This window comes from Bubalus kerabau, chromosome 5 (assembly GCF_029407905.1).
Source record: "Bubalus kerabau isolate K-KA32 ecotype Philippines breed swamp buffalo chromosome 5, PCC_UOA_SB_1v2, whole genome shotgun sequence".
In the NCBI taxonomy this organism is placed as follows: Eukaryota; Metazoa; Chordata; class Mammalia; order Artiodactyla; family Bovidae; genus Bubalus; species Bubalus kerabau.
Window position 1 is genome coordinate 21895612 of NC_073628.1, and position 243793 is coordinate 22139404.

Below are 243793 nucleotides of genomic sequence, written 5' to 3' on the forward strand. Positions count from 1 at the left end.
GACCACAAACAAGTGTGACCAAACAGTCCTATCCCACACCCTGCAGAAAAGAAACTGCAGTTTCACTCCAGGATGCCAGAGTCCAGGGTTTTAACTGCTTCATCCCAAGATCAAGAAACACCAGCCTTCCCAGACCGGCCAGATTCAGAACCTTAGGTCTTCTGTGACGTGCTCACAGGGTCACTGCTGTGCCATGCCAAATTGCTTCAGTTGTGTCCAGCTCTTGGCAAAGTCCAGATGTGTGGGGGGTGGGGGGCACTATTTTCAGGAACAAACAGGATCAATGATATTTAGCAAAACCTCCTCCAGGCAGGAGTTCAGTGACCCTGGGACTTCCCATGTGGAGCTAGTGGTAAGGAACCCACCTGCCAATGCAGGAGATGTAAAAGACATGTTCCATCCCTAGGTCAGGAAGATCCCCTGGAGGAAGCCATGGCAACCCACTCCATTCTTGCCTGGAGAATCCCATGGACAGAGGAGCCTGGTGGGCTACAGTCCATGGGATTACAAAGAGTCAGACACAACTGAAGTGACTTGGCACACATGCATGCACACACACAGAGACTCATACACACACACACACACACACACACACACACACACACACTGCTCAGAAATGTCAGTTGTGACTATCCCAAATGAGGCCCCAGGAGAGGTCTTAGAATCCAGGTAGGATGACGGTCCTGCTGGGCCACTTGAGTTAAGATTCTCTCCAGGAGCAGAAGCGTGGGCTCAATTGTTTGTTGACTCCATCATAGCAAAGTCAAAGTCATTATAGCCATGGCCCTCCAGGGAAAACCGGTTACAAAGAGGCTGCGTTTCTCTCTCTTGTCTCCCCGCATCTTTCCTCCACCTCACATCCTGCTTTCCAGGCAATTCCCTTCTGCAAGAGTCCATTAAACACATCAGCAACACCTATGTGCAAACAGCCCAGCTCTCTCCAAAGCCACATTACTGTTGTTCCAGAAGCACTTCTAGGCAAGCAGTTCCGAACCAAAATATTTGTCAAGCAACTTAATATCCAATCCTGTGCATACGGTACTTCTGAATGATATTTGTAACTGGAAATTGTTTGTCTAGAATTCAAGAGAAAAGAAATGGACTTCTGCTGTTATTGAATTTGTTAGAGGCTCATTATTTAATTTTTTTTTTTTCTCTCTTAACTCTCAGCTTTCAAAGTTATTTCCTTGTCCTACATCATGGAGTCATCTGAAGTTTCCCCCACCCCCCGACCTTTTTTTTTAACCCAGAATGATAGCTTTTCCTGAAATAAATTGGACAAAAAGATGCAGAGCTACTGACAAATAAAAATGCCATGTTGAACAAGGTTCCTAGTCACTCCAGCATTTCCTAGGATCGATGTTTGGTATCTGAACCTTGTAAGACTCGGGAAGCCCTGACCCTGAGGCTGTCGGTCAGGATCTCTTCCTCCCCGTGTATCTTTCAACATTTGTTTTCCCATTGCACACCCAAAATGCACATACCCACAGCAGCATTGCTCATGGATCAACATATCCACTTAGCAGCTGGCTTCTCAAGAACATGATCTTGTTTATTTTTCTGATGGAAGACCTCTCAGTCAATCCAAATAAAAACAGGAAAAGCAAAAGCCCCACCAGAGAGAACAAGGGAGCTGCATTCAGCCCTAAGCATTAATATCACAGGGCAAGAAAATAAACCGTGTTGGGAGAGAGACTGGATAACCAGGCAGCACAAATCACTGATATGGTTTTCCTTGTGCCATGAAAGTGAGAAAAATGTTTCCCTGTTGTTCCTAAGTGAAGGGAATGGGTTATTGTTCAATAAGCTTGTCTATAACTTTGTCCTCATTAGATTTGTTCCGTCTTGGTAAACCCTTGGAAGGCTTGGCAACCCCAAAGAGCTCTCAGGGCACGTAGCTCTCTATTCCTCAGGAGCTGGCTATGCCGTGTGTGGGTTCCACACACTCGTTCCTTCTTCCCTCCCATGCTCTCCAGCTCTTCCTTGCTTGCTCATCACTGCAGGAAGAAGAGCTGGTACCTGGACAGGAGCTGGAACACAAGGCCCCCATCCATTGTAGATGCAGGGAGACGCAAGATGGTAAGATGACTTGAAATTATTTGCCAGACAGAATGGGATTCTTGCAATCCATGCTCTTCCTAATTAACCAAGATCCCACTGCACTTCTCTACCGTTGATTAATGTTTCTTCAACTTCTATAGTAAAGAAGACAAATGGTTCTGAGCCAAGGGTGCGAATCAGCATCTTTTGAGCTTCCATTTCCAAATAAAAGTGCCTAGATCGTCCCAATCCAGGGACTTGGGTACAGTGCAAAAACAATAGCATATATATGCTCATACTTCAGATCAGATCAGATCAGATCAGTCGCTCAGTTGTGTCCGACTCTTTGTGACCCCATGAATCGCAGCACACCAGGCCTCCCTGTCCATCACCAACTCCCGGAGTTCACTCAGACTCACCTCCATCGAGTCAGTGATGCCATCCAGCCATCTCATCCTCTGTCGTCCCCTTCTCCTCTTGCCCCCAATCCCTCCCAGCATCAGGGTCTTTTCCAATGAGTCAACTCTTCGCATGAGGTGGCCAAAGTACTGGAGTTTCAGCTTTAGCATCATTCCTTCCGAAGAAATCCCAGGGCTGATCTCCTTCAGGATGGACTGGTTGGATCTCCTTGCAGTCCAAGGGACTCTCCAGAGTCTTCTCCAACACCACAGTTCAAAAGCATCAATTCTTCGGTGCTCAGCCTTCTTCACAGTCCAACTCTCACATCCAAACATGACCACAGGAAAAACCATAGCCTTGACTAGACGAACCTTTGTTGGCAAAGTAATGTCTCTGCTTTTCAATATGCTATCTAGGTTGGTCATAACTTTCCTTCCAAGGAGTAAGCGTCTTTTAATTTCATGGCTGCAGTCACCATCTGCAGTGATTTTGGAGCCCAGAAAAATAAAGTCTGACACTGTTTCCCCATCTATTTCCCATGAAGTGATGGGACTGGATGCCATGATCTTCGTTTTCTGAATGTTGAGCTTTAAGCCAACTTTTTCACTCTCCTCTTTCACTTTCATCAAGAGGCTTTTGAGTTCCTCTTCACTTTCTGCCATAAGGGTGGTGTCATCTGCGTATCTGAGGTTATTGATATTTCTCCCGGCAATCTTGATTCCAGTTTGTGTTTCTTCCAGTCCAGCATTTCTCATGATGTACTCTGCATATAAGTTAAATAAGCAGGGTGACAATATACAGCCTTGACATATTCCTTTTCCTATTTGGAACCAGTCTGTTGTTCCATGTCCAGTTCTAACTGTTGCTTCCTGACCTGCATACAAATTTCTCAAGAGGCAGGTCAGGTGGTCTGGTATTCCCATCTCTTTCAGAATTTTCCACAGTTTATTGTGATCCACACAGTCAAAGACTTTGGCATAGTCAATAAAGCAGAAATATATGCTTTTCTGGAACTCTCTTGCTTTTTCCATGATCCAGTGGATGTTGGCAATTTGATCTCTGGTTCCTGTACCTTTTCTAAAACCAGCTTGAACATCTGGAAGTTCACGGTTCACATATTGCTGAAGCCTGTCTTGGAGAATTTTGAGCATTACTTTACTAGCGTGTGAGATGAGTGCAATTGTGCAGTAGTTTGAGCATTCTTTGGCATTGCCTTTCTTTGGGATTGGAATGAACACTGAACTTTTCTAGTTCTGTGGCCACTGCTGAGTTTTCCAAATTTGCTGGCATATTGAGTGCAGCACTTTCACAGCATCATCTTTCAGGATTTGGAGTAGCTCAACTGGAATTCCATCACCTCCACTAGCTTTGTTCATAGTGATGCTTTCTAAGGCCCACTTGACTTCACATTCCAGGATGTCTGGCTCTAGGTCAGTGATCACATCATCGTGATTATCTGCTCATACTTACATAGCATAAATAAAAAATATTCTATACTCTTTATTTTAATGGCATCATGTAACCCTCATGGCAGCCCTACCCCAGGTCTCATTATGAGCCCCATTTTACAAATGGGAAGAAATGGAGGCAGATAGCATTTAAGAAAATTTCCCAAGGTCACAGAGGTGATAAGAGCTGGAGGCAGGCATGTTTGGAAATGTAGCATGCTTCCAAGCTCTACACACTTTGCCATTAGTGTGTATTTCTATTAAAATATCTCCTGAAATGTACACCTGGCTAAGAGCCACTGTGTTCTTGTTTAGTCACTGAGCTGTATCCAGCTCCTTTGCAACTCCATGGACTGTAGTCCATGGGATTCTCCAGGCAAGAATAGGAGTGGGTTGCCATTTCCTTCTCCAGGGGATCTTCCCGACCCAGGGATCAAACCTGGCTCTCCTGCATTGCAGGCAGATTTTTTTACCACTGAGCCACCAGGGAAGCCCACAGAGGGTATACGCTGAGCAAAATATGGTCTCTGCTCCCAGTGTGAAGGGGAAAGGAGACACACACTCAAGTAATCATAATATCATAAATAACATATTGAAGCCTGTGGAAACCTACCGTACGATCATTGTTCATTCTGGCTGGAGGGGACAGGGTGGGGACCTTCAAGCTGGACGCCGAGGGATGAGCTCCAGTACCTGAGGGTGAATGTTCTCCCCAGGGCATTCCTGTCAAGAACAGTGTGCATGGACCAGGAAGCAGTTTCTTGTGGCTGCAGCCAAGGATGGAAAGGAATGAGGTTCAGCCAAGCATCACCAAACCAGCCTTTGAGACACTGAAACAAGGGAACCAATTTCCCTGATGTCTTGCAGGATGTTTGGTTCTGTCTAAAATACCCAAATGTCTGCTAACCAGATGCTCTGCAGGACATTTGGTCCTGTCCAAAATGTCCATAAGATAGGTGGTCCACGCCAAAGGGTCCTTGAGATTTGGTCGTATCCAAAATATCCATGAACATATATGTTCAGCGCCAAATGGTTTTGCACAGGATCCAGAGATCAAGGGCCTTTTGGAGTGAACCAAATGGTCCTCCAAATATCAAGAGCCTTTTCAGTTCAGTTTAGTTCAGTCGCTTAGTTGTGTCCGACTCTTTGCGACCCCATGAATTGCAGCACGCCAGGCCTCCCTGTCCATCACCATCTCTTTGGCTTGGGCCAAATGCCTTATGGACCAAATGTCATATGGATGTTTTGGACAGGACCAAATGTCTGCCAGCCCCAAGATAGCTCACAACCTAGGGAACAAGAGTGGGCATCTCCAAGAACTAACTGGCCTTGGGGGCTTAGAAAGGGCACAGCACAGCTAGTAGAGATGGAGATACTCTGGTGTAGCGATGACCCCCAAGAGGGCGAAGCCTGAATTCCTTCATCCCTTTTGGCATCCCCAGCCCCAATAGAAGACCTGCGGCCTTCCCTCCATCTGAGGCTACTCCAGTCAGTCTCGTCTCCTGTATTCCAGGCGGTGGGGTGGGGGTGGGAGGATGCTCTTCTCAACGCTGAAAGGCAGAGTCCATCCCGTGAGGTTTCACGGTACTTCCCTCTCCACCTTTGCATGCTTCCTCTTTTATTCATTCCCTGTCTGTCACATCAGACAAGGGTAGGTTCTGTGTGATCCTCTTTGTACTTCGCCTGGTATGTTTAAGGGGTACTGAGGATGATGATAATAATGTTGGGAAAAATGCCCATGGCCCCAGCAAAAGTACACATTCTCCTGATCCTCAGCTTGGTAATAGAGGGTGCATTAGGGATATATCCACTCAACTTGCTCTAAACAGCTCTAGTATTAATGGAAATTTTAATGAAAAACTAAGCCTTGATTAGGTTGCCAAGCAGAATTCCCACACTAGGCAGAGTCTGGTTAATTTCCCTTGTGCCAGGGGCACAAGATCTCACACACACACACACACACACACACGCATTCATCAAGTTCCCACTAGGCTCCAGACCAGTGACCCTCGTGCTTTCTTCTGCCAGCTCAACCCTCGAATCTAATACAGGATTGCAGTGGGTCTGCCATGCTTATCATCAGAGCGGGCTCAGAGATTAGGACTTGCCAGGGAACTCCAAAAGGATCACCCAGGTTCTCTCAACCTCCTTCACCTGCTCAGATAGAATCTGGAATTGGCCAGAGAGATCTATAGGTTCAGAAGTAGAAATTCAAAGGGCTAGGTGCCTCTCTTTCTGGGCAGCCATAGAGTACCAGTCCTCACTTTCCTGGGTACCAGCTATTTGTACAACTTCCCAAGAAACACAGAAGCATACACTCGTGGGAGATGTTTTAATTATGACAGGCAGCTCCATCTATCCCTGTGCAGTAGAAAGCGGCACCTCCCTAGGGAGATCCAGGAGTTGTAGGAGAGAAGCAGTCAATGGCTTTGTCTTGTTAAAGCCAGACACGATGTGGAAACTTCCTCCACGGCCCCCTCCCACCTCTGCTCACAGGCCACATTCCGGATCCTCATCCATTCCAGGCATGGGCAGCCAGGTGTGGGGGGTGGTGTGGACTCACATGTACTCTTCCCGGTGCTTCTTCCTGGTCCAAGCCTGAGCAGCACCCTGATACCTGATCAAGAGCATCTCTGCCAAGGAGATGCCAGTGAATAGGGACTGTGGATCCCTGACTCCTGTTCTGGGTAGAAATGCATGAATAAGAAGAGAGAGGAAACAAAGGAAAAAAAAAATGACCTAAGTAAAAGTAAAATGGTACACTGCAGACAGGCGAAGAGAGCCTGGCTGTTGAGAAGCTATTTGAAGCAGAGGAGATAGACTGGACCTTTTCTTTTTTCTCTCCCCATAAGTTCCTTCCTTGATAAGTCCTTTGCTCTGCTCTGCCATTTCCAGCATCACCACGATCTGGGGCCTGCCCCCTTTTCTGGTGTCTCTGATGCTCAGTGGGCAGATTCCCCAAAGTCTCTGGAAGTTGTTATGGTTATGGGCTCTTGGTCATAGGGTTGCATTTTCCCCGTTATTAGTCCCTAATGCCGCTATTCACCAGTTGTGTGATTCCTCTGTGATCGCTGATGGAAATACTAAATTTTCCTCAATGATTGCACTTTGGTGGAGCAGGAGGGGGTGGTGGTAAGAATAAACACAGCTTTCACCTTTCAGATCCTGGATGCAAAAAAAAAAAAAAAAAACAACGCTACTCAGCACAGGGTCGTTGGGGGCGGGGGGGGGGGTGGGGGGTGGTAGTTGCAGGGAAGCAGTCTTATTTCTCTCCTCTCAATAGGCTTTTGGCTCTCTCTTTGTTTCTCTCTTTCTTCTACCTGTCTGCACCTCCCTCCCCCCAGTTGCCATTTATTTCCCAGCATCCTAAAGATGAAAAATCCTCTTTCAAAAGCTGGATTTTGTCCTCAGCTTTGTGAACTGAACCAGGGCCTCCTGTTTTCTTGCATATCACAGAAGAGACTTTTGCTCAGGTTTTCTTTCTCAATCCTAGATGCACACAGAATCTCCAAGGTACTTTTAAAAATCACTCCCATTGGGGGCCCACCTTGGACAGATTAAATCAGAGTCTTTGGATGTGGAGCCTGGGTACCTGTCTGTTTATGCTCCCCCAGATGATCTTAATGTGCTGCCAGCTGAGAAAACCACTCTCTAGCCACATCCCCAAAGCCACAGACAGCTGCCCTCAGAACCCTGTAATCGTCACAGCTCATGTCCTTTGGTTCTCTTAAAGGTTGAGGTCAGGGCTGACCTGGTAGAAATAGAATCAGCAGACCCTCTGGCTGACAGGGGACTCATTGAAAAGACCCCATGAATACAGATTAACCCCAGACATTGGCTCTCTGACCCACTTGAGTAATGTACCTCCTCCTTCAATGACCTTTCAGCCCAGGTAATTCATTCTTCGTTATTATTTGGGACAGAATACAGACTTGTAGAAGTTGTGGGGGACCCCTCTCATATGCTCGTGTGACAATTGTATCTGTTCTCTTTGTGATAAACAGCATACAACCTAACAATGCTTATCAGAAACCCACACGAGGCATGACCCACTGCTAGTCACTATTTATTCTAAGAGACAGTGTGCATGCCATTTGGGAGCTTATGTCTTAAGAAAAATGACACCATCCAAACCCAGTTAGTTACCCAGAAGGCAGTCACAACTCTGTGCTGTCTTTTTTTTTCGTTTCATTTTTTCTTAGGATGTTTTGGTTTTGAGATCTATTGGGGGTGTTTCACCAAGATGTTAAATGACGGCAGAGTTGTGGCTGTGACATAAACATTGGTGGTCTCTATAGAGTCTGATTCCTTCCCAGTCTTCCATTTGGTCTCAAGTGATTTTCCCACTGGCCTCGGTCTCAACCTTGCTACCCAAAACCCAGAGCAAAGCAGAGTCATTTGCCAAACCTCCATCCCGTGTAGCTTTCTGGATGGTGTTAATATATAGCCCAAGGAAAACCATATTGTATCTTTTTATTGGTTCTTGAAATGGCTTCATCCTTTACTAACCAAGCCTCATCTTTCTCAGAGTCAGTGCATGGTCTAACGGTGGAATAGTTTTATGCTTTACTGCCTTGGCAATCAATGTGACACGCCAAACAAGATTGCTTTCTCTGGCCTGGTAATAGGCAGGTCATCTTTAAAAGTTTGCTCCTCCTCCAATGGGCATCAACCTGACGTTTCCAGCCATTTACCTGGGTCTCTCGGGAGCTCTTATCATCCAGACAATGGGTTCCCTTCTTGGAAATGGTCCAAGACACACAGTCAGTTTCTCAATTAGCCATGCTAATGGAGGTGAGCAGTAGTGCAGATAATCCAAAATAGCAGGTCGTCTGAAAATCACTTTTATCGTCTTTGGAACAAAGGCTATGATGCCGTGCATGTAAGTGTGTATGCATGAGTGTGTTCCCAGCAGCATCACACTTTCAGTGGATTGTCTGCACTTTATATGTAGCAGAGTTTGCTTTCTCTAAGGTAACATCATTTGAAAGTGGGAGTAAGCCTCCAACCTTAACTTGAGTAACAAACTGGAGTAACACATGCTCCCCAAGTAATCTGCAGAGGTGACGAAGGCAGCCATGGACCTCTGTTTCAGTAGTTTTGTGGGTACTGCCAGGCTTGTTCTTCCCACATGGGTGTCTGCTGTGCCCTGCATGACCTTGGTGGGGGGGAGGCTGGTACGCACCACCAGCCCCAGATGCTAGGGCTGTTGGGAGCTCCTCACAGCCACTCCCTCTACCGGCTGCAGTCACCCCTGCTTGGTGAACACACTGAATTTTGTTTCCGCCTTCAGCACCGAAATGCCACCTGGGAAGTGGAGACTATCAGATGTTCCTGCAGAACAAGCATCCTACCGCCCCAACCTTTCTTGGAAATTGATTACAAGTTCTTAAGGGTTGACTTGAAAGGAACCACATGGTGGGAAATGGTTTTTAAACCTTATTGAACATAACACTCACCCAAGGAACTTGTTTTAATTGCATGTGTGTGAGCTTTACTCACAAAAATTCTAGTTCAGATGCCTGGGGTGGGTCCTTCAGTTTGTATTGTTGTCAAGCACATCACCCTTGGAGAGACTCCCCCCAGAGAATCTCTGCTTACAGAATCATTCTGACTCAGCTACTGATCTGACACTGGGCGGTAGCTTGAGTGAAGATGAGCATCAGCCTTTTCAGGCTCTTTTCCTTCACAAACCATTATGTTTTGGTCCAAACTCGACTTAACAATGGACCAGAAGGGACCATTGATTTGGGGTGGGACAACCCAGTGAGCTGGAAAGTGTCCAGACATGTGGGTCAGCGCATCTTCTTCCTAGCCTGTCCATGTCCTGAGATGCACAGCCAGCCCATAAGCCACAGAGCCTTCTTAAATGATGCAGTAATAATAGCTACTGTTTATCGGGTACTTATGAGTTAGCCAGCATTATTGTTAATGTTCCACATGAATTTCCTCATTGAATTCACTTAATCCTAAGAGGTGTTATTCTCATTTTGGGAGGACCCGTGGAGAAGCTATCTCTTTGTAGAGCCGAATTTAATATACAAGGAAAAAAAAACAAACAAACCCAGCATGTTTGGGATTCTTGAAGGAAAGACAGCATGTAAATCAACTAATTATCATTAGCATTCATAACTATATCCTTGGAGGCAAGAGGGGAAAAAGTATGATTTTCTGTAGCTTTCTAAGAGATGGTTAGTACTAGAGCAATTAGCAAACTAATTGGCCAGTTGAAATGGTTTTCTGTGATCGTCCTGATCGATGCCCACTGGCCTAGCCTCCCTGTGAGGTATAAGGGTTAGGTCAGTTCAACAGCTGTGACCAACCGCCTAAAATGCGGCTGTCACGGTGGACAGTTTCTCGTGTTTCAAAGATCAGGGCGGACAAAGTAATAGGTCCAGTGGTTTATTTGATCATCAGCTTTCTAAAATAAGCAATAGAGTCACATAAAGGACTCTGCTGCAAGTATTATCAGTCTTAAGGCAGAATCAAGCAGGGTATAGAGGAGAAGCAGGACGTGAAATAAGGTACAGAGGCAACTAGAAGAGAAAGCTGTTGACATGGAGCCCTCAAGACAGGGGAAAGGTCTTAACAAGATGCAAATCCCATTCGGGAAAGCTCTCCAACTCGGTAATTAAAGTCTGTCCAGGAATGTAAAGCTGGCAAAGTATAAAAGATCAATAGGTTAAATACTTTATGTTGTTTAATCAGATACTTAACACAAATCAAATATTACCTTATTGAGGTTATGAGGCTAAACGAGGGCACCGTGGTGGTCAACATTCATTACTGAGACGCCAGTGGATCATGAAAATAGCCAGATTCATCCCTTAGTCACCTCCAGCCCTGAGATGAGAAATTAGGCCACAAAGCCTGTGCAAGACTAAAGTGGCCTCTGTGCCTTTTTCTATAGGAGTAGCTAAGGAAGTTGGATTATGAGTTTCTCCAGATAATTAAGGGTACCAAGTCCTGAAATGTATAAAAAGGCATGAAAATCTCCTTGAAGCTGGATATACCTGCGTTAGTCACTCAATCGTGTCCAACTTTTTGCGACCCCATAAACTGTAGTCCGCCAGGCTCTTCTGTCCATGGGATTCTCTAGGCAAGAATATTGGAGTAGGTTGCCATTTCCTACTCCAGGGGATCTTTCCCACCCAGAGATCAAACCCAAGTCTCCACATTGTAGGCAGATTCTTTACTGTTTGAGCCACCAGGGAAGCCCTACTGATGTGTAAAAGAGAGGCAGACCTCTACAATATTCAGGACCGTAGAAAGTTCCCTCTTTCTTGTAAGATAGAGCCTTCTCATTCCCTCCATTACCATAACAGACAAGGCAGTGTTAGGGTATGAAGATGCCAGTCTTGGAAACACTTCTCTGAGAAGGGATCCCATGGGGATAAGGGATCAGCTAGCCGCTTCCAGGAGTGGGAGAGCAGTGACTGAGCCACAGAGGAGCGAAGTGATCCTCAGGCTTGGGCACTGCAGATCTTCTGTTAAGTTCATGGGGATCCAGTGCGGAAAGCTTTGTCAGTTGATCATTACTTGTACTCTGCCAACTCGGCTGGCCTTGATCTAGTCAAATTCTGTTTTGTCTTTTTGTAGTAGATAGAGGTAAAGCCAGAATGGAATTTTACTGGAAACAGAAGCAAAAGGGAAAGGAGCGGTAGAATTACGGATATATCACCACGACTAAACGCATGGTTCTGCATCCATAGAGTCAGTCAGCACGGGTCCACCTGACCCCATCTGCAGAAATCCCAGCTGGTTCCCACTGCCTCCCAGAGCCCACGCAGAGCCCCCTCCGGGGAGGAGACAGACAGTCCCTGTCTTATTGTCTCTCTCCCCTCGCTGCACCTCACCTCCACCCTACTGCAGGCCCTGGGTTTCCACAATTCCTGGGCCCACTCTGGGGGAGAAAAGGAGAAAGACACTGCCCTTTCTCTTCCAAAAAACACATCCTTAGGCACTGGTTCCACCAGCTCTCACCTGGCAAATCTGTGTCCTGTCCTTCCTGGAGGCTTCTCCCGATCGCTTCTCTCTGGGTTGGTTTGCTTGGTTCACCAAAACATGTTCACTGGCAGGATATGAGGGTGGACTCTACTTTTATGGACACAGCCAACACTTCTCTAATATTCTAAGCCAGCAGTTTTCTAACAGGGCCCCTCAGAGCCTTGGATACCAAGAAAGTCCAAACTGCTTGTGCAGTGAGAGGGCCGAGCAGGAAGGACCCAGGACCCAAACACCACTTGGCACCCACCACCTGATACCTTACCAATACCAATTTTCTGTGTGGAGATGCCATATAAAACCTCATCTGAAAAGAAATCTACTACTTACAACAACAAAAAACAAATACCGGAAGCCATTATTCCAAGTTTTCTAGACTCCCAGTGGTAGCTCATTTTGTTCTATTTCCTTCCCAAAAGATAACAAAACAGTCCTCATAATGACTAGCAATTCTTGAAGACTTGTCGAGAGCCAAGGCTTTTCAATGCACTGCCTGATATAAACCTTCCTTCTAAGGAAGAACATTCATCCTGCACATGAAGAAGCCACATGAGAAACCAGCCCAAAGGCCTCCCAGATTGGAAAAGCAGAAGCAACAAGCATCTCTCCAATCACTGCCCTCCCAACCTCACTCGCCAAATATTGCTCCCATGACCGCCTGCTATTTCTGGCTCCAGGGCGGGCTGCGGTTTTTGACTCCTCGGCCAAGCGAAAATAACTGACAGGCTAGGCTCCAGGGTGCCCCGCGCGGGACTTCCCAGCTCAGGTTCTCCGCCCACCTCTGGGGTTTCTTATTAGCTTCCAACACCTCCTCTCACACCTCCCTGGGCCCCACCCACCTTTTAGAGTCATCTGTTACGACAACACCTTCGTCAGCAACAAAGTGTTAGGAAGAAGAACAAGAAAAAGTTAGTTTTGGCCTCAAAAGCCAGACAAGAGCTAGTGTTTGCCATTCCTGCCACTATGGTTCCACTCCCCCCGCCCTATCTTAGGGGGTGGGTGGGTTTTCCATGCTGTTATCACCCCCCGGGGACCTGCGCCCAGACAGGAAATCAGGCCACCAGGACTTCCCCTTCATTCTCTGCCCTCTGAGACAGCTGGAACACAGCCTTCATACAGCTCTCCTGCAGCCTGGCACCCTGGCTCTGGAGATGACAGGTGTGTGCTGTGAAAATTGTACTTCCTCTCTTTTCTCAAAGTGGCTTCCAGTCCCCAGAGTGAGAGCACGGTAGCTCCCTTCCCTGGTTAAGAAGGGAAGCAACGCGATGGCAGGAGGGAGAGCTTTTGAGTTGACAAGTGAAGTGGTTTTTAACCTTCCAGATTCAGTTGTTTGCGGAGGGGAGAGAGAAGGTGAAGGAGAAAAGAGGCAGGTGCGATTGCTTCAGCAAGTCAGACTTTTCAGAGAAACAAAGAAGGCATTTGTCAGAGCAGAGCTGTGTGAACCCACCGAGAATTCAGGCAGTTAGCACCTTGGCAAGCCCCTGCCTTTGCAAGCTGTGACCTAATTTCAAGAGATCCCACTTATACTGTCTTCTGGATAAAAACAGGCACAGTGAAACCTCTCCTGGGTGAGGCTCTGACATCAGGAATAATTATCCTGACTCCAGTAACTAACCCCCTTTCTTACCCCTTCCCCTAACCCAACCCTGCCCCCTTCTCTCTTCTTTTCACAAATCTTTGGCAGACCTGCGAGATCACATGCCCCCAACACAAAAGTCAGACTTGCTCCACCATCACCCATCCACTGTGGGTGAGACCTGTGTTTAATTCAGCCTTGGCCAGCCAGTGAGCTAGAGATGTCTCTCAACATGTTCTTCCATCCTGATTAATATCTGGAAGGTTGAGCTGTCTTTTCAAAGCCAGGAAAGACCAAGGAGTTACCTCTGGGGTGAATGCGAGCCCTCTGCAGACTCCTGGCCTATTACCTAATAGGTTGTTGCTGTTCAGTCACTGCAGCGTGTCTGACTCTGCGTCTGTATGGACGGCAGTGTGCCAGGCTTCCTTGTCCTTCACTATCTACCAGAGTTTGAGCAAACTCATGTCCATTGAGTCGATGATGCCATCCAACCATCTCATCCTCTGTTGTCCCCTCCTCCTCTCGCCCTCAATCTTTCCCAGCATCAGGACCTTTTCCAGTGAGTCGGCTGTTCCCATCAGGTAGCCAAATTCAACTTCAGCATCTAATAGGTTGCTAATATAATTTAGGAAGTGGAGACAAGGCTTTAGAGAAGCAAATTCTTAAGATATTCACAGTTTAAAATAAAATCGAAAAGCAATGAGGCAGTGTGAACAGGAAAGGTTGTAGAGATTTAGGTACACACGTTTCCATTGAGTCCAAGCATCTGTATTCTCAGGGGCTCAGACCTCCCATGGTATCAGGTTGGAGAGGTCTACAGCTGGAGAGGTCTGGAGCAATGAGGTACAAGCTCAATGCCCCCTCCAGACAGATGTGGCCTTTTCAGGCCACTACTTTCTAAGGTGTGGTGAGAAGTGAGGGAGAGCATCCATGTGAAGCAAGGGAGCGTCCTAGATTACACATGCCCGCCTTCATCTTTGAGTTAACAATAGGAAACTCTCCTTCTTGGAGGTCTTCTGAGAAAGACCTGCCTGGCTTCATATTTGGTATTTTAGAGGCAGATGCATAGAGGTAGGGGAAAAGGACAAAGTATTTACTTAAAGTTCTTTTCAGTTTAAGTATCCTTGATCCATCTTCTTGGGATTGATTCATTTTGTTGGTGAAATGGAAGAAATCCTGGGTGCTAAGGAGAAAACTTACCTTTCTGTAGCTTCTAGAAGGCTCAGTGGTTAAAAAAAAAAAAAGAATCCGCCTTCTAATGCAGAAGACAACACAGGAGATGAGGGTTCAATCCCTGGGTCAGGAAGATCCCCTGGAGGAGGAAATGGCAACCCAATCCAGTATTCTTGCCTGGAGAATTCCATGGACAGAGGAGCCTGGTGGGCTACAATCCAAAGAGTTGGACATGACTGAAGCAACTTAGCATACACACAAGTGTAGAGAAGGGCCCCCCACAGCCTCTGCATCTTCCATCCCAGGTATCCTAACCATGAGCCCTCACTCATCAGCCTAATGAAACTGAATGCAGAGTTTTGTTGCCCAAACTGAAACAATGCAGAGTCTCTCCAAGTCAAAGAGATTCTCAAAGTAGAAATTAACACTTCCAGGCTTCTCTTGGAACCAGAGCCCTGGAGAAGGGAGATTCGAGGACACTAAACTCTAGAATTGAGGATTGTGGCCACGCTGTGACTGAGGCTGAGATGAGTGCCACTGTGAGCCTGATGCGCAGAGAACAGTAGGCAAGGAGAAGACTCAGCCATGGTCCCAAGGTGGTTCTGTTCAGGGAGAAACTGGGGGACCTCCCCCCTGAATCTTCACATTGGTATTTGCATGGTATCTTTTTTAAAAAAATTAATTTTTAAATTTGTATTTTGGGAGGGGCTGTGGTGGGTCTTGCTGTGAATGGTTGTGGTAAGCAGGGCTACTCTTTAGTGGCAGTGCATGGGCTTCCATTGCAGTGGCTTTTCTAGCTTTGGAGCACAGGCTCTAGAGCACATGGGCTTCAATAGGTGCAGCACAAAGGCTCAGTAGTTGTAGCACATGGGCTGTAGAGCGCAGGCTCAGTAGTTTGGGTACACAGGCTTAGTTGCTCCAGGACATGTGGAATCTTCCCAGACCAGGGATTGAACCGGTCTTCCTTGCATTGCAAGGCAGATCCTCAACCACTGAATTAGCAGGGAAACCCGCATGGTATCTTTTCCATCACCCTTTATGATGCGACTGAGTGTAGCTAAAATAGAAGGGAGATGCCGTTTTCCATTTGGCAGTACAATAGACGGGAGAAATGTCAACAGCCTCCTGTGTCTTCCTCCTTCCCATCCCCAGATCTCACTGTGTTCCCCTCTGTACTCTCAGGGAACCTGCAGGATCGGCCGTGGTCTTACCACATCTTGTCCGGCTTCTCCCACTAGGTACACGGGCTCTGCTCCTTGCCCTAGCCTGCAGCATGTCACCCTGAATGCTGCCTGGACAGAGCTGAGCCTACCTGTCCAGGTGAGCTGGAATGGAACTCAGAGTGTGGTGCCCAGAGTCCGTGTTAGGATGTCTGCCCCGGGAGTGCTTTTCTCATGCGGTATCTAGCGTGTGTTTAGCACTTGACGTCAGAGCAGTTCTGTATCCATGTCCATTTGAATTTCACGACCACCCTGTGATGTGTCGTTATCTGCAACTTACAGCAAAGAACTAAGGCCCTAGACAGTGACTCTTCCCAAGGTCAAATTCCTGATTACTCACTGAGACCTGGAGCCTGGCTTCCTCACTGGGTCCAGCTGGTATGCCTTCTGCCATCCCATCCCTGCCCATCCTCCATGAGCAGTTCACATCCATTTCCTCTAAGGACCACGCCAGGCCCCAGTGCTGTCTCCTTCATTTGACTGTAGAAAGCTCACTGTCTGCGTCTCAGTTGCCTGGTTATTCAATCACTCTCTTATTTACTTAACTTTTCAGGTGTGTACATGTATTCTTCCAAGAAAATTATAAACAAGTTGTCTGGCATACATTTTATTGTACCTGCTCCCTCTCCCCCATCCCCACCACCCCCCAACAAAACCCAATTAAGAGCGTAGGAGACATTTAACAAATACCGGCTGCTGAATGCATGAATGAATGACTTTTTTAATCAAATATAAATTAAACTGGTGTCTCATCCAAAGCAGAACTTCTTGCATTAACCCCTGTGGAGCTGTTTCTAATGGCAGTAGAAGATCAGTGAGGTGGCTGGCCCTTCTGTCACTGCTCCATGGAGGGGCACCTGGGGAGAGAAATCTGAAGGCCTCTGACCCGGTGGGTTGCCTATAGAATGAAAATTTGGTATTAAGATTTCAAAAAAGAATACCTCTTCCAAGTCCCCCATTTGGGATGGTAATAACAGGGGTGGCATTGATGAGGTTTATAATAACCCTGGTGTTTTGGAGACAGTGGGGAATCCAGGAGACTGTGGATCACAGAGTGATGAAGTGCAGGGCTTCAGAATCAGACATCCCCAGGGTCCCAGCCTTGCTGCTTACTGGTTGAATGGATGACTTTGGGCAGGTTCTGTGACCTCCTGTCTAAAGTCCCCTGACCTGTGAAGTAGAGATAATAATAGTATCTATTCTATAGGGACTGTGATGAGGATGAAATGATACAATGTATATAAAGTGCCAACCACACTGCCTAACACTTAGAATCTGCTCAAGGTACAGTAACTCTTGTCCCTCAGTCAGTTCAGTCCAGGATCCTTCCTACCCAAGCTCATGGGCCAAATGGGATCCTGTGTATGTGCTCAGTCCTTCAGTCATGTCTGACTCTTTAGGACCCCATGGACTGTAGCCTTCCAGGCTCCTCTGTCTATGGGATTCTCCAGGCTAGACTACTGGAGTGGGTTGCCATTTCCTTCTCCAGGGGATCTTCCCGACCCAGGGATCGAACTCACATCTGCATCTCCTGCATTGGCATGTGGATTCTTTACCACTGAGCCATCTGGGAAGCCCCCAAATGGGACCAATTCCATATAAAAAATAAATAAATAAAACCAAAAAACAAAGCTAAAGATCCTGGTCCCCAATCCAGAGAAGCCCATCCTTCCATTCTGAGCGACTAAATCCCAGTTTGCCAGTGACCCTTCAGAAACACAGGTTCTTCTTAAAGGAATTCTCCAGACAGGTCAGAGACCATGCATGCCCATCTCCCTTCTGGCCCAGAGTTAACAAGACCTTGCTGTCTCATCTTTTCCCCTTCGCTTAGAACAAGATCAAACTCCCCCTCTTGCCTCCTTCTCTAGTTGGCATAATGACTTCCTCCACCTTGTCTTAAATATCTGAATTCAAAAACGTTAATTAGGGACTTCCCGTGACTTTATGGAGGTGTCATGATTAGACCTGTTATTACCACCCCAAATGGGAAAATTGAACATCGACTGCTTTATGAACCCTTTATCACAATTAATGCTGTCTCCAAAGCTTGCCATTTATTGGGTGCTCTGGTATAATCATTCCTTATATGTGTTTCAAGACCTTGTACAAGTACAAATAATTTAAACTAATTAGCTTATTATAAAAAAGGAATGAAAACAAATGGCACATGAATGAATTGTGAGGTTTCATATGGAATTAATATCTCCCTAATACCCACAAATTCGGTAAATTCATTATGCATCTATAATCAAACCTGATGAATCCCCTAGATAATTCAGAAGTAATTATGCATGAACTGCTGCCACTTATTTTCAAGTGCTACCAAAATAAGAGATTTATCCTCAAGATCCAGTTAGGCTCCGGGATAACTAGCACTAACCAGACACGTCCTGTCAAAATCAGCTATTAAAAAGTGCACTGGCTTTGCATCCCCCGCTGCCTGCACTGACATCCGTAAAAAGCAGCCTCAAACCTCAGAAACATGGAGTTGCTTTCATTGGGGTTTGTTTGTGAGATTTGGGGTGGTGGAGAAGGTTGCTCAGTTGGACAGCCGCCAAGGCCCCTAGAAACACTGCACATCGTATATGATCACCAGTTTCCAAGAGTCAGTCTTCATCTAGTTGAGGAGTCTTACAGCAAAGAACCATTCTCTGCTTTCCACATGGACTGTAGTTATTTTCCCTCCCAGGACTACATCAGTTCAGTTCAGTTCAGTCACTCAGTCATGTCCAACTGTTTGCAACCCATGGACTGCAGCATGCCAGACTTCCCTGTCTTTCACCAACTCCCAGAGCTTGCTCAAACTCATATCCACTGAGTCAGTGATGCCATTCAATCATCTCATCCTCTGTCATCCCCTTCTCCTCCTGCCTTCAATCTTTCCCAGCATCAGGGTCATTTCCAGTGAATCAGTTCTTCGCATAAGGTGGCCAAAGTATTGGAGCTTCAGCTTCAGCATCAGTCCTTCCAACGAATATCCAGGACTGATTTCCTTTAGGATTGACTGGTTGGATCTCCTTGCAGTCCAAGGGACTCTCAAGAGTCTTCTCCTACACCACAGTTCAAAAGCATCACTTCTTTGGTGCTCAGCTTTCTTAATGGTCCAACTCTCACATCCATACATGACTATTGGAAAAACCATAGCTTTGACTAGACAGACCTTTGTCAGCAAAGTAATGTCTCTGCTTTTTAATACCTGTAGTTAAATCTGGGCCCTGTAGTTAAGTCCAGGCCCTGATTTTAACAGGTTCATTCAACCAGGAAAAATGAAATGTTCTACCCTTGGAACTATTGCTGCTTGTTATTTATTTCCAACTTTCTTAAAATACAACTCCTTATTTTCAGACATAGCTCCTGTTTGAGCGTACATTTCTTAAAAGACTGTGAAAGTGCTCGTTATTACATATATTCATTACATGTATATTCGTATGTATATACATATAGGTAATAAATATTTATTAAATATCTCTGTGCTACATCAATAAGTAAAAGAGACAAATAGCCAAGCCTTCACGGATTTGACATTCTAGTGGAGAGACGTAAAATAAACAAATAAGTAAGATAAATAATATGTCAGGTGTGATAAGCACTCTAGAGAAAAATAAGGCCAGAAAGGAATGTGGGAAAAGGGATATAGTACAGGAGTGGGGAAAGGAATGTGGAAAAAGGGATATAGTACAGGAGTGGGGTGCAAATTTTAACTTTTTATTTTTTGGACAACATTGTCCAGCATGTGGGATCTTAGTTCCCCAACCAGGGCTCAAACCTGCACCCCCTGCATTAGAAGCACAGAGTCTTAACCCCTGGACTGCCAGGGAAGTCCCACAGATTTTAAATAAGGTGGTCAGTCTCTGAGAAGGCGACAGCTAAGCAGTGTCCTGGAGGAAGTGAAGGATTGAGCCATGTGGGTCACGTGAGGGCAGAGCATCTCAGGCAGAGAGAACCGCAAGTGCAAAGGCCCTGAGGCAGGAGCATGTCTCATGTGCACGGGGAACAGCAAGGAGACCAGACTGAGTGGAGCAGAGCCAGCCAGAGGATGAGGAGGGATGAAGTCAAAGAGGGAGCAAGGAGGCAAGACCAGGAAGGATGCTGCTGTAAATCTTGACAGGGATTTGGGGTTTTATTCTGAGATAATTAGGGATGGAGAAATGATACCATCTGACTTCAGTTTCAAAAGCATCACCCAGACAGCACCGTTGAGAAGAGATTGTGAAGCAGCAAAAACAGAAGCAGCAGGGAGACCAGTTAGGAGGCTCTGGCAAGAATCTAGGTGCAGGCTCTTCTTAACTGGGCCCAGGGGGTAACAGTGAGGGATGAGAAGCATCAGAGCCCAAACTCAAACTCTGTGAAGGAAGAGCCAGTAAGATTTGCTGACAGATTTGGTTGTTTTTGTAAGCTTTTCAGCTCCCAGAGGCGAACCTTACACCTCAAAGGTGCCTGAGAAATATTTGCTGAATGAGTAGTCTAAACACATTCTTAAAATATTTGATAATAATTCATTATTTGTTATTTATAATTAATTATAATTTAGACCTCAATCAGGACATTTGGGGTTGAATTTGATTTGATTTGAGGATAAACTGCACACCTCGTATGACTCAGTTTCACTCCCGGGGCTGAGTTGCCCGGGGGTTGCCTTACCTAGTAGAAACTCATTAAACATTTGTTAAATAAATGAATAAGTTAATTAAAAGAGGTGTGCAAAACCTGGGACCTTGTTGCTCCTTGACTTCCAACTGAAATGCTAGCCAACAGGCCCCGGGTCTGGGGGTCTTCTTTCTGTGGCCCCAGTCAGAGTTGCATGAGTTAAGTCTGGGTTTCATAAATGTTGCAAAATGATGCCAAGGTAGAGTATGCGTGCATACACTCAGTCATGTCCGACTCTTTCTGGCCCCATGGACTGTAGCCCACCAGGATTCTCTGTCCTTGGGATTTTCCAAGCAAGAATACTGGAGTGGGTTGCCATTTTCTTCTCCAGGGGATCTTCCTGACCCTGGAAGGGATCGAAACTGCATCTCTTGCATCCTCTGCACTGGCAGGAAGGTTCTTTAGCAGCTGAGCCACCAGGGAAGCCCAAAGTGCCCAGAAAAGTGCCTTAAACGATCATCTAGCCTCCTGTTTGTCGGTGGTAGGAAACGAAATCCTTTCTAAGTGCCTAAATGTCATCATCGTTACTAAATTGCTGTAGGAATAAAAATACCATTTATACCATTGAGGATCATTAAACTCTCTTCTGAATCTGATGCCAAAATTGAAATAATTGGCCCGTTGATGGTATAACATGGAATAGAACTACATCAGCTTGTGGAGGAAAGTGTTGTTTCAACATGACAAATGGAACAGGAACTTGGGTAGGTTAGATGGGTTTGGTTGGCAGAGGGTTGCTGTGTGGCAATTACAACTGACAGCCCAGATCATGATTAAAAATGTTTGGAGCACAAATTTAGAGTTACAGGAAAATAAATGGATTTTGCAATTAAACCCGAGTTTTGAATCCGTTGGCTTTTCCAAGGCATGGTTAAATTCTGGTTCAGGAGGTCAAGTGCAGATTAGGCATGCTGATACTCAGTGCAGGGAAGGTACCAAACAAGAACAAAATAAATAAGGATAATAACAGATTGAGCTACAGTCTGAGAACAAAGATGCGTTTTAAATGAAAATCATTACTCACCGATGCCGGAGCGCAGACCCAGACCAATTCAGTGCTGACTCTAAACAGAGAGACCCACTGGGCGCTCATATCTTAACCTGCAGATGCTAATGCTGACCTGTGGGGGGTGGGGCAGGTTAATTAGCTGCTGGTTGTAAAGCATTATTGCTTTGCTGAGTATTATTATTTTAATAAAGGAGGCTCATGAAAACATCTCTGGTGGTAACTCATGAAGAATCATTTTGAGGACAAGAGTACTCGTACATCATTCTGAGTGCCGCCTATGTATTTGAGTATCAACAAAAAATTTACTGTTTAAACATAAATCTCTGGAAGAAGTTGCAGTTAATTAAAAAGGTTTAACGGCATATGCATTAGTATTAGCCCTGGCCCTCTTTAGCATGGAAAGAAGGGAAGGAAATAAAACAAGGTATATGAGGAAGCAGTCGATGTAGGCATTTAATTAAATGTGGTCCAAAGCGCAGGCAAAGATACCACTTTATCTGCCATTCAGAGCCAGGAGAGAGAATGGGATGCAGGGAATGTTCCCTGAAGAGCGATTCGTGTTTTTAATTAACAAAGGCTTTGAGCGTCCTTCCTACATTTTTTTTTTCTTTTGAAACCTAGAATTTCACCTTGTGCCATGATGCTTTCTGTTCAGATGTGGGAGGCCTCCGGTCAAAAACTATAGCCCAGTTTGAGTACATATCCTCTGATTTATGCCCAGCTATTACTCACTGATCGGTTCATTTATGCCACGAATATTTGTAGAGTTTCTACTCTGTATGACCCATGGAGACTTTTAACTGACGGCTGCTGAGATGGGCTGGTGTCTGCCCTCCAGCGGCTCCCAGTAGAGAAAGACTGGCATGCCCACTGCAGCGCCACGTGGTTCACTCTGAGAGAGACACACTTTCAGTGTTTGGGGGTCACAGATGGGGACCTGCGGGGTCTGCATGAAACTGCGTGCTTCACTTGGCCTTGGTTTCCCTCGCCTTTGTTTCTACTCCCACTATTTAAGGTCCTCCATTGAGGTTGTTGCCTCCAAACCCATCTCCCTGTCCCCAGCTCATCTCCAGCACAACCCCCCTCATTGATTGATTGTCATATTGATTTTCCTAAAATATGGTCACTCCTTTCTCTGAAATCCCTAATAATTCACTTGGCCCAAAGTTCAAGCCCATACTCCTTCGCATAGCAATCACAGGCCACAGTAAAGCCTGACCTATATCTTCGGTCTTATTTCCCCTAACACTTGCCTCTCCTGTGTGACCTACTCTTTTCCACTTCAGCGTTCATGCCATTCCCTCTGTCTGAACTAGCTTTTATCTACACCTGTAGAAATCCTCTTTACCTTTCAAGATCATCTCAGAGGCTGTCCCTCCTATCTATTGATGAGCTCTCCTCTGTGTAAAGAAAACTAAACATTTTCTTTACTTATAGTTCATTCAACTAATATTTATTAAGCATCTACTCGGTGCAGAGAACTTTAATAAATATATTTTATTTTATCTTTACACTAATCCTGTGAGAGAGGTATCATTAATATTCTTGTTATAGAAATAAGAAAATCAAAGCTATGTGAGTTTCAGTCTCCTGCGCAATATCACGGAGTTAGTAAGGGTGGAGCAGGTTTACAAACTTAATTCTAGTGCTCTTTACATCAGCCTAGAGTTACCATGCCATTAATGCATTCTGCCTTGCATTGGGTGGAAAGAAAGGAAATAGGAGAGATGGAGGGTTGCTCAAGTGTCTTTTCTACCCTCCTGGATTATAGGGATTTTTGAGCTCAGGAACCATACTTGGTTCACCTTTGAATTTTTCACTTAGAGCCTTAGACACAGAGGAGATTCTTGATACATGTTCACTTTGTTGAATCGGATGTATAGTTTAGAATTTTTCACATATAAAATCATAAACCTGGGAGGAACATAAAGACCTTATATCATCCATCCCCTGCCTCAGAAAGACTCTGTGCTCTCTTCTGTTTCGCCACACCCCTCTGTCTCATTACTCACTGAAATTCCAATATGTCCATAACCACTTTCCTTTCCTGTTAGATGCTCTTGGCTTTTGTGAGGCTTCTTGTTTGTTTGTGGCCTATTTCCAGATGTTTGCTTGGAGACAGTGGTCACCCAAGGAAATGAGACTTGTTCTTCTATAAAAAAAAAAATCATATATTGCATTTTGGGGTGCATTGGGTGGCAGGTGCAGCATGCAGGATCTTTCGCTGTGGTGCACAGGCTTAGTTGCCCCACAGCTTATGAGATCTTAGTGCGAATCTAGGGTCTTAGTTCCCCGACCAGGGATCGAACCCAAGTCCCCTGCATTGGAAGTTGAATCCTTCCACCTGGACTACCAGGGAAGTCTGAGACCTGTTCCTTTTAGAATGACAGCTTGCTTGGAAAGAGCAGAGGAGAGGGAGGGAACAGCAAGGAGGATGGAGTTCACATCCCTGTGAGCCTAGCTTGGGCTCGGCCACATGGCAGTGTGCTCTCACAGAGAGGCAATTTCATTCCCCTCCTGTTCCCAGTAGGAATCCAGAAACAAGCTCACTGTTATCTCCCAGAAATGCTTTGCCTCGTGTGGGCATAGCCACAGTATTTACAGGGAAACTTGGCACAAACTGAGCCACTTACTGGTCTCGGAAGAGGGAACAGTGAGAACTAATCACCAACCCCAGCGAGGCCCACACAGGGAAGGTTTTGAAACTGGAGCTAGAAGGCAGGGGAGCATCGTCAAAATCTGTTACTTGACATGCTAACGAGATGATGGGTGCTCCCTCTGTTCCCATGAGTTATGGCGGTCTACCCTTTCTAGGGGGGCATCTGGCTCTCCAGAATCCCCCAGCAGCTGCCCGCTGAGACCTGAGTTTCATGTGAAGCACTCCAGGACGTCTGCACACTTTACAGGGTGGCTCGTCCCCACTGACATCTGCCTGGAGTACGATGCAAAGAGGACCCCTTCGTAGCTGCTGCTTGGAGCTGCAGAACTGACATGCTTGTCCTAAGAAGGGGTGGAAGTCAGGCAGAAGCACATCCAGGCAAGGGCACCTGCGAGAAGGAGCCGAGTGAGCATCCTTCACATGGGTCTATGCGAACGGATAGAAGTGGATGAGCAGGACCGAGGCAGGGGACTCTGCTGTGAAGGTGAAGGCGAAGAGGAGAAAACAGCAGTGGGGAGAGATCTGTGACCCAGGACAAAATGACAGAGGGGGTACCCAGGAATATTGTTTCTCAACTGCTTCTCTCATGAGCTGCTTCTCGCACTGAGTCAGGCATCCCTAAATGCAAAGGTCCCTGTAGGTCACCCTGAGATTTGGAGGAAGGCTTCTTCCCTGGTGGCTCAGACAGTAAAGAGTCCACCTGCAGTGCAGGAGACCCAGGTTCGATCCCTGGGTCGAGAAGATCCCCTGAAGAAGGGGTTGGCAGCCCACTTCAGTGTCCTTGCCTGGCAAATTCCATGGACAGAGGAGCCTGATAGGCTACAGTCCATGGGGTCGCAAAGAATCAGACACGACTGAGCGACTAACACTTTCACACTTACTCTCTTCCATGTGAAATAGCACCAAGTAATATGAGAGGTGTACTTTAAGACCAAGTTGTGTGGCTTAGACTACGTGCAATGGGGTGTGTTTATCTGACTCCTGGACCCCCCTAGCCACACTTTTCAGGTGCATGCAACCCAGAAGGAAAAGCTGACTTAATTCCGAGGCCAAATCCTTCCCTCAGATCTCAGCATGTAGAGTATGCATTCAGCAGATTGAAATGCTTCTGATGTTCATAATCTAACCTGACAGTCTATTTGCTCATTCCAGATGAGGCCACCTTCCAATTCTGTGTGTGTGTGTGTGTGTGTGTGTGTGTGTGTGTGCGTGTGTATGTGTCTGTGTTTGGGGGAGTGGGCTGTCCCATCAGTCTTGACAGCCTTCTTTCCCAAACCAAAGTAGAACCCCAAAACCCCCTCCCTCCACTGTCCACGGCTGTTCCTCCAAGTGGCCCAAGCCAGTCTCCACCCTGCAAATAACCAGAACTCTCAGGAACTGACCAGGAGCTGAAGGAAAGTGATGGGCTCAAAAAAAAAAAATTATCACAGAGTGTCTATGCCTTATTTTTTAGCATGGTATGGGTGGGAAATAAAGGAGTAATGGCTTGGGAAGGTGGGAGACTAATTGTCTTCTCTGGGCACGTTCATTTCATATTCATTGTCATAGTGCTGATCGTAATGAAGTTACTTAGTATTCATGCAGATGTCACATCAAGTTCCTCCATAGATGTTTTACTGTAATTTAGCATAAGTTAATGGATATCTATATTAAAGTGTTCCCAATTAAGCAAGTGGCCTTTCTATTCTACAGGCCAGATTGGATTGGATAACCATGAAGTGTAAGCAAACTAAGCCTACTCAGATCCCAGTCTCAGAGGTCAAACCTGAAATGAGTTTAGTTCCTTCTTGTGTCTATTTCACAGGAATCCTAGTGGCTCCAATATAACTTTGTAATTGACTGATCCAGACAGATGAGTTGGAACGCGGATGATTGATGGGCCCAATATATTTGAACAAAATCAACACCAGGGAAAATACTAATTGCGCAAGTCAGGCCAGCCAGCAGAGCGGACGCGAGCATAGAGTCAGGATTAGCGGATCGCATCTCCAGCCTGCAGAGCCCTGAGACTGGCCGGAACTGTCCTGGGATGCAATTGGTGGTTATTTAGCATCTGCCTTCTGAACTCTCCTGGATTAGAAGCTGCCACATTAGAAATGGTTTATTGAGCTCTGTGGAGGTTACTTTTCAAAGCTTAAGGGATTGGGTTCCATTAAAAAAACACACAAACAACTTGTAAATGAGGTTTGGTCAAGCAAAGGAACTTTTTCCCCCTTTATGCTTGCCCAGAAGTAGAAAACTAAAAGGACCCAAAAATTCAAACGGAAATACAAATAGCTGCCTAGACCTTCACTGAAGATAAAACTGATTCAGTCAATACAGAAGGTTTCTTTTTTTAAAATGTTATCAAAAGGTCAGAGCCAGTGGCCTTTGAAGGCAAATCTCATCTGACAGAGGTGGCCCTCCAGAGCTTAAGTCTCCAGATCCATTAGCACTGAAGTGTTTCTTCTGGCTGGGTTTTGGGACAGTGAGAGTCCAGCTAAGTCACAAGGAAGCCGTGGACTTTGGCAGCCCAGCTCAGGACTGAGAGACACCAACGGGACCCATGGAGATTCCTCACACATTACTTGAGAATCTTAGTTCATCCAACAAAAAAAAGCATTAGATGGCACTCTTCCAGGCCCTGGGGACACAGTGCTGAGCAAAACAGAGCTTACCTATTCTAGAAAAGGAGATGAGTAATAAGTCGTATCCAGACACTATGCCTTCTATCATGGGGGGCTCTTGGAGATGCTTCAGTCACTACCTGGCTCTTCAAGATTGAGGTGCTTTAAAACAGTGGTCCCCTCACAGCAGCAGCCTTTCTCACCAAGGTTCCTACATTAAATGAATTTCAAACCCTCAGCCTGGGCTTCCACTCACCAAGGCCAATCCATGACCAAGACTGCCTGCCAAATGACTGCAGTAATAAGAAAGTATATGAGCAGTGAGGGGAACTTTTAAAAAGAGAGAATTATCCATGGACCATGGGTTTATCCTCCCAGACCATCTATAGCAAAGTGGCCGTCCCTCATCGCAGTGCTCCCGCTTTGGGTTGACAGTGCTCCCCATCCATAGAGGAATGAATTCTGTTTGTGTAGACTCTGGGAGCTAGACCCAGCACAGAATAAAGGACAACCCTCATGCCTTTGAGCTTAGTTGAAAAGGAGGGTTGGTGAAACAGGTAGACTTTCTGGCTCTCCTAAGGAGAAAATCATCAACTTTAGTTAAAGCCAGAGGATAGACAAATAGGGTTTTCCAGCAATAGCAAATGGTGGACTGAAGGAGAAACGTGGTGGAGCTTGGATTCTTTAAGAACAAGGGAGGTGTTTCTATTTCCATCTCTCTGGCATGTTTTAGGAAAATCCTGTCAAGAGGAGGTCACATGACCTAAGTGTTCTGAGTTCTCCGATTCCGAAGCAGCATCAGTTACTGTTCCTGTGCGGAGCTCCCCATTCCTGGGATGTTACAGTTCTCCCCACACATTGGAGCAGATGACAATTTTGTAAAGATTCTGGAGTTTACTAACCCTGGTACCACACGTGCACTAACGAAAGGGAGTGCTGCAAAGCTCAGTTCTCTTCAGTCTTCAATCTTTAATTCAAGTGCCCCCTTCTTCAAAGCAGCTGTACCTTTCTGCCCCTGACTCAGACGCCTCTCCTCAGGCTCCCACTGCACTCTTAGGGTGCATCACATCATATAGTGATCTCGGGTTACTTGCCAGTCTCCCCACCATCATCTGTGTATCCCCAAAGCCAGGCTAGGCTTGGTACCCTGCAGACATTCTGCAAGTTTTATTAAATGAATAATTGGATGGGTGGATGGATGGATGGAAGAAAGGATGGATGAGTAGGTAGATGAATGTGGGAATCACTGATTATTAGCTTCTGCTAAGGAAGTCTTTCTATGCATTTCTATCCCTTTATAAGTGCCCAACTTTGAAAGGGAGAGAAATAGGTCCCCATTTTCCAAGTAGTATTTTATCAGCCCAGACAGCACTAAACCATACTTTTATCAGGATTTAGACCTGATTCATTTTTTCCTTCTTTCCAGGACTAGGAATTGAAATAAACCTATAGGTGGAATTTGCAAGAGGACAAGCTAGCTGACTAAGTGTGCCTGCCAGGTCTGGGCAAGCAGATAGGCAGAGGCTTGGATAAGAGGCTGCAGAAGAAAGGCGGGGAGGCTGCCCAGAGTGATAAACAAGGAACACAGTCTCTGTAGTGGGAACGTGAGGCCAGAGGCCCGAGGAGGGACAGACAGTGTTATAATTGCATCTGGAGCCTTTGCATTCAGAGCAAAGTGAGACGAGGATGCCTGCGACATGATTCATTAGTGCTGCGGCTGCTAATTACTAAAATTTCCCAAGTACTCTGAAATCAGCCCAGATGGAAATGAAAACTCAGCACCCCAGAAATCAAAACTCAATATCCCAATGAGGAAGTTTTGTTCTCCACCCTGGAGAACATATCCAAAACGCCCCCTTTAGTCTGGATCTAGGCTTTCCAGAGTATAATGAGGAAGCAGCGTAACACAGTGAGGGATGAAGAGAAGGGACTGAGTCACTTTGGAGCAGGGGATTCCTCACCACCCTGCCCTCCTCCCCTCCCCTAAGCAGGCCTCAAAGCAGGAGGAATAAAGCAGAAGAAGGGAGATAACCTGGTATATACTGAGTACAGACCCTTCCAGGTGCTTCCATATGTCTCTTTTTATCCCCCCATAATGCAACGAAATCGGGGTCACTCTCATTGTACCGAGGAGGACACAGACTCAATGACATTAAGCAATTTCCCTAAGGTAACGTAAATGGTTAAACCAGAATTCAAATTCAAGCCCAGATGGCCTGGACTTCTTGTGTGGTGTCGACCTTATCACCCCACTTTGAGGAGGCACAGAGAGCTCTGCCCACCTAGCCATGACCGTAAACAGCAGCAGAATACGTGTCCCAGGCAGATACCGAGAGCACTGGGAAGAGTGCACTGAAACACCGCAGACAGGATTGCTGGGTCCAGGAGAGCAGCACGAAAGACCAGAAGCCAACAGAGGGACTGGTAGGGGGGTGGGGGCTGAGGGCCAAGAGATCTAGGAGGTAGGAGGAGGGGCTGACACCCGCCATTCTATAATATGAGTCCAGTATGAAAGCCACACACCCCGTGGCTTCATACACTGCTCCTGTCAGGGCCAATTCTAAGATCTAAGCATCACTGAGCCCTTAAGAGGACAAGTACAGGAAGGGAGAAAGAGGAGGACAACTCATTTCTAGGGCCTCTGGTCCTATATGCCAGAGGCTACTTACATGACTCCTCATTGATCCTTCTAGCTCTCTGAAATTGTTTTTTTTTTTTTTTTTTCCATCTGAAGCAAAGATAGTTAACTCAAGAATAAAACAACAGTAATGTTTGTTGAGTGCCAAGTACATGCCATACCTGTGTATAGCTGTGTATCATGTATCCCATAATTTTATGGCTATCTAAGGATAGTGCGATTACTGTTTCTATTTATACAGTTGAGAAAACTGAAATTTGAAGTTTTTTGTGATTTCCCTAAGATCACCAAAATAATAAGTGGCTCCTTTTTAGAAATCTGATTCTTTACTGATGAGGGAACGAGTGGTCCCGGCTGGGTGGAAACGGGGTGTGAGGAAGGCTGGATGAGGGAGACTGACCCCCCCAACACATTCCTGCCAGGTGTACCCAGGGCCAAGCTAACCAAAGACACTTGCTTCCCTTTTGTACATTTTTGAGAGGTAAAGCCTTAAACCTTTGAGATCCAAGAATCAAGCCTTATTTCCCACACAAAGTCCTCCCTGTCTCTCCAGCCCAGTGATCCTTCCCCTCAACTCCAGAGTTGTCCCGGTCCAGCCATTCTACCTGCCCTATGAGCCATCATCCACTTCACCTTGATTAAGCCCAGTTGTGTCCCAAGCATTTACCCAGGGACGCCAGCAACTAAGGTAGTGTGACAAACACAGGCTTGATTAGAGGCTCCTGGCTCTGTCTGACCAGCTGCAAAATAGAGAGGAGAGAAGGCACCTTCCTCATTCAATTGTTGTGAAGATTAAATGGAATCATTCACGTCACATGCTTATCACAGAGTCTAGCACAAAGAACATGCTCAAGCGAGAGTGCCCACCACTCTCCCAGGGAAAGCAAAGTCAGATTCAAGCCACATACCTGTTGACAGAGCAGAACAGACAACTCATTTAGTCCTCATGCAAATCAGCCTTGTACACTGGATCACCCCAGATAGAGACTATTCTCCCTTCAAATGGGCTTCCCTGGTGGCTTAGATGGTAAAGAACCTGCCTGCAATGCATGAGACCCAGGCTCGATCCCTGCATCAGGAAGATCCCCTGGAGGAGGGCATGGCAACCCACTCCAGTATTCTTGCCTGGAGAATTTCATGGACAGAGGAGCCTAGTGGGCTATAGTCTGTGGGGTCACAAAGAGTCAGACATGACTGAGCAACTAAGCACAACACTCCCTTCAAATGGGAGCTTTGAGGGAAGGTAAGGCAGATCACCTGGAGAAGGCAATGGCACCCCACTCCAGTACTCTTGCCTGGAAAATACCATGGACGGAGGAGCCTGGTAGGCTGCAGTCCGTGGGGTCGCTAAGTCGGACAAGACTGAGAGACTTCACTTTCACTTTTAACTTTCATACATTGGAGAAGGAAATGGAAACCCACTCCAGTGTTCTTGCCTGGAGAATCCCAGGGACGGTGGAGCCTGATGGGCTGCCATCTATGGGGTCGCACAGAGTCGGACACGACTGAAGCGACTTAGCAGCAGCAGCAAGGCAGATCACCATACCAGCCCTCCAGAGCAAGAAAGAAGGGCTCCCCGGTGGACAGGTCTGATTCGTGTGGAGTGGACTGTACTTCTGTCCACTGAAGGGGGCTGGAAATGCATCTGGACAAGGACACTCTGTCAAGCACATGACTGAACCATGTGAAATGAGGTCTCTGTCGCAGTGGTCCCCAACATTTCAGCACCAAGTGCATTGCATCTATTGTGCACTCTATGTCTGTGATTATTATATCAGCTCCACCTCAGATCCCGGAAGTCGGGGACCCCTGCTCTCTGGGATAGAGAGCATCCTTCCTGTCCTTTCTGTATCTACATGCATGTGTGCTAAGTCGCTTCAGTCATGTCTGATTCTTTATAACCCTATGGACTATAGTCCACAGGCTCCTCTGTCCATGGGATTCTCCAGGCAAGGATACTGGAGTGCGTTGCCATGCCCTCCTCCAGAGGATCTTCCCAACCCAGGGTTTGAACCGGCATCTCCTGTGTCTCCTGCATTGCAGGAAGATTCTTTGCTGCTAAGCTACAGGGGAAGCCCTTTTCCATATATCTACACTATAGATACATTCTCAGCCTAAATAAATATTAATATATTGTTGGTACAAAAAGATGCTCTGATGAATGAAGAAAAAGAAAGACAATAGTATTTAAGCTGAAGTTTAACATTTAAAGAGTAATTTCTTAAAAATATATATTTAGACCCCAAGTGTCATAGGGAAAGAAGGACTGGTGAGGGCTTGTAAGTATATTCCTCATACTGGCAGCCAATCTGCAGTTAAGGAGGATAATAGAAAAGAGAGAGCATCCCCTCAGGATGCTGGGAGCTGTCCAAGGTGCTGACAACAGCCCTCTGTATAATAGCCTGAGTGCCCAGAGCACCAGGAGGCAGCAATGAGGGGCTCAGACAAGCAACATGTTTTCCCAGAACTGGCCAGCTGGAGACAGAAGCTAGACTCAGAAGGATTAAAAGGGGGTACAAGAGGGAAACATGGAGACTCCTATGCTCAGCAGGACGCATCGCCCCTGCCACAGCACTACAGGAGCGACTGCCTTCCTGCATCGAGTGTGTGTCCAGACCAGCTCATACCTGTTGAGAAGAGGACAGCTGAGCTGTAGTACACTGCCCCTGAGTGGACATGCCAGGGACTTGGAGGAATTGGAAGACAAGGGAGGGTACAGTGAACAACGTGAGCAAGGGTTCAAACAGGTCCTTACAAGGGTGCCCACCAGGTTGGTCAAGGGGGCTTGGACATGCTGCTCACCCTTGTCCACAGGGGCCCACAGCCCCTCACTGCCTTGTGCCTCTGCAGGCCTGCTTTGTAGGCAGAACAGAAAAGAAGGGGCACGAGAAGGGGGCTGGCAGCAGGGAGGGGGTGAGCAGGAAAGGAGCAGAGATGAGAAAGTAACTGCTCGGTGCTGAGAACAGGGAGAGGGGAGGGTGAGAAGGTAATCTATGTTATTGCCAACGTGTCAGTCACAATTACTCACTCGTGAGAAAAGTAATAAAGTTACATTATTCACACATTATGTGGAACAAGCTATTCAATGCTGCCTTCCTCTGAGCCAAATATTGTGATAATTTTGGAGATCATAACTTAATTGAACAATGAATTAATAATCTCGTGTGTGGACATTTTCCGTTTGTATGTATGAACCGAAAGCCAGAGGTTTTCTTCCCATTCTCTGGGCCACACAGCAGTCTGTCAGTGAAGCGAGACACATGCAGATTTCTCACCTCAGGGAGAGACCCACAAGGTCAGTTCTCCCTTTGTCTGGGGTTTCTGTAGCCCAGAATATGAGCCTTAGTGAGAGAAATCCAGCTAAATATGCGTAAGACATTGCTTGATATTCATGGTTCTCAAAGCATGTGGTCCTTGGCCCAGTAGTCTCTGAGCATCACCTGGGAACCTGTTAGAAATGCAAATTCTTGGGCCTCCCAGACCTCCTGAATCAGATACAGGACCCAGAAACCTGTAGCCTTCCAGGTGGTTCTGATGCCCAGTAAAATCTGAGAACCACAACTTTATATAATCTAGGTGGCCTGGAGGGCTTCCCTGACAGCTCAGTGGTAAAGAATCTGCCTGCCAGTGCAGGAGATGTGAGTTCAATCCCTGGATCAGGAAGATTGCTTGGAGAAGGAAATGGCAACCCACTCCAGTTTTCTTGCCTGGAAAATCCCACAGGCAGAGGAGACTAGCGGGCTCCAGTCCGTGGTGTCACAAAAGAGTCAGACACAACTTAGTGACTAAACAACAAGGTGGCCTGGAACCAAGGAGTGAGGGGTTTCTGGAGGTCTGGGGAGCCAGCCCTTCCCTGACATGGCCCCCAATCAAACAATGATGAAAAGGAAAGTGAGGTGTGCTGCACAGACCATAAGACCTGGGTTCACGGACCCAGGTCTTCAGCTAGTCTCCCTGCCTTGGGACGAATTACAAGCCTGTTATCTGCAAAACAAGGATAACAATTCCTGCCTCTTCATAAGATTGTTGTGGGGGTAAAATGAGCTAATGGATTTGAAAGCTACAAAGTGCTCCACAAAAGTAAAGGATTGTTATGGTGTCAATACAGGAAGAGGCTGTGATAGCGTGACACGCACTCCCTGCCGCAGGCAATGCAAATCATCTCAGGGTGCGCTGGCTCCGCCTGCCCCGCCCCACACTTCTCTCTGGGGGTTTTCTCACCTCGTCTCTCTCCGTCTCTTTGTGCACATGCAGTCATACCTGCTCTGAGCAGAGCCCGGGGAAGCATGAGCTGGGGAAGGAGGAAAGAAGGGATCTGCTCAGGACCTTTCACTTCTATGTGTGAATAATTTCTAACTGCAAATAGACACACTGTGCTGAAGCTTGAAGGTTCAAGTTCTCATGTCATACTCCCCACGTCAAACCCCAGATCCAACATTTACCTGGTGTGTGTGGTCCTCAGCAAGCTGCTTAGTCACTCTTTGACTCAGTTTCCACCTGTGAAAATGGTAATAATAATAGGAGATATCTGTTAGAGGTATGTGAGGGTGCTCATGAAATAACAGAATGAATGAATGAGTGAACTAACAAATGGGACTTCCCTGGTGGTCCAATGGCTAAGACTCAACGTCCCAATGTAGGGGGCCTGGGTTCCATGCCTGGTCATTGGCCTACTTCTCTCCTGATCTCCTGCTAAGGCCTCCTCATTGGCCAGACCCAATCCAAAGCCTATGGCAAGCAAGTTTCAGAGTCACAGTTCAGATTCACAGGGCAGGGGGCAGAATCTAAAGAAGCAAACAGTTATTTTCCAACACAACAGTCTCTCCACCCTCCAGAGAAAGCAGGGCAAAGCCCTGTCTCACAGCTGTCTTTTCTCCCCACTCCTTGCAGCCATTCGGAAAGAAAAGTGTCATGAGCAGCCCAAGAAACACCCCTTTGGCCCAGAGGCCCCTCAGCTGGTCCCCCACCCCTCAATCCCAGAGCTTCGCCCCAGGGAGCTCAGGAGGCTGGCAGTTGCCAATCATTCATGTGCCCCCTCGGATCCCTGCTGAGCTTCCCAGGGTGCAAACATCTGGTTGTCTCCTGGGAGCACAGTCCTGGTGCGCCTTCACCCACATGCGTGCCTCCTCTGCAAACCAAGTCCACGCAGCAGGCTGTGCTAAAGATCTCTACATCCCCCAGAGATCAGCTCAATGGAAGGAAATGTGAGACACACACCTTTCGCACAGGTCTAGTCCAGAAGCAAGAAATATGCCTCATGGGCAGGGAGTGAGGGCAGGTGTTAGGAAGGGCAGAGAGGAAAGGAGAAAATGGGGGGGGGCGGGAAGCCTTGTAATTAGATTCTGCAGGCTGCATTCTATGGCCAGCCTTCCAGGCTCTCTAAACTAGGCTGTGCCCTTTAAATGCTCATTATCAACAGTTCACAAAGTGTGTGGGTGTGACACCTCTGCTGGGTCAGTGACGTTTGCCTTCCTACTACAATTAGACACTTTCACAACATCCTCGGTTGCTCATATTTTACCCAGAAGAGACCCTGAACAGGAGCAAGGAGCCCTGAGGGGGCAATGAAGAGGGAGACTGGCTCCAGGTTGCTGGATAGACTCAGGGAATCTAAAGACTGGGAGAAGGGGGTGCTCAGTATCACCCTTCCAGCATCTGCAGGGAGGATGGCCATCAAGTTTCTCTGTTCTGGTAGGGAGAGACAAAGAGGAAACAGATATGCCTTGCGCCAGGGGAAACGTGGGTGAGCCTTCAGAGGCGGGTTACAGAAAAGTTGATAATAGAACAAGTGGCTAGAGGAAATTGTGAGATCACCTACCATCACTAGGTGAGCTGTGAGGATGAGATATATATTGCTTTTCCTGCTCAGAGGGCATTTACCAACTGCCACCCCCGGTGGCTCCATGGTAAAGAACACTCCTGCAACACAGGAGACACAGGAGACGTGGGTTCGATCCCTGGGTAAGAAAGATCCCCATGGCAACCCACTCCAGTATTCTTGCCTCGAGAATTCCATGGACAGAGGAGCCTGGCAGGCTACAGCCCATGGGGTCAGAGTCAGACACGACTGAAGCAATTTAGCATGCATGCCTACTCTGTACTCTCAGGGTCCAGAGCTTAGACATGTGCTCAAAATCCAAGGCTGGAGTGGAGGGGTGGGGGGTGAGGGTGAGGAAGGGGTGGACTAAGTATATCTACACAGTCACTGGGAGGTGGGCTGCTCGCCCCCAGTGCCCCGGGCAATGCTCCCACCACCAGAGGAACGAGAGCATTTCCTTTAGTATCTTACAGAGAAGGTGAGGCTGGTCGAGCCCCCTAAGAGGGAGAGGGTCCTGGCAGGACGAGAAGAAAGCAAGGGTTGGATGAAATGTGTGATCAGAGGATGTAGCCAGGACGCCCTGCAAAGACAGGGAAAGTGTGTTCTGAGAAACACCATGGGACTGATCGTGCCTGAGCCAAGAATGCTCCCACGCATCCCCAGATGAAAGCCATGCCATGGCCTGCTTGTTTCATGGTATTGAGGGGTTTTATCCCTCAGAATTTCTATTTTCTCATTAGACCCACTCAACAAGCCTGCGAGGTAGGTAGGGCTGGTACGGTCCCTGTTTTTAAATGAGGAGCCCAGGCCCTTACAACTGGGCTGGGCTGCTATGCAGCTTGGTGGTGGGTTAGTCGCTGAGTCATGTCCGACTCTTGCAACCCCATGGACTATAGCCCACCAGGCTCTTCTGTCCATGGGATTCTCCAGGTAAGAATAATGGAGTGGGTTGCCATTCCCTCCTACAGGGATTTTGGCAACCCAGGGATCGAACCCAGGTCTCCTGCACTGCAGGCAGATTCTTTACAGACTGAGCTAGGAGGGAAGCTATGCAACTTACCAGAGACCAACCTCACATCAGAAGCAGCAGGCACTGGTTCTGGAGGCTGAAGTCTGAGATTACGGTGCCAGCGTGGGTGGATTCTCGACTCTGTGTCTGATCAGAGCCTCATATGGCCTTTCCTTGGGCTGTGCAGAGAAACTTGTCTCATCCTCTTTCTTTTTTTTTTTTTATTTTATTTATCTTTAGGAGTGCCGGATCTTCATTGCTGTGCGCGACTTTCTCTAGTTGCGGCAAGCAGGGGCTACTCTCTAGTTGCGGTGCTCGGGCTTGTCATTGCGGTGGCTTCTCTTGTTGCAGAGTGTGGGCTCTAGGGCAGACAGGCTTCAGTAGTTGTGGCTCGCAGGCTTAGTTGGCATGTGGGATCTTCCCAGGCCAGGGATCAAACCTGTGTCCCCTGCATTGACAGGCGGATTCGTAACCCCTGAACCACCAGGGAAGTCCCTCGTCCTCTTTTTAAAGGGGCTTTAATCCCAACCTGGGGGCTCCACTTCATGACCTCCTCTAAACCTCCCTGAACTCTGCCTCGTAACACCATCACAGCGAGGATCAGAGCTTCAGCATATATTAATGCATTTGGGGGAGGAGGACGCCTAGCCCAGCTAGATGGTGGGAGAGAGAGCAGGAGGATTCAGGCCTCCCAATTCCTGACCACACAGCCACCCACCCCATGCCATCACTACACCAGGAGAAGAGAGGAGCCCTCCGCTGGGCCCCCCAAGTGCTCTCTGAGCATCCGACATCTCTCTAAGCCTGCCAACACCCACAAAGAGCACCGCTCCCCCTCAGCCCGCCGCCAATGCCATCTCCCTTCTCTCGAGCTAATGAGGCAGCAGGCCCCACATGGGGTCCCAGTGACAGCTGCTAGGAGCGTGTTTACCGAAGCCAACCGCTGGACCTGACAAGATGTGTTAATTAGGAGATGATGCTGCGTGGTAGGACACATCGGCCTCGTGGCAGCTGGACGGGCAGCGTCAGTCACCACGGAGCTGAGGAGGCTGCCATGACATCCCTCATTAAGGCAAAGCTTGTCCCCTCACAAGGTGACAGCCCCAGACTTGGTGAAGACTCACCACTGGGTGTCCCAGCAAGGGGCACCCGAAGCCAGCCCGACCAGTAAGGTTTGGTTAGAGCCCACCTGTGGGAACATGGACGAGACAACAATGTGTCCACAAGGCTTCCAGGGCCCTTCACAGTCTGGCTGCAAAGCTACCGCTCCTGTGCCCCCAGCGATTCCAAACACCGTGCAGTCAGTCACCTTCCCAAGCAGGCCCATTCACACATCTGTGGACTCATGCAGTTCTACACGCCAGAAGTCCCCCGATCCCCACTGCTTTCTCCTTATACGGAAACACAACAAAAGCTTACAGGTGCAGCTCAAATACTGCCTTCTTGTAAAGCTTGGCCTCGTTCCTTCACATGCAAGTACACACACACACACACACACACAAACCCCCTTCCTTTAAACGGGGTTCAAAACTTTTGTTTTTCCTTTTTAAATTTGTTATTCAAGTACAATTGATTTACAATGTTGTGTTAGTTTCAGGTATATAGCAAAGTGTGCATATATGCACGCACACACACACACACACATATTCTTTTTCAGATTCTTTTCCCATATAGGTTATTACAAAATACTGAGTAGAGTTCCCTGTGCTACACAGTAGGTCTGTTGTTTATCTATTTTATATACAGCAGTGTGTACATGTTACTCCCACATTTCTTATTTGTCCCCCTCCCCTGCCCACCTTTCCAATTGGTAACCAGAAGTTTGTTCCCTATCTCTGAGTCTGTTTCTGTTTTGTAAATAAGTTCATTTGTATCATTTTTAGGTTCCACATATCATGTGATATTTGTCTTCTGCTATCTGACTTTCTTAGTATTAATATGATCATCTCTAGGTCCATCCATGTTGCTACAAATGGCAATAATTTGTTCTTTTTATGGCTGAGTAGTATTCCATTATATATATATTATATAGATAGATATTATATAGATATAGATCAGATCAGATCAGATCAGATCAGTTGCTCAGTCGTGTCCGACTCTCTGCGACTCCATGAATCGCAGCACGCCAGGCCTCCCTGTCCATCACCAACTCCCGGAGTTCACTCAGACTCACATCCATCGAGTCAGTGATGCCATCCAGCTATCTCATCCTCTGTCATACCCTTCTCCTCCTGCCCCTAATCCCTCCCAGCATCAGGGTCTTTTCCAATGAGTCAGCTCTTCACATGAGGTGGCCAAAGTACTGGAGTTTCAGCTTTAGCATCATTCCTTCCAAAGAAATCCCAGGGCTGATCTCCTTCAGATCTCCTTGAAGTCCAAGGGACTCAAGAGTTTTCTCTAACACCACAGTTCAAAAGCATCAATTCTTCGGCGCTCAGCTTTCTTCACAGTCCAACTCTCACATCCATACATGACCACAGGAAAAACCATAGCCTTGACTAGACGGACCTTTGTTGGCAAAGTAATGTCTCTGCTTTTGAATATGCTATCTAGGTTGGTCATAACTTTCCTTCCAAGGAGTAAGCGTCTTTTAATTTCATGGCTGCAGTCACCATCTGTAGTGATTCTGGAGCCCAGAAAAATAAAGTCTGACACTGTTTCCACTGTTTCCCCATCTATTTCCCATGAAGTGGTGGGACCAGATGCCATGATCTTCATTTTCTGAATGTTGAGCTTTAAGCCAACTTTTTCACTCTCCACTTTCTTCTTTATCCAAAAAGTTTTGAATTTCTGTTATTCTTGAATGAGACTTATTAACAGGCTGGTATGTACCACTACAGCTGTGTCAGGGCCAGTTGTTAAAATTTGGAAATATTTTCATGCTGACAGATAAGGGGTCCAAGCCTCCTCATCCAAGCTGCTTCTACTATTCCCAAACCCTCTCTCATGATACCCCCTACTGCCCAGCACCTAAAGGATTCATGCTTGGCATGAAGGGCCCTGCTCTAGCCCTGTGGCCCTATGGCCTGACCATTCTGATTGGCCAGTACACTCACCTTGCCAATTATTGAACATCTGAACATCCAACCCGCTCACCGGTCTGCTGTGCCTCAAAGCAGGGTGTTCTCTTTCCCCCATTAGAATGTCAGTCTCTCTTCCCCCAGGGGTCCTTGGTTGCACATATGCCCGGGGCCACTGTTTGCAAAGAACTTGATGGTAAAAGGGCACACACACCCCCAAGATCCCCAGCCTGCTTCTGAGTTGAAGCTCTGCTTTTCTCTCCTTTGGTTTCAATTCCATGAGGATTCCAGGCCCAAGACTGTAGAAATATATGCTGGCCAGGGCCAGCGCATGTGCCCTAAACCCAACCGATGGCTCCCACCCACAGCTTTCTTTCTGTTCCAGAACACAGTCCCCCATTCACTGAAGAAGCACGCAGGAAACACCTACTGTGTGCCTGGAAGTGGAATGCAGAAATGGAAGAGGTGCAGCGCCTCAACACACAGGTTCACATTGCACTGGGTTTAGACAAGAAAACAATCACAGTGCACCAGGAAGGCTGTGATAATAGAGATAAAAAAAGGCTGAATGGTGTCCTGTGAAGCCTCAGAGGAGGAACCGCTACTAATTGCGCACAGAGAGGCAGGGATGGTTCTTAGGCAGGAGAGAAGAGCCAGCTGTCTTTAAGGATGGATAAGAGTTTCCTGGGCAGCCAGTGTACAAAAGATACAGAGGATAAGAGGACACAGAACGGGACTTCCCTGGTGGTCCAGTGGTTAGGACTTTGCCTGCCAATGCAGGGAGTGCAGGTTCGATCCCTGGTTGGGGATATTTCCTTCTAAAAAGCTCATGGCCAAAAAGCAAAGAATGAACCAGAAGGAATATTGTAACAAATTCAATACAGACTTTCAAAATGGTCCACATCAAGAAAAAAAATTTTTTTAATTAAAAAAAAATAAAAAGAGGGCACAAAAGGGTCAGCGATGTCCACAGTGGCTGGGAACAGGAGGGGCCAGACATCAAAGGGAAGATGGGGCGGGGTGGGCAGGATGAGAATGTGATCATGCCAAGGAGTTTATCCTGTCCGCAGAGAGGGGCTGATGGAGGTCTGTATGCCAGGAACTGACAAGATCAGATTCATCTTGTAGCAAGATAATGTGAGTAGCAATACAGAGACTGAATTGGAATGTAGAAAGATTGGGCAGCCTGTAAAATTTGACTGAAATGGGATTTGTTTACGAGTAATTGATTTCTTACAATTACTAACCCTGAGGTTTTTTACAGAGCCTTTTAGAAGGAAATATCACTTGTTTCAGGTCATATATTCAAATAGTTTCCAGCAATCCTACCTAAAGGTGACTGGGGATAGACCTGGATAAGAAATTCTAAGATCTGAATTCTAGTCCAGGCCAGAACTGCCTCGCTGTGTGACCTTGAATAAGTAACTTAACCTCTCTGAAAGCAGTCACTAAAGTCATGCACTAGCATAGTCCCATGCTCAGATCATGGGGCACAGGATAGCAGCTGTTACTCAGGGCTGGCTACTGCAGGAATAGAGGCATTCTGCTTCAGTATTATCAGGGGCATGCAATGCTTCTGGGTGATGAGTGGGAAAGCATACCCTATTCTCTGCAACAGGGTAGAGTCTGATTTCCCAGGACCCGACAGGCTTTTGAGGTATGCATGTAAGAGCCCTGTGCTTTCTAATACTCAGTGACCTTCATGAGGAGTCACTAGGAAACGCTGTCAGCAGTCACCCCTGCCTCACTGCCACCACCCAACCTCACCCCGGTTCCCACCATCCTTCCTGTAGTAGGCCTACCTCCCCAAGCTCTGAGTCAATATCCAAGGGCCCCTTCCAGTAGCGCCACTCTCATGGTTGGCCTCAAGTCAAGCATCCTGAGGTCGCCCCACATTACATCATGACAGATGTTATTGATGCTTGGGAATTACTCAGCCCTTTGAAAACCCACAGCCACAATATTTGTCTCCATTAACATCCGTGGCAGCACTTCAGTGAATCAATAGGATACTTAATGCTGAATTACAGGACATACCCAGGCAGCCTGCCTCCGTGGAGCCTAATCTGTCAGGTGAATAACACAGGACAGTGTTCCAAGCCCGGGGTGACAGCACCCAGACTAAGAAGGGGAGACCTAGCGTGAACAAGCCTTTGTTTACCTGTTGGTTGGAAGTGAACCACAAATTCTTGATATTTCCAATTATAGTTGTGTTTTTTTTTAAAGCACCTGATGGTGTTTTTTTTTTCTTTCTGGCATATGAATCATGCTTCATCGTATAAGAAAGACACATGGGTTTTGGAGGAGAAGAAAAGAGTCATCTGTTTAGAGAAAATAACAGATGACCGAGCTGTGCAAATGTTTCCCCATTTACCTCCCCACTCCCCGCACCGCAATCAAATATTCTGGCTTTATCCCCCTACCTCTATGTCCTTCATTCCGATTTTCTTAATATCCATTTTTTTAATTATGGTTTATTTTTGTTTATTTATTTATTTATTTATTTTATTTTTGGCTGCACTGGGTCTTCGTTGCTGGCTGCGGGCTTTCTCTCGTTTCGCAAAGCGGGGGCTACTCTCTGGTTATGGTGCCTGGGCTTCCCGTTGCGGCGGCCTCTCTTGCTGTGGAGCACAGGCTCTAGGGCGCTTGGGCTTCAGTAGCTGTGGTACTTGGGCTTATTTGCAACATGTGGGATCCTCCTGGACCAGATATCAAACCCGTGTCCCCTGCACTGGCAGGCAGATCCTTAACCACTGTACCCCCAGAGAAGCCCCTTCATTCCTACTGATTTGACCCACAGCGCCATTTTCCTTGTTAGTAGCCTGGCCTGTCCTCCAGGGATCTCAAAGCACTACATCACCGTCCATCACCAGCGTGGACAGTGCTTCCCGGACCACAGCCATTGCTGGGGAAGAGAAGGAGTCCAAGTCCTCCTCATCTCAGTTTCTGCCTCTTCCCTTCTGACCAGATCAAGCATTATTTATTGAATTCAGAGGACTGCTCACTATTATTTTCTCAACAGGCTAAGCTATCTACCCACCAGCCCCTCCTGAACTGAGGGGAAGGTGGCGCATAACTTACTTGCTGGGCTCATCACAGGCCCCACTTCGTTGACAAGGACATTTCTGGTTGATTGGTCGGTTCACTTTCTTGAGGGCCTGGAATTTCACCCTGTATCTTTGTCTGCTAGCTTGATATTTAGTCAGTGAGGTTCTTCTCCCTGCTTCCTTTGGCTTCTCCACTCTTTGATTTTAAGGAAGCAATAGGGACGCCCTGTACACAGCCTAGCCCTGACCACAGGCACATTCCAGGGGCTGCAGAATCTCATCAAACATCAAGGGGCCGACCTCACAAAATACCAACCCAGTCCCTTCCTTCAAAGACCTTGAAATTATAGTGAAAGGGCAACAGACTGAGAGGAACACGTGGGATGAGGTGTCCATGGAGAATGAGGAGACCCCGCTTCATCCATCTGCGCAGAATCCAGGCTGAATCTCTTAAGGGACGCTGCCCCGCCCCCACTGTGGGGCTTGGCTCAAGGCACCGAGGAAGGGGAGAGTTTCCTGGCGAGTCAGACTGCTCACGTGCAAAGAGCTTCTGCTTCCCTTCACTTCCAGGTTATTCTGTCTTCTACCCTGGTTGTTGTTCATTTGTGTCCCACTCTTTGCAACCCCATGGACTACAGCACACCAGGCTTCCCTGTCCTTCACTGTCTCCCAGCATTTACTCAAACTCATGTCCATTGACTCGATGATGCCATCCAACCATCTCATCCTCTGTCAACCCCCCTTCTCCTCCTACCCTCAATCTTTCTCAGCATCAAGGTCTTTTCTAGTGCATTAGCTTTTCGCATCAAGTGGCCAAAGTATTGGAGTTTCAGCTTCAGCATCGGTCCTTCCAGTGAATATTTATGGTTAATTTCCTTTAGGATTGACTGGTTTGACCTCCTTCATGTCTACCCTGGAGCTGTGTTTCAAAACAAGGAAAAAAGAAGCAGGCTGCCCTCCAGCTGGTTTTGGCGGTGTCACCATAGACAAATGACTACCTAGTTCTGTTTTCTTATCTCTAAAATGGAGCAAAGGTTGTGGGGAAAATCACATGAGATAATTAGTGGGTGAGACGTTATAAATTATAAATGTGATACAAATGGGCTCTGAGAGTCAGATTGCCCTGGTTCGAATACTGCACCCACCGCTCCTTAGTCGTGTGGACCTTATGCAAAACTTTTGAATTCTCAGTGCCCCAGTCTCTTCATTGTGAAGTGGGATTCAAATAGAATCTGCTTTATGAGGTCTAGTTTAAGAATTAAAAGCATGAATATAGATAGAGCACTGAAAACAGTGTCTGGAATGTACTTAGGATTCTAAAGTTAGAATACTTTTTTTTTTCCCCTTTTAGAATTTGAGCTCCTAGGAGTCAAGACCTAGTCTCCCTTAAAGGATAATAAAGGTGCCAAGTTAATTGCACTGAGAACTGATAAGAGTATGTGAGATCTTGCCATGGTCACACGGGCCACCAATTGCTGTCCTACGGAGGGGTTATCTGTATGGCCCTTCCTCCAGAGGGACCAGGAGCATCATCACTCAGAACCACAACCCCGCTACTCTCCTTCCACTTTCACCAAGACCCTCATCCAGAGAACAGAAACTCAAGGTTCAACGTGGAATAAAATATGTCACCGTTTTTAACAACATTTAGAAGGCGCCTCTAAGAAGAGTAATTAAAACAGCACCCAGAGGTGTGATAACTTTTTCTCTAAGAACACAGAGTTCTCTGCTGGCTGGTTTAGCACATGAAAATTATTGTATACAAAGTAACTTAAAGATGCAGTATGAGCCACAAATCCCAAGAGAGAAACCCACTCCAGTATTCTCACCTAGAGAATCCCATGGACAGAGGAGCCTAGTGGGCTATGGTCCACAGGGTCCCAAGAGTCCGACACGATTGAAGCAACTTAGCACACACACAAGAGCCCCAGGGACTGCTCCCACAGGCCTCCAACTCAGCAGTCAAAACTGAGCATTTTCCACCCAAGTTGGACAAGATAATTATCTTCATGCAGTTTGAGAAACATGGTGATAGATCTCATTTTATTTAGTACATTAAGGTTAGAATTTGTGCAAGACAGTAAAGCAAATCTAAAAATATATGGTACTATAGTAAAGTCAATAGGGATTATTAGGAACAGAGTGTTATATCAGAGGCAATAAAGCCTTGGAAATCCAAAAAAACAATGTTCCCAGTAAACCTACGATAAATGACTATGATTTAATCACTTGGTAAATAAGCCAGTATTTCTATGGGTTTTATTGTTTCATGGTATTAAAAATGCACATTAGGGATTCTCCAAGATAACTCTTCTAAAGAGTATATCTCAGAGTAGCATCATTTTGGCAATTTATGCTTTTAAATAATAGTATATTATTTTCTTCGTAGATCTACTTTTTTAAGCCTCTCACATGCTTTTAAGATTTCACTTAAATTTTACCGTTAGGTGATCACGCTGAAGATTCTCAGGTCTTTGAACACATGAAATTATATTACCCGTGCCCTTTCTCCTACTTCATAGAACATGCACACTTGGGAATTCCTACAAGGAACTTGGTTTTCCGAACTGCTTTCCATTTATCTGGGTAGTAATTCCAAACGTTGATTTAGAAAATTGGAAGCCATCTGACTTGAAGTTCTCATCTCCTATTCAAATAACCCAAATCAAAAGGGGCTCTCCCCATCCCCCACTCAGAGCTGTTCTGAATAGTCAAATGAAGATTAAACTCTTGATTTAAGTAGCTACATCTTAGCAGTAATTAACATGTACATCAAATACTCTTTTTCCCCCTTTGATAGGATGTGGTACTAGAATTTAAACCCTGATGAAGGTGCCAAAATTAACTGCAATGGGAAATGAATAATAATTCCTTTAAGATGAGTTTGCCCTTTGCATTAGCTTACATATGAGCCCTTTTCCAAACTCCACATTCTGCTCTTAGGAAATCCGCAAATCAGGCACACAGGTCAGTTCCAAAGATCTATGCATCCAGGGCAAAAAAGAAAAAAGCCTTAGTCCTATGCCCATGTCTGCATATGTTCTCATTCGTGTTAGCTGGACGCAGTCTTCTAATGAAAAAAGCAGAGGTTGTCTTCTCTAAGTTTGGATGATTTATAAGAAGTTAGAGAAGGAATTTAAAATGGGATGTGAGGCAGGAAGAAGAGATCAAGAGACCTGTAAAGGCATTTGGAGCAAGAGGAAAGAAAATGAAGGTGGGACCAGAGAAGGGACGTTGTTTTCTTGGATTTTCAAGGCTTTATTGCTCCTTCTTTGTGTAAAAATCCTTTGATTTAACTTCCTAGGGCAGTGGTTCTCTATTTTTTGAGAACGATGAAAATTTGAGATCTGAGTAAAGCTCTGAACTCTCTTCCCAGAAATGCACACATAACACACCTATGCACACCTATAAAGACACCATTGTGTATGGGATGTGTGGACCCAACTGCAGGCCTGGAAATCCCATATTAAGAACTGCTGTACCATAAAGACTTAGTCTAGTACCCTTACTTAGTGAATATCCATGCAATTAAGAGTGCCTTAAATCCTGGGCTTGTCAAAAGTAGGGGGTTTGGGTTTGTTTTTTTTTTTTTTTTAGATCTGATCAAATTTCCCATTTATTTATGAGCAGTATTTTGCAAACTTTAGTTTTCTGCATCCCATCTGTCATATCCATTTACCATGTCCATGCCGTAATACCATAGCTGTACTATTACTGACAAAGTTTTTCTTTAAACTATCTTATTCTTCCAAAGTAAGTTTGTGAAACTTCCCTGCTAGTCCAGTGGCTAAGACTCTGTGCTCTCAATGCAAGGGGCCTGGGTTCAATCCCTGGTCAGGGAAATTAGTCCCGTGTGCTGCAATTAAGAGTTTGTATGCCACAACTAAAGATCAAAGATCCTGTGTACCACAACTAGAACCTGGCACAACCAAGCAAATAAAATAAATAAATATTTTTTTAAAAGTATGCTTGTTACAAGATACCACATTTTAATAAGGTCATGGATAAACAAGAGATCAGTCAGTGGAGAATGATCAAGATGTGAGGAATCTAGAATCCAAGTATGGACTGAAATAGTAGGGGAAGTTTAGAAAGAACTACAGGGAAATACGATGGCTAATAAGAAAAATTCGAAAAAGAAAGCAGCCTTGTTCAGTGTTTCCTGTTGGTTTTTGGTGCAGAAATCATTTTACTAGAAGAACCAAGTTTGATCAGTAGGAAAGATAATAATCTTCCCGACAATTAGAAGCTCCTCCTTGCAATCTAGTCTCCACATAGCATCTTTTTAAAATATGAATCAGATTACATCACTTTCCCATTCAGGCCCATCTGATGGCTTCCCACCACCCTTGGAATAAAATCCAGAGTCCTCACTATGGCAGGTGGGTCCTACACCGTCTGGCTCCCACCTTCCTCTCTGGGCTTGTCTCCTCCCCATCCTCCTCCAACTTGATTCTTCTCCAGGCTGTTGGCCTTGTTTCAAGCGACGAACTCAGTCTCACCTCAAAGCCTTGCCATGTCTGGTTTCCTCTGCTTCAGATGCTCTTCCCTGGATCTTGGGGAGATGGTGTGTCTCAGTTCAGTTGTCACGTCTTGAGCAAGCTCTTCCCTAAACGTTCAATCTCAAATGGTCCCCACACCCACACACCCTCTGCCACTGTTTCATGGTCTCCAATGCATTTATCACCACCAGAAACTCTTTCATTTACTTTTTCTTCTCTAATACTTGTTTCCCCCACTAGAACGCAAGACCCATGAGAACCAGGGCCTTGTCTGGCATACTGCTTCTGAAACAGTGTCTGAAACAAAGTGGGCATTTATTCCTTGGGTGGGCAGGAATCGGACAGAACTTCCTCACGAAGTCATTCATGGGTTTTCTTTCCACAGAGGTGGGTGAATCAAGTCACAGCCCTTATCAAGGATGCTCCTAGCGTTGAATAGGTAAATGAATTCAACTCTAATTTTCAGTTCTGAGATTTGCACATTTCATAGCCTGATGTCACAGAGGGAAAAGAGCATGCACTTTTAAATCAGACAGGCCTGGACTTAAATCTTATCAATAGTTTTGCTAGTTAAACATGGGGCACTCTGGGCAAGTCAGTTAACCTCCCTGGACCTCAGTGTACTCCTTATATGAAAAATGGGAATAAAACTACATATCTTGCTGGGTTGTGTGGAGGATTTAAGAAGATAACAAGTATGATTCACCAAACACGATGCCTTGTAAGGGTGCTACAATGGCATCTCTATTCATGCATCAGAACTTGCTCTACAGCCCACGAGCATTTGACAAGAAGGCTGACTTGTTGGCAATATTCAAGCTGGAAGTTTTGGAGGGCATCTTCATTTCCTGAGAAAACAATATGCCTCTTCAAATTCTTTTTGAAAGTAAATAAGTATAAATTCTGGAAGACAGACATAAAAAGGAATGTCTGGCCTTGTATTTCTGACCCAAATAACAGTTTATCCGTGCCATCGATGTAGTTCTGAATTTCTCTGCAGTGGATCTGGAGGTTCCCCTCTTTTTTTCACTCCTTCCCTCAGGTTTAAATGGCAGACAGAGCTGGGTTTCCCCCTGACTGCCATCTAACCGCTCACTGACCAAATCCACGTCTGTCTGATGATGAGAGCATCCTTCCAACCCGTGAGGGAACCCAGATTCACCCCTCCCATGGGCTGAGACTGTGGCCTCAACCTGGTCTGGCCAGGAGAACGCCCTCCCAGCAATCACTTGGTAAATCGGGGTTATTTGCCCAGGAAAACCCCCTCAGAGGATATCCTCTTAAGTCCCCAACTTTAGTTCAGACTGCCCTAAGGTATGGCATCTGCAAGAGAATGTAACATAATGAAAAACAGAGGGTTAAGTCATGTTTAGATAAGACTCACTCTGCTGCTGCTGCTAAATCATTTCATTCGTGTCCAACTCTGTGCGACCCCATAGACAGCAGCCCACCAGATTCCCCCGTCCCTGGGATTCTCCAGGCAAGAACACTGGAGTGGGTTGCCATTTCCTTCTCCAATGCATGAAAGTGAAAAGTGAAAGTGAAGTCGCGCAGTCGTGTCCAACTCTAGCAACCCCATGGACTGCAGCCTACCAGGCTCCTCCGCCCATGGGATTTTCCAGGCAAGAATACTGGAGTGGGGTGCCATTGCCTTCTCCGAAGACTCACTCTAGTTTATAATTTAATCTTCAAACACCTTTGAGTCTCAGTTTTCTCATCTGTAAAAGGGAATCAGCAACATATGGGAAGGTGGATTTTCAGTGCCCAATTCTCCAGTACTTGCTCCCATCCTTATGCTTACCATCTAGTCACTGCCACCCCCAATCCCTCCAGAGAAAGAGGGGACACCTCTATGCCTAAGAAATCTAACAGGAGAGTGGTCACTGCAGCCAACTAAATTCCCCCCTGCTTCCATGTGAAGTTTGATCGTGTTTATGATAAATGCCACGACCTTTAGAACAATGCACCCTGTGTTAAAGGAATCGTCCATCCCACCGACTTATCCTCCCCTCTTCCCTTTGCCTGCCTCTCCTTGCCCTGTGCTGGCCCCTCTCCCATCCAGTCTCCCAAGCCTCCATTTCCCAGTGCTCCTTGGAGCATTCTGCTAATTGGCAGTGCCATCTCAGGAATATTATTTCTGTGCCTTTGGCTATGTCATCACTTTGATGGAAGACTTCCTGGGAGCACTCCTTCCTTCATCAGCTGCTTCCACCCCTCCGCCTTATTCCCTGAGCCACGCGGTAATGCAATCACTATGTCTGTGTGACATGAACAGAGAAGTAACATGTTGTTTCATGGCCAAAGCAGTCTTGCATCTCCCTCCCAAGACCCAGGACTCCTCTCTCCATTCTGCCCTGTCGCCAGGGGCATACACAGAAGTCTGCTCCCCAGACATGTCACCATGGACTTTAATGAGAAAAGCAGGCGGGTGGCAGAGGAGGTCACGACACCCATTACCTGGAGACGACCACTGCTGCCGGGAGAGCTTTCCATCCTGGAGCCTGTGTGGCAGAGGTGGTGAGGCTCCCTCTGTGGACCAGACCCACACCTTGCTTGCTAGTGGAGCTGGGGTAGGAGGCTGATGGGAGCAGTAACCAGGTGACCCAGGACTTAAAAAATCTGCCCTGCTTCTGGCTCTGTTATCATCTGGGACCAGCCTAACTCCATCTGTATTCACTGCCATGGCGTAGTTAACCTAAATAGTTGTGTATCTTCAATCTGAGCACCTCTGGGGCTGGGGAGCCCTCTGTAACCCCAAAGAGCCCACGCAGGGTGCTGGCAGGCAGATAGCACAACAGTTAGGAGCACAGTTTTGGTTTTTGTTTTTTTTAATTGCCACAGTGTTGTGTTGTTTTTTAAGTATTTATTTATTTGTTTGTGCCGGGTCTTAGTTGCCGCATGAGGGATCTTCGTTCCGTCACGTGGGATCTCCCGCGTTGAGGCACACAGACCCTCTAGTTGTGGCAACACAGGCTCAATCACTCCCCAGAATGTGGGATCTTAGTTCCCTGAGCTGGGATCGAACCCACATCCCCTGGATTACAGAGCAGATTCTTAACCACTGGACCACCAGGGAAGTCCCAGAGCACAGATTATGAGGCAGACAGGCTTAAGCTCCCGGCCAGTCTCTGCTACATGCTGGCTGTGCCTTTGCGCATTACTCGACCACCTGGTCTCCTTCACTGAGCATGTGTGCGTGCTCAGTCACTCAGTCGTGTCCGACTCTTTGCAACCCTATGGACTGTAGCCCGCCAGACTCCTCTGTCTATGCGATCTTTCAGGCAAGAATACTGAAGTGCGTTGACGTTTCCTCCTCTGGGGGATCTTCCCAACCCAGGAATCAAACCAGCGTCTCTCCTGCGGCTCCTGCATTAGCAGGCGGATTCTTTACCACTGAGCCACCTGGGAAAGCCCTTCCTTAACTGTAGACTGGGGTAATAAATAGATCTACCTCTCAAAGCACTGGAAGAGTTAAAGGAAATAAGCAAGAAAAGTGCTCTGCCTAGTGGGCATTAATGCCAGTCATTCACCATCATAGAAATGGTTATCGGCATTTGTTGAAGACCATGTCAGGAACTGGATTAAGTACTAGGAATACAGAGGTGAAAAAGATATGGTCTCAAGGTGGAGAAGATGGTCATAAAAGCAGGTGACAGGGAATATGGGAGCATAGCTCTATATTACAATAATTCTTCCTTATAATGCAACAAAATCGGTTCCCCAGACTCTCTACACACTGGCCCAAGTTCATTCCCCTGGAGCAACTGAAAATCACTCCAATCCTTTTTCCACATGACAGCCCTTCAGCCTCTTGAAGACCACAAATCATGTCCCCTCAAGTCCCCCCTCTTTTCTAAGTTAAACAGTCCCAGTGCCCCTCTAAAAATAATAAACCTGGCTTATCTTTCTATATGCCTTTCTCCAAAAAGCAAAAGGTATTTTACCAGCCCCAGCTCAATCATCTTTTCAGCACAACGGGCCCACAAAGACAGGAAGATTTATTTGCCTGATCCAGACCTGATACCAAGAGAGATTCAATTCCATTTGGGACCCCTAGCTGAGATATGCCAAACCTCAGCTCAGAGGCACTGTCCAGTGGCTATGGCCTTCTTTTCTGTTTCACCAACTTTGGCTGGTAAGACATCACTGCCTGGCTTATAGCATCAGGCAACCAAAAATCTGAAGGAACATTTGAGACCATCTGGACCAGGGTTATCTGCCTTGGCTTTATGATAGAAGTTCCTGGGGAGTGTTTTATACAGACGCCAATGGCCAGCACCATTCACCTACAAGAAATTCTTTTTTTTAGTTCTGGCTGTGCCATGCAGCATGTGGGATCTTAGTTCCCCAAGCAGGGATAGAATTCGAGCCTGCTACAATGGAAGTGCAGTCTTAACCGCTGAACTGCCAGAACAGTTCCAAGAAATTCTTATTCACTTGCTCTAAGGGCCTGGCCATCAGAATAATTTCCAGAGCTTCCCAGGGCATTCTAATACACAACCAGGATTAAAAACCTGCCAGTCTAGTGCACCATTTCCTTGTGAGCTTGAGAAAACTGTCCAAAGAGTAGAAGTGATCTGTTCAAGGTTACAAAGCTAGTTAGAGGAGAAGGCAGCATTAGAAACCCTGGCTTCTGCCCCCCAGTCTAGTATCTTTTCACCGGACTACCTGAAGATTAACATCCTGACTTCAAACTAGAACCCAAGGAGTGTGCCTTGAGATGCTATAGGGAAATAGACAATGGATTTTACTCTTCCAAGCCCTAAACCCACCACATTAATCCCTCTCTCTTTTCTAAGTCTTTCTATTCCTCCCTCACCTCTGTACTCCAGTCTTAAAATGTGGTGTCAAAATGCCATCCACAAAGGGAGAGCTCTATTCAGTTTTCAGCCAAAAGAATTACACAGGAAAGAACCTCACCGTAAATCAAAAGCCAAAAGCAATTCTTAAAACCAAATTAAGGTCCTGAGCATTCAGCAAAGACTCTTTAGAAATCAACCCTTCAGGTTCAGTGCTCTGCTAGATAAAGGCTATGTAAGGGAGGGCGAAAAAGAAACAGTATTAAAATTCCAGAAATGTAATCTGAAATAAATAAGTGATATTTTCTGGCCAAGGTAGTGCAAGGGTTTTAGTTCCCAATGTGAGGGAGCTACTTTACATTTTAATAAATGCTCATTGAGAAAATAATATTATTGCTCTGGTATTGGGAGATTATTTGTGAACAAAAAATATTAGAACTTGTCAGGAAGGCATTTATTTTCTTTTTTCCTTCTTTCTCTACTGCAATATTCTTCCACCTAATAGAAGATGATTACAAAAATAATTATATCAACCAGTAGCCAACACACACACAATAAATGGGGAAAAATGAAGGTTGTCTGGCATCGGATTGCAAACATGAGAAGGGGAAAGCATGTGTCAAAGCACACGGGAATAATTGCACATCAGTCAGATGATTACAGAGTGGGTGGGAAAAATTAAGGCAGCTGATTGGCTGCCGCATGTTCATATCCCAGATGGAAATCAGAACCTGGATCAGAACTCATTAGTCAAATTACCCACTCCCTGTATCCATGTGGAAAAGCCAGAAGCGCAGATGGAGTTCTGTGTCTGAGAAAATAATCTAACCTTAAAACCCTGCCCCATATGAGTCTGTAATCACAGAGCACTGGGATCCAGAGCCAGTTTCTGATGGCTCTTGAACTCCTGAAATTATGTGTATTCATACATATACACTTATCTAGAAAGAGATTCCATGTTTTTTAATATACTTCTAGAAAAGCTGTTCATCAAAAATAAATAGAAATAAAAATCAAGAACCATTCAACTGCTCTACCTCCTTCATTTGAAAAATAAACTAAAAACTGTCCCCAGAAAGTAGTTTGGCAATTCTGCAAAAAATTAAATGTGAAGTTACTCTATGACCCAACAATTCCACTCCTAAGTATGTAGAACTAAGAGCCTATGCTCACACACAAATGTTCATGCAGCTTTATTCAAATAGGTGGAAGATAGAAACTGAAATGTCCATCTTATGCTGAATAGATAAAATATGATATATTTATGCATGGAGTATTATACAGTCATAAAGAGGAATGAAGTATTGATACAGGCTACAACATGGGTGAACCTTGAAACCATTATGCTAAGTGAAGGCAATCACAAAAGGCCACATATGATATGATTCCATTTATATGAAATATCCAGGATGGTCAGATTCTTTTTCTTTTTTTGGCCTCAAGGCATGGCTTGCAGGATCTCAGTTCCCCAACCAGGGATTGATCTCCAGGCCCCAGCAGTGAAAGTGTTGCATCCTTTTCACTACACCATCATGGAATTCTCCAAGAATGATCAGATTCTTTTTTTTTTTTTTAAACTTTACAATATTGTATTAGTTTTGCCAAATATGGAAATGAATCTGCCACAGGTATACATGTGTTCCCCATCCTGAGCCCTCCTCCCTCCTCCCTCCCCATACCCTCCCTCTGGGTCGTCCCAGTGCACCAGCCCCAAGCATCCAGTATCGTGCATTGAACCTGGACTGGCAACTCGTTTCATACATGATATTATACATGGTTCAATGCCATTCTCCCAATTCTCCCCACCCTCTCCCTCTCCCACAGAGTCCATAAGACTGATCTATACATCAGTGTCTCTTTTGCTGTCTCATACACAGGGTTATTGTTACCATCTTTCTAAATTCCATATATATGCGTTAGTATACTGTATTGGTGTTTTTCTTTCTGGCTTACTTCACTCTGTATAATACGTTCCAGTTTCATCCACCTCATTAGAACTGATTCAAATGTATTCTTTTTAATGGCTGAGTAATACTCCATTGTGTATATGTACCACAGCTTTCTTATCCATTCATCTGCTGATGGGCATCTAGGTTGCTTCCATATCCTGGCTATTATAAACAGTGCTGAGATGAACATTGGGGTATACGTGTCCCTTTCTCTTCTGGTTTCCTCAGTGTGTATGCCCAGCAGTGGGATTGCTGGATCATAAGGCAGTTCTATTTCCAGTTTTTTAAGGAATCTCCACACTGTTCTCCATAGTGGCTGTACTAGTTTGAATTCCCACCAACAGTGTAAGAGGGTTCCCTTTTCTCCACACCCTCTCCAGCATTTATTGCTTGTAGACTTTTGGATCACAGCCATTCTGACTGGTGTGAAATGGTACCTCATAGTGGTTTTGATTTGCATTTCTCTAATAATGAGTGATGTTGAGCATCTTTTCATGTGTTTTTTAGCCATCTGTATGTCTTCTTTGGAGAATCTGCACCTCTGAGGACTACCCGAGTGCCTGAACCTGATCAGATTCTTAAAGACAGAAAATAGATTAGTGGTCGCTGGCCGGGATGGGTTGGGAATTGGAAGTGACTGCTAATGGGTACAGGGTTTAATTTTAGGGTGATGAAAATGTTCCAACTTAGCTAATGAAAATGGTTGCAAGATGTTGTAAATATACTTAAAAGCCACAGTATTGCGCAATTTTAAAATGCTGAATTTTACGTTAGGTGAATTATAGCCTCATTTTTTGAGTGTCCAAAAAAAAACCCAAACTATCCCCGAGTTCACCAATCAATAGCAGAGCAAAGTCATAGGTGAGCATTTTGAAAGCAAATTGAAATTAGGGGAAAGTAACCCAAATTGGGGTTTCCCAGGTGACACAGTGGTGAAGGATTCCCTTGCCAATTGTTGGGGCATAAGAGATGCAGGTTTGATCCTTGGGTCAGGAAGATCCCCTGGAAATGGCACCCCACTCCAGTACTCTTGCCTGGAAAATCCCATGGATGGAGGAGCCTGGTAGGCTGCAGTCCATGGGGTCACGAAGAATCGGACACAACTGAGCAACTCCCTTTTCACTTTTCACTTTAATGCATTGGAGAAGGACATGGCAACCCACTCCAATATTCTTGCCTGGAGAATCCCAGGGACAGTGGAGCCTGGTGGGCTGCAGTCTATGAGGTCGCACAGGGTCAGACACGACTGAAGCAACTTAGCAGCAGCAGCAGCAGCAGGTGACACAGTGGTGAAGAATTCCCTTGCCAATTCATGGGGCATAAGAGATGCAGGTTCGATCATTGGGTCAGAAAGATCCCCTGGAAATGGCAACCTGCTCCAGTATTCTTGCCTGGAAAATTCCATGGACAGAGGAACCTGGTGGACTATAGTCCATGGGGTCGCAAAGAGTGGGACACGACTGAGCACACAAACACACACACACACACACACAAAACACAAATTGAGATCATATGTATTTATGCACTCCAGCATTGACGGAGGCTCATCATATGCCAGGACCCCGGGCCCTGCGACCCCCAACCCCATAGTGAAATAGTACATGTACTCATGGTCTCTTGGACTGACATTCGAGTGGGAAGATGACAGTCCACCAAACACACAATGAATTGTGTAATTACAGTAGTGGCGTGAGACGTGAAGAAGACAGGTGACATGAGTGTGTAACAGACCCGGCAAGGGCAGGGGACAGGGGGCCTCCTTGAGGAGCTGGTTCTAAGGGGGTAGGAGCCTGGCATATTTTAGGAAATAAAGGAGAACCAAATGGCCACCAGCACCATAGAAGGGCAGAGGGGCGTGTCGAGTCCAGAGAGACAGCAGTGGCTTGTAGAGCAGATTAAGGATTGGGGTCCTCAGCAAAGGAGAGAAGGAAAGAGATGCCCATCTGAATGCAGAGCTCCAAATAATAGCAAGGAGAGATAAGAAAGCCTTCCTCAGTGATCAATGCAAAGAAATAGACGAAAACAATAGAATAGGAAAGACTAGAGATCTTGTCAAGAAAATTAGAGATGCCAGAGGAACATTTCATGCAAACGTGGGCACGATTAAGGACAGAAATGGTATGGACCTAACAGAAGCAGAAGATATTAATAAGAGGTGGCAAGAATACACAGAAGAACTGTACAAAAACAAATCTTCATGACCCAGATAATCATGATGGTGTGATCACGCACCTAGAGCCAGACATCCTGGAATGTGAAGTCAAGTGGGCCTTAGAAAGCATCACTACGAATAAAGCTAGTGGAGGTGATGGAATTCCAGTTGAGCTATTTCAAATCCTAAAAGATGATGCTGTGAAAGTGCTGCACTCAATATGTCAGCAAATTTGGAAAACTCGGCAGTGGACACAGGACTGGAAAAGGTCAGTTTTCATTCCAATCCCAAAGAAAGGCAATGCCAAAGAATGTTCAAACTACTGCACAATTGCACTCGAAAAGGCAGAGGAACCAGAGATCAAATTGCCAACATCCACTGGATCACTGAAAAAGCAAGAGAGTTCCAGAAAAAGATCTATTTCTGCTTTATTGACTATGCCAAACCTTTTAACTATGTAAACCAAACCAAACTATGGAAAATTCTTCAAGAGATGGGAATACCAGACCACCTGACCTGTCTCCAGAGAAATCTGTATGCAGGTCAAGAAGCAACAGTTGGAACTGGACATGGAACAACAGACTGGTTCCAAATAGGAAAAAGAGTACGTCAAAAGGCTGTATATTGTCACCCTGCTTATTTAACTTCTATTCAGAGTACATCATGAGAAACGCTGGGCTGGAGGAAGCACAAGCTGGAATCAAGATTGCCGGGAGAAATATCAATCACCTCACATATGCAGATGACACCACCCTTATGGCAGAAAGGGAAGAACTAAAGAGCCTCTTGATGAAAGTGAAAAAGGAAAGTGAAAAAGTTGGCTTAAAGTTCAACATTCAGAAAACAAAGATCATGGCATCTAGTCCCATCACTTCATAGCAAATAGATGGGGAAACAGTGGGAACAGTGAGAGACTTTATTTTTGGAGGCTCCAAAATCACTGCAGATGGTAATGGCAGCCATGAAATTAAAAGACGCTTGCTCCTTGGAAGAAAAGTTATGACCAATCTAGACAGCATATTAAAAAGCAGAGACATTACTTTGCCAACAAAGGTTTGACTAGTCAAAGCTATGGCTTTTCCAGTAGTCATGTATTGATGAGAGAGAGTTGTGCTATAAAGAAAGCTGAGCACCAATGAATTGATGCTTTTGAACTGTGGTGTTGGAAACTCTTGAGAGTCCCTTGGACTGCAAGGAGACGCAACCAGTCCATCCTAAAGGAAATAAGTCTGAATGTTCATTGGAAGGACTGATGCTGAAGCTGAAACTCCAATATATTGGCCACCTGATGTGAAGAACTGACTCATTAGAAAAGACCCTGATGCTGGGAAACATTGAAGGCAGGAGGAGAAGGGGACGACAGAGGATGAGATGATTGGATGGCATCACTGACTCAATGGGCATGAGTTTGGGTAAACTCAGGGAGTTGACAATGGACAGGGAGGCCTGGCATGCCGCAGTCCATGGGGTCACAAGGAGTCAGACATGACTGAGCAACTGAACTGAACTGAACTGAGCCTTCAGCTGAGATGTGGTCTGTTCGTGAAGCATTCAGACTGGCTAATCTGGGGAGAACAGATGAAAAGAGGCAGCATCAGTAGGCAACTGGGAGACTACTGTGGTCTCGTCATCCAGGAAAAGGGTCCAGGGACAATGTACCCCACACGCAAGCAGGCTAGAGGGCACTGATGGCAGTGAACCCGGAGGGCAAATCTATGCCAACACTGTTACAGCATCTGGGTTCTGGCGCATCATCCCGCCTGCCACACCTTCAAGAAGGTACGAGGGAGGGCTGCAAACAAGAAAGTGAAAAATGAAGCGGATGAGTGGGAAGCGTGAAGATGCTCAGTCATTCACAAAGTCCAGTTTCAAGAAGCACAGACTGGAAGGGAGTCTAGCTTCCAGGTGTGTGTGCTCACCAGAGGTGAACAGAGACTGTACAGTAAATTGAATAGAGAATCTAAACAGATTTGAACCTTAAATAGAGGAGCCTAAAGCTACAAAATACGTTATCCTTCAGAGCTGTTAGAAGCGCAAAATGTACGTTGGCTATAGAAGGAAAGTGGTGAGAAGATAGTAGTAACAATAACAGTAGCATTGGGTGGGCCAAAAAGTTTATTTGGGCTTTTCCATAAGATGCCATGGCGTTATCTCGTTTAATTTCCCCCCAGGGACCTCCACGTGAGGAAGCTTCTATTATTACGGCCACTTCTCAGATGGAACCACTGTGGCTTAGGTGATGGCATTTTCCCGAGGTCTCAGGGCTAGAAAGAGGAGCCAGACCTGCACACAGCAGTCTGCCCCCCACCCCTGCCCTCCAGCACCTAAGGCAGATGGCCTGGTCTCCCATCCTCCCCATCACAGGCTCTGGGGGCTGTCAGCTTCCTCCTGAAGCTCGTAGATCTATGGCCCAGAGTCCCCACCTTCACTCCACACCCAAGTCAGGTCAAGGGCATCTTAGGCTCTGAGAGGAGCTGGTAGTCCCTGAGGGCGGAGCTCCTGCCAGGCCTGCAGGGACCCAGGAGCCACCGAGGCAGCTTCAGATGGATGTGATGAAACTGCTCGCAGGGAGACCGAGAGCCCTGCAAGTGAGCACAGAGAAGTGGATTTCTCCAGCAAGCCCCTGTTCCTCTTTGCCCCGTCTGCAGTCCAGGCCCCCCTAGACTCTCCTTGGCTCCTCCAACCCCACTGACTTATAGGGCTGGAGGCTTACATTTGCTCTGTAAGACCAGTGAGCACCAGAGAACAGAGATTCCCCCACAAAGGAGCCAGGCTGAAAGCGAAGCTGACCCCTTACTCTGGTTTCAGACATATCCTCCCCCCTCTCTCTCCAATCTACTCGTGGCCTCAGAGTCACTTCACATAGGCTGGCAAGGCGCCCTTCCTCTCCCAAGGCAGGAAGAACTCACATCAGCCCGCCATGCTGTCCCTCTAGGGTAGACCAAAGGAAATCGTAAGTAATAGATGCTACATAAACAATGTGCAGTTAACCCAGCCACCAGCCCCGGGGAAGACACACATCAGCCATCTTGTTGTTCAGTCGCTAAGTCATGTCCGACTCTTTGCAACTCCACAGACTGCAGCACGCCAGGCTTCCCTGTACTTCAGTATCTCCCAGAGTTTGTTCAAACTCATGTCCATCATGTTGGTGATGCCATCCAACCATCTCATCCTGTGTCGTCCCCTTCTCCTCCTGCTTTCAATTTTTCCCAGCATCAGGGTCTTTTCCAATGAGGTGGCCAAAGTATTAGAGCTTCAGCATCAGTCCTTCCAGTAAATATTCAGGGTTGATTTCCTTTAGGGTTGACTGGTTTGATCTCCTTGCAGTCCAAGGACAGGCTAAGCTGAAACCTGGAGGAAGCCACCCAGGGTTGCACAGGAGCGGCAGCTCAACCTCAGTCCTTCAGACACTACCCCCTCCCACCAGCCCCCTTCCTCGGGTCCCAGCTCCAGCAGGAGAGATGCATGCCCAAGGTGGACGGAGCGCTGTCAATTTAAGACACTTAAACGTGGGATTGGAGTTGCAGTAACTTTAGTCGCATCTCTATTTCCGTGGAAGTTCTTTCTGGTTCTCCTGCTACACTATTTGCTGAGTGTTGCTACAAATAGCTGTGCCTCTGGCTGAGTGTTTCTGCTACCCACGCCGACAGTGATTGTTTTTTATCAGGGGCTCAGGGTGACCTCAGCCTGTCTCAGTCGCGGCATGGCTGGCTCTCTCCCCTCCTGTTGTTTTTTATCAGGGGCTCAGGGTGACCTCAGCCTGTCTCAGTCACGGCATGGCTGGCTCTCTCCCCTCCTGCCCCAGGCTTGGCCACCTCACTGTGCACCCCCGTTGCCCATCTGGGCACCAGAAGCACACTCCTGCACCAATGCAGTGAGGCCCCGGGGAAACTTGCAGATCACATGTGCGAGTTACCAGCTCACAAGCATGCCTCACACTCTGCCTCCTGACCAGCCTCCCTCTGGTGGTAGAGTCTCCTGCCCCCAACCCAGGGACCATTATCCCCTTAGGCAGGAAGGGTGAGAAGGGGCGGTCCTTTGTGTCTGGATCTGTCCAGATCATTACCAGTTGACAGAGGAGCTTTGTGATTAAGGAATCCGTTTGTGGGATGGAAGAGGAGGCACCATCCAAAAACACCTGCCTGGGAACCCCTCTAGTGAGGCCACACGAGCCCCTCCCCTAGACTGAGAAAGGGCACCAGGGGCTAAACTCCCTGTCAAAAAGCAAGGTTAGTGAATGTAAGGACATGATCTTCAGTTCAGTTCAGTTCAGTTCAGTCGCTCAGTCGTGTCATGGCATTTTCCCATCACTTCATGGGAAATAGATTGGGAAACAGTGGAAACAGTGTCAGACTTTATTTTGGGGGCTCCAAAATCACTGCAGATGGTGACTGCAGCCATGAAATTAAAAGACGCTTACTCCTTGGAAGGAAAGTTATGACCAACCTAGATAACATATTAAAAAGCAGAGACATTACTTTGCCAACAAAGGTCCGTCTAGTCAAGGCTATGGTTTTTCCAGTGGTCATGTATGGATGCGAGAGTTGGACTGTGAGGAAAGCTGAGCGCCGAAAAATTGATGCTTTTGAACTGTGGTACTGGAGAAGACTCTTGAGAGTCCCTTGGACTGCAGGGAGAGCCAACCAGTCCATTCTAAAGGACATCAGTCCTGGGATTTCTTTGGAAGGAATGATGCTGAAGCTGAAACTCCAGTACTTTGGCCACCTCATGGGAAGAGTTGACTCATTGGATAAGACTGATGCTGGGAGGGATTGGGGGCAGGAGGAGAAGGGGACGACAGAGGATGAGATGGCTGGATGGCATCACCGACTTGATGGACGTGAGTTTGAGTGAACTCTGGTAGTTGGTGATGGACAGGGAGGCCTGGTGTGCGCCAGGAGAAATATCAATCACCTCAGATATGTAGATGACACCACCCTTATGGCAGAAAGTGAAGAGGAACTAAAAAGCCTGTTGAAAGTGATAGAGGAGAGTGAAAAAGTTGGCTTAAAGCTCAACATTCAGAAAACTAAGGATCTTAGGCAGCTTATTTCAGCTCGGTTGCCTGGGGCTAGAGGAGGAGCTGGAGCAGAAAGTCGGAAGTTTTGGCTGTACTAATTAGAGTTCACACACGCCTTTGTTATTCAGTCTGCCAGATGAAAGGGAGACTCCTCCCCAGGTAGCATCTGAGACGCATCACCTTTCTCTCCCATCTGGCCCACCCGCCCTCATCCTGGTAGCTGTCCTGGACCAATGGAGGACTCAGACCCCCTTGGCTCACCCCTTAGGGAGATCAAGGGTGTGGGTGGAACCTGCACCTACCAGCCTTCCTCCTGGTTGCTAACAGGCTGGCGTGGCCAGCCCATCGGGTGGCAGAACGTGTCAGGGGAGGGCCGAAAGAGCTTGTCATGCCCTGGTTGCTGTGATGGGTGTCAGTCCCCAGCCCTGCAGAGCTGGTCCAGCGACTGTCCTGAGCTGAGTGTGGATCTGGCCTCAGGGCTCCTGTTGGTGCCGCACCCTCAGTGTTAACCTGTGCACCCTGCAGGCTAGGAAGCGAAGAGGAAGTGGCCCGAAGGAGGGAGAGGGGCAGCCCATCTTGGAAGGATTTGGACCTTAGGCAAGGAATGGAGGACTCGGTTTGTCCCTCTGTAGAATGGCTAATTGCACAAACCACTGGACATAGATATAGCAAAGCCTCCTTTTGACCTTTCTGCTGGAGGTTTAGTGCTCTGAAGACTGGGGAAGCCACCAGATGCCCATTTGATAAACAGAACAATTAATACTGGCTGTAATGGTTCTTGAACCTGGAGAGCTAGTCTTCTCTGGGCGATTGGGAGCCAGAGTTCCTGCTCCCAAGGGACCATCCCACCTGTAGAGAGGCTGCTCCCTCCAGTGGAAGGTGACAGTTATGGTCGGCAAGTTCTGGTCCCCTGTCTCCTTGCTGGTCTCGCCTTTAGCCCTTCCTCTCCCAGCCTGGAGCTTCACATGCCCATGAGAGTGCATCCCCGACCATCACAGACTGACATGGTCTGACACCAAAATGTGATCAGGGGAGTTGATTGCCTCGGTTTCCTTTCCTGCGAAAGGAGGCCACGGACCCATCTCAGCTCTGTGATCCCATCGCTCCCTGGGGCTCAGGCGCCAGAGTCCTACCCCCTGCTGGCCTCCTGACAAGGCGGGTCCCCCCTAAGCCTGTGACAAGCCCTGTGGCTGGTTCACAGCCCCCTGCCCGCCAGGAAGCCTCCTTGGAAGCAAGTAACTGTTTAATGAGGTAAACACGTGTGTGAAATTACAAAGCTCTGGAATCCAGGCAGGTTCTGAAGCTGCTTATTTCAGCTAGAAATCATCGACCAGCTCCCCCCATCCTCACACATCTGGGACCCTCTGATGTCCCCAAATCCCTCACTTCTTTGCTCAGTCTAAGCTGTCAGAGGAGCAAAAACGGTGTGGAAGAGAGCAAGCCTGCTGACGCGTGGCAGCTCGGCTCAGCCACGTCGGAAGGCCTCGGCGGAGTTTGAGGAAAGCGTCCCTGGAATGTTAAACACAACCCCGGGTTCCCCTCCTGCTGCCTTGAGCCGAGTCACATGTCTTGGGGACTGGGGCTCTGCCGGCAGCCTTCTCTTGCTGCCCATGCTGGAAAGACGAGGGTCTGAGCCTAGTGTCAATCCCAGAGCACGTAGGCCCACCTGGGATGTGGCCCTGTGGTCAACCTGAAATGTGGGAAGCAGTTCGCAGGGAGCCTGACTCTCCTCCCGTCTGTAGCCCTGTGAAATTGACAATGAGGAAGCTAATAACCCCCGGTGTTTCTGGAGCCCTCACTGTGTTGTGTCCCTGCCCTGTTCTAAAGAATTAACGCAGCCTGCCTCGTTCAGTCCCCACAGTTGTTTAGTCCCTAAGTCACATCCGACTCTTTGTGACCCCATGGACTGTAGCCTCCCAGGCTCCTCTGTCCATGGAACTCTCCAGGCAAGAATGCTGGAGTGGGTTGCCATTTCCTTCTCCAAGGGATCTTCCCAGCCCGTTGGTCGAACCCACGTCTCCTGCACTGGCAGGCGGGTTCTGTACCCCTGAACCAGCAGGGGAGCCACAATAACCCTTGGAGACAGGTATTATTACTGCCTGTGGCTTACAGGTGAGGAAACTGGGACACAGTAAGGGAAGCAACTTGCGTCACAGCTGGTAAGTGACCGACCTGAAATCTGAACCCAGGAATGCTGGCCCCAGAGACCACGTTCATCAACACTATGCTAAGCCATGTCTTCCATAAAAGAAAGATCTTTAGATTAGTATGACTGGCTCTGGTTTTAATATTTTAACCCTGCGCATTGTGCAGAGAGCTTGGCTTGCCTTGTGTCAGGGAATGCTCACCAGAGTGCTGGCAGGCAAATGCTGTGGTCTCCTATTTCAGATAAAACTGTGGAGGCTCAGGGAGATTCAGTCACTAGGTCAGAGTCGCAGAAATGGTGAGTGACGGACGCAGGTGCCTTCCCGAGTCTGTCTGAGTCCAGAGCCTCGGCTCACTTGGAGACATTACCTCCCATGCTCCCTTCCAAAGGGGATGGTCTAAGCACCTCCTTTTTGTGAGCCAAAGAATGAACAGAGGGCCCCTGAGTATCCTGAGTGTCCTCTGCCTGTATGCCTCTGCTTCAACTCTGGAGAAAAGGTGCCATGAGAGGAATCGCTCTGCTCAACTCCCAAGAGGGACCTCGTCCCCCTGCCCTCCCGGCCCTGGGCTCTCCACCCTCGTGCCCTGAGCTCAGGCCCCTTCATCCTTCCCCCCAGCCCCCAGGGTCCCTGCTCACCCCGGGCAGGGATGCGCAGCTCCAGACCAGCATAACGGATATGTATGGCCAAGAATGGTGATGTATTTATTAAGTGAAACCGACAACTTTCATTAACCCAAGCAGACGTTATTAAAACACGCCGGTTATCTCTGGGAAATGAAGTGCCCAGCGCAGGCTGTGAGCCGAGTTCCCGCACGCTTGCTCTGAGCCGCTGAGTGTGGGCTGGGCCTCCCCCGGCATCTTGCATCTCACCCATCATTTCCCCTGAGGAGGCCCATCCTGAGCCCCGACACTGCACCCTTACAGCAGTCACTGCAGGACCCCTCTGTCTGGCATCCCTCTGAGACAGGACTGCTAGACCCGGGTGGCCTGAGCCCCAGAGACCCAGGTACTTCATCCTTCCACTCCCTGCACCTGGAGATGGAGCTGCCACGGAGCCCCTGAGTGACAGCATTAAAGGCAGCACGTTAAACCTGACCAGACTCCTGGCAGTGGCTGAGGAGGCATCACTGGAGATGTGGATTGATGGGGTCCCCACTTTCCAGCCCTCTTGAGTTGGTGACTAGATAGAGTTACCCACGGGGGACCAGTCAGGGGCAGGTGGAAAAGCAGGGGTGCCTGAGAAGAGGCAAGAGGATGGGGAGGAACAGAGAAGAGAGGGCAGGACCAAGAAGGGTAAGAGAGAGGCTGGTCGGCGGGACCACCCCTGCCCTGTGCGCCATCTGTGATCGTAGGGCTTTGCTGCAGGAAGCAGTGATGATCTAAGTTGCAATTCACAACTGGCTGTCTCATCGACCATCTCGTTTGCTCCTTGTAAGGCCTGCTCCCAGGGCAATAGATCAGCTTGGGTTCCCTCTTGTGCGCATGGCGAGAGGAGGCTCAGAGAGGTTACGAAACTCAAACCAGGTTGCAGATTCACTAAGTGGCAGCTTTGGGACGGTGTCCAGGCCTCCGGCCGGGTGTCCAGTCTTGTTTCAGGGCCTCATCTCACAAACTGCTCCTTTTATTAAGTTCCAAATGCTGGAGCCTGGCATAGTCGAACACTGTTTGGAGTCTGCCATTCTGCACAATATCAGAACCACACCCAGTGCTCCAGGGGCTCAGGCCAGACCATGCGCTATGCCACAAGGACAGTGAGGTAGCCACTGGGCTACCCCGACCCATCCGCTGGCCTCTCCACTGTCTTATCTGTGCAGTGAGTTCTCTACAGGCCCACGGAGGAAGGTGAATAGATGCTGTGCACGTGTCCCACACAGCCTGGCAACGCAGCAGTGTTCAGCCAACCAGGGCTCCTGGTGTTCTTCTTAAAGGCCGGAGCAGAACTGTGCAGTGGGTCAGGGTTTATTGACTGCCCTGGTTTTTGTCCTATTTTGGGAATAGCATCTCGCAGGCTTTCAGGCATAGTCTGTTCCCCTAAGCAGCCTCACCTCTGTCACCTCCGTGTCCTCATTTTGGGTTGAAAAATGCAGTCGTCATAACACTGGACATCCCGAGGGCACAGCGCAAGGACGGGGCTGAGGCTTATTCATCTTTTACTCCCACTGCCTAGCATCTTGTCTGATGTGACGGGTTATCAATAAATGTTAATAGATGGATAGAAGGGAGGCAGGGAAGGAGCGAAAATGCCAAGTAAACACAAAGCGGATGGATAATGAGAATCGTGGCATTCTGAGGTCACTCACCATCCCAACAGATTCAGGGGCCTCCTAATGACTGGACAGCACAAGTGCTGCTCCGTCTTGGGGTCATGAGGGGAGGGGTGTCCATCTGGTGTGTGCGAATGCTCAGTCGTGTCTGGCTCTCTGTGGCCCCATGGACCGTATAGCCCGCCAGGCTCCTCTGTCCATGGGATTTCCCAGACAAGAATACTGGAATGGGTTGCCATTTTCTTCTCCAGGGGATCTTCCTGACCCAAGGATTGAACCTGCGTCTCTTGCATCTCTCACATTGGCAGCTGGGTTCTTTGACCACTGGGTCCCCCAGGAGACAACTGGGAGACATGGTAAAGCCTTGTGATGGGGAGTGTGGGTCTTATGCCCACTCGCTGGCCTGTACCATTTTCTCTTCCCATCAGCAGGCCTGGCCACCCCAGAGCTGCCAGCCCTCCAGGGCCAGGAGAGGGGACAGCCATGGCTCCCCTGCTGGCGTGGTCGTGGCCCAGGCATCAGGCCACATCCAGAGAGCAGTACGGCCAAGCTGTCAGAGGAAGATGCCACCACCTTAATGCTCTGATGCTCAGATGCCCGAGACCCGCACCCACCTGTTCCTTCCCGCTCAGCTTATCATCTATGCAGAGAAGTAGCAGAGGGGGTGCTCAGATGGGGGCATCCACTGAACTCTCTGTGCTCCCCTCTCCTTCTACGACCCCTCTGCTTTGGCAAGGCCCCCACCCCACCCCTTCCTCCCGTGACCTCTCCCTCCCCAGGCTCCAGGACCCTTACGCTCCCTTATGTCTCAGAGACCTATGGAGAGACATATTTCTCTTCAAACCAGCTGCTGTGAGATGATGCCAGGGGAGCACCAGAGCTGGCTGGAGCCCCCACACCTGCCCACTCATTGGTATTTAATGGGAATTGATTGTTTTAATCAAAGCACTAAGTGAAACAGGGAGTTACGGTATCCTCACCCTGCCACGGGGCTCAGCAGCTCTGGAAACCTGTGGAGGATTCTCAGAATCATGGTCCCCCCAATGCAACATGGATTTCCTACTGGAGTGCAGCGAGAGCCCTCCCCCTCAGGATGGCTGGGGTGGGGGTGGGGAAGCAGGACATAAGCTCAGTCTGAGCTGGTAGAGAAAGGATCTCAGGCTGGTCTCTCTGCCTCCACCAGCCAGACCCCCCAGTGATTATGTACTGAGATCCCTGTAGACACGGTAGACAGAGGCTCACTTCTCCCTTGGCCATGCCTCCTTGGGCCACCCCCTCGCTGTGGCTTCAAACTTACCCAGAGCAGTTCTTAAAAAGCTCATTCTCTGTATGATAGGCTCCAGTTTCATCCACCTCATTAGAATTGACTCAAGTGCATTCCTTTTTACAGCTGAGTAATATTCCGTTGTGTACATGTGCCACAACCTCCTATTGCACAGAATGAAGTCAGTCAGAAAGAGAAAGGCAAATACTGTATATTAACGCATATATATGGAATTTAGAAAGACAGCAGCAATGATCCTATATCAGATCAGATCAGATCAGTCACTCAGTCGTGTCCGACTCTTTGCGACCCCATGAATCGCAGCACGCCAGGCCTCCCTGTCCATCACCAACTCCTGGAGTTCACTCAGACTCACGTCCATCAAGTCAGTGATGCCATCCAGCCATCTCATCCTCTGTCGTCCCCTTCTCCTCTTGCCCCCAATCCCTCCCAGCATCAGAGTCTTTTCCAATGAGTCAACTCTTCGCATGAGGTGGCCAAAGTACTGGAATTTCAGCCCTAGCATCATTCCTTCCAAAGAAATCCCAGGGCTGATCTCCTTCAGAATGGACTGGTTGGATCTCCTTGCAGTCCAAAGGACTCTCCAGAGGCTTCTCCAACACCACAGTTCAAAAGCATCAATTCTTCGGTGCTCAGCCTTCTTCACAGTCCAACTCTCACATCCATACATGACCACAGGAAAAACTATAGCCTTGACTAGACGAACCTTTGTTGGCAAAGTAATGTCTCTGCTTTTGAATATGCTATCTAGGTTGGTCATAACTTTCCTGCCAAGGAGTAAGCGTCTTTTAATTTCATGGCTGCAGTCACCATCTGCAGTGATTTTGGAGCCCTCAAAATAAAGTCTGACACTGTTTCCACTGTTTCCCCATCTATTTCCCATGAAGTGGTGGGACCGGATGCCATGATCTTTGTTTTCTGAATGTTGAGCTTTAAGCCAACTTTTTCACTCTCCACTTTCACCTTCATCAAGAGGCTTTTTAGTTCCTCTTCACTTTCTGCCATAAAGGTGGTGTCATCGGGCAGCAAAAGTGACACAGATGTAAAGAACATGCTTTTGGACTCTGTGGGAGAAGCAGAGGGTAGGATGATTTGAGAGAATAGCATTGAAACATGTACATTACCATATGTAAACTAGATGACCAGTGCAAGTTTGATGCATGAAACAGGGCACTCAAAGCCAGTGCTCTGGGATAACACAGAGAGATAGAGTGGGGAGGGAGGAGGAAGCGGGGTTCAGGATGTGGGGGGCACATGTCAGCCCGTGGCTGATTCATATTGATGTATGGCAAAAGCCATCACAGGACTGTAAAGCAATTATCCTCCAATTAAAATAAATTCATTATTATTATTTTTTTTAATCTTATTCTCTCTTACTTGTCCTTCCAGCTCCCGAGAACTGCCCCAGAACAGAACCACAAAGTCAGGGTCAGTGGGCTCATCAAGGCGGTGGTTTCCAGGTCTAGTGTGCTCTGTGCTGTCGCTTCAGTAGACTCCGACTCTTTGAGACCCTATGAACTGTAGTCCGCCAGGCTCTTCTGTCTGTGGGATTCTCCAGGCAAGAATACTGGAGTGGATTGCCATGCCCTCCTCCAGGGCATCTTCCCAGCCCAGAGATCAAACCCATGTGTCTTGCATTGGCAGGGGGATTCTTTACCACTAGTGACGCCTGGGTCGCGCCCCCAGGTCCTAAGGAAGGTCATAAATTGGACTCAGGTCCAAAGCTAGGGTGAGGCTTCACCCTGACCGTGGAGCCACATCTCCTCCTTCCTGTGATGGAATTGTAAAGTCAAAAAAACCTGGATGCAGGCCCTCATTCGGTGAGCTTTGTGACTTCTGACAAAGCACTTCACCTCTCTGAGCCTGTCCCACATCATCAGATGAGGATGGCTTTGCAGGACGGTTGTGAGGATCACAGGGAAGAATATATGTAGGTGTTCTGTGTAATCCGTGAGGCATTTGACAAAAGCAAGTTATTGTGAAATCGCTGGGTGAGTCTGAAAGTACAGACGGCCATGGGCCAGGCCTCAGGGAGCGGAGTTGGAAGGCCCGTTTCCTCCCCCAGGGACTCCACACACCACAGGCTCCATAACCCCCAGACCTAAAAAGCTCAGAGGGCTCCGGTCTCCCTGCTGGAGCTGCCTCTCACGGCGCGCACACAATGCGGCCCTCCTTCAGAGCTGCAGCCTCAGCATTCATCAGACCCGCCGGGTGACCTCCTTGCCACCGCTCCTGGGGAAAGACTTTGTTTTGTGAGGAGGGAGGGGAGCCGCCTGGTAAACAAACCCAGCCATTCAGTGAGCTCCTGCGTGGTGTTGGCCGTGCCCCCGGAAAGGCCACTGCCCCGCCGGGCCTCACCAGGCCCCACCGGTTTCCCCTGTGACTTCACCAGGAGAATCAAAGAGGCAGCCTCGGGTGACCTTGTTTCATCTCAGACGCTCGCAGCCTCCCGTGTCTCTTGAAACACGTGGTGTTCTGTGCACACAGCTCTTGGGCTGGGATGTCCACTTTTAGTACAGAAGACCTTAAGGAAGGCCAGGTCCTCAGGAAGGAAGGATGGAGCTAGGTTGGAAGGATCTGGCCTTCATCCGGAGCATCGTGTGTACAAGAGTGAGGGCGGAGGAAGGACACAGCCGTGCCGAGGAAGGCGGCGTGGGCCACCCGCTGGTGATACCTTGCTCCCTGCTCTCTTTCCTCTGATTTCAACCATCTCACACGCACAGCTTGGGCAGGTCACTGTAGAAGATGGGTTGCATTTCAGAGGGATGTGGGGGAACAGAACTCCAAAGACGAGCCCAGCAGTGGAGGTTGTGGTTTAGGGCTGAGCAGGAGACTCCAGACTGGTGTCTAGGAGTTCAGGGGGGCGGGGTGAAGGGCATTGCAGGAGGATGGGGAAGGATGGATAGGGCAGGGAGGGCAGGGGAAGGGCGGACCCACTTTCCCAGGTTCCCATGGGTGCCTGGGGGAGAAGGACCGGCTGAGCGGCAAAGTACAAGGCTTCTGTTTACAGCCATCTATCTCCCATAATTAGCCATTTAGGAAGAAAATAGCCTTCAAATTCAAAGGTAAATTGACTTACATTGGGATAATAACGTTTGATTGAGCACGGGAAGTTCATCTTTAGAGTATGAGAGCAAACAAATTGCTTTTCTTTCCCGGTGCTTGGGAAGAAACAAGACGAGATTGCAGGTGCCCCCGGAGCTGGGTCCCCATCGCCTGGAGGCATTAGCAGGCCCGGAGCTCAGCCGCGGAACCAAGGGTGCCCGCGGCTCAGGCTCCGCTGGTTGTTTCCTGATCCTTGTTTTGGAGGGTTTTTAAATTATATTGCATCACATTGATGCAGCAATCCGTTATTATTGTCAACAAGAGCGTGAAGAGACATAAATTCCCTCCCTTAGATAGAGGTTGGCTCATAAATACATTTCTTTATTGCTTCCTAGATTGGAGAAATTGCTCTGTGCTTTGGCTTCCTGGAACACGGTGCTGGCAGGGGGAGGAGGGCAAAGGTTTTTTAAATTTTGCTTCTGAACAACTGTGAGATCCTGGATGATTTTCTGTGGACGTCACTTCATTCTGAGCTTTCTGGGGGTGGGGGGATTGGGAAAGGGGTGAGAAAGTGAGGAAACATAAATAATGGAAATGCCTATCCGATATAGATACAAACTGATCAGGACTCAGATAAAGAATAGGAGCTCTCACTGGAGCACGCAGTTGTTGTTTTCAGAGGAAGAAAGTTTGAGTCAGGCTTTGAAAGGTGGAGCATGGAAGAATTATCAGAGGTACACACAGACCCCCAGAGCATCATTGATCAAACCCCTCCTGGCTCTTTGGGTTCCGACAGAAATTCAGATTTTACAAAAGTTATCAACAGAAACCAGGAATCACCTCTATAGAGCTTCATCTCAGCTGTGTCTGTGTTCTGTTTATTCTGATAATATATTGTTAGAATAGGAGTAAAGAGATGTGAATAGCCCATAGATTAGAGCATGCATGTGGATACGAGTGTGTGTGTGTGTGTGTGCAAGAATGCATCACTAAAGTGGATGTGAAAGGTTTAAGTCCTTGAGTCTAAATATGGAGACCCGTACTGGTTACCTACTTCTGTGGAACAAAGTACCCCCAAATTAGCCACTTAGCACAGTACACATTTATTATCTTAAAATCTGTGGCCCACCTGGGTCCTCAGCTCCCATGAAACCCAAGACTGCCGTCAAGGTGTTGGCTAGGCCTGCAGTCACTTCAGTGGTCACCTGGGATCTGGTTCCATGCTTATTCCTGTGGCTGTCAACCCAATTCACTTCTCTGCAGGCTATTGGACTGAGGGCCTCAGCTCCTCACTGGATGTTGGCCAAAGACCATCTCTGGTTCTTGCCCCACGGGTTTCGGCAACAAGGTGGCTTTCTTCTGCAGAGTGAGCAGCCGAGAAGACAAGGTGAAGCATGTGTGTGCCAACTGGACTGACACAGAAGTCACAGTCCTTCATGACTGAATCACAGCTATGCCCTGCCACCACTCTAGCCACATTCTCTTCACTAGAACCAAGTCACTAGGTCCAACCCACATTCGAGTAGAGCGAGTACACATGAGTGTAGAAACCAAGAGACAGGGACTTCCCTGGTGGTTCAGTGGTTAAGAATCTGCCTTGCAACTCAGGGGACATGGGTTTGATCCCTGCTTGGGGAGCTAGGACCTCACAGGCAGCAACTAAGCCCAAGTGCTGCAACTAGAGAGTCTATGAAAGTGTTAGTCGCTCAGTCATGTCCCATGGACTGAAGCCCACCAGGCTCTTCTGTCCATGGGATTCTCCAGGCAAGAATACTGGAGTGGGTTGCCATGCTGTTCTCCAGGAGATCTTCCCATCCTAGGGACTGAACCCAGGTCTCCTGCACGGTAGACAGATTCTTTAACATTTGAACTACCCTATACACTGCAAAAAAAAAAAAAAAGATCTTCCATGACACAACAGATTCTGCATGCCCCAAGTAAGACCTGAAACAGCCAAATAAACAAACAGAAAACCGGGAGAGAGGAATTATTGGGAAGCTGCCTTGGTCAACAGTCCCTGGACTACCCAATCAGATCCCCTGAAATGTGGACCAAGACAACAGAAGCCCAGCTGGGAGTTGAATTCTGGTCCTCTCCCCAGGGCCCATCCCACTGCAGAGAAGGTCATATCTCAGAAAGGAGGTCAGTGGATGCCCCGGAGCCAGGGGAGTGTCCTGATGAGGGCTGCCCAGAGCTTAGCTACCCAACAGCTGAAGCAGGTCCCCTACAGAGGACCTGGCGATCCCAGGAAACTTCCTCAGGCTCAACAGATCCTTACAAGTTTCATTTGAAGGGAAAAAAACGGACTTCATTTGAAAAAAGTGAGCTTCAGTTTCTACGCAGGCCTTTGTCCTTGACCCAGATCCAGCCAGACACCAGGAGAGAGGGGTGAAGCAGAGAGCCATACAAGGGGGTGAGAGGAATCAACAGCCCAAGAAGAGCGGCCACCTTTGCACTTTAAGAGTTAAAGGCAACAAAGAAGAGTCGGGATGAAATCGCAGGCGCAGCAGAAAGCACCTGCCTCAGAGAGAGAGCCATTAGAGGCCAAGACTCCGAGCGGGAACAATGCAGCTGAGACAATGGATGTGCTGAAAGCCCTGGAAATAGGGTGCACAGACTCCCGCTTCTGGGATGTCTTCACAGATTAGTAAGGCTTTTGAGGATTTCCAAAAATGTTTCTATGAGTCAGAGCCTAGAGAGGCCAATGTGGGACTCTTTGAAGCCTCCTTTTCAGCAGCTTGAAACGGCAGACGTCTCTACACCCGGCAAGGAGGGGCAAGGCCTGGGCAAGCCAGGAAAAGCTATTGTGTCTCTAGAAAATGGGAGCCCACAAGGGGACTTTATAACAGCCCCAAGCAAGCCATTGAACTTGGAAGGCAGGCACATGCCTTAGCCCAGCAACAATCCATCCCAACGATGGGAGGGAGACAGCCACTGCTCAGATACAGAACATGCATGATTTTCAGACTGAGAGGGGACAGCATTCTCAGAAGCCTAGGAGTAGACCCCAGGAATCAGAGATAACATTTATAAGGCAAAACAGCAATTATTATTCCCACTGTAGAAGTATGGAAACTGAAGCTCAAAGACATTTAATGATTTATCTAAAGACTCAGCAATAAATGAGAAAGCAGGTAATTATTCTGTATCATTGTCATTCCGTGATTAGTAGCAGAGCTCCAAAGCTTTAGTGACATAAAAAAAGTTTAGGGGTTAACTTTTCTGTCATGTAACATGAAGCCTAGCGGTAAAGTAGGCGGCCCATCCTTAGCACTGTCTTCCATACTTGGTTTATATTTCATGGTCATAAAATGGCTGCTGAGGCTCCAGCCATCCCCTCCACATTTCAGGCAGGGAGAAGAAGAAGAGGAAAAAATAAAACAGATGCACCCTCCTAGGTGAATTAGCCATCTTTAAAGAATGGTTTCTGATTATATCTCATTAGCTATCTATAGCTATTCAAAGGGGGCTAGGAAATTCATATTTTTTAGTTTAGTTACATTCACACCTCAACAATATAGGCTAGGAAATTCATATTTTTTAGTTTAGTTACATTCACACCTCAACAATATAAAGATTCTGATGACAAATAAATGGGAGAATGTATAATAGATAGGTCAATAGTTTGGTGTGTTGTTTTTTTTTTAATGCCATAAGACTCAAATTTCCCTAAATTTAAATCCAAAATTCTGTCCATGATCTACACTGCCTATGGTGAGCATGGACAGAATGGTCAGACTACTCAGCGCTACTGTGTCCCCTGACTCTAATACAAAGTCAGCGGCTGCACTGAACTCTGCAGCACTCAGAGCGTCCTGCTGCCCAAGCATTGGTGCTGCACCGAGGACCCCAGAAAAATCTGACCCTGCCTACTAAATCCCGGCCCTGTTAGTTGTAGACCTGCTCAGATCATCTCTCTAAAAAGCGCTGTCTACTCTGATCAAATGAATTCACATCTCTACTTCACTTAGGGCTGCTCAAAACCATGCATAGGTCTTTTGTTTCCTCTATAGGAATATTAAGGGATGTTATGGGGGAAGGGAATGACAGAGTATGAGATGGATGGCATCACTGACTCATTGGACATGAGTTTGAGCAAGCTCCAGGAGACAGTGAAGGACAGGGAAGCCTGGTGTGCTGCAGTCCATGGGGTCGCAAAGAGTCAGACACAAATGAACAACAATAAGACAATGATGTGACTGTTGTGTTCCACTCTACACTGAACTGTATTTCTGAATTATGCAGAATCAGTCAAGTTATGGAGAAAAATGTATGCAGGAATTATAGCAGAAGAATGACCGTCAGTTGCATATATGTTTATTAATTCCCCAGAGATCGGAGCTAGTTGCCACATCCCACCCCACTGATACCAACTTGTATACCATTGCAGGGAAGACAAGGGTCCCATTTTCCCCTAGTGCAACAAAGAAAGAACCCACACCCAGTCGTGGGGGGAAGTACTTGAACGAGCAGAGCGGGGCCACTTTGAGACCAAAATAGTTTGGCTCTCCCACTGGAAACAGTGACGCTGACAGCGGGGCAGTGTGACAGGGTCATTCTTCCCACCAGCTTCTCTTCCCCCGTTTCCAAATTTCTCCCTGTGACATTTCAAGTTACAAGGCTCCCATCTCAGAACTCTGACTTTGAATGTCTTTTCATATTGGCCTTGAAGAAGACGGTGTCATCGGTGACCTTTTTAAAAGACCACGGGGGCTTAATTAAAAACTAAACTTGGCCACTTAATTCAGATGATCCTGTCGACTCCTGGCCATGCAAGTGAACTCAGCCTTGTCAGCTTGCAGCTGGCTCCTGGCACCACCCTTTGGTGTCCCCACACTTGGAGCTGCAGAGTGACAGGCAGGCACTGGCCCAGGCCCCAGGACCACTGAGAGCTGAGGGGCTCTGCGGGGGAAGGGAGGAGCCCATCGGGGAAACCGAGGTGTCTGAGCAGGAAAGGGACTCAAAGGAAGAGATTGGGGGCCACATGGACTTCGGGTAATGGTGAGTCTAGATCAAAGGCACGCCTCCTGTGTCCTAACTTCTTCTAGTGGCTCAGTGGGGGACCGGAACCCATGTGAGGACCCCACCCTGCTCCTTCCTTCTGCTTTTGAAGGTTCTAGGGATGGGCAGGTGGCTGTACCCACACATGTCTCCCTGGGCTCTGCTTTCGCTCCCTGAAACCATCCGCAGAGGCCACTGAACCCATCTGAAAGACCAAGTCGGAGGGTAGGCTCTGCTCCTTGGACTCTGTGAGTCGTGGCTGTCATTCCCACTTCCCCAAAGAGGAAAGAAGGCCACACAGTGTGAAGGATGCTGTGAGGAGCTGTGGGCTCCTAGGAGAGCGTGGATAGACATGTCTTCTCCCCACTGCCCATGTGTACCTGCCAGGAGACGGAAGGAGCATTCCTTCCCAACCACATCCAGTAACTAAAGACCCGACGCAGCTAAGAAACATGGGAAGAGTTTGTCAGAGGTTGAATCAGCTGCTTGACACTGGGGCCCAGGTCCTCACATTGCTACCTTCCCCCACAGAGAGCATGTAGGGAAAGGAGACCTCGATTCTGCTACTTCTCCCATCACTAGCTGGCTGTGCAAACGTGGACATGTTACTTAACCTCTCTGGGCCTCTGTAGAGTGAATGATATTCTGCAGGTGATGATCTTCTAGGTTTCCTGTGCTTTATTCATTCTTTTGAGAGTTTGCTGAGCATCTGTGATATGCCAAGCGCTCATCAGATCTTAGCATAAGGCCATGAACAGAGCATTCTTGCTACAGTCCTTCATGGGCATCGATGCTGGACATCAGAGTCACAGGAGTTTTCTGGAAGGGAATCCTTTTAATTGTAAACAGCCTCTGGGGAGGACAACTCAGCCCTGAAGCAGAATCCCCAATCTCAGCTCCTGTGTCTTTGCCTGTGGCCCCCTAGAGCCTAGGGCAGAGGGATTTATCCTGGGAGGTTTTCCTGCCTTCCTAGCAGCCAAGACCTCAGCTGCTTTCCCAGCTCCTAAAGGAAGAAACCGATTGCTAGCCTATGCCTCTGGCTCTTAAATCATAGCTTAGGACAATTGTCTGTGACCACGCACCAGAAATCGCCTTGGAAGTACAGGCGGTGTCTGTGCCTGGAGAAGCTCTTGGCAAAGAGCTCCTGCTCACTGTCACGGCGTCACCTATTTCTTGCCATTCCCCCGTCACTCTCAAGGGGGGCAGTGTGGCCTGGCTGAAGGGACTTGATGGCTTTGGAAATGGAAACCTCCTTCTGGTGCTGTCTTAGTCACGTACTGGCTGTGTGACCTTGGGCAAAGCGCCTGATCTCTCTGAGTCAGACTCGTGTCATCCATAAGACCATGCAAACAACACATACCTTACGGGTCGTGGTGGAAATGAAACGATTTCTGTAAACGCTTGGTAAATTGACAAGGCTCCAATCAAAGGTCAGGTGTTATGATAGGAAGACCCTGACAAGGGAGAAAGAGGTTGAGACCTGCTCGAGTCGTGGGGGCCTTGCCTCCTTCATTTTGCTTCCCTGTCTCCTCCCACCGGGCCCGCACGGGATTCGAGGGCTCTGCCCCGGGGCTGGCCGCCAGCCATCTCCGGTCTCTGGGGCCTGAAGAAGAAGCTGACTCGGGCTCCTGTCTGCTTAGAGTGGGCATCCACCCCGTCAGCCCCTCCTCCCTGCTCCAGTGGGTTAAGAGCCTCGGAGAGAGAAGAGGATGTCGATAAAGTGGCTCTCGAGGGCTCTCCAGTCGGGCTGGCAGCCCACAGACCTTGTCACCCTCCCCACAGCTGCGGGGACACAATGCACCAGCAGCCGAGGGGACCCGCGTCCCCTGCCTGGGAACCGCGTGCTGCAGCCATGAGGCCCCCGTCGGACCCAGAGTCCCAGAGCAGCTACAGAGTGGCTTTTGCCAGGAAACACCACTCCCCTTGATCCCCACGCTGGCCCTGAGGGCGGAGACCTGCCCAGTGGAAGGCGAACAGAAAACGCTGAACAGCCCCTGAACACACGTTCCTTCACTGTGGCTTTAGAATTCTGCATGATGTTTAGGACAATGATTTTTTTCCCAATGTTCTAGTCAGGGTCTCTGTCCTTTTTTTTTTTTTTTTTAAGGCTTTTATTTTTTCCTTTTATTTATTCATTTGTTTGGCTGTGCCCAGGCTTTCTCTAGCTGTGGCGACCAGGGGCTACTCTCCAGTTGCGGTGAGCGGGCTTCTCTTGTGGCGGCACGTGGGCTCTAGGCTGCTCCGGCTCAGTAGTTGCGGTGCGTCGGCTTAGTCCCGTCACAGCATGTGGGATCCTCCCAGCCCAAAGATCAAACCCGTGTCCCCTGCATTAGCAGGCCGATTCTTAACCACTGGACCACCAGGGAAGTCCCAAGGAGCCCTGTCTTTCTGTAAGGACCCTGGGGCTGGACAGAGAAGCGGAATGAGCCAGGAGGATGTGTTAGAAATCAGAAAATCATAGAGCTGCCGAGAGCCTTACAGCGTTTCGGCTGCTGCCTCCTTGTACCCTTAAAAGTCCCAGTCATGAGGCCTCTGGAGCCCAGAGAGGTCAACCAGCTAGCCCAGAGCCTCCAGCAGTGGACAGCTGCACTGTCTGGGGAAAAAAAGACTCTCTCCCTTCATAGAACCAAGCCCTGCCGTCACCTCCCTCCTTAGGTTTTACCAGGCATCCCTCCCAGCCTCCCTCTGCCTCCTCCTTCTCTAGGGAAAGGACTTCCATGTCCTACCACAGACTGTGCCTGGCACAGGGATGGGGACATGGGACTGGAAGGGACCTGCACTACGCCACACACAGCAGCGGGAAGGGAGTCTAGGGGTGTGGGTTCTCTTCCCCACAGAAGCAGAAGGAAGGGCAGGAAGCTCTGCAAATGCCTGTCTACTCCATCCTTCCCAGTGATTTGTCAGTCAGTCACCAAACACCTGCCCATCCACTGGGCAGAGTGGACAAAGTGAAGGTCTGGCCTTTTCCTCCAGAGGAGAACAGTCGGATGGCATCTCCTGATGCCCTGAGGACCACTGCAGTGATGAAAACAATCCCGCGAGCCAACCCACACAGCTTCCTGGAGGGGTAGCTGAGAACCATGACATCCCAGCGTTGTGGGGGAGGGGGCACAAATCCTTTCAGGGCTTCCCTGGTGGCTCACTTGGTAAAGAATCCGCCTGCAATGTGGAAGATCTGGGTTCAACCCCTGAGTTGGGAAGATCCCCTGGAGAAAGGAAAGGCTACCCACTCCAGTATTCTGGCCTGGAGAATTCCATGGACTGTATGGGGTTGCAAAGAGTCGGACACGACTGAGTGACTTTCACTTTCACTTTTCAAATCCTTTCAATCGTCTGCTCAGAGCTATGAAGATTCAATGCTCTCCCTCCCGAAAGCTTTTATGCACGTTCACCCAAAATTAAGAAATTGCACAAGTCCTGCAAATCACCCCATTTGTGCAGGCCCAGACCCCAGCGGAGGATGCTATTCTTGATCGTCTCATTCGTACAGAGCACTGTGGCTGCAGGGAAATGATCAGCAAGCATGCAAGTGGGGCTGACCGGACAGTAGGGAGCGGGGCCAGGCGGGTGTCCCACTGCCCATCCTGAGCCCAGAGGGAGAGTGGCAGGCTGGGAAGTGGAGGTCTGCTGCTGCGTCCACTGAGCCCCGCGCCTGGTGCCCACGTGAGCAGAAGAGGCTGCAGCCAGGGCTGGGGACTGTGTGACATGCAGCCTGCTGCCACCAGCCAGAGAGAGCCAATGGAGTGAAAGTGCTGGGGCCCCTGCAGCCTCCTGATAACAGTGCTAAATAAAGGTAATTTTCCCACCGCCAGCTAACAATGGCCGGACACACAGGCAGTGACTGCAGAGTCGGTTGCTTCCTGGACTTGCTGTTGGGGAACCACTCCACAGAGCCACCTGTCCCAGGGTCCATGTCCACACAAGGATGATGTGCAGAAAACAGCATCCTGGCTCCATGGAAGGCCAAGCCCACAACATATGCTTCTCCTAAAGCCCTGGCGCTTTGCTCCTGGGGACCCACGCTCAGCGGAGGGGATGGGCTCCAAGGCTTCTGGCTGAGAAGCTCTTTGCGCGAGCATCCTACCGTGGCTGGACCACGTGCCTCCTCCCCTCAGCCCCTCCTGGCTCCTAGATCTCCACACGGAAGGCCTTCCAGGTCCTCTGCTCTGGGCAACAGCCCGCTTCTCTTCTCATTGCTCCAGGCCCCTCACCCCTGTGAGCACACCCAGCTCCCCAGAGCAGTTTCATGTCCCAGCCTAACCTGGGACAGGTTCCAAACTCACTTCCTCCGGAAGGCCTCCCAGACAGAACTGCTGGCCTACTGCCCCGGCTGGCTTGGCTTTGACCCAAACAAAACAGCTACTTACTTACTCCTGGCCCCGGGCACGCTGCCCCCACCCGCCCCTACCCTGAGCAGCAGGCTCACCTGCCATGTTTCCTTTGCTGTGGTCCTTCGCATCCTGCTGTGCTGTCTTCCTCACTGGATCGGGCCTCTTAAGAGGCCACCCGATGGAGGAGAAAGAACATGAGCTGTCAATCAGCTGCAGCTGTCAAGTCTTGCTCCCCCCATCCCACCCCACCCCACCCCCCACCGCCACCCCGCCCCACTCCTTGGCTGTGTGACTTCAGACTTCGCTCTTCCTCAGTTTTCTCATCCGTAGAAAGGAAATGAGGGTGCCAGCTCCACTATGTTCAGTTCATTGTAAGGATTAAAACAAGAACTGTTGGGAAAATGCCTGGAACAGAGTCCGAGACATCATAGGCGCCCAGCACACTTACGTTCCCATCCGAGGAGCCCAACAGCCATTCTAGGATTTTATTACATGGTGCCCACCCAGGGCTGCAGACAAGCCCCTAGCCCACTCAAGGACTCATCTCCGGAGAGTCCTCAGACCTAGGCTCGCAGGCCCCAGAATCTTTGGTTGCCCTGAGGGGATGGGAGAGGGGTGGGAGCTGTTGGCCTAGCAACGGGCCTGGGGCTGCTTGGGCTCTAGGAATGGTGAGCTTGGGCAAGACCCAGACTGTCTCTGAGCTTCCATTTCCTCCTCCTAAGGAAAATCTCCAGTAATTGGCACTTCCAATTATGGCACAGATGGTAAAGAATCTGCCTGCAGTGAAAGCGACCTGGTTTCCATCCCTGGGTCGGGGAGATCCCCTGGAGAAGGAAATGGCAACCCACTCCAGTATTCTTGCCTGGAGAATCCCATGGACAGAGAAGACTGGCAGGCTACAGTCCATGGGGTCGCAAAGAGTCAGACAGCACTGAGTGGCTAACACGCACAAGGAAAACCTTCACCCTCTCAACCTCAGGCATTATTGTGAGGAGCGATGTCTGTGCCCTGAACAATGTCAAGTGCTTATCCCGTGAGAAGCAGTGCCCCAGCCGATATAACCAGCTGGGGCTTACCCTACCCAAACTCGTTCCCAGCCAGAACACTAGGCGATTCACCCAGGGATTTATGCCTGGAGGTTAAGGAATTATCTTGTTGAAGTGTTTATACGCTTGGGTTATGGCTGGTTAAAAGAATGGGGCCAATTGTTAGACCTGAACGCATTAATACTATATTAGTGCTTTAGATCACTTTCTAATAAGGCAAGTCCCCCAGGGGATAGGGTGAAATGAGACACACAGGACCAGCAAGCTGTGATGAGAAAAGATACAAGGAGAAGAGGGGAGGGAAAACTCGGGTGGGGTGCCCAGCAAGGAAGGGCTGTGAGAAGCCCCAGCTCTGAGCTGTTTAGGAGTTGAGATGATGGGTCAAGGTAAAGACATCAGGGAAGTGAGAGGGCAAGAGAAGTTTTTACTCCCTTCAGAGTTCTTCTGGTCGTATTTCCTGCCTCACTCCATCCCCATCTTCCTCCCGTCCCCAACTCCACCTGCACACTCCCGGGGAAGCTCCGAATGCGCAGTTACGGGGTCTGATGCTACTCCTCCTCCCTTGGATGTGAACGAGCCGGCACTCTCCTCCTCCCACCCAGGAGGACAAAGACTGCTGTCCGTGTCCCCAGCCTCCTTGAGCGGGGACAGCAGCCCCCCTCCCCAGGCTCAGCTCAGGCCCTAATTACACCCTCCATCACTTTCCCACTGAGGCTGAAATGGGGACACATCGCTCACCAGGCAGTGGCAGCGACCTTCACAGACCATTTCACCTCTATCCAGCCCCCGACTCGCCCAGGACCAAGTGCTCTCTCAGCTGGAGCTCTCTCTCCAGGCCCCAGCAGAGCCAAGTGCAGCCGGCGGAGACGTAGCCTACGAGGGGGCAGGAAAGGTAGGCTTCAGCCCGTGGCCACACAAGAGGGCGACGGAAAGGGCTTTACCCTCAACAGCTCATTTCCGGAAGTCTTGGGGACTGGATGAAAAAAGACTTATAGTTGCCAATCTCAGATTTGGGGACCAAAAAAAGTGAGCGCAACCTTAGACTGTATTTATTGCAAAGTGATGCTCAAAACATAGGGATGTGACAGGTCCAGGGTTTTGCACAGTCAGGTTCCATCTGCAATTTTGCCCTCAGCTCTAGAAGTCAGTTTGAAAAGAGATATTAACAAAACAGAGACCATCAGGGTAGTTTAGGTTGAAGGACCACATCAGAGGAGGAAGAGGTAGGACCTACAATAGTTCAGAACACAGGCCTCCAGAGTCAGCTTCCTGGGTTCACATTTGAGATTAAATAAATGCTCAACAAATATAAACCAGCATTAGTGTTAGTATTGATTACTGTATTATTATTTGTATCTGTGGTGGTGATTTAGTCTCTCAGTCATGTCTGACTCGTTGCAACCCCCTGGACTATAGCCCATCAGGCTCCTCTTTCCATTGGATTTCCCAGGCAAGAATACTGGAATGGGTTGCCCTTTCCTCCTCCAGGAGATCTTCCCAACACAGACTGAACCCCAGTCTCCTGCATTACAGGTGGATTCTTTACTGCTGAGCCACCAAGGAAGCCCATTATTTGTATCTACATCAGTATTAACGTTCATATTTATACTCATGTTGGTGTTGGGGTTCATGTGGGTGCCCGAGGATACTCCCTGCTGCAGTTGGGCCCTGGCTGGTATTCAGGGGGAGCCCCAGTCCTGAGAATGAGACACAATAGAGAGAGGGGCTCTGGGTTGTAATTGAAACAGGACTCAGCTAGCAGCAGGGCCCAGGGCTGGCACCCCCCAACCCCGGCGGGGTGAGGACGCGGGCCAGGTGAGGCAAGGTGGCAGGACACAGTCAGCCGAGGGGCAGGGTGTTTATCCAGAGCACAGGGAGTAGGTGCCCCGGGTCAGGAATCTGAGGCTGAGAGCTGAGGTGCACTCCAACCCTCCTAGGGAGTGTACACACCCACCCCAGGGCCCAGAGAGGATGGATGTGCTTTGAGTTCAGAAACCTAGGAGTTCTTCCCCTAGCACGGCCACTTGATGAGCTGTGTGACTCTGTGCAAATTACTGAACCTCTCTGAGTTTCCATTTCCTCATTTGAAACAGAGTGGCTGCTTCACAGGATGGGGAGGGACTTCGCTAGACCCACACTCTGGACGTAATGAAATGCCAGCTCCATCTTCAGGGCAGATGCAGAGGTCCCCTAGGCCTAAGCAGTACAGCTGATGCCACCCCGCCTGCGGTCCTTTGCCCCCTTGACCAGAGTGACCCTGGTCATGGACCCAAGCAGCCCGAAAGTCCTGGAAGAGGCAGGGTGCAGCCGCACGCCCTGCACAGGCTGCCGCCTCTGTTACCTCCTCGCAGACCCAGCCCAGTCTCTTCAGCTCTGGAGGGCTTGGAGGGCCCTTCACCTGCCTCCCTGTTATTTGTTGTCCCTGTTGTCTTGAGGAACAGAAGAGAAATATTGTCTCCAGCCAGAGCTGCAGGAGGCAGACACCTCAAAAGGCAGTGGCTCGGGCAGCAATAATTGTCCTGATTGGAAGGTGTTTTGCCGGGTTGCTGGGAAGCTTGGGGAAGTGCAGACGGGTTGCCGGAGCCAAGGGGGTCCAGCAAAACCCTGGGGGCTCGTGGTTTCCTTGAAGAATGGGCTCTGGGCTCCACGCACCGGATTGCTGTTATTTCCTTCTGCCTGCAGCAAGCTCCCTGCTGGAGTGACTGATGCCCTCAGTTTCCCCCTGGCTCCCCACCCACCATCTCCCCAGCCTCACCTCAGTTATCTCAGGAGACAGAATCCTAGCCCCGCTCATAAATCTGCTCCCTGGATGCATATTTCCTGAGTGCCTGTGTATCGCCAAGTTATGTGCTAGGTGCTTGGGATGCACCAGGGAACAAAGCAGATCCCTGCACTGAGGAGACAGACTCTGAACAAAACATAATAAATAAGTAAAATATATAATCCTGCAGAGTGTCAGGTGATGGAAGGGCAACTATAGACAAAGCAAAGGGAGGCAGAGCAAGAGTGCTAGGGCAGGGCCCCCCAAGGGGAACCTCCCACGAGGCTCTTCACCTTCCCCCCACCCCACCCAGGGACCAGCCCCCCAGCAAGTTTCCACTAAACCACCCCCAGCTGCTATTTCAGAGAAAGAGAGCTCCAACCTCCCCTAGACTCCTGTTCCCACGCCAACCAGCCAGGACAGCCCTCCCAGGTAGCTTACATTTCACAAAGAACTTTTTTAATATATTTATTTATTTGACTGTGCTGGGTCTTAGTTGCAGCATGTGGGATCTAGTTTCCTGACCAGGGATCAAACCTAGGCCCCCAGCACTGGGAGCATGGAGTCAGCCACTGGACCACCAGGGAAGTCTGTACAAAGGACCTTTAACACGGAAAATCCCACTTATTCCTCTCCCAAGGACACTCGTGGCCAAGTGTGCCTATTCCCATTTTGTGGTTTAAGAAAACAGGGGCTCCAGGAGGTTAAGTAACAAAGATCAAGGTCACACAGGTCTGGGAAGTGGTGTTTCTCAAATGTGGCCAGAACGTGGATTTCCATCCTAGCTCTTGACTACCCTGCAGTGTGCCTCTCACTCTCTGATCTCATTCCACCCAGAACAATCCCATGAGCCAGGAATAATAAAGCCCATTTTGCTGACAGGAAACTAAGATTCAGAGAGTCTAAGTAACCTGCCTAAAGTCACACAGCGAAGCAAATGGCAGAGCCAGGACTTTTCCCCGATCCACCTCCGCTCCCAGGGCTCTCTCCCTGACCAGCAGATCCCACATTTAACATCAGCTTGTCCCCCCTTCCTCCAAGCCCTCCAAAGACAGACTTCAGTCCTCTTGGCCGCCAGACCTCAGCTCTCCTTGAAGTCCTTCATTCATTGCCTTCAGTCACCCCTATGAGCACTAAAAAGAAGAGAAAAGATAGATGGCAATAAGAATTGTATTCAACTATTTTACTTAAGTCATAATCATTCCTAATCTAAATTTGCAGGAATGTGTTACACAGTCTAATCGTTCACATATATTGTACTGCGGTTTCAATTTAGTGAAAAGTAAAAGCCATTGAGAAGGCAGAAATATGTTAAATGCATGTCTCCCCGATTACAGTCCTTCAGTTGATAGAGCACGGCCGGGTTTTTTGACTCAGGGGTAGTTGCTGTCTGCTCTGATTTGGGTGTATTTCCAGTAGCTCTGTTACGTACAGTTAAAGGCTCAGAAGTCCAGAGCAAGGTGAGGACCCTCCCTGCTGTGATGTCGGGGCAAGGGAAGGGCTGAGGGTTTGGACTCACTGCTCCTGATGGCACAATCCCCCTGCTGGGGTCTGCTAACCCTTCAGCCTTCACCCCCCAACTCCAACTCTCCCTCCAGCCCCGCTCCAGTCCAGACTGGACACGCTCTTTCTGACCTCCAGGCCTATGCATGGGCCACCTCCTGAGTCAGAAACACCCTGCATCCCTGGCTTATCCGTCCATCTCCCTCTTGTCCCTTGGGTTTCAGCTTAGATGTGATGACCCCTGTGAACCTTCTCCAAGAACCACAGCATCCGGTGGTGACTCTCCTGCACACTGCCAAGACACCAGGCTCCTCACTGGAGCAGCCGTCACTCTCCGTTATAATCGTCCACAGTCCCTCCCCCTACACCACCAGCTCTTGTAGGTCTGTGACTCTGTCTTGTCCCTGAGCCTGGTCCCAGTAGGTGCTCAATGAACATTCACGGGGTGGACCAACAGCCCTGAGCATTTGCTCACTGATTTGTCCCCCTCTGACACTTTCAGAGCCCCAGCCACACATCTACCTGTGGGCTTCCGCATGAACTCAACAGGGTGTCTTCCTTGTATGACAGAGGGACCACAATGAGCCCCCAGCTGGTCAATGGCCAAAGGATGTGAAATCCAGGCTGGGCTCCCAGCTCCCAGCTTCCTGCTGCCCTGCCTTGTGATCGCCGCCTGTCTAGATGTGGACAGGACCGTAGTAAGGTCCTCAGGGCTCAGAAAAGGTGATGAGGCTTGACGTGGCATCGTAAAAACTGGCTTTGAGGCCAAAAGACGTGAGTTCAGTTCCCACTTCTGCTACATACGTGGTGTGACTGAACAACTCATCCGATCCATCTCTGAACCTCTACTGTAAGGTTTGCAAGGGGGAGCGGGGGGACAGTTTTTTCTACCTGTCTCAAAGGGTTGTATAAAGATCCAGTGACCAGCAAGGTATGAGGGGGGCTACCTCCTTCAAAGTGGCAGTGCTCATGTGAGCATAGAACCCACAAGACACCCCCCAACTCGTGTACAGCCAGGGGGTTCTCGGCAGGACAGCATTGTAACTTGACCGTGACTCCAGCTCCAGTCGGGTTACCTCGTTGCCCAGTTCCTCCATAAAGATTTAGACCAGAGAGGTGGCAGTCCTCAGCAGTGGGATGCTTATAGACTTGGGCTCTGGGTCCCTCACAAACTGGGACATGGGGACGAGGGCACTCTCTGATTCGAGACCCTCAGTGCCTCTTCCCAGCCAAACATCCTGCTGTATTTTCCCAGACGTACACGGTCACGTGAGCTCATCCCTCACTTCCCGGCATGGACCGGAGGCCGCGGTGGGGAGGGATCCAGGGGCTGAGTGATGCTCTCCAACAGAGAGTTTGTTTTTAAAGAGAGGAAGTCAAGAATCATGTTCCTGTTCCAAGCTGCCGAGGGAATTGGGAAGGCAGACGGCCATTACTCAGGTTGGAATCCCGCCAGGCCTTATGATATCGTATTTATTTGCCAAGAAAAACACCTTCCTGGCTTTTCTCAGTGAGGGGGAGCCAAGGCCCAACCAATAATGCTTTGTGCGGAAGGCTGAAGACACACAGACGGAGACGAGGGATAACAGCGCCCGTTTCATTTATAAAGGACGTTTAGCTAAATGGACGCCCACAGTTTGCCGAGCACTGCGGACAGGTGAACAGACAGCTTGAAGGGCTGGGCCCAGGCCCCTTCCTTCCCGTGAGCCTCCTTTGCCATTTGGCGTGAAGGTGGAAAATCAAGCAGCCTCCTACCCAGGCCTCTGGTTCCAAGCACTGATAAGAAAACAAGGCATCAAAGTGCATCCTGTGGATAAAAGTCCCCACATACTGTCTTGGTAAAGGTTCATTTCAAGAGCCATGCAAATGAGTGCAGTTATGTGATAGCCTATGCGTTGAGTTACTGTTACTGGGGTCCAGCCTGTTGGTTGTGAGATGTGCATGGAGCAGGCATCCAACCTGCGACAGTAACTAAGTCATGATGAGGAAGGTCTTCCTCAGTCGTAACAAAACCCCTCCGGCTTCAGCTTAGGTTCAGTGGGACAGAAGGAGCGGAGCCGGTAGTACTGACATCTGCTATTCTGAGCACCGTAGTACTGCTGCTGCTGCTGCTAAGTCGCTTCAGTCGTGTCCGACTCTGTGCAACCCCATAGATGGCAGCCCACCAGGCTCCCCCGTCCCTGGGATTCTCTAGGCAAGAACACTGGAGTGGATTGCCATTTCCTTCTCCAATGCATAAAAGTGAAAAGTGAAAGTGAAGTCGCTCAGTCGTGTCCAACTCTTAACTAGAGGAGAGCAAACTTCCGTGCAGAAAATTTGAAAGAGCCACATTTCCTGTACTCTGCTGCCTGACCGGCAAGGCTGGACCAAACCCATGATGGGAACTGAGCCAGAGAAACACGTGCAAAATGGGTTTTCAGGCCCCTGGGGTTCATGTGATGGAGAAGGAGGAAGTGGGTCATCTGAGAGTCCAGGAACATGAGTTTTGGCAAGCTCCAGGGTCAGTAGGAAGGAAAAGCATCAGCAGGAGTTGGCCAGACCATGTCGTCTTGTATCAGGTCTAGATCTGGGCAGCAGAGGGGTGGGAACCCCTACACCCGGGCCCTGGATGACTGGCTGGGAACACCCTCTCCCCAGTAGCTGGACTGTGCTCCCAGGACCTGTAGGTATTATTTCTTTGCAGCGTGCAGCGGGTACCCTGACCCCCGCCAAGTTGTATTTCTCGAATTTCGCTCTCAAGGATGGCTTGGTGGCAGATATACCATCTCATTTTCCTGGAGGTCCTGAGGGGCAGCCACCAGATTGCACAAGCTGAATGTCAGCTACGTTAAACTAACACATTCACATCATTGAAAAAACCCTATTTACACATAATAAACACAGGGACGGATGCCACAGAGGAAATAATGTAGTATTGATTAAAACAATGGCCTGTGATGCCTTCTGAAAGGCTGCAGTCACCAGCAGCTTCCTCAGTGCTCTGCTCACAGGCAGCTCCCTCCCTGAGGGCCTCGAGCTGTCACTCCCCAGATAGAGGAGAATGGGCATTTCCAACCCCCTCCCACCACCCCAGATCACAGGAGGCTACCCTCGTGGAGCCTTTGCAGCAGGCCAGGCACTGTACTCGGTGACGGATCTCTGTCTTTCCCCATAGCAGCTCCTCCAGTGGGTGGTATTATTATTTCCATTTTACAAAGAAGGAAGCAGAGGAGTTAAATGTCTTGCTGGGGACTGTGCAATTCATAAGTGGTGGGGCTGGGATTTGAAGCTGGGCCCGCCTGAGTCCACAGCACGCCCTACCAGCACTATGTTAGCTCTCTGTGTGTTGGTTTGATATCTAAGACGAGGGTGAGAGAGAGGCCCCTTGTGTTAGGCCGTGCACTAGGTGACGGGGGTCTGGGCGAGATTTTTATCAATTGATTTGATGATGCTGGAGTTGGGACAGTGTGGGGTGGTAGGGGGAAGGCTCTGTGAGCAGCTCGGCCATGGCCATGATCCTTGCTGTCTTGCGCTGGGAAGAAGGCTTACAGTTTTAGCAGATCTGGGGATTTTGGAATCTCAGAAATGGAAAAACTCATTTTAGAAAGATAACTCGTTGCCTGGGGCAGCTGGCAAGCCAAGAGCAGAAGCATACTGTCCCTGGTAACCACGCCGCCCCCTCGATTCCGCAGGAGTCCACAGCCAGCGGAGGACAGCAGGAGGGTCTGCAACCAGGTCGCTGGTCAGATGGAGGAGGTGCCCTCTGAGAGCGCACGGGAGATGGAGGGCCAGGGGAGCAGGCCAAACGTGGCGGGGTTACTTTCCATGATGAGGAGTAGCTGGTTTGAGGCAACTGAGGACGGGAGGGTCTGATGGCCAAAAATAGACAGCAGAATCCACCCCACCCTACCCTAACCCGGCAGGAATCAGAAGCTCTTCTCTGCGCTGTGTGACTTTGGGGGAGTTGCTTGAGCCGTTTGAGCCTCAGACCAGGAATAGGGATGGTCCTACTTCTGTGTCAATGTTGCAAAGACTTAATAAGAAAATGAGTGTGCAGCGCTCAGGAGGCGTTGGTCCAGCGAGCGGTCAGCTCTCAGTGGACCTGAGTGCAGAAGGGATACACAGTCCTCTGGGGACCCAGGAGGACCCCCTGCATCCATCTCCCCCCTGACCTGGAGCTGAGGGTGTCTGCCTACCCCTCAGCCGGCCCTGCCCAGCAGCTGGATTCAAAAGGTAAATGGGTAGATTCTGCATCTGCTGAAATCCTTGCTTTGCAGGGTTTCTCTTTCTTCCACTGTTGCAGGGATTTCCACTAAACCCTCTAACCATATCTGGATTATTGCTTCCAGCAGCATCAGGGGAGCACGTTCTGATACCAACTCGTACAGGCAAAATGCGGAATGCAGAAACACAAACGGGCTCAGGGAGGCTGGTGAAGGTGCCCACTGGGGCTGCTGGCAAAACTCAGCAACCAGGCAACAGCGCAGCCTCGGAGGGGGCAGTGGTGGGAGGGGGACCCTGGTCCAACACAAGCAAGGAGGTCACTGGAGTTCACCCCCTTTTGGAGAGGTGAGAAACCTGGTGTTCAGAGAGGTTCAGTGATTTGGTCAAGATCACCCCATAAGGCCAGACCAGGTCCAAATAAAGGGGAGGATCCTGGCTTGGAATCAGATAGACTTGGGTTCCAGCCTTCCTGCCATTTTGCTGTGTGATCTTGGGCAGGTTGAGTAACCCCGACAAGTCTGTTTCCTCTTCAGTGAAATGAGACTATGAGAACCTGCCGCATAGACCGGGGGGCCACCTCTCCCCATCTCCCCTGTCCCTCCTTATTCTCAGGATGCTAAGGAAGAAGCAGTGAGTGAAAACAGTGTTCTAAATGTGCAGAGAGACTGGGCTAGGGGGATGCCTTCCTGGGCTGCCAGCGTCCCAGGCCCCAAACTCCTATGGGTTGTTTCTCTTGGAGAAGAGGAAGACCATCTGCTCAACTTCTGAGTCGTCAGTTGGAGGAGGGATTTGTCTTATTCTCTGTGGCCTTGTGGGACAAACAAGTCATAGTTGCAGGGCAGTAGAGGATATTTAAGCTAAATAGAAACGAATTTTAAATTATTTTGTGTGTGTGCTTAGTCGCTCTGTTATGTTCAGCTCTGCGACCCCATAGACTGTAGCCCGCCAGGCTCCTCTGTCCATTGGATTTTCCAGGCAGGACTACTGGAGGGGGTTGCTATTTCCTATTCCAGAGGATCATCCCAACCCAGGGATTGAACCCCATGTCTCTTGCGTCTCCTGCATTGTCAGGCAGGTTCTTCACCACTAGCGCCACCTGGGAAAAGGAAAAGCACAGCCCTGTGAGGTAATGAGCTCCCTGTCACTAGAAGAATCCAAGGAGGGTACCATGTGACTACTTCTCAGAGATGCTGTAGAGGGGATGCTGAGAGGGTGCACCTGAGTGATTTCAAAGGCAAGGAGTAATCACTAGGTTTCTTGGCCAGTTACTCTCCCTGAAGGGAAGGATGAAGTCCAGAACAGAGGAAGGACAGCCAGTTTCTAGAATGTTGGTCTCCAGAAAGGTTCCCCCACCCTGGGTATTGGACCCCCACTGATCAACAGGTGGCCCAGACCTTCCTTGGATTCTTCCCTCTGCCCCCTGCCATCGACCTGAGTGCAGAAATCTAGTGACTGAATTTGTTTTAGGTGACATTTTGATGAATTTAGACCCAAACTCACTCATCTTATTGATCCTACAGAAAACGTTCATCCTTTAAAGACCACCCAACTGCATACTTAATCCACGTGCCATAGTCCAGGTCGATACGAAATGCTGCTGAGACAAATGCATTGCAAGCCCTTTATTGAAAGAAGGTTTTGCAACATTCAGGTCACTCTCCACTCCAGCCAGCAGGACCTCCCTGACACGTGGGGACATGCCGAGTGGCAGTCAGCAGAAGTCACAATTTCTAAGCCCACTAGGCTGCTGGCTGCTGACGGCTATGGGACTGGGACCCAGCATTTATCCACCCTGGGCCTTAGTTCTCCCCTCTGAGAAATGGGAGACTAACAGAGCCCTCACCAATTGTGGGTGGAGTAATTGACACAGCTGTGCATCATGGTGCCCAGCATAAAGAATGGTTCACTAAGCCTAGTGCCTGTCCTCCAACTTACGTCCCAACACAGAAAACTTCACCTGTGGCTCAGAAGTCTCCTGAACTTCAGCTGATTAAAAAGTCCCCAGAAACAAAGCAGAAGGAAGAGAAGGAAAAAAGTAGCAAGCGCCCATGTACGTGTGCACCTACCCTCAGAGCAGCGGCCACACTGGCCCTGGCCACACTCAGGCCCAGGGGTGGTGCCTGACACATACCCCCCTCCCAGGGTGAGGTCAGCTCTATGGATAGCGTTCTGCAGGTGGTGATGCTGAGGCCCAGAGACTCGTCCAAATGATATGTCACTTCCTACCCCTAAGTGATGTGTCTTCAATGTAAGCTCAGGAGGGCAAGTCTTGTCTGTCCCTTCACCATATCCATAGCAAGCAGAACCAACTCAGAATGAACACTCAACAAATATGGAAGAAATGAATGAGTGAATGAAAAACAGAATTGAAGATGAAAACCTGAACAATTTGAAACTTAACCACATAAGGCTGACCCTCATCAGGGGCTGATTCAGGCACATTTCTGAAAAAGGAAGGGCCAGTGAAGGACAAAGAAATGCAGAGTCCTGTTCCCAAATCATCAGATAGTCTCAGATCTGAACCCCACCCCCAGTCCTCCAAGACATAAGGGTAGATCGTCCCAGCCTATTAAGTCACTCATCATGTGTGTTTACTGAGTGCCTTCTATGTGCCAGACTCTACACTTAGGTAGCAGATTTGCAAAGGTCAGTAAAGGTGGTCCCCACCTCAGTGTCAACACGGGCAGCGCAAAAGATAACAAATCAATGTTGCAATCACAGGAAGCTTCATAGCTGCAGTGCTTGCAAGGCACAGGGGTGCCCAGGGCAGGGGTGCCCAGCTGCATGGATGGGTGAGAGAGGGCCACATGGAGAGGGAGTTTCCTCGGGGGTAGGGGAATGAACCATGGGCAGGATGGGATGAATGCTTGAGGGGAATGCAGGAATCCCTGCTGGAAGGAACAGTGAGGTCCAAAAACTGGAATCAGAACCAGTCTTCGTGACTAGTCCTGTGGAAGGGCAGAGGGCAGGTCAGGAAACAAGACTGGGAGGGACGCAGGGGAGAGCATCCTCCCCCTCAATCCAGGACTGAAGGACACAGCCCTGTGCCCCGTGGCTCTGGGCAGATCCCCTCACTCCTCTGAGTGTTGGTTTCCTCCTCCATGCAAGGTTGAAGGGTGTGATTTCTAAGTTCCCTTCTGGTTCTAACATTCTATGACATTTCTGACTAATGCACAAAATCAAATATGTACACAAGACCAGAGGCATAAGAGAATACACAAAAAAAACGTGGATTAATCTAGAACAAACAGAGTAAGAACTGAATGGCAAACCTGTTAAACCTGTGGCATCACCCAGCCTCAAGTCCTACTTCCCAGAGCCCTGTGGTCCCTCACCAGCCCTCAAGGAAAGGGAGGCTCCCAGTTGTCCCCTGGGAAGTCTCACCAAGTACTCTAAACACCCCCAGTTGACAGCACAGCAAAAGCAGTCAGAAGGGTCTCCCTGCCTTCATTTTGGGCCAGGGGCAGACACTGAAAGTACTCCTCAGCCCACAGAGCTTCCAAGACTTAGAAGAAATGCCCTGGTCAAGAGTGGTGGGAATCCTTCACAGCCCCCAGTTCCCTGTCAGCATCATTTCCAAGCTACAGTCTCCAAGGAAGGGGAGGTCTTCAGACCCAACAACTGCTAAATCCAGAGGGCTTTTCAGAGTCCTTTTGGTAAGAGGCCAGGCTTCCCTGATAGCTCAGTTGGTAAAGAATCCACCTGCAATGCAAGAGACCCCAGTTCGATTTCTGGGTCAGGAAGATCCACTGGAGAAGAGACAGGCTATCCACACCAGTATTCTTGGGCTTCCCTGGTGGCTCCAGCTGGTAAAGAATCTGCCTGCAATGCAGGATACCTGGGTTCGATGCCTAGATTGGGAAGATCCCCTGGATAAGGGAAAGGCTACCCACTCCAGTATTCTGGCCTGGAGAATTCCATGGACTGTATAGACCATGGGGTCACACAGAGTTGGACATGACTGAGCAACTTTCACTTTCACTTATTAGTTTGAGAGAGGGTAGCACCTGGAGAAGGCAATGGCACCCCACTCCAATACTCTTGCCTGGAAAATCCCATGGATGGAGGAGCCTGATGGGCTGCAGTCCATGGGGTCGCTAGGAGTCGGACATGACTGAGCGACTTCACTTTCACTTTTCACTTTCATGCATTGGAGAAGGAAATGGCAACCCACTCCAGTGTTCTTGACTGGAGAATCCCAGGGATGGGGGAGCCTGGTGGGCTGCCATCTATGGGGTCGCACAGAGTCGGACACGACTGAAGCGACTTAGCAGCAGCAGCAGCACCAGCCTCTTTGACAATACATGAAAGCCACAGTTTTCTCCCCCAGAAAAATGCCTACCTATGCTTCAGGGGCGGAGAAGGCAATGGCACCCCACTCCAGTACTCTTGCCTGGAAAATCCCATGGATGGAGGAGCCTGTTAGGCTACAGTCCATGGGGTCGATAACAGTCAGACACGACTAAGCGACTTCACTTTCACTTTTCACTCTCATGCATTGGAGAAGGAAATGGCAACTCACTCCAGTATTCTTGCCTGGAGAATCCCAGGGATGGTGGAGCCTGGTGGGCGCCATCTATGGGGTCGCACAGAGTCGGACACGACTGAAGCGACTTAGCAGCAGCATGCTTCAGGGGCATGTTGTTTGCTGGGGGTGAGGGGGCTGTTTTAAAATTCACTCATTTATTTGGCTTCACCGGGTCTTAGTTGCGGCACATGGGATCTTGAGCTGTGGCGTGCAGACTCTTAGTTGCGGCATGTGGGATCTGGTTCCCTGACCAGGCGGTGAACCCAGGCCCCCCTGCATTGGGAGTGCAGAGTCTTAGCCACTGAACCACCAGGGAAGTCCCTATGCCTCAGTTTTATATACAGATTCAGAAGAGTGTAAGAACCCCTGAGGGAAGTCCCCTTGAGGTCCTCAGACCCCAGGTTAAGTCCCCTGCCTTAGTTCAAACTCTCTATTTTGCAAATGAGAACCCTGAGACCCAGAAAGAGTAGGTGACTTACCCAAAGTCACCCAGCTAGTTAGAGCCAGATCCCTAGGAAAATGGGGCTAGTATCTGCCTCAAGCAGGGGCAGCTCCCGGCAGGACACATCATCGCTGGTGCCTGACCCAGAGCCAGGCTCCTAGCAGAGGGCAGGGCCAAACTCTGGCCAGGAACAGAGAAGAAGGGACCACCAGGCCCCCACTGACAGGTGCTCTCCTCTGGGAACTGGCCGGTCCCCAGAGCTTTCAGCTTCTGCTGCCTCTCTGTCTGTGGTCTCCCCACAGCCAGGAGAAGGGACTCGAGCTCCCTGGCTCCGCACCCTCCAAGTACAGCAAGTGTAACACACGGGCAGGCTCCACTCCACTCCGCACACAGAATGCTCCTTAGGCCAAACCGGGAGAACTGTGCCTCCTTACTGGTGTTCACAGGGCAGCCAACATCCCCTCATGGTGTGAGCAGGAGATCTGGGCTTGGGAGTGCTAATTATGCTATAGGAATTAAGGGTTCAGGGGGGCAGGATTTACGAGAACTCAGGCTGTGAAGTCAGACAGAGGCCCAGATTCGAATCCTGGCTCAGCCCCTTGATAGATAAGCTGACCCTTGGCCATATATATTTAACCTCTCCAAGCCCCACATCCTCATCTGTGCAATCGGATGACCATGGTACCTCCTCAGAAGACTGGTGTAAGAATTAAAGGAGATAATTTATATAGAGTGCTTAACACCATGCCTGGCAATACATTTTCGCTGTTTTTGTCACACTGCCCCGGGGGTCCCCAGGGTTGTGGAGCCTCACCTTCTGAATCTCACACCCAGCGACTTGCTGACACCGTGGTAACAGGGTAGAGAGAAATCCCTCTTTCTGATCTTCAGAGTATTTGCTGAAGAGTGCAGCAGGAGGCGTCCGCAGAAGTCCGGAAAGAACCTGCTGTGGTCGTCAGAGGCTGCCCGAGGAGAAATCGTGAGCGTGCCCTCCCTGGAGATTTCGAAGCAAGTTCTGACCTTCGTGAGACCGTTGAATGGCTGTTCTGCCAGGCGGCAGGGGAGTGAACACACGCGCTTCTCCTGGCTGGACCCCGGCCACTTCCGCTCGGTGGTCAGGCAGCACAGCACGAAGCCTGGAGAGGCGGTGGAGACGGATGAGAAACCGCAGGTGGAGGCCCTCAGTCACGCCTATGCAAGGCCTGGAAGCGGAAACAGGGTAGACAGAGCTCTCCTCAAATGTGAAGACTCCGCTGGTGGTGAGAACGTCCTCTCGGGACGGAGGAAAGGCGGGAGAGGGGCCCTGATGGCCCTTCTGCCGATTTTTCCGGTGTGAATATTCCCACCGTGGCCGACGTGACGCTTGCCTGTGTGGCATCGTGAAACACTGTTGTCAGTGAAAAAATGTTGCCTGCCGTACTGGTAAATGAACGATGTTGCAGGCGGCAGCCTCCCGCTTTGGTGAGCCCTGAGGATCTCAGGACGGAAACAGGATGCCCGCCATCAAGCAGTCAGTCACCACCCCTGACCATGCACCCTGGGGGTACTGGGATGAGAAAGCTCAGGATGTTGGTTCCAGATAGCTGAGGTGCATATCAAAGGAATGAGCCAGACTCTTGTATCTCCCCATAATTTAGCAGAAAAATGCTAAATTGCTTAACTTGAGATGGCTGGTTTTCTTTAATTGACTGTCATCTTTTGATGTTCAGAATACCTGGTCTTTTTTGCAAAAACACCTATATATATCCTGGTCCCTCCCTTACCTCTGTCAGAACTATCTTAGAGGTTGCATCCCAGGCTTAAATCCTCAGTTTTGTCTGGCAAATAAAACATAATTCTCAGCTTTTAGTTGTGCATTTTTTTTTCAGTCGACACAGTGCTGGGAAAAGATACCCAAGCCCGTGCTAGGTCCCAGATCCGCAGGACAGGCCAGGGGACTGTGGGATCCCTGGGCTTCAGTCCCACCTGAGTCCTTGTGAAGAACAGGCTGGGGCAGCTTGCCCTGAAGGCAAGTTTGTCCTTCTACTGAGTTGCCACCTACCTCCCTATAACCTGCACCCTGTCCGACCTCTCCCCAAAGTCCTGTGGTCAGTCTGGCCTCTCCTCCCTGCCCAACCAGGATCCTCACCTGGGCCCCTTGTGGCCAGTCTTCCAGACCCTAGCCAGCCAGGCACCATCCTCCAGGTGCTCCCAGCTTTGTCTACATGCCTCTTAAATAAGGGTTTACAGGGCTGGGCACCACCCTCCCTGTGTTCTGAGAGGGGCAGAACCTTCCATCCCTTGCTTAAACTAGACATGTCATGAAAGGCTTTTTATCTGGATCTATATGGGTATTTGTTCTGACTCCTTGCCTAGTTTCTAAGACTCTGAGAGTCTGTCTTAACCTTCTCCCTCCACCGCCCAGTGCCTAGTATGTGCCCTGTGCTTGCTCTGCAGTTACTTGCACTTGCTGGCGAGGTTGGCAATGACTGCCTTCAGGCCTTTGGCTCTTCTGATTCTGCACAATACCAGCCTGGAATCTACACTACCACGCCAGCCAGGGGTGACACCCCCATCAGGACCGCCACCACCCAGCCGTTTCCCCCAAGAGCTGAGCGCAGCAGCCCCCTGAGCTGCTATGAGCATTAGCTTTACAACAGTTTGGAAGCCTTGATTCAAACTACAGAACCAGAGCCCTCAGGCAAACAAACCTCCATCCTAGAGAATTTCATTCCTGTCCTGACTTATAGCACACCTCTTCCCTTTATAACAGCACGTCATGTTATTGTTCTAACTTCCGTGTGTTAGGCACTTACAATGTGCCCAGCTTTGGTTGCGCACCTTTGGACAGGTAATAGGGACACCCACCTCTCCTTACCTCACAACTTTCTGCCTCAATTACCTCCACTTGTCATCACAGCCCAGGAGGTCTCCCTTTCATAAACTTAGGAGACGATGAAGGGGCAGCCTCAGATTAAGAGCCAAGTGGCGGTGGGAGGGCCGCACTACAGTGTGAGAAGTCCCATGGGCCGTGGGGTCAATGGTGCAACGTTCCTGTGTCAACCCCCCTTGGTCTCAGGATCCTGGAGAGGAGGACCTGGCTGTCCTGTCCAAAGTTTATAAGCCAGGACTTCCTACTCACCAGGCCCTGGGCTTAAAGACCTCTGCGTGTCTAAGACCAGGTTACAGCACTGGGTCCTCCAGCCAGAGAACCTTCTCCAGACTAACCAGAGATATCAATATAAGTCCTCCTGCAGGCAGGACCGGCCACCAGACTCCTTCCCATGGCTGCTGTCTTCTGTGGACTGGCCAGAGGCTGAATCAAGGTCCATGATTGTTTCCAGTGGGCATCGGAGGCATCATGGATCCCACCGCCCACATGCCCAGACACCTCTGAGCTTCATTGCTCCCAAACAGAGCAGGAGAGGTTCAGGTCATTCCTGGAACCACCCATGCCTGCTCCCAGAAGTAGTAAAGAGCCCACAGGTGACCCAACCAGCAGTTTGGGGGGGGGTGGGCAGGTGGTGAATAAATCCCACTTTCCCTTCAAGGGAGATTTGTTTAGGTGTCAGCTAGTCTGGAACTCCTTCCCATCGTCCCATCCACCATGATAGGCAAGCCTGTGTCTTCCTCTCCCTCTCTCACACCATCTCAGCACCCTCGTCCTCTGTCCTGGCGGGGTTGTCAGGTTCATGGCCCCAAAAGGGGTCACCTCTCTGGGGCTTGGCTATCAATGTGTGCAGAGCTCACCCAGCCCCATGGCATGCCTATTAGCAATCAGTCTCCTGCTGGGCCGGCCTTGCGGTAAATAAACTTTCATGTTCTTATTAAGTGATGGCTGGTGGTTTGGAATCGCTACCCTGGATCTGTTTGAGGTTGATTCCTTAATCAAAGCTCTCAGGCTCTCCTCCGCCCCCTCACCGCTGAAAGGTTATCATTAAAGAGAAAAAAGGCTCTTTGATTTCTGTTGCTGGGCCTGCCAACTTGGATCTGGGGCTCCGGGTGAGGTGGAGGGGATGCTTGGTTTTACCCCCAAGCCTTGTGTTCAAATCTCATCTCTTCCAGCAGCAGCTGGGTGAGATAGGGCAAGTCATGGTGTCTCTCTGGTCCTCGGCATCCTTCTTGAGGGTGGTCTCAGGTGTGGTGAGCTTGTGTCTGACAGGTTGCTAAGCCTGCCAAGTGCTGTGAGTGAGTTAGTCCTAATACCCAGTCACAGGCTCATTCTCAGACCCACATTCAAGACCCTCAGGGTCAAGGGCTTCCATGGAGCTTCCTGGAAACAGCGGGCCTTCCCTAAGGCGCCTTGGACAAGAACAGGGGGTTAGAACCAGCCCGCGGCATTCACCCTAATCCTCTCCCAGAGGTACCCCCGGCAAGAGCTCAGCCCCTGGACTCCCCCATTCTGCTTTTTCACCTCTCCCCCCTTCTTATCTACATCTGTGCTTTTTGAAGGCAAGAGAAACATGGAGCTAGCGCCTCCATGTAGCTGGATAAATAATTACTAAATAAATAAATAAAAGTAAACAAAGAAAGCCTCCAATGAGCTTGAATTGCTGCCGTGCTGAGAAGTAACTGGCAGACTCGATTTAATTATAAGATTCAGAGTTGTAATGGGGTGTCGGGGGCTCCAGGAGGATTTCAGTAATGGGAGGACAGCAGGGTTTCCTGCCTTCCCCACTGGCTCCTCTCCGAACCTCACCATCCACTTTCCTGCCTTGCTGGGTGGGCGGGAAGCTTGGCACTGTTGTGGGGGGTGAGATCTGGCCAACCCCAGGCCTCTGCTGCTCACAAGCCTCACCTCCCAAGATGCTCCAAGCCACAATGCGCTGGTGGGCAGGCCCGGGTAGGGAAGTGTGGATGGAGGGGCAGAGCCTGGAGGAAGACACACTCCCCCACACCCGTGCCTCCTCTGCCCCAGGGAAAGGGTGCAGCTTCTGGGTGGGTGCAGCCCTGGCAGCCAGGCATGGCATGCTGACCAGACTGTCAACAGGCATGGTGGCTGTCCTGGCCTGGCCTCCCTCCTGTACTGCTTTTCTACCCAGAATGTGGAGGAAGCGGAAGCCTGGTCTACTCCCTTCCATCCCATTCTTGTGTGCTCAATCTCTCGGTTGTGTCCAGCTCCGCAACCCTATGGACTGTAGCCCACCAGGCTCCTCTATCCATGAGGTTTCCCAGGCAAGCATACTGGAGTGGGTTGCCATTTCCTACTCCAGGGGATCTTCCTGAGCCAGGGGTTAAACCCGGGTCTCCTGCATTGGCAGGCAGCTTCTTTACCACTGAGCCACCGGGAAGCCCATCCCAAGTACCCTGAAAGACCCATACTCCCCACTGTCCCAGGACACCTTTCCCTTCTTCCCACCCTCTTCCCTGGTGCCAGGTTAGAACAAACATCTCCCTCCACCCCTGCCATGACCAGTGGCCTGGGGACAAAGGCTGGCCATTCCCGCCTGATTCCAGTGAGAAATTCTTTAAAGCCAGTTCACCGCCCTTATGGGACCCTCTTGGTTCATCCTCAGCCTTCATGATTTCATTTGGGCTGTAAATGGGTGACAGGAAGGTTTGTAAGCACAAAGCTAAACAGCGGCAAGGCTCCCGCTGCTCCCCCTCCCCCATTCCCACCCCTCCATACTTCCCTGCCCTACCCCTCACCCCCACCCTGCCTCCCTGCAGGCTACCCTTCCTTCTCCAGGCCTGGACTTGCCAGGGCCCTAACTCCCACGAGGGCTTCTCAGAACCCCCTGACTTCTTAGAAGTGCTGACCTAATTCACCAGCACCCTCTAGACACACATGGTCCCCTTCCTCTGGCTGTGGTCTCTGCAGGTCACCTGGGCTCTGTGTGCAGCATCCAGGCTGTGTTCCTAGCAGAAGAGTGCAGCCTGGGCCCTGGGGTCAAATGGGCCTGGGATTGTGTGTGTGTGTGTTTGCAGATGATTTTTATTTTCTTCTCTATATTTATTTATTTTTAACTAGAGGGTAATTGCTTTACATTGTTGTGTTGGTTTCTGCCATACAGTACCGTGTTAGTCGCTCAGTCGTGTCTGACTCTATGATTCCATGAACTGTAGCCCGCCAGGCTCCTCTGTCCGTGGAATTCTCCAGGCAAGAACATTGGAGTGGTTTGCCATTTCCTTCTTCATGAGATCTTCCTGACCCAGGGATCAAACTCGCGTCTCCTGAATTGCAGGCAGATTCTTTACCATCTGAGCCACCAAGAAAAGCCCGGGTTCTGCCATACATCAGACATAGGGATACATGTGTCCCCTCCCTCACGAACGTCCTTTCCTCCCTTGGCTCCTCCACCTCCCGGTTAGGGGACTTTGGAAAATTGCCTAGCTTCTCTGAGCCCCATCCGATCAACGTGACTACGAATCTCTGTGAGTGTTAAAGCCACAAACCACGTTCATAGGCTCCTACTGGGCCCCTGCCTTCTGGCATTGGAGCTGGGCTTTAAGAGGATACAGGTGATGGGGCAGGGGCACCTGGGCATGGGGGCCCTCAGGCCTCCTGTTGCCCATAGCTTTGGTCCACGGGGACTTTGTTGGTCCCACTAGAAAACAGACAGGTGGGTTGCCCTCTTTCTGCCTGGCCTCCCGGCATGATTGACTGGCTGTACCAGGCTCAGGCTCCCCGGGGGCAGGCCACAGCTGTTGAGCATCTGGCCCCATTCAGACATTAGTCACCAACTCCCAACTTTCTCCTAGGAAAAGTCTAAAAGCCTTCCAGGCATATGGCTGTCAGCAGTCCCCGTTCCTCTCAGGATAAGTGGACTGATGACAGGCCGGGGGTGGGGGAGGGGTGGGAATGGCCTTCATGGTACAGTTTCTGTGTCATGGTCCCCCACAGCGCAATTAACCAGTGGGATTAGACATCTCAAATCAGAGGTGGCTGAGGGAACTTTGTACGTGTGATAAAACGTCCCTATAAAATTCCTCCACCAGCATTATTAAACTTTCCCCAAGCCCCTGCACCTCTCACAAAGACATAAGACATTATACTAGTAGTCCAAACACCTCATTTATAATCGGGTTTTCTGGCCTCCAAACTTACTAGCTGTTTGACTCTCGAGTGACTGTTTCATATTTTGAATGATCTGTTTCGTATTATTAGGACCAATAACAGTACTCACTTAAAGAATTGTTATGATAGAAGATAAGGCGTGCCAAGTTCTCAGCCCAGGGACTAATCAATCATAAGTGTTCAGTGCATGGCCACTTTAATGGCACCGATGAATTAAGTGAGCCTGGTCCAGGGAGATGACACGCCAGTGGAGAGGGGCAAGGCTGAGCTGCGGCCAGCCCCTAGGGGAGGAGAGGACAGCCGGTCCCAAGACCAGTGTGCAGAGGGGTGTGGCAGACTCTGCCTACACTGGGGGCTGCTGTGATGCCCGAGTGGCCCAGAGGAAGGCCACTGCCCAAGTCAGCTGGTGACCGAGTTGGGATTCCAAGGAATTAGCCAACTGGGAGAAAGACCTCAGGCAGTAACTGAGGGTAGGGCGTGAGCCCAGCCTCAGAGAGAAAGATAAGGAGGATGAAAACAGTCAGGGAGGGTCTCAGAGAACCAGCCAGGGGTGCCAAGACTCAGAATTGGTGAGGAGTTCTTTCTCACAGAGAAGGGAGGCCAGTGTGGAAGTCCCCAGCCATGCCCCAAGCTTCAACACTCACAGCTGGCAAACTTCCTTCCGCCTCTAAAATGTCCAATTCTTTATCCACAAAGACAGGAACAGTAATGCTTAGCTTCATAACGTTGATGTGAGGGTGAAATAAGATGAGGAAAGTAAATGCCCAGGGCTGTCTTTTTCCTGCCCGTGATGTACAGACACAGGGCAATGAACAGAGATTTGGAGAAGCCAGAGGACTGGGGATCACATGGGCACCAGATTTCCTGCAGGCACATGGGACCTGGGGCCAGCAACAACGCAAGCAGTCATGGACCCTACAGCTAGTGATAAGGAGTCGGCTAATATGCCGTCTGCCTTGGCCACTCTGTGGTAGGGCCATGCCAGGCAGTAAATGGCATGGCTGAAGCAGTTGAGAAGTCAGGGATGGGCAAAGGGCTACCCCGAGGTTGGTCCTTGCTGTTGCAGAGAGCACAAGGGGCTTCCTATCAGATAAGGCTCTGAAGGAGCCTGACTCAGGGGACTTCCCAGGCGGTCCAATGGTTAGACTCCACGCTTCCATTGCAGGGGTCATAGGTTCGATCCCTGGTCGAGGAACTAAGAGTCCACATACCACACAGCCAAAAAATAGGACCAAAGAAATGAGAATGAAGGAGCCTCGCTCCCTGCAGGAGCTAGTGAAGAAGGGCTGGTGACTGCAACAGCTTTTGGGAATTATCTCAATGATTGCCAACACTTCCTCAAAGAGGAGCCCTGGATGTAAGCTTTGTATGAAATTCTTTGTTTTTAGAAATGAATTTAAGACCACAGCTGTTTCAGATTTCTCTTATAAGAATTTAATTGGTATGTAATAGCATAGTTAATTAAATACAAATCAATAGTTTAAGGGAACTAATTGATACTTAATATGAATGGGGAGAAAAACTTAGTTCTAATATAATTAACTCATATGAAATTAGCAATGAAAGAGCAATTATGTCTTTACAACAATGTAAAGTTTATAGTGCTTTAATAAACTTAGCATTAGCAAGCAATGAGATTCAAAAATTATGAAACAGGTATTATTGGGCTATTAAACATTTATTACTTGTCCTCAAGGCCCAGAGTCATGCACTAGTCAGAATTAATAAACCTTTACTATCCCTCTCTTCAGGACTCTTTCCTAGAGAGCTTGATCAGTAAACTGTGATCTTTGCGTGATTTACGGGCATCCTTATTGCCTGGGATGTGAGTGATTATGCTGAAAACACAACCAGGCAGACCCAATGCAGAAAGCAGTTTAGTAGAATCTCGGTGAGAACTTTCCAAACATGACACTCCAGCATCCTGCCACCCAGGGGGCCATCGCTGGGCAGAATGGCTTGTGATGAGAGAGGCCATGGGTACTGACACCCAACCCAGGCAAATGCTAGACAAGTCAGCAGCCCCCCAGGCCCTTTGAGATGACCACCCCACCCCACACAACTCCTTTTTCCTCCTCAAGACACTTACAGCAATTATTGTTGTTCATGTAGAAATAACTCCAGCTCAGCCTCGTGACACTTTTTTAGTTGAACTGCTGCTTGTCTTCGACTTGACTTTTTCACAGGCTAAAAGACTCTTGAGAGTCCCTTGGACTGCAAGGAGATCCAACAAGTCCATTCTAAAGGAGATCAGCCCTGGGATTTCTTTGGAAGGACTGATGCTAAAGCTGAAACTCCAGTATTTTGGCCACCTCATGAGAAGAGCTGACTCATTGGAAAAGACTCTGATGCTGGGAGGGATTGGGGGCAGGAGGAGAAGGGGACGACAGAGGATGAGATGGCTGGATGACATCACTGACTTGATGGACGTGAGTCTGAGTGAACTCCGGGAGTTGGTGATGGACAGGGAGGCCTGGCGTGCTGCGATTCATGGGGTCGCAAAGAGTCGGACACGACTGAGCGACTGAACTGAACTGAACTGAACTGATGTCCTACCTACATCAGTGGTCCCCAGCGTTTTTGGCATGAAGGACCAGTTTCATGGAAGACAATTTTTCCATGGGTCAGGGGGCTGGAGGGGTTGGTTTCAGGATGATTCAAGTGCATTACATGTACTGTGCTCTTTATTTCTATTATTATCAAATCAGCTCCACCTCAGATCACCAGGCATTAGATCCTGGAGGTTGGGGACCCCTGCCTTACATAACCAGCCAGATTGTAATCCCATTGGGAGGAAGCTTGTGTTATGTATTTTTGTCTTGAGCATCATGCCTCTCAAGTGTTTGGGGTTAAATGTTTAAAATATTGATTTAATTTGACTGTGTTGGGTCTTGGTTGCAGCACGCTGATCTTCGACCTTTGTTACATCATGTGGGATCTTTTCTTGCGGGGCACACACTCTGCAGTTATGGCACATGGTCTTGAGAGCATGTGGGCTTCAGCAGTTGTTGTGTACAGGCTTAGTTGCTCCACAGCCTGTGGGATCTTTGTTCCTTGACCAGGGATCGAGCCCGCATCCCCTGCATTGCAAAGCAGGTTCTTAACCACTGGACCACCAGGGAGTCCTATGGGTTGGGTTTGGTAGCTGCCAGTTTGTGAGTGTGCGCTGGTGGTGGACGGGTGGTGGCAGCATCATATCATCATCACCTGATGACACGGGTGGCTGCCTGCATCACCCTCCTGCTTTGTGTGTAAATTGTCATCACGTGAATTGGTCTATAGACCACGATATTCGCTCTCCAAGGCAGTGAAGTTGCTTTAAGATGTGTTTCTTCAGATCTGAACTCATGCTCATGTGATCATCCAGGACCTGTCTACTTGGGGATCTTTCAAATACAGGAAATCCGTAATGCACCTTTGTCATCCATAATCAGCTTCCTTTGTCAATCGCTCTTGACACACACCCCTCGCTCCCTCCAATCTCCCCACTGAAGACCCTGTGGGGTCTTCCCGTTCCCCTGCTTGAGCCTCTCTGACCCTTAGCCTACTGTCTGGGCCGAGAAACATCTCTTGAGTTGCCACTTACTCTCTGTTTCAGGCACCTGTGGTCCCTGACCTCGCCTGCGACACCCCCGGCTGGTCTTCCCGCCTTGCTTCACTCCTCCAGCCCCGCTGACTTGTCACTGCCACACTGATCTTCAAAGATGCCACCTCACAGCTCATTGAGTCACCCTGGACAGGGCTTATCACTCCCTGAGTCACCCCTTTGGCATCTGTTTAAAAAAAAAAAAAAAAAAAAAAGGAAGACGGGAAGATTTGATCACCTCTAGACTGCAGTCTGATGTTCTGTTTCAATTTCACCCTCATCAGTGGTTTATTCGAGGTACTTTACACCAAGTGCTGTCTCATTGGATTTGCATATCAACCAAGTGAGGAGGGTCTTATGATCAGTATCCACATTTTGTAAATGAGAAAACTAAAACCCAAAGAAGCCCTGGGGACTGTTCAGGGCTGAAGCAAGGCTCCGGCTGGCGCTGGTGGCTTTGCAGCCCACGCGGCCCCACTGCCCCCAGGTGCTCTGCGTGACTCCCGCCAGGTCCAGCTGACGTCTTTGCCATCTGCTCTCGGCCACCATCTGGGGATCTATTTTCAGCCCCTGCTCTGCTCTCCCATGTCAAGGTGGTGGGGGCGTGGAGGCTGCGAACGTCCCCCTGAGAAGCCCAGGGTCCTTTCACCTGCTTTCTCGTCTCGGGCTGTCCTGGGAGAGCAAGAAGAGGGGGAACATATCCACCCATCGCCTCTTGCTAGGTGGGTTGCAGTGGTCACACAGCTGCTCTTCCCCGTCTGGGCTTGCCTTCTCCCAGTCGTCATCTGCATCCGTGCTAAAAGACCGTTAGAAGATGCAAGTCTGGCCTGTCTTCTGCTAAGCACTCTGTAGAAAAAATACAGACTCCAAGGCAAGGCTCACCAGGTCCCCCAGAATCTCGTCCCTGGCTCTGTCTCCTGCCTCACTTTCTCCACTCCCAAAATCTTCGCTACAGCCACACCAAACTGCCTGCCCACCACACTCTATTTCTTGTTCAGTAGGCTCCTAGGGACATGCTCCATCTAATAGCTTCAGGTAATAAATGGATGCCAGTGCTGGGAAAGGGCAGGAGGGCAGCAGGATAAAGAGACGACAGAGGTTGAGGTTGTTGGTTGGCATTACCCACTCAATGGACATGTGTTTGAGCAAACTCTGGGAGATGGTGAAGGACAGGGAAGCCTGGCATGCTGCAGTCCATGGAGTAGCAAAGAGTTGGACATGACTTAGCAACTGAACAACAGCAAACGTGAAGGGATAGTTCTCAGCAAGTGTCCCTGGACCATGGTGACTGGGCAGGGCAGGAACAGGTGGGCTTCCAAATGCCTCACATAGCCTCAGGTGAGGAAGCAAGACCTGGCACCCATCCACTGTCACCAGCTCTACCTGTGATTACTTCACAGCCCATTCATTTCTGGCTAGGGCACCAAGCGAGCACTCTTTGGGCAAATGTCATCCACACACTGAGAGCAGGAATGCTCAAGGCATTCTGGGTTGATGTCAAGGCACATAGCTAGTGGCTTTCCTGGGAGCTCAGTGCTAAAGGATCCACCTGCCAATGCAGGAAGCATGCATTCAATCCCTGGTCCCAGAAGATCCCCTGTGCCTCAGAGCAACTAAGCCCGAGCTCCACAACTATTGAACCCACACTCTAGAGCTCAGGAGCTGCAACTGCTGAAGCCTGTGCACCCTAAAGCCCGTGCTCTGAAACAAGAGGAGCTGCCGCAATGAGAAGCCCATGGACCACAGCTAGAGAGTAGCCCCTGCTCTCTGCAGCTGGAGAAAACCCCGAGCAGCAGCGAAGACCCAGCACAGCCGGAAATAACTAAATAAATAAATGAAGATTTAGAAGACACGTAGCCAGCCCTCCCTCCCCACCTTCCCTCTTTCCCATCATCTCTCGTGCCCACCACCCGCACTGTCCCATCTTAGCAGCCCCTCTGACTGCTCTCTAGTCGGCTGGTGCCTCTCAGGAGCCTTCTGAGTGGTCATGTGATGCTGCCCCCTTCGCCCCCCATGACTAAGGGACAGAGGTCAAAGAGTCTTGACCAACAGAAATAGCCAGGCTGCAGAGAAGACCGGTTCCTCCCCTCTTCCTGTCTATATTAGCTTGCTAGGGCTGCTGTGACAAAGGGCCACCAACTGGATGACTTAAACATTAAAAAAGGTGATGCCTACCAGTTCTGGAGGGCTTCCCTCATGGCTCAGTCGGTAAAGAATCTGCTTGCGATGCAGGAGACCTGGGTCCAATTCCTGGGTCGGGAAGATCCCCTGGAGAAAGAAATGGCAATCCACTCCAGTATTCTTGCCTGGAAAATCCCATGGACAGAGGACCCTGACAGGTTACAGTCCATGGGTCGCAAGAGTCAGACACGACTTAGCGACTAAACCACCACCACCACCAGTTCTGGAGGCCAGGAGTCCACAAAAGACGCTGGCAGGGTTGGTTCCTTCCAAGGCCCTGAGGAATGGCTCTGTTCTAGGCCTCCCTTGTGGCTTATCAACAACCTTCTCCATGTTCACATGGCATTGTCCCCGTGTGAGTGTCTGTCCCCAATTTCCCGTTTATGAGGACCCCAGTCATATTGGATTGTGTGCGTGTGTGCTCTGTCACTCAGCTGTGTCCGACTCTTGCAAACCCATGGTCTGTAATTGGCCAGGCTCCTCTGTCCATGGGAATTTTCAGACAAGAATACTGAAGTGAGTTGCCATTTCCTTCCCCAGGGGATCTTCCCAACCCAGGGATCCAACCTGTGTCTCTTGATTGACAGTTGGCTCTTTACCACTGCTCTACCTGAGAAGCCCCATATTGGATTAGAGTCCCCCTAGTGATCATTTTAACTTGATTACCTTGGTCAAGTCTCTATCTCCAAATAAAGACACAGTCTGAGATGCTGCGGGCTTCCCTGATAGGTCAGCTGGTAAAGAAGCCACCTGCAATGTAGGAGACCCTGGTTCTATTCCTGGGTCCGGAAGATCTGCTGGAGCAGGGGTGGGCTACCCACTCCAATATTCTTGGGCTTCCCTGGTGACTCAGCTGGTAAAGAATCTGCCTGCAATACGGGAGACCTGGGTTCAATCCCTGGGTCAGGAAGATCCCCTGTAGAAGGGAAAGGCTACCACTCCAGTATTCTGGCCTGGAGAATTCCATGGACTGTATAGTCCATGGGATCACAAGGAGTCAGACACAACTGAGTGACTTTCACTTTCACTGAGATATTGTAGTCAGGACTTCAGCATCAGGTTTAGGGAAACCCAGTTCTCTCCGTGATCCCACAGGACCGCTGATCTCTGCTGACACTTCTATGTCTGTCTTTTTAAAAATATTTATTTGTTTTATTTATTTGGCTGCGTCAGCTCTTAGCTGTGCCCTACAGGCTCTTCACTATGGAATGCATGATCTTTCATTGAGGCACGTGGGCTCAGCAGTTGTGTCATTCAGGTTTAGTGGCCCTGAGGTATGTGGGAACCTAGTTCCCTAACCAGGGATCAAACCCGTGTCCCTGCATTGGAAGGTGGATTCTTTCCCACTGGACCACCAGAGAAGTCCCTCAGTGTCTGTCTTGATTCACAGCATCAGCTAGCCCTGGGATCATAGCACACACCCTAGGAATTAAACCAGAAATCAGACCTGGATTCCAGCCTGAGCACTGGCCAGGCTAGACTGTGCTTTGGTCTTGAATTAGCATTTTATTTCTCTGAGCCAGTTCCTGAAACCAAAATGGAGGCAATCACTTCTGCCTTGCCTGCCTCACGGAGCTACTGTGAACACCCAATAAGACAGTGAGTATGACAGTATCGTGAAAAAATAAGTATCCCACAAATGTGAAGTAATATCTCCGCAATATCATGATTACTAGGAAGAATAAAGGAATCCTCAGGCTAGAAAAAGTCCCATCCTCACCCTCAGAAACTGAAGGAAAACCATTCCTTTTATGAAGCCATCTTTTTTTATACCTCCCAAGAGGAAACTGCACATTTCCCAGACTCCTATTCCATGAATTACAGTGTGCATTCACTCCAGGCCATCCTCACCTGACCTAATCCACTGTGGCTCGGTCAAGCCCATCTGACCCATTCTCTCTGGTCTGGGTCACTGCCCATTATTTCTCAGTCATCTCTTTCACTAAATCAGACTTTTCCTGATCACTCACCATGTGCCAAGCACTGTGCTTCGGACCACGGACCCTGAGCCTAAGAAGACACTATCCCCCTCTTCTGTGGCTCACAGGCTAAAGGCTGGGAGTTCCTGGGGTGCAACCTGGCCTTCTTCCTAAGAAATATACCCCTTCTCAGGCAGTGCTTCCTTATGTAGGGTGTGTGCATCAAAGTCACTTTAGTCATGTCCAACTCGTTGTGACCCCTTGGATTGTAGCCCTCCAGACTCCTCTGTCCATGGGATTCTCCAGGCAAGAATAGCGGAGGGGGTTCCCATGCCCTCCTCCAGGGTCTCTTCCTGACCCAGGGATTGAACCCATGTCTCCTGCGGCTCCTGCATTGCAGGCGGATTCTTTACTGCTGAGGCACTGGGGAAGCCTCTCCCTGTGTAGCAGTGTCTCCTAACTCTTTGTTCTCCTGAGACAGCACCCTCCACACCTTCATAGGCAGGTGACCCTGGCCTTCTTTGCACTGAACTGTCCTTCAAGCCAGGATGACTCCATTCACATCAGTCTTTTTCCGTGGGCCCATTCAGTGCATCTGGTGGTTCTGCTACTGATTAGTGCTTAGCCAAAACCTGCAGCCCCAAAGTCTACATGGAGAAGACCTCAGCATCTTGCTGTTTTGAAATGCACATCTGGAGGACTTCTCTGGTGGTCCAGTGCCTAAGACGTCACCTTCCGATGCAGGGAATGTGGTTCGATCCCTTGTTGGGGATCTAAGGTCCCATATACCTTGAGGCCAAGAAACCAAAACATAAAACAGAAGCAATATCATAACAAATTCAACAAAGCCTTCAAAAATGGTCCACATCAAAAACAAACAAAAAAGTCTTTAAAATAAATAAATAAAATGGGCATCTGGGATCTGACTCCACCATCAGTCCCACACCACCCGACAAAGAAGGTGGCCATCTGGTGGCTGACCCAGCTCACAGTGTGAACGATACCTCTTCTGTCACATTCCACCATCTCTCCACTAATAGCCTGGTTGATCTGGCTTGTTGGAATCGTAAGCTGTTGGTTCCTGCACCCTGCATGTTTCTCTCTGGTCACTATCTTTGACCACACCTGTGTTTCCAGATTCTCCTGGAATCACACCTGGGCCCTGACCTGCTTCTTCATGTAGCACCAAGGACCTCTAATTTACCTCTGCAAGTCTCTCCCAAGAACATCCTCAATTTTCATATATGGATAGCCAGCTCATTCTCATGTATTTAATCCCCCAACCTGCTCGTTCTTGCAAAGATCCCAGTGGCTTCTCCCCACTTTTCAGTAAAGACTTAGTCAGAGAGCCCTCTCTCACTTAATAAATTTCTGCAGTGTGCTTATTAGTGCCTTGTAATATAGATGCCTAAATAATTAAGACTAACCCACCCGTGTCAAATTAAATGAGCCAAATACATTGAGAAATTGCTTCAGCCTCCATTTCTTTTATTAATCAGGTTTTTTTAATACAAAAAAGAAAGTCTTTTCCTGCTCATTTGCAAAAATCATACATGGTCCATGAGAATCTTACTTATAATAACCGTGTGTACATACAGCCTCTTTCATCGGGCAATACCCCTGGTGGCATATTACCTGACATAGGACAGGGTGGGTTGGTGTGGCAGAGACAGTCAACTCAAAGTCAGCAGGTGATCTACAGTCTCTAGATCTGTAGGAGGACCATGCCCCTCCATTTCCCTGAGAGTTGAGGGGATGGTCCAGGAAGCCATGCAGGAACACTGGCCGAAATTCACCCAGAATCTTCTGCCCACACTCTTCTGCCAGAGTTTGTTTCTGGGCTCAATGCAAGAACCCAAACCCAAGCTCCCTTTCTCATTAGGAGCCACTACTGATGTACTTCAGATGAGCATAGGAAGTCAGTGGAACATATAATAGGAGTCATCAGCAATTGTGTCATTCTCATGATGAACAATACGCGTGCAATTATAATGGGCTGGTTACCTCTGAATGTCGTCAGCATGTTGAGGTTTCAGTAGGGTCCTGGGCTAGAGGCTTGTTTGCTGGGGCTCAGAGCCGCCTCACAGCTAGAGCTTCTGCAGCCCCTCCTCCTGGCAGGCTGCATTCCTGCCTCTTGAAGGTGGTTGTTAGAAAGGATCCACAAATATAGTAAGTAAACATCAAAGGGGCTTTGATCCGCATGGCTTTCGACAGAGCAGGAGCCCCTGAAGAAAGGGCCGAGGCCTTGGATGAGGGAACTTAACATCGTCAATTTGGGCGCCTGAGATGTAAGGCTGTTTGAAGTGAGGGCGTTTTGGCTGTGCCTTCAGACTAGCGAGCGTGGAGAGAAAGGAAGAGAAGTGAGTGCCTTTGGAAAAGGCATGCTCAGATCTGCTTCTCTGCTCTTTACTGATAGTCAATAAACCCCTTTAAAGAATCAAGAGATCAAAGCCCATGACCTCCCTGGGCCATGGCATTCCACCACCACCCACCATGCTTTGTTTTCCTCTGGGGCAGGAGCCCCTGAGCTTGACTTATCTGTGTCTCTCCAGCCCTTTCATCCTGCTGCTCCGAGAGGCTGGGCCTGGACCACAAGAGGTGGGGGGAGGGCTGGAGGAGAAGGAGCCCAGCCTCTATACGCTCTGGCAGTCTAGATGCCAACTGGCCAGGGCTCAGAGTATCACCAAGCGTCAGGGAAGAAGATGCTGTGACATAACCCTCCGTGGCACCCTCCTTCTCTAAGAAACTGAGGGAGGGAGTAGCCAGGCACCTGGGAAGCTGACAAAGCCTGGGAGGAGTTGCAGTCCCATCCCGGCCTCCGGAAATCATACCCCTTATCCGTTTTCCCAGTTCATGGCGGCTGCCACATCTGTATGACTTCAAAGCAAAGAGGTGGGGGTGGGGAGGCTACAATAATCATGGGAAGTCACTTAACATTTTTGAACTTCAGTTTTCTCGTCTGCATAGTGTGAATAGTAATAACCGATCTGCCTCCCTCATGCAGTGGCTGTGGGGAATCCAAAGAGAAACCTGTTTCAGAACCCACAAGTGCTGATGACGAATCAGGAGTAAAGGACAGATGTGTGTGCACACTCAGTCATGTCTGACTCTGCAGCCCCATGGAATGTAGCCCGCCAGGCTCTTCTGTCCATGGGATTCTCTAGGCAAGAATACCGGAGTGGGCTGCCATTTCCTACTTCAGGGGATCTTCTGGATCCAGGGATCGAACACATGTCTCTTGAGTCTCCTAAATAGACAGGCAGATTCTTTACCACTGCACCACAGTTAGGGCAAAGGATAGATACCAGAGAGGAAATCTTGACTGGTTAACCAAGGTACTCCAGTCCAGGGCTTATATACAATGGACACTGATTTTCAGAATATCGTCGTGCGGGAAAATTGGTCTCTTGCATTTGGTACCTGGAATCATTGTTCTAACTTGTTGTTTTATTGGGTCAAAGTCTTGTGGGACCCGAGTCTATGTCTTATGTTTCTTAGCCATCCCCACCCCTGTGCTCCATGCTGAGTCTACGCTCCTAAGTGTCTGATGACAATGCTGAATTGTGCCTGAATGTAAGGATGAACAGGGATCCTCAGTCCCAGACATTCACTCTCTCCCAAAAGTAGACTCTTTCTACCTACACCTTGACTCCTGTATACTATGTGTAGTAAGTCACTTCAGTTGTGTCCAGCACTTTGTGATCCCCTGAACTGTAGCCCACCAGGCTCCTCCGTCCATGGGATTCTCCAGGCAAGAATACTGGAGTGGGTTGCCATGCCCTCCTCCAGTGGATCTTCCCGACCCAGGGATTGAACCTGCCTCTCTTATGTCTCCCAGTTTGGCAGGCATGTTCTTTACCACTAGCTCCACCTGGGAAGCCCCTTGGCCCTTTTGTCTTCCCCTAAATTCTCCACTGTGTCTGGTTGTGCTGTTCCGTCCTGGACACCACTGGCTGGACTCTGCCTCTTCTCTGGCTTCACCACAGTCCTGATGTAATCTGGGCATACCCCTTTCAAGCCTGGGGACTCATTAACCTAGAGAGTAAAGGTTATGACTGTGGACTCTGCCTCTTGTTCAGAGTCAGGCTGCCTCTGTTCAAACTCTTGGTTCTGCCACCTACCAGCTCTTTCATCTAAGACCACCTACCTAATATGCTCATAAATGAGGATATAATATAAAAATGGGGATAACAGTGGTAAATCATAGAGTATATCATAGTGATACCTCAAAGAGTTGTTGCAAAGATCAAATAAGTGAATTATTGGCCTTAAGTTATGCCTGGACTGTATAAAATAGATAACTAATGAGAACCAACTGTTTAGCACAGAGAATTCTGCTCAATGTTCTGTGGTGACCTAAATGGGAAGGAAATCTGAAAAAAAGAAAAAAGAGAGAGAGGATATATGTATAAGTATAGCTGATTTAGTTTGCTATACAGCAGAACTAACAGAACATTGTAAAGTAACTATACACTGATAAATAAATAAATACAAATCACATTCACGACATCTTAAAGTTATGAAAATCCTAGAAATAAACCTGATGAAAGTTTTGAAAAAAATCATGCCTGGACCAAGTGCTTTCTAAATGTTTGTTGAATAAGTAACCCTTTTATAAGAGCAACAAGCTTCACATCTCTTGCAAAAGGACCTTCGCTGACCCCTGACCCGTTCCAAGCTCACCCACTTCTGCTTTTCTTCCAGAGCTGGGCCTCCAGAAAAGAGGATGCTGTCTGGTGCTGGGCTACATGGCCAAGGACAAGTTCCGGAGAATGAATGAAGGTCAGTGGGAACTTGCCTTCTCAGGGGTGATGGGGAGGGAGGAAGCTCTGCCTACAGCTGTGGCAGCAGGAAAAAGACCCTGGGGCTTCTCAGAAAGGACAGCCGACCTATGAGGCTGATTTCCATGAAGCCGTTCAGATAGCAATGTAGGGAAGAAACATTGTGTGCTGATTTATGAGCATTTTTTCCTACACGCTCTTCCTTCCTCCCTATAGGTCCCCTCCTTCTCTTCCTGTCTCTTCCCTTCCCTTTGTCCCTCACCTACCCACCTGGCCCAACTAAATCTGCTTCTGTTATCTTTTCTAATCCAGACCTGATGGCCTTTCTCCTTAACATTCATATTTCTTGAATGCTAATTGAATTAACGGCGCCTCACAGGGGACTTGGGAGGATACTAAGGAAGAATAAGGCAGAGCTCTTTATTCTCAAAGGATTTCCACTCAAAAACCTGCCCTCTTTTCCAACTCCTTCAGCCCTAGCTCTCCCTCTTACTCATAGGCCATTCTGTCTTCCTCTAGCACTGGGTCTTTCTTCGGACGCTTGACTGGGCCACAGAAGGCAGGAGGTGGTGGGGTGGAGAAGGTATTGGCATTGATGTGGAGGCTGCAGCGTGAGAGGGGTGCTGTCACTCCTGGGCCCGCTGCAATAAAGAGCCAATCCCCTCATCCCCAGCCATCTGTCTCCGTGCAGCTAATAACCCTCTCCATCAGATGCCACAGATTGTTTGTCAGGATTCAAAAGTAGATAAACAATGGCTGGGGATGCCATTTATTCATTAAAGTCAGACAAATGAAGCCCTGGCTTCTCACTAGCCCAGATTGCCGTGAGCCGGGCCCCTCCCTTCCCAAGGCCCAGCGCCCCCTGTAGCCTCATTCCCATTCCAGGCATAGAAAAGATAGTGCACCTGTACCAACTCTAGCCCCAAACTTAGACCACAGCATAGCTCCAGTGCCCTCTTCCTAAGCTCCTCAGCTGGCTCTCCTCCAAGCCTCTAGACCATGACACCACACTCCTACATGCTCCCCAGACCTAATGCCTCACCAGCTAGAGCTTTGTTGCCAGGACCCATCATGGTGACAGTTTGACAACAGTTAGATCAGTGCAATTAAGCACAAAGAATATCACCTCCCCGGTTTCACTGCCTGCCTGTATAAGGCAACAGCATCAAGAAGCTACTTCTTATTTGTAGGAGCCCCATGGCTGAGCACAGCCAGGACTGAGGCTGCATTTTCTGCATCCTGCCAGTCAGTCTTCCTTCCTGACTTTTCTCTCAGCCCAGCCCTCCCTTCCCACCACCACCTTCTTGAGTGTGCAAGGCAGTAACTTCTCATTTGTGGGAACTGACAGCATGGCTCTGTCCATGGTGCTGAATAGACACATTCGCTTGCTGGCAATGCTCATTAGAGAAGCTAAAATGAGGCTCCCAGGGAATGGGGGAACCAAAAAAGTCACGAGCTGGGATGGATTTGAAAGCTCAGGTTCCAAGTGTCTGACCCCAATAGAAGGATACTGACTCCAGATCTTGGGGCCCGTAAAGAATCATATCACAAAGGATGATGAACATGATTCGACTCCTCCCACTTTTCATAAGTGGCTCGGGCTGCTATAACAAAATACCACAGACTGAGTGGCTTAAACACAGAAATTTATATTCTCGCAGTTCTAGAGACTGGAAATCCAAGATCAAAGTGCCAGCATGGTCAGGTTCTGGTGAGAGCTCTCTTTGTGGTGTGCAAACAGCAGCCTTCCCACTGAGTCATCCCACGGCAGAGACAGAGAGAGAATGCTCTGGTGTCTCTCCTTATGTGCGTGTGTGCATGCATGCTAAGCCTCTTCAGTGGTGTCTGACTCTGTGGGACCCCATGGACTGTAGCCTGCCAGGCTCCTCTGTCCATGGGATTCTCCAGGCAAAAATACTGGAGTGGGTTGCCATGTCCTTCTCCAGGGGATTTTCCCAACCCAGAGATCAAACCCACATGTCTTATGTCTCCACATTGGTAGGTGGGTCTTTTACCACTAGCGTCACCTGGGAAGCCTGTCTTCTTAAAAAGAAGCTTAAATACATTTGCTGTTAAGAGAGATACAATGGTAATACCCTGAACCAGAGCTTAGGGAAATGGTAAGAAAAACAAATGCACCCTTAATAGCTCTTTAGACATTGTTCAAGTAAAGCAGAGGGGAAGAAAGGGGACTAGAAGAGGACTTGGGAGCAAGACTAGGATCTGATTACTTCTAAGAATGGCTAGCCTTACTTTGTGCAACAACTAAACTAAGACAGCATTTTAAAATTATTTTATTTTAATTGGAGGATAATTACTTTACAATATTGTGGTGGTTTTTGCCATACATCGACATGAATCAGCCATGGATGTACATGTGTCTCACCATCCTGAACCCCCCTCCCACCCCCCTCCCCACCCCATCCCTCTGGGTTGTCCCAGAGCACTGGCTTTGAGTGCCCTGCTTCATGCATCAACCTTGCACTGGTCATAAGATGGCATTTTAACAGTCTTTACGTCTTTAGTTTGGCTGGGTCGGGTCTTGGCTTCGGCACACGGTACCTTTGTTGATACATGCAGGAGATCTCGTTGTGACCAGTGGGCTTCTCTAGTATCCATGTGGGATCCTAGCTCCCCAAACAGGTATGGAATCCATGTCCCCTGCATTGGAAGATGGATTCTTAGCCACTAGACCACCAGGGAAATCCTTTTTGTTGTTCAGTCACTCGGTTGTTTCTGATTCTATGTGACCCTGTGGACTGCAGCACTCCAGGCTCCTCTGTCGTTCACTATCTCCCAGATGGCATTTTAAATACGTTTTTCTTGTTAAAAAAAGTAAGATGCCAAAACAATGCCCCTTCTCTTTGAGCCTCCTTTCAAACACACACAAGCCACAAAAATGGGTTATTCCTTTGAACAGATTGTGATCCACTTGGCTGGGAATGAGTGATTCTAGGTGCTTTAGCCCCATTTATACCCTCCCCCTAGTAAAGATGAACTGAGAATCAAGCAGGAGGCAACAGAGGCATCAGCAATGGCCGGGAAGTAGCAGAGCAGCTTGCCCCCCATCTCTGCCTTCCTCACTGCCTGTGCTTCTCGGCTCTCCCAAATGCCCCAGTGCACATTCATGCCCACACGCAGTAGCTGCTGCTGCTTCTAGGTAAACAAGGAGATGAGGGGGTGGCAAGCAAGTTAAACCACCCTGTATGAGGAGTTACAAATCTCAGCTAACAAAGAGGAGACAGGATAGGAGGTGGGTGAGTCGGTGGGGCCGAAGGGGAGATGCTGGAGGTCGGTGGGCTTTGGCCCTGGAGGGGTGAGAGGCATGAGGAGGGGAAGAGGGAGGGGCCTGGAAAGGAGGCAGATGTCTCTCTGCTCCCACTCCAACCAGTCTAGCTACCCCAAGTGCCATATTACATATTTTTTTCTCTTTCAAAAGCTCACATGCTCAAACCCCAACACGTCTGCACATAACAAAGAAGCACCAGCAAGCATGGGGAGCTGTTTTATGGTTTATAATTATCTTGTACCAATAGTCAAAATGATTATAACTTCCACATATTAATAATTGAACTGGAATAGCAGCTATGACATAGATCAAGAAGCAGACATCTCTGTCCACACTACCCTACACACCTTGCTATAAATTGAACACTTGGTACAATAGTTTTTAAAAATTATAATTTTTTTTCACCCAGATGTTGAAATTAGTGAGATACTGGAACAATTAGCTGCTTCTTCTATTAAAGATAAGATGGTGATCATTATATTTGCCATTTAGAATAAGTAAGCAAGACCTACTTGTGCTGCATTGAGGTATATTTGTTCTGTTTAACAGTATCTAATAGAGTGTCTGTCACCCAGGAAGAAGTGGTCCCCTATTTCATTTGTTTCCGTGTTACTTTTTGTATCTTTTTATTTTCTTTTCCCTCCACTCTCCCCTCCTTGCTACATTCCCCCCAAAAAATAACATCTTGAGAAGGAGCAAGAGAAAAATAATGAATGAACAGGAGCTTTATAGATCTGGGGTTTATCATAAGCTAGAGTAATCGCAATTGGTGCCGTTAAACTACACAAAGCAATAAAAAAGAAAACACTATTCAAAGATCATTTAAGGAGGCATGTGATAGTTAATGAGAGGTTTGCTCTATTTGGGAGCATGTAATAGCTTCTCGGGTAGAATCTGCAGCATTTGCAGGAATGGAAGTGGTCGGTAAAATGTGTGTGTGTGTCTGTGTGTGTCTGTGTGTGTCTGTGTGTGTGTGTCTGTGTTCTTTCCTGTTTGTGCTCAACGTATCTGAGGCATCAAGTGGAAATATGGACAAAAATCAATGAAAGGCCAACAAGAAAGGAGCAAATAAAGACAGACTAGGCATGAGACTGTCACGTTTGTTTGACATAATTGTCTTCATGTGATTAAGTACATGGTGCTTTAAGTAGGAACTGCTGGAAGGAGATCATTTATTTATTCATCAAACAGTCAATGAACATGCACCATAAAAATAATACCAATTTTTCATAATAAGTGCCAGCCACTGTTCTAAGCTCTGAAGCTTCAAAAGTAAAGAAGACGAGATTTCCCTGGCGATCCAGTGGTTAAGACTCTGTGCTTCCACTGCAGGGGGCATGGCTTCGCTCCCTGGTCTGAGAACTAAGATCCCACATGCCAGGCAGTGTGGCCAAGGGGGAAAAAGTAAATAAGCTATAGTCCCTGCCCTCTCGAGCTCCGGATAAAAAACACAGTCGCATCTCAGGGTTCCTGTCACCTCCAAAGAGACCCTGCCGGACCACCTTACCTAAGTGAGATTCTCCCCTTCCCCCACCATTGAGCTCCATTGTGACAACCAGCCTGTTTACTTGGTGGTACTTACCCTAATTGATGATTATTTATTACATTGTCCCACATAAGAGTTAGCTTCAGAAAGGCAAGGATCCTGCTTTCCTTGCCAGTCCCTGGACCTTAGCCCAGTGTCTCACACATTAGAGACTAACCATTTTGAAATTAAGTAATTAGTTTGTGGGCTTCCCAGGTGGCTCAGTGGTAAAGAATCCACCTGCCAATGCAGGAGACATGAGTTTGATCCTTGGGTCAGGAAGATCCCGTTTAGAAGCAAATGGCAACCTACATTCATGCATTGGAGAAGGAAATGACAACCCACTCCAGTATTCTTGCCTGGAGAATCCCAGAGACGGGGGAGCCTGGTGGGCTGCCATCTATGGGGTCGCACAGAGTCAGACACGACTGAAGCGACTTAGCAGCAGCAGGCAACCTATTCCGGTATTCCTGTCTGGGAGATTGCATGGACAGAGGAGCCTGGAAGGCTACAGTCCATGGAATCACAAAGAGTCAGACACGACTGAGCAACTAAACAACAAAAACAATTAGTGCCATGAGTGACAATGGAGGAATCCAGAAAGCTACCCACGGGTGTAAGGGGAATCTGGAGACGGAGCTCAGTAGATAGAACACTCTGACACAGAGCACCAGTCTTCAGGTCCCCAGCAATTCCCCATGACTTACCTCTCTGCCTCTCCTCCAAGGCCAACACTACAGTCCCTCTTGGGAAGCCAGGATCCACGCAGATCAGCAGAGAAAAGGGCTAGGAGGTGAGGCTGCCAGGGATGTGTCTGTCCTGTAGCCAGCTGCCCTCCTTCCTCACCCCTCCTACTGATGGACCATCTTCTCATCTAGGGCATCGCTAGGCAGGTATTTCCCATCAGAGCTGCAGGGGAATTGCTCTCACATCACTCACACACACACACACACACACACCATTCCCTTCTCTCTTCCCATCCTTCCCCCATGACCCACTTCTCCTGGAGAGCCCAGAACCACTCTCCAGCTCCATGCACATTGCTCGCCCAGGGTGGACCCTATCCACGGGCAGAATAGGAAGCTCTACCATGGTGTCAGACGAGGGGCTCTGCCTGCCTCTCAGAAAGCCCAGTCCTCCTCTGTTAGAACCTTGAACCACCCCAGGAACTACAGTGCAGCCCACTCACTCAGGGAGGCCCGGGGTCGGTAGGAAGTTGCTGGAAGAGGCAGGACCACAACCCAGGTCTGCTGACGTCAAGTCCAGTGCTCTTAGAATGCAGAAAGAGGGGGCTGAGGCCACAGTCAGAGGGGACGCCCCTAAGGCTTTGGCTTGAAAATACAGAGAAGGTGGAAGGGGCGGGACACAGGAGACTGTCAGCCTGATGTGGGAGAGTCAGGAAAGGCGGAGAGGGGGACACAGGCCAGGGAAGACCCTTTCTTTCTACAGAACCAGAAAAGGCTACCGGGCCATAGATTAGCAGTGGGAAATGAGGGGGAATGGAGGGGGAAGCAGGAAAAGGATGTCTGAGGCAGTGGAGCCTGGCCTCCCTGCTCGGGTGTCCCTTTGAGGCCGAGGTGGACCTGCCCGTGAGGCTCCCATCTGCCCAGGCTACGTATGTGGTGGAGGGCAGAGTCCGGGATCTTCAGAAGCACAGGCACCCTCTGCTTCTCACTCAGTTATGGGAAGCAGGTATGCCTCCCGGCTGCTTTCATCCTCCCTGCGGTGGTGGTTTAGTCACCAAGTTGTGTCTGACTCCTGTGACCTCATGGACTCTAGCCCTCCAGGCTCCTCTGTCCATGGGGATTCTCTAGGCAAGAAATCTGGAGTGGGTTGCCATGCCTTCCTCCCAGGGATCTTCCCCACCCAGGGACAGATCTCACGTCTCATATCTTCTACACTGACAGGCAGGCTCTTTACTTCTAGTGCCAGGGCCCACAGTCATTTTCCTGAGACAGTCTCTTCACTGCCTGCCAGAGCCCCCGGGGTGCTGGCTAATACTGTCATTTTGTTAGCTGGGGCTTTGGGGGTGCATTTTTTTCTTATTTCATTTTTCTTACTGATGTGTTTTCTTCTACTGGGCTGCAAAGCCGATTATTTGTATAACGTCCCTGTTTATTATTTATGGCAAAACTCAGATTTCCAGGGTGCTTTATGATTGTTATTTAATTTGCTCGGCGCCTTGGAACATGGGTCGTCCATTTTCATTCTCCTGCCTTGATCCGACGGTGGATTTCGGAGCTTTTTCCCAGGCCTGTTCCTCCAGCCACCATTCCTACCAGGAGACCTGCTTGGCTAAAGCAAGCTGGGGGCCACCTCGACCACAGACCCTGCCAAACTCCTTCTCGGACTTCTTTTCGCTCGCTGTTCTCTCCAGTTCTTACCAAGACCTAGAAATGTTGCCTCCTGAATGTCTCTTGAACCCATCCACCTCTGTCCATCTGACAGCCACTGCCCTCACCCATCACCACCCTCCCCGACCTGGGCTGCATGTTCGCTCTCCTAACTGGCTTCTTGGGTCCATCAAGCCCAGCCCCTTCCCTCCCAGTTCATTTTTCACACTTCAGCCAGAACAGTATTTCAAAATGCAAATCTGAAAATGGCACATTACTCTTGAAAATATTCCAGTAGCTTTCTATCACCATTAGGAAAAATACCCAAATCCTCAGCATGTTTTATAAGACCCTATGGGATCTGGTTTCTACTGACCTTTTTGGCTCCATCTTGCCCCTGTAACGCTCTGTAAAACTCCAGTCACATGAGTCTTCTTTCTGCTCCTCCAACAGGGCATGCTCCCGTCTGCCATAGAGCCTTTGTCTATACTGGTCCCTCCTCTTGGGATACGGACCACACATGCCCACACCCCATCCACAGACCCTTCCCATAGTGGCTCCTGCTCATCTTTTAGATCTCAGCTGAAATATCGCTTCTACAGTGAAGCCTCCTCAGACCCACCCCTCCCTAGTCTAGACCAACTTCCTGTGTTCCATGCTCTTATATTCCTTTCCTTCCAAGGGCTTAGCTAAGTCTGTACCCAGAAGTTCATTTAGCGGTTATTTAGCTCAGACCTATTTCCCCTCTCAGTCTTTAAGTTCTCTAGGCAATGGCACCCCACTCCAGTACTCTTGCCTGGAAAATCCCATGGATGGAGGAGCCTGGTGGGCTGCAGTCCGTGGGGTGGCTAAGAGTCGGACACGACTGAGCGACTTCACTTTCACTTTTCACTTTCATGCATTGGAGAAGGAAATGGCAACCCACTCCAATGTTCTTGCCTTGAGACTCCCAGGGACGGGGGAGCCTGGTGGGCGGCCATCTATGGGGTCCCACAGAGTCGGACACGACTGAAGCGACTTAGCAGCAGCAGCAGCAGCAGGTCTCCATTACCTCCCGGGAGCCTGGCATCAAGTTTGCACACAGTAGACACTGGAAGAATAGTAACCACAATGATCTTCTCTGCCCCTGGGCAGTGACTCCCAAGCTGCTGGAACCAGGCGGCTGGACAATCACAAACTCCTAGAAGAAACATCAGAAATCACCTGGAGAAGGGGAAGCTGAGATCCAGGAGAGTGATAGGCTTGCCCAGAGCACAGCAAAGGATTGAAGCCAGACTTCTGACCCACTTCCAGCCACTTCTCCATCTCACTGTGCTGAGTCCTTGAAGTGTGTGTGTGACCGACTGAGCGGGTCCAACAGGGAGGTCCACCTGCTGAAAATGGGTTTGGGGCAGTGTTTTGAAAGGGACAAGAAGCAAGAACCTCTGGAGAAAAGGAAAGGAAGTAGGTCCTTTGATACAGACATGAAACGTACCCCTGTGAGCCCAGTACTGTGTTGGGCGCAGGAGCTCCAGGGGCTGGACACAGCTTCTGACTTCAGGAACTTTGTCCTCCACTGGGGGAGCTTAGACATATTTCATGTCAAGGTGATTTTGTGGTTGTTTTGTTTTGTTTTTTTCTTTTCAGCCTTGTGGTTAGTATGCTTAAGGGTTAAGCACTGTGGCTTGGGAGACACTGAAATTTAGGCATACTCAGAGCAGGTTTAGAACCATACCATCAAAGAAACTTGAGGCCAGAAGGGACCCAAGGTTATCTAGTCCACACTCTCTCCTGATGGCTCAATATCCCCACCAAGTACCAATGTATGTAAATACTTGTCAACACTGTGCTGCCGTGCGCTCACTCGCTCACCAGCTGACTGACTCTGTGTCTGTGACTGTGCCTGGCCCTTGGCACGTAAAGACATAGTCCCTGCCCCAGAGGACAGCACAGCGATCACAACATGCTGGCATACTGGCTGCAGCCAGGTGTGTACAGAGCCTTGGGAACAGAGAAGAGGAACCCAGTCCAACTGCAGGCCAAGTGAGCAGGGCCAAGACAGCCTCCTGAAGACAGTGATAATCTGAGCTGAGCCCTGGGAGCAAACTTTATTATCAGAGGCCCTTGCAACCTACACTTGAATCCCTCCAAAGACAGGAAACTCACTACCTACCAAGGCCACGGGTAGCCCCTCAGCTAGGCTCTTATAAAGGAGTTTCAAATAGAAAACACCCCTTCAACCCCAAGAGTCCACAGTTTTGTCATTCTGACTACACTGAGGACAATTAACCGGGTGACCGTTAGCAGCCACTGGCCAAAATCCCAGGGTCTCACACTGTGTCAACTCTGCCCAGGCAAGCTCCGCTTTCCTCTGTCTGCCTCCCCTTCCCCATGCAGCCAGCCTCAGCCAGCCTCAAAGCTTTCATCACTGAATGCCAAGACCCCCGCCTCTACTTCCCTCCCCAGGGTGGGAGAGTCTGAATAAATGAGAGTGCTTAATGGCCTGCGGTGCCATAAAGTTTTAGAGCTGTGTACCGGAATGAGCAGGTTCAGGCTGAGATGAATTATCCAGACCTTTTATCAAAGGAGAGTCAATAAAAACCTGAAGGCGCTCACCCCATCTCCTCGGAGTGGCTGTGTCACACAGCCGGGCCCTGCGTTCTGGAAATAGTCATCGGTGGGTGCGTTTCCCACCCCCTCCCCAATCCATCTGCTTTCTTCCCTATGCCTTCCCTCCTCAAATGTATTTGTTTCTATGGTAACTGTGTTGTTACTGGTATGGGAGGAGTTTAATGACATTCAGAAGTACCAAATCAAGTCCATTTATATAATGGTTTGAAATACACATAATGGCCTGTGGAATATAGGACACGGTGACAGTTTCAGTAACTGCGTACAGACTGTGGGATAAATAGAGCGAGGTGGTACTCCCCCCAACCTCCGAGTCAAACGCACCAGGAATAACCACTATTCTTAATACAAGAGAGGTACTTCTCAACCATTACTCAGGAAAGGGTCTCAAAACACCGACACCAAGCCGTTCTCTCATTGAGGAAGGGTGCTGGCTGGACTATGGGTCCTCTGCGCCCGCCAGGGTTTGACCAGGGAGTCAGGTAGGGCAGGTACAGAGAGGATGGGGCTGTCCAGAAGTATGAAAAGAGCAGCCCTCCTGCCCTGGGTCCTCGGGCGCCCCCCTCAGCCAGCCCGAGGTATAACATGCACTCCAAGAGCTGGCGCTTACGGCTCCTGTGCGTCTGAGTCAGAGATTTACCTTTCAGGCACCCACCGTGTGCCTGGTGCTGGTGAGGGGTGGGGTGGGGGGGACGTGGCAATGCAAAACCCATGGAGGATGCCCTTGTCTTAGCTCAGGTTCCCTCAGAAGCAGATGCTAAGCACAGACTCGTCCAAGAGGTGCAGGAAGTGCCAGAAAGATGATAGGGAGTTGACATGAGAAAGTGAAGGTGTCCCACTCTGGGGGTACTATCGGGCCTTAAATAGGGGGGCAGTGGAAGCCTCATCCCAGTGGGAGGCTCTGGGAAGTGCTGCAGAAGCCGTGCCTCACAGTCAGGCCACCCAAAGATTGGGGTGTCTATACAGCAGTCTGGTCAGTAACTGAGGGCGTTCAGGTTGGGGTGTTCGCTCCCCCGCACTTGTGTCGAGTGGCCTTTGCAGATGGAGAGAAAGACCTCAGGAGAAGGGTGGTGGGTGCTGGCGGTTGGGAGCTGGCCTGAGGGAGACAGGCGGGGCACTGGTAGAGATGGCTGCAGCCCCCGGGAGTTTTGCGTCCAGTGGGGAGACAGTGAGCTACCAGAAGGCAGGGTGACGGGAGAGCTAGAGGGGTGGGCAGGTGAGATGCTCTTGCAGCTTAGAGGTGGGAGAAGCCATTTGTTCTGGATACTGGGGGAACTTGGGGAGAGTGGGAGAGGTGAGAGGGAGCTAGCCTGCAAGTTCTGGTGCTCGGGAGGCACCTAGGACACACACCGTTTAGTTTTCATGCCGTCACAGGCTGGGCGGTGTTTCCTCCATTGTGAAGATGAAGTTAGCGAGGCTCAGAGAGATTAGTTATCTACCAAAAGCACGCAGCTAAGGTTCAAATCCTGTTTTTTTTAATTTTTGTGGTTTTTTTTTTTTTTTACTTTTTATTTTGTATTGGAGTAAAGAACCCTCCTGCCAGTGCAGAAGACATAAGAGACACGGATTTGATCCCTGGGTCAGGAAGATCCTCTGGAGGAGGGCATGGCAACCTACTCTGGTATTCTTGCCTGGAGAATCCTATGGACAGAGGAGCCTAGCAGGCTACAGACCATAGGGTCTCAAAGAGTTGGACATGACTATGGTGACTTAGCAGGCATAGCCAATTAGCAACAATGTTGTGATATTTTCAAGTGGACAGCAAAGGGACTCAGCCATACATGTACATGTATCCATTCACCCCCCCAAACTCCTGGCCCATCCAGGCTGCCACGTAACTTTGAGCAGAGTTCCCTGTGCTCTACAGTAGGACCTTGGTTATCCAATTTAAATATAGCAGAGTGTACATGTCCATCCCCAAATCCTTAACCATCCCTTACCCCCATCCTTCCCCCCAGCAACCATAGGTTCCAAACCCTGGACTTCTTACTCCCACTCTGCCTCGGGGAGCTCCATCACCATCAAGGGCAGACATGACCGAGAGCCTGCTATATATATATCCATGTGGACCTCTCTGCATGGCCATAGACTTCCCTCTCTCATATCTCCCCACATTGTGCTGTCCATGGACCCCCATTCAGGCAGTCAGGTAGCCCCTCTGATCCCACCCCAGATGTAAGCTGGACTGCCGATACCCAACTTGAGTGAATTATCTGAAACTCACAGTCCTAGGAGTACAGGAAAGAGAAGAAACAGACGGAAGGGTCGGGGGAAGGTTTCAGTTCCAGTGGGCCCTACAAGTGTTCTTTCTACCCTGTCCTCACCTCCCTGCCCTGCCCTCCCAGCCCTGTTCCAAACTCATTGCCTCAGAAAATACGGCCGAAGAGGGATCATACAGACACACTTCTCTGGAGCAGCATTTCTGTCGCACGTTAATAGGTGTTCTGTGAAATACAGGATGCGTGGTCAAATAAGGTGGAGAGAAGCTGGGTGAACCCTAACTAAACAAGTCTCTCCTACAAAGACTCCCAGAGCTGTTAAGTGGCCAAAGGGTGTGGAGAATCCCCCAAAGGGGGATATGGTTCTCAGAGTTCCCCAAACTTACTTGACCACAAAATATTTTCCATAGAGCATGTTTTAGGACTAGGATTTCTTGGAATCCACTTTGGGACATAATGGTTTAAGGCCAGCTCTGCCACTGACTCATTGTGTGAGCTTTGTCAAATGAGAATAAATTAAGCCTGCCTCATGAGGACCAGTGGGCTTCCCTAGTGGCTCAGTTTGTAAAGAATCTGCCTGTAACTCAGGAGACCCGGTTTGATCCCTGGGTTGGGAATATCCCCTGGAGAAGGAAATGGCAACCCACTCCAGTAGTCTAGCCTGAAAAATTCCATGGACAAAGGAGCCTGGCGGGCAACAGTCCATGGGATCTCAAAGAATTGGACAGCACTGTGAGACTAACTTTCACTTTCACTTCATGAGGCCCAGTAAAAAAATAGGAATGAAAACTCTTTACAAACCATAAAGTAAATGATGCTATTATTTGTTTACATGAAAGATGGTGCTATGGTTTATTCACATAAAACAAAGTTTTATGTGAACGCTCAGTTCCCAGAGAAACACTCAGTTTCCCAGAGAATATTTCGTTAGGAGTCCAAAAATAATAGTTATTATTAGTGTTTTTGCAGTAACAGGTTTGGCTCCTGATTAGTCATGTGACCTTTATTTTGACCTTGATCTCTCTTGACCTATGTTTTCTCATCTGCAAAATGGGTAAACTCACCCTCTTTCCTCCTTGAATTTGTTGCCGTGATAAAACACGCACAATGGTTGTAGCGGTGCTTTGCATGATGAACCATAAAACACAAGGCACCTTTATAAGAGTTCTAGGTTAACACCCTCAATTCAGTCCCACTTGTGCTCAGACCAGAACAGGAGATGTACCGCGGGAGGGGACTGGCTGGTGGGAGAAATAAAAATGACTAATCATTTTCATCCATATTTATGACGTTGGGAGCCTTGTATGAGCTTCTCACTGAGGGGACAGGATGAATATTTCATGAGTGAACACCAAAGGTAGTATTAAGAGGAAATGGACAGAGAGACCCCCGCCTGCCTCTGCCGCCACGTTCAGCTGGGATGTCAGCACAGGTCCAAGCCCATGACTGACCCCAAGGAGCAGGGCAGCCAGTCGGGAGGAAGAGCTCAGGCCTCCGCCCAGATGGGGAGCTGTCCAGCACATACTGGCCAAGGGACCCCTGTTCTGGGAGGCAGGAGAGCCGGTGCCCACTCCATACGCCAGCTGGGTAGCCTTGGGCGAGTGACTGTCACCACCCTGGGCCTCTGCTTCCACCCTGTGAAAAGGCATGATAAGCTCAGCCTTGCCTGGCCGCAAGGTTCCAGTCCAAGCCCTGCTGTTGGGAAGACGGCTTTGTCATGCACATAGGTGGGAAGTGTCCTATTCATGTCTTCACGCAGCAGACCGCCATGGAGCACCCACCACTCTGTCTGCCACAGCCACAGAGTGCCAAATGCTGCGTCCATCGCTTCATACACACCACCTCGTATAATCATCACTGTAATCCTGAAAGGTGTCTGTCATTACTCCCATTTTCCACAGGAGAAAATAAAACTCAGGAAAGATAAATCACTTGCCCAAAGCCATGCAGCTAGTCGATGGTAGAGTCCAGGTGTGTATGAAGCCAAGACCCTTCATTCTACACCAATGGCACATCTTGGTCTGTACTTATGCAGAGCTGGTGGGCACGCTCCCTCCACCCTGCCAGCTCCTCCTTATTCTCTTCATGCCTTGTGCTCCCTCTACGTGCCCCCCACTGACTTCTTCTAAACCTCCTTTAAGAGGTTGTACAATCTGCCCTTGAGGTTCTAATTTCTGTCCCCATCCATCAAGACTGTTGCCTCCCAAGACCCTGGACAGCCTCCATCTCTTATCTGGCCAGCCATCGAGTGGTGTAAAGACTGAATACCGTCCCCACTTAAGTGCCCTCAGAAGATGAAGCAAGGACAGATGGGGGCAGTGCCACAGTTAAACCCAGGGACGTCTTCTCCACCTCTAATGGACGCCTCTAGAGGAGGCTCCGGGCTCTTTCCATCCATCCCGCAGCATGAAGACTCTACCATCCCTACAGACCTCTTACCTGTAGGGCAGTTCCATGTTATCTTGGCTCATCCCTTCTTCAGAGATGGAAGAGATTGTTTTAAACCTGCCGCCCCATCAGCTCTTCTCCTGGCCTCTGATGCCATTAAGTTTCATTATAACGAATAAACACCACAATGACATTTATAAGTTACCACTGAGCACAGAAGCACAAATATGAAGCAGATAAACTGCATTTGATCCAAATAATTACTGCAGGCAATATTGGGCTTCGTTTGAGCTGGCAGCTGGGTATCGAGTAATTTATTAGATTGCGTAAGGCAATGTTGCACGTTGCGTTTTTCATTATTGTGTCTCTTCCCCTTCTCTGTGGTCTAAATAGGTTAGGGGAGTTTAGGGCCAAACAAAGACAGACTTTGCTCAAGCAGATTGAGGCTGGGAGGCGTCCAGGAATGGCTTCTCCCCAACAACATGGCACTTGTGAGAGAGGAGAGGGTTTCAGATTATCACGATGCTGCCAGCCAAGGGCAGTTCCCTGTACCCCACCCACCCACCCCCCCACTGGCCCAGATACAGAAAGAGGCCTGATGGAGGGGATAAATGGAAGGACAGGATGGAGCCCCTAGGACACCAAGCCCGGTTCCTGCTGCCGGCTTCCTGCTGAGTTTCTTTGTCTTCATCCAAAGACCCTGTCTACCAGAAGCCTTCTGTAGCCCCAGGCAGCCCTGGGCAGTCCCAGATCTGAGTCCCCAGACCTCTCCTGCAATAAAGAAAGGGAAGGAAGCAGTCTGCCAGCCAACTCTGCAAAACAAAGCAACGAGAGCTGGCTACCAGCTGCCTCCTCCCTGCCAAACCCAAACTCATGAAGTTTGATTCAAGGGGTTACAATGCCTCCTATTCAGATCCCTCCTGCCCCATCCTCCCAGCCTTAGTAAATTACCCAATAAGCAACGAGGACTGTAGTTATTGCGCAGTTAAACGGTGTTTGCCCAGTAAATCCTGAGCAGAGCACTAACGGTGATATACAGTAACTAATTATGGACATGAATTCTCTCCCCGAGACGCCGAGTGGTACCAGATATTGTTGCGTTTCACGGAGGAGGCTTGAAAGCTGCTCTGTCCCCTCCAGTGAAGCCAAGAGTAACTTTCCTATTAGAGGAGCCGTCAGGACCTCTGTTGGCACTCCAGACTGGAAACGGAGATGTCCCAGGATGGGGGTGGAGGGCCAGACGGGAATGAGGCCTCAGCTCCCATGAAGACTCCCATTCACGGTCCCCCATCCCATGCCCAGTGGAAGGGCATGACTGGGTACCAGCTGGTCCTCCTCGGGTTGCCTTTACAGCAGAGGAGATGCTCCCCATCACAGTGGCTGTGGCAAAGGCCCAAGGCTCCAGCCGTGCAGGGAATGGAAGTCATTTTTCTCACAGCCCCGGACTGAGCTAAGAAAGCCATTCCAGGGAGTCGGCCTTTGTAAAAGGCTTCTGAACGAGGAGGCAGCAGGGCCGGGCGGGGCTTCCTCTGCCTGGCTGCGGACAACTTTTGCCCTAAATGGTCGTTTACAGAGGTGATCTCAGGCCCAGGAGTGCCTGGGATAATGAGAGGTGTCTCTGGTTGATTGTGATCTGCAGGTGAGATGGGGCTTGTGTCCAGCAGTAAGAAGCAGGTGTCCCATCAGCTTCCTGTGTATTTTGCGAGCACAGCTGGGAAAAACAGTTGTCAGCCTCTGCTTTCTGAAGAGGAAACTATATAGCTCAATCACGGTCTATGCTTACCGGAGACTGTCAACTGAAGTCCAGAACTGGAGTCAGATGGTTCAAACACCAGCCTCCAGCACACGCTGTGACCTTGGGTGGGTTTCTTAACCTCTCTGAGCTTCCGTTTCCTAATCCATAAAGTGGAAGGGATTCTCTCTATTCCTCGAGATGGTTGCCGTGAAAATAGCTCACCTGGATTTGAGGCTACTGCTTCCAGGGAGCTCTGCGTCTGCCAGTCCCATCCTTCCTGCCACCAGCTCACCTCCTCAATGCCTGGGCTCAGTGACCCAGCCTCAGCCCATCTGGCACTCCTGTTAACACACACACACCTTCCTTTCAAAGTGCCTCCAGCATCTCTCCTTTACCAACATCTCCATTTCAAACATTCAAAACAAAGATAAGGGGCAGTGACAAAATCTAACTTTATTTTGTTTTCTTTGCTGCTGCCTTCTCAGGGTTTGATGTAAATACTCTGAGCCCCCACCAGGGCCATGGTTAGGTGGTGATGGGAGAGGTCAGGTGACGCCGAAAAGGGCTGGCATGGGCACACTCTTGCAGTGGGACCTTGGCTGGTCATGGCTTTAAACCTTGGCATTCAAGTGTCTACCTCACGGTGATGATAGAACCTTCTCGAAAGAGTGTCAGGAGGGTGGATTAAGTAAAATAAGGTATGTGAAGAGCTTTGTGATGTGTAAAGCACATGCGAGACTTTAGCTGTGGTTAATATCTTAGAGCAGCCAGAAGACAGGACCCAGAATCCCAGCGCGAGGAGAAGAAGAATTACGATTTTAATTAGGACGCATATATAGTCAGCTCTCAATTGTCTGCTAGCAAATTGTCCCCATTCCTGGCAAATGCTATCACCAAGACTACTTAATGAAGTCCTCTGTTAACATTTCACAGCTTCTTATTTTTTTCTTATTTGTATGAGGCCCAAAGGGAATGAAAGTCCTTTAAAGGCAAAATTAGCTAAGATCTGCATCCTCTTCTGGAGAAAGTGTGAGCCACAGCGACAGCAGGCTGGATCAGTACGAAGGGTGATGTTCTCCACCCAGCTGAGCAAGAGGCCAGAGGGAGCGTCATCATTGGGTTCTTTTGTGGCTTTTTTTAAGTGTTAAAAATTCCCAGAACATCAAACACATCCATATCCAAACATGAATACCAAAATGCATTCCAATGTTGAAAATAAATGTTATTACTTTGGATTATTCGTTGTTTTGAAATGTCCATCATTTTGGATTATTCACACACTTGCTTCTCTCTGTTCACAAGATCTTTAAGAATGGATTGTCAAAACCACAATGAGATACCACCCCACACCAGTCAGAATGGCCATCATTAAAAAATCTACCCATAACAAAGGCTGGAGAGGGTGTGGAATAAAGGGAACCCTCTTACACTGTTGGTAAGGATTCAAGTTGGTGCGACCACTATGGAGAACAGTATGGCGGTTCCTCAGAGAACTAAAAATAGAATTACCATATGATCCAGCGATCCCAGTCCTGCACAAAACCGTAATTCAAAAAGATACACACACCCCTATATTCACAGCAGCACTATTTACAATAGCCAAGACATGGAAGCGAACTAAATGTCCACCAACAGATGAATGAATAAGAAGATGCGGTACATATATACAATAGAATATTACTCAGTCATTAAAAAAACACAAAACCATGCATTTGCAGCAATATGGATGCAGCTAGAGATTATCATACTAAGTAAAGTAAGTCAGAAAGAGACATATACGGGACTGATGCAAGTAATATGAACCCTTGTGTTTTTTTAAAAAAAAAAAAGATAGTTAGGACACAGATCTTCCCCAAACAGACCAAATTGGCTTGGGAGATTTGCTTTTACTTCTTTGTGCCTTGTATTTTTTTTTTTCTTTTCAGCCTTAACCTCTCCTGCTATCAATCCCTGGCCGGGGAACTGAGATCCCACATGCCGTGTGGCGTGGCCAAACAAATAAATTTTTAAAAAATTTTTTAATACATTGAATAAATCAGAACACTGAACATCGGGGCTAAAAGAGAGCACCTGAGGAATTGACTTCAGTCTGAACCCTGCATTTACAGATGGGAGCTGAGTCTCGGAGGTGGGAAGGGTCAGGCTCAAGGGCACACAGCTAAGAGGCAGCAGAAGCAGCACCACGTGGGTTCCTTCTGGGCCTGGGTGCTCAGGGTCAGGACACAGCTTCCTGTGTCCAGAGAGCATCTCTTATAAAAGGGAACAAGGCTCCTGGGACATCGTGGGGTCCATGGTCCACAGCCCCGCCTCCAGCCCATCCCAGTGGTTCCCAAGCTGCTGTGCTTAAGAGGGTATGTGGAAATTCTGTGTGCCTGTAACCGATGCCGACAGCTGCCTCTCGGGTTAATGACAGCCCATCGCTGCTCTTCAGATGCGCTTTCTCTGTCTCATGCTGCTCCCTACCCTGCCCCCAAAATGGTTCAGGGAGCACACATTCCAGTCCTGAAGACACAGCGCCCCGAGACACAGAGGGAGACGCGGGGCTTAGCCCAGGCCCCTGGCCAGCCAGCAGCAGGGCCCTCCTGCTGGGACAACATGCAGGGTCCCAGCCTTCACGGGCTGCCCCATGGTCTCCCGTTTCCATCGACCCCCATGGCCACTGCCGAAGCCCACACTGTTCTTTCCCGTCCTGGTCAGATGTGGATGGGCTCCTTCACAGGCACGCACGCGCCAGTGTTTCCGGCAGCCCTTATCAGTGTGTTCTTGGCATCCAGAGCTTGACTGAATGGATGGAGGATCCTCTCCCGGCCACTAATGAGCTCAGCGGAGGCTGGAACTGGGGCCACAGGCTGATAATCAGGAGGCAAAGGATTTATAGTGCCTTTGGAGTCACCCTGCCTCGGCCAGCCCCATTGTTTTTCATTAGAGACCCATGCTGTCCAGGATAACCTTGGCGGGCTGCGTGTCCTGGGGAGAGTCGAGAGAGGCTGGGAGAATCACAGGCTGCCTGGCCGCCCCGGCTCAGGCCAGGAACAAAGTGGGAGAGCTAGGAACTTGTACCCCTCACCCAGCCCTGGGAAGAACAGTCAGCCTCTCCCAAATAAGCCCCCATAAAAGTCCAGCACAGTTTCTGGAACGTTCATGATACTGGCAAGCTTCTCTTCAGCCGTGTTTCAGAATCAAGGCTACAAACAGCTGCAGACAGCAGTGTGGAGGTTGAAATCTGTCCCAGCCCCTCTCTCTCCCAGCAGAGGTCCAGGAGAAACAGACAATGGAGGGAAGTCCTGTCTTCCACCCCTGTCTGTCCTTCCGGCTTCTCTGTATTTCCAATCCTGGTCCAAAAGAAGATTGACTTCTTTCCAACCCAACAGGGTTCAAAGCCTGTGCGAACTTTGACAGGAGTTAGATGTGCTACCCAAGGAAGTTGCCCCCAATACTCCCAGCCTGGAGCAGCCGTGTCCCTCCTAGACAGTCACATCAATGCCTATAACCTTCCAGATTAGCAGATGAGTTCTCAGGTCAACACTCAATGAGAGGACATGTAGTGAAAACACCTCCCACCGCCTGAGCCATAGTGATGCTCAGTTAAGTGTGGGTGAATCCCCACCTTCTTCCTCCAGACCTACTACATCCAGGGTGTCTTCTCCTGAGCGATTCTGCACCCCTCTCCATCAACATATTTACAACCGAATTCACTAGCCCTGCAACCGTCTTCTTTCCCTGAGACAGAAGTGGCTCCCCCAGTTACCCATTCACCCCGTCCTGCAGCCCAGGGAGAGGGGGGACCTTTATGCCTCTGTGCTCCTCATCTCCCATCAAACTCAATAGCTTGCTAGCTCAGTGCCACCTCCAGTGGCTCCTAAATCCATTTTCAGCTTTAGCCTGGTCCCTTATGAGCAGAATCCTCCAGATCAGTCTTCCTGCCTTCGGATTCTTCTCCTTTATCCATCTGCCTCCCTGCTGCCACCGTGATCTTTCTCAAACTCAGATCTGAGCCTGTGGGTCAACACGGGGGATGGTTTCTTATCGGTGAAAACTTCTTAGTGTGCATTCAAGGGCCTGTGCAGCTGAACCTACTGTGTTCTCTTGGGCATCCTACACAGGCTCGCAGTGAGGGGGTGTGCAGGGTCCTGTGTGCTTTCCTCAAGTGCCCTGTTCGTTCTCACAGACAACCTGACGAGCATGGTTTCCATCCTACGGGGAATCTAAGGTTCGGAGTGACTAGGAAGTTTCCCCAGGGGTGCACAGCTGTGGCGACAGAGCCAGAGATCCAGGCTGGACCTTGTAGCATCCGTCCTGTTATTCCCTGAACGCATTGTGACTTCCATACTTTACCTACGCCATCCACATCCCAGGAAACATTCCCTCCTTGCCCTCACCTTCTTACCCTTCCAGGCTATTTCTGAAGCCAGCCCTGGGACTTCCCTGGTGGTCCAGTGGTTAAGAATCTACCTTCCATTGCAGGGGATGCAGTTTTGATCCCTAGTCAGAGAACTAAGATCCCACATGCCACAGGGCAACTAAGTGTGTGCTGTAACAAAGAGCCAAATAAATAAATACATATTTTAAAAAAAAGGCCAGTCCTTCTGTGACTCTTTTCCCCAAAAGGAAAGATCTTTCTTCCTTGAGACTTTCTTTATTATTATATAAATTTCAGGTGTACAGCATAGTGATTCACAATTTTCAAAGGTTATACTCCATTTATAGTTATCAAAATATTAGTTACATACCCTGTATTGTAGAATATATCCTTGTGGCTTATTTATTTTCTACAGTCATTTGTACCTCTTAATCCACTACCCCTCCCTGCCCCCTCCCCTCTTCCTTCACCTACTGGTAATCACTAGTCTGTTCTCTGTATCTTTGAGGCTGTTTCTGCTTTGTTACATCCTTTGGACTTTCTTTATACCTCATTTGGGGCACTTTTTACTTTAAGGGTTTTATTTATTTATTTATTTTTGGGTGCACCATGCGCCACGTGGGATCTCACGATCCCACGATTGAACCTGTGCCCCCTGCAATGGAAGTGCAGATTCTTAACCACTGGACCGCCAAGGAAGTCCTGGGGCACCTCTTATTTTAGTTCCCCATGCATAGATTTGTCTCCTCCAGACACTAAGCTCTTTGTCCTGGAATATACCTCAGTCCCTCACCTGGCCAGGGATCTTGGAGGTTGTTGGGGTGGGACTGTCCCCTGCCTATGGCCCATGGCACATCACGGGTACCATTACACCCCGTATCAACCAGTTTTATTATTGGGGGGGATAATATAACCCCATAAGCCCCAAGTGGGTCACAATAGGATGTTCCAGAAATTTATCAAAGCTCATTCTACTGCATCAGGAGATGGGCGTGTGCTGAGCCCCCAGAGAGCTGCAGAAGTCAAGGCTCAGGCTTCCAGGCACGACCGGAGCCATCCTGCCCTGGTCCTTCCCACTCCACAGCCGGGCACTGAGCTGGCTCCTGCCTCCCCTTCCCTTCTTCCATCTGTCTGCTTCTCAGGACCAGGGCAACTTCCCTTAATCTCATAAGAGGCAATTTGCGTGCTCTGGGCTGGGAGAAAGCTGGCGACAAATAGCCCCGGCACAAGTATTCTTAAACCTTCCCCAATTGGTCACTAATAACAGAGCAGACGGTGACATCTGAGCCTTTTCTGCGTGGCTGGGCAGGCAGCTCCAGGAGACTGAAGCCGGCAAATGCAGGGCTGCAGGAGGCTCAGATGTTCACATCTCTCATCTGCGTGACTCATGGGAAGAAGCAGGTTCTAATTGGTCCAGCTTCAGGCTTGCAAAGCCTCCTTTCCCAGCTCTGGGACCCCCTTGTGGCTCCAGCTTTAACAGTCCCAGGCTCAGGAAAGGCTCACAAATAGTGATGAAAACTACAAAAATAAGTCTCCCAGAGAGAGGGCAGGAGGAGGGTGTGCACGCCCCACACCACATCCTACCTGACCTCTGAGCACGACGGAGCCAGGGGATACCAGGGCACATGTGGACATCAGCCCCCCTGCTCCGCACATCAGGCTCCAGTGCAGTTGGCTCTGAGCCTGTCTCTCCTGTTACACTAACTAACCCCTGCTCTCTGAACTAGTCCACACTGACCCCCCACAGAGGGCTGCCTCTCACACCACCGTGGGACCACCTGACCACCAGATCGGTGACTGGGGAGAGACACAAACACGCGTGCCTGTAGGCATAGCAACAGACTTAGGACACTGGCATGCCAGTGACGCAGAAGGTCAGGGCTGAGAGTTATGGCTGGCAGGGTTGGGTGAGCACTCTCCTCGGAGTCTGGCATGGAGCACCCTGGGCACCATCGGCACAGGGCCACGGGGCCCTCTTCCTACCTGTTCCCTGCCCCCTCGCCACACACACACAGAGTCAGAATTAGGCAACAGCGCCAGGAGCCCCTGGGACCTTAAAGACTGTCCAGACCCACAGCAACCCTGACAGCAGAGAGAAGCCTCGGCCTTCTCAGCCTGTATTTCAGTCCCAGGAAAAATTCCACCCCAAAAAATTCTAAACCAGAGGCTTTCAAATATTCTAAAAGAGTAAGAAGTGTTTATTTGAGCAAAATTGTGAGTGGTTGACAAGGAATAGAAGCAGAAAAGGTCTGGCTAGAGAACGGGTGGGGCCTGGAAGCCAACCGACTCAACCCCACCAACATACATGCACACACACTCATGCACACACGTGCGCGTACACACTTGCACACACACACACACACACACACACACACACACACACTGAGGTAGCCAGGTCCCCGGAACACTGATGTAAAGACATCATTCCTGGTGGTTTGGTCCTCCCAACCTCAGCCAGCAGAGTGCCTCTGCCCCTCCCCAGGAGGTAGTTGGGAATTGAGAGGTGACCTCAGATCAGGGGCCAGAGGTGCGTGAGCTCGTAGACAGTCATGGGGTCTTCAGCATTTTAAATGTTCTGCTGGAAGACAGTGGGGACCTCCCAGAGCCAGATGGTGATGGCTCGCTCCGTGTTAATGTGACCTGCGGCGAGTCCCCAAAACAGAGACTGCAGTGAGGGACCATGTGGTCAGGGCTGAGAGGGGCGGCCCCTTTAGGGAGCCTGATGGCTGGTAGAGATGAGGGACTGAGCAGGTAGTGGAGGAGGGTGTTGAGAACAGCCTGGAGAAGTCATGAGAGATGCTGCGCAATGAGCAGAGGGCAGGGGGCAGCCGGCTGCAGGAGAGGCCAGCGGGGCTTGGGGAGGGGCTACTCCGAGCTGGGCTGGTACAGGGGTGAGCGGGCCCGGGGGGGCTTCTTCCAGTGCCTCCCCCCACCTTGGGCCGGGCAGCAGCTGCACCTGTCCCTCCCGGCGCTGAGGAGTTGAGAGTCCTGCCACCACCTGCCGCCACCTCATCCTTTCTCCCCGCCTCGACAGCCCCTGCCTCCATCCCCACTTGGACTCAGAGCACAAGGAACACACACGTGGCTCGAAGCCTGGGGCTCCCCAGAGCCCTCCCTGCTCTTTATCCTTCCCTCCAGCGGCAGCCCCCGCTTCCTGAGGTTTGGAGAGAAGGCTCCCAAAGCCCCCACCTGCTCAGACTTCCACCTCCGCTCCCGCCCCTGGCCTTTTGAGCTAGGGGTTCTGTGAGAGCCAGACCCTAATCCTGACTCAGTGAACCTTGGGGGGTCACAGCCCTTTCTGGGCTCAGTGTGGAGACACAGGCTCCCCCTCCCCGCCCCGCCTCAGTGTGGTAGAGGCAAGTCGCAGAGTTGGTGAGGTGCTATCTTGGCATGGGTAGGTCACAGCAGCCTGGGCATGCCAGGAGACACATGGGCCAGGGACAGTGACCTCAGAGGCTCTGAAACGACCCTGGAGGGCTCTCCCTTCCTGGGATGGGACCATCCTCCAGGGAGGGAGATAGGAAAGATGGCCTGCGGCCACCACCAGGACCACACCCCATCCTCCCCCCAACCCCTCAAATGCAGGAGAGTTCCACATGGATTTCCTCCCTGGCCCTCTCCTTTGAAGTTTCCCAAGACTTTTCAGTTCCAGTCGAGGGCAGGGGAAAGGGGTCTCAGGCAGGTCTGTGCATCCCTGGGGGCTGAGGACTGTCTAGTAAAGGACCGCAGGCTGCGGCTCTGACACAGGACTGCTGGCCTGGTGCCCCTTCTCCATCACTCAGTGCCCTGGGCTCCGAGCAACTGCATCTTCCCGTGGGTCTCATGGGGTACCCATTCCATAGGACTGCTGCTGCTGCTAAGTCACTTCAGTTGTGTCCCACTCTGTGCGACCCCATAGACAGCAGCCCACCAGGCTCCCCCGTCCCTGGGATTCTCCAGGCAAGAACATTGGAGTGGAGAGAATTCAAATAACCCCTGTAAACCTCTTAATTAATGTGGTTCATTCAATGAAAGTCAGCTATTTATTAATTCTATGAGAATAAAAATACTCTTTATAATATTTATGGCAACCCACTCCAGTATTCTTGCCTGGAGAATCCCAGGGACGGGGGAGCCTAGTGGGCTGCTGTCTGTAGGGTCGCACAGAGTTGGACACGACTGAAGCGACTTAGCAGCTACATAATAGTATTTATATAATAATAGTATTATATTTTTAAAGACTTTCTGATGTGGACCATTTTTAAAGTCTTTATTGAATTTTTTACAGTGCTGCTTCTGTTTTATGTTTTGGTTTTTTGGCCCTGAGGCATGTGGGATCCTAGCTCCCTGATCAGGGATGGAACCGGTACCCCTTGCAGTGGAAGTGCAGGGTCTTAACCACGGGATCACCAGGAAAGGCCCAATAATGGTATTATATTAACAACTATAACATTCATTATATTAATATAATATTGCTAATAAGTAATATTATATATGTAATAATATAACATATTATGTATAATAATATATCATATGTAATAATATTATAGACTATCAGTTCAGTTCAGTTCAGTCGCTCAGTCGTGTCCAACTCTTTGCGGCCCCATGAATTGCAGCACGCCAAGCCTCCCTGTCCATCACCAACTCCTGGAGTTCACTCAGACTCATGTCCATCAAGTCAGTGATGCCATCCAGCCATCTCATTCTCTGTTATCCCCTTCTCCTCCTGCCCCCAATCCCTCCCAGCATCAGAGACTTTTCCAGTGAGTCAACTCTTCGCATGAAGTGGCCAAAGTACTGGAGTTTCAGCTTTAGCATCATTCATTCCAAAGAAATCCCAGGGCTGATCTCCTTCAGAATGGACTGGGTGGATCTCCTTGCAGTCCAAGGGACTCTCAAGAGTCTTCTCCAACACCACAGTTCAAAAGCATCAATTCTTCGGCGCTCAGCTTTCTTCACAGCCCAACTCTCACATCCATACATGACCACTGGAAAAACCATAGCCTTGACTAGATGGACCTTTGTTAGCAAAGTAATGTCTCTGCTTTTGAACATGCTATCTAGGTTGGTCATAACTTCTCTTCCAAGGAGTAAGCGTCTTTTAATTTCATGGCTGCAGTCGCCATCTGCAGTGATTTTGAACCCCCCAAAAATAAAGTCTGACACTGTTTCCACTGTTTCCCCATCTATTTCCCCATCTATTTCCCATGAAGTGATGGGACCGGATGCCATGATCTTCGTTTTCTGAATGTTGAGCTATAAGCCAACTTTTTCACTCTCCACTTTCACTTTCATCAAGAGGCTTTTTAGTTCCTCTTCACTTTCTGCCATAAGAGGGGTGTCATCTGCATATCTGAGGTTATTGATATTTCTCCCGGCAATCTTGATTCCAGCTTGTGCTTCCTCCAGCCCAGCAGTTCTCATGATGTACTCTGCTTATAAGTTAAATAAGCAGGGTGGGTGACAATATACAGCCTTGATGTAGTCCTTTTCCTATTTGGAATCAGTCTGTTGTTCCATGTCCAGTTCTAACTGTTGCTTCCTGACCTGCATATAGGTTTCTCAAGAGGCAGGTCAGGTGGTCTGGTATTCCCATCTCTTTCAGAATTTTCCACAGTTTATTGTGATCCACACAAAGGCTTTGGCATAGTCAATAAAGCATTATAGACTATATGTAGTATATAATGTTGTATGTTAATATATAATTAATAATATAATTATATTAATATAAAAATAGCTATATAATATAGTTGTTAATATAACTATAATAATATATTATTAATATAATAATTGTATATTAATATATAATAACTCTTTGCAACCCTATGGACTGTAGCCCTCTGGGCTCCACTGTCCATGGGATTCTCCAGGCAAGAATATTGGAGTGGGCTGCCATTTCCTTCTCCAACATAGTAATGAGTTGTATAATAGTAACTACTATGCTATGCTTAGTCACTCAGTTGTGTCCAAGTCTTTGGGACCCCTTGGACTGCAGCCCGCCGGAGTCCTCTGTCCATGGGATTCTCCAGGCAAGAATACTGGAGTGGGTTGCCATGCCCTTCTCCAGGGGATCTTTCTGACCCAGAGATTGAACAGACAGAGAAAGACAAATATCATATGATATCACTTATATGTGGAAGTTAAAAAAAATGATACAAATGAGCTTATTTATAAAACAGAATTGCAGACATAAAAAACAAACTTATGGTTATCAAAGGGGGAAAGTGGGTGAGGGATAAATTAGGAGTTTGGGATTAACAGATACACAACTACTATATATAAAATAGACCTGCTGTATAGCACAGGGAACTATATTCAATATCTTGTTATAACCTATAATATAAAAGAATCTGGAAATGAGTATATACATATAAATATATAATGGAATCTCTTTTGCTGTACACGAAATGAACACAACATTGTAAATCAACTATATGCCAGTTTAAAAAAAAAAAAAGTAACTAAACAAAAATAAAGCCTGAGAAGGGAGGTCACCTGAGCTGCCGGGCTCCACAGCAGGAGAAGGTCACAGGACAAGATAGGAAGCTGAGGCAGAAACCTGAGAGGGGGTTGAGCCCACAGTGAGAGCAGGACCCTGGTGGGTGCAGCGTACGCTCTGCTTGGATCAGAGCTGCCAGACGAGGGGGCAGAGGCCACAGATGTGAGCACCTGGAGGGACAGACCAGGTCGCACTCACCCCCTTCTCGCCAGACAAGGCAATTTCTCCCTCCTGGTGGGTCTCAAAAAGTGTGTGCTGAATAAACGACGTGTCTCTAGGAGCTTCTTGCCTATGCAATATAATGCCCAGGAAGTTATAGAAAATGATCATTTGCCTTTCACCTCTCTGGACTGGAAAGTCGAAAGTGAAGGAACTGGTAAGGAGATTCTTCAGACAAGAACCTCCCTCCGTGGTCTGCCCATCACATCTCCTGGGGCTCCTCAGCCTGAAGGGGAAGCCCCTGGGCCTGTCCCACTGGTCCATCCCTTCATCTCCTCTCCATCTTCAACGCTGTAACCTTCATCTCCTCTAGAAGGGACACCCAGCGTAGGTGCTACTTGAGAAAGCATCTCGTTGATTTGAAAGACAAAATCATTCTTAGTGGCTTGAATTTAATCCGCAAAAATTAAAATTTTGCTGAGGACTTCCCTGGCAGTCCAGTGGTTAAGACGGCACACTTCCACTGCAGGGGTTACAAGTTCGATCCCTGGTCAGGGGAACTAAGATTCCACATGCCAGTCAGTAGAGCCAGAATAAACATGATGAAAAGGCAAATTGTCAGAGTGCACCCTCCCCCCAAATAATTTGCAAACCATGTCTTTTGGGGCAGCCTGTTGAGACTATCCGGAGAAGGCAATGGCACCCCACTCCAGTACTCTTGTCTGGAAAATCCCATGGACAGAGGAGCCTGGTAGGCTGCAGTCCACGGGGTCACTAAGAGTTGGACACGACTAAGTGACTTCACTTTCACTTTTCACTTTCACGCATTGGAAAAGGAAATGGCAACCCAGTCCAGTGTTCTTGCCTGAAGAATCCCAGGGACGGGGGAGCCTGGTGGGCTTCTATCTATGGGGTCGCACAGAGTCGGACACAACTGAAGCGACTTAGCAGCAGCAGCAGCAGCAGTTAAGACTATCCTGGGTGCCAATCTCCCTCCAGAAACATTCTTTCCATGGAAAAGTTGAGGGGATCCAAACAGGCAACATATGAGAGCCAAAAGCTCTCTCTGAAGCCTGCTGGAGTAGATCAGGGGACCCTAGTCCACTGGAGGCTCACTCCTGTTTCCTTTCTTTCAGGCTCCCTTCCGTCAGCCCTGCCCCAACTTCTGGCTCTGAGGCAGCCTCCAAGGAGTAGTGACCACTCAGTGTCCACCTCCACACCGGCTTCCCGGGACCTTCCCCTCCCAGCCCCTCCAGCCCCGGTCTCCATGGTGACAGCCCTTCTTCCTGGGGCACCGCCATCCCCGCCATCCTCAAGCTTCTCACCCTCGCCCTGGCCCACACCTCCACCTGGGATGCCCCCTGTACCCCAGCTTTCCAGATCCCCTAGCCGATACCAAGAGGAAGCAAAGGGGTGCTCCCACCACAGGCCCCCCTGTTCACGGGCAGTCCTGGGGCTCAGGCTTTGCTGCGGAGGGCTTGTTCATCTCAACCCCCACCCCCACCCCTGGCTCCCAGTTGACAACCTGATAATTCTCTCTGATCACACAGTCTCTGGCAGCTATGGTGGCTGTCTTGCCACTGTCCTTCTTGCAAGAAAGGTTTTGAGATAAAAGAATGTGCTGCAAAATCATCATTAGAGCCTTGGAGAAGGGGCCTGGGAGAGGACTGGTCTGCCGCCCACGCAGCCTCTCCGTCATCCCAGCTCCTCCCTCTCCCCTTCCTCCCCCTCTTCTCTCTGCCGTCTTCCCTCATCTCTCTCTTCCTCTCCACTCCTTCTCTCCCTCTCTCCCCATCCCCTCACCCTCTGGCTCCTTCTCCACTCTTTCCCTCCCTGTCTCCTCTCATCTTTTCCCTCCTTCTCTCTCTCTTGTTTTGGTGCCAGAAGCAGTCTAATTACAACAGAGAACTTGAAGAGACAGAAAAAGAAAAAAAAAAAAAAAACACCCCAGCACATAGAGCTGATGAAAATGTCCTATGAAATCTAATTTGTAAAGCTCAAATCAGAATAAAAAGTGTTACTCCCACAATTCAGGGCCAATTTGATTTTTAATGAGATTCCTCAGAGACCCAGCCAAGATCTCATCAGGTTGAAAACCTACCACCTTCCTGCCTTCCACACACTCTCTCTGCCATGTGGACCTCTGTCTCTCCCCCGCTGCCATCCCCAGTGCCCCTCGGGGACATTCCCCAGTGGCTCCCTTCTCAGGGCCATCTCTTGCTGAGAGCTTGGCCCCAGTATGGAGCTGTGTGTCCCCAGGATGGGCAGCAGACAGTGTCTGAGACCTCTGTGGCCACCCCAACTCTCTCCCAGTGGAGAAACAGCCTGCCCACCAGGTCCTGTTTTCCTCGGCTGTGTATCTGTGTCTGCAGAGTAGGGTGTAGGAAAAAAATACAAACTTAGAAGTCACGACCCTCAGATCAAACCCCATTCATTAGCTGTGTGAACTTGGGCAGGTTACTTTGCCTCTCTGATCTGGGTTTCTTTGGTGTAAAATGGGAGCTGTTCTGCTCTGAACAGTAATCAGTCAGTTACAGGAGGGACTGCATGCGAAGCCCAGATGGCACTGTGGGCCAGGAGCTCAGTGGACGTCAAAGTCCCAAGTCCCGTTGTCCGTTCAGCTGTGGCTTCCCAGGAAACGTAGGTCACAAGACACCCTCTTCTTCGGCAATCCCTCCAGGTCCAGGCATAGAGATCCCCTCGCTGTAGAGGAGAACACGGTCCTTAGAGCCAGAGTCTTGGATTCACAGCCCAGGTCCTGCCACTAGAGCCTCCCTGGACAATTGAGAAACCTCCAAGCCTCCGTGTGCTGAGTCCCTGTGACACGGGGTTGATGAGGCTCCACACAGGTGTTGTGGGCCCGTGACAGCCACGGGAAGGTACCCAGGGCACTTGTGAGTGACTAATATGCGAGGCTTCTGTTAATATTTTCCCTTCCTTGGGCCTCATGTCCTCATCTGGAAAATGGGGATAAAAATAGCACCGATCTCATAGGTTGTTATGAAGATGAACATACTAACAAGCTGATACTTTAAACCTCAGAACAATGCCTGGCGAATTGTACCTACTGTGGTGTGTCTGGTTACCTTAGTCATGACCTGGCTAAGGGAGATGATTCAGGGAGGAGTGTGTGGGAGGGGTGGGGTCACACTGATGGTCTGCTTCCAAGTGACAGTGAGGCTGCAGTAGGGTCTGCTGCAGAAAAGAAAGGGACGGGAAGATGGGTGGAGACAGTGACCTGCTCCCTCAGCCATATCATCTGCCAGACTCCACCTGGACCCACTGAGGGCCCTAAAACTACACCTGGGCCCGCCATGTGCCCTGGGCCCACAGTGTGCCCCTGAACTCCACCCGGACCCACTGTGTGCCCCTGAACTCCACCCGGGCCCACTGTGTGCCCCTGAACTCCACCCGGGCCCACTGTGTGCCCCTGAACTCCACCCGGACCCACTGTGTGCCCCTGAACTCCACCCGGGCCCACTGTGTGCCCCTGAACTCCACCCGGGCCCACTGTGTGCCCCTGAACTCCACCCGGGCCCACTGTGTGCCCCTGAACTCCACCCGGGCCCACTGTGTGCCCCTGAACTCCACCCGGGCCCACTGTGTGCCCCTGAACTCCACCCGGGCCCACTGTGTGCCCCTGAACTCCACCCGGGCCCACTGTGTGCCCCTGAACTCCACCCGGGCCCACTGTGTGCCCCTGTACTCCACCCGGGCCCACTGTGTGCCCGTGAACTCCACCCGGGCCCACTGTGTGCCCCTGAACTCCACCCGGGCCCACTGTGTGCCCCTGAGCTACACCTGGGCCCACTGTGCGCCCCTGAACTCCACCTGGGCCCACCTGAACTCCACCTGGGCCCACTGTGCGCCCCTGAACTCCACCTGGGCCCACCTGAACTCCACCTGGGCCCACTGTGTACCCCTGAACTCCACCCGGGCCCACTGTGTGCCCCTGTACTCCACCCAGGCCCACTGTGTGCCCCTGAACTCCACCCGGGCCCACTGTGTGCCCCTGTACTCCACCCGGGCCCACTGTGTGCCCCTGTACTCCACCCGGGCCCACTGTGTGCCCCTGAACTCCACCCGGGCCCACTGTGTGCCCCTGAACTCCACCCGGGCCCACTGTGTGCCCCTGAACTCCACCCGGGCCCACTGTGTGCCCCTGAACTCCACCCGGGCCCACTGTGTGCCCCTGAACTCCACCCGGGCCCACAGTGTGCCCCTGAACTCCACCCGGGCCCACTGTGTGCCCCTGTACTCCACCCGGGCCCACTGTGTGCCCCTGAACTCCACCCGGGCCCACTGTGTGCCCCTGAACTCCACCCGGGCCCACTGTGTGCCCCTGAACTCCACCCGGGCCCACTGTGTGCCCCTGAGCTACACCCGGGCCCACTGTGTGCCCCTGAGCTACACCCGGGCCCACTGTGTGCCCCTGAGCTACACCCGGGCCCACTGTGTGCCCCTGAGCTCCACCTGGGCCCACTGTGTGCCCCTGAGCTACACCTGGACCCACTGTGTGCCCCTGAACTCCACCTGGGCCCACTGTGTGCCCCTGAGCTACACCTGAGCCCACTGTGTGCCCCTGAGCTACACCTGAGCCCACTGTGTGCCCTCAGGCATGTCACTCCTTTCCTAGGAGCCTCAGTTCATCTGTAAACTGTGGGTAATAACAGCTAACTAGCGTTGCAGTTAATCCTCCATGAATAGCTCCATTCTTTTTGTTCTGCAGGGCCTGGCTCCTTGGGGTGCTGGTCCTTTTCCCATCCTGGAAGCCACTAAAAGGATGATATTATTCCTTGGGTTCCCAGGTTTACTCATAGCTCTCCACCCTCCTCCATGCCCACAGCCCTGTTGAAGCACACCCCCAGAGTGCTTCCGGCTGGAGGTCTGTCTCCTGCCTCTGCCCCCTTGTGGAAGTAAGTGCCAAGGAGTGTCGTCAGGTGGAAAGGGGAATAGGGTGTCCCATGGCCCGTTTGGGGCTGGAGGATGGCGAATCCACAGCGTGAGTGCACTGGGGGTTGATGCGCAGGGAGCTGTGGCCAGCTCCTGTGAGCAGGAGATGGAGCTGGAGGCAGTGAGGAAGCCGCTGCTGGGCCCCAGCGGGAAGGGAGGCACTCTGGGGGGCTCTTGTCTCCTGGACCAGCCTGCTCTCCACTTCCACAGATCAAGCAGAAGCCCTTCTGGCAAGTAACTGACCGCCGTGCTTGTTTCCTTCCTAGGTCAAGTGTACTCCTTCAGCCAGCAGCCCCAGGACCAGGCCGTGGTGTCGGGGCAGCCAGTGACACTGCTGTGCGCCATCCCTGAATACGATGGCTTCGTTCTGTGGATCAAGGATGGCTTGGCTCTGGGCGTGGGCAGGGACCTCTCGAGTGAGTACCCCCAGGCCTCCCTAGGAAGGCCTGGAACCCACCTCTGCCCTACCCACCCACCCACCCTCCTAGGGAACCCCATCTTCATAGGCATTTGGGGGGATTAAGTCTCAGCTTTCATTGTAGATTCCATGAGCAGAGTCAGGCAAGGCAGGCCCTGGTCCAGGATGCACAGGACTTTGAGGGCCCCTCTGACTTCCGGTGGTGAATTACAAGTAAACCTTCCATTCTGGCTGTCAGTCCTAAACCTAACACAGTGTTGGCTTGGCATGTCTATTTCAAAGTCAAACCTGTCTCATGTAAAGTCAGATTTCCAGAAGTAAAGCCTTCGTCTTTCTTGATCCCAAATGTATTCCCCACTTAAGACACAACCTGGTTCTTCCCTTCTTCCATCCATTGTTGTTTGTTGCTGTGTTTTTAATTGCTAAGTCCTGTCCGACTCCTTTGCCATCCCCATAGCCTATAGCCCACCAGGCTCCTCTGTCCATGGGATTCTCCAGGCAAGAATACTGGAGTGGGTTTCCATTTCCTTCTCCAGGGGATCTTCCCAACACAGAGGTCGCACCCACATCTCCTGCATTGGCGGGCAGATTCTTTTGCACTGAGTCACCTTGGAAGCCCCTCTCTATCCATTAAAGGGAACTAAGTAGATTGAAAATGCAAAGAAAGCTGGTAGGGCTTAGAGGTCACCATGAGATGGGGAGAAAAGAAAACAAGTGTTTGAAATAAATCCCAGGCCCTGTTCAGCCCACCCAGGCTGGCATTCCGCAGAGATGCACTGGTGGGCTCTGGTGCCTATTGACGACTGGCGTCTGAGCTGCCTGGTTGGCACCATGCCCTGTCACCTGTTAAGGATTGTAAATGTCAACCTTTACGCCCATACAGATGTCTTTCCAACCCATCCTCTCCCCTGGGAGAAAAAAGACTGAAATCATCTTGGTCACTCACCCATCAGTCACTGCAATCCTCCCCTGGCGAGGGTCAGCATGCAGCCGTTTACTAAGCTTAGCATGAACTGCACAATGCAGAACAAGGGATGTGAGTGTCCCTGCCATCAAGGAATGTCTGGGGATGGAGAAGGAGAGAAAAATATGTATTCAACTGAGAAGTGGCTTTGCCTCTCTCCTGGTGTACAGCTGCAAGAAAATAAAAATCGAAGTGCACTTGGGAACAGGATGGTTGGGAAATTAATATTTTAAGATGTGAGTTATGTCTTGCCAGAAATGTATATGGAAACATTAGAGCAATGGTCAATAGCATCCCGAGGTTTGAGTGCTACAGCCCAGCTGAGCATGGATAAAATACACAATCACATCTCCAAAATATACCGTGCTGCCATAAAATTTAAGTATTATGGGAACCAGCCAATTTCAGGGACTCTGAACTCCCTTACCTGAGAGGAACTGGGGAAACGACACGATCTTCCCGAACCAGAACGGTTCACACTTCACGTGGCTCCGAGCAGGCTCAACACCGCTGCTGGGTAAGAAGGCTCTCTGGGTTCCTGGTCCGTTGTTTTCGGCTTCAGTCAGGGACTGGGTTCTTGTTGGGTCAGTGGCCAAGAGGAGGCCCCAGGTCACTGTGGATGGTTCCTAGGGTGGTCATCGCCATACAGATCATTGACCCTCTGGCATCCACTTCCACAAATGACTTTCTGGGACCGGAGACTGGGTCTTGAAGTGCTGGAGGGCAGCAGGCTCTCATGGACTGGGGTCTGCTTCCTCTCCAACCTGACTCCATTGATAGAAAGAAGTCTGGCCCTCTCCTTGCAGAACCAGTGAACGCAAATTCTTAGTAACACATTTTCTCTGGATTTGATCACTTGTCCCAAAACAGCATCATGACAGCGATGACAGCTATGTGCTTAATAAACATTGTTTGCTTGCCTGAGAAGAAAGTAACGGTAACAGTGCAGCAAGCACTAACTATTACTGGGCCCAGGGTTGTGGGGTTTTGGTCTGCTGCAGCTCTGCCCTCTTCTATTTTAAATACGTGGCTCCATCCAGTCCACCAGGAATGATCCCTAACTGAAGACCTTACTGTCTTCCTGGCCACCGAGACTGGAAAAAAATCGGTCGAAGGAAGTGATTTATAAATACACTCCCTCATATTGATAGAACATTTTTCTTCTAAGAAGCTCAAATTCTTCTCAGACATTATCTCATAAATCTACAATGATCCATGGGTTATAAAAAAGAAAAAGAAGTCTTTTCCTCTTTTTACTTGGCAGGTAAATAAAGTCACAGCTGAGAAAGAAATTGATTCAAACATATCTCAAGCCCAATGCATGGGAAATATTGAAAGCAAGAGGAGAAGGGGGCAACAGAGGATGAGATGGTTGGACGGCATCACTGACTCAATGGACATGAGTATGAGATCGTTAGTGAAGGACAGGGAAGCCTGGCGTGCTGCAGTCCATGTGGTCACAAAGAATCAGACTCGACTTAGTGACAGAACAGCAAATTCATGGGATCCTGACTCCCAACCCCCAAAACGCTTGTACCCTGTCTGTTAAAGACAGGAACCTCTCTGGCTACCTTGATCACTGTCATGTTCAATTTTTAATTTACTTTTAATTAGAGGATAATTGCTTTACAATATTGTGTTGTTTCTGCCACACATCAACATGAATCTGCCATAGGTATACATACGTCTCCTCCCTCTTCAACCTCCTTCCCACCTCCCTCCCCATCCCATCCCTCCAGATTGTCTCAGAGCACCAATTTGAGCTTCCTGTGTCATACAGAGTTTAAACTAACATTTGTAGACTACTTACCGTGTCAAGTGCTTTACATAGATAATCCTATCTATTCTTCCTCATAATTCTACCAGGTACTAGCACTGTCCCATTTTACTGACAAGGAAATGGAAGCACAAAGCAGTTAGAGTAACTTGCCCGAGACAGCAGAGTTAGGGACTGATAGAGCTGACATTAAAACCCAGGCAGTTTGTCTGTAGAACCCAGACTACCCATAATTTTACCTCCCCTGAGAGTAGCAAAAGAGAGTGACGGTACTAGTGGAAGGAGCTAGAACTTGCTCTGAATCTGTGATCCTGGGCCTGTGTTTTCCAAAGATGCTGCCAGTCCTCAGAACAGCATCACGACTCGTCACCTAATTAGGCAAATACAGACAAACCCATCACTGATGTTTTCAGCAGCTTAGGAGAGCAGAAGGCGGCTGCTGTTGGCTTGAGAGACAGCAAAACATGAGCTCCGGCCAGGATGCCTACAGGGGACCAGGAGCTGGTCACGAGGCAGCAGGTCTGAGGGGCTGAGGGCCGCCCACCGGCTACACTGAGGGCAGCTGCAGCCGGGCGAGGCTGGACCAGTGCCCACTCCAGCTCCTCACCGGGCCCCGTGGAGAGCCAGCTCAACTTACCAGGCTCCTCCCCAAACCCCAGCAGAGGGCAGGAAGGGCGGGCAGGAGGGGAAGCCGTGCTCTTGGGGCTACAGCTGATGGCCCTATAGCATCTCCGGCCAGGCCTCAACAGCTGTGGAGGGCATGCTGGGGACGATGCTAGCCGTGAAGACGTGAGCCTAACAGGCTCAGCCACACAGGATGCACCCCAAAAGCATACTGGGGAGCCTGGCAGAGGATCACTGCTGCCTCCACTGACCAGGAATGGGTGCCCCTTAACAGCCCACCCCCAGGGAACCCTGCGCTCCCCTCTGGAAGACCCGTAGGTTATGGGAGTAAGAGGGGCCCTAGGGCACCCAAGAAATCTCCTCTGTAGTGTCCCTGACAGGGGATCGTCCCACATCTGCTTGAATATAGCCAGTGACGGGGACCTCACTACCACCTCTGGCTGCCCAGATCTCTGTTGACACCAGTACCTTGCTAACAGTAACCTAAAGGGCATCCCCACATTCATTGTGCCCTTTGGTCCCATCCTTAGAAGCTACACAAACACATCTAACCCCTACTAAGAGACAGAAAAATTTGAAGAGAGCTATGGCACATCCCCTGTCTGTTTCTATCTCTCAAGACTTAGTCTTCTCTTTAAAAGGCAAAACATGCCCAACTGCCTCCTGCTGAGAACTCACTCTGCCCCAGTGAAGGCCCTTCAGAAAGAGAAGCAGTTTGGGGCTGTCAGAGGGTGGATGGGCCTCTGGAAAGAGAGGGACCCTGTATGTGGGGACACGCAGAGGTCGGGGAAAGGGGTGCATAGAAAACAGGTCCTGTGGAAAGGAACTACGGAGATCGAGGGCCCAACAGCAGTGAAGATGCAGACGCAGAGAACCAACTTATGGACGCAGTGGGAGGGGAGGAAGGAGAGGGCGAGACGAATGGAGAGAGTGGCATGAAAACATATACACTGCCTTATGCATAATAGACAGCCATGGAAACTTGCTATATGACTCAGGGAACTCAAACTGGGGCTCCCTAACAACCTAGAGGGGCGGGAAAGGGTGGGGGTGGGAGGGAGGTTCAAGAGGGAAGGGACATAGGCATAACTATGGTTGATCCATGTTGATGTACGGCAGACACCAACACAATATTGTGAAGCAGTTATCCTTCAATTAAAAATAAATAAATTTAAAAAAAAAGAAGGTTGAGGGCCCAAGACCCGGGACAGAGAAGGTCTGCCCAACCTGGCAACCACACCCCTGATGTATTTCAACCCACAGAGCCCCAGGAAAACTGCTTAATGATTCATCATTTTCAAGCCTTTATTCATCTATTATTCATTGCCAATGGTATAAGAGGCCCCCAATTTTTAAGTGTCCTGAGTGTCACCTAAGTGCTTAATCAGGCCCTGGGGTCCCGGGGGATCATAGTAAGAAGGACCAGAAAATAGTCACTTACAGCTCAGAGTGACCAGAGGCTCCTGGGCTCTGGTGAGTGGGCCTCGGTTGCTACTTCCTGTCCATCTGCAACCAAAGTTCTCCCCCAAAGCCACTCTTGCTCTTTTTCCAAGTATTTTTGTTTCCTTCTTCTCTCTCCCTCTGGCCCTGTCTTCTCTGTGACTCTGAGCCTGGGTCTCTCTGTCTTTCTGTGTGTGCTTCCTCATCAGGATGTGTGTCTGCTTGGCAAGCCTCAGAGCCGAGCATGCTGCCTTCCAGGGTGACAACCCATTGTGTCTGTCCACATTCAGCTCCTTCCCGCTCTAATAACAGCTTCTCTGACATCCCTAAACTTAAAACCTGCAGTACCTTTATATACACACACACACACACACACACACACACACACACACACACACACACAGACACGCTATCCTAGCTCCCTGGGGAAGCTCACCTTTGTGCTCCTTACACTGATACCAAGGATCTGCGCGGTCTCCTCCTGCTCTGCCGGCCCCCTAAGACCAGCCCCTCAACCCCTCACTCCGACCCGCTGGATGTCCCGCCTGCTGTGCCCATCAGTCATGCCGGCTTCTCCACCCCGCCCCACCCCCCTGATGCACCTGCCTTCTCCACAGGTTACCCGCAGTACCTGGTGGTAGGGAACCACCTGTCAGGCGAGCATCACTTGAAGATCCTGCGGGCGGAGCTGCAAGACGATGCTGTGTACGAGTGCCAGGCCATCCAGGCCGCCATCCGGTCCCGCCCTGCGCGCCTCACTGTCCTAGGTAAGAATTATCCCTGCACCCAGCCAAGGATGCTGTGAGAAGCAGCCAGGGCTCAGCTCCAGAAATCGGGCCAGCCTGGAGGGGCCTGCCTACTGGACAACAGGGCTACTGCCCTACCGTGTCCATCCCTCCCCACCAAAAGGGGGAAAGTCAACGTCCCTGTGCTGGACATCGGGAGGCCAGTGCCAGCCGACCCCTGACTCTGCCCAACTCCAGCGTGTTTGCCACTGAGGAAGCTAAAGGGGCTCCTGGGTGCTTGTTTATTCAGTCAGAAAGCGTGTTCTGTGCACATGGTCTAAGCCAGGTGCTGTGTTTGATGATGGAGACCCAGAGAAGAAGGGGATGTATCTTTGAGTCGCTTCTTTACGAATTGCCCTCCCCTCGTGCTGGCAAAGCCCCATCTAGCCTCCTCCCCCATCAGGCTCTCGTGGTGAGAGCATCCACAGGGACGACCCTGGCCCTGCTCTTTCCCACCACCACTGCTCCCTGGAAATCCCGGCTCTCAGCGGAGGCCTGGGTTGGCTGCCTACGTCATCCCCAGGAGAACCATTACAGGTTCTTAGGCCACATCACACCCCTGCCCTCCTGGTTTTTATCTCGGTTTCCCTGGGGACATCCTCCTGAAGAGGTCCCCACTACTGGACCCAGGCACACCTGCCTGGAGACCAGGGGACGGGCTCAGCTACTCCCTCAACCGCCTCATCCTCATTTAGAGTTCAGCCCCATCAACTGCTTCCTCCCGCCAGATGTTAGCGCCGAGCCAGGCCTGCTGGGAGCCACGCCGGTGCATCAGTAATAATAGCTCACGTTTGCATCGCGCCGCACAGCAACCCTTTCAGTCCCTCCACTTACGTTACCTCGCTGTTTCGACGCTGACCTGGGGGATGGGGAAGGTGGCCCCAAGTGAGGATTTGAGGCTCCTAGAAGCAAAGGGCGGATGTAGGGGGGTGGTACACAGGCCGCCGGAAAAGGGAAGTCCACCCCCACCCCCCTGGCCCGCCACTACCTGCCCCCAGCAGCTGTTGAAAAGTCTGACAACAGGGTCAACGGCTGGGGTGCTGCCTCCTCACCACCGGGCAGCTGAGGCGCACGACTGCTCAGGGATGAAATATTTAAGAGGGCGTCAGATCTACATGGCCAGCACGCTGGGATAGGCCCTGGAGGACCACTCACCCAGCGCGGAGCTTGGCTTCTTGAGACGAGGAGGAGGAACAGGGGGCCAACCTCAGAGACCCCCTTCAACCTCTGAGTCTCCCCCAGAAGGGATGAGAGAAATAAACCTTCTCTGGAGGGTCAATGAACTGGGGTCCCTTGACCAGAAAGTGGCGGGCCCCCTGTGTCAGAGGGAAAGTCTGCCACCTGCGTCTCTCTTGACATATGGCTGAAATGGGACCCGGCCTTCGATTGCTGTGGGGATTGAGGGAAAAGAGAAGGAGGGTTTAGTGCCTAACATATTTTCTGATCTTTGAGGATTGCAAAAGGCCAGTACAGATTTGCTAAGCAGAGTTGTAGGATCTTTTTTTTTTTTTTTTTTTTTTTTAAGAGGACTGGATCCTATTTTATTTGGGAGTTGTGGGAGGGGAGTGCTGGACTGTGCCTTGGTTGCTGCGCATGGGCTTTCTCTAGTTGCGTCAAACAGGGGCTGCTCTTCATTGCTGTGTGCGGATTTTTATTGTGGCGGCTTCTCTTGTGGAGCACAGGCTCAAAGGCTCATGGACTTCAGTAGTTGTCGCACAAGTGGGTTAGTTGCTTCGTGGCATGTGGAATCTTCCCAGACCAGGGATGGAACCAGAGTGCCCTGCATTGGCAGGCAGATTCTTAAGCACTGGACCACCAGGGAAGTCCTGGGGTTGTAACATCTTTATCTCCAGAGGTTTTATAGCACCATGCTCCACTCTTGGACCCCTTCTAGAGGGTGAAAGTGAAAGTCACTCAGTCGTGTCCAACTCTTTGCGACCCCATGGACTATACAGTCCATGGAGTTCTCCAGGCCAGAATACTGGAGTGAGTATCCTTTCCCTTCTCTAGGGGATCTTCCCAACCCAGGGATGAACCCCTGTCTCCCACATTGTGGGCGGATTCTTTACCAACTGAGCTATCAGGGAAACCCTTCTAGAGAGTACCAGAGATGCTAAACTGAGAGGGCCCTAAGCATCGCCCACTCCTGACTTCACACAGGACTTAAAACAGATGGGGATGCCTCTGGTCCTTAAGTTCTCATCCTGGGATCAGAGCTTCACCTGGTCATACCAAGCCACAGCCCCCTTTCATCTGTACTATCTCAGGTAGATTACAAAGTCCAAGTTATCCCAGATATTTTACAGATAAGGAAGTTGAGACTCAGAGAGGCAAAAGCTCTCATGGGAGGTCACACAGCTCACTTAACATTCAAAACAGACCCCCGAGTTTCCAACTCCAAACCAGTGCTCTCTGCCCAGTGTCCACATTTCTAAATGCCAGTGGGACTGCCTTTGTCCGGTTGGTGAAGAGCCAGGCTTCTGCGAGCAGGGCCCCAGGGTCTGATCTAAACAGACTTAATTTTGTCTTGGGTCACATCTAGAAGGCTTTCAGCCCCCCGTCTCCCTCTCCACTGGCCTGACCTGGCACTGCCTTCTGGGCAGAGCTGGTTTGTGGGGGGGAGATGTTTCGTGAGTTGGGAGATCAGCTGAGGAGAGGGAAGGCGAGTTTCCAGGAGACCCCAGCAGGATGGCCTGGGTGGAATTCCTAAGGCCAGAAAGGGAGCCTAAGCTGGCGTTTGTCCATCAGCCTTTCACACAGACCACACTACCTCTCCTCCAGCTTCCCCAGACTCTGCCACAGTCTCCCCTGACTCCTCAAGGGTACCCCAGGTCCCCATCTCTCACCTGTTCATGTAGGTCCCCAGCCCTGAATGGTCCTGTGGGTCTCCACCCTAAAGCTAGTCCTATGGGTCCCGTCCCTGAGCTGGCCCTGCAGGGCTCTGGCTGAGTTTCTCTGTGGTACACAGCCCCACCTACTGCCCTGGAGGGCGGCCCTGCATGCAGACACTGACCCAGCCTTTTGGAAAGGGAGCCTGGTCTACTCACAGTGGTGGACCAAAAGGGCTTCTCCATTGCCAGTGGAGGAAAGAAGGCTGTTCCTACCTTGGCCAGCCAGCTTCCTGACCCAGATCCCATCTGCTTTGCCATGACATCTCATCCTGGGAGTGTTCCAGCCAGATCCCCAAGGCCGGGGAAGGGGGGGATCCCAAGGAGGGTCTCTGCCTTCCCTGTGTTCCAGGGATGAGAGAGATTTCTAATTTTGTCTGCATTTGCCTGAGATAGATTTTTAATTAAATAAAGTAAAAGCCTGATTACAACCTGCAGAAGATGTGAGAGCAGAATCAGATGGTATTCCTACAAAATTGCAAAGCAAACACTGGCTGGACCAGAGGGAGACCCCCAGGGGTCTTCCATCAGAGCACCAAGTGAGAGGGCAAATACGAGAGATTATATAGCCAACAGATGTGCATTGTTAAAATATGCATCTGCCGGCAGCCTGCTTGGAGAAACCAAAGGGCTAACTCAGAGTCTGCAGTGCTCCAGGGAGGGCCTGGGAACCCGGCCCGGCAGCCAAGCCTAGAGTCACAGACACGTTAATTAGCCTTGTGTTTCCAGCTCTCAGATGCAATCAGGTGGGGAGCAACTGTGAGCTGAGGGTCTGCTACCCCAGGGAGACAGAGGGAGGGAGCCAGGGAGACCGAGAGGAAGAAGGGGAAGAGGCAGCTCCTATGAAGCTGAGCAAGGTAAGGACTGGGCACTCTCCCACCCCCAGACCATCCCTGGAATCATGGTGTCAGAGACAGAGCCACAGGCCTGGAGACAACAGTCATGGTCCTGCCATTAACCAGCTGTGAGCTGGTCACTCAGCCTCTCTGAGTCTCAGTTTCCGCATCTGTGAAATGATGCACACTCCGTTTCTCCCACCTGCAGGAACCTCTGAATTGAAAAATACCAAAACCGTCCCAGGGCCAGAGGGGTAAGGGGGCAATAGCATTTGATCCTTTTAACTTCATGAAAGCTGGATGGCAGGAATTTGGGGAGGGGACCCAGAGCAGGAGGACATAGGCACCAAGAATCTGATCAACAAACATTTGCTGAGCAGGTATTAGGTCCCAGACACTGGAGACTCATTAGTAAATGAGAGAGAAAAGCTCCCCTGCCTAGTGGAGCTCGCTTTCGAGCCGAGAGAGAGAGACAGTCGCTGCACAGTAAATATTGAGCCAGCACACTGTGTAGCTGCGAAGGATATCAGGTGGAAACACGTGCCATGAAAATGGGGAAGCAGAACAAGGTAAGGGGGATTGAAAGTCTGGGGGTGGAGGAGGAGGAGGATTGTGGATGTCAAGTTAATTATTAAAGAAGGGATTTTCCCCAGCTTCCTACCCCATTTCCCTCTTCTTCCTGGTTCGTTTTAATATTAACTCTACTGCCTTGCGGCTCCCAGTATTAACAACGCTTCCTACATCAACATGAATTATTTAACGACAGAGAGTAAGTCAATTTAAATGAAGAGGGCATCTTTAAGACGATGTAAACCCCAAATACTTTGGAGCAGACAAATAAGGTCCAAATGTGTCTTCCCTTCATCTCTGTCTGCAGCTCTTCCAGCTGGGGAGCTCTCAGGCCTGTATGTCCACAGAGCTGGCAGCATCCCCCAGTCCCCAGTCCCCTAACCTTCTGGGCAGGTGGCTCCAGAGAGAGACGGAACACAAGCCAGGTCCCACAGCAAAGGCAGGCCCAAGAGCACTGGCTTCTAAAGTCATTCTCTCAGAAACCAGTGGTGAGAGCGCCACCCGGTCACCCTGTCAGGGATGGGGGCGCAGCCTGAGCAGATCTTCAGGGGTGAGGAAGCACCGCCACAGAACAAAGCCCAAGCTCCGTGGCATGTGGGGGCCCCTAAGGCCGGCCCTCAGCTTGCTCTCCAGCTCCAGCTCCCGGATAACAACCAGCTCGCTGCACCCTCCACTCACCACACCCCTGTGCCTTCTCTCGCATGTGCTTCTGCCTGGAATGCGCTTCCCAACCTCTCTTCCCTTGGCCGCTTCTTGCTCACCTGTCAGGAGTCAGCTTAGATATCGCCTCCTCCAGGAAGCCCTCCCTGACCACCACGTGGCCTGGCTGTCCTGCTCTGGGCTCCCTTAGCCTGCTGCCCCACCTCCATCACAGCGCTTGCCACGTTCTGTTGAAAGCCACTATTCACACATCTGGCTCCTACACTGGGTGTCTGAAAGGCAGTGTGCAGCCTTCATGCGCAGCCTACAGGCACATGCCAGGGCCTCAGAAAGTGTCCCCCAGGTGGCGGTAGTGACAGAGGTGGAACTGACTAGTGGGATCACACTGACCCTCACCATGAGAACAGTACCTGGTAGATATACATCCTCAATACACAGGAGAGTTGTGTTGTGTTTATAGAGGCAACACGGCTTCACGGTTAAGAGCCCACAGCCAACTTGCCTGCACTTGAAACCTGTGGTGTGACCTTGGACAGGTATTCAGCCCCTCTGTGCCTCAGTTTCCTCGTGTGTAAAATGGGGAGATAATTTTATCTGTCCTCTTAGTCTTAGAAGATTTCATGAAATAATACACATAAGGCATTTCTCACAACAGCACCTGCTATGCCATTGGCTGCTGTTACTATACCTGTTGTTGTTACTGTTATTCCTGCAATGCAAAGAGAAACCAACAAGCGACTCCTCCTTCCTGGGGGATCAGTCGCTTGTGTCCCGGAGAAGCGGTTCCATCCAACAAGCAGGCAGAAATCCACGAATTCTGCAGGCCTCTCCAGGCTCGCGCACCGGGAAAGACAAGCAGAATTGATTTCCTTATCTCCTCATTAAGTGAGTTTTGCCTGGGCCCCAGCTTGGTCTTAGGTGCCGTATCGCATTTGTGCTGTGCGTCTGCTTCCTGCCACATTCATTACCCTGCAGTCACCCCCAAATTGGGGCAGCAAGCAAGCCAGAGGTGGGAAAGAGAAGAGCAAGAACAATTACCCTTATCTCCCGAAGCTCCAGGACAGAGGTGGTGCCTGGGCGGCTGTGCGCCTCGCCTCATGCACACCCACCCCCACCCCCAGCTGGTCTCCCCAGCCTCTTCCTGCTCCTCTGCCCTCTCGGGATCCCAGGCCACCCCAAGTCCCGCTGGGCCAGTGGCAGATTCTGCTTCTCCCCCTGTTTGGCCACTGTGCACCCCGCTTTGACTTCTTGCTCTAACTCTGCCCACCTGCTCTTGTAGGTTACAAGGTGGGCGTGGCTTTAGGGATCATTGAGTTACGTGAAGCTGACGAATGGCCCCTCGATTCCAAATTATAGTATAAACTCCCTAGGGGTGGAGTCTTGGTCTCTGAGGTCCATACTTGGATTCAAGGCCAGATGCTCCCCCCAAAGCAGTTGTTGATGAGAGATCGGCAGAGATGGGGTGTCTGCCTGGAGGTCCCTGTAGCCACTGGGTGGTGTGTGGACTTCAGAGCTGAGTCATGATGGCCCTCTTTCTGAGTCTAACGGCGCCCCCCACTACGGCCCCCCTTTTCCTCTAATCGGCCATGTTGCGTGGAAAGGAGCCCAACCTCGTCTCCTTGTTCTTCATCTCAGCCTCAGTGGGCTGCTCCTCCCTGGCCAGGGCCCATCCATAAGGGAGGAGAGTGCGGGGAAGAAGGGGACCCACAGACGCTGGGTGACCCCCAAGGCTCCAGAGAGGTTGGAGACCCCTCAGGGATGGAGTCAAACCCAGCGCTTCCCCTCTTGGCCTGAATGTAGGTGGCAGGGGTCAGGTGGGTCCCTCTGAAAGGAGAGGGAGGCCTGATGCAAGAGATGCACACACCCCCTCTTACCTCACCCAGCATCACCAAGGGCAGTTGGAACAGACTCAGCCAATGAGAGAAGAGCTAAGCTGTCTGATCAAGTGGCCTTGCCCAGGTGACCTGATGCCTGATGTCACCTCGGGAAGCTCTTACCACTCAACACTGGAGGTGCCCCCACACAGCCAACCCGGGGCCAGCCCCTCCCCTCCCCATTCCAGCATCTCTTGCCTTCAACCCCAGCCCAAGGGAAAGCAGGAAGGTTCATTGGAGGCCACCCAGGGTCTGCTGTATGCAAGGCGCTCAGCTTCCTGCTCCTGCCCTCCACCACTCCATTTCTAGTTCCTTGTCCCCCCAACACCGCCCCCCGCCACCACTAAGTGACCTGGGCTCTCTGGGACAGCCCTGCAGTCCACCGTGCCCGGGGCACCAGCACGTCTCCAGGTCCAAGCAGGACCAGGGCCCTGGCCTGGAAGTCAGGCAATGAGCATCGTTGCCCCAGTCCTGCCACTGACCAGCGGTGAGCCATGGGATCCCCAAGTTTAACCTCTTGGGACCTGCTTTCCTTCTCCTGGGGAAAATGAGGAGCTGGAAAGATGACATAACAGAGCCATTCCACAGTTTGTGCTTCTTTCTCATTCCATCCTGGTTCAGGGGTCATTGTTCCCTGAGTCCTTTCCCCTTGCTCCTGAGAGCAAGGATAGTACATCCTTCTGCTGCTGTAATCAAGCATGACCCTAAGAGATGCTGAACAGACTCCACTGCTCAGCCAAGAGGAATGTGGGCTCAGACCATGGAGATTTGCGGAAATGAGGCCCTGGATCCTCTGGCGTCCACCGTTCAGTGTGAAACCAGCAGCTGCACGGCTGCGTGTGAGATTCCAGCCACTTGCCTGTCACTTTCAGACTGCAGCTGCCTCGAGGCGGCCCTCACCAGTTCTGCCATCACTACTTCCTCTGGCCTGGACTTGGCCTCCCACATCCCTCCCGCCTGAAAAAGCCCCATCAAGAGCCTGCCTCTCTCCAGTTAGCCTCCTGGGTCCTCTGTCAGGAAGCCTAACTGGGTCCCTATTTGTGCATCCATATACACGGTGCACCAAGGACAAATGGACTGGTGTGCACACTTACCCACACACACACACACACACACAAGTTCAGACCTTGGCAGATTCATCAGTGCCCCCATGGTGGAAAGACACGAAGCCCCTCAATTAAGGCTATAGTCACTGCTGCATGCTAAGTCACTTCAGTTGTGTCTGATTCTTTGCGACCCTGTGGGCTGCAGCCACCAGGCTCCTTTGTCCATGGGATTCTTCAGGCAAGAATACTGGAGTGGGTTGCCATTCCCTTCTCCACGGGATCTTCCCAACCCATGAATCAAACCTGTGTCTCTAACATCTCCTGCATTGGCAAGTGGGTTCTTTACCACCAGCGCCACCCGGGAAGGCCAGTCACTGTTGGGAAATGGAGAAATCTCAGTGATGCCACAAAAGTTTTGACAGGCCCAGAAAAGGATGGAGCTGATGGTGCATGTCACCCCAGCACAAGGCCCACTTCTCTACCAAGTCCCCCTAATGAGAAATGAAGCTGAAGGAAGAGTCCTAGTAGACTTAGAGGGAGGGGCAGGGCCAGCCAACCCCCCGGGGGTGAAGGGCCCCCTCCTGGCTCCAACCTGTGGGGCAGAGTGGGTGTCACCCCTGGGATTCTGCCCAAGCCCAGAGCTGGGGAGTGCTTGAGAGACCGGGGCTGGGCAGGGAGACCTTGAAAGGGTAAGAATAACTCACTACTTCTCTGCTCCGACCTCAGCCCGGCCTGAGAGGAGGGTTTCATGGCAAATTATGGATTTAAAACTAGCAATGAATCTCCATTACAGCATGAAATGAGAAAGGAAAATGCCACTAAACGGAAGCCTTCCCCCAGCAGCCAATGGGCAAGGGAGGGTGTCGTGCTAGGAGGGAGGAGAGAGACGAAGCTACACAACCCAAGGCGGGCTCCCAGGAGCACTCCTGAGAGCCCCCGCACCCGGGGCCCACGGAGGACCCCACAGAGGTGGAGGATGTGACGCTGCCAGCAGGAGCCAGGAGCCAGTCTCTCCCCACGGGCAGTTTTCTGCAGAGGAAGTATGCACGGAGCTACGTCAGGACTGGGGGCAGCCAGACCTTTGTCGTCTTGCCGCTGTGTCGAGATGAGCCCCGTGTCATAGGTCCAGCTAGAGAGGCGCGATTCAGGGACCATGACCCACTGCTGGGCCATCCACACAGAGGGGCTTTTTTACCCCTTCACCATCTCTGGCAGGCAGGCCTGAGGTTTCCTTTCGCAGATGCAGAGGCTGACAGAAGCACATTCACTTGCCCCAGGTCACTCAACAGTTAAGAAGAGCTAGAATCTGAACTTGGGTCTTTCTGGCTAAAAAACCCTTGCCCTTTCTTGCTAAGTCATGCCCCTCCCCTTTCCCCAAATTCTGTTGAGAATTACTGCTGCATGACTCCTCCCCTTACGATCACAGGTCTCTTTCCAGCCCCAGGAGCTCCGGGAACATTTTCTGAGCCCTGTGGCCACCCAGGCCCCCAGAGTCAGAGGGGCAGCCTTGCACAAAGAACCAAGGCTTCAGAAAACCCTTCCTGGCAGCGCTGGTCCCCAGATGCGCCTTGGGAGCCAGGGCCCCTAGACCCACAGCATCCATTTTCCGTCCCATTAAGTCTCATCATCAGGGGAACTGCTCTGGGTCTCTAAATTATTCTGTCCGTTGCGGGGGAGGTTTTCCTGACTGGGAGGTTTGTAGGCCCCCAGAAACCCGCACGACTGCCTCCTTCTCACGAAAATACATAGCCGAGCCCCACAGCCCACGAAGACTGGCTTCCAAAAGAGTGTCACATTTTCACAAGTCGATCAAGGTGTTTGTAAATGTTTATCGAAAGGGAGAACTTTCCATATGTAAATATGTCAGGAGCGGTGTGATGTGAGCGGCTGAGAAATCACCAGTGCCAGGAATACCCTTGCAGCCTCCAAGGTTTAAGGCAAGAAACGGGGGCACAGGCTATGACTTCACAGCCATCCCCCCGAAAGAGCTGGTGCTGCTCGAGCCCCAGACACACCCTCCGCTCGCTTCCCCTCTGTCTACACACAGAGATAGACACACATTCAGCAGGGTGATGGAGGAAACTTGTTTTGCACATGGGTCGACGGCAGTCTAGAAAGAAATAAGCAGGGGGTTGCACGATCCCTGGAGAGGGAAAACAAGTCCCCTCTGACTCTGCGAGACAGAGAACAGTGGGCTTTGAGCAAGGGTCACCTGAGACTACCCTGTCCCTACTCCTGCCCCAGCCTCAAATACCAACTTCACCTGGGCAACAGTTCTAAGAACCAATAGAAGCCCCCCAGAACCAAACCTTGGTTAGACAATGTTAGAGATGGAAGTATTGCCAAAAGTGGGGTCTGGCTGCCCGCCACTTAAAGGCTAATACTCAAGAAGCAAGGTTGGTAGAAAGGAAAGTTGGCTTTATTCCAGAGGTCAGCATCCGAGGAAGAGGCTGGACTTGTGTCCAAGGGTTGACTCCTGCAGTGGGCAAGGGCTTCTAAAGGGGAGCTTCTGGGGTTTGTAAGTGGAGGGAGGTGGTCCTCTTGAAATTGGGCATCGGTGGTCTGACCAGTGTCATCTTGACTCTTTGAAGAACAGTTAGTCTTCAGTTCCGGCGTCGGTTTGTTCCCCTCCCTTTGAGGTCAGTTCTCGGAATCGTTGAAGCTTATGTCATGGCTACAGTGTGGTCATCATGTAATTAACTTCTCCTGGGTGGGGGTTCTGGTGTCTGCAAAACAGCTCACAGGATATGGCTCAGAATATCATCTATAGCTCTTGAGGGGAAACTGAAAGTCCTGGACTTTGCTTAATGACTAAACAATTATTATTTTTTGTCCTGTTTAGCTGTTTTCTTTTGCTTCTGCATTTTCTCACTTCTCTGATTAAACTTCATCTTTGGCTAAAGTTTTTCTACAGACAAAAGGCAGGTGGAGGACAAGGGGAAGACAAACCATAGGGTCCTGCTCCATTTCAGAAGGAATCTGCCAATGAAGCCTTCTTCCTTCATTCTTTTTCTTTTTTTAATATTTATTTTTATTATTTATTTATTTACTTGGCTGCCCCGAGTCTTACTTGCGGCCAGCAGGATCTAGTTCCCTGACCAGGGATTGAACCTGGACCCTTTGCATTGGGAGTGTGGAGTTTTAGCCACTGGACCACCAGGAGAGTTCCGTTTCATTCTGTTTTTTCAATATACCTGTATGCACCTTCTGTATTCCTGGCACTGTCCTAGGCACGGGAAACATGTATATGATCGCTACGCTACCGCTAAGTCACTTCAGTCGTGTCCAACTCTGTGCAACCCCATAGACGGCAGCCCACCAGGCTCCCCCGTCCCTGGGATTCTCCAGGCAAGAACACTGGAGTGGGTTGCCATTTCCTTCTCCAATGCATGAAAGTGAAAAGTGAAAGTGAAGTCGCTCAGTCGTGTCCGACTCTTAGCGACCCCATGGATTTCAGCCTACCAGGCTCCTCTGTCCATGGGATTTTCCAGGCAAGAGTACTGGAGTAGGGTGCCATTGCCTTCTCCTGTGTATGATCAAAACAGATTAAAATCTCCTGCCTTCGTGGAACTTATAATCTAGCAAAGGGAGTGGGGCAATAAACAATAAATATAAGAAGAGAATGTTATAGTTTATTAGAAGGTGTTAAGGGCTATCAAAAAATGTAAAGCAGAGTGTAAGAGATAGGGTTTCCTGGAGAAAATGGCAAGTTGAGCAGTCAGGGTGGACTTCTCAGAGGAGGTGACCTTTTTCATCTTCCCCTTTAAGAGTTTTACTGAGGTTAATCTATATACCGTTAAATCCACCCCCTTTTACTTGCACAACTCAATGGTTTTCAGTGAATATATAAAGTTATACCATGGCCATAACCTACTATTAGTTCATTTCTTTAAAAAGGTCTCTTGTCAATCTCTGCTCCCGTCTCCAGGCCCAGGCAACCACTGATAAGCCTCGTGTCTCCGTGAGCTTGCCTTGAGTGGATATTTCATACAAACAGACTCTTAAGTGGCCTTTGTGTCTGGCTTCTCGAGTTAGCATTATGTTTTTGAGACATCTGTGTTGTAGCAAGTGTCCATAAATTATTTCTCTTTTATTGTAATGTTTACTCACTTGTTTATTTGCCTGCATTGGGTCTTAGTTGCAGCACACAGGATCTTTCTCTGTGACATGTGGGCCTCTCTAGGTGCTCAGGCTTAGTTGCCCCAAGGCATGTGAGATCTTAATTCCCTGACCAGGAATGGAACCCATGTCCCCTCTTTGGAAGGTGGATTCTTAACCGCTGGACCACCAGAGAAGTCCTATAGTTCATGTCTTTTTGTTGTTTAGTAGTATCCCATTGTATGGTGGTGGTGGTTGTTCAGTCGCTCAGTCATGTCCAGTTCTTTGCGACTCTATGGACTGTAGCAACCAGGCTTCCCTGTCCTTCAGTATCTCCCGGAGCTTGCTCAAACTCATGTCCATGGAGTCAGTGATGCCACCCAACCATCTCATCCTCTGTCACCCGTTTTTCCTCCTGCCCTCAGTCTTGCCCAGCATCAAGGTCTTTTCCAATGAGTTGACTCTTCCCATCAGGTGGCCAACGTATTAGAGTGTCAGCTGCAGCACCAGTCCTTCCAATGAATATTCAGGGTTGATTTCCTTTAGGAATGACTGGATTGACACCCTTGCTGTCCAAGGGACTCTCAAGAGTCTTCTCTAGCACCACAGATGGACCTTCTTTATGGTCCAAGTCTCACATCTATACTGGAAAAACCATAGCTTTGACTATAAAGACCTTTGTCGGCAAAGTGATGTCTCTGCTTTTTAATACGCCGTCTAGCTTTGTCAAAGCTTTTCTTCCAAGGAGCAAGCGTCTTTTATTTTCATGGCTGCAGTCACGGTCTGCAGTGATTTTGGAGCCCAAGAAAATAAAGTCTGTCACTGTTTCCATTTTTTCCCCATCTATTTGCCATGAAGTGATGGGACCAGATGCCATGATCTTCATTTTTTGAGTGTTAAGTTTTAAGCCAACTCTTTCACTCTCCTCTTTCACCTTAATCAGGAGGCTCTGTAGTTCCTCTTTGCTTTCTGCCATTGTATAGTCAGATATATTTTGTTTATTCTTTCATCACCTGATGGACATTTGAATTGTTTCCAGTTTGAGTCTGTTATGACTAATGCTGCTATGAGCATTCACATTCACATGGTAGCTCAGTGGGTAAAGAATCCACCTGCAATGCAGGAGACACAGGTTCAATTCTTGGGTTGGGAAGATCCCCTGGAGGGGAGCATGACAACCCACTCCAGTATTCTTGCCTAGAGAATCCCATGGACAAGAGGAGCCTAGTGAGCTACAGTCCTTAGGGTCACGAAGTGTCAGATACTACTGAAGTGACTTAGCAAGCACACACGAGCGTTTACATACAAGCCCGTGTATATGTGTATGTTTTTGTTTTTCATGGGTAAGATTCCTAGGAAGTGAAATAGCTAGACCATGTGGAAAGCTTACACTTAACTTTTTAATAAAGTGCGAAAGTGGCACCAACCTTGAATTCCTGGGGGAAATCCCATTTGGCCATGGTGTTCAATCTTTTTTTTTTTTTTTATGTTGCTGCATTCAGTTTGCTAATTTGGGACTAAGGGCTTTCAAAGTTTCCAAAGTGGCTACATCATTTTGCTTTGTTCCCACCAGCAGTGTATGAGAGTTCCAGTTTCTCTAGATCCTAGTCAACACTGTATTGCTTGGCTTTTCTGTGATGACCCATCTAGTAGGTTGAAGTGGTATTCCGCTACAATTTCAGTTTACATTCCCCTAATGACTTATGTGTTGAGCATCTTTGGATCTGCTAATTATCCATTTTTTATTTTCTTTGGTGAAGCATTTATTCAGATCTTTTGCCTATGTTTAAACTGCATCATTTGTCATATTATTATCATTTGTAAGAGTTCTTCATACACTCCAGATACAAGTCCTTTATCAGATATATAATTTGCAAATATTTTCTCTCAGTCTGTGGCTTGTCTCGCCGTCTCCTTAATGGTATCTTTTGAAGTACAAAAGCTTTTAATTTTAATCGAGCCCAATTTACTAGTTTCTTTTCTTTCACGGAGTGTGTTTTTGGTATTCCATCCAAGAACTCTGTCTAACACAAAGTCACAAAACTTTATATTTTCTTGTACAAGTTGTTTTAGCTCTTACAAATAGCCCATGATTCATTTTTTATGTTTATCCTTTTTAACTGTATTCATTTTTTAATTGGAGGATAATTGCTTTGCAATGTGTTGGTTTCTGCCACACATCAGCATGAATCAGCCATAGGTATACATACGTCCCCTCCCTCTTGAACCTCCCTCCCACCCCTCTAGATTATCACAGAGCACCAGCTTGAGCTCCCTGCATCATACAGCAAATTCCCACTGTCTAATTTACACATGGTAATGTATATGTTTCAATGCTACTTTCTCAATTCACTCCACCCTCTCCTTCCCCAGCTGTGTTCACAAGTCTTTTCTCTATGTCCGCTCTATTACTGCCCTACAAATAAGTTCATCGGTGCCAACAAAGAGTCTATGATTCATTTTAAATTAATTTCTGGGTAATTTGTCAAGTAAGGAACTAAATTCATCATTTTTGCCTATAGCCACCCAGTTGTCCCAACTTCAGTTGTTGAAAAAGACTACCCTTTCCCCTACTGAATTGCATTTGTCAAAAATCAATTGACCAAAAATGTAAGGGTTCATGTCTCAACTCTCCATCATGATAAATCGATCTATATGTCTATTCTTATGCCAGCCCCCGACTGTCTTAACTGCTAAGAACGTTATACTAAAGTTTAAAGTTGGGAAAGATAGGTTCTCTGATTTTGTTCTTTTTCAAAATGGTATTAGCTATTTTGAATCCCTTGTACTTCCATATAAATTTTAGGATCAACTTGTCAATGTTTGCAAGATGGTTGCTGGAATTTTTTATAGAAACTGTGCCAAAGCTATAGACAAATTTGAAGAAAATTATCATCTCAACTATACTGAGTCTTCCAATCCATGAACATAGAATATGTCTCCATTTATTTAGTTCTCTAATTTTTTCCAATGACATTTTATGGTTTTCAGTGTATGTCATATTTTTTTGGTAAACTTATTCCCAACTATTTTATTCTTTTTGATGTTATCCTGAATGGAATTGTTTTCTTAGTTTTATTTTCAGATTTTTCATTGCCAATATATAGAAATGTACTTTTTATATATAGATCTTAGATCCTGTAACTTTGCTAGACTCGTTTTTTAGGTTTTAATAATTTTTGTGAGTTCCTTAAGATTTTCTCTGTGTACTATCACTTTGTTTAAAAATGAAGATAGCTTTAATTTTTTCTTTTCCAATCTGTTGCCCATTTTTAAGTTACTGGACTGACTAGAACTTCCAGTACAAAGTTGAATAGAAGTGATGAGAGCAGTGTGTGTGTATGTGTGTGTGTGTGTGTGTGTGTGTGTGTGTGTGCTAAGTTGATTCAGTGTATCTGATTCTTTGAGACCCCACGGGATGTAGCCCACCAGGCTCCTCTGTCCATAGGGACTCTTCAGGCAAGAATACTGGAGTGAGTTGCCATGCCCTCTTCCAGGGGATCTTTCCAACCCAGAGATTGAATGCACATCTCTTAGGTCTCCCGCATTGGCAGTCAAGTTCTTTAACCACAAGCGCCACCTGGGAAGCCTGCTGAGAGCAGACAAGTTGACTTTATTCCCAGTCTTAGGAGAAAGTCTTCAGTCTTTCACCATAAAGGATAATGTTAGCTGTGCTTTTTTCATAGGTGCCCTATATCTGGTTGAGGAAGTATCCATCTGTTCCTCCTTTGTTAAGAGCTTTTACCATGAATGATACTAGATTTTGTGAAATGCTTTTACTGCATCAATTGAAATGATCATGTGGTTGTTTTTTTTTTTTTTTTTTTTGGTCTTTATTCGATTAATATGGATTTTATTAATTGATCTTCAAATGTCAAACCAACCTTGAATTCTGGGGAAAATCCCATTTGGTCATGGTGTATAATCTTTTTTATGTTGCTGCATTCAGTTTGCCAATTTTGAGTTGAGGACTCTTCATCAGTATTCATGATGGACAGTGGTCTGTAATTATTTTGTGATGTGTCTGTCTTTAGTATCAGAGTAGGACTGTGAAGAAAGCTGGGCGCCGAAGAATTGATGCTTTTGAACTGTGGTGTTGGAGAAGACTCTTGAGAGTCCCTTGGACTACAAGGAGATCCAACCAGTCCATTCTGAAGGAGATCAGCCCTGGGATTTCTTTGGAAGGAATGATGCTAAAGCTGAAACTCCAGTACTTTGGCCACCTCATGCGAAGAGTTGACTCATTGGAAAAGACTCTGATGCTGGGAGGGATTGGGGGCAGGAAGAGAAGGGGAGACGACAGAGGATGAGATGGCTGGATGGCATCACTGACTCGATGGACATGAATCTGAGTGAACTCCAGGAGTTGGTGTTGGACAGGGAGGCCTGGAGTGCTGCGGTTCATGGGGTCGCAAAGAGTCGGACACAACTGAGGGACTGATCTGATCTGATCTGAGCACTAGTCTTATTAGAAAGAGTTGGGAAGTGTTCCTCCTCTACTTTCTGGAAGATTTTGTGAAGGATTGATAATATTTTTTCTTTCAATATTTGGTAGAATTCACCAGTGACATTGTCTGGACCTGCAGTGTTCCTTATGGGAAGATTTTTCATTATTAATTCAATTTCTGTACTTGATGTAGTTTCTAGTCAGATTTTCTCTGTAGAAGCTGATTTCTGAACAGACTTGAGAGGTGAAGAAATTAGCTGTGAATCTTGGAGGAAAATTTCCACTTGAAGTGAAAAAGCAGAATCTTTGAAGGGTCTTCAAGAGAGGAGTGACAGGCTCTGACTTACATTTGAAAAGCCCCACCCTGACTGCTGGGTTGAGACCAGACTGTAAGAGCACCAGGAGAGGAGGCCTGTGAGGGGCTTTTGCAGGGATACAGATGAGCAGTGAGGGGACCCGGACTGGAAGGTGGCAGTGGGGCCAGGAGACAGCAGTCCAGAACAGCAGGAGCCCACGGTGATGCCAAGGATTGGGGTGTGGAGCCTTTTATCCCTATAAAATTGGATGCGAAATTCTGAATGAAGTTGTGCATTTCTGGGGAGAGGTTTCATATTTTCAAAGGACTAAATCAATTAGCTCCCCAGATTTTAAGAATGGCTAATCTAGACCAGCATCTTCATTTTTAGGAAAACTATGATTCAGAAAGGTTGGGTTACTTCCCCAAGGCCACACAGCAAAGCCAGGGCTATCCCAGCTGCCTTGGCCACCACCTCAGGGGGTTGCCTAGTGGTATGTGTCATCAGGACCCCTCCTTGGCAGTCCAATGAGACCCACTCACCCCTGCCTAGGAGCACGTATGGGAGAGAGCTGGTGTACAGAAATGACTCCTCCTCTGTGCCCAGCTTCTGTTGCCCACATCTGCCTTCATAGTCACCTGCCTTCTTTGTCCATGGCCATTGGTCTATCTGGGATCCCCAGGTTCTAACCTCACCCCAGGAAGATCAAGAGAAAGCCTTTCTGCTACTCACAGCTCTCTCTCCACACAGAATCACAGAAAAGCAGCACCGTATCTGCCTAAGAGAGTAAGACCTTTGGTTTTTAATCTGTGCACGAATCTTATCTGAACAGGTTCAGGTGGCAAGAATGAGAGAGAAAAATAATTAAGGGGAAGCAGGTGAAGTGTTGACATTATTATTACTTAAGTGCTGCGACGCTTTTAGTTCATGTTTTTATACCTGTGACACCCAGTGAGGGAAAATCAGCTTCCTATTATCTGAGCTGCACACCCGCTCACCCCACCTCCCCACCACCTATAAATCTTATTTAAACGAGTTCCATTGGCAAGAAAGAAAAATAATTAAAGCAAAGGTAGGTGAAATGTTGATGTTATTAGTGTAATGCAACAGTCTGTTCAGTTTCTACACCAGAAAGATGCAGCCAAGGGAAATCAGTTTTAAAGATTACCTTTCTGAGATGCAAGAGTGTAAAAAGTGAACGTGTTAGCTGCTCGGTCTTGTCTGCCTCTTTGCGAGCCCCTGGACTGTAGCCCACCAGGCTCCTCCATCCGTGGGATTCTCCAGGCAAGAATACTTGAGTGGGTTGCCTTTCCCTTCTCCGGGGGATCTTCTTGACCCAGGGATCAAACCCATGTGTCCTGCATCGCAGGCACATTCTTTACCATCTGAGCCATCAGGGGAACCCCCAAGATGCAAATCAGAGCTCAAAAAGCCGGACTTAACAGAAGAGTGCATCAAACCAGGAATCATTTCAAAGTCTGTAGCAGTCTCCCAGGGCCTATTAAGCTCACGGTTTACTTTTTGACTGCATTCTATTTTCTTGAAAATCCTTTATTTCCCACTTATTTATTGACTAGAGACATCGGCACCAAAACAAAAGATAAACAGCTGGGGGAGAGTGATCCTCCAGCCGCTAGTCTTAAAACTCCATAGCAGGCAGTGATTCTCTGGAGCAGGGATCTGAGCACTCCAGTGGACCAGCGCTTAACTGAATCGCTTCCTCTCCAAGGGGTGCCCGCCCAGAGTGGGTGGACTCTTCTGGCTGCTGCACAGAGGAGCCGCCACATCTTATCTTCCCTGGGGGAGTGGCTGAGGGGCTGTGGGCAGCACTCCCAGGACAGGCCCCTGGGCATCACACACAGGAGTCAGGAGCTTTCCAACAAGATGTGACAAACACCTCCGCTGTGTGAGGTGGTGTGGGGTCTGCCCAAGAATAAGAGATGTCAGAGTGGGCAGAGACTCTATGACTCACAGAGTCCAGATTCACAAGTGGCCCTGGCTGCCAGCAGGTCAGGTCCGGCGCACAGCCGTGTCCGGTCGGCTTCTAAAGTATCTTTGTTGTTGATGCTATTTAGTCGCTAAGTCATGTCTGACTCTTTGCAATCCCATGAACTGCAGCACATCAGGCTTCTCTGTCCTCCACCATCTCCCGGAGTTTGCTCAAATTCATGTCCGCTGAGTCGGTGATGTATCTACCATCTCATCCTATGCTACCCTTGCTCCTTCCGCTTTCAGTCCTTCCCAGCATCAGGGTCCTAAAGCATCTTTAGAGATTTTTTAATTCATGGCTAACATTTTAGATTCTGGAGGGTTATGTATTAAAAATTCAGATTTCTGGTTCTTTTTTTTTTTTTTTTTTTGGCCATGCCTACAGCATTTGCGATCTCAGTTCCCCAATCAAGGATTGAACTGAGTGTCCTGCAGTGGAAGCAAAGAGTCTTAAGCACAGGACCACCAGGGAAATCTTTGGGCTTCTCTTGCAAAGATCTGGCAACATTAAGTCTGTTCTCTTGCTTGTCAATAATCGTGCGATGGCTGCTCCCTTCATGGCAGTGTGGTCACCAGCCTCCATTCACCTGGGTCACTCCATGCATTCCTGTTACCTACATTTAGTCTGCCGCCCTGATCCCACCAACCCTAGACCTGCCCTCAGGGAGCTCATAGTGAGGATCAGCAGCTAAAAGAGAAACAGAAAGGAGATGAGGGAAGACAGAATGCCAGTGGCATCCAGTCATTCCCGGGGAGTCACCAAGGGCAAGCTTGAATGGGTTTTAGGTGAGGTTTCAAGCATAAGAAGAGTTTGGACAGTTTAATCGATTTGGCCTAGAAGAGTGGGCAGCCTGTTCCTTCCCGGCTAACAGCAGATCTCTTGTAAACAGCCCAGAGCTTGGAGCTGAACTCTCTCTGCCACTCACTGCCTGGTCTGGAAATGCCCCCTGTAGGGTGTGGTGCAGAAATGGGGCCCAAGACGGGCTGGAGTGGGATCTGCTCCACGGTCAGTGAACTAAATGATTCATGTTCCCCAACATGGCCAAGGAGAGGCTCTTCCCCGGCTAAGCTTGCATTCCAGCTAATGGAGAGTTATCATTAATGTCATACCCACTTCAGAACTGAAAAAATAACAATGCATTAAAAATAGATCCCATTTTCAATCAGATGAATGTGAGTCTCTGGAATAGCTTGTGAGCAGCCTCATCTGACACAAAATGGGCTTTGGTTCCAGGCCTTTCGTGCTGCCCTGGGCAATGGGTCTCTGAGGACTCCCAGTGGAGCCTCTGGAGCCTGCTGTCCAATATGGCAGCCACCCACCACAAGTGGTTGTTTAATTTTAATTTCAAATTAATTAAAATCAAATAAAACTAAAAATACAGTTCCTCAGTGGCACTAAGCCCACGTCAAGTGCTCAGTAGCCATATGGGACTTTAGGGAGGCCGGTTTAAACAGAATTCAGGCATTCCTGGCCAAATTCCACCTAATCCTAATTCCAGAAACCCAACAGCATCCAATATTAGACACAGATTCAAAGGTTTAGACCTGGAGGTATGGAGGTCAGCTTCCTGCAAACATTTCCACTGATGTCATGATGCAGCCTGGAAGGGGAGGCGTCTCATCAATTCACTCACTCCTTGACTCACCAAATCTTCACTAGATGCCAACTATGTGTAAAAGCATCATGTAGATACAGAGTGGAGGTATAAAACATCATCTGTGCCCTCAAGGAGTTTATGGTCATGGGAAAGAGAAAACACAGAAACTCTTTACAGTCATATAAGACAGAATGAAAGAAGTATTTAAAAGTATAAACAAGATACAGAGAAAGTGTTCATTTCAACCAAGAAAACCTGGGAGGACCTCACTAGGGAAGTGACTGCTGAACTCTCCCTTGGTAGGAAGAGTAGAATTTTAGTAGACTACTTATTTATTTGGTAGATTATTTAAAAATAATCAGGGTTTCCCAGGTGGCTCAGTGGTTAAAAAAAAAAAAATCCACCTGCCAAGGCAGGAGACACGAGTTCAATCCTTATTCCAGGAAAATTCCATGTGCCATGGAGCAACTAAGCCCGTGTGCCGCAACTACTGAGCCTGTGGTCTAGAGCCGGGGAACTACTGAAGCCCGTGTGGCCTAGAACCCATGCTCCACAACAAGAGAAGACACTGCAATGAGAAGCCCGAGCACCGCAACCAGAGAATAGCCTCCGCTCACCACAAATTGAGAAAAACCCACGAGCAGCAATAAAGACCCAGAGCAACCAAATAAATAAATAATAAAAAATAATAATAATCGGGGGACCTCTCTGGCAGTGCAGTGATGAAGACTTTGCACTTCCACTTCAGGGGGCCCGGGTTCGATCCCTGGTCAGGGAACTAAGATCCCAAATGCCCCGAGGTTGCACAGCCAAGGTAAACAAATACTGTAAATAAATTAATTAATTTCATTCAATTAAAAAATAAAAGTCATCAAAGAATGCCCTAGTGGTCCAGTGGTTAAGACACCATGCTTTCACTGCCCAGGGCACACAGGTTCAACCCCTGGTTGGGGAATTAAGATCCCTCAAGCCAAGCGGCACAGCCAAAAATAAACAGATAAAATAAAAATAAAGACGTGCAAACTTGAGAACATCCGCCAAGACTGGGAAACTATAAAGAGTGATGTTGTTTTTAAAAAATGATCATAAGAACCGGAGCAAAGGCACGGAGGGATGAAAGAACAGCGTGCCCTGACTGAGGGGTCAGCCTAGGGACGGCTGTCAGGGATAAAGAGGAGCGTGGGGGGTGGGGTTCATCAGGAAAGGCCGAGCGCCGTGCAAGGAGCTTGAACTTGTGTGTGAGCAGTGGGGAGCCATCGCAGGTGCTTGCAGACATTCATGACCACATATGAGGGCCCCAAAGAAGAGAACCACGTGGTATTTGGGGCCCGGGTCTGACAGCAAGAAAGTGTTGGCTAGCTGGATGCCGGTTAACAGAAAGTAGGACAACATAGACTCCCCAAAGCCCTTGCTAGAGACAAAAAGCAAGTAAGTGCCCAGATAAAGGGTACCCAAGTGGCGATGAGAGTCACTCCCCACCATTTCTGTTAGCCAGGGAACTCCCACGCATGCCTCAATTCAGCAGTGATTCTACCAGCAGACATCCCACGGTGCCTGAGCAATGTTACGGCTTCTTTAATGATCCAGAAGTTTCCATGCTTCAGGGTCCTGAGCCACTTAGTCACTGGCATTACCTGCACACCCACTGTGGGCAGCCCTGTCGGGTGAGAGACCTCAGCCTCGGGTGCAGGGGAGCACAGCACTGGAGCCAGGCTGGCCCAGGGGCCAGTCCTCAGTGGAGGGTCAGAGGGTGAGGCCACCCACTCCTCACAGGACCCCTCCCCTGTGCCTGTGACTCTCAGATGCCCCGGAGACCATCAGCACCTCTCTAGGAATGTCTAACTGAAGACAATTTCTAGCCGGGATCTGTTATAATTACCAATTCCATCTGATTATAATTACCTCTCGCCGCCATCCCTTACCTGGCACCCAGGATAGGACAGGGCCCCTCGACAATTAGCAGTGAGTCTTTCCTGATACGCTGGCTGATTAGCAACACAATTGCGGGGTCGTAGGGGAAGAGCCTGGCTTGTTAGAGGCAGGCTGCTGTTTACCGAGGAATCAGTAATCAAATTAGATGAAAATTAATGAGGGGGGAAACTCGGAGTGCAGAAATGCAGTTTTTCCCCTCAACCACCTCTTTTTGTGTGTCAGTTGATAACATCATTTAGGGGAAGAAGCTGAATTCCCCTACGCTTCTCCGCCTCAGGTTTTTGGGGTTCAGTGACCACCCCGTCTCTGCCCAGAGTGACGCAGTGGACGTGACCAAAGGACTCACTGCTGTGTGAATGTGGGAAAATCACCTGAGCTCTCTGAGCCTCAGCCTCCTCATCTGTGAAATGGGGACAGTGCTTGGCTCTGAGCCGGACACCTGCCCCAATTATGTGCAGGACTTGGGGGTGGAGAGTCGGGGGATGGGGGTGAAGATGCCAAATACCATGGCTTAGTTTTCTGGGGATCTGTGGGCTCAGTCCCAAGCTTGGCCCAGAGAAAGTGCTGGAGGAGGAACCACACTTAACCCCCACCCAGGACCGATAGGGAGGCCTCTCCCTTCCCCAGAGCAGCAGGCCGGCATGGAAAAGAGATGCCAGCTGAGATGGGAACAACTATCCCTGGGCAGTCTCACCCCTTCACCTGCTGGATAAAGTGACAACCTCCCAAAGTGGTTCACCGTAAAGAGAGGAAACCTGGGAGCCAGCTGTGCATCCTTAAGGAAGTGAACTTACCTCTCTGGGCTTGAGCATCTTCACCTATGAAGAATCTTCCAGTCTCCCTGAGCAGAGGGAGGCTCTAAAAGCCCTGGAAGAGTGCAATGTGACCATTACACAATCTGTGGGCTGGTGCCCTGAGGAGACCTAAAGGACTTATTTAAACCACCCAGATTACCAAGCGGGTCCACCCGCCACCTGCTCTATGCTGGCAAGAGACAGCAGAGATGCCAGACTCACAGAAAACAGCCCTTCTTGTTGTTTGGAGAGAGGGACACACGCACGCAAGCACACACACACAGCCAAACAGGCCCTAGACTCAGGTACCTGCAAAGGTCACACACACACATACACACCCATGTAAAATTTGCTAATTTATGCAGCTGCTCGGGCTGAGCATTTGACCTGCTCCCTGGAAGGATTCTCGGGGAATCCAGGACTGTCTTTACTCCACCATCACACCAGCTCCAAGAGCGAGTCCCTTGTTCCCTCCACCCTTGGTTCCTCTCCAGCAGGAGCCTTCTGCCCTCTCGGGCCCCCAAGAAGGAGCTCTGGATGATCATGGCCCTGGGGAAGGGGCCTCCCCAGTTCCCAGGGACTCATACAGACTTAGGACCTCTACCTATCTCCCACTTCCCCAGCCTTGGCACCCATGCCTGCCACCCCAAGAACTCACACACCTTTCCTAAGGATTCCTGTTTGGTGCTGACCTGGAGGAGATAGGAGTCCAGAGCTACACCTCGGTCCCTTGATATCCCCACTGGTTTAGTCTCCTTTTCCAGGACAACCCCCTCTTCACCTCTGCCCCAGAGGTCTTCCTTCCTGTTGCCTCCATCACACCCACCTCTCACTCTGAACTTAGCCAAAGACTCAGGTTCCCACGTGGTGACCAGTGAGTTGGAATGAGCTGGGTGGCAGAGCAACACGGACTTATCATCAGACCCCTGAGCCCTAGTGCCTCCTGCCCTTGTCCACATTACTCGGCCTCTCTGACTCTCGGTTTCTTGTCTATAAAATGAGGATTAAGAATACCTGCGCTACCAGTGTTCAGGGTTATCGTAGAAAGGTGACTGTGTGTGGGAAGGCGCGTGACAAGCAGCATGGCGCCTCACAATGGTTTAGCACAGATACCGTTGCAAAATCCCTGCCGTTTCTCTGTTGCTACATAACAACTCATCCCCAAACCCAGGGGCTTAAAACAGCAGTGATCAGTTATCAACTCTCATAGTTTCCGCAGATCAAGAAGCTAAACCCAGCTCTGCCAGACGGTTCTGGCTCAGAGTGTGTCATGGCCATCAGACCCTCAGAGAGGCTGGGTCATGTCAAAGACTGCTTTACTTGTGTGTCTGGTAACTAGGCTGGGAAGCTGTGAACGGCGAGTGGCGGGGGGTGGGGGCTGGGGTACCAGCTCCTCGACCTCTCCCTCCATCTCTGTGTGTCTCTCCACGTGGTCTCTCCAGTGCAGTGGCCTCAAGGCACTGAACTTCTTACATGGCTGCTAGGGCTTCCTAGTAAAGAATCTGCAGGCAATGCAGGAGACTTGGGTTCGATCCCTGGGTCGGGAAGATCCCCTGGAGAAGGGAATGGCAACCCACTCCAGTATTCTTGCCTGGAAAATTCCATGGACACAGGAGCCTGGCAGGTTACAGTCCATGGGGTCACAGAGAGTTGGACACGAGTGAATGGCTAACCCTTTTAGGTTTCCAAAGCACATGTCGCACCTCCAGAGGTAGATGTACCAGAAGTGCCCTGTGGCCCCTGGGACACCTAAGCAGGGTGGGGCCTCGCCCACCTGGCCCTTGCTCAGCCATCTGCAAGGGGAGCCCCTTCCCTGCCTCTCTCCCTGACATACAGCCCACGCCATGAGCTCCCACCAGCCATGGCATGCTGGGGCCGGAATCCACATGTGGGCACCTGCCGACCACACACTGGGCCGCCTTATGCAGGGAGGTACTCTAGGGCTGGGGTTGGGGGAGGGCCGGTCAGCAGACTCCTTTCCTGCCTCCAGGGTTTCTGGGGAGCTGGGATTTAAGATCAACAAATAGGAGGTCAGTTTCCCAGGATCCCGAATCCAAATGTGGCTTTGACTGGCTGACTAGGCTCCAGGTTCTCATAGTGAATTCAGAGTCTGAGCGGGCTCGGGGCATGCAGCCATGGAGTGGCAGGGCTCGAAAGGCACTGGGGGCCAAGAGCGTCCAGCTTAAGACCCACCTCTCTCCGGCCTCAACTACCCCCACCTTGGGGTCTCCCATCCAACTCATCCTCTCCCAGGCATTTGCCACCCGATTCGCTCACTTCCTCTGCATGGAAGACTCGTCTCCTAGCTCTTCCATGTCCCCACCTGCCACCGGGCCCCTCCAGGCCTCAGCCTTCCTTCCCCAGCCTCTGTTTTAGGGTCCCTTCTAGGTTCCCGGCATCCTGCACTCCCCGTGACGGCCCTCCCCACACAGTCTACATCGTGCGGGTCTCTCCCCACCCGGACTACACGGTCCCTGTGGTCAGGGACCAGGTCTCCCTGCTCTCTGCACCCAGCACTGAGCCCAGGCCCAGCAGACGGCAGCTCTCAGTGCAGTTCACACAACAGATGAGTGACCTCCCAGGTCACCATTAGCTCAGCGAGTTTACCTTCCGCTGTGACTGTCCAGCGCATTCTGGGGGCTCATTCAGGGTCCTGTCAGACTGAGTGAGGTGCGGCCACAGGGCTAAACAAGCCAGGTGCCCACTGTTCCTTTCCAGCCTGCTTCCCTCCTCCAGCTTGGCCAGCATTCCCAGCAGAGGCACACAGCCCTCCACGTGCATCTTGAAGAAGTCATTTCATCTTTGAGCTCCAGTTTTCTCATCTGATATGCATGCATAGTCACTTTAGTCGTATCTGACTCTTTGCGACCCCGTGGACTATAGCCCACCAGGCTCCTCTGTCCATGGGATTCTCCAGGCAGAATATCGGAGTGGGTTGCCATGCCCTCCTCCAGGGGATCGAGTCTCCTACGTCTCCTGCACTGACAGGCAGGTTCTTTACCACTAGTGCCATGTCTCATCTGATAAATGGGCATAATAGTAGCTGCTTGTCTAAAAGGTTGTTATGGGGACTTTTCTGGTGGTTCTTTCATTTAAAAAAAAAAAAAAAACCTCATTGCTTCCAATGCTGGGGGCACAGTTTCAATCCCTGATGGAGAAACTTAAAATCCCTCATGCCCTACAGCACAGCCAAATAAATAATAAAAGGTTGTTTGAAAATCAGATGAGTGCAGGGCGTCGACGTGTTCCATGGACTGTGAAGGCAGGTCTGAAGAGAAGCCGGGGTCTGTCACCAGGTGCTCTGTGTGCTTCCCGAGAGAGGGGCTGGCACCTGCTCCTTCCCAGCTCCGCACTCAGCCGTCAGCTGAATTCATTTAGCTCTGCTGACGGCACGTCAGCAGCTCATAACTGGCTGTAATGGGAGAATTTACACCACAGAAATGGCCAGACACCACCACAGTCTGGGTTTTTTGGGTGTGTTGTGTCATATTTACCATCTGACTTGGGTGTGTTTACCATCTGACTTCCCTGGTGGCTCAGATGGTAAAGCGTCTGCCTACAATGTAGGAGACTTGGGTTCAATCCTTGGGTTGGGAAGATCTCCTGGAGAAGGAAATGGAAACCCACTCCGGTATCCTTGCCTGGAAAATCCCATAGACGGAGGAGCCTGGTGGGCTATGGTCCGTGGGGTCACAAAGAGTCAGACACGACTGAGCGACTTCACTTTCTTTTCTTTTCTTTCCTGTGTCATGTCTGGAGCGCTGGGTTGACAGCACACCCCTGCCCCGGCCCCTCCCCTGGCTTCGTCTCTGAAGAACAAGTCTTCCCGTCCGTCCCCACTGTTCAAAGAGGCTGTGTGTCATAAGTGGAAGTGCCCTGAGTTCTTTAGCAAAACCAGGCTGGAGAAGTCCCAAGTGTGAGCCTTTATTTCCTGTGACTAATGTCCCTTAGTATAATCAGCCTTCGTCATAAAGCAGGCAGGAGCAGTGACAGACCTGTGACTCACACCGGGAACCGCGCCCGGACTGGAGAGGCTGAGGCTTCGCCCAGCAGCCTCCCAGGGGCTGGCCTGGATGTGGGCCCTGGAGAGCACTCCTGATTCAGACCCCAGGCCACCCCGGAGGGTTGAGATGATGAGGCTGAGCCCCAGGGGGCCTGACCCAGATCCAAGCTCTACCCCTCATTCATAGATGGCCTCAGGCATCCCATTTTACCACCTGAGCCTCCAGGGATGGGCAAGAAGAGGAAGTAAGATCCTACCTTGAAAGCCACTCAGTTCAGTTCAGTTCAGTCGCTCAGTCGTGTCTGACTCTTTGCGACCCAATGAATTGCAGCACACCAGTCCTCCCTGTCCATCACCAAATCCCGGAGTTCACTCAGACTCACGTCCATAGAGTCAGTGATGCCATCCAGCCACCTCATCCTCTGTCATCCCCTTCTCCTCCTGCCCCCAATCCCTCCCAGCATCAGAGTCTTTTCCAATGAGTCAACTCTTCGCATGAGGTGGCCAAAGTATTAGAGTTTCAGCTTTAGCATCATTCCCTCCAAAGAAATCCCAGGGCTGATCTCCTTCAGAATGGACTGGTTGGATCTCCTTGGAAGACATTTAAAAAGTATAAAGTGCCAACCCAATGCAAAGCAGGGACCGTGGGTGCAGAAAGGGTCTTCCAGCAGGGCGGGAGAGCTGGATGCGAGTCCATCCACCCCTGTGCAGGTGGGAGAACTTTGTACTCATCATGTATTTAATTAGCACTATGCTGTTCAGATTAAGCACCTACAGTGCATCATTGCTTTCCTGGGCACTAAAGATAGGACAGTGAGCAAGACAGAAAAAGTCACTGTTCTCGTGGAGCTTCCACCAATGTAAGGAGACACATCAAAGAATTTGATGCCTTTGAACTGTGGTGTTGGAGAAAACTCTCCAGAGTCCCTTGGACTGCAAGGAGATTCAACCAGTCCATCCTAAAGGAAATCAGTCCTGAATATTCATTGGAGGGACTGATGCTGAAGCTGAAGCTCCAATTCTTTGGTCACCTGATCGGAAGAACTGACTCCTTGGAAAAGACCCTGATGCTGGGAAAGATTGAAGGCAGGAGGAGAAGGGGATAACAGAGGATGAGATGGTCGGATGGCATCACCAACTTGATGGACATGAGTTTGAGTAAGCTCTAGGAGTTGGTGACGGACAGGGAAGCCTGGAGTACTGCAGTCCGTGGGGTCGCAGAGTCGGACATGACTGAGTGACTGAACTGAAGGAGATACACAGACAAATACTATTACATTCTGAGTGTCATAAAGCAAAACGAAGCAGGGTGAGGAGGAAGAGAGTGGTCGAGCACAGGTGTGATTTTGTATGGATAACCCTGGAGGGCCTCTTTTAGGAAGTAACCCGTCACCAAAAACCTGGAGAAAGAGAGGAAAGTAAAGGAGCAAACGTGTGGAGAAAAGAGCATTCCAGGCCGAGGTGGGGCAGAAGTGGGTACAGCAAAGTCCCCCAAGGTAGGAGAGTTCCAGGAACAGCAAACAGGCCTGCCTGGCTGATGCAGTGTGAATAAAGGAGAGAGTGATGAAGGGCGGTCGGAGAGAGCAAGATCTTGTGGGCTCTTGTAGATCACAGTAACCATCTCAGATTTTCCTCTGCTTAAGACAGAAACCACTCAGGACTTCCCCTGTGGTCCAGCAGTTAAGACTCCACCTTCCAATGCAGGGGGTGTATGTGCAATCCCTGGTTGGGAAACCAAGGTCCAATGTGCCCCAGGGTGCAACCAACATTTTTTATAAAAGGAAAGAAAAAGAAACCACCAGAAACTTCGAGGGGAGACATAATGTGAAAGAGGTCGTGCTGGCTGCTATTTTGAGAAGAGATCAGGGGAGACTGGGATGGGAGACAGGGGAGGAGAGACAGAGGGAGCAGGAATGAATGCAGAAAACCAGTCCGAAGCCCCTGTGTGGACCAGGCGTCCTGTCGAGTGACCTGACGGGGCAGCGGTAGTGCAGGTGTGAGAAGCGATGAGATCTGTGTACATTTCAGAGGTGGACCTAGAGCAACTGGGGTGTGAGGCACAGAGCGAAGTCAAGGGCGCAGGAGGGAGTCTGGTGCGAGCTGCTGGTGGGTTCAGTTGCCATCTGCTGAGACCTCGGGGGTAGAAACCAGCGTCCTGCGCCTCAGGCAAGGCGGGGTGATGTCGTCTGCGAGAAGACTGGTGAGAAGGGGCGGGGCAGGCCCCACCTACACAGGCTCACGGAACAACCAGACCTCTGAGCTCCCCTCTTGCTCCACCGGCCTGACTGGAACACCGACGGGGCCCCTCCCTCAGCGGCCACCCCTGCCTCCCACCCTCCACACAACTTGAGAACCACGGGTCCGAGAGCATCCATGGGGTCTCCTCATCCTGAGGTATCAACCCCAGCACGTGGGAGGCTCTAAGGAAGCCCCGGGGATAAGCCATCATCCAGGCCCTCAGGAAATTCAGAGCCTGCTGGTGGACGTGAGAGGGACTCTCCATCAGTTAAGACTCGCTGCTTCCACTGCTGGGAGTGTAGGTTCAATCCCTGACCCCACATTCCTCTTGGAGTGTCCAGAAAAAAAAATAAAAGAATCAGTGGGACAGTAAGGGCTGTGGACAGTCAGGAGAGGCTTCGGAGAGGAAGCAGAACTTGGGTCTGGAGGAGGAACCACTGTGGAGTCAGCCAGAGAGGGTGGAGGGCCCTGGAGGTAGGCAGCAGAGGGGAGGAGGGGGCTCACATGGAGGGCCTTTGGTGGGTCAGAGGACAGGAGAGGTTGTGGCCAGGTGATCAAGGGCCTTGACATCAAGGAGCAGGTTCAGGTCTTTTCTGCAGTCGGGGGCACCCCTGGAGGACTCTGAGAAGCAGAGAAGAGGGTGCACAACGCCCAAAGCTGTCCACCTCCACCTGCATCCACTTTCTCCCCTCTCTTTCTGCACTGTCTCCCAGCCCCCAGCCAGGCCAGGGTCTGAGCAGCAGGGTTGCAGCCTGCCCGGACGATGGGAAATAAACAGGGCCAGGCCAAGTACGCAGCACCCCTTGTGCCCAGCCTGGCGGCCCTGGCTGAACCTCACCCCTTCCAGGCACCAGTTCAGAGCATCTGCCACCTGGCTTCTCCCTGCCTCCCTGCCCCTGAAACCTGGGGCCTCCTGGCCTGCTTAGGGCGAGTGTCACCACACAGGGGACTTGATGGATGGGCTCAAGAGTGGATGCTCGTCTCTGTCTGCAGGGCCTCGCAGCCCATCCATCTTCTCTTGGCAGCCTGCTCCCGCCCCAGTGCTCACCTTCCGGGGACGATCCTAGGCTGACGTGGGCCCCAAGGACTAGCCTGTGTCTTGTCCCCCACCAAGGACAGGAGAGAGGGACAGCTTCCTTCCCTGGAGGGTATCAAAACAGGACCAAGGTTGGGGTGATGCACAAAATGTAAGGGGCACCCCACAACTCAGTAATCGAGATGACTATTTTAATGCAACCTTTTTAAAAAATCAAAGATGATACAAAAATGATATGAAATCAAGTGATATAAAAATCACTATTTAAAAAAATTTTTTAATCTTTAATTTCTGAAAAAAGTATCAAAACATTGAATGTGGGGAGGAAAAATGTGTGCCCCTAGTTCCATGATTCTACATATTTTTTGATGGTTAATTTTCTTTTCAGAACACTAAAGTACTTGAAAAAATATTGAAACATTTAAAAGTAGGTGTGTTTAAACTCACAAGATTATTTCAAACCAAAGTATTTTATTTACAGCAAAAATAGAGTTTATTGTCATTTCGCTTTCCTGGCTTTGATGGAAGCAAATGCATCAATGATGATAATAATCTGCTTTCCTCTTCTTCTCTCATTTTCAGTTGAACAAAAAATGGCCACATTTGATCATTTCTCATGACCAAGTGACCATCTTAAGTCTTTTTAAATTAATTTCAGTTTAGATAAAGAGCCTGCCTTTATTTAAAATTGTGATGGTTTGTTCACTGTGAATATTTTTGCATTCGTTTTGGTATTGTTTTGTAATTTTCATTCAACTATGATTTCTCTCCATTTCTGAGGTTTTTGGCAAGCCCGTAGATTTCATGCCCAGCCTTGGGCAACCTGCCCCCAGCCAGAAAAGGGTTCCAGGACCCCCGGGCCTGGAGGAGGGGGCCCTGGGAATGAGCCAGCTCTAGGGCAGCCAGCAGTCACCGTCACCATGAGTCTTGGAGGGAGGAGCTGGCTGGGGATGGTGAGTGAAGGTTCAGGTGGGGCCACTGCTTTGGGCCTAAAGTTCGAGATCCAGCTCAGATTCTGGCTGTGTGACGTCAAGCAACTCTCTGATCCCTGCTCAGCTCTTTGCTCCTGAGTCCCATAGGGCTGTTAAGGCTGGCCCTCCCCTGCCCTGCTCACCTCACTGGGTCATGATGAGGTTCAAGGTAAACCATACGAATGACCGCCCCTGTGCTGGGCAGTGAGGGCAGCCAAGGCTATTCCACAGCCTCTCTGTTCACTCAGTGCAGCGTCAGAAAGTTCTGCTTCACGTCTAACTTCATTCCTCTGCCCTCCCTCCCTGGTCCATCTTTTCTGGAAGACTAGCCTAGAGGGCCTATTTAATTCTGCAGCCAGTGGCTCCCAGCCACGGCTCCAAGTCAGCCACCTGAACACCCCTCTCCTTAGCATGGAGTGGGGGTGCTGGGGACTCAGAGCAGCAAGGGCCTGGTGTCCACAGTGCATGGCTCACCTCACAGCCCCTCTCAGCACCTTGACACCTCGCCGCGAGCACCTGTGCAGGCACACGCCGCTTGTGAGGAAAGGCTCTTTCATGCCAGAGTTTGATGGGAAACCTTACAAGCTGCCTGGCATCTGTTCCCCCCTCCCCACCCCAGCCCCGCATCCCTCCCGGAGCCCTGGCCTCTGCTCTTGTCTGCCTTCTTCCTCCTCAAAAGGAAGCTCCTCTCAGAAAACTAGATGGACAGAGCTAATTGGGAGCCAGGAAGAAGAAACTTCAGGCAAGCTAATGAGCAAGCCTGGAGTGGACATGAGCCCAGAGGGGCTCTGGGAAGCCATCCGGTCCACCCCCTGCCTCGGGGCCATGTGGCCCACCACATGCAACTCATCCCTAACAGGGGAAAAAAAGACCAGCTCTGGCCATGAAAAAGGATGAAATAATGCCATTTGCAGCAACATGATTGGACCCAGAGATTATCATTCTAAGTGAAGTAAGTCAGAGAAAGACAAATATCATATGATATTGATTATATGAGGAATCTAAAAAAAAAAAAAAAAAGATATAAATGAACTTATCTACAAAACAGGAACAGACTCACAGACTTGGGGAACAAATTTACAGTTACCAAGGGCGAAAGGTGGGGTGGAGGACAGACTGGGAGTTTGGGATGGACATGTACACACTGCTGTATTTAACATGGATAACCAACAAGCACCTACTGTGTGGCACAGAGAGCTCTTCTCAGTACTCTGTGATGGCCTGTATGGGGAAAGAATCTTTAAAAAAAAAAAGTGGACATATGTGTATGTACAACTGATTCATTTTGCTGTACACCTGAAACTAATACCACACTGTTAATCAACTGCTCCAATATAAAACAAAAATGTAAACCTGAAATTATCACAGCATTTTGAATCAGCTATGTGTTAGTCGCTCTGTCATATCTGACTCTTTGCGACCCTGTGGACTACAGCTGGCCAGGCTCCTCTGTCCATGGGATTCTCTAGGAAGGAATACTGGAGTGGGTTGCCATTCCCTTCTCCAGGGGATCTTGCCAACCCAGCCATCGAACCTGGGTATCCTATATTGAGGGAGATTCTTTATTGTCTGAGCCACCAGAAAAGCTTACCCCAATACAAATATAAAAAGTTTAAATTTGTTTTTAGATAAAAGTATTTTAAAAAAGAAAACAGGCTCTAGAGAGAGGCCTGCCGCCTCTCCCCTCTCTGGGTCAGTTCTTCCTAACGTCTAACCTCGCTCCCTGGCCGGGCACTTGAGCCCCTCTTCCCTTTCAGTGCAGATGGCGACTCCACACTGACCATCCTCTATGTAATTTAAAATTTATTAATTTAAAAAAAAATTTTTTTAAAAAACAGAAAAAAAAAATAGTCTGGATTCTGAAATCACCCTTTCTAGAAACACACACACACATTTGGACTGGAGGGCCCCCAGAGAGATGGGAGCTAGTAACAGGTCTAACTCCGGGCACAGCCCACCTCCCCGGCCCGCTGACCGGTCCACAGAGGCAGCCTCCTAGCCTCCGGGAATTCTGAGCACCTGTGAGTGACCCACTCTGTGACCAAGGCCAAGCTGAGGGCTGTTTCATTCAGGGAAAGCCCTGCCCATCTCTGGCTGTTTCATGTAGGGAAAGCCTTGCCCATCTCTGCCCAAGGCTATGACCTATGAATGCAAATGAATTCCAACGGGAGTCAAAAGTAAACATCGTCATTTGAGTCAGTTGCAGTGAGGTGGCTGAACCTGTTATACAGAGCGAAATGTCAGAAAAAGAAAAACAAATATTGTATATTAACACATATAGATGGGATCTAGAAAAATAGTACTGGTGAAGCTATCTTCAGGGAAGGAATAGAGGCACAGACGTAGAGAATGGACTGTGTACACAGTGGGGGAAGGAGAGCGTGGGGTGAATTGAGAAAGCAGCATGGACATATATACACCGCCACGTCTGAAACAGAGGGCCAGTGGGGAGCTGCTGTACAGCACAGGGAGCCCGGCCAGGTGCTCTCTGATAGGAGGTGGGGAAGGAGGTTCAAGAAGGAGGGGACATATGTGCAATTATGACTGATTTGCATTGATATATGGCAGAGACCAACACAACACTGAAAAGCAATTATCCAACTAAAAATAAATAAAGTTCTTTAAAAATAGAATAAAAGTGGTCAAAAAGGAAAATCACCTTGGCTCCTCTACTCCCCTACACACACACACACACACACACACACACACACACACACTCACTCATTCACTCAAACGGTGTGTTCCAAAGTCAAATGCAAATGATACTTTCAATTACGTACCAAATCTGGACCATCCATGCCTCTGGCCATGAACATTAATGCCCATCACGGAAGCCGACAGTGGCTTCAAGACACATCCAATACGCTTCACTTCAAACCAGCCCTGAACACCTCACACACCCACTTCTCTGAGCAGCTGATGGGCACTTCCCCAGCGACACGTACGTATGCAGCGCTGATTCCTACGCTGTGACAGTGATGTAGATCAGAGCTGAAACCCATATATTCTGATCGCAGGGCACTCCCAGCCACTCAGTGCTGTCCTGCCTCTCTTTATGTGTGCACAGAACCCTCAACAGTCAGTCAATTGCTAATCAAATAGAAAGGGATACCTTAGAAGGGAGACAGAGGAAAGCAGGGAGGTGATTAAGGATCCAGGGGTCGCTAGGTGTAGCTGACAGGTCCCAGAGAGAGGGGTGGTTGATGGTGGAGAGTGGAGGACACAGAAGGTTAAAAAAAAAAAGATTTGTCTGATGTCTCAGAAGTTCAGGGGACACCAGCTGTCCTGGGTTCCATTTGGTGACTCCAATCCTTCTTGTTGTTTAGGCACTCAGTCGTGTCCAACTCTTCGGGACCCCATGGACTGTAGCCCTCCAGGCTTCCCTGTCCATGGAACTCTCCAGTCAAGAACACTGGAGTGGGGTGCCATTTCCTTCTCCAGGGGATCTTCCCGACCCAGGGATCAAACCCGTGTCTCCTTCATTGGCAGGCAGATTCTTTACCACGGAGCCACCTGGATGGCTCCCAGTAACCAATCCCTGTGCTGCTGCTAAGATGCTAAGTCACTCCAGTCATGTCCGACTCTGTACGACCCCATAGATGGCAGCCCACCAGGCTCCCCTATCCCTGGGATTCTCCAGGCAAGAACACTGGAGTGGGTTGCCATTTCCTTCTCCAATGCATGAAGGTGAAAAGAGAAAGTGAAGTTGCTCAGTCGTATCTGACTCTCTTAGCGACCCCATGGACTGCAGCCCACCAGGCTCCTCCGTCCATGGGATTTTCCAGGCAAGAGTACTGGAGTAGAGTGCCATTGCCTTCTCCGAGCCAATCCCTGTAGTCATCTCCAAATAGGCAAAGCCCTAAAACTGGCCTGTGAGTCCACACGGAGTGCCAGTGGGGCCAAAGGAGTCCTCAAGACATCTTAGTGTTCATTAGTGTTTCCGGACCTGCACCTCTCCAAACACCCCCATCTGGAGGCTCTGTTTTTCCTACCCAGTTCCCCTTCTTGCTGGCTTCTAGTCTTACCCTCCACTCATTTACTCAGTACTCATCTCTTGAGCACCAACTCTGTGCAAGCTCTCGGCTGGGGCAGGAGAGACAAGGAGGAATACAACGGGCCTGCTGCTCTCCAGAAGTCACCCCCAGCCAGACCCCTGAGTCCAGTCATCCGAGAGACCCAGGAGCTCTGCAAGAGCCAAGGGAAGGCTCCCACCCAGCTTCGCCCTCAGCACTGGCTGAGGAACCAGGTCACACAGGGACGAGACTGCTCCCCGCCTCCAATACCAGGCCACAGTGTAGAGGGGCTCATGTGAGGCACTTCAGCAAAGCCTGAAGGTCACGCCTGCGCCCTCAAGTCAGGAAGGAAGAATGGGTGTTTCGAGAAAAGAGAGTAGGTCCTCCCTTGGCCCGTAAGTAATACAGTGTAATTAGCTATAATCACCACGCTGTACATTAAAGCCCCAGAACTTGTTAACCCTACAACTGGAAGTTTGTACCCTTTGACTGACATCTCTTCTGTTTTCCCCACCCCCAGCCCCTGGTAATCACTCTACTGTCTGTTTCTCAGAATTCAGCTTTTTTTAGATCCCATATATGTGATATCATACAATCATTGTCTTTCTCTGTCAAACTTATTTCACTTAGCATGGTGCTGTCAATATTTCATCCAAGTTGTCACGAATGACAAAATTTCCTTCTTTCTCATGGCTGAGTAGTATTCCATTATATATATATTTTTCTCTCTATATATATAATACATATAGAGAACTAATACAATTCAATAGCAAAAAACAAACACTCAAAATTAAAACAGGCAGAGAAACTGAATACAATTTTCCAAAGAAGATGTACAGATGACCAACAGGCCCATGAAAAGGTGCTCAATATCGGTTATCATCAGGGAATTCCAAATCAAAGCCACAATGATATGTTACTCCCCACCTGTTAGAATTGCTGTCATCAAAAAAGGTGATAGATAGCAAGCTTTGACAAGGGTGTGGAGAAAAGGGAATCTTTATATACTCTTAGTAGGAATGTAAATTTGTGCAGCCCCTATAGAAAACAGTATGGAGGATCTTAAAAGACTAAAAGTAGAACTACAATGTGGTCCAACAATTCCACTTCTGAGATACATCCAAAGAAACTGAAATCAAGATCTCGTAGAGGACTTCCTTGGTGGTCCAGTGGATAAGAACCTTCCTGCCAATGCAGGGGACACAGGTTCGATCCCTGGTCCGGGAAGATTCCACATGCCATGGAGCAGCTAAGTCCCCGTGCCACAACTACTGAGCCCACGAGCGGCAACTACGGAAGCCCGTGTGCCTGGAGCCTGTGCTCCGTGACAAGAGAAACCACTGCAGTGAGAAGCCTGCGCGCTGCAATGAGGAGTAGCCCCCTAGAGAAAGCTTGACACAGCAGCAAGGACCCAGTGCAGCCAAACAAATAAATAAGATCTTGTAGAAATATCTGTACTCCCATGCTCACAGTAGCCAAGAAGTAGAAGCAACCCAAGCGTCCGTCAACAGATGAGTAGGTAAAGAAGATGTGGTGTATACATATAATGGAACACTACTCAGCCATGAGAAAGAAGGAAATCCTAACATTTGTATGGAGCCACAAAAGATTCCAAATAGCCAAAGCAAGCCTGAGAAAGAAGAAAAATCTGGAGGTATCACTCTTCCTGATTTCAAACTATACGACAAAGCTATAGAAAAAAAAAAAGAAATAAAAGTAAAAAAGGCTATAGTAATCAAAACAGTATGGTCCTGGCATAAAAACAGACATATAGACTAATGGGACAGAATAGAGAGCCCAGAAATAAGCTCATACATATGCAATCAACTAACATTTGACAAGAGAGCCAAGAATATTCAATGTGGAAAGGACAGTCTCTTGAATAAATGGTGTTGGGATAACTGGATAATCACAGACAAAACAATGAAATTGGACGCCCATTTACACCACTCACACAAATGAACTTGAAATGAATTAAAGACTTAAACATAATATTTTCAGACCCTAAAACTCCTAGGAGAAAACATGGGGGGAAGCTCCTTGACAATGCTCTTGGCGGCAACTTTCTAGATGTGACACCAGAAGCATAAGCAGCAAAAACAAAAATAAATACGTGGGATCACTTGCAACTAAAAGGCTTCTGCACTGCAGAGGAAACCATCGACCAAACGAAGAGGCAATGGGAGAAAATGTTTGCAAGTCACATACCTGACCTGGGCCTTGTGGACACCCTGCCTCCACCCCAGGGAGCACCCAGCACATGGGGAGAGAAGGCAGCCAGCCTCCACCTCAGCACCCCCAGCTCGCAGTCCCAGCTGCCAAGGACCTCCTACACCCCGCACCATTCACGTGTCCCCTTGTTCAATCCCGCACGAAGAGCCCGTGGTAGCTCCACTTTACAGATGCAGAAACTGAAGCTCAGAAATTTACAAACTTGCTGAAGGTCACACAGTGAGGACGCTCCCAGGTCTGAGAGCAAAGACGGTGCCCACTCCTCACCCCCATACCACTTCCCTGGGGCTGGAGAGACAGGGGTTGGCAGCCCCAAACCCAGCCCACCAACCCAGCCCACCGACCGCAGCAAATGCAGCTGTAGAGGTGACTAGAGGCAAGTGGGGCGTCGTTCCCTGCCCTGGAGAATCTAACCCAGAGCACAGAGTAGAGCCAACATCTTCTTCTGGCCAAACCACCCAGCTCTCCTCCAAAAGGGCAGTATTATGATACAGAACACACCAGGCCCAAAACCAGCCCCAGTCCCACTCCCACAATAGTGATGAGCAGCCCTGCCCAGGCGCACCCCCTGCAGTGGGTGCTGTGAGGGCCAGCCTGAGTCTCCCTCTCAGGATGGAAGAACTCCTTTCCCCCAACTGCTAGGCTGTGGGGTGGCCAGCTCTCTGCTGAGCCCCCTCTGGGGATTACCTGCGGCCAAAGGGAGGAAGCCCTCCCCCAGTGACTGGCCCCCTAAGGGCAGAAGCCAGCCTGCCCTTCTGGGATGGGACAGCCGGAGGGCCCCCCCGCGCAGCATCATTGCTTCTTGTTGGGATCCACTGAGATCTCCAAGGTGCCGCCCCCATGGCCAGACGCCCTTCTGTCCAGTCCTGTCTCCCTCTTCCCCGTCGGAGCTGGTCCCGACAGGCCTCCCCACTAAGCATCCTCAGGTCTCTGTCTACTGTGCTGCCCCTCATCCACACTCTCCCCAGGGTGAGGATGAGCGTGACTTGATTTCCCTGCAGTTGCAGAGAGGGCTCAGCCTTCTCCCGTTCCACATGGCGGCACCCTGGCAGATCCTAAAGCAGGAATGTTCGCCTATAAAATGCACCCTCTCCGTATAAAATGCAAGGCAATGCTCACCAATTTCTGTGGAGAAATGTGGGCTCTCTCTGTGAAAAATGAGGAAGATAGGAGATTTCAAAAATATCTATAATGCTAAAGTTCGGATGAGCAGTGAAATGCTTTCTGTAATGAATTCAAAAAGAATTGCCCTTTTTCGAATTTAGAGGCTTGTGCTTTTTCAAAAACAGAGTAGAAAAAGACTTTGACTTTTTTCCTCTTAGGATGCTGGCAAATAGTGGATTTGATAAATTTGCATAAAGTTGAAAGGTACATTTAGTGGTTTTCTGGGATTCCCCGAAATGAATTTTGGTGGCAAGAAGCCCAGAGAAAGCATTGTGCTTTTTTGCCCACTTGGCATGCTGCCACTTGGCTTTACGGTTTCCCCATGACAAGGGACAGTGTGTTTTCTCTTTTTCTCTGCTCCCATTTATCTTGCTTCCCAAGTGGGTGTCTTGCCCATCACCAGGCTTCATCTCTTCTCGTCCTCTCGTCCTGCCCGTCTGGCCCTGTGTTCCAAACCAAACTGTCTTCATCACTTCTCTGTCTTCTCGTCTTCTCCACACTGCTTCAGCCAGCTACCATGGGAACAAACACACAGTTTTATAATGCAAAAATCAGTATTCCTAATCCCCCATTTAAAAGCCAATTATTGTGATTTCATGTGTTTATTTTTTAAGCTCCTTAATAAGGTGACCCTCTCCCCCGTGCCCCTCAATTTCCTGAAGCTACAAGTATTAGTCAGGAAGGTTCCACTGGCCTTACTTCCCTCCTTAGTGAAGCCACAGATTCTTTTTTTTTAATTAGTTTTTGTTGGAGTATAGTTGCTTTACAATGTTGTGTTAGTTTCTGCTGTGCAGCAAAGTGAATCAGCTCCACATACACATGCGTGCCAAGTCGCATCAGTCGTGTCCCCCTCTTTGGGACCCCATGGACTCCAGCCCGCCAGGCTCCTCTGTCCATGGGTTCTCCAGGCGAGAATGCTGGAGTGGGTTGCCATGCCAGGGGATCTTCCCAACCCAGGGATCAAACTCACGTCTCTTATGTCTCCTGCATTGGCAGATGGGTTCTTTACCACTGGCACCACCTGGGAAGCCTATATATACATATAGATGTATACACACACACACACACACACACACACACACACACACATATATACCCTCTTTTTTGGATTTTCTTCCCATTTAGGTCACCACAGAGCACTGAGTAGAGTTCCCTGTGCTGTAGGTTCTCTTTAATGGTCTGTTTCATACACAGCGTGTAGGTGTCAATCCCAATCTCCCAACCCATCCCACCTGCTCTTTCCCCACTTGGTGCCCACATATTTGTTCTCTGTCTGCCACAGAGCCTCTTGAGGACGTGGATTTGCTGGATGGGAGACTGTAGCAAAACCAACCATATCAGTTCTGCTTTCTATTTATGGGACCAACCCAGACCCGCTCAAGTCCCTCGGGCATTGTTGAACTGGCTCAGGACGGACTCCGTGATGCCGTGAAAGGGCTCTCTGTGAAAGGGCAGAGCACACAGAGACAGCATCCCACACGGGAGCAGCCAGGCTGCACTGAGGCTAGGAGAGCAAGGTGAGGGTAGCCAGGCCCTCAGCGGCCTGAGCCAGAGCCCTGGGTCCCCCACTCATAAACTGTGCGACTTGTCCCAGGTGGTCTGCCAGGCTATGCCTCGGCTTCCCCATCTGTAAAATAAGGATGCTACGAGGCCCACTGGCACGAGATCACTGTAAGATTTAAACCAATATATAATCAACCCCTCCACCACGCCAGACTTCCCCCCCAGACCCAGCTCTGTGGAGCAGGCAAAGCCCAAACTCAAGTTAAGGTCAACGCCAGCTGGGGAGCCTTGGGGAACGCTGCGAGGCAGATATGGGCCTGAGAAGGGAGTTCACGCCATCCTGGGGCCATCTGCACAGGAGCCAAGCTGGAAAGGGAAAAGTCCCTTTCTCCTCAGGACAAAACACCTCCCAGGTGGCCTGAGGTATGTCCCCCCGCACCTGTCCCCAGGGTCCCACGTGCCCCCCCACCTGCCCTCGACACACCATTACACGTCAGCCACCTGCTGTGAACACACACACAGGCACAGGCACATAGAACACACACAGACACACAGGTGCACTCACAAGCAGACACAGGCGCATGTGCACACACACAGGCACACACAAAGGCACACACACAAGCAGACACAGGCACATGTGCACACACACAGGCACAGGTGTACACACACAGGCACACATGCAGGCATACACACAAGCAGACACAGGCGCATGTGCACACACACAGGCGCACACACGCACACACACAGACACACACAGGCACACACACAAGCAGACACAGGCACATGTGCACACACACAGATACAGGTATACACACACAGGCACACATGCAGGCACACACACAAGCAGACAGAGGTGCGTGTGCACACACACAGGTGCACACACGCACACACACAGACACACACACAAGCAGACACAGGTGCGTGTACTCACACACAGGCGCACACACGCACATACACAGACACACACACAGGCGCGCACACAAGCAGACACAGGCGCATGTGCACACACACAGGTGCACACACGCACACACACAGACACACACAAGCAGACACAGGTGCGTGTACTCACACAGGCGCACACACAAGCAGACACAAGCACATGTGCACACACACAGGTGCACACACGCATACACACAGACACACACAGGCACACACACAAGCAGACACAGGCGCATGTGCACACACACAGACATACGCACACCCTCTGCTACATGGAGCTGCTGTCCGCGCCCTCCTGCTCTCTCACCCCATCCCCCTGCTTGGCACACATCCTGTGACTCACTTGTTTGCTCGGGGTTAACGAACATCCGTCTCCTCCACAGCAGCTCGTCGCTGATGAGACGGCTCAGTCCCTTTCAGGGTTTAATGGGAAGGAAACAAGAGTGCACACCCTGCCTAATTTGAGGGGGAGGCAAGTGGCTTTGCTTGACGTTGTCCCTGCAGCATCTGCATTCCTGCCCGTCCCAGCTTCTCACCTCTCCTCGTCCCCCCGTGCTGTCGTTGCTTTGCGGGGAGGTGCTGACCTCCGTCTTGGGAGCCGAGGCTGGGGTGCAGAACAAAGAGGCAGCAGAACAAGAGGTTGAAGCAGTGACCTCACGTCAGCTGCTGCTCTCTGTCCACGTGGAGTGGCTTACTGGGCAGACAGTGATCCTATGGGCAGCTAACAGGGGCTGAGTCCCTGTGCGGTACTGAGCTCTGGGACGAGGCACTCCTCTTCACGCGGGTCATCAGCACCCAGCCCTGTGAAACAGAGACTGTCATATCTATGCCATCCACGCTATCTTGCCCAAAGAATGAAGTACCTGCCCACCATCAGGCAGCCAGGAGCCGAGCGAGGCACCTGCCTCCCGTCTTTTCCCCGCTTATCAAGAGCTCCGGGGGAGAGGCACGCTTCACCTTTGCAGGTCACAGGGGTCACGATTCCCTGAGTTCAGCTAGTCCAGGCATCCCCAGGCTTGGGGCAGGGATAGAGCTAAAACACAGCCTCCAGGCCTCTCTCCCCTGGTCCCTCCGCCTCCAACCTCCCAGGAAATGTGTCTGGGCAATGGTGCCACCTCCATGGATGACATCCCTTAAAAAGACCCTATTTGCATCCTACCCAAATCTCCTTTAGGCAGACCTGACTGTAGTGGGGAGGATCCAAAGAGGAGGTAAAGACACCTGTACTGTGCGTGCACTTAGTCGCTCGATCCTGTCCAGATCTTTGCGACCCCATAGACTGTAGCCCGCCAGGCTCCTCTGTTCATGGGGATTCTCAGGCAAGAATACTGGAGTGGCTGCTATGCCGTCCTCCAGGGGATCTTCCAAACCCAGGGATCGAACCCAGGTATCCCACATTACAGGCAGATTCTTCATCATTTGAGCCACTTAGGGAAGCCAAAAGACACTGACATTTAGCAAATTACATCTATCTAATAAACCCACATACAGGATTGCCAGAGAAAATACAGGATGCCCGGTTATATTTGAACCTCAAATAAACATACTAAAAATTATTTGTGGCTTATCTGAAATTCTAATTTATCTGGGTGCCCTGTACTTTTATGTATTAAATCTGGCAATCCCACATGTCTCCTAGCTCCACTGCTTACTGGCTGTGTGATGCTGGGCAAGTGACTTGACCCCTCTGGGCCTCTGTTTCCTCATCTCTAAACTACACGTAAGTGCGTCGACCTTGTACAAGGCTTCCCAGGTGGTGCTAGCTTTAAAGAATTCGCTTGCCAATGCAGGAGACACTGAAGTCACGGGTTCGATCCTTGGGTCAGAAAGATCCCCTGGAGGAGGAAATGGCAACCCACTCCAGTATTCTTGCCTGGAAAATTCTAGGACAGAGCCTGGCGGGCTACAGTCCATGTGGGTTGCAAATAGTTAGACATGTCTGAGTGGCTGAACACATACACACACTTTGTATAGGGCTGTTGAAAGGATTAAATGATGACTTTTGGAGCACTGGAAGAGTTCTGGAAGCGTTGTAAGCTCTGTAGAAATATTAGCTATTATCTACATTATTGCTATTTGTCATTGTTGTTGTTCTACTGATATTACTATCAGTACATCCAAGGTTATAACCCAGGAGGTGGTATAAATGCAAAGATGCATTAAGACCCCTCCTCTTAGCTGTTGGGAACCTGAATCAGGTTCCACAGATCAACATCCCAGGAACTGCAGTGGGCGCCAGCTGGTACTAAGGGAGCATGGACATTTGCTTCCTGCTCAGTGGGGTCAGGCAAGGCACCAGGCAACCAAGATGTATTGAGGCTTGCTCTGAGCTACACTCTCCTGAGTATAGGCATAGAAAGAAGAATCCAGCAAGGACCATCCCTCAAAGAGCTCACAGCTGTGGGATGGCCAAGGGCACCAAGAGCCACATAAGCTCATGGAGGTAGCACATGGTCTTAGGGCTGGGGCTGAGCTTGAGAGAGGGCTTCCTGGAGGAGGTGATAGAAAATAATGACCAGGACTTCCCTGGTGGTCCAATGGTTAAGATTCTGTGCTTCCAATGCAGGGGGTGTGGGATCAATTCCTGGTTGGGAAACTAAGATCCCACATGTTGCACGGTGTGACCAAAAAAAAAATAAAAAGAATGACCAAAGCTAACCAGGCAAAGGTGGCCTTTGGGCTGGAGAGAGGACAGGATCCCAGCCAGTTACATCTCAGGATGAAGACACTGTCAGCAGAGGGAACTTCACCAAGCATGTAGTTGTAAAGGCCAGGGTATCCTTGCAGACAGGTGAACGGACCTGTCCAGAGAAAGCACGGGAGGAAGCTGAAGAGAGAAGGCCTAGCTGAAGAAAGCCTTGGTTGGGCTCTATGAGGAGGAACTGGGTTTTACCCTGGAGCAGCGGGAAGCAGTGGACACTGAGAAGCAGAGATGGAGCCAGTCACCGTCCATCAGGGAGGTAGAAAGGATTGGGGTGGAGCAGACAGATTCGCTGCTGAGGATCCAGTGCTGGGGTGACTTCAGGAGCCCAGAGCTCTGGGCAGTCTTTCAGGAACTCCCCAGACAGTAGGTTACTGCTGAGCGTATTGGTTAGTCTTTGCAAACGTAATGATTCTACGAGTCAGTGATATGGCCATGCCCAGTTGAGATGATCACACGGGGTCAGGCGGGCACACACATGCCCTTGCATCTTTCTAGTGTGATGGCCCCACTTTCGTGGGCACAGAGTCTGAGGGGAGGGGAGAGGAGGGAGGGCCAAGCAGGCAGGGTAGCAGATCACCCCAGCACACAGGGGCTGGCCTCGAGTGAACAGACAAGAAGAGTTACTGGCTGGAGGAGGGAGAAGAGGTGGGAGATGGTAGAGCTGAAGGATCGTCAGCAACAGAAGACGGAGGACAGGCTGCAGTGTGATCACACCCGATGGCCCAGGTTCCAGTTCCTTACTGGATCCCGATGCACGTTCACATCTTTGAAAGTTCGCAACTGGAAGGTTCATACGTAGGGGACGTACTGTATTGTGTATTTATCCATTTACTGTCTAACTCTTCCACTGGAATATAAACTCCACTTAGGCAGGAGTTTTGCATCCCTGCTGCTTCAAACAGGGCCAGGTACACAGTAGGTACTCAGTGTGGATTTTTCGAATGCCTGCTGGCCCTGAGAAGCTGACTGAAAAACCGGCGTATCTGTGTCTTTACAGTCTGTGGTTCTGCACTCTGGCCATCAGGTGGCGCGTCGATGTGCTCGAGGCCTCTGGATGGGGGGATCACACAGGGCCCAGAACCTGACAATGGGGCAGAATGGGAAAAGTGAGCAAAGCGAGATGTGAATGGCAGAAACCTTCCTCCTCTCCCTTAGCGGACGTCTCTCCAGCACACACCGGGAGCCAGGCCTGTGCTCCATCGAGCCCTCTGAAGTCAGGCTGGGGGATGGGAATGTGGGGTCTGAGTGCATTGAGATAAAGAGCCAGGACCCAGGCAGGAGGTTTGAGCAGAACTCCAGTTTTACGGGCAGGTCTGTGTGCCGCTCTGATGCTGGTAGAGTGTACATATCATAGGGTCAGACAAGCTTGGTTCTAAATTCCAGCCTTTACCTGCTGTGTTATTTAGCAAAGTCATTTGCTCTCTCTGAGCCCCCGTTTCCTAATCTATAAAGTGGAAGTCCGAATAGCAGCTGTTTAGAATGATGTGTGTGTGTGTTCAGTCGTGTCCGACTCTTTGTGACCCCATGTCCATGGGATTTCCCAGGCAAGAATACTGGAAGTGGGTTGTCATTCCCTTCTCCAGTTCCGAAGGATACTTGGTTTTATTTCGAGAATAAAACAAGAGAGCCCTTGGCCCGGTGTCATCTGCAGAAACAAAACTAAATATTGTTTTCAAAAACTGGACCTGATCCTCAATATTTATCTAGCCCTATCAAGCTACACCTTCATTCTTTGTAGCATAAAAGTAATCCTATAACAACCTGCAGGTATCTTGATTGCCTCACTTTCCAGATAAGAGGGCGAAGGTTGTCAAATTGTATAACTCTGTGCACACATCGCACCGCTTATGAAGCGGTGGCCTCGAGCCAGGTTCTGCTCAGCAAACGTGCGTGAAACCACCCTGGAGCAGCAGGTGCTCTGTCAGGTGACGAGGACCAGGATGAAGGAGGCTGCAGTCTAGCGAGAGACAAACACATCTGGATCATTTCCATAGAAGAGGTGGGATACTGAGAATGATATCCAGGATGCTATGGGATCATAGACAACAGTCACCTGGTCCAACCAGGAAATGCAGAAAGAGATGGACTGGGCCCTCCATGCATCATACTCATTCATGTCTGACTCTGCAACTCCATGGACTGTAGCCCACCAGGCTCCTCTGTCCATGGGATTCTCCAGGCAAGAATTCTGGAGTGGGTCTGCCATCCCCCCCGCCAGGGGATCTTCTCTATGGACTCAGTAACCCTTAGCTAAATTTGCAAGGGCTGAGTAAGACTGATCCAGGAAAAGAAGGAACTCCAGCATCTCAAGTTAAAGAACTGCTGTGCGAAGGAACTTGCTAGGTAACACATTCATGCGGGGGTCTACGCGCTGGTCAGAAAGTTCGTTTGAGATTTTCATACGATGTTATAGAAAAACCTGAATCAACACATTATCTTTAAATCCGGTGTTTAGTGAGCAGGACAGGCTTCCCAGGAGTCGCTAGTAGTAAAGAACCCGCCTGCCAATGCAGGAGATGCAAGAAATGTGGGTTCCATCCCTGGGTCAGGAAGATCCCCTGGAGGAAGGCATGAAAACCCACTCTAGTATTCTTGCCTGGAGAATCCCATGGAGAGAGGATCCCGGAGGGGTACAGTCCACGGGGTCGCAGAGTCGGACACGACTGAGCAACCGGTCATGCATGTGCCCTCTGGCCTCTCTGCTCGAGTCCCCCCTTGTCCTGGGCAGCACAGCTGGGAGAAGGTCCTCGGGGGCTCCCTCCCACACAGGGAGATGCAACCAGTACCACCCACAGGGCGGGTGGCCACAGAGGGGCAGAGGAAGGAGGAAGGCCCCCAGCCGCCTGCCAGAATCCTGGAAGACAGGTGAATAAATGGCAAAGAGCCAGCCCAGGACTGCGAAATTCATACGATGTGTCCATTTCGTAAGCAGCGCCCGGGAGCCAGCCCCCGTCCCAGGCACGGTGTGACCCCCGGGGCTGACTTCCAGCTCTGGGCACCAGCTTGGCCTGAGTTCCATCAGGTCCTCTCAGGCCTCAGTCACCCAACAGTTAATGAGTTTTTCCTGACTGACAACAAGCTCAACACCACAACAGTCAACTATTTTTATCTCCGGATTAATCACAAAAGGCTAACGCTTCCACCTTCCCTGTGATTAAAAATTAGGAGACCAAGCTCTACAGTGGCTCAGGATAATAACCAATCCTGGGAGGAGGGGCGGTGGATGAATAATGCATCTCCAGGCTCCAGGCTCCGGCTGCTCGAGACTTTCTCCCCGCCTGGCCCCCCAGCTCTGGGCCGGGTCTGAATGGGGAGGTAACGAGAGGTCCCCTCCCGTAGGGAGCCACAGCTGCGAAAAAGGACTGTTGATTTCTATTCAGCCCGCTGCCCCCAAGCCTCCCCCGCTCATCACCCACCACCCTCACCCACCCCAGCCCCATCCGCACCGCCTCCTACCCCATCTGGTGTGCACCGAGGCGAAGGCCGATCAATAATGCATGGTTACATGAATAACCGGCGTGATAACCACTTATTCGGGAAGATGTAATCAGGGCCCATTCTGAGGGTGTGTGTGTGTGCGTGTGTATGTGTGTGCAAGCGTGCCTATGCACTCACACCACACAGTCCCACTCCCCTCTCCCCTCCTCTAACCCGATATTATAAACACAGCATGAAGGAAGGGTCCAGCCTCGCTGTGCTTGCTTTTTAGAAAGGCCTCCTTGCTCTCCATGCCCTGATCACAGGCTGGTTCACTGAGCAAAGGCCCAGAGACAGCCTGTTCTCAAACCTGATCTCACAGCAGAACCCGCTGGGAGCATTTATTTTTGGTTTTGGTCGCACCACGTGGCTTGTGGGATCTTAGTTCCCTGACCAGGGATTGAACCAATGACCCTGTAATGGAAGCATGGAGCCCTAACCACTGGACCACCTGGGACGTCCCTTCTCTGGGAGCTTTAAAAAGCCCCGATGCTCTGGTCCACCTCCTGAGATGGGGATGCAGCTGCTCAGGGTGTAGCCTGGCGACAGGACATTAAAAACCTCTCTGGGAATATTGTAAACTGCAGTGAGAAAGAACCACTGTCTCGGGCCCAAGGCCAGTCAGTGCTGAGGAACGTTCGAGATCCCCTGGTGTACTTTCACATTAGATGGCTGAGGAAACTAAACCGGACAGGGGGCTGCCTCGCCACTTCAGCCTCTGATTTAGGGCAATTTCCACAATCCCGCCCCCTCAACTCAACCCTGGGAGGCCTCAGAGACTGGACGGCCAGGTGTCGATGCTGTTACCAAAGCTCCCGGTGGTCGTTTCCAGTTTCCCTGGCCCTCGGCGAGCTCAGTCTGAGTACCTCCATCCTGGGCGGCTCGAGGGGAGGCAACAGAGAGGGGAAGCAGGAGGCCAGCCCTGCTGGAAGGGTGGCCCGAAGCACAGAGATAAAATCCCCTCATACACACTGTCACACCCACCCCCCATTTACCGCAAGCCCTCATCCGCCTCCCTGTGGCTCTCTGGCCCCAGAGCACCACGGAGGCCTCCGGCACTAATGAGGGGGTAAGGGGAGGGTGGGGTGGGGGGCTGGCCTCATCGTCCAGCCCACACCCACCATCTGCTTGCACCCAGGCCCCCTGGGAGGCTGGGCAGGGTTGAATGAGGCCATCTTCCTCCCTGGGCCAGGATCACAGTAGAGGCCTGAGGCTGATGAAAGCAGCTTGGAAGCCCGAAGGGTTTTTTCCCTTCAGCAATAGAAACTTGAGGGTTGGCACCAGCCAGGCCATGGTTCTGAACCAGGCTTCCTGGAGGCCGGGAAGGGAGAGGCAGGGGCACTGGCTTAAGACATGCATCTCAGGATACTTACCTGCCCCAGAGCCTCCTGGAAAGAAGGGGAAAGTGTTAGTTGCTCAGTCACGTCTGACCCTTTGCAACCCCATGGACCATGCCCACCAGGCTGCTCTGTCCATGGGATTGTCCAAGCAAGAATACTGGAGTAGGTTGCCATTTCCTTGTCCAGGGGATCTTCCCGACCCAGGGATCGAACCCAGTTCTCCTGCATTGCGGGCAGATTCTTAACTGTCTGAGCCACCAGGAGTTTCTTTCTTTTTAAAGATTGATTTATTTATGGCTGTGCTGGGTCTTCGTTGCTAAGCACAGGCTTTCTCTAGTTGTGGCCTGCTGCCTAAGCCCAGAGGTGCAGAAGCTCACTTGGGGCCCGAGTGGGAGGATGGACTTCCTCTGGCGATTGGAAAAAGAAGGCCTTTTGCATGAAGACCTCAGCCCTCACCTGACGACCCCGTCATCCATTCACTGAGCAAACACACAGCTCAGCCCTCCTCAGCCCTCCAGAACTGACTGACCAGCCCCTCCCCAGGGAGAAGACCAGGGACCCATCAGGTGGTCTCCAGGGAGCACCCTGCCCCTTCTGGTTTGTCCAGGGAGGAGAGGCAAGGCACAGCAGGGGCCTGAGACCCTCAAGTGTCCACAAGCACGAACCTCAGAAGAGGCTCTGTGACCTTAGGCCAATCACTTAACTTCTCTGGGCCCCTTCTCCAAACAGTAGTCACCCATCACTATCAGTACCCACGCAGCGTCCTATGGTTGTCATGCGGGTCAGAGACATGACTGCACTTTAGCACAGGTTTATGGAGCTTGCTCCAGGCACCGGGCCCTGAGCTGGGCTCCGTGGGAAGCGACACTCTCCTCCTGGCAGCCCCCATCTCTCAGCGGGGACTGTACTGCCATGAAATAGAGAGGAAAGACCAAGCAGGAGAGATTCATTCCAGCTCTGGGAGGAGGGAGCTGGAGCCGCTCTGGGAGAATCAGGTCCAAAGGTGATGCCCAGGGTTGCACAGCTCTCTGAAATGCTGTCTCAGCCTCGAAAGTTTGCCTGTCACCTGTCCCCTGCGAGGGAAGCGGCCAGCCTGGTGCTCCAAGTGTCAGGGGACCTGCTTCCAGCCCTGGCCCCCTCCACTCAATCGCTGTGTGACCTTGAGCAAGTCACTTAATCCCGCTGAGCCTCGGTTTCCGGATCTGGGTAATTGGGATAATGATGTTTACCTCGCAAGACTGCGGTGAGGATTAAATCAGATGACAGATGTGACAGGGCTTTGTTTTCAAAGAGAGAAGTTAGAAAGAAGGATAGGATCCAGGCAGCAGTGGCACGCTCTCCGATCTGCAAATCGCAGCTAATGACGCCTGCCCTGTCCCCTCGCAGGCTGCCGCGCAGAATGAGATGATGACATGAGCGTCCTCTGCAAATAAACACGCGACGCCTGTGTCGGGATTACTGCTGTTGTCGCTGTTACTGTTATAGTACAAGAGGATTATACATTTTATTAAAGGATGATAATTACTGTTTGTCAGCGGCTCCAAAAATCCACTCAGCCTTGCCCGAGAGGAGGGGTGCCCTCAGCCTGACCTCTCCCCTCTCTCTCTGCCCCCACAGTGCCACCCGACGACCCGGTGATCCTCGGGGGGCCTGTGATCAGCCTGCGGGCTGGGGACCCCCTCAACCTCACCTGCCATGCAGACAATGCCAAGCCTGCTGCCTCCATCATCTGGCTGAGGAAGGGAGAGGTGATCAACGGGGCCACCTACTCCAAGGTGAGGCGGGGTTGGGGGGATGTGGAGGAGGGGAGGAAGCGGGGCTGGGGGCAGGGCACAGCTCGCCCCATCTCTTTGCAGCTCTTGGCTCTGCCTGGATGACTTTGTGTCGCCTTTGGCTCCTAGCTCTTTGTCTCTCTGTGTCTTTCTTTTTCTCTCTCTCTCTCACTTTTTCTCTCGAGTGCTCTGGCTCTATTTATCCGATCTTTTCTGTCTCTCCTCCTCTTTCTCTCTTTCCTGGGGGAATTGCTGGGCGTGGTGACAACCCTAAGAATGGAGTATGGTCAGAGGAAGCAACTCAGGGGCAGAAGTGGACAGAGCCGAGGGTTGCCAGATAAAATACAGGACGTCCAGTTAAAAGTGAATCTCAGGTTTGTTGTTGAGTTGCTCGGTCGTGTCCGACTCTTTGCAACCCCATGGACTGCAGCACACCAGGCTTCCCTGTCCTTCACTATCTCCCTGAGTTTGCTCAAACTCGTGTCCATTAAGTCGATGATGCCACCAAACCATCTCATCCTGTCGCCCCCTTCTCCTTCTGCCCTCAATCTTTCCCAGGCTCAGGGTCTTTTCCAACGAGTCGTTTCTTTGCATCAGGTGGCCAAAGTATTGGAGCTTCAGCATCAGTCCTTCTAATGAATATTCAGGGTTGATTTCCTTTAGGATTGACTGGTTTGATCTCCTTGCAGTCCAAGGGAATCTCAAGAGTCTTTTCCAGCACCACAGTTCAAAAGCATCAATTCTAAACAACAAATAACTTTTCAGTGTAAGTATGTTCCGAATATTGCATGGGCCATACTTATACTAAAGATTATTCATTGTTTAACCAAAATTCAAATTTAACTGATGTCTGTATTCTCATTTGCTCAATCTGCCCACCTTCCCAGTGCTACCAGCTGAAGCTGTTTAGGTGTTTCCTGTCCGAGGTACCTGGCTCAGGGGGCAAGGAGGGCTGCATGCAGCCCATAACCCCTTACCAGCCCTGCACCTGCTGTACCTACCTGCTGGGGTGCTTTTCTCTAGTTCACACAAGGTGCTGTGAGCTGAAGGGCTTCCCAGGTGGAGCTCATGGCAAAGAACGTGCCTGCCAAAGCAGGAGACGTAAGAAACACGGGTTGGATCCTTGAGTCAGGAAGATCCCCTGGAGGAGGGCACGGCAACCCACTCTAGTATTCTTGTCTGAAGAATCCCATGGACAGAGGACCCTGGTGGGCTACAGTCCATAGGATCGCACAGAGTCGGACATGACTAAGGGGACTTAGCACACACGCAACCTAAACTGCCTCCATAAAGGCCCCATGTCCAAATATGCTCCAGTGAGGTTAGGGCTTCACCCTGTGAAATCTAGGGGGACTATACATATATACATATACACTGCAGACGGGGAAACGAAGGCAGAAAGCTGACGTTACCATGACATGTGATAGAGCTCGGGTGTGAACCAGGTTTGTAGGACCCCCAAGACCTGCTCTACGATGACACTAAGACTCTCACCCAGGAAATGCGCCGAGCAGATCCAGTGAGGGCAGGCAGTGATCCTAACAGCCATGCTGCCCTCTGCTCATTCCTGACCATCTCTGAGGCAGATGCCGTTGCTCCCATTGTACAGATGGGGACCGTGAGGCACGGCAATATATCTATATATATCAGGGGCCTGGCAGCTCTGACAAGCTACAGACCTGTGACTTGGGCTTACCGAGAAGGATGGATGACCCAGCAGCTCCATGGACTCAGCCCTCTGCGGCTCCCTCCCCCCAGGACTGCAGGTGCCATTGACCTCGGCAATTGTGATGTCCCAAAGGCAGAGCAACCCAGACTGTTGTGCAAGAGAAGAGGCTGGGGGCATGAGAAGCTGAGACAGAGACAGAGAGACAGGGAGAGAGAAAGGCCGAGAGGACACGCAGTTCCAACAGTTAAGCAGGAGTCACGGTCTACAGGAAAAACCCCACGGGGCCACCCTGACAGCCCTCGAGGCGGAAGCCTCAGCGTCTGTCACATGGTACATGGTTAAGCCACTGAGCCTGGCAGCTGAGAAGCCGGCATCCAGGCTCCACCACCGTCTAGCTCTGTGGCCATGGGCAAGCTAGCTAACCTTGCTGTGCCTCAGGGTTCCCATCTGTACAATGGGACCAATGGCTCCTGCCTCAGAGGATGGTCAGGAATGAGCAGAGGGGAGCATGGCTGTTAGGATCACTGCCTGCCCTCACTGGATCTGCTCGGCGCATTTCCTGGGTGAGAGTCTTAGTGTCATCGTAGAGCAGGTCTTGGGGGTCCTACAAACCTGGTTCACACCTCAGCTCCACCACATGTCATGGTAACAGCAGATCTCTGCCTCAGTTTCCCCATTTGCAAAATGGGATGATGATAATAGGTATTATGACATAACAGGTGTCCATGTAATATGGACACCTGTTACAACTGCTGCGAGACTTAAGAAGAATAATGCCTTTGAGCACCACAACAGAGCACAGCCCTGTTCACTGCAACTACAGAAAGCCCCATGCACAGCAATGAAGACCCAGCGCAGCCAAAAATAAAAAAAAAGAATAGTGCATTGAAAGTAAGGGCTTTGTAAACATTCGCTAGCATCCTTGGCTCCTTCCTCCCAGAGCCCTGTCTCCCCCACCCTGCTCTCCCCCCGCAGACGTTGCTCAGAAGGCCAGGTTTTGTTTCGCTGCTCCACCGTGTGACCTGCAGGGGAAGGGTGCTCTGCCAGCCCCCACCCCCCCACCCAGCACAGGCTGGGGTGCCTCTCCCTGAACCCAGGGCGGCCAGAGCCCTCGTGGCCCAGGTGCCTGGGTGAGCGCTCGCGGCTCCCAGCGGGTGTCTGGCTGCAGAAGCATGGGAACTGATGAAAAGCCATCTCTCCAAGTCCTCTCTTCCTGGACACCCAGCCTCAGGCCGTCTTCTCTGGGCCTGGCACCAGAATGGAGGCCACATGGCGGTCATCTGGAAGGCAGACCCGGAGAGGCAGGACAGGCTGTGGAAGAGGAAGGAAGCCAGTTTGTGCTGAGACCAGAGAAAAACCTTCCCTGGGAGCCAGGTTCCTGCTCCATCTGCTGCTCCCCAGCAGCCGCAGCCAGGTGGGAGGAGGTCTTAACCCTGAAACGGTGGACAGGGGGAGGGTCGCTTGACCTTGGATGTCCAGAGTCGTGTATATGTCTGCCTTGAAGCCCCTGACCTTCCAGCCCTGCACTTCTGCTACTTCCAACCTGAGACTGCTGCCTGCCCCAGGGGCGCCCACCTACCACCACCAGGACCACAAGACTTATTAGAGCCCAAGCTACGTACGAGTTCTCTGGCACAGCACCTCCCAGGGCCCTCCCTGCGGCTCAGCTCTGCATTCTGTCCCCACCGGTCCCCGTAGCATCCCCCGCTCCCTGCATCCCATCTGTTCATCTCAGGCACCTGGAGCCTCCTCCCAGTGTCCAGCTGCCACTCATCCTGGCCTTTATGAGGAGCATCCCTCCTGCCCCCAGGACACAAAACTAGGGGTCAGTCCGTGAGGACACAGAGTCTAGGGACACAAAGCACGGCCCAAATCTCCACCTTCTCCGACAGCCCTTAGTGATAACAGGCCCCAGGGGATTCCCCAGGCAGCCTTAAAAGGGGAAGCAAAGAGAGATGATAAAAAAAAAAAAGAAAAGAAAAATTAAGGGACACAGCAGGTGGTGAGTGAGGTGAGTGAGGAAGAAAGAGAGGAGGCCTTGTTGCCAGGCAATCAGGCCCGCAAGCCCTTTCCAGGCTGTTTGCATATCAATGAACATCACAGATTTAGCACCAAGCTGGGGGCACCCACTAAGTACCCTCCAAATCTCCTTCCTCCCTCACCAGTGGTCACCTCTGGCCTTGGAGAGCTCGGCCTGGCTCTCCACTGCCCAGCTGAAGCCTTGGGGGCAGCGGCCCACACTGGACAACCTTACACAGGGTGCAGTCTTCCTCCCCCAGAAAGCCCAAGGCTTCTCACCCGCCCCCCACCACCGCCAACTACCACTGCTGATTGAATGCCAAGTGCCTGCCATCGGTGACAGGGGTGCAGAGAAGGAAGCAGCACGGGATAGGCAGGGTCCAGAGATGAGCCCTAAGCCACTGGGACAGTGGGGAAGGCTCTATGGATGCTAGTGGGTCAGCGGCCAGGGGACGCACACCCAGGAAGACCCCTGCCCTGGCGTGTTCACCCCTGAGCAGGTGAGGTATATACGCCCACTCCTGGTCCATATCTGCAGACACAGGTGGGACCCACAGGAGAGGCCATCAGGGTCACACTAGTGCCCACCAAGCTGCAGGGAGCACTGCCCCAGGCCTTGGAGGTGGTGGCCCCAGAAATGAGCGACTCACCACTAATAACCCACTTACCCTCTGGCTGAGGGTGAGCTAATGACGGTTTCACAAGCAGGAGATGGGGGTGTTGGGGCCCTGTGTGTCCCCAGAGCCAAGTTCAGGAGAGGGAAGCAGGAGAAGGGGCAGAAGGACAGGCAAAGAGGGGCTGTGACAAGAATCAGCAAATCAGAGAGTGTCTACCTGGCCTGGACCCGGGAGGTCCCAGGGCTTCATTTGCATGTGAGAATGGGGGAGGTTGACAAGCCAGGAATGAAGGAAAAGAAAATAGAAAGCAGGGGCAAGGAGATGCAGAAGTAACAAGGGAGGGAGGAAAAATCAGGGTGAGAAGACCCAGGCCCCTTCTCTGCCCCAAGCTCGGCTCCCCCCTACCATGAAGGCTTTACGGACCACCCCCCACCGGAGCTAGGAGGGGCCCTCCCCTGGGGAGCGGGCGCTGTGCCCTCCCCCGGTTTAATGAACACATCTCCCCATCTCTAATTAGGTGGAACAAACAACTTGAGCCAGAATTTTTATTTCCCAGAAAAGCACACGCCCGGACACAGTAAATATGTCATTAATCATCTTTCCGGGCGAGGAGCACCCTGGGTGCGGGGAGCGGGCAGCAGTCAGGGGCCTAATTAGGAACTCGGGCCCTTGACTCCCCTCCTACTGGCACCCAGATGGCCCTGCTCCCCAGCAAGCAGATCAATGCGAGGGTACCCCGGCAGACTGAAATTTATGTAAATGTCCCTGGTTAGCACAACGGAAAAGTAAAGAAAAGAAAAGCGGGAAAGAACAAAAGCATCTTCCTCCCCACCTCTCCTACCCCAACCCCGCGGTCTTATTTTCATCCAGGAAATTGTGCTTATTATCGCTTGGCTATTTATAGACGCGTGAGGTCTGCTGAAGAGCCAGGAGCCAGCCGGTAACTAAGGTGCAGCGGAGAGGTTCCGGCTGGGCCGGTTGACACCACGCCCACTCTGACCCCACCCCTGGGGCCAGCCTCCAGATTAGCATCCCGGCCCTGAGGCTGAGCTCCAGACACTCAGCCCTCGGGCTTCTGGGACTGACCGTGACACCCTCCCCCAACCTCTCTCCCAGATCCCTCTGCAGCAGGGCTGAGACCACGACCCCACGTCCCAGGAAGGAAGATGGATGAGAGCAGGCCTGGGCCCCGGCGGTTTCCTCGAGCAGAGGAGAAAAGTCGCGGGACTGCTGCCCTGCTCTGTGGTGTCTCCACACCTGAGTCTGGCTTTGTCTACAGCGGGATGCTGTATCCTAGATGGAGGCTCCGAGCCTGTTCTACTGCAGGCCACGGAACTGAGGACCCAGAGTCGGGGTCCAGCTGCCTGTGGTAGCCAGTGCTTAGTCGCTCAGTCATGTTCGACTCTTTGTCACCCCGTGGACTATAGCCCACCAGCCTCCTCTGTCCATGGGATTCTCCAGGCAAGAATACTGGAGTGGGTTGCCATGCCCTCCACCCGAGGATCAACCCAACCCTCATTGCAGACAGATTCTTTACCATCTGAGCCACCAGGGAAGCCCAAGAATACTGGAGTGGGTAGCCTATCCCTTCTCCAGAAGATTTTCCCAGCCCAGGAATCAAACCAGGGTCTCCTGCATTGCAGGCGGATTCTTTACCAGCTGAGCCACTAGGGAAGCCCTCAGCTGCCTACATGTCTCTACTAAAGGGAGGCTACTTAATCCACTAACTGTTGCCATCTCAAAGAGGGGATCACACCACCCTGCTGGCTTACAGGTCCCCAGGAAGCTGCAGTGGGGAGGTCGTGGCTCAGAGCTCACCATTTTCCTATGCAAATCCCTGCCCTGCCCAGCAAGTTCCTGACTCACTCCAAACTCAGTTTTCTCTCCAGTTATTTGGGAGACAAGGCTCCCTTCCTTCCAGGGTCCTGCAAGGATCAGAGACGATGTTGTGGTTATTTTCAGGGAGGTTTTGAGGAAGTAGTCTATCCATCTCTTCCTCAGCTCCAATAATGGGGAAAATAAGATCAAGTTTCTTCCTGGGGTGTACTGAGCAAGTCCAGCCCCCACCCCAAACCAAAGTGGCCCTCCTGCCCACTGCACCTCTCCAGTGGTCACCCACCTTTGTGGGCCACCAGGGAGTCAAGGGTGCAGGGTACCAAACTGATGGGGCAGTAGCTGGAGGCAGTCTCAGCTGGGGGAGTGGGTACCTGCAATGAAGGAGAACAGCTGCCATGAGGAATCAGCACGTGGTCAAGAGGAAGACAGGGGACCTTTAGGCCTGGGTTAGTCTCTAGGGCTGCTGTAACTAAGTACTACAACTTGGTTCTTCAGACAACCAAAATCTATTGGCTCACCCTTATAAAGGCAAAAATGCTGAAGTCAAGGCATGGGCAGAGTTGTGCTTCTTCCAAAGGCCCCAGGGAGAATCTTCTAGCCTCTTCTAGTTCCTAGGGGCTCCTGGCTTTCCTGAGCTTGTGGCAGCATCATTCCAGTTTCTGCCTCCTTCCTACAGCCTCCTTCCTTGTGTCTCCTTGTCTTTTCTTCTTTTTAACAAGGACACCCATCATTGGATTTAAAGCCCACGCTACATCCAGGGTGATCTTGTCTCAAGATCCTTAACTAATGACTAATTCCTTAACTAAGTTGTGAAGGCCCCGTTTCCAAATAATTTCACATTCTGAGGTTCAGGGTGGACATGAATTTGGGTGGATGCTCTTCAATACAGTCCAGGATCCTGTTACTTACATTGCCGCCACCAACTCGAAGTGAGTTTAATCAAGCTCCATAGCCTCTCTTGATCACACCTGTTTTCTCAACTGCTAAATGAAAGACGATGGCACCTGTCGTGTCTGTGGCTTAGTCTGAGCTCCAATGAGGTCTGGTAGTGAAATGATTGAAAAGTTGAGCGTGTTTATACAGGTAAAGTAATGAAATGGTCAGTGTGCGCTGATTCTTCATGCGTCTCCACCCTAGCCCTGCCTTTACCCCCACTCCCCAAGCCGTGCACCCTTCTGCAGCCAGCATCATTCCCGGGGCCACAGCACCTGACTGTTATCCCCATCTCAGCACTCCCTACAGACACAGAGACACCCCCAGACCAGAGGTAGAATAGTTACAAGTTCATTTCTACATAGCACCGGCAGCCTGGTTTCCACCGGGCCCAAGCTGGTTTCTTTTGTGTCTGGGTGGGCAAGTCACTTTCCAGTTCCTTTTTCCTCCTGAAGCCTGGCGCTCAGCCAGGCCAGGGAGCCAAGGGTGACCTGTGGCTCTGCATGGAGATGGGCGCCCCCGGGTGTCCTGAGCTGACCTACCTCTATCCACGGAGCTCCTTCCTCCTCTCCGAGGCTGGCGCGTGTCCTGCCTCACCCGCCCAGCTGTCCCAGTGATGAGTGACCTGGGGCCTTCTTTCTCCCCACCCGACCCATAGACCCTTCTCCGAGATGGCAAGCGTGAGAGCATTGTGAGCACCCTCTTCATTTCCCCCGGCGATGTGGAGAACGGGCAGAGCATCGTATGCCGAGCCACCAACAAAGCCATCCCTGGAGGGAAGGAGACCTCAGTCACCATCGACATCCAGCGTGAGTACTGACCTGGCTGGGGGCAGGGACCACCCTGCACTCCTGTCCGGAGCACAGGTGGGGGGGAAGTAGCCAGGCCGGGGCCAGACCCCTACAGGACAGCTGGAGGCAGAACCTGGATCCGCCAATCCTAGGGGCTAGCGGGTTTGTTTGGCACCCAAGGACCGTTTTGTCCTTCTTACTGTCACAGGTGAGGGTGACATCACTGGGGGTTCCCTGGCAGTCCAGTGGTTAAGACTCCACTTCCACTTCCACTACAGGAAGCACAGGTTTGATTCTTGGTTTTGCATTCACCTTCTTCACCAGCTATTAAAACCCCCTCCACCTCCATCCACACCAAGCAGAGGGCTCTTCCATTCCTCATCCAATGAGAGCCAGGATCTCCAGGGCTGTGGACCAAGGACCAGGGTGATGGGAGGGACGCTCTCGCTTTAAAGGTCGTGTAAGTTCAAGGTCACCCTGGGAGGAGTGTCTCCCTCCCCTGCCCCAGTCTAGGCCCCACTGTCCACACCCACCTGCTTCTTACCTGTAGCAGATATGGCATCAAGCTGCAGGCCCAAGTATGGAAAGAAAGCAAGATGTTGAGGGGATGGGGTAGTCTGCAGCCCAGAAAGGCTCTACCACCCATGAGCTGTGTGGGCCTGAGCTGGTCATGTCATCCTGGGGATGCGGGTTCCTAGTCTCATTTGACTGAGTGACATCCAAGGTCTCTTCTTGCCCTGGGATTGACCATGAATCAGAGTTCTCTCCAGACACAAGCCAAATCTGGGAGGAATGAGGGAGAGAGCCACAGACATCCAAGCCTCCTGTACCAGGCTGCCTGTCGTGGCCACTGTGCAGCCCCTCTGTCCTCTCCCCCCACCCCCGCCCAGCTGGTCAGGAGGCCTGTGCCAGCCACAGAACCCCCACGGAAGAAACCACCGGGTCGGCGCTTGGGGCCTGGCAGGAGAGCCTTGGGGGGAGCTATGTTTCTGCATCACAAAGCAGAACCTCTCTGTCAACAAGAAAGTCATCATCATGACAACAGCCCACCGACTATTAAAACACGTTCCCCTGAACGCGCGCTAATACCCGGGCGCACAGACGACAGTCTGCCCCGGAGGAGGGTGCCGGCCTTGCCAGGTCTCTGGGCCTCGCTGACTTTCTTTCCAGGGACATCTCAGCCACCCCAAGAGGGAAGCAGCAAGAATGAGGTCAAAGTGAAGCCGAGAATCCAGGTGCCCAGTTTCCTAGATGGGCCCCGTCCGAGGCAGTCCGGAGTCGTGGTTAAAGCTGCAGCATCCTTCCTGGTTGGAATTCTGGCTCTGCCACTTACTGAGTGATGCTGGGCTGGTTATTTCACCTCTCTGTGCCTCGGTTTCCTCATCTGTATGTGGAGGTGCTTGGCTCATACATACACTGGCTGGAAGGATTCAGTTAAAGCATTCGGGCAGCGACCCCAGCGCAGCACCTAGCACCTGTCATGGGGGTGCAGCTGCCCCTCCCCAGTGCCCCCAGACCCCACAGGGAGGGGAGGTCTGCATCCACTTGTCCCCGCTCCCCAAGGTGTCTACACACGCCTGCTGAGCAAAAGAGCAGGCTCTCTCTGCCCCCTCCCTCCTGCTCTCCACCCTCCCACCCCCATGCATCCCTTTGTTCATTCAGTAAGCGTCCAGCTGTTTACTGTGGACACCACAGGCTGGATCAGAGCTGCCTTTGCAAACCTGCTCATTTTCTCAGTCAACCAAGAAGTATCCAAACTCAGCAAAAACACATTTGTTGTTTGTTTCCCTTGGTCTTTAGATGTTACCCAACGGAAGACAAAGCCCCCAGATTGAGTAATGGGAGAGAAAGCTAACACCCCCAAAGTCTTGCTGCATCTGGACTCTGCATCCAGCTGCCAAGCTTCAAATGGATGTGCTATAAAATCACTGAGTCATGGAGTTTCTCTCCTTTCTCATCCCTTCCTGGATGTAATACTTCCCCTGAATGTGCGTGCATGCGAGTGCGCGCGCGCACACACACACATACACGCGTGCGGAGGCAGGCTGCTGATGGAAACTCTAACAGACTCTCAGCTGTAACATCTGTTCAGTGCGATCTCAGTTCCGCCAGCTACATCAAAGCTGCCCCCCTGCAAGTTATGCAACCGACATCACAAATGGGATTAAAATCATGTTTAATAGTCGGATATGACATAAACTATTTATACCTTCGGAGCCTGGTGGACTTCTGAAAATTCATATCCTGCACATGCAGAGGAGAAGTGTGGAGAGAGGGGTGTGGGCACCTCTGGGCCTGGGGTGGAGGCTCAGATGAGACCAGCCAGTGTGGAAGGCTCCCGGGGTGTGGGGAGAGCCTGTTTTCCTGGGTACTGAGGATGCTGCAAAGAGGTGGGGAAGCTTCAGGAGACAGGCGCCCCCAGGATAACTGAGAAGGGCAGCTTGGTGGTAGAAGAGGGGAGCAGGGGAGGGGAGCAGACAGCCGGAAGGGTCCTCCAGCAGGCGTGTGTTTCATCTCTCTGTCCCTGGAAGTCTCACCACTTTATAAAGGACAGCCAAGTGGGGATAGGCCTCCTGGAGCTGCCCTGCACGTTCTATGACTGGTTTCTAGAGGCTGTTGAACTAGCCTTGAAAACTGGTGGTTCTCAGCTGGGTGGGCCAGCAGACAACCCACTCAGGTGATGGGGAAGAGCCAGGAGGAGGCTGCAGGGTTCTGGGGGTGTAGCTGTCTTGGGAGATGGGGGCAGAGCTTTCAAGGCAAGTCCTGGCCACGCATCTTTGGGTCCGCTGGAGTCACGCTTTAAAAACCAATGCTTGGTTTTGAGCTTGCCTGGTAGCTCAGTGGTAAAGAATCTGCCTGCTAAGGCGGGAGATGTGGGTTCACAGTCCTTGCTCCGGGAAGCTCCCATGTGCTACAGAGCAACTGAGCCTTTGCACCACAACTACTGAGCCTGCGCTCTCGGGCCCAGGAGCCACAACTGTCAAACCCACGAGCCGCAACTACGGAAACCCGTGCACCAGAGCCCGTGCTCCGCAGGAAGAGGAGCCACCACAGAGAGAAGCCTGAACACTGCAACTCGAGAGAAGTCCCCGCTCGCTGCAACTAGACAAAAGCCCACGCAGCAGCAAAGACCCAGCACAGCCAAATAAATACAAATTTTTTTGAAATAATTCCTATTTAAAAATAAATGAATAAAAACCAACTTTGAGGTCACTGACGTAGCCAACACTTCCCTATAATTAACTCTCCAGGAAAAGGCAAGCAAGTCATAGGAGACGTTCCCAGAATTGTGGTCCTATCCAGAACGGATGCGGGGAGAACAGCTCCAGCTTGGCCAACCACCTGCCGCTGTTAGGAACCAGCATTCTCTCCTGCGTCTTAACAAGCTGTCTGCACACTCCAGTGCAGCCCTGTGGGTCATCTCCCCCCAAGCCCGGCACCCCAGCAGGCAGCTTGAACACCAGCAGGGCACAGGGAGAGCACGCTGCCAAGCAATCCCAACTCCGGGGTGGGTGAGGCTCCGTCTGCAGCTAGGCGGCTGCACAGTTGACTCTTGAGGGGCTCAGGGAGCCCTCTGTCGTCTCAACCAGGAGCTGGGCCAGGTAGCTGGAGTCTTGCTTCACCGGTGGTGCCCTTCATGTGGACCCAGAGCAGGTCAGCATTTTCCAGATGGTCTCTGAGAAACCAGCTTTCTTACTTCTTTTTCTGAAAGTGGGGTGAACCCCCAGCAAGTCCTCCTGCCCTCCCAGCATAGAGCTGTGCCTATAGATGAGGTCTGGCAGAAGATGCGGCCCCAGGGCCTGACTAGGACTCAGGGATCAAGCTGCTCTCTTCACTCAGCCTAGAGCTGAGCTCCAGCCAGACCTCCAGGCCTGTCATCTCTGCTTCCCCGGAACGTGGACCATGCCGGGGTGCTAAGGCCTGGGCATCTACCCCAGAGCACAAGGATGCCCGGCTTTCAGAGCAGGTCCTGAACTGGCCTCCCCTGAGCTCAGGAGGGCCAGGCCGCCTCAGGGTCTCTTTCCAGGCTGATTCCCCATCTCTGATCTCTGCTGTGAATACCGTCTCCTCTGTTTCCAACTCTCTGTCATCCTGTCTCTTTCCTCTATGTCTCATTATTGTCTTTGGCTTTTTCCCCAGCACCTTATCACTTTCTGTCTCCATCTGTTCAGTCCCCCTTGGTCTTTTGGCCTTAAGTCTAAAATTTTTGTCTGATCGTGTATCTCTCTGAACACGTGAGTCTCTCTGAGCCTATCCGTGTCTGCTCTTTGCTTCTCTATGTTTCTGCCTCTGCACTTTCTCCCTCTCTCTCTCTCTCTCTCTCTCTCGGTCTCTCTCCTTCTCCTTCCCTCCGTCATCTTCACATCTCTCCTACATAGGCATCTCTCTGCCCCCCTTCCTCCCCCACTTCCCTTCTGCATGACCTCTCTGTGTCTCTGTCTCCCCGTCTCTCTCTACCTCTCTGACTTCCTGTTTCCTCCACCTCTGATCATTTCGCACTTGAGAGCTGGGCTTCATCATGTTGAGTGACAAAGATGAGCCCTGCCTAGGGAGCTGAGGGCTGAGTGACATCCTTCAGGACTCAGCAGAGATGGTTAGGCTCAGGGAAGGCTGTTAGTGCCAAGGTAACAGATGCACCTTTACACAAAGAACCTTTACACAAAAAGACGCGAGACGGACATTTCAAAGACAGAAAAGTTCGTATTTAAAGGGACTTAGTATCCACATCCTCCTCGTGCACCCCCCACGCCCTTTTCACACCTCTCTTTCCTGCAGTGGTTTGTTCACCCAAAGCTGGAATGGAGGCAGCAAGCACCCTCTGGGGCCCAGACAGCCCTGCTTCCGGGGTGGCTGTTCATTTAAACACCAGCCTTGAATCCATTCCTGATGCTGGGAAAGATTGAGGGCAGGAGGAGAAGGGGACAACAGAGTACGAGATGGTTGAATGGCATCACCAACTCAGTGGACATGAATTTGAGCAAACTCCGGGAGATAGTGGAGGACAGGGAAGCCTGGCATGCCGAAGTCCATGGGGTCGCAAAGAGTTGGATGGATACAACTTAGTGACTGAACAACAATACCTTGAATCCATAGCAGGAGTCCTGAGCCCACTGCCAGGACACCCTGATTCGGGCACTTCCAGGGACAGAGGGAACCCCCTGCTGAGGCCCCCAGTTTTCTGGGGACCACCAGGGGAGTGGCTGCTCTGAGAGACCCTGGGGGTGAATTGCTGGCCTTTACCCTCATGTTCCCCCAAACCATGGTGCACACAGCACCGCAGTCTGCAAAGGCGCCTCTTCTCTCCGCAGACCCCCCTCTCGTCAACCTGTCGGTGGAGCCGCAGCCAGTGTTGGAGGACAACGTGGTCACGTTCCACTGCTCTGCCAAGGCCAACCCCGCGGTCACCCAGTACAGGTGAGAGGCCCTGCTGGGGAGGCCCCCTCGACACCCCTGCCTGTCGCAGGGCTGTCACCTGTGGTCCAGGCATCCAGCACGGTGCTTGGTCCGTTGTGGGTGTCCGGGACCCTTCTCCAGCACACCCGTTCACCTCTCCCTGGCCAGGTGGACTTCGCCTTTTCCTCATGAACACACACTCCCTTCCTCTGATACAGAAGATGTCACTCCTTCTGTTTGCACAGCTTCTGTACCTCTTATTTCTGAAAGGAAGGAGACTCAGGAGAAAAAGCTAAAACAAGCCATCATGGTCATTCAGATCCAGATTCTAGTCCTGTGCTCACCAAACCGGTCCCCTGGTAGGGTGGGGTTGCCAGGATCGCCGGCCCTGACCATCGGGCACCCAGATTCATCATCCCCACGGTCCCCCTGAAGCTGTTGCTTGCCGCACTGATGAACGTCTCACTGTTTTTCACAAGCCTGTCCTTCCCTGTTGAAGGCGGGAACTGCCGTTTAGTCACTTACAGCTGTCAGCGTGGAGCTCGTGTGGCAGGCCCTCAGCGCTCCAGAATGTGGGCTCGTGGACTCTGTAAACACACAGAGCGGCACCTCTGGGCCTCCTGCCTGGGCATCACCACTGCACGAGACTTCCAGACACCAGTGGCCTCAGAGGTGCTCCAGGGCACACTCAGACACTCCCTGCCACGGCCCTCACTCTGCCCCGCTTCTTCCTCCAGCCCAGACCTGATGGTGCCCCCCCCACCACTGAGATGGTTAGGAAGCCCCAGCATCACCCAGTGCCAGGGATGCTGATGGTCCCAGACTCGGAAACAAACCCGCCGGTGGGAGTGGAGGACAGAGCCAAAGAAAGGCGGCATGACCCCAGAGGGCAGAACCTGAGGAAACGGGTCAAAGAAGCAGCCACAGGTTCAGGCTAGACACAGGCGATGCTCCCTGCAGTGCAGATAATTAATGCTGGAGCCTGAAACCCAGGGAAAGCACAGAGCCTTTATCCTTGAGGATATTTTTAAATAGGATGAAAACCATGTGTCCTCTGGGTTTAACCATTCATCAGGCTAGAGGCAGGAGAAAGATTAGATGGCCTCCAGGCTCCCTGGAGTCCCGCGGCCCTGTGGGTCCGGGCGGCAGGTCTGGCTTGGCTGGGACAATGACAAAGATGCGGCAGGAGATTTCTGTATTTTTCTCTGGGCTTCCACCCTGCACCTGCGAGGCCTGGGCTCCATCCACAGGCGGGCTTCGCTCTGCTATTCTGCTCACAGGCCCTACACACCAGGTGTCGCATGCCCAGAAGAGATCTCTCATGCCAGCTTCCCTGGGCACCCCTTCTCTCCCACTGACACGCTACCCAAGCAGACCCACCCACATTCATTCTCATATCATGACAGTAATAAGGGATAAGTCTACATTTGAAAAGATCATCGAGAAGCAAATGTGGCAAGATATTGACCACGTTTGGTGAGTCTAGGCGAAGGAAGTATGGCAGTTTCCTGCATCGGTCTTGTGACTTCTCTATACAAAGTTATGTTTAGTTTTTAAACTACAGAGTTAATGAGCCAGGACCTGCAGGTTTCCACAGGTTCTGGGTCCCTGTGGTTTCCCTCTGTCTCCATCCTTCCCTGCAGCTCAGAGCCTGGTCAACCATCAGTCACAGAGGAGGAGCCAGAGACATAGGCCGGGCCCCTGCAGGTTCGACAGGCGTGCGCCTGCTCCTACTTGCATCCTTCCCTCCTGGCCCTCCAGCTCGCCGGAGGCCCCAGAATGCTTCAGAGCGGATCAGGCACCCTCCAGGGCTCCAGAGGCTTTTGGGGAGCCCTTCCGGCCTCCAGGGACATGTCAGGGAGCCCCGGCAGCCCAGGAGGAAGGGGGTGGTGAGAGGAGGCCGGTGTCTATGCCCACCCCTGTGGCTCAGCCCCTTGGCCTCTGGGAGCTGGACCCAGCAGGCAGATGGTCCTTCTAAATGCAGTGTTGGGATCCAAGAGGAAGGGCCTTGAGCAATCTCAGCACTTGAGTACTGGATTTTTTCCAGCTGACCTGGACAGGACTAAGGGATCTTTGTATTTTAACTTCTGCCTTGGTCTTGATTGCTTCCTCCTGTTTCAACCAAGAGGTTGTGATTTCGAAAATCAGAGATGTGCCCTGGTCCACCCCAGCACCCAGCAAGGGGCCCCGGGTGGATGTGGGAGCCTGTCCAACTGGACTCAGCCATCACTTGGCTGGACCGGCCGCCTGGGGCAAGCGCACCTGAAGCACGTCTCCGCCTGCTTCTCTGCGCCCCTCTGAGGTCTCAGGGCCCTTGCCCCACCACGCAGGGAACAGGGCGGGGGGTCTGCCAGCCAGTGTGAAAGGAGGGGCTGTGGAGGACAGCCTGTTGGCAGTGACACGCCAGCCTCCTGATTGTGTGATGTAAATAATTAATCCTCTTATATCTGCCCGGGCCAAATTACACATTGATTGGGAAAAGCTTAATCTGACTCCTGTTCGGGGCTGGGCGAGGGGGTGAACACAGTGGTTGGGAGGGGCAGGGGGCAGGTGGGTGGTGGGAGGGTGAAGGGACTGGAGGAAAGAGGAGGAGGAGGCCTAGCTGAGAAACTAGAGAAGAGAGGAGATGGGAGCGGAGGGGAGGGCAGGGGAGATGAGACCGGGAGGTGGGACAGAGAGGGGAGGAGACGGGAGGGGAGCTGGGAGAGGCGGGGACTTGCTCTCTGGCTTACCCTGGTCATGTGACCTGCTGCTTCAGTGAGTGGGTTGAGCTTCTGGAAGGGATTCCTCCGAGGGTTTTTGTTGTTTTAGGGTTTTTTATGGGGTTTTGGGGTAAAGAAGGGGAATAAAGACAGGGAAGAAAAAGAGTGGCTGAGTGAGAGGTGAGCTAGGGACTCGTGGGGTGACCCCCAGAGACCCAGCCCCACAGCAGCTGAGTTCCTCTCAGTGGCCCCCCATTTCTAAGGTGGGGATTGGCCCTGGGGAGCTGGGAGCGGCATCTGCACAGCCCTCCAGCGTCTCTTCAGTCTCCCTTCTTTGAATCTGTTCTGAGTTCTGAGTTCCTGGGAGCCCCAGTAGGGAGCTTTCACCCTGCTTACACTGTGAGGGACCTCAGACAGGTGGGGAGAAAGCCCCCTCTTCCCCCAGGAACCCCCAATAATGGAAGAGGAGTGCCCAGCAGAGCCTGCTGCCTGGGGCTGTGGACAACCAGGGGCAGGAGGGTCTCACCTGCCTCCTCCCAGCCCAGCCGGCTTCCCCCTCCTCGTAGCATTCCACCACCTGCCCCCTCACAGCTGCAGGGTGGGTGGAGCAGGGGCTGGACTCCGATCCACCACCGTGTGTCCAGGACTGAACTCATCCGCCTCAGGTGGGAGCTGTGCCTGACTGTTAAGTGTGGTCATTAAATTAAAGTTAGAGATTGAAATGATTCATGAATAACTCATAATGGGTTGTTGGGAAGCTCCTTCAGCTCTCGGGGAACTATGGTTTGCTCTGTTGTTAAACTGTAATTGTTATTATTAATTGTCTTCTTAATAACAATCTGACACTAATTCAAGATAATAACTACACAGTGCCAGCCTGGTGCTCTGTGCGGTACTGGGAGACGGCCACCTCCCGAGCCGGATGGACTGGCTAAGCAGGAGCAGCTGGAGGGAAGGGCAGGGCCCAGGCCTCTGTGACCCCAGGAAAGGGGCCCCTAAGAATGTGGCTATCTGGAGTCATGGTAGCCCCAGGATAACGGGGGCCTCCCCAGCCCTGGCAAAGACATGCACTCCAGGGACTTCCTGGTGGTCCAGTGGTTAAGACTCTGTGCTTCCACTTCAGGGGGCACGGGTTTGCTCCCTGGTCAGGGAACTAAGATCCCAAGTGCCGCACAGTGGCCAAAAACAAAACAAATTTTAAAAGACACATACCCCAAAACAGGCCTGAACTACAGTAGGAAGTACCTGTTGAGAACTTGTGTGTTTTTTAAAAGTTTTAACCATAATAAGAGTAAACCAGGGAAAGCTCTGATTCTCTCTCCTTGTGCAGCTATAAGGAGAGCCCCCAGCCTCACACACATGGGCACACGCACCCCTGGGGTGCTCTGCCTGCTGTCTGCTGCACCAGGACAGTGATCACCGCCCCAGGGCCAGACCCAAGATACCCATCAGTCAATTGGCCAATGAAAGAAGTCAGCATAGCTGTTTTCCCATCATCCCCACCAACCCAACTGCTGGTCCCATAAAAGCAGTGCTGAGACAGCCCAGGTCCCCAAAGAGCAGAGCCAGGATGGGAGGCAGAGGGTGTGGAGGAACAAGGGCTTTTGGGAGAGAGGGGCACTATGATGGGACCCACTCTGGGGACAGGAGTCAGGACGGGGAAACTGGGAGAGCTGCCCGAGCAGGAGGGTGGGCAATCGAGACCACGCCTATCACCGCTCCATCAGCGTCTTGTCTTGTCTGGAAATCAAGCTTCCTGATGCCTGTGCGTGTGTGTACATGTGTGTGTGCAGGTGTACACGCATGAATGGGCACAAACCACTAGACCTTGGCCTCTTCAGTCACGGGCTTGGCCTCCTTTTCCAATGTGGTCCAGGACTAGACCCCCAGGGAGCTCAGAGCAGGACAGCCAAGCTGCCCAGGGTCTGGCAGTTGGGTTAGCCGTTGCCTGGCCAGCCACATGGGCGGACTCACTGAAGAGCTAACCCACCTCCCTCCAGAATAACCCATCAGTCAACTGCTGCTGGCTGCCCGGTGACCCACAGCCCAGAGCCCACCACCGACCCCTTCCCGAGCCCCGGAAGTAACCCTGCTGTGGAGGCTCCCCCAAGGGACCCCTCGGGGGCCTACCCTGCCCTGCCCTTCGTCAGGCCTCATCTTCCAGCGGGTGGGACGCATCCTGCCCCCCTGGGCGGGAGGTCCGCACCAGCCCCTGTGCCTGTGTTGCAGGTGGGCCAAGCGGGGCCAGATCATCAAGGAAGCCTCGGGGGAAGTGTACCGGACCACCGTGGACTACACATACTTCTCAGAGCCTGTCTCCTGCGAGGTGACCAATGCCCTGGGCAGCACCAACATCAGCCGCACGGTCGACGTCTACTGTGAGTGGCTCAGGCCTTCCCTGACTTATGGGCTCTGGCTGGTCTCTGCTCTCAGCTGGAGGAACCATCGTGGGCTTGTTGTACACAACATAAGAATGCCTCCCAAGCTCGGAATCCATGCCCCTTGCAGAAAACGTCCCCACATACTGTCTCATGTTTATCTTGACCCTCATAATCTCCCAGGGAGGGGAACCTCCCTGGCGTCCAGTGGTTAGGACTCTGCTTTCACTGCAGAGGGTGAAGGCTCCATCTCTGGTTGGGGAACTAAGATCCTACAAACCGTGCAGCATGGCCAAAAAAAAAAAATCTTTTAAATCTTTTTAAAAAAAAAAATCATCTAGGGAGGCTAGAATTCTTATTCCTAGCACCCAGATGAGGGGACGGAAGCCCGAAGTCACACAGCAAATGAGCAGAATGAGGACCAAGATGGGTCAGCCTCCCATCAGGGGCGCCCCCTCCTCGCCACTGACCAGGCAGGGACCCTCGGGGGAGCCAGCCCTCGGCTGTGTTCACAGCATTGACCGTCAGCTCATCCAAAGCCCTGTACAGATTCAGAAGCACTCTTACAAACTTTATTCCTGACCGCCCCCACACTGGCCTCAGCAGGAAGCGCGATGACTCCCTGTTTGCATAAGGGGAGTCTTGCCGGCCTCCTGACCCTGGTTTCACACCTGCTCCCTGAAGGCAGCTCTCTGCACACCCTCCTGTCACTGCCCCTGAAATCCCACTGCTGCACCTGCCCTGGGGACCCAGGCTCCGTCTGCAGGGGCTTCTGGTTAGGGCGGGGGAGGGGCAGGGGGGGATGCGCCTCCACTAACTGGATAAGTGTGCGCAAAGGACCTGAAGGCCTCCCCTTCAGTGTTGAAAAGGAGGCAGGGCGGGGCCGGAATAGAGGATAATGGGGGGCGGGGTGACACCGCGCAGGAGGCCTGGTGTCCCCCACTGCTTATCTCCCAGCCCTGCAGTGGCCCTGCGGTGGCCCAGGAGCTGGGCTCGGTGCACGGGGAACTTGGCTCCAGGTCACCTGCTGAGGCCTGAAGGAGGTGGGCAGTTGACTTGAAGGCAGACAGAGATTCTGGGGTGGGAGGCAGGCCCCTCTGTCCACACCCTGGGGCCAGGGTGGGGCTTCCTGGAATCAGGACAAAGGGAAGGGGATGGGAGAGTGCTGGGGGGCAAATCCAGGCAGAAATGGGGCCAGAGCAGCTTTTTCTGGGCCTGGAGCTGCCTGCTTCCACGGTGGGCCCCAGGGAGGCTGGGCTGGGGGAGAGGGGGCCTCCTGCTTAGCTCCCAGGCCAGGCCAAGACAGGTAGAGGCCTGACCTGTAAGGGAATGGGCCAGCGTGGATAGACGGGGCAAGCACAGTGGGGGAGAGGAGGGGTGGACAGGAGCGTCCCGCACCCCACCCACCACAGCCCCGGCTCCTCCTTCCTCCCATGGCAGTTGGGCCCAGGATGACCACAGAGCCCCAGTCCCTGCTCGTAGACCTGGGCTCGGACGCCGTCTTCAGCTGCGCCTGGACAGGCAACCCATCCCTGACCATCGTCTGGATGAAGCGGGGCTCGGGCGTGGTGAGTCCACAGCTGGGATCACAGAGAGCCTGGCAGGGGTGGGGGGACCTCAGGCCCGGGGGGAAACTGCCTCCCGGGGCCCCTCTTACTCACACACTATAGATGAGAGCCTCCCGTGTAAACTGCAGGAAGAGGAGCCCCAGAAAGGGGAGAGGGAGCCCCAGGTGCCCACACCTATCTGCCTTAGGCCTAAACATGTTCAGCCAGTACAATTTTGCCCTGTCGTGAACCTTATGAGAAAAGCAGGTGGTCACCCAGACGCTGGGGGTGAAAAGTCCCTAGAGAGGTTTTTCAGCTCTCCCCTAATAGTCATTACCTTCAGCTTTGCAGTTAAGCCTGGCCTTCTCCCTGCTTTTTCCTCTTTTAAAGTGTGTGTGTTCTTTAGAGGAGAAAATGGCAACCCACTCCAGTGTTCTTGCCTGGAAAACCCCATGGACAGGGGAGCCTGGTGGGTTACAGTCCATGGAGTCGCAAGAGCTGGACACGACTGAGCGACTCAAGTACCAAGAGTTTCAGACCTCCCTCCTCCCAGGAGGACAGGGAGAGCCTCAGGCAGGGAAGCCAGGGAGAAAGTGGCCTATGTGTCCCCTACTGCCTGCTGGACACTACACTGTCCTCCGAGTGTTACTGCCCCGTTATAGGGATAAGGAAAGGGTCTCAGAGAAGAGAACTAGGGCCCAAAGCCACACCAGCAGGCACCTCTGAAGCCGGGATCTCAACTCAGACATCGAATGCCAAAGCCTATTTCCTTCTCATCCCTCCAGAAGTCAGTGTTAGTCTCTCAGTCGTGTCCAACTCTTTGTGACCCCCACGGACTGTAGCCCCGCCAGGTTCCTCTGCCCGTGGGATTCTCCAGGCAAGAAGACTGGAGTGGGTTGCCATTTTCTCCTCCAGGGGATCTTCCCGACTCAGGGATCAAACCCAGGTTTCCCATATTGCAGGCGGATTCTTTACCGCCTGAGCCACCAGGGAAGCCCCAAACCTCATCCCAAAGGATACTGAAATGACTCAGGACAGACAGATCCAGGACCCTCACAGAAGCTCAGGTTCAGGATAGCCCTTCTCTCTCACTCCAGCCTCCCCCTTGAACCCACCGCTTAGGGCTGCAGTGTCTTCAACTTCACAGGGTCCTCTGTGCTGGGGCTCCCCCCATAGGATGGTCCGCCTGGCGTGCTGTGTAATAAGACATTCTGCCCCCTACCCTACCCCGGGGTTGTTCACTGAGACGTTGCAGACCTAGCCCCACCCCTGCCCCCGCCCGCCTCTCAGCCCTTCTGGTTCAGAGACAGAGTCCAGCCCCTACTCTCGGTATCTGACCCTCTCCACGTCTCCCAGGTCCTGAGCAATGAGAAGACCCTGACACTCAAAGCCGTTCGCCAGGAGGACGCGGGAAAATACGTGTGCCGAGCCGTGGTGCCCCGGGTGGGGGCTGGGGAGCGAGAGGTGACCCTGACTGTCAATGGTAAGACCCCACTCATGCCAGGGCAGGGGTGGGGGGCCAAGAGGGTCCCAGGCATTGCTCCGAGGGGTTGGTTTCTGCTCTGGGTCTATAGCGTTCCATCCACCTCTTCACGTCCATGTCAGAGCCCAGCCCTGACGTGAAGAGGGACCTGGGTGGCTCCTGGTCACCTCCCTCCTGTGTGCTTCTCCCACGAGATCTCAGCCCTAAGAGTGATGGCTGATGGATTTTTTCCTGACCAGGTAAAAAGGTGAGAGGATCACTGGGCAGCCAACATAGATCCCACATCTATCCTTTGACCTTGACCTTGGCCCTTGAGGGGAGTCTCAGGGCATCTCTGCGACTCCTGGTCTACCTCTTCCCTTTGTGTTAGAACCACTCAACCGGGAAGACCCACCACCATCCCCACAGGGCCAAGCTCAAGGGGTTCCCTGAAGGCAGGAAACTGGTCTTATTATATATAATAAGGTCACAGCAGAGCAGGAGAGAACAGTGTGAGTTGTCAGAGAGCTCTCACGTGAGATGTTGAGGGCACAGGGCCTGGATCTCAGGATGTAGAAGGTCACAGAGAAGCGGGAACCTAGCTCAGGTCACACCCAAGGAGGCTGGAGCGGCGGGACAGGGGTTCTGTGTTCCTGCCGTCCTGCGCGCTCCGCAGCCAGCTGGTCTGAGGGAGTGAGGATGCTAAGGGCACCCCGACCCCACGTTTCCAGTCAACTTCCCTCTGCTGGGTTTCATTTCGGGGTGAGCCCTGGCAGGAATCGAACCACTGACCCAACTCTGTAGGGCTGCTGCAGACCAGGGCCCAGGCGAGGGGCTGAGCCAAGACCCCGAAGTCAGCCCAAGTGGCTTCATCTCGACCCAAGAAGCTGTCCACTGACAGCCTCATCTGGCCTCCCCCTTGCTAGAGACTGAAACCAGCTTGGCGCGTCCTTACCGCACCCCGCCCCCGCCACGTCCACTGCTGGTCCCATTAGCCAGCCTGCTCCGTCTCTTTCTTCTCCTTCCTCCCCACCCCCAGAGGGAGGGTGAATCCGCTCAGACCCCAGAACTGTCTGTCCCCAGCAGAACCCGGTCTCGGGAGCCTTCCTGCCTTTCCTACGTGTCCCCAGGATGCCACCAATAAATTGGTGCTGCAGGGCTAAAAATAACAGCATCTGATCGCGCCTCCGTATATCCATGGCAACACGGGCTGCAGCCTTTTCCTGCCGGCTCCGGTGTCTGACACTCGGCTCCTCCGGCACCAGGCCCTGGTGAAATCAGTGGCCTCCCCACTGCCCCCTCTGGGAGGGCGCAGGGAGTCCTGCTGGCCCGTGACTGCAGCCAGCTCCGCTCCGATGGCCCTGTGACCAGTCCGGCTGGGGCCCTTCAGACTCACACGTGGCCCCGCAAGCCTGAAGCTTTTCAAGGAGCATCCTCGTGTCTGGGAGAAGCACGGTCGATAGAGGAGGGACTGAAATGCGTGTCACTTCAGGCTTTCAAGCACTTTCCAATGGGCATCAAAGCGGTTTCTCGAGGCGGGAACACACACCTCCGAGGGACACTCCTCTTGGATGGGACACCCCAGCCTGGGCCCTGGAGTCTCCAGGGTGTGATCTGTACCCTCCAGTGTTCTTCGTTCCAACCCCCTCCTCTGCCTCCAATCCTTTGGCACAGGCTCCCCTTGGCCGCCAGGAAGGGAAACACCCAAGAGACTAAAGTAAAGCAAGGAGGCAGGGGGATGAACGGACCGGCCCTCAGGGAGGACCCTGCCAGCCCACACTGGAGTAGACTTGGGAATGAACTTATCTGTACTTGTGTCTGGAGAACAGGTGGAGGGATGGTGAAGACCTCTGGGCAGGGCCTGGACCCAAGGGCCCCACACTACTGACAAACCCCAAATGAGATGAGGTTCTCGTCCAAACGCACCCAGGCCGGGGGATTACTGCTGGCCATCGCCCTTTGGGGAATAAACTTGCCTAGATCTAAACTGATTGGGCTCAAACCTGGGATTTGCAGAAACGGGATGGAAAGCATACCACTGCTGCATTCTGATTCCCCTAACCCTGTCTGCCCTCACCCGGATTTCTGTTCTCGTATAAGGAGCCCTTATATGTGTATGTATTTTGTTGTTGTTCAGTCACTCAGTCATGTCTGACTCTTGGCAACCCCATGGACTGAAGCAGCCAGGCTTCCCTGTCCTTCACCATCTCCTGGTGTTTGTTCAAACTCGTGTCCGTTGAGTCAGTGATGCCATCCAACCATCTCATCCTCTGTCACCTCCTTCTCCTCCTGCCCTCAATCTTTCCCAGCATCAGGGTCTTCCCTGGTCACTTTTAGAACAGCTGAGACACCCCACCCCACCCCCACCAGGGAAATCCTAGTTCCTGGGAAGTGAAGGCAAAGAGGTTTTATGGTATCATCACTTTCCGCCCAGCAGCACGCCTGCCTTTCAAAAGCCAAAGGCTTCTTGGAGCTAAGGGATCTAAGAGAGAAACCCCTGAGGGTAGGAGCCCTTATCATGAGGGTCCCCCCACACCCAGCACCAAGCCATTTCCCAGCCTAAACGCAAAAGGAGTCACCTCGGCGATTCCCACAACGTTTCTCCCCTTGGCTGAAAGCTACTTGTGGAAATGCAAATCTGCTTTAATTCAGGTGGCTAATATACAGCAAATACATTTGCAGCAATTTTTGTTTTGTTCCCAGCATAAATCTGCCCGTCCTCCAGGTCCCTTGCTTTAGTTCTCTTTCCTGCCACCTAAGCCCCAAACTTTACCCCAGGGATTGAGAAGAGGGCACAAGGGTTTCTGCCCCCGCATCCTTCGCCTCAGCCACCCAGCCCAGCCAGGAGCCCGAGTCTCCTTCCTCCCAGTGTCATTCCCAGATGGGCATCATTAACGACTTGGGTTAACAAACAGGCAGAAATGGACAGGAAGCACTGCCAGATTCCTGGTGGATCTTCCAGGCTGTCTGATGCGGTAAATGAGCCAAGTGTCCCCAGGGACATCCATGATCATGACCCGTACACCCACGCACACCTGGGCTGGATATGATAACGTTGAGGTCAGCTTTGGAGCCATGGTCCCACCTGGGCTGGCTGGTATGTACATGGAGGCAGACAAGATGATGAACTAAGGGATCTCCTGAGACACCTGTGAGATGAAGGCTGTGAGCATATCCAGCCCAGTCCATCTATGTGGGGTGATTCCCCACTTGGGGGAGGAAGACCTTTTATTTCCCTTCCTGCCTGGTTTGCCTGGCCGGCCAAGTACACTGATTTGTTAGGCAAGCGTGCCCTCTACTGGAGATATGAGGGAATGGTTTGAAATCCAAAAGCTGACTAAGGCAGAGATGACTTTAGTTTGCCAACAAAGGTCATAGTCAAAGCTATGGCAAGGAGATCCAACCAGTCCATTCTGAAGGAGATCAGCCCTGGGATTTCTTTGGAAGGAATGATGCTAAAGCTGAAACTCCAGTACTTTGGCCACCTCATGCGAAGAGTTGACTCTTTGGAAAAGACTCTGATGCTGGGAGGGATTGGGGGCAGGAGGAGAAGGGGACGAGAGAGGATGAGATGGCTGGATGGCATCACTGACTCGATGGACGTGAGTCTGGGTGAACTCCGGGAGTTGGTGATGGACAGGCAGGCCTGGCGTGCTGCGATTCATGGGGTCGCAAAGAGTCGGACACAACTGAGCGACTGATCTGATCTGATCTGATGGTTTTTCCAGTAGTCATATATGGATTTGAGAGTTGGACTATAAAGAAAGCTGAGCGCCGAAGAATTGATGCTTTTGAACTGTGGTGTTGAAGAAGACTCTTGAGAGTTCCTTGGACTGTAAGGAGATCCAGCCAGTCCACCCTAAAGGAAATCAATCCTGAATATTCATTGGAAGGACTGATACTGAAGCTGAAACTCCAATATTTTGGCCACCTGATGTGAAGAACTGACTCATCTGAAAAGACCCTGATGCTGAGAAAGATTGAAGGCGGGAGGAGAAGGGGACGACAGAGGATGAGATGGTTGGATGGCATCACCGACTCAATGGACATGAGTTTGAGTAAGCTCCAGGAGTTGGTGATGGACAGGGAGGCCTGGTGTGCTGTAGTCCATGGGGTCACAAAGAGTCGGACACGACTGAGTGACTGAACTGAACTGACTCTAGCTAGGGGAGGTGACATTTACTTCCTTCCTTCCTGACACCTCCCCCACTCCCTTCTCAGGTTTGCCGCCTCCTTTTTAAAGCTCTGCCCGCCTGCCAGGTAGATTTCTCTCGCCTGTGAGGTCCGTTAGCACTTTGCCTGGTGTCAGCCTCACCTCCTTCTATCACCACCACCATCTTCTATTACAGCTCTTCATGTCTCTGGGAATCCTGATTTAGAGGCATTCGCTCACTCATCTTCTCCTGAAAGGTTTATGACTGACACCTCCTTTATCTCTGAAGCCCCTGCTACATGTTTGCTGAATGGATGTATAAACTTCTGAACTTGCTGCGAGGGGTCCAGCCGGGGGCCCGCCCCTCCCGATTCTCTGATATAATGCTGTCTCCCCAACAGGACCCCCCATCATCTCCAGCACCCAAACCCAGCATGCCCTGCATGGGGAGAAGGGCCAGATCAAGTGCTTCATCCGGAGCACGCCACCTCCCGACCGCATCGTGAGTGCCTGGGGGTGGGCTTGGTAGGGGGGCGGTGAGCAAGGGGGACAGCCACCACACACACACACACACATACACACACACACACTGAACAGTCTGGTGGGTTATCTCTGCCTGCAGCTACTCAGCCATCTGGCTGGTCAGTCTCACCTCTGCTCTCCCTTTCTTATTGGGAAAAACTATTCCTTGGGAAAGCATCAGGAAGACAAAAGTCACGGGCAATTTCTTTTCTCAGGATGGGGTGTGCTGCTCGCCCATGGGTGTGTTTAACTCCGCTCTGCCTCTCAGCTGTGCCTCTGACCACATTCTGCATCCTGAGGGCACAGGGGAAAGAGGGCAGCAGAAGGAAAAGATAAACCATCTCTTCCCTTTCCTGGGTTCAAGGCCAGCCGTTAGCAAAGTCATAAACAGGAAGCAGTTATAGTCAGCAGACCCCTCTCTGCACCTCCGGAGGCCTCCTCTGCTTGGCTGTCCATGGAGGATCCTGCCCCATTTATCAAGTTTTCCCTGCAAAAGCATCACTCCATTCTCCCTGTCCCCTTCCTCCAAACCCTGCTCCCCGCAGGGCAGTGCGGCTGAGGCAGCCCAACTAGTTCACTCCTGGCCCCCCTGGGTATTTACTTTTGTAAAAGGGGGGTCTTCCAGCCAAGTTCAGCTGAAACTGGCGGGAGCTGGGGCAGAAAAAAAAGAGAGGCAAGCCCCAGGGCCCGGGTGGTCCCGCCGGAAGACTCTAGTTCACAGGGCAGCTTTACCTTTTCCAGGGACGGCGGTGCCAGAGTGGCGGTTGGGGGCACATGCCCGACAAGTAAGGTGCCCTCCTGTAGATGAAGACATTACAGTTACAGCCTTCCTCAGGGGTTGAGCTCATTCACTGTGTGAGTCACACAAAAATGGCAAGAGTTCATGCATAGGACTAAGACCTATGTTTCTCTGTTCCTTTCGCTCTTTTAATTGTTTTTAAAATGTAAGTGTAATTATATTTCATCGTCAATGGAACATTATCAACACTATCCCATTATAGATAATATCCAGTCCACCCCGAGCATGTTCACACAGTCTTTGTCTTCATGGAGATGGGACTCGAGGCCAGGGATTCTCAACTGGCGGAGTTCTGCCCCCGGGGAACATTTGGTGACAGAGTTGGATGCAGTTAAACACCCCCACAGAGCCCAGGGCACCCCAGGAGTGACCTGGAAGCGGCTCGGGGCTCATCCACCCCACCCTCTAGCACTCATTCTGTCGCCAAACACTGCAACAAGAAGGGTGGGTACCGTGTACCTGAAATGGGTCTGAGAATCAGTAACATCACCATCCTAAACTGAGCTAGACGAAGATTCTCTCAGAGCACAGCCTTTGTACAGAGTAACAAAACCAGACTCAGCCAGCCTGGGGCTGGTCTTCACCTGTCAGGGGCGTCATCTGAAGGAGGGGCTCCCATCGCTACCCCAGGGCCCCCTGCTCACCCAGGGAAAATGTTCCAGCCCAGAGCCGCATAGAGACCCTTGTCGATGGAAACACTCTCTGAGGTGGCCCAGCCTCTACGCGTGCGTGTGTGTGTGTGGGCACGCGCCTGTGCTGTCTGTGGGGTGGTGGGTGTATTAGTGTTGTGACGTGTGTGTGTGGGGGGTGTGTGTATCCGTGTTGTGATGTCTGTGTGGTATGTGTATCCATGTTGTGATGTGTGTGTGGGGGTGGGGGTGTGTGTATCCGTGTTGTGATGTCTGTGTGGTATGTGTATCCATGTTGTGATGTGTGTGTGTGGGTGTGTGTGTATCCGTGTTGTGATGTGTGTGTGTGGTATGTGTATCTGTGTTGTGATGTGTGTGGGGGTGTGTGTGTGTATCCGTGTTGTGATGTGTGTGTGTGGGGGGGGGTGTGTATCCGTGTTGTGATGTGTGTGTGGTATGTGTATCCATGTTGAGATGTGTGTGTGTGGGGTGTGTGTATCCGTGTTGAGATGTGTGTGTGGGGGTGTGTGTGTATCCGTGTTGAGATGTGTATGTGTGTGGGCTGTGTGTATCCGTGTTGTGATGTGTGTGTGGTATGTGTATCCATGTTGAGATGTGTGTGTGTGGGGTGTGTGTATCCGTGTTGAGATGTGTGTGTGGGGGGGTGTGTGTATCCGTGTTGTGATGTGTATGTGTGGGGGGATATGTATCCATGTTGTGATGTGTGTGTATGTGGTATGTGTATCCGTGTTGTGATGTGTGTGGGGGGGGGGGTGTGTGTATCCGTGTTGTGATGTGTGTATGTGGTATGTGTATCCGTGTTGTGATGTGTGTGTGTGGGGGGTGTGTGTATCCGTGTTGTGATGTGTGTGTGTGTGGGGGTGTGTATCCATGTTGTGGTGTGTGTGGGGGTATGTGTGTGTATGGTGGTGTGTGTATCCATGTTGTGATATGTGTGCATGCTGTGCTGTGTGCACACGTGTTGTTATGTGTGCTGTGTGGCAGTGATCACGACTGGACCTGGCCGCGTCCACCTGGGGGTGGGGAGGCTGCCTTGTGGTCCTGGGGGGTGGTCCTGGGGGGTGACCTCCTGATTCTGTGCACTCGGGCAGGCCTGGTCCTGGAAGGAGAATGTGCTGGAATCGGGCACATCAGGCCGCTACACGGTGGAGACGGTCAGCACAGAGGAGGGCGTCATCTCCACGCTGACCATCAGCAACATCGTGAGGGCGGACTTCCAGACCATCTACAACTGCACCGCCTGGAACAGCTTCGGCTCCGACACGGAGATCATCCGGCTCAAGGAGCAAGGTGGGGTGGCCAGGACTGCCAGGTCCATGGGCTGCGGCCGCTCCCTGTGAGGGCAGGACCCCAGGCAAGGTCCTCCAGGGTCCTGGGGGCACAGAGCTGCCTCCAGGGTGCCCCTGCTAAGCGGAGGGGTGACCCTTGCCTTGTCCAATCCCTGGTGTGCAGGGGGCTGGGCTCAGCCATCTGCGGCTCCCCGAGAGAACACAGGAGACACGTGGACCGCTGTGCTGGGAAGGAGATGCCAGAGGGCAGTGCTCAGGCTCGGAGGAGGGAGCCTCAGAAGGGCGTGGAGGGGATTCCAGAGAAGCTGGGCAGGCAGTCTGCCAGCGGCGCTCTGGGTCCTGAGGTTGGCTGCAGGTCTTGCCCCTTTTCCAGAGGCTTAGTCCATGGCAGACAGGACGGTCCAGGGGGCCTGGGCCCCGGCAGCCTCTGACCCCTCCAAGATGAAGGCCCACCCACAGGCTGCCATGCCTTGGAAGAGATTCTGGGCTGAGCAGGGGGCCTCAGGGCTACCCTGTGGATCCCACACTGCTCCCAACACCGCCTCCCTAATAGATGCTGCTTTGCATAATGCTTTGCCCACATAATTTGCATAATATCATCCACACATCATCCCAACCCTCCCGGTCCCCTGTGGCTTACCCTCCGTGTCTTCCCCTCAGTGCCCCCACTCCTGAGCCCTCCCCTTAGTGTCCGCACCCCTACCTCTTCAGAATCACCCCCCCCCACCCCACGTCTCTCTCTCTCTCTCTCTAGCCCCACTCCCCTGGAGCCTTTAAGTCAATCTGAGCCAACTCCAAGTTCAGGTTGGCTAGTCCAGATCTGTGGGGTGTCACAGAGCCATGACAGGAGAGGGCACCCCCACCCCCACCCCTCTGACCCTCCAGATGGCTGCCCCCACCCCCACCCCCACCTCCAGTCCCGTCCCACCCTGGCCAGCCAGGCCCTGGCTGTGGACGCTTGCTTTATTTCCAAACAGGTTCGGAAATGAAGTCGGGAGCCGGGCTGGAAGCAGGTACGAAGGAGACATGAGACTCCCGGGATGGGGAAGGGACCGCTGGGCTAGCCGGGGAGGGAGCCCAAAGCGGGGGTAGGGAGGCCGGGGCAGGCCGCTAACTTCTCTGCCCTCCCCCCCATCTTGAGGGTTTAGTGCACTCAGAGCATCAGGGCGAGGTGCCCAGGCAGGGTGGGTCTAGGGACCCCCGAGACCTGTCTCCTCTGTGGCTGCGCCCGCAGGCTCCCTGCATTCCACACACCAGCTCCTGCTCCTCCCTGTCCTCCCTCCCGTTCCTCCTCTTTGGAAGCCCTGGCTCTCCCCTCTGGGGTCAGCTCCTCCCCTCTGGGGTCAGCAGCTGGCCTGCCCAACACCTCCCGCTTCTCACCATCACCACCAGCTTGGCCATCGCTTCCAGGACACTAGGGCTGCCCCACCCTGCTGCGACCCGCACAATCCATGCTAACCTCACGCTTTCCGATGGCTGGCTCCTAACGCCACTCCTGCATTCCCCGTGGAACTGTCATCTCACCACCAGGCCGCTGGGCCCTGCTTCCCTCCCCAGGGACTCGGCAGCCAAGGGGTCACCAGGCTTCCTGGGTTAAGTTGCTCTGTCTTGGGACCTCCTCAAGAGGAGAAGCCCCCACTCCCAGGGAGAAACCCAGAAAAGAGAATCAGGACTTTGCAAGCCAGACCCCACAGTGTTGACAAAGGCCCTGATGAAGATGTGGGATGCTCGGCCCTGGTTCTCCCACCACACTGGCCCAGAAGGAGTTAGGACTGGTCAGTTCCTCCCACAAGCTCCTGGTGGGGCCCACGCACACCCTCCCCTCTGGGCAGATAGCCACTTTAAGAGCATCAGTCCCTACACAGACCACTCAAGGGGGTGTTCCCCCTGTCTCCACCTCTCCTGGGTCTGCACACTCCTCTGAGCTCCCTGACACCTTCCTTGGTGGCTGAGACTCCTAGGGTGGAGAGAAGACTCAGTCCCTCTCCAGGGACATCCCAGAGAGGATGTCTAGAGAGGGACACCCTGTACAGGTGACCCAGCAAGGAGCTTTGCACAGGCCTTTATGGAGGGAATGCTGCCCTTGAGTGCCCCGCCGCACGGGACCCTCTCCCTCTGCCTCGTCCCCCCGATTAAGACAGTTCTCCAAATAAGATGGTCACACACCCATGCCCCACCCAGCTGTTAATGACTTAAGGAAATGTGGCCTCAAGGACACCAGAGGCAGAGACCCCCCCTAGATACCACTTTCCTGATTCTTGGATTTCACGGTCATTGAGGCCCAGGCAGGTTAAGGAACCTTGCACCTTCCTCCTTTGCTCTGGGCTCAGCTGAAATAATACCAGAGTTTTCCAAGGACTCCTAGACTTCCTAGGAGTCTAGGAGAAACTTAAGTCCAACCCAAATTCATCAAATTCAAAAGCATTGCACCAATGAACTTCCAAAGCAGTTTTCCTTCCTGCGAGGAATTGAAACCTGAGATGGAACCATCTCACTGGCAGAACCAACTCATGGGGCTGGCTGAGGTCAAGTCCGTTGTCTCGCTCCTGACTCTTGAGACCAGACCAACACCTCCCGTTTGTTGCCTCCCCTGGCGCCCCTACAGGGGTCTCGGCCACCACTAGGCAGGTGATGAATGGACCTGCGTGCAAGTCCTGGGCTAGAAGGGAAATCCCACAGTGACAGCCGACACTGCCCACCACTGCGGCAACCCGCTCCTTCGGGAGAGGGACCCTCCCTCTCCCGCCAGCCTCTCTAGGGGCTGCGGTCTGCCAGGTTCCTCCTCTTTTCTTCTCTTTAAAGAAAACAACAGTGAGAGACGAGAGGCCAACCCCAGTTGAAGACAGACAACCTGGAGTCCCAGTCATCTACCCTGAGAACATCATCTACCCCTGAGAGCAGTGGGAGAGGACCTCAAAAGTCCTCTAAAAGGGAATTTGCTCTCGTTGCATCTGCTGTGGTCCTCCTTCCCACACAGACACGGGGGCAAAGGCTTGGATAGTTTTGGGTACCAGCTTGTGCCAGCCTTTACCTGCCTGCATTCATCTGTATGAATCCCAAGGGCTTCCCCTGGTGGCTCAGTGGTAAAGAAGCCCCCTGCAATTCAGGAGATGTGGGTTCTATCCCTGGGTGAGGAAGACCCCCTGGAGGAGGAAATGGCAACCCACTCTAGTCTTCTTGCCTGGAGAATCCCATGGACAGAAGAGCCTGGCAGACTACAGTCCATAGGGTGGCAGAGTCGGATGTGACTTAGCAACTAAACAATGACAACAAAAACCCCAGCTCTCCCCCATCCTCAAGGCAGGCGCTGTTACCATGCCAGTGTACAGATGAGAAAGGAGAGGTAAAGTTGGTTGGTCTGGGCTGTACAAAGGCTGTGAGAGTGGAAGATGCCATGTGACGCAGTATGCGGAGCTGGGCAGGACGAGGAGGGCGGTTAAGAGGAGACCTGGGTTTGCACTGGTTCTACTTCATCTGCGTGTCCTTAACCAAGTCACCTGACTTCTCTGGGCCTCCGGGTGTCCATCTGTAAATGGGAGGCTTGGACTCTGTGATCCCTAAGCTGTCCCTCTCCTTGCATTCCTTAGTTTATCCCCCCATGGATACTTCAGGGCCCCACATCTTATGCTCAGGCCCCCTCTGTCACCACAGAAAGGTCTGGACCGTCTGGAAGAGTGACCCCGCCACCCTAACATCACCCTCCCCCCTCCCCACCCATCTCTACTGGAGGAGGGCATGAGACAGACTCCAGGAACTCGGCAGGAAGTGGAGCCCTGCCTGGCTGGCATTCCCGGCACCTCTCTGGCAGGGTGGGGTGTCAGGATTCCTGCTTGGGAGACTGGCCCAGGAGAGGCGGGAGCAGGACTGGGTCTCTCTCCTTAAAGAGGTGGGGAGAGGGAAATCCCTGGTAGTCCAGTGGTTAGGACTCTGCAGAGGGCATAGGTTCAGTCCCTGGTTGGGGGACTAAGATCCCTGTATGCTGCACAGCGTGACCAAAAAAATTGGAAAAAAAAAAAAGATTTTTTTTTTCCCCCCCAAAAAGAGGTGGGCGGGGAGCTGTGATCCTGCCCTCCGGCCTCTAAGACTTGCCTCTGGCACCTTCCACCTGCAATGCCCAGCCCTCAAATTACCTCAGACCTGAAAAGTCTCTGAAAGCTGGTTGTCCGTGTCTACCCCCAACCCCGGGAAACAGAAGAGAAGGAAAAATAGAATGAACAAAAGCAGCAGCAGTGACCGTAGTCATCTGCCAAAGAAAAGCCAGGGATTTAGACTCTCGTGGTTTACCCCTGTGGAGCGCTCAGCTGCACCCAGGCTCGCCTCTCATCTCCACGCTCCCCTCCCCTCCCATGTCTGCTTGCTTCGTCTCCCCCTCATCACCACTCCCCATCTTTCTCAGTCCCCCTGCCCCCTCCACGTGACCCCTGTCCCCGCCCGAGCTGACCCCCGTGGCCTCTGCCGGAGCCTGCCCAGGCCCCCGCGGCCTTTCCCAAGCGTGCCTGTGCCCAGAGCTGGGCAGGGGCTGAGCCCAAGGAGCTGGGTGGGGTCCCCCAGGGGAGAGCTGACTGTCCTGGCTTCCCCGTCAGCCTGCCTGCTTCTCTCCCACAGAGGCTGTACCGATGGCCGTCATCATTGGGGTGGCCGTCGGAGCTGGCGTGGCCTTCCTCGTCCTTCTGGCAACCATCGTGGCCTTCTGCTGCGCCCGCTCCCAGAGAAGTATGGGAGGGAGACCTGGGAGCTCGGGGAGGGGGACAGAGAAAAAGGCAAGGCTTGGGCTGCCCCAGAGAGCAAGTAAGCGGGAGCAACAGGGGCCCCGCCAGTCTGTGAGCTTCAGGGCCAGGGCCGGGTCTCACGTGTATCTTCCCGCGTACAGTGGGCGCTCGACTGATGCTGGGCTGGACAGAAGAGGACGTCCTCCCTCAGGGCCATCAGCTGACACCTTGGATCGAACACACCACACTCCCTGTGCTTTGAGAACTGTACTGAAATCCCTCGGTGGGGGCAGGGAGGGGGGGAATCCTTGCCCTCCAAGATCTGCTAGTCCAACCAGAAAAGCAGGTCACCCACACACGAAAATAAACAACAAAAGCATTCAGGGAATTGCTTCGTGTGGATTCTTAAAAGGCCTTTAGTCATTAGGCATAAAACGCGCATGTTGATGCCCTCTTGAATTGTGTGTGCCTGTAGTCTCCATCCTGAGCATAGCTCTGAAATTCTGTGTGCTAGACAGACACGTGGAAGGGTAGATGGGACGGCGGAGCCGCCGTGGGAACAATAGAGACACAGTCTTGCAGCCCCACCTCTTCTGCCCCATGACCTCCGGGCAAGCCACAGCTACTCCAGGCCTCCGTTCCCTCCTGTGTGACAGCAAGGGGTCAGCTGGAGTGACCTTCAGGGTCCCACCTGGCACTAACCTTCTGTGAGCATAAGGCACCAAGTGAATCAGTGGAGGAAGCCTGCGCCCTCCTCCACTTGGCAGCCTTCACGTGTTGGAAGAAGGCTGCCTGTGTCCTCCCCTCCAAGCCGAGCAGCCTTGCTCTCTTGAGGGCTCCCAAGGATGCAGTGTCAGGCCCTCCCTTCCTGCCCACTCAGTGGACTTCATAGGGAAGTGTATTTTAGCAGCAATTTCTCAGCAGAGCTCTCCAGGTATCAATGGGCTTCCTCCTCTAGAAGCCAGTAAGCTTTTCATGACAAAAGCTGGACCACACTAGCACAGGGGTGTTTCCACTTCGGATGGGAGCTGGACCAGGGGATCTCCAGGTCCTTTCCAACAATCGGAGGTGTGATTCTCTGAACAGAGAGACCAGAGCCGGGTAGGGAAGGTCAGAGAAGACTTCTAGAAGGAGGTGAGAATTTAGTAGGATGACCAGTGGCCATGGGAGCAGCAGTGAAAGGCTGAGAAATGTGCAACCAGGAGCCCTTAGAGAAAGCACTCTGAGGCCCCTACAGCAGCCCACAGCACATCTGGACAGGTGTTCTATTACTGGGGCGGGGGTGGGAGGGGCGGAGGGGGGATTCATGAAACTGCTGAGTTCAGGGGCTAGAGAGTAAACCCAAGGGGAGCAGGGAGCTTGACAACTCAGGCCCTGAAGTCTGAGGTAACAACTGTCTGTCGTCTACGCTTTCTTATTTTATGTCCAGATCTCAAAGGTGTTGTGTCCGCCAAGAATGACATCCGGGTGGAGATTGTCCACAAGGAGCCCGCCTCGGGCCGGGAGGCTGAGGAACACCCCACCATCAAGCAGCTGATGGTGAGAATGTCATCGTATCCCTGCCCCACCCAGACCTCTGTGCCCTGAAGGCCCGAGAACCAGAGGCTTCCTGATGCTCTAGATGCTCCTGAGAACAAAGCATCAGCCAAGATGTGCTTCTCCGCCTCCCCCAGGCCCCCCACCTCAGTTATTAGGCCAGGCATCCTCAGGCAGACCTAGGAGGCACCATGGGTTGAGTTCCAGACCACCACGATAAAGCGAGTCGCATGCATTTTTTTTTTTGGTTTCCCAGTACATACCAAAGTTACATTTACACTATACAGTTAGTTAACTGCACAGTAGCATTGTGTCTTTTAAAGTGTACATACCTTAATTTAAAAGTGCTTTATTGCTAAAAAATGCTAACCATCATCTGAGCCGTCAGTGAGTAAGAACATCATCAAAGATCGACTGATCACAGATCCCCATAACAAAGATTATACTAATGACAAGGTCGGGGACTTCCCTGGTGGTCCAGTGGTTAAGACTCCTGGTTCCCATTGAAAGGGGAGCGGGTTCAATCCCTGGTTGATGAACTGAGATCCCACATGCTGCACAGCCCAGCCGAAAAAAAAAAAAAGGTTTGAATTGTCATGAGAATTATCAAAACATGACACAGAGACATGAAGTAAGCAGCAAACACGTTTGGAAAAATAATGCCAATAGACTTGCCCAACACAGGGTTGACACAAACCTTGGATTTATTAAAAAAAAAAAATATTTGCGAAGTGCAATAAAACTAAGTATGCTTGTATTCTCAGTCAACAAAGGTGTATAGTGTGTCTACTGTATCGTGTTTGGAGCTCTCAGAGACCCAAAGACAGCTAACATGCATTTCCAGCTTTCAGAACCCAGCTGTCCAGTAAGCAGAGAACACCTGGACTGTTGTCGTTGTTCAGTCCCTAAGTCGTGTCCAACCCTTTGTGACCCCATGGACTGCAGCACACCAGGCTCCTGTGTCTCCCAGCGTTTGCTCAGATTCATGTTCATTGAATCAGTGATGCCATCTAACCATCTCATCCTCTACCGCCCCTTCTCCTCCTGCCTTCAGTCTTTCCCAGCATCAGGGTCTTTTCAAATGAGTTGGCTCTTTGCATCAGGTGGCCAAAGTATTGGAGCTTCAGCTTCAGCGTCAGTCCTTCCAGTGAATATTCAAGGTTGATTTCCTCTAGGATTGACTGGTTTGATAGCCTTGTAGTCCAAGGGATTCTCAAGAGTCCTCTCCAGCACCACAATTCGAAAGCACCAATTCTTTGGGGGCTCAGCCTTCTTTATGGTCCAGTTCTCACATCTGTACATGACTTCTGGAAAAACCATAGCTTGACTGCTTGACTATTAGGACCTCTGTCAGCAAAGTGATGTACATAAATTGTCATAATATGATGTGACATAACATATAATCCTATACACATACACACACAGGTATTATCAACATTCAGTATGTGCCTTCTCCCCCGCCCCCAAGGAAAGTCTGCAATAAGCATAGGTTCCTCTTCAGGATCCGGCCTGTTGTACACTCATAACTTCTCTGGCAACCCCAAGGCCACTCCCTCTCCTCCTCCTGATTCCCACTGATAGACCGTGACTCATCCCTCTGTGCAGACAGACCCTGGAAAACTCTGCTAGAACGCTCGGTTGCATAGTGTGTCATGGTTATAATATGTCAGAGGAGCCGCAGCAAGCCAGTGGGTTAACAGCCTGGGCCTCTCTGTGCTCCAATCTTCTTATCTAGGAAATGGGATGAAATGGTAGGGTGAGGGCTCAGTGGGTAAACCCCTGAAGAGTGTGGAGCCAGCGGAACACAGTGAGGGCACCAAGGAAGGGGAGCTATTTACATCAATGTGAAGTCACCTGTTTCCTTATCTGCCTCCACTAGAGAGGGTGAGCAAGCCGCCTTAAGTCAGCCCTGTGTCCCTGGCGCCTTCCACAGTCCCTGGAAGATGCTCACCGCCATTCAGTGAATTAAATTGACGTCTTCTCTGCTGCTCTTTTTCTATCCAGTTGATTTTCCGGTCCTGTCAATCCCCACTTCACCATCTTTTCAAAGAGGTGCCTCTGCCACTTCTTCATTGTTCCTCCTTAGCGCAGGCCTCCCTGGTCCATGACAGACAGCATTGTCCCAAGCGGTCCCACATTCTCGCCTTTTACCATTTGACTCACCAGAATCTTTCTAAAATGCATATCTGATCCTGTGGTGTGTGGGACCTTAGTTCCCCAGCCAGGGATCGAACCCACATCCCCTGCATTGAAGGGTAGATTCTTAACCACTGGACCACCAGGGAAGTCCCACATGTTTCTCTTCCATAGTACATTTCTCTAATTACCTGTGAGCGTCACCAAATATCCCAGAGTTTCTCAAAGGTCTGCTAATGTCTACTTCACCCAGGCGAACACAAGATCTGACACATGGAACAGTCACTCTTAAAAGGGAGGGGACCACAGCCCAGACCTGGGCAGGAGTGGACATCTCTGTTGATGAGCTTTATCAAGTCTGGTGTGGAGGTCCCCATGCCTGTCCTTCATCCCCCAGGGACCTTGCATTCCCTCCCAGTGGGATGTTCTGAACTCCCCTGACTGTCTTGACACCACTCTCCTGTCCAGACCCTAAAGAGTGGGGGTCACTCAGCAGTCAGTTAAAAGTAGGGGATAACCCCAGCGGAGAAACCCACTGAGGGCTCCCCGTGGGGAGACCTTCTTTCCCCCACCCCGATACAGCCCCAGTATGGAGGAAAGGCAGGCTTAGCAGTTGAATCTGGTGGGAAAGAAGAACTCGATCCAGATAGCCACAGCATTTACTGGAAAATGAAAAAAGAAGCATTAATGGGGAGCTAACAGGACCGAACTGCTTTGATTAATTCTCTGGTGCTCCAAAGGTAGATCAGGAAAATGAGTCACAAAGAAGAAGGCACGTCCTAGTTCCGAGAATGGGTGGGAACCTGGACCAGACTGTGTTAGGTGTGGAAGTGATACACGGGAAGGATATTCTGTACCATGGGACAGGCACCACTGTGGCTATTCAGACTAATTAATACACCCACTGTGTGCCAAGTATGCTTTATTTTTCACCTTAAGTGCATTATTTTTTAATTTTTAGTAATTTTGAGGCATGTCCCTTCATTCATTCATCTGACATAAATATAACATTTCTGACAGCCCTGCTGTATGGCAGGCACCACACTGGGCACCAGCAAGTCAAAGAATTAATACAACACAATTAAATATGATTCCATTCCAAAAGGATTTTGGTCAATGACCATAGGCACTGTACCAGGCATGCTAGAGACCCAAAGAGAGACAAAAATAGATCCCTGCCCCCTGACTCTCTGGCTTCCATTCAGGAAGATAACTTTTAATAATAATCTAAGTCCTTGCAATGAATAACAGGTGAGGCCCTAGTTGCCACCTCCTCGCAAGTAGCTTCCATTGATTCCTTCTAAAGGTCCTGCCCGCTGCCCAGAGGTTCTGCAGTTATTTATCTACAGGTCCACCTTCTGCTGAGCAAAGCTGTTTCATAAAGTCTCTTGATCTTTGTTTGCCTGGCCTTCAGCACAATGCCTGGCCTGAAGTCAGTCAGTTCAGTCGCACAGTTGTGTCCGACTCTTTGCGACCCCATGAATCGCAGCACGCCAGGCCTCCCTGTCCATCACCAACTCCCAGAGTTCACTCAGACTCATGTCCATCGAGTCAATGATACCATCCAGCCATCTCATCCTCTGTCATCCCCTTCTTCTCCTGCCCCCAATCCCTCCCAGCATCAGAGTCTTTTCCAATGAGTCAACTCTTCGCATGAGGTGGCCAAAGTACTGGAGTTTCAGCTTCAGCATCATTCCTTCCAAAGAAATCCCAGGGCTGATCTCCTTCAGAATGGACTGGTTGGATCTCCTTGCAGTCCAAGGGACTCTCAAGAGTCTTCTCCAACACCACAGTTCAAAAGCATCAATTCTTCGACGTTCAGCTTTCTTCACAGTCCAACTCTCACATCCATACATGACCACTGGAAAAACCATAGCCTTGACTAGACAGACATTTGTTGGCAAAGTAATGTCTCTGCTTTTCAATATGCTATCTAGGTTGGTTATAACTTTCCTTCCAAGGAGTAAGTGTCTTTTTAATTTCATGGCTACAGTCACCATCTGCAGTGATTTTAGAGCCCAAAAAAATAAAGTCTGACACTGTTTCCATTGTTTCCCCATCTATTTCCCATGAAGTGATGGGACCGGGTGCCATGATCTTCATTTTCTGAATGTTGAGCTTTAAGCCAACTTTTTCACTCTCCACTTTCACTTTCATCAAGAGGCTTTTTAGTTCCTCTTCATTTTCTGCCATAAGGGTGGTGTCATCTGCATATCTGAGGTTATTGATATTTCTCCCAGCAATCTTGATTCTAGCTTGTGTTTCTTCCAGTCCAGCGTTTCTCATGATGTACTCTGCATATAAGTTAAATAAGCAGGGTGACAATATACAGCCTTGACGTAGTCCTTTTCCTATTTGGAACCAGTCTGTTGTTCCATGTCCAGTTCTAACTGTTGCTTCCTGACCTGCATACAGATTTCTCAAGAGGCAGGTTAGGTGGTCTAGTATTCCCATCTCTTTCAGAATTTTCCACAGTTTATTGTGTTCAAATCCCTGGAGGTGATAACTGTAGCCAACAGAGAAAGGGAAGAAAGGAAGGGAGTGCCTCTTAGAAACGGGCCTTGCCCGCACCCACCTCTTTGTCTCCAGCTCTCACGAGGGGATGGGGATAGGGATCCAAGGGTCCAAGAACAACAGTGAGATCTGGAATCTCCTCCGGACTCTTGTCACCTGCCTCTGGGGGGAGGGGGAGGCAAAGATGGCAAGCATCTTTTGAGTTCATTTCTCCAGCTTTCCCCTGGGATGAGTGGACAGTCAGCCCACCTCCTACCCTCTGAGCAGCTGTTTTGGGGTTGTAGATGGACCGTGGTGAATTCCAGCAAGACTCAGTGCTGAAGCAGCTGGAGGTGCTCAAAGAAGAAGAGAAGGAGTTTCAGAACCTGAAGGTAAGAAGATCCCTGCTTACAGTCACTGCATGGCCTGGATTCTAGGCTTCAGCGCTGATGACCCCAGCCCCAGATCCGAGCAAACCACAGCAGCAAATAAGAAGAGAAAGGCCAGAACTCACCTTTGGGATCTCTCCTCTCCATAAAGTTGGGATCACCCCCCCCCCCCCAACAAGGAGATGAGAGAGTTAACTTCCTTGCCAATCACATTTATAATGAATTTCCATGTTCTGGACTAAAAACAAAAAATAATGAAAGATTCTCACATGACCTTGAGCTGCTGCTGCTGCTAAGTCGCTTCAGTCGTGTCCAATTCTGTGCGACCCCATAGACGGCAGCGGACCAGGCTCCCCCATCCCTGGGATTCTCCAGGCAAGAACACCCGAGTGGGTTGCCATTTCCTTCTCCAATGCATGAAAGTGAAAAGTGAAAGCGAAGTCGCCCAGTCATGTCTGACTCTTCGAGACCCCATGGACTGCAGCCTACCAGGCTCCTTCATCCATGGGATTTTCCAGGCAAGAGTACTGGAGTGGGGTGCCATTGCCTTCTCTGGACCTTGAGCTAGCTGCCCTGAAATAACAAAACATGCTGGGCAAGACTAGCTTTCCCAGGTGGCGCTAGCGGAAAGAACCCGCCTGCCAATGCAGGAGACGTAAGAGACAGGAGTTCGATCCCTGGGTCGGGACAATCACCTGGAGAAGGAAATGGCAAGCCACCGTGGTATTCTTGCCTGGAGAATTCCAAGGACAGAGGAGCCTGATGGGCTACAGTCCATAGGGTGGCAAAGAGTTGGACATGACTGAGCGATTAAGCACACACGGGGCAAGACCCTACTTGAATACCTGCCAGCATCCTGCCCAGGCTAATAATCCACACCCCCACTCTGGCCCCCTGCCTACCTCCCCTACCTTCCTCCTATCTGTCCCTGGCCCTTCCCCACTGTCCATCAGGTGATGTGACAAGGCTCTCCCTCTGGCCCCTGCAGGACCCCACCAATGGCTACTACAGCGTCAACACCTTCAAGGAGCACCACTCGACCCCCACCATCTCGCTGTCCAGTTGCCAGCCGGACCTGCGCCCCACAGGCAAGCAGCGCGTGCCCACTGGCATGTCCTTCACCAACATCTACAGCACGCTGAGCGGCCAGGGCCGCCTCTACGACTACGGGCAGAGGTTCGTGCTGGGCATGGGCAGCTCGTCCATCGAGCTCTGCGAGCGGGAGTTCCAGCGGGGCTCGCTCAGCGACAGCAGTTCGTTCCTGGACACGCAGTGTGACAGCAGCGTCAGCAGCAGCGGCAAGCAGGACGGCTACGTGCAGTTCGACAAGGCGAGCAAGGCCTCGGCCTCCTCCTCCCACCACTCCCAGTCCTCTTCGCAGAACTCCGACCCCAGCCGGCCCCTGCAGCGGAGGATGCAGACGCACGTCTGAGCATCCGGGACCGAGGGTGGGGGACGGGTCGGAGCTCGGTCTGGCTCTGCAGAGACTTGGCAAAGGACCCCGGAAGCAGCCGCCTCCAGGACAGCCCCGAGGGCCACCACCCTCCCCGCAGCCCCGACCGATGGAGCACAAACGTGGGCCTGGCGGCAGCGCACACAACTTAGAAGTGGAGACGCGGGAAGAGGAAGCAGCCGAGAGGAGGAAGCAGCCGAGAGGAGGTGTGCTCTTTACCGGCCTCTCAGTCCCGGAAGGCCTTTTTCCGGAGGCCGTCCTCCACCTGCACCTCCCACAGGCTCCAGAGGCAGCTAAAACTCTGCTTTTGTGAATTGTACCCGTTGCTGCCCGCCAGCCCTCTCCCCGTTCTTGTGCTTCAGTACCGCAGCCCTGGGGAGCAGGGGGTCAAGCGCTCCCCGGTGCTGAGCTACCCCAGCGCCCCCTGCCGCTCATAGTCCAGACCCTCCGAGGCTGGGAAGCCAGAACCGGCCCTGGCCCTTGGCCGCCACCCCAATTTGTTCGGTGTTTTGTGTCCATACTCTTGCAGTTCTGTCCTTGGACTGGAGGCCTCTCAGCTCTGCAGTGGGACTGGTCTAATCAGAGACTGTGTCGGGGAGGGGGGGCGGATGGTGGTGGTTGGGGGGAGAAAGAGGGAAGGAGGGGGAGTGTGACACGCGGGGACCCCTCGCCAGGCTGTGTGACCCAGAGCCTTCCCTACCCCTGCTTCGTGTACTCCTCCTCCCCCACCCCTGCACATTCAGAGTCAATATAAGGAGTGTGAGAGCTGCTCTGGTCAGGGTTCTTTAAACAGCGGTTGGAGAGACTGTGTTTGGGGATGCATGGGGTTTGAGGGGACCAGCAAGCAGGCCTTTCAAGTGATGAAACTCGCCTTCTCAGCTGAGCCTAGAGGCATTCACAGAACCGTGGTCCTGTCTTCAGTACAACTGCAGGGGCACCAGAGGATGCCAATCAGCTCCTCATGCCTACCTGCCACCTGAGAATAAACATTAGGGGCCCTGCCTCCAATAGATCCATTCTGTTCTTTTGTTCCTGCTGAGACAAGGGGAGACCCCAAGAACTCAGAGGATGCTTTGGGAACCCAG

At 50.7% G+C, this 243793-nt stretch overlaps 1 protein-coding gene across 1 annotated transcript; it reads left to right on the forward strand.

Moving 5' to 3' along the window:
• Positions 1-87602: 87602 nt before the first annotated feature.
• Positions 87603-243273, forward strand: KIRREL3 (kirre like nephrin family adhesion molecule 3). The gene is made up of 19 exons (XM_055583719.1): positions 87603-87646; positions 87789-87963; positions 88209-88329; positions 112678-112755; positions 145070-145219; positions 150644-150793; positions 201077-201234; positions 208964-209114; positions 214406-214511; positions 219422-219570; positions 221011-221138; positions 222474-222600; positions 227134-227234; positions 229795-229993; positions 230970-231005; positions 234598-234705; positions 236131-236240; positions 241172-241258; positions 242244-243273. Exons 1-19 carry the CDS (start codon positions 87603-87605, stop codon positions 242685-242687), a joined length of 2622 nt encoding a protein of 873 aa, XP_055439694.1. The 3' UTR covers positions 242688-243273.
• The last annotated feature ends 520 nt before the right edge of the window (positions 243274-243793 follow it).

What these genes read in the sequence shown, in the direction of transcription:
- KIRREL3 (XM_055583719.1), top strand. Translation starts at nt 87,603, where the DNA reads ATGGCCATGATCCTTGCTGTCTTGCGCTGGGAAGAAGGCTTACA. An exon ending in GTTCCGGAGAATGAATGAAG is followed by an intron (nt 112,756 to 145,069) that starts GTCAGTGGGAAC and finishes TTTCCTTCCTAG; the next exon opens with GTCAAGTGTACTCCTTCAGC. An exon ending in CGCCACCTCCCGACCGCATC is followed by an intron (nt 227,235 to 229,794) that starts GTGAGTGCCTGG and finishes GCACTCGGGCAG; the next exon opens with GCCTGGTCCTGGAAGGAGAA.